At 40.6% G+C, this 280,080-nt stretch overlaps 61 protein-coding genes across 61 annotated transcripts; 38 read left to right on the top strand and 23 right to left on the bottom strand.

Annotated features, from left to right (window-relative positions):
• Window positions 1–5,696: 5,696 nt before the first annotated feature.
• On the bottom strand, window positions 5,697–7,694 carry MELLADRAFT_116896 (uncharacterized protein; the record flags this gene model as incomplete). Its single annotated transcript, XM_007411436.1, has 4 exons — window positions 5,697–5,963; window positions 6,028–6,125; window positions 6,210–7,038; window positions 7,109–7,694. 4 exons carry the CDS (start codon window positions 7,565–7,567, stop codon window positions 5,697–5,699), a joined length of 1,653 nt encoding a protein of 550 aa, XP_007411498.1.
• Window positions 7,695–8,595: 901 nt separating this feature from the next.
• Window positions 8,596–9,358, bottom strand: MELLADRAFT_36977 (uncharacterized protein; the record flags this gene model as incomplete). The annotated part of the gene is made up of 3 exons (XM_007411435.1): window positions 8,596–8,726; window positions 8,825–9,190; window positions 9,259–9,358. The coding sequence occupies 3 exons, from the start codon at window positions 9,356–9,358 to the stop codon at window positions 8,596–8,598; spliced, it is 597 nt and encodes a 198-aa protein (XP_007411497.1).
• A 939-nt stretch (window positions 9,359–10,297) lies between these two features.
• MELLADRAFT_72205 (uncharacterized protein) lies at window positions 10,298–12,302 on the top strand (the record flags this gene model as incomplete). Its single annotated transcript, XM_007411522.1, has 8 exons — window positions 10,298–10,673; window positions 10,746–10,790; window positions 10,891–10,999; window positions 11,059–11,165; window positions 11,245–11,357; window positions 11,431–11,489; window positions 11,564–11,656; window positions 11,729–12,302. 8 exons carry the CDS (start codon window positions 10,557–10,559, stop codon window positions 11,863–11,865), a joined length of 780 nt encoding a protein of 259 aa, XP_007411584.1.
• Window positions 12,303–14,303: 2,001 nt separating this feature from the next.
• On the top strand, window positions 14,304–18,507 carry MELLADRAFT_88235 (uncharacterized protein; the record flags this gene model as incomplete). The annotated part of the gene is made up of 10 exons (XM_007411523.1): window positions 14,304–14,791; window positions 14,873–15,101; window positions 15,168–15,315; window positions 15,367–15,926; window positions 16,005–16,276; window positions 16,522–16,751; window positions 16,814–17,254; window positions 17,373–17,867; window positions 17,935–18,078; window positions 18,143–18,507. 10 exons carry the CDS (start codon window positions 14,304–14,306, stop codon window positions 18,505–18,507), a joined length of 3,372 nt encoding a protein of 1,123 aa, XP_007411585.1.
• Window positions 18,508–22,226: 3,719 nt separating this feature from the next.
• On the top strand, window positions 22,227–23,025 carry MELLADRAFT_72204 (uncharacterized protein; the record flags this gene model as incomplete). Its single annotated transcript, XM_007411524.1, has 1 exon — window positions 22,227–23,025. One exon carries the CDS (start codon window positions 22,355–22,357, stop codon window positions 22,694–22,696), a length of 342 nt encoding a protein of 113 aa, XP_007411586.1.
• A 2,062-nt stretch (window positions 23,026–25,087) lies between these two features.
• MELLADRAFT_107820 (uncharacterized protein) lies at window positions 25,088–26,711 on the bottom strand (the record flags this gene model as incomplete). The annotated part of the gene is made up of 2 exons (XM_007411434.1): window positions 25,088–25,183; window positions 25,257–26,711. The coding sequence occupies 2 exons, from the start codon at window positions 26,709–26,711 to the stop codon at window positions 25,088–25,090; spliced, it is 1,551 nt and encodes a 516-aa protein (XP_007411496.1).
• Window positions 26,712–27,859: 1,148 nt separating this feature from the next.
• Window positions 27,860–31,513, top strand: MELLADRAFT_78169 (uncharacterized protein; the record flags this gene model as incomplete). The annotated part of the gene is made up of 5 exons (XM_007411525.1): window positions 27,860–28,052; window positions 28,147–28,769; window positions 28,804–30,837; window positions 30,908–30,976; window positions 31,065–31,513. 4 exons carry the CDS (start codon window positions 28,278–28,280, stop codon window positions 31,299–31,301), a joined length of 2,832 nt encoding a protein of 943 aa, XP_007411587.1.
• A 1,176-nt stretch (window positions 31,514–32,689) lies between these two features.
• Window positions 32,690–33,604, top strand: MELLADRAFT_107818 (uncharacterized protein; the record flags this gene model as incomplete). Its single annotated transcript, XM_007411526.1, has 3 exons — window positions 32,690–32,872; window positions 32,967–33,362; window positions 33,479–33,604. 3 exons carry the CDS (start codon window positions 32,690–32,692, stop codon window positions 33,602–33,604), a joined length of 705 nt encoding a protein of 234 aa, XP_007411588.1.
• A 748-nt stretch (window positions 33,605–34,352) lies between these two features.
• MELLADRAFT_116892 (carboxylesterase) lies at window positions 34,353–37,185 on the top strand (the record flags this gene model as incomplete). Its single annotated transcript, XM_007411527.1, has 11 exons — window positions 34,353–34,562; window positions 34,643–34,728; window positions 34,792–34,951; window positions 35,050–35,060; window positions 35,157–35,344; window positions 35,408–35,439; window positions 35,514–35,580; window positions 35,659–35,744; window positions 35,831–36,438; window positions 36,519–36,643; window positions 36,742–37,185. The coding sequence occupies 11 exons, from the start codon at window positions 34,416–34,418 to the stop codon at window positions 36,879–36,881; spliced, it is 1,650 nt and encodes a 549-aa protein (XP_007411589.1).
• A 1,441-nt stretch (window positions 37,186–38,626) lies between these two features.
• MELLADRAFT_88230 (uncharacterized protein) lies at window positions 38,627–38,845 on the bottom strand (the record flags this gene model as incomplete). Its single annotated transcript, XM_007411433.1, has 1 exon — window positions 38,627–38,845. The coding sequence occupies one exon, from the start codon at window positions 38,843–38,845 to the stop codon at window positions 38,627–38,629; it is 219 nt and encodes a 72-aa protein (XP_007411495.1).
• Window positions 38,846–54,081: 15,236 nt separating this feature from the next.
• Window positions 54,082–56,912, top strand: MELLADRAFT_123903 (carboxylesterase; the record flags this gene model as incomplete). The annotated part of the gene is made up of 11 exons (XM_007411528.1): window positions 54,082–54,279; window positions 54,366–54,451; window positions 54,515–54,704; window positions 54,801–54,811; window positions 54,905–55,092; window positions 55,156–55,187; window positions 55,256–55,322; window positions 55,410–55,495; window positions 55,602–56,209; window positions 56,294–56,418; window positions 56,517–56,912. The coding sequence occupies 11 exons, from the start codon at window positions 54,133–54,135 to the stop codon at window positions 56,654–56,656; spliced, it is 1,680 nt and encodes a 559-aa protein (XP_007411590.1).
• A 937-nt stretch (window positions 56,913–57,849) lies between these two features.
• On the top strand, window positions 57,850–60,326 carry MELLADRAFT_88228 (carboxylesterase; the record flags this gene model as incomplete). Its single annotated transcript, XM_007411529.1, has 11 exons — window positions 57,850–57,996; window positions 58,083–58,168; window positions 58,244–58,403; window positions 58,506–58,516; window positions 58,581–58,785; window positions 58,867–58,869; window positions 58,944–59,010; window positions 59,095–59,180; window positions 59,288–59,895; window positions 59,986–60,110; window positions 60,187–60,326. The coding sequence occupies 11 exons, from the start codon at window positions 57,850–57,852 to the stop codon at window positions 60,324–60,326; spliced, it is 1,638 nt and encodes a 545-aa protein (XP_007411591.1).
• A 1,114-nt stretch (window positions 60,327–61,440) lies between these two features.
• Window positions 61,441–62,989, top strand: MELLADRAFT_107814 (uncharacterized protein; the record flags this gene model as incomplete). The annotated part of the gene is made up of 6 exons (XM_007411530.1): window positions 61,441–61,461; window positions 61,576–61,643; window positions 61,737–61,789; window positions 62,144–62,267; window positions 62,345–62,466; window positions 62,901–62,989. The coding sequence occupies 6 exons, from the start codon at window positions 61,441–61,443 to the stop codon at window positions 62,987–62,989; spliced, it is 477 nt and encodes a 158-aa protein (XP_007411592.1).
• Window positions 62,990–67,653: 4,664 nt separating this feature from the next.
• On the top strand, window positions 67,654–68,174 carry MELLADRAFT_107813 (uncharacterized protein; the record flags this gene model as incomplete). Its single annotated transcript, XM_007411531.1, has 2 exons — window positions 67,654–67,794; window positions 68,001–68,174. 2 exons carry the CDS (start codon window positions 67,654–67,656, stop codon window positions 68,172–68,174), a joined length of 315 nt encoding a protein of 104 aa, XP_007411593.1.
• A 1,979-nt stretch (window positions 68,175–70,153) lies between these two features.
• MELLADRAFT_27303 (uncharacterized protein) lies at window positions 70,154–71,385 on the top strand (the record flags this gene model as incomplete). Its single annotated transcript, XM_007411532.1, has 2 exons — window positions 70,154–70,198; window positions 70,336–71,385. Coding segments are annotated over 2 exons (1,095 nt in total), but the record flags the coding sequence as incomplete, so codon positions are not given.
• Window positions 71,386–73,749: 2,364 nt separating this feature from the next.
• MELLADRAFT_107811 (uncharacterized protein) lies at window positions 73,750–75,497 on the bottom strand (the record flags this gene model as incomplete). Its single annotated transcript, XM_007411432.1, has 10 exons — window positions 73,750–73,879; window positions 73,995–74,091; window positions 74,216–74,314; window positions 74,405–74,553; window positions 74,646–74,655; window positions 74,743–74,788; window positions 74,863–74,902; window positions 75,016–75,130; window positions 75,207–75,250; window positions 75,331–75,497. The coding sequence occupies 10 exons, from the start codon at window positions 75,495–75,497 to the stop codon at window positions 73,750–73,752; spliced, it is 897 nt and encodes a 298-aa protein (XP_007411494.1).
• A 1,539-nt stretch (window positions 75,498–77,036) lies between these two features.
• On the top strand, window positions 77,037–79,049 carry MELLADRAFT_43958 (uncharacterized protein; the record flags this gene model as incomplete). Its single annotated transcript, XM_007411533.1, has 6 exons — window positions 77,037–77,221; window positions 77,298–77,679; window positions 77,756–77,810; window positions 77,899–78,002; window positions 78,071–78,188; window positions 78,283–79,049. The coding sequence occupies 6 exons, from the start codon at window positions 77,191–77,193 to the stop codon at window positions 78,709–78,711; spliced, it is 1,119 nt and encodes a 372-aa protein (XP_007411595.1).
• A 939-nt stretch (window positions 79,050–79,988) lies between these two features.
• Window positions 79,989–81,932, bottom strand: MELLADRAFT_88224 (uncharacterized protein; the record flags this gene model as incomplete). The annotated part of the gene is made up of 2 exons (XM_007411431.1): window positions 79,989–81,656; window positions 81,732–81,932. 2 exons carry the CDS (start codon window positions 81,930–81,932, stop codon window positions 79,989–79,991), a joined length of 1,869 nt encoding a protein of 622 aa, XP_007411493.1.
• Window positions 81,933–82,853: 921 nt separating this feature from the next.
• Window positions 82,854–84,474, top strand: MELLADRAFT_78164 (uncharacterized protein; the record flags this gene model as incomplete). Its single annotated transcript, XM_007411534.1, has 2 exons — window positions 82,854–83,961; window positions 84,039–84,474. One exon carries the CDS (start codon window positions 82,875–82,877, stop codon window positions 83,940–83,942), a length of 1,068 nt encoding a protein of 355 aa, XP_007411596.1.
• A 570-nt stretch (window positions 84,475–85,044) lies between these two features.
• Window positions 85,045–86,046, bottom strand: MELLADRAFT_107807 (uncharacterized protein; the record flags this gene model as incomplete). The annotated part of the gene is made up of 8 exons (XM_007411430.1): window positions 85,045–85,096; window positions 85,182–85,261; window positions 85,356–85,430; window positions 85,507–85,529; window positions 85,598–85,601; window positions 85,727–85,740; window positions 85,872–85,940; window positions 86,043–86,046. 8 exons carry the CDS (start codon window positions 86,044–86,046, stop codon window positions 85,045–85,047), a joined length of 321 nt encoding a protein of 106 aa, XP_007411492.1.
• Window positions 86,047–88,595: 2,549 nt separating this feature from the next.
• MELLADRAFT_116887 (uncharacterized protein) lies at window positions 88,596–89,896 on the top strand (the record flags this gene model as incomplete). Its single annotated transcript, XM_007411535.1, has 3 exons — window positions 88,596–88,654; window positions 88,724–89,611; window positions 89,724–89,896. The coding sequence occupies 3 exons, from the start codon at window positions 88,596–88,598 to the stop codon at window positions 89,785–89,787; spliced, it is 1,011 nt and encodes a 336-aa protein (XP_007411597.1).
• Window positions 89,897–91,483: 1,587 nt separating this feature from the next.
• MELLADRAFT_107805 (uncharacterized protein) lies at window positions 91,484–92,574 on the bottom strand (the record flags this gene model as incomplete). The annotated part of the gene is made up of 3 exons (XM_007411429.1): window positions 91,484–91,568; window positions 91,878–92,203; window positions 92,281–92,574. 3 exons carry the CDS (start codon window positions 92,572–92,574, stop codon window positions 91,484–91,486), a joined length of 705 nt encoding a protein of 234 aa, XP_007411491.1.
• A 19,197-nt stretch (window positions 92,575–111,771) lies between these two features.
• On the bottom strand, window positions 111,772–113,422 carry MELLADRAFT_107804 (uncharacterized protein; the record flags this gene model as incomplete). The annotated part of the gene is made up of 3 exons (XM_007411428.1): window positions 111,772–112,883; window positions 113,037–113,102; window positions 113,218–113,422. 3 exons carry the CDS (start codon window positions 113,420–113,422, stop codon window positions 111,772–111,774), a joined length of 1,383 nt encoding a protein of 460 aa, XP_007411490.1.
• Window positions 113,423–116,854: 3,432 nt separating this feature from the next.
• On the top strand, window positions 116,855–118,962 carry MELLADRAFT_48897 (uncharacterized protein; the record flags this gene model as incomplete). The annotated part of the gene is made up of 9 exons (XM_007411536.1): window positions 116,855–116,950; window positions 117,023–117,082; window positions 117,176–117,254; window positions 117,326–117,423; window positions 117,495–117,880; window positions 117,961–118,049; window positions 118,124–118,216; window positions 118,333–118,754; window positions 118,849–118,962. 9 exons carry the CDS (start codon window positions 116,891–116,893, stop codon window positions 118,960–118,962), a joined length of 1,401 nt encoding a protein of 466 aa, XP_007411598.1.
• Window positions 118,963–123,229: 4,267 nt separating this feature from the next.
• MELLADRAFT_72198 (uncharacterized protein) lies at window positions 123,230–124,419 on the top strand (the record flags this gene model as incomplete). The annotated part of the gene is made up of 3 exons (XM_007411537.1): window positions 123,230–123,579; window positions 123,660–123,781; window positions 123,890–124,419. The coding sequence occupies 3 exons, from the start codon at window positions 123,270–123,272 to the stop codon at window positions 124,094–124,096; spliced, it is 639 nt and encodes a 212-aa protein (XP_007411599.1).
• Window positions 124,420–125,375: 956 nt separating this feature from the next.
• MELLADRAFT_116884 (uncharacterized protein) lies at window positions 125,376–128,008 on the bottom strand (the record flags this gene model as incomplete). Its single annotated transcript, XM_007411427.1, has 6 exons — window positions 125,376–126,157; window positions 126,262–126,746; window positions 126,833–127,075; window positions 127,145–127,275; window positions 127,336–127,550; window positions 127,633–128,008. 6 exons carry the CDS (start codon window positions 127,901–127,903, stop codon window positions 125,376–125,378), a joined length of 2,127 nt encoding a protein of 708 aa, XP_007411489.1.
• Window positions 128,009–129,930: 1,922 nt separating this feature from the next.
• MELLADRAFT_56469 (uncharacterized protein) lies at window positions 129,931–131,631 on the top strand (the record flags this gene model as incomplete). Its single annotated transcript, XM_007411538.1, has 10 exons — window positions 129,931–130,014; window positions 130,160–130,197; window positions 130,325–130,354; window positions 130,428–130,461; window positions 130,532–130,606; window positions 130,680–130,761; window positions 130,861–130,937; window positions 131,052–131,117; window positions 131,207–131,227; window positions 131,298–131,631. 10 exons carry the CDS (start codon window positions 129,939–129,941, stop codon window positions 131,399–131,401), a joined length of 603 nt encoding a protein of 200 aa, XP_007411600.1.
• Window positions 131,632–133,323: 1,692 nt separating this feature from the next.
• MELLADRAFT_48894 (uncharacterized protein) lies at window positions 133,324–136,383 on the top strand (the record flags this gene model as incomplete). Its single annotated transcript, XM_007411539.1, has 16 exons — window positions 133,324–133,609; window positions 133,735–133,878; window positions 133,969–133,981; window positions 134,065–134,270; window positions 134,352–134,442; window positions 134,524–134,739; window positions 134,806–134,895; window positions 134,988–135,022; window positions 135,087–135,108; window positions 135,188–135,209; window positions 135,288–135,383; window positions 135,451–135,640; window positions 135,718–135,761; window positions 135,851–135,877; window positions 135,997–136,065; window positions 136,145–136,383. 16 exons carry the CDS (start codon window positions 133,518–133,520, stop codon window positions 136,381–136,383), a joined length of 1,596 nt encoding a protein of 531 aa, XP_007411601.1.
• A 596-nt stretch (window positions 136,384–136,979) lies between these two features.
• MELLADRAFT_43949 (ATP-dependent 26S proteasome regulatory subunit) lies at window positions 136,980–138,677 on the top strand (the record flags this gene model as incomplete). Its single annotated transcript, XM_007411540.1, has 5 exons — window positions 136,980–137,329; window positions 137,402–138,123; window positions 138,195–138,288; window positions 138,354–138,439; window positions 138,518–138,677. The coding sequence occupies 5 exons, from the start codon at window positions 137,041–137,043 to the stop codon at window positions 138,551–138,553; spliced, it is 1,227 nt and encodes a 408-aa protein (XP_007411602.1).
• Window positions 138,678–140,236: 1,559 nt separating this feature from the next.
• MELLADRAFT_107799 (uncharacterized protein) lies at window positions 140,237–143,122 on the top strand (the record flags this gene model as incomplete). The annotated part of the gene is made up of 6 exons (XM_007411541.1): window positions 140,237–140,279; window positions 140,384–140,872; window positions 140,913–140,967; window positions 141,170–142,409; window positions 142,498–142,711; window positions 143,016–143,122. The coding sequence occupies 6 exons, from the start codon at window positions 140,237–140,239 to the stop codon at window positions 143,120–143,122; spliced, it is 2,148 nt and encodes a 715-aa protein (XP_007411603.1).
• An 8,703-nt stretch (window positions 143,123–151,825) lies between these two features.
• MELLADRAFT_88213 (uncharacterized protein) lies at window positions 151,826–153,283 on the bottom strand (the record flags this gene model as incomplete). The annotated part of the gene is made up of 3 exons (XM_007411426.1): window positions 151,826–151,861; window positions 151,953–152,800; window positions 152,905–153,283. The coding sequence occupies 3 exons, from the start codon at window positions 153,281–153,283 to the stop codon at window positions 151,826–151,828; spliced, it is 1,263 nt and encodes a 420-aa protein (XP_007411488.1).
• A 1,452-nt stretch (window positions 153,284–154,735) lies between these two features.
• Window positions 154,736–156,523, bottom strand: MELLADRAFT_116882 (uncharacterized protein; the record flags this gene model as incomplete). The annotated part of the gene is made up of 3 exons (XM_007411425.1): window positions 154,736–155,262; window positions 155,344–156,286; window positions 156,363–156,523. The coding sequence occupies 3 exons, from the start codon at window positions 156,502–156,504 to the stop codon at window positions 154,878–154,880; spliced, it is 1,470 nt and encodes a 489-aa protein (XP_007411487.1).
• Window positions 156,524–157,190: 667 nt separating this feature from the next.
• On the bottom strand, window positions 157,191–158,472 carry MELLADRAFT_36936 (uncharacterized protein; the record flags this gene model as incomplete). Its single annotated transcript, XM_007411424.1, has 4 exons — window positions 157,191–157,370; window positions 157,449–157,590; window positions 157,802–158,053; window positions 158,210–158,472. The coding sequence occupies 4 exons, from the start codon at window positions 158,470–158,472 to the stop codon at window positions 157,191–157,193; spliced, it is 837 nt and encodes a 278-aa protein (XP_007411486.1).
• A 431-nt stretch (window positions 158,473–158,903) lies between these two features.
• Window positions 158,904–159,296, top strand: MELLADRAFT_107795 (uncharacterized protein; the record flags this gene model as incomplete). The annotated part of the gene is made up of 2 exons (XM_007411542.1): window positions 158,904–159,173; window positions 159,249–159,296. The coding sequence occupies 2 exons, from the start codon at window positions 158,904–158,906 to the stop codon at window positions 159,294–159,296; spliced, it is 318 nt and encodes a 105-aa protein (XP_007411604.1).
• Window positions 159,297–159,497: 201 nt separating this feature from the next.
• Window positions 159,498–160,453, bottom strand: MELLADRAFT_88209 (uncharacterized protein; the record flags this gene model as incomplete). The annotated part of the gene is made up of 3 exons (XM_007411423.1): window positions 159,498–159,776; window positions 159,851–160,225; window positions 160,427–160,453. 3 exons carry the CDS (start codon window positions 160,451–160,453, stop codon window positions 159,498–159,500), a joined length of 681 nt encoding a protein of 226 aa, XP_007411485.1.
• A 1,715-nt stretch (window positions 160,454–162,168) lies between these two features.
• Window positions 162,169–164,212, top strand: MELLADRAFT_36957 (uncharacterized protein; the record flags this gene model as incomplete). The annotated part of the gene is made up of 5 exons (XM_007411543.1): window positions 162,169–162,228; window positions 162,299–162,785; window positions 162,870–163,306; window positions 163,404–163,966; window positions 164,041–164,212. The coding sequence occupies 5 exons, from the start codon at window positions 162,169–162,171 to the stop codon at window positions 164,210–164,212; spliced, it is 1,719 nt and encodes a 572-aa protein (XP_007411605.1).
• Window positions 164,213–165,864: 1,652 nt separating this feature from the next.
• On the bottom strand, window positions 165,865–170,251 carry MELLADRAFT_72195 (uncharacterized protein; the record flags this gene model as incomplete). The annotated part of the gene is made up of 20 exons (XM_007411422.1): window positions 165,865–166,204; window positions 166,282–166,365; window positions 166,427–166,529; window positions 166,616–166,653; window positions 166,715–166,786; window positions 166,883–167,004; window positions 167,084–167,319; window positions 167,379–167,645; window positions 167,721–167,835; window positions 167,912–167,942; window positions 168,028–168,055; window positions 168,138–168,161; window positions 168,236–168,359; window positions 168,426–168,434; window positions 168,516–168,540; window positions 168,623–168,696; window positions 168,770–168,805; window positions 168,866–168,977; window positions 169,057–169,646; window positions 169,710–170,251. 19 exons carry the CDS (start codon window positions 169,168–169,170, stop codon window positions 166,196–166,198), a joined length of 1,623 nt encoding a protein of 540 aa, XP_007411484.1.
• A 1,482-nt stretch (window positions 170,252–171,733) lies between these two features.
• Window positions 171,734–174,660, bottom strand: MELLADRAFT_48881 (uncharacterized protein; the record flags this gene model as incomplete). The annotated part of the gene is made up of 13 exons (XM_007411421.1): window positions 171,734–172,039; window positions 172,113–172,165; window positions 172,234–172,278; window positions 172,360–172,505; window positions 172,577–172,586; window positions 172,663–172,886; window positions 172,965–173,000; window positions 173,105–173,153; window positions 173,240–173,598; window positions 173,721–173,761; window positions 173,829–173,926; window positions 173,998–174,084; window positions 174,164–174,660. 13 exons carry the CDS (start codon window positions 174,612–174,614, stop codon window positions 171,932–171,934), a joined length of 1,707 nt encoding a protein of 568 aa, XP_007411483.1.
• A 3,343-nt stretch (window positions 174,661–178,003) lies between these two features.
• MELLADRAFT_78155 (uncharacterized protein) lies at window positions 178,004–181,122 on the top strand (the record flags this gene model as incomplete). Its single annotated transcript, XM_007411544.1, has 4 exons — window positions 178,004–179,487; window positions 179,571–179,837; window positions 179,925–180,383; window positions 180,467–181,122. The coding sequence occupies 4 exons, from the start codon at window positions 178,114–178,116 to the stop codon at window positions 180,638–180,640; spliced, it is 2,274 nt and encodes a 757-aa protein (XP_007411606.1).
• Window positions 181,123–187,766: 6,644 nt separating this feature from the next.
• Window positions 187,767–189,638, bottom strand: MELLADRAFT_107789 (uncharacterized protein; the record flags this gene model as incomplete). The annotated part of the gene is made up of 5 exons (XM_007411420.1): window positions 187,767–187,883; window positions 187,973–188,136; window positions 188,236–188,847; window positions 188,907–188,975; window positions 189,050–189,638. 5 exons carry the CDS (start codon window positions 189,636–189,638, stop codon window positions 187,767–187,769), a joined length of 1,551 nt encoding a protein of 516 aa, XP_007411482.1.
• A 3,433-nt stretch (window positions 189,639–193,071) lies between these two features.
• On the bottom strand, window positions 193,072–195,365 carry MELLADRAFT_107788 (uncharacterized protein; the record flags this gene model as incomplete). The annotated part of the gene is made up of 5 exons (XM_007411419.1): window positions 193,072–193,397; window positions 193,478–193,828; window positions 193,896–194,090; window positions 194,138–195,019; window positions 195,101–195,365. 5 exons carry the CDS (start codon window positions 195,363–195,365, stop codon window positions 193,072–193,074), a joined length of 2,019 nt encoding a protein of 672 aa, XP_007411481.1.
• A 1,875-nt stretch (window positions 195,366–197,240) lies between these two features.
• Window positions 197,241–199,205, top strand: MELLADRAFT_78154 (uncharacterized protein; the record flags this gene model as incomplete). The annotated part of the gene is made up of 4 exons (XM_007411545.1): window positions 197,241–197,554; window positions 197,639–197,702; window positions 197,788–197,897; window positions 197,998–199,205. The coding sequence occupies 4 exons, from the start codon at window positions 197,443–197,445 to the stop codon at window positions 199,203–199,205; spliced, it is 1,494 nt and encodes a 497-aa protein (XP_007411607.1).
• Window positions 199,206–200,227: 1,022 nt separating this feature from the next.
• MELLADRAFT_64301 (uncharacterized protein) lies at window positions 200,228–201,547 on the top strand (the record flags this gene model as incomplete). The annotated part of the gene is made up of 3 exons (XM_007411546.1): window positions 200,228–200,321; window positions 200,403–200,617; window positions 200,726–201,547. The coding sequence occupies 3 exons, from the start codon at window positions 200,228–200,230 to the stop codon at window positions 201,545–201,547; spliced, it is 1,131 nt and encodes a 376-aa protein (XP_007411608.1).
• A 543-nt stretch (window positions 201,548–202,090) lies between these two features.
• On the top strand, window positions 202,091–206,868 carry MELLADRAFT_88202 (uncharacterized protein; the record flags this gene model as incomplete). Its single annotated transcript, XM_007411547.1, has 6 exons — window positions 202,091–202,534; window positions 202,600–203,646; window positions 203,723–203,939; window positions 204,028–204,216; window positions 204,295–206,510; window positions 206,647–206,868. 6 exons carry the CDS (start codon window positions 202,091–202,093, stop codon window positions 206,866–206,868), a joined length of 4,335 nt encoding a protein of 1,444 aa, XP_007411609.1.
• A 776-nt stretch (window positions 206,869–207,644) lies between these two features.
• MELLADRAFT_116876 (uncharacterized protein) lies at window positions 207,645–210,443 on the top strand (the record flags this gene model as incomplete). The annotated part of the gene is made up of 3 exons (XM_007411548.1): window positions 207,645–207,813; window positions 207,890–208,920; window positions 209,059–210,443. 3 exons carry the CDS (start codon window positions 207,666–207,668, stop codon window positions 210,130–210,132), a joined length of 2,253 nt encoding a protein of 750 aa, XP_007411610.1.
• Window positions 210,444–211,046: 603 nt separating this feature from the next.
• Window positions 211,047–212,207, bottom strand: MELLADRAFT_36943 (family 43 glycoside hydrolase; the record flags this gene model as incomplete). Its single annotated transcript, XM_007411418.1, has 4 exons — window positions 211,047–211,179; window positions 211,250–211,606; window positions 211,678–211,889; window positions 211,947–212,207. The coding sequence occupies 4 exons, from the start codon at window positions 212,205–212,207 to the stop codon at window positions 211,047–211,049; spliced, it is 963 nt and encodes a 320-aa protein (XP_007411480.1).
• Window positions 212,208–215,851: 3,644 nt separating this feature from the next.
• Window positions 215,852–217,119, top strand: MELLADRAFT_36969 (uncharacterized protein; the record flags this gene model as incomplete). Its single annotated transcript, XM_007411549.1, has 5 exons — window positions 215,852–215,987; window positions 216,089–216,171; window positions 216,252–216,418; window positions 216,496–216,851; window positions 216,923–217,119. Coding segments are annotated over 5 exons (939 nt in total), but the record flags the coding sequence as incomplete, so codon positions are not given.
• Window positions 217,120–224,004: 6,885 nt separating this feature from the next.
• On the bottom strand, window positions 224,005–225,114 carry MELLADRAFT_88198 (uncharacterized protein; the record flags this gene model as incomplete). Its single annotated transcript, XM_007411417.1, has 3 exons — window positions 224,005–224,350; window positions 224,426–224,467; window positions 224,534–225,114. The coding sequence occupies 3 exons, from the start codon at window positions 225,112–225,114 to the stop codon at window positions 224,005–224,007; spliced, it is 969 nt and encodes a 322-aa protein (XP_007411479.1).
• A 1,528-nt stretch (window positions 225,115–226,642) lies between these two features.
• Window positions 226,643–228,235, top strand: MELLADRAFT_107781 (uncharacterized protein; the record flags this gene model as incomplete). The annotated part of the gene is made up of 7 exons (XM_007411550.1): window positions 226,643–226,701; window positions 226,837–226,951; window positions 227,065–227,219; window positions 227,241–227,662; window positions 227,755–227,796; window positions 227,893–227,915; window positions 228,149–228,235. The coding sequence occupies 7 exons, from the start codon at window positions 226,643–226,645 to the stop codon at window positions 228,233–228,235; spliced, it is 903 nt and encodes a 300-aa protein (XP_007411612.1).
• Window positions 228,236–229,395: 1,160 nt separating this feature from the next.
• MELLADRAFT_78152 (uncharacterized protein) lies at window positions 229,396–231,852 on the bottom strand (the record flags this gene model as incomplete). Its single annotated transcript, XM_007411416.1, has 13 exons — window positions 229,396–229,860; window positions 229,937–230,103; window positions 230,168–230,228; window positions 230,314–230,344; window positions 230,432–230,565; window positions 230,639–230,672; window positions 230,769–230,886; window positions 230,949–230,995; window positions 231,078–231,287; window positions 231,353–231,444; window positions 231,504–231,600; window positions 231,674–231,712; window positions 231,803–231,852. 9 exons carry the CDS (start codon window positions 231,270–231,272, stop codon window positions 229,658–229,660), a joined length of 990 nt encoding a protein of 329 aa, XP_007411478.1.
• A 4,348-nt stretch (window positions 231,853–236,200) lies between these two features.
• On the top strand, window positions 236,201–238,522 carry MELLADRAFT_52860 (uncharacterized protein; the record flags this gene model as incomplete). Its single annotated transcript, XM_007411551.1, has 13 exons — window positions 236,201–236,215; window positions 236,291–236,392; window positions 236,524–236,579; window positions 236,663–236,739; window positions 236,831–236,893; window positions 236,958–237,069; window positions 237,136–237,290; window positions 237,362–237,534; window positions 237,610–237,678; window positions 237,768–237,962; window positions 238,041–238,103; window positions 238,201–238,235; window positions 238,294–238,522. The coding sequence occupies 13 exons, from the start codon at window positions 236,201–236,203 to the stop codon at window positions 238,520–238,522; spliced, it is 1,344 nt and encodes a 447-aa protein (XP_007411613.1).
• A 791-nt stretch (window positions 238,523–239,313) lies between these two features.
• MELLADRAFT_78151 (uncharacterized protein) lies at window positions 239,314–241,589 on the top strand (the record flags this gene model as incomplete). Its single annotated transcript, XM_007411552.1, has 4 exons — window positions 239,314–239,435; window positions 239,521–239,785; window positions 239,852–241,044; window positions 241,125–241,589. 4 exons carry the CDS (start codon window positions 239,314–239,316, stop codon window positions 241,255–241,257), a joined length of 1,713 nt encoding a protein of 570 aa, XP_007411614.1.
• Window positions 241,590–242,506: 917 nt separating this feature from the next.
• On the top strand, window positions 242,507–244,927 carry MELLADRAFT_78150 (uncharacterized protein; the record flags this gene model as incomplete). The annotated part of the gene is made up of 5 exons (XM_007411553.1): window positions 242,507–243,315; window positions 243,391–243,500; window positions 243,624–244,330; window positions 244,410–244,535; window positions 244,606–244,927. 5 exons carry the CDS (start codon window positions 242,751–242,753, stop codon window positions 244,736–244,738), a joined length of 1,641 nt encoding a protein of 546 aa, XP_007411615.1.
• Window positions 244,928–245,886: 959 nt separating this feature from the next.
• MELLADRAFT_107777 (uncharacterized protein) lies at window positions 245,887–248,653 on the top strand (the record flags this gene model as incomplete). The annotated part of the gene is made up of 6 exons (XM_007411554.1): window positions 245,887–246,451; window positions 246,511–246,579; window positions 246,662–247,852; window positions 248,095–248,282; window positions 248,409–248,487; window positions 248,604–248,653. The coding sequence occupies 6 exons, from the start codon at window positions 245,887–245,889 to the stop codon at window positions 248,651–248,653; spliced, it is 2,142 nt and encodes a 713-aa protein (XP_007411616.1).
• A 1,848-nt stretch (window positions 248,654–250,501) lies between these two features.
• Window positions 250,502–252,504, top strand: MELLADRAFT_72190 (uncharacterized protein; the record flags this gene model as incomplete). Its single annotated transcript, XM_007411555.1, has 7 exons — window positions 250,502–250,518; window positions 250,601–250,668; window positions 250,756–250,804; window positions 250,875–250,992; window positions 251,055–251,585; window positions 251,652–251,901; window positions 252,006–252,504. Coding segments are annotated over 7 exons (1,095 nt in total).
• Window positions 252,505–253,555: 1,051 nt separating this feature from the next.
• MELLADRAFT_88192 (uncharacterized protein) lies at window positions 253,556–256,560 on the bottom strand (the record flags this gene model as incomplete). The annotated part of the gene is made up of 3 exons (XM_007411415.1): window positions 253,556–254,254; window positions 254,323–255,767; window positions 256,143–256,560. 3 exons carry the CDS (start codon window positions 256,558–256,560, stop codon window positions 253,556–253,558), a joined length of 2,562 nt encoding a protein of 853 aa, XP_007411477.1.
• Window positions 256,561–262,368: 5,808 nt separating this feature from the next.
• Window positions 262,369–264,648, top strand: MELLADRAFT_48878 (uncharacterized protein; the record flags this gene model as incomplete). Its single annotated transcript, XM_007411556.1, has 8 exons — window positions 262,369–262,602; window positions 262,690–262,992; window positions 263,074–263,190; window positions 263,267–263,340; window positions 263,426–263,489; window positions 263,577–263,795; window positions 263,972–264,041; window positions 264,339–264,648. 8 exons carry the CDS (start codon window positions 262,369–262,371, stop codon window positions 264,467–264,469), a joined length of 1,212 nt encoding a protein of 403 aa, XP_007411618.1.
• A 698-nt stretch (window positions 264,649–265,346) lies between these two features.
• On the top strand, window positions 265,347–267,013 carry MELLADRAFT_36888 (uncharacterized protein; the record flags this gene model as incomplete). The annotated part of the gene is made up of 4 exons (XM_007411557.1): window positions 265,347–265,450; window positions 265,578–265,764; window positions 265,847–265,966; window positions 266,045–267,013. Coding segments are annotated over 4 exons (1,380 nt in total), but the record flags the coding sequence as incomplete, so codon positions are not given.
• A 1,949-nt stretch (window positions 267,014–268,962) lies between these two features.
• MELLADRAFT_107772 (uncharacterized protein) lies at window positions 268,963–269,649 on the bottom strand (the record flags this gene model as incomplete). Its single annotated transcript, XM_007411414.1, has 3 exons — window positions 268,963–269,160; window positions 269,239–269,466; window positions 269,560–269,649. 3 exons carry the CDS (start codon window positions 269,647–269,649, stop codon window positions 268,963–268,965), a joined length of 516 nt encoding a protein of 171 aa, XP_007411476.1.
• A 3,495-nt stretch (window positions 269,650–273,144) lies between these two features.
• MELLADRAFT_56459 (uncharacterized protein) lies at window positions 273,145–273,747 on the top strand (the record flags this gene model as incomplete). The annotated part of the gene is made up of 1 exon (XM_007411558.1): window positions 273,145–273,747. One exon carries the CDS (start codon window positions 273,231–273,233, stop codon window positions 273,444–273,446), a length of 216 nt encoding a protein of 71 aa, XP_007411620.1.
• Window positions 273,748–275,849: 2,102 nt separating this feature from the next.
• Window positions 275,850–277,302, top strand: MELLADRAFT_88188 (uncharacterized protein; the record flags this gene model as incomplete). The annotated part of the gene is made up of 8 exons (XM_007411559.1): window positions 275,850–276,193; window positions 276,273–276,308; window positions 276,423–276,558; window positions 276,627–276,661; window positions 276,745–276,828; window positions 276,901–277,022; window positions 277,121–277,134; window positions 277,228–277,302. 8 exons carry the CDS (start codon window positions 275,850–275,852, stop codon window positions 277,300–277,302), a joined length of 846 nt encoding a protein of 281 aa, XP_007411621.1.
• Window positions 277,303–280,080: the final 2,778 nt, after the last annotated feature.

Here is a 280,080-nt window from a genome sequence, read left to right as displayed (position 1 = left end):
CGTCATTTTGAGTCAAAAGAGGCCTTTTGATTAAAAAAAACTTGATCAACACCAACATTCATGCCGAATCCGTAGACAGCTCCACAGTTTACACGCTGGAGAACAATCTCCCCAGCCATTGTTTGTGCATGTATCTTCAGTAGATCACTTGTACTCATGAATTCACATCCTTTGCCAATAAATAATGGATTTGCACGTCCCACATCATGCATGCCACATACACATGGAGACAATGGGATCAATGAACTTTGAATAGAATTGATATCAGCCATCAAAGCATTTTGGTCAGAGCAAAACCTCAGTTGGCAGTCAGGCCCAATCTGAACCTGATGAGGGATTAAAACTTCCTGTTGTAGGTCTTACCAAGTAGATTGCCAATCCTATCAATAGTTAATTGGACACATCATCCATGAAGTTTGTCACAGGGAGACATATGAACATATGCGAAGTCATGAATAAAAAAATTCATAGAAAAATTGAGGATGTGTTTGTTAGAATGAATTTTTAATCAGATAATATATCACATTTAAGATCATCATATCCTATGTACTTTGTGGCATCTTTGACACATTTTTACATCAGTTTTTGTAAGATCATTTCTTTGAAAAACTACAAACAATTCAGATAAGCCTGACTGTGAACTGCTCAAGTTCTGAAACTATTTTGTGCTCAAGATTGGTCAAGCTTGACTGGACTAAATGTCTGTGCTCTCTACAACCCAACCCAAAAAGTCCTACCACATAAAATTCAATTCAAAGAGATTTGTTCAACAAGCTAATGTGAGTCTCATGCAATTTGCATTTTTAGATTTCTCTGATGTGTAGAACTTGTTATGATCTGTTTACCATGTAACCATCACAGACCCATCTGCTTGAGCAGATTCTGAAGATGATTTGAATTCTGTCAGATCTACAGCCGTTTCAAGAATCAACGGTAACTTTTTTTTCTCTTGTGTTGTGTCGAGATTTAATCCAAAACTGGCAAAAACTCGACAAAACTCTTTTTTGACCATGCCCACCGTGAGATAAAAGCATATTGCAGGAGCCAAAACAAGGTTTAGGCCTGTGACACTGAAAAAAACTGAGTTTTGGACCAAAAATTAAACCGTAGTTAAAACTGGGCGACACCCATCACCTCGAAAGTTACCAATGATTGCTGAAACGGCTGTAATTCTGATCAGAAATTGATGAAGTGAGATTGGGCTCTATGTACATGAATTGGAAGGCTATTGAATTATCACTTTTTATCCACCTCATGCATCCCCTTTCTATTTACATCATGCCAAGTCAAACATTGTATCAATATATGTCAACTGCACCAGATTCATACATAACACTGCCTTCTCTATGAATGGAATAGATGACATTAGGGGTATTCAAAACTCGTGTTTTGGGTCCCAGAAGTGTCAAGAACCGACATCCAGAAACTTCTGGGACATCTCCAAGATGTTTCTGGATGTCACATTTAATTTGGAAACTTTGTGCACACCACACACCTGTACTCCTGTATCTTTCATACTTCAAAGTTCACCTTCTTATAGCCACGAATCTTTCACATGGCTCATATGCCTGCATCTCGAACCAATTCAATTTCCAGGACTCCTTCAGACCCTTTGATTGCAGGGCAAGCTCCTCCACTTGGAGGGTACTCTTACACCTTTGTCTCGCCTACTATCAATCCACATATCTTGCCGGCAATCCATCAGCAATTCTCTCCTACGATCCACCAGCAATTCTCTCCTGCTCATCTCTCTCCTGCTTTAAACAATCATTCTATTTGGCCAACGATGTCATACCATCAATCATCGCAAATTCAAGATTCAGTTCCTCAAACATCTCAAACTGATCATACTCCAAAAAAGACCCGAAAAAAAACGGATTCGAAAGCGAAGAACAAGAACAATCAGCCATCTTCCCCTGGCCGTGGTCGAGTCCAGTGGCGCACTGACTTCAACAAGGAGGGCAAGAATTCCCTCTTTCTTTTGATCGAATGGCTCACTATGCCAGAAGGTGATGGGTTCCGTCTTGATTGGTGGAGGGGTGAAGGTGGGACGATTAAGAAGGGCAAAGTGGCTGAGGACATCTCTAAATACCTTGCTGAGAACGGATTTTCAAATATCAGTTCAACAAAGGTCGAGCAACAGGCATGTTTATCTATGTTTTTCGTGTTTTTGCTTACATACAGATTTGGTTAACGTTGGTTTTGTTGGTTTCTTCAGATTCGAGATCTTGAGAAGCATTTCCGTACGGCGCGAGACTACAAGAATGGGACTGGTCAAGGAGCAAAACAGAAACTTATGGATGATGCGTTGGCTGAGAAGGAGGCGAATGGTTACACATCTGATAGTGAGGCATGGAAAGAGCTTGTATCGCTGGTTGAAGAGAAGTTTGAGTGTAAGTTCTCCTCTTTCTAAGCACTAGTAGAAACTCTTCTAACATACGTTTAATGATTCCAGCAATGGTCAAAAAAAAATGTCTTTACTTTGAGGAGATGATCCCTGCTTTCGGACGGAGAAAGGCCAACTCACCAGACGATGTACAGGAGTCTAACCAACCAATAGATCTCGAAGATATATTACCGAGTCAAGGAAAAGCCAATTCAAAGAACCAACTAGATGACAACCTTAGTAATCCCAACGAGGATGATTTTGACCGGATGCTTGAAAGTATTGAGACTCCTCGATTTGAAAATTTAAGTGATCATGAAGACAGCAGCATTAATGAAAGCTCTCAAAAACGTGTGGGAATATCAAAAGATCAACCGGTGCAGAAAACTCGACATTCTCAACCTCGGAAAAGCTCAGTCATTGATTCTCAAAGTCTAGTTGCAAGTAAATCATCACATGTGAATTCAGGCCCGGCTTCTTCTATGTTAGCTAATCACTTACCTTCACGAGAAGAGCGCGAAGCCGAGTGGAGTTTCAAAAAAGATTACATGTTGGCCGAGCAAAATGCAAGAAAGGCAGAAGTGGAATCGTCTAGCAAACTTAACGAGGCAATTACCAAGTCTTTGAACCCGGAAAAAGATGAACACACACGATTACTTCATGATCTCAAAATTAAAAGGGAAACTTTAGAATTTCAGCAAGCCGAAATGGATTTCAAAGAAAAAAACTTAGATGAGACAAAGACTCTCAAGAGACGTAGAGAAACTCTGGAATTAGACAAAATCGAGCGGGAGCTAGAGTCTCAGAAGAAGAAAGCGAAATTAGAAGACATTCAAATGCGAGGACGTCTTTACAAGGAGTATATGGATAACTTTAAAATGAGTTGGGATGAAGCTAAAAAAACTGTTGATGATTAGAAGACAGCAAAATTCAAAAAAGATCTCACTATAGAGAGAAAATATTTCCTTGAGAGACACTCTGAAAGTAATGTAATCCTTGATTTGCTTCTGTCCACTTCTCTCTCTGAATTACTGTCTAAAAATCCACCCACCAACCCTTGTTTGATCAGAAACCCAAGAAAGGGTTATCCTCTACTTTTTTCTGACTCAGCTTACCTCAGGGCTTCCAGTCTCTTACACAATCCACCATTTGTAGTAGTCATCATGGTGAATTCTTTTGAGTATTACTTACAAGAGGTTATCTTGAAGCACTTGGACTTTCAAATCTTCACTCTTTTTAATGCAAATCCTCTGGAGATTATGATGTAGACAATGAATTCTTAGCCATACTTGTCTCTTGACACTATATATCACTATCTTACTTCACAATCTCAAAATATATTTATGAATGCTGTTTCTTTCATCTATCTAAATAACAAAATGTTGCAAGCTACTCGCATCACTCGAGTTTGATCATCTGTTGCTTGGTCCAAGTATTTAGATTTCGTTGTTCAGTTCGTTTCTCTAATATGTACTTTTTGTTTCCACATCTTCTATTGTCCAATTTCACTTTGTTTTTTGTTGACTCACACCTTTTGAAGCAAGCAGTTTTCTTGCTTTTTGAAAAGCAAATGTTGTTTATCACTGCATTTGGCACCACATAGCTTCTTTCCTTCCTCTGATTACTCCTACATATATTTGAATTTTCCTTACTTGTAGTTGAAAAGTAACTCAATTCAATCAATTGTCCGTGTATTTTGCCCAATGAAGTATTGGTTTCTTGGTCTCTTGGTTCATATGGTCAACCAATTAGCCTCCCCCCGCTCAGCCAATCACCACCACATGTTCATTGGCCTTTCATGTTTGTTGATTCAAGTGTCCACCTAATTGTGTTTGAGATTTGTTTGCTTGATTTCTCATTCTCATTGAACCACCAATTGTTGTTGTCTTTTGTCTTTTTGTTTCTTTGTAGATTGGAAGTTGTGCTTTTTTGTAGATTGGAAGTTGTGCATTTATAACACTGGTCACGCGCCATTTTTACCACATATGCTTAGCCAGTAGGCAATAAAATGGCCTATGCTTTGTTGGTTTTTTGTCTCCGCATCCTTCGGACAACCCTCCTCCTATCCCTGTCACTATTTTGCCAATATATTTGCCCATTTTGCTTATTTGTATCAACTCAATTCCCGTTAAACAACAAACCCGTGCATCCCTCGATTTGTAGACTGCAAGAATAAACCTATCTAACTGTCAATTGTTTTTCAGTTTATTAGTAAACGTGTCAGAAACTTTTGTATGTTTTGTCAACTCTGCATCGCGGGAACCTTACACTACTGAGGCACTAAAACATTTGATAGCCAAGGGGGTTGAAGTGGAATCTTCCCTTACAAATCTGGAGGTGGGTTATCAATGCTTTCTGTGTCTTGTTCACTTGATTAAGGGTCACCAGGAATAGATTAACTTCTTCTGCTTATAAGGGTTTTTATAATGGTCAAATAGGGGATTTTATTGTACTCATGAAATTTAACCTGGAATTGATTAACCTCCATATGTATAGGGGAGTGAATATGAGTTGGTGGTGACAATGTGGGAAGCTTTTGATAGCAAAGTGTGGTTAAACATGATATGTTTTAACCCATACAAGTGGGTTTTTGTATTTGATTTTGTAGTAAGAGGTAACTTGGAAACAATCATTTGAAGTTGTAAATTGTTCTCCTGTTGCGCGCATGCGCGCATAGTGTCTAGTCAAAGAAAATGGTCTATACAATTCCACAAACTACTTTACATAATACACTCTTTAAAAAGAATCTATGACTTTAAACTGTTGGTTTATTACATTTAGAGACATAATGTTTAAAATTAGTCAACTGGTTTTCAATCTTTATCAATCAAAATTCAAACTTCAAACCTCTATCCAAATATACAAAACCAAAAAACCAAAAAAAAACCTTGATCGAAAAAATAATAATATATTCTTATAAAATTCAATCTATGAAAAAGAATTGTTCAAGATTTTTCTTTTTCAAAAAAAAGCAAAAACAAAAAACAAAGAAAGAAAGAAAGAAACACATATTTCTAAAACTTACAAATGTGAAATTCATCAAAAAAAAAGAAAAATCATTAAATAGTAAATAATAAATAAATGTAGAGAGATATGTATTTTGAAATATAGTTTGTTGTTTTCAGAAACAGATGAAGAGACAGAAAAAAGTAAAAATTTGATGCAAACATGAAGAAATGATTAAAATGAGTTTGATTATGAAAAGAAAAAATTAAATTTCCATGAAACAAAAAAAAGGAAAACAAAACTAAAAAACAAAAAAACTGATTTAGTTCTCCTGACTCCCTCCTCCTCCTCTCCTGATCCAAGATCACTGATCAGATCGTTTCGTATCTCTAAATGTTGATAATAAACACTTGATGGCCGAAATCCATTTGATTTCATCTTCTTCGGTAGGCGCATTCAAGAGATAAGTTCGATCAGATGTGATAATCTTGAAACATCTTGCTTCAATCTTGGAGACAGTACCACCACCTGTACTTGAATCCGATGTTAAAGATGTGGTTTTATCACACTCGATAGCATCCAATATCCTTCGGACTGAAATTTGTTTCGTTCCTCTGTTGCCCACTTTCATCTAGTGTTCAAACCGATCAATGTTGAGATTACAGAAAAGGGTAAAGAAGGAATTATCAGCTTACCATATGCGTTCGTGAATAAACTAGTTTTTCACTAGTTAATGTGAAATAACGTTTTCTCCACGTTTTTCGTTTGCCTTGTTTCATTAGATATCCTTGGACTGTTTAAGTTCACAATGGCAAGGACAAAATTCAAAAAGGTTGAAACCGTTTGAGAATGACGAGATGTACAAGAAGGGACTCACTGATCGTTTTACTGGCTTCTGGTAAAGTCAATTTACGTTCACCAGCCGGGATACTCAACGGATAGTTGTCGACCATCCCGGAAGGCTGTGGTGACGAATTGAACTGGCTCGCTTCTGGAGTTACAGCTACGTCGTCCTCATCCTCATCATCCGAACTACTCAAAAGATTTTCGACAGCAGATGAAAGGTAAGTCAAATCATGACCTGTAGGATCGTTACTAGAGCTACCAGAACTAAGATCTCGACGTTGATATGGTTTTGCTAATGGATCTGCCATGATGTCCGAGAGTAGAGTAGTGGATCGTATATGCCTTCTACGATTGGCTGTATCTGATGCAGATGAGATACAGTCGGACGCAGTAGACGAAGGATCGGGTGAGTAGACGATTGATGGGGTGGGTCGATTGATATGGCTAGCGTTCAGATTAGATGATCGAGTCAAGGTAGTGTTAGAGACAAGTGTGGCTATGTCTCTTGGTTCCACGTTCAAAGCGTCTGATTTTTTAAGTCCGAATTCATCTAATCGAATCGAATCGAATCCATCCCCAATGACGGTAGCAGAGCGGATGATAGGTGTATTATGATGTGGAGAATTAGATTTGTTGATCAAGATGTCATCACCCGAATGTTGCCTTATAGCTTTCTTTAGTGAGTCCTTCGCTTGATTTACTTTACTTATCCATGTATCACGCTCGGCCTTAGTCTTGGCCCTTACATAATACGTTCGCTCCGATGTGACGATTCCAAAGGTATTATCATGATGTTTGACTTGAACTTCTGCACAGGTATGGATATCAGTCAAAGGAATCATTCTCAACAGGCGATATTCCTTTCAAAGTAAGACATCAATCAGTATCCTTGTCATCTCTCTCACATATTAAGATAGAAAAAGGGATTACCTTATCGTTCTTGTAATAAACTAGAGAAGTCTTCCGTAACACAAACCAACGTCGTTTCCAGGTCTTTCGTCGTTCACCTTTCTTCTCTAGATAACCATCTTGAATGATTTCTTCATTTTCCATATCACCAAACTCTTTGTAATGGGTTGAATGCTGAACTTGTTGAGAAGTTTGATCCAATTCATCGTCTGAATCTAACTCAAGTTGTGTTTGTGCTTCTAATGGGACTTGTGATGGTACTGGTGTGATTGAATTTGATGGTGATTGTGGCTTTGGAATAGATTGATTTGAGACAGTTGGGGTTCGATGATCTTCACTTTCTGACCGGGTCCTAAGTAAGAGTAAATTGGTAGGTGGTGATGATGAAAGTAAAGTTTGTAGTGGTAGATATGGTTGATCTGCATTAGATAGTATCGATTCTGGCTCAGTATCGGTTGAGTATGGAGATGAGATAGTCATGATGATAGATCGTTTCAAATCAATGGTTTGTTCTTCTTGATAGGTTTGATTAAGAATTGGAGATTAGAGATTAGAATTGAAGATAGAGATTGAGGATTAGTCTGATGGTGACTTCTTTAAACAATCCACACTTTCAGAGAGAAATAGAGATCAGGAGTGAGTCACAGTCAACAGGACTGATGTGAGATTAAAAGTTGAGATGGCCAAAGCGGGGCGGGGCTTCGAGGTGGGCTTCAAAAGGCACGCCTCGAATTGATCTGCATCAGGCCAAATGTGTCATAACACCTTGGGATCAGCACGCCACTTTTTCACAGGGTCACAAGGGACAACTGTGATGTATACATATAGTGCTTACGTTGAATCTGAGTTTCGAGTGAAACAAAGAAGGGGTCCAAGGTCACCACGGTATAAGGGTGAGAGAAAGAAGTTGAAATCAGTGTTCGAAGTAATTGAAGGATAGTGAGTCAGGAGACTAGCTGTTGTGGATATAATTCAGTGGTATGACAAAGGGTAATCAAGAGTAATTCTTAAAGGGATTGAGGGTCAAAGGGGCCCAGAGATCTCTGATGGATATCATATAAATAATGGCTGAATGAAGGCGAGACGAGAGGCAAGTTCGTCAACTCTCCCTGTTCCTGACCTTGAATATCCCTGGAAGATAATGATGAAACGTTGTAACCAGGTACACTCCTCCAATGATCTCATAGTTCGCATAGGGCTGTGTTGCACTTCACAGGAAGAATTCACGTGTATCATCAGAGAAGGTCTGATAGAATTGGGACTCCTATATCCTACGGAGCATTTGACTCACATGACCTTGACACACTTTTTGCCAAGCACTCATTCAGCTGTGATGAAGCTTTTGAGGTATCCACGAGGCATTTAGTCATCTCAACATTGATGGAAATCAGATAAGTTCAGAGATTTCAAATAATCTCATCTGACAGAATCAATTATGCTTCTCATTAACCAACAAAAACATGTCTTCTTAATTCTACCTCTCAGTCTCCGCCTTTGTCTTGGAGAACTCAAATGAAGTTGTGAGTTTTTAAGTAATCCATGATGATTTCTAAACTATCTTCTGTTGAAAGTGAATCTGTTTTGATATGAATTTCCGGATTAACAGGTGGCTCATATGGTGAAGAGATTCCAGTAAAGTCTTGAATGTTTAGCATAAGATCAAAACAAAACAAAGTATCAGTTGAAATTGTATGGCTCGGAAAAGAAAAGAAGCAAATGAAAGTGAAAGCAAAGAACCTTTGATTTCACCAGATCTAGCTTTTTTATAAAGTCCTTTTGTATCTCTATTTTCTAAAGCTTCCAGACTAGAATCTAAATAGATTTCTAAAAAATTTAACTCATTGATTTGATGTAACTCTCTAACTAATCTTCTATCATCTATAAAAGGTGAAATAAATGCAACAAGAACAATAATACCACTTTGATTGAACAATTTACTAACTTCTGAAATCCTTCTAATATTTTCTTTTCGATCTTGATTAGTAAAACCCAAATCTGAATTTAATCCTTTTCTGATATTATCTCCATCTAATACAAATGCCCTCTTATTTGATTTCAATAAAATTTCTTCTAGTTTTGTTGATAAGGTTGATTTACCTGATCCTGTGAGAAGTATTTGATCAATTCAGGTTTCCATTCATTATAATTTTTCCAGTGAAGGGTGAATTTACCACTGAGACCGGTAAACCAGATAGTTAAGCCGGTTTGACCAAGGAGTTCTTCTCGTTCAGATTTTGTTACTGAGGATGGATGAAAGGTCAGGTTGTTCATTTTTTTAATATTCCTTAAATCAAGAAATGAGTTCCGTAGGTGTGGAAGAAAAGTTTAGGAGTCAAATTGTGGTGGAGAGCATTGATTGATTTGAATATTGTGACAAAATATGTTTGGCTAGAATGATAAACGTCGATGATGTCATCGTAAGCTGTGATGAGGTGATTGTGATTACAAATGAGTTGATTGAAAATCGTCAAAACCGATTTCAGAAGAGCAAGCATACAACCCAATTGACTCATGACCTTCAAAACACTTCGATCTGTTTTACTCTCAACCTTTGTCACTGGAATTATCAAGATGCTGAGCTGCCATTCACGGTCAAACCAACGTGTTTGCTACATACTGCTCCTGTTCAGCGATATATCTTTAAATGGTGTGAAATGCCTCGGATAGAACTTAGCATTGGTTGTCTTTTGAAGGTTCGTAGACATTTGAAGATTCATCATATAGTGATGGAATAGAACTGATGCCAATTCTTTCAAAATGCGATGATAAAAACTGGACTGGTACGGTTTCTCATATCCGAATCAAATCATCACTGTCATCGAATGTTTTGAATTGACTTGTTCTTCATCTCTAGACTCTATCCGTCGTCAAATGAGCTTTACTTTGGCTAAACTGGATTGGTTCGTGTGATTTGTGAGTCGAAGCAAGAATCGATGTCATCACGGTCAAGTTGTGTTACTCTTACAAAGGTTTGAGCTTTCATTGTGGAATTCCATGAAAACCTCTGTAAAAGAAGTTCCCTCGATTTGACCTCGATTAAATCACTGAAGTTATAGCAAAAAAACAAAACAAATCATAAGCAAGATCACCAACTTATACCACTATCATTAAACTGCGGTTCGGCTTGACGGATTTGGATTTATTAAATAAACTCATTCATAAACATTAACGCATTCACTTTGTGACTCATCATTGACAACGAAGCTTGAATGCCCAAAAAAATCATCATATCCTAGAATTCACTTGATATCATTATCCCATTCATATATAAACCTGTCAATTGATCATCAACACCTTTGTTCAATCCTAACTTTTCCTTTCAAATTCTATCCGAATATCTCTTTTTCATTTTACCTTTGTTCTCAGCAACAAAGAACTTTTTGAAGTTGATCACATCTCACTATCATTTCTTTTTATTCATTTCGTTACTTCTTTCATTTTGAGACAGAAACATCAATTCACAAAAATAATGTTCACGTTTTTCAATCTATTGCAAGTCCTCGGACTGCTTACTTATGTCAATGCTCATTTATCGCTTATTACCATTCATGGTTCAAACAATAAAGTTGGACATGCATTCGGAGTAGTAAGTTTAATGCAATCAGTTACACTTAATTTCTTTTATAACACATTCTTACTAACTGGTTGTTTCTTTCAGCACACAGATGGAAAATATCCAAGAAGACCGGGTGGTTCAGGTGATGTGAGACTCACTTCCCTTTTAATCACACAACACCCCTTTCATTTTGTTCGACTTCTTCATGGTTTACAGTCGCTGATGAAAATATGATTAATTCTTTCAGGCTGGAGGTGATTCTGGTGTTTTTCAAACTGGTACCGATCATCCCAACCCAGCATGTGGTTCTACACCAGAATTGGGTCAGGTTGATGTCACTTCATGGTTAAGTCAAGGTAAGTAAAATTTTCCGGAAATCATCGCCTTGAAATCACGCTGACACGAATTTTTATAGCTGAGGGCTCCGGTCTACCAGCGGCTTATTCTAATGGATCACTTGTGGTCACAGCCTTTCAAGTCAATCGTGATGGTGGTGGACCAATGTCCTGTGAATACAACGAAGTAATTTTTCTTTACATTTCCTATTCACAATTAAAAAACAAATTGACTTGGTGCTATTCGAAATTACTCATTTTCAAAGGATGCTACCACCAAGTCATTCAAACCAATGACCATGACTCTCAACCAAGCTGGAAATTCTGGAATATTACCTCATGTTCGTGTTAACTCGACTGTGGTGATGACCTTTCCCAGGTGAATAAACTTCGAATCAATTGTATCTTCTTGTATACCAAGCTCATCCGTATCTTTCTTACTATCCCAACAGCGGAGCAAAATGCACAGGCGGTTGGACACAGACTGCTTGTATCGTTAGATGTCGTACAGGTCAGTATTAAAAACTCTCTCCTAAATCATTACACCATAGATCACAGAGGTAAGCTCAATTATTTGATTTCCAGGTGTGAATAAGCGATTTGGAGGTTGTTTCGCCGCCAAGCTTGCTTCTAGCAATTCTCTTTCACTCGCTTCTGGATCAGGCAAGGGCAGTACTGGTAAGCTCTTCCTTTAACTACAACCTCATCTGGATCTAACTCTATCATCATATTTTCTTTGCCTTTCTTCAGGTCTCACAAGTCAACAAATCAATCAAATCGCTGCAGCAGTTATTGCTCAAATGAAATCGAGTGGTTATGTGATTTCCAAATCTGCTAAATCTCGAACTCGTCATCGCAATCGATCTATTGATGAAGATGCAGAATAGATTCATCAGCACGATAAGTAGCGCACTCTAACTTATTCAACTGAAAACATTGCAACCATACTGTACTACTCCTATTTAAATTATTTATGATCTTCAACGTCACATTTAGTCAAAAATAGCTAGATCCTTGTTATCTTCATGTTTCGAAGACCCTCATGGTGGTCTCTTTGCCATCTAGTGCATCTTATCATCATCTATTTTCTCTTCTTATATATATCTACTCACTCAATTTCGATTTGATTTTCCTACATCTTTCACTATTCTAAAGATCCAACTGTTAACTCTCCTTCATTTCATTCTTCTACAAATGTAGTTCTTCGTTTTTTGAATTGTCAATTGTCAATTGTTTTCCTTTACTTGACTTTTCTCTACATTAACAGTAGATCATGGACTTCCCAACGAAATCCAAATCATGTTCAAACACTTTTCTCATATTCTTTTTGCCCTCCTGGCAAAGTGTGATGGTACGCTTGTGCTGTGGGACAAGGCATTGAGTGGGAAGATGATCGAATCCTTGTACATATAACTGCTGCGTCTTCATCCTCACTCGAGGCCTCGCGAGAAGTGGGGACCGCAGTTGGGTTCGTGTCTTCATGGTCAATCGCTGTAACGTAAAGTTTTTATGTCAAGCCGTCTTTCTCCGGCTCGGTGTTTCCAGTGCAAGGGAAGCCTTGATGAAAGTATCTATGTACGGTACGAATGACGCCGTTTTTCCGCAACGACAGCAGCAAGAACCGGATTGAAGGATTACCTGAAAATTGGAGTACTCCAAATTTATATCAGCTTGTCATGTTGCGAAAATCTTTTCAGAAAGAGAGCAAATGACGCTCTACAAATCACTGTGGCCTTGATGATATAACTTGTCTTTTGTTCAACAATCATTATACGTCTGCAAATGGTGTTTCTCGTGTAACCTTCTCTTTATCAGATCTCTTATTCAGAGTCACAACATGTCATGATGTATGCGTTGCGCCCACCTTGGTGACCCATTGTTACGTAGCCTGGACTCTGAAGATTTGTCAACTACTTATCTCTGTTTGTTAGACTTCTTGTAAAATGATTAAATTCCTCTTCGAAATGTAAATCTTCTTTGACTCTCCATGAATTTGCACAAGAATAGGATTAGAATGAAAAATCTTGCAGAAGTCATGATAAAATTACCTATAATAATATCGACATTTGTTTTTTGAACCGTTCATTCCTCTTGTTGTGTGATGCATGATCTTGTTATAAACTGTGAGGTTACAAGAGGTTACAAGTCAGCTAACAGGGAATTTGGAAGAGACAAGGAGCCCTTCAAAACCAGTTTGAATCAAATTAGCATGTGTTGGAACTGTTTTGAATATGGGTCGATAGATTTTTGCACTCAACGATTTACACTCATTATTGAGTGTAAATTCCGTCGTGTGCAAAAATTAACATTAGGGGGGGGTAATGTTGAATTTTACACTCAATCTTGTCGAAAATTACAAGTGCAAAAAATGATGTGTAAAAAATCAAGTGTAAAAATGTATGTACACGTGACCTCCCTACAATTTTGCCCTCCTTTTCTTACACACAATAATGAGGGCAAAATAAATCACGTGCAAAAATCTGTAAGGGCCCCAGATTTGCAAATTTACGCCCGGCCGGTCTTACACTCAAAGTTGGACGTAAATACACGCAGTGTATTTTTTCAAAGGACCGACCCCCAAATAGAATTTTACACAGAACCCAGGTGATGAACCCAGTCTTTTCGTTTGGCGGCGATAGGCCGGGTCACCGACATAACCGATCGGATGTGGGCTAAGTTTGAGCAGATACCGTCATCACCACATCCACCATCACCTCACCATCGATATCCTTCACGTCAAAACAAAGAAGCATTCAGCTCTTTGATTGGACTTTACCACATGCATCTGACCGGCCTTACCTCAACGCTGCCCTAACCTTACCTTCCCTTCCTCCATTCCACCGGCGTACACCTCGACGAACCACGACCACACCAACCTCAATGTCCTCAAAAGGACGAAGGCATCTCGACATCCCACTCCCTCACCCTCATCCTTGATGTGATCTGGACCTTTAGCTTACCGTACCTCCTTCTCAGACCGCCATCTCGATTCACATTCGGGTCGACCTAGCCAAGGAAGATGGCCCTTCCATCCCTGCGTTTGATCCTTGGGACCCCCAATGGATCACCCCAACGGACGCCTTCGAGTTTCTCTTTATCTCTTTCTATCCCCTCACCGTCTCAACCGCAAGACTTATATGTTTCATTTTGGATTTGCCAGCAGCTTTACCATACTTATCGTATCTCCCAAATTCATCAATCCTATCACATTCACTGCTTCCATCGATTTCATTTGTTACATTATCTCTACCAGTTATACCTTTTTAATCAAAATCGTACCTCGTTTGCCTTCGATCTCGCCAAACCCTCATTCAGCCATCTCATCATGTCTGACACTCATTCTGACCGCTCTTTGGAAGGCCTTGCTGCGCCTCAACCAATGGCTTCATTCGATGACACCAGTCCGAAGGAGGTCCCGATTTCACCAGGTCTCACTCATCTACCCGAAACGCCTTCACCCGTGTTGAAACTCAAAAGACGCTTGCCCAAAAAGAAAGGCAAGAAGTTTAAGATCCCGGTTCCGGCAACGGGCAAGCTTCAGACCTTCATTGATCACGGTTGCACTATCGATCCTCAAGGCTATCCGATTTATCCCAACGGCGAGACTATACTTGTTCAAGATCCTATTGCACCAGTTATCAACTTCGGGCATGTGGCTTTCACTCATACTCAAAAATCTCACGGTTCGAAAACGGGTCCTTGGAAAACAATATGGTACAAGTGTCTTGGTGTATTACAGTGCGATGACGACTTCTGCAATTACGCCGGGCCGCCACCTACTGCTGAAGGCAAAGCAGCCGAATTCATTGCTGAGTAAGTACTAATGTTTCACCTCCTCCTACTTGCTTTTACCACAACTGACACCGTTGATCCTTACTTTCTTCGCATGTGTAGGCACCCAGTTTGTCCAGCTGTTGAATGCAACGGGAATCACTTTTGGACCGAATGCAATGACACGTCCTGCCGAGTTGATATTGAGAAAGATTCCGGTTGGGCAGTCCTTCGCCACTCCGGTGTCCACAAACACCCTTGGCCGGCTTCGAAGAAGGCCGACCCGATGGCTATGATGGAGTTGACCGAAGAACTTGTGAAGAATCCAAAGGCCGGCCCTTTGGTCCTCAAGGTGGGTAACAGCTGTTATGTACAACAACTCAGGCAACACACTAACATCGCGAATGGGATCTCTCAGGTTGGACAGGCCGGCGCAGGCCAAACAGTCACTTCGCCCGTCATCAACATCCACCCAGCGTTTTCGAACGGTGGACGGCTAGGTTACTTACGTCGTAAGGTCCTTGTCGAGAAGGGCCTCATGCCCGAGAAAGAGAGCAAGGGAGGAGGTGATCGCCTGATCATTGATCTCATGCATTGGGGAAGGTAATGACTCTTAGCTTTTCTGGTTTCGGCTGTGGAATACTCACTCGGTTTTGAAACTCACAGAAACGGCCTCCGATTGATTTCGACTTCTCTTCTGGGCGACGCCGTCCACATTACCTTTCAGACGGAATGGATGGCGGAGCAGTTGGTCCGAAGGGACCAGTTCGGCAAGGTCTACTCGGGTGGCTTGTTGTCAGACGTCACATACCGATTTTTCAAGAACGGCTATCTTCTTACCACGTCTATGTACAGCGAAGTCATGCACCGTTGGATCCCCATCCAGCTTACTTGGATGTGGGGGCTCAACGTCAATCATTATCGAGCCCATTTTACCACGTTGCTCAAACAAATTTACGATGCTGGTCTCTCTTTCCACGAGCGGGACCTCTTGTCTCAGCAAGTGGTCGATTTCTCGGCGGCTCAGAAGAAAGGTTTCATCGCGGCGTACATGGACGTCTTTAACGAAAGGGATCCGGCCAAAGCTTTGGATAAGCTTAAGGGTTGTCACGAGCATTATAGGCAGTCCATCACCCGGGTCAAGAAAAATCGGAACATTGTCGATGTGAGCCAAGTGGTGAGTGGCCTTCACCATACTTATTCGCATGTTCCGGCATGGGTTTATATGTGACTAATCAGGGACGTTTACTTGAAGGGCAATTTCAAACGCTTGGCTTACGATCTCTTAGAGCCAGTTCAACCCGGCGGTAAAAGCTTAGGCGACAAATTCGATCATATCTTTCGCCTCTTTCCTAAATCGAAGGCCTGGCTAGACTGGTGGAATACCGCCGACATTCACTCAATGCTCTTTACTGCCTGTGGTCGCCTTCCTTTGGACGATCCTCCGCTTCCTGATGAGCCTGAGGCTGACGTGCCTGATACCACTAATGGGCAAGAATCAATGCATCGTCAATACTACATTTTATCGTGAGTGGTTTTCTTCCTTAACGTGACTTTACTCCCTTGGTCAGTTGGGATTTAAGTACTAATCCACATTGACTTCGTTGTAGGTCCGGCCAATGCACCATCATGCAAGGCTTCATTCAGCTTCTCTTGTTTGTGAAGTCCCTCAACCGCGACTATGATCAGCTTCGCCGTGGAATCCCGGTGAAGTACGGTTCCAACTGGGACTCGGTAGTTGAAACCTTAGGCTGGTCCAAAGAACACACCAGACGGCGCCCGGACGTTAACGATGGTCGGCCGCCGGATACGACGGAGGCGCTTCTGCCTTCGAAGAAGCTCGGTCGACCGGCTGGTTCGGCGAATGTTAACCGAGATCCACACTCTTCGTATCAAGCTTACTCAGCCAGTAACGAACCTGGTAAGCAGAATCGGTGCTGGGAAACAGCCACTCTGGAAGCCCTGTTCCCCACGTTCTCGCCTTTGTGGATCCAAGGCACCGGTAAGAGCAAAGATATCACCTCGAAACTCATCCGCCATTACTCGTCCCGGGTGTCATCCGAGATGCATCGTGCCTCGCACATCAAATCCGTTTTATCTCGCGGGCTCAAGTCTCTTCAAACGGCCATCCAACAGTTGTCGCCGGACTCTTTTGTCACGGACGCGTTCTGCTCAGCCGATCTCTTCATGGATTATCTCCTAATGTCCAAGAAGCATCCCACCGCAGCCGGTTGACATTTTGCGTACGACCTCCTTCGCGATTATCAATGCAGCGCCAATGGCGCCCATCAAGAAACGGAAACCATGGTCAAAGCCAAGGTTGTCTTGACGACGGATCTCTTCCACGAGGCCAACATCAGATACTCAGATGTCACCGAGCTGCTCTCTGCCTGGCAAACCGATGGCCTCTTCTCAGTCATTCCCAGATGCTGTCCCACTTGTCTGAAAGCCCATCGCAAAGGACTTTCCCGGCAACCTACGGCAACCCAGGCCGACGAGGACGCGGTGAGTGAGAACGAAGTCACTCACCTAGAGTTGGATCCTTCCGGTGGAGTTCCTCGGTTATATGAGCGATGTCGGTTGGACTTCTCAAAAAGGCCAATCAACGTCTACTTCCTCCTAGGTGGTGTTGGAGGCCTTGGCGATGAGGATCGTGCCTCTTTCATGGGCGATATGAACTGGCCTGAAACGATAAGGCTCGACAACGTCGACTATGAAATTGTCTCTCGTGGGTTCTGGGCGTTCAGCCATTACTGGTGTAAATTGGTAAGACACGTCGATGGTGTGCGTGGGGTGTGGTTCTTTGATGACCGCAAGGATGACGGCCGTGCCCAGCTGCTAGGTCAAGACTTGTCCTTGATTGCTGGCCCCCAACCTTACACCAGCTGGGTCATTTACTCGCGCAAGCCCAACATTGACGAACAGAAGCTCATAAATTGTGGAATTGCCAAGATAACCCTCAAGAATCCGGAACCCCTTGGCAATGTGCCATTTGTTCGACCTGGCGACTTGGAAGGTCTTGACGAACAGATTGACAAACTTGCCACTCCATCTGTTCCATCTGTTCCACCTGTGCGAGGTTCGGCAAACATGGCGAAGCAAGCTTTTGCATCCGCGAGTGAGTATCTCCTGATAATTTCTATTGCCATGCCAAAGTTTAACCTTTATTTGATTTGTCCTCGTAGTCAGCAGCCAGCAAGAGGCCCTCGCGGTCGATTCGAAGCCTTGCATCCAAGACGAGGCCGAGAATGTGCAAGACATCGTTTCGCGGGTGTCCTCCCAAAGCGATAAAGCCAGGCGGGCTTTTGGTCAAGGTCAAATGGATGATAGTGAGTGTTGGCAACCATTGTCATCTTTTGCCTACCTGATGTTGAAGTATGCACTCTATCTCAGGCGCTCTCAAACCACCTACAGCCCAGGTGGATGTGGACCATCGAACTGCAGCATCTCAACCTATTGAACCGTCACCTCCGATTATTTCTTTCGGCGCAGAGTGCGATGCTGGGGAAGATACTCTTCCCAATGAAGCTAACCCAACCTCGGAGCGTCTGATCCTCCGCCTGCGTAACAAGCGAACCGCGCCAGAAGGTAGCCCGGCCAAGTCCCCGTCTGCTTCCCCTTCCTCGGTCAAGAAAGTGACGAAGGGCAAGAAGCGTGCCAAAGCGCGGGTTAACGAACCCGTTGGACCTTTAACCAAGGTCCTCGAGGGTCAGCAGGCTGAACAAAAGCCTAAGGCCAAGGGGAAGAAGAAGAAATAGATACTTTTGATTGTTTTTTTAAATGGTTGATACACGTTTCATTGTTTCTTGATTGATTTTACTTTATATATATATATACATACACGTTCCTGGCTATGATCGCGAAGGTAAGCGCAAGAGCCATTTTTTCTCTTTTTTCTCGAGTTGTTTTTGAATTGTTATGGCGGCCTCATTGAAATACATATTGGCCAATTAAGTGGTGGAACTCTGGTGCCAATGTGACACGTGAGATAAGTTTGACTCAAAGTTCCTGAGGTGAAAAGGCCTGAGGTGAGGTGCTTCAACTAAATGGTGTCTGCCTAAGTTTTTTTTTTTGCTAAGTCCAGATCTGTTTGCACTCAAGAGGTACGGTGCAAAATTGTATATGTGGGGGGACATTTTAGGGTTTTGCACCCTCACAAAACACACTGAATCATGAGTGTAAATTATATGGGTGCAAAAGTGGATATTGGTCCCCATATTTCGAATTTTGCACGGAACTTGTCTTGCACTCAAAGTTCTGTGTAAGAAATGGAGTGTAAAAGTGTAAGTGAAGGTCATCACCTTGTAATTTTACACTTGATTTTTTACACATCATTTTTTGCACTTGTAATTTTCGACAAGATTGAGTGTAAAATTCAACATTACCCCCCCTAATGTTAATTTTTGCACACAACGAAATTTACACTCAATAATGAGTGTAAATCGTTGAGTGCAAAAATCTCTTCACCCTTTGAATATGTAGTGTATGAGTCACGTGTGAAGAAGAATCGCGTGGACGCGTTTGTTTTGATCGATAGAAAAATCAACAAACATCCCAATACAGCAATACCACTTCAGTTGAGAACTTGAGAAATTGCAAATTAGAATCACAACCAACCAGATAGAACACTTGCCATCTCCTGATATTCTACAACTCAGCCAACCCAACTCACCCTCAATCTCTTCGTTATACCACCGGCCTTCAACAGACTTCAACAGACTTCATACCATCATCTTCTCATCTCACATTCTGCTAACTCCTATCTCAACTTATCACTCAATCCCCTTTTCTCCGATAAATGGAATCAAGATCGTCTCATTCAAGACTTAGACCACATCCTCAATCTTTATTCGCTTTGATCTCTGCATTCACTGCTGTCTTAGCTCAACTTGATTTATCTCAATATGCATCTCAACCACGGTCGGTGATCTTTTTTTAATTTCATTATATCATGAAATCAATTTTTGACCTTCGCTTCTTCTCTCCTACAGATGGGCTCAGGCATCTCTTCTTCTACCTGACAATTCTCTCTTAGTCTATGGTGGAAAAGTTTCAGGAAATGGTGGCTACACCTACTCAAGCGCACCTGGTCAGTCTTCATACAATGCTCCTCGTTTTCTAAACTTGCTTTCATCACGCGAAGGATATAGGCTGATGATCGACGCGTTATCAAACTTGAACAGACACGAACGATCTACTCTATCTTACGCTCGATTCAGCTTTTTCAGCCAACTCACCCCCTTGGCAATACCTCTCTGGTTCTCAGATACCAAGCAATTCATCAGCTTCACCTCCAACATCATATTCCTCTCTTGCTCCACTTCTAGATCAAACTACAATCCTTTCCTTTGGGGGATCCGCTTCTTCGTCATCCAATCTCACTGGCTCGGATAGCGCTTCGATCATCTCTCTACCTTCGTCTCCCTCCAACCAATCTAATCTTGTCCTCATCACTCCACAAACCTCTGGCTGGGCTCAACAACCCATCCGACGTATTCGCCATTCTACAAACTCCGCAAGTGCTCCCGACTCACTGAGAATATGGACACTCGGAGGTCAACGCGCTGACGGAAGTCAAGCAGTCTTCGACGAGTTATGGCAATACTCGGCTTCTCACTCTTCGCCTCAATCCGGTACTTGGTCAGCATGTCCACCAGCACCACAAGCAATCTTTGATCATTCAGCTGTCACTCTTATAGACTCGACCAACGTTGTTCGACTTTATGTGATAGGTGGCATGGGTGGAGATGGCAAGCTAGTTGATATGAAAAACTTATATCGCTTTACTCCCGACCTCACCTCGTCTTCCTGCTCTGGAGTTTGGGATACCATACAACTAACTGGCACATCTATTCCATCACCTCGCCGAGGTCTTTCAGTTGTTGGACTCTCAGCTACGCAGCTCATGCTTTTTGGTGGCGCTTCTGCCAGTGCTTCTGAGGTGTATTCAGATCTTTGGATACTTGATCTTACTCAACTCAGCTGGTCCCAATTGTCAAACACCGGGGCAACAGGTGCACCATCAGCGCGATGGGGTCACTCTATGGCGCGTGTCGGTCAACGGATTATCGTCACCTTTGGATATGGTCCGGTTGATGGTAGTCTACCTGCGCCTACTGGAGCGTCGATCTTTGACCTCGATACCGGCAAGTGGACTTCAACATATGTTCCGAGTCAAAGTATCGCATCTGCTCAGTCGGCACCTTCGGCTCAAACCACGGCGTCATCCTCCGGGGCTGGTGCGGGAGCCGGAGGAAGTGTGGGTTCTCAGAAAACCGATTCGCCTAGTTGGCAAGTCCCTGGCTCACTCGATCCCGTCAAACCTATCCCGATACCTACTCCCAACAAGACTACTAGACCTTCAATGATGACTGCTATCATCGGTGTCGCTGCAGCCCTTGTTGGTGCGGCAACGCTCCTTGGTGGATCAATATACCTTCATCGTTATCAAAAGCGACAACAACAAGCTCGTAGAATCGAAGCCGAAGAATATCGCAGAAGAGCTCATGGTCCAGATCTACCTTATAACAATGAAGATGATCATGATGGTGACGAAGTAGGATTAGTCTTCAAGAATGAATCTTTACATGCCCCTCACATAGGAGTAGCAGCAGTAGGAGGTAAAACCGGATTGAAAGCTTTAGCAGGCATAGGAGGCTTTTGGGCTCAACGTAAACGAAGAGAAAGGTTTGATATGTTGGCAGATGAAGAGAGTGATATCTGGGATTCGACACCGGCTACATTATATGACCCTCATCATCGTCAATTGAGTGGTGAAGAACAGAATGTAAGGAAGAAGAAGTATTTGGATGGGTTTGCTGATCGGGTTAGACTTCCTAGACCCACACCCATGACAGAAAAACCAACTGCTGCACCATTGATAACGGTGAGTCTTTTCGATATTTACTTGTGTTTTCAGGAAGCTGACCTGTTTGATTTTAACATTTTCAGACTCGAGGTGGATTAAGAATATGGCGGGGGTTGGATGACTGTTCAGCATCATCTCAAATTGGATTTGGGACTTCCACTAGTTTTCTTGGTGCATCTCTTGCACCGTGGAGCGATGATGGAAGAAGTTCGACAATGCCAGACGTGGCTAGATTCGAAGATCCATTTGAAGATCAACACTACCTACAACGACAATACTCCAATGCTTCTTCATCTCAATCGAATTGGCATCCAAACCCATTTAGTGACCCAGAAGGAGGAGCAGGGGAAGAAGAGCCAGAAGAAGAAGAAGAATCACTTAGCGAACACACAGCTCTTACTTTTGCTTCAACATATCCTGATTCTCATGATCCATCACAAACTACTGGTCCTGTCACACCTATTCCCCAACAACCTTTACCTCTACCTGCACCTAAACCACTAGATAGAAGAGCGACATGGTGGGATCGATTTAAAGAAAAACATTCACAAGTTGTAGATCGATCTATTGAACCTATCAGAGATCCAGCACCGCCACCATTAATCCCATCGCCTGAACCGGAGGCGAATGTAGTGGCGGTAGATGAACACGGTAGAACAAATATCAATTCCAATGAAGTTGAAAGTCAGACATCAAAACATCAAAGTAAATCATCGAATCGTACTGCAACCAGTTCAATGATTCAAACCGCTGAAGCTGAAATGACCGTAGTACAAAGAATCACATCAGTAGATAATAGTCCAGTTCTAGAATCTCATGCTTTATTTGGACCTAGAGAATTACTTGGTGATCAACCTTTACCATTACCAATTGTGAATAAAAAACTGACAGCTGGTACACTTGGGGTTAAAGCGATTGTTAAACAATTTGAAAATGGAAAAGAAAACCCTTTGAGTTCTACTAGTTCAAGTTCGGTTTCAGGTCTTGGAATTCAAGTAGGAAATGGAAAAAATCAAAAGGTTTTACATGGTTTAGTTAAGAAACCGATTTTGTTTGTGGCTAATCCTGATCATAGATGATTACAAAAAAATGATATCTTGAATGGTTAATGCAAACCAAAATCAAATGGTGTATGAATTTATGAAGTTATGAAGTTCCCTTGAGATCTATGGAAGAAAAATGATGGATGGTTATTGAATATGTTGAATATGAATTATAATTTCTTTCTTGTTTCTTGTTTGACTCTTTTTGTTGAATCATTATTTATTATCATTTTCTCTCTATCTCTGTTTTTCTCACTATCTTGTATCTCAGACTCATGGTTCCTTTCTATATGGGTTGTTACAAATGTTGGAGAATATACCTTGTTGTTATAAGTAAAGAGTAGGAAAAAATTGATTTTCATTTTTGTTTAATAAGGAGAGAGAAATTAAGATGAAAAATTAGAATCGAGAGTCAGAAAAATCATGAGTATTTTATCCTTTAATGAACTTTTGTTTGAAATATAGCTTTGTTGCCCTGAATAGGCACACTTGAGCTCAATAGGGAGAAGATAAACATTGACATGCAGAGAGAAGGAAGATTAATTTGGGCTGCATTTAGATTCTATAGAATCTGAGGCTACTAAAAGATTCATGTGAGTTTTCCTTGATTTAGGAAATTGAAACTAAAAAGCTAAGATCCATGATCAATGAATCAGGTATTTGTTGAAGAAATGCAAGAGTTAAAAAACAAATGACCACTAACTGATTCTTTGAAGTCCCCCCAACAAGATGAAATTGAATGACTTTTTGAAATTTGATGTTGTGCTATGATAGGAATATATATCATGTAAGCTTTATCTGGTCAACTCAATCACTGGAAGCATAATTGAATGAACCTCAAGCATCCAACTAATGGTCATTTCCCAAGAGATTTGTGACCAATTACATATCTACTTCACTAGAAACCTCTAAATTGTGAAAATGACTTGATCAGATCCTTTGGATGATTTCAATTCTTCTTGACATCCTTTGGTTTTCTGGTATCATAATCATACTCTCTTTCACCAATCTTTAAGAAAAAATCTTGTAGGTTGTTTTGAACCCACATTTCAAACAAATCTCTTACAAATTCCAGAGCTTCAATTTTAGTTTGATATGGCCATTGTATGTTTTTATTTTCAGAGAGTTCATGTATACATAGACTTTATGAATAAATATTGGGAAAATTACATGCAATTTTCCTTTAAAACCACAATTGCAGTGCCGTTTTTGCAAGAACCGGGGTTCTTGATCCCAGGTTGCAGAGCGCTGGCACCACTATATATTGTGGTACCATTGCGGCGCCCAAAAGCACTACGCAACCGCACAGCAACTGCAATATAGTGCGCAGCTCTTGCGATATTGCCTCTTGTCCATTCAGATAAATCATCCAACCAGTATACATGTGAAATTATTGGCCATAGAACCCTTCCACTCACCTAGCACCTAATGGAAACATTATGATAATGAAGCTCAACAGACTCATTCAGGTATGAGTTAACTGTGGTGGATTATTCTTCGTATGCTCATTGTTTTGAAGATGATGTCCCTTCTGTCCTATGAGTTTTCTACTTTGATCTTATGGCTACACATGAAATCCATATAGGAGAACAGGTCAGCACAACAGCCTATTCATTGTGCAACTTCCTGAAACAAAATCACTCAGCACCAGACAAAAGGGGAACAAGAATTTACCATGCATATGACATATAATAGTTGATTTTACTTCAACTGAAGTAAGAGAAAATTCTTCCAGTTCCGTTTGATCAGTATGATGTCTTGTGTCTTAAAGACTGGTTCTTGGCACCCAACATATACTCCCTCAAGCTTCCGAAAGGGATCAACACCAGAATTGCTGCACAATACAACAGCTCCTAACCCGTTCTGGTTGCATTGCAGAGTCTGTGCTGTCACTGTAGCCAGTCCCTGATTGTCACAGCTTACCTGTTTGTCTCTCAGTATAATGGTGGAACCACTATGCATATTCTTGCCATGCAGGTCACCACATGGAAAAGTGCTATGTAAGATGGGATCAGCCAAAGATATTCAAAATAATGCTGAATACATAAATTCAGCAAAAAGACCAGACATAGAAAACAGACAGATTGAGCAGTCCAAGTCACAGGAAAACAATAAAGATGGTAATGAAAACTTGATGAGAGTCAAGAAGGCTAGCTTTATTCTTAGATGTACAGTGCCAGATCTATTATGGGAGTTTAAACCTTTAGTGTTTAGTTCACAGGCTAAAATAAGTTTTTTGATATGCATAGCAGATACCCCAGTGGCTGCACAACTGCACTTCAACTGCTGCTGAAAGTAGAGTGGTTTGAGTTTCAATGAGATAAAGAGTGAAAACATCAAAAAATGGTAACTACATGGTTATCATATATTTGGAGGAGAGCCTTCTTTCAATGAAACTTCATTTTTTTTAGTATTAATGCAAAGATTTTATCTATTCAATGATGTTCCAATTGAGCTTTCATTACTCCTTAGAAGGTCTTTTTTCCAAACAAATGGAAGTTTCCTGGGTTTTGGATACTTGAACTAAGACATAACACAGAAATAAATCATTAGTTCAAGAAAAATGCTGTAGTAGAAATAGAATCAAAAAGCACACCACTTCCTTGAATTCCTCCCACTTATATGGACGGTCTTTCAAACTATATTGCTGTTTTATATTGTTGACATAAGAGGATCTCATTTCTCGCACGTTTAGAATTGAGGGACTAGTTGGATGAACCTTTGATATCCAATCCAGGGTAATTTTCCAAGAAATTGGAGACCACTTCTTATAAGTTGAGGTAACTTCTAGGGTTGTTATAGAATTGCCTTTGATTGTGGAAAATATATCTGCTAGTACCACATGGCTTTGTTTGCTGTCATATATTGGCCTATAGTTTGCCAATCCTAGTGCCAATTTGTCAAGATCTTTCTGTATCCATTGTTTGAAGTGGTTTATTGCAGATTTAAAAGCTTGAGAAATGTTGTGGAATGGGTATTCCCTGCACCTTCCTTCAAACAAACGGTGCAGATGAGATGTTTGATGAATGTAGAGTGGGAAAACACCGTGCTCCAAAGTCCACGTAGATACACTGTCCCAACTTGTAGGATCTAGTCCAAGATATTTCTGTGATAAGTATCTGACTGTAAAGTCAACCTCATGCCAAAAGAGAAACATCTGAGAGAAATCCCTTGGATATTCTTTAATTACTTTTCTCCCCAGATCACTCCCAAAAATTGATTGAAATTCTGTAGCTCTTTCATGATCATTGGGTATATTTAGTAAAGAATCCTTGCGAACCTGTTCCCTCATCTCAAAGAATTTTTCTTTTCTTTTGGTCACTGTAGGTAAATCTTCACCCCCTGACATGTTGTGAGTGTTACTGGTGTCTTCTGGTGAAGAATATCTGGTCCTCTTGGAGAAATCAAGATTTGTATCTATTGCAATTGGATTTTCTTGTTGGCCTTCCACATTGCTCAAAGTTAATCTCATTTTTTTATTTCCACATTCATAGTCTTCAGAGCCTATAGTCTCAGAAAGTGGGCTGTTGTATTGACTTCCATACTCTTGATTCCCAGGGAGTGGATTTTTGTTGAGGTAATTTACTTGTTGCAATGCTTTTGACTTGAGACAGGGTCCTTCTTCAAATGTTGGGCCATTTTTTTCCTGAATATCAAATGTCATCTCTGGTGGATTGTGTAGTTTCCTTCCTGCAATCAGATATGGATCTTTGAGATGACCTACTCCTGAAGCTTCTTCTGAGGTTCTGGAGAGAAATAAAGCTCCACCAGGACTGGCCCAGTTCATGTTTAAGTTCATTCCATTTCCCTGAGCTGAATGATCAATGAATAAATCTTCATCTGGAAGCTCTGCAAGATCTGCATACATTGGGTATTGGTTATCAATCCTCCAGAGGCCATCTTGTCCGTAAGTCTCTGTTGAAATTCCATGATCAATAAAATTCCCTGTGTAGACTCTTCTTGCCAATTCTGGATTTTCATGATCTTCCAAGGCCCATGATAAAGAGAACTGGAATGAAATCCATAGACTAAATATTTGAGTGAGTATCATGGTTTGATATTATATCAATATATCAGTCAGGATTGGGGTTTGTAAGAGTTGAGGGTTTTTATTTGCACAATTACATAAAATTTAAACTCAGAGATCTTCAACTATATTTGTCTGAAACACTTTAAATCAAAGAACTATGATGAACCATGTGTTAAAATCATTTCAAAGAATAAACTTCTAAAGATTCACAAGACTCATGCACATTTACAGAACAAGGGCAATAGTTTCATATCCTACAATTTATGACACTTTTTCTATTTAAAGTGTGTCCATAGATTTCAAAAACTGTAAAAGGCTATCAGAATTATTGATCATTGGTTGGGGTCAAACAAGCTGAACCCCCAATTTGTGCAAAGGATATGACTTCTTCATACCATGAAATTTTGGACCCCCCATTTTTTGGCTGATTTCAATTGCATAGTCTTTAAGGGAGAGTTTACCACCATTCCATCATATGTTGGACATGGAGAAAAATTGAAAAAAGTTCATATTTCAGTTCTTGTCTGGATTTAGCACAGAAAGGCCTGTATTTTTTTGGTTTTCAGTGGTAAGTTTTGAAGTTTAAGCTTCATCAAAGCAGCAAAGAACTTCATCATTCCTTCTCAATGCCCAACATATAATAGAATGATAGTAGGCGTGACATTGCAGGAGGACACAAAACTGGTGTTTGAGGTTTGATCCTCAGTGGGAAAATATGAGTGTTCCAGCCAATTGGTCCATCACACACCTTTCTTGTTTGATTGCTTCAAACTCTCTTTGTCTGACCTTATTTACGGTACTCACGAGGGCAGTTTGACTGCATAGACCAGTTTGCAGCACCTGCAAATTCTGGCTGCAACACTGATATTTACTGACACTTCAATTTGTGCACTTTGGCACCCATGTGGCCTTGGATTGAAATCTTAGCTTAACAAAGCCCTCTCTGCTCGGCTAAGATGAACTCCATCAAATGTCAGGGTGGTTAAGCTCTTGGCTCACCTGACTCTTGGCTACGTATCCTAATTATTATGTATTGTGCCCCCTGCGATACGGTACATAGCGATCGTATTGAGGCAGAAAGTCTAGTTTTGGCTCCGTAAGGTGGTTTTGACCTTTTTTTGATAATTTAGGGTCAACTCTGGTCACCTTCCCTCCAATCCCGATTCCCACCACAACTCTGTTACTCTACGAAGCTCAACGACTGGCACCGATTTGTAGCACCACATTCACTTTATCTTCACCTCTTATTTATCTTTTGTACCTTTGATCTGAATCACCACTCACTCACTTCCCTTCAAGGCTTCAATCAGGATTAATAGGTGGACCGGCTCAAGAGAGAACGCTTCAAGGAGTATTTCAGCTGTGTGTATACTGTGACCTGACTGCGCAGATCTATCTTCATTAACACCCGATCGTACATACACCACCATATCTGACCACCACCGGTGCTTTACAGATCGAATCATCTGATTGTGGTGTCAGTGTGGCTTTTGGGGCGACGCTGCTTGTATGCGTCTTGAATCAACTCCTCAACAAATCAAGAAGAAATCACTTAATACTCTGATTATCTAGTATACCTAAGGCAAAATGCGTCGGATGTTCGGAAACGCGTTCCAATCTAACACTACCAGTCCTACCAACAACTCACATTCTACAACTAACTATCAAACCGATCCCCTTCGTTCAAGTCAAGTTGACTTCAGTCCTTCGAACTCTCGATCTCAATCAATAAATTCTGATCCCTTCGGTTCACTCGATGATGTATTCTCACCTGAACGTTTACCATTCGGCTCTAGCCAAGCTGGATCGTTTTCAAACTCTCCTTCTCATACACGATTCCCAAATACTCACGAGCCAGCCTCAAAAACAATTCGACTCGATCAACGCAATCGTTCAGATTCCGCAACTTCCTTCTCCGACTCGTCCCGAGGTCCCGCACGCTCACCGAGTACTAAACATGTCTTATTGGGACCCGACTTGAAGTCCAAAATGATGCTTGAACTTCTGTCTGGTCAAGCTCTAGTGGAAGCTAGCTCATTTCAAATTTTATCATTCAATCGTGTCCAGCAGCTAAAGAAGGTCTGATATTTTTTCCTCTTTCCCTTCTTGATAGTGCACCCATTCTGACTTTCCTACTCCCTCTCTCTCAAATCAGGATCAAATGAAACTTGAGAACCGACTCACTTCTATTTCAAACAATCTGGTACTTGAGAAAAAGATTCATGATGCTACTCTCACCCTCGCCGAGTCTGATGTCAATCAAAATGACTCAAATCTGGAGCATTCCAACCAACGTCTCGAGCAACTTCGTGATGAGAAAGCTCGCATTCAATCTGAACTCAGTGAAATAAGTACCAAACTTCTACAACATCTCTCAGCTACCCTTTCTTTGAGTCTCAAGAAGCTTGAACAAAATCAGCCTTCAGACTACTCATCTTCCTTCGGTCAAAGTCCCACTCGGTCGGCATCTAATCACCGCCAAGCCGATCAACATCGGTCCCCTAGCCCTTCTCTCACCGATGCTTCCCGCTGCACCATTCTCTCATCCGATAGATTTGACGGCCCACATCTCTTTGCAAACAATCGCCATGGCCTCGATCATCATCAGGCTTCACACCCCAGTCCTCGTAGTGCCTCGAATCTAACCTTGGACACTGGGCAATTACTCCAGTACGAAAAGACGATTGCACAGCAAACTAGCGATCTTGAACAGCTTCGAGCCGAACTTGCCAACTTACGTCAGCAAAGTGTATTAGCCGAAACCAATCGAACAAGCAACCAAGCAAATGATTTGAAGCGCGTTGAACGTGAACTCAAACTAGAGAATGAACGCGTGCGACACCAGACTGATCAGACCCACACCCAGGAACTTGATCGACTTCGCCGAGAGGTCGATTCCCTTGCTGCTGATCTAGAGCGGGAACGTTCTCAACTCAGTGGAGACAAGCAAGCCTTCTCAACCCGGACTAGTGATGCTGAAGCCAGAGCACGAGCAGCTGAAGCTTCCCAGCGCCAACTTGAAGCTGACGTAGACCGTCTTAGATCTGAACTTGAGACCGCTGAAGAAGCAAAGGACTCTGTCCGAATCGAGCTGGCCGCGCTTCAGGCCGCCGTGACCAGACTTGCAGACCAGAAGGCCGATTCTGAGCGTCAATACCAAACACTTGCTGAACAATTGTCAAGCAAAGAGTCCGAGAGGCGTGAAGCCATCGCTCAATTAGACAACTTCCGGTCGATGGTTGAAAAACTGGAGGCTGAAAACATCACTCTCAACAAAAGCGTGGAAGATCTCAAAGCCCAAAGTGACCAACAAGCAGAAGAGAAAGCGAAAGACGACATCGACGAGCCTCTTTCCAACCATTCAGCTGAATGGGAGAAACTTCTTGAGAAATTTAGTGGCGTTAGTACCCAAGTTACATTGACCAACGCATCATTTGCTCAATTCTTGAGGGGAGCGCCGAGTCAAATAAGCATGGAAGGACGTATGGAGTGGATGAATGAGCTAATCGGTCATCTCGAAAATCATTTGAAGATCATCACTACCCAGCACGAGTCCACACTGGAAACTGAGAGGCAATCGCATGAACAAGCTTCTCAAGCTCAGATGGACGAGCGAACGATACTATCAACTCAAGTGGCTGAACTAGAGACTAAGCTTTTCGAACTTCAATCCTCTCATACTCCGGCAGCAACCACAACATCGAGCGAATTGGAGACCGTCACTCAACAACTGGCAGCTGCTGAAAAACGAATAGAAGAAGCGACCACGAGCGCAAATGTAGTTGAGAAAGCACTCCGAGAATTATTCAAGAGTTTACCAGCCAACGCAGAAACAAGAGCACGACTTGAACATGATGCAGATCTAGGAGCCTTCAGACTGGGATATGAAGCACAACCTACTAAAAAATCAGGACTGGGTGGATTGTTTGGATTGGGTAAAAGAGCAGCAACACCAGTTGAAGAAGGGTCGGAATATACTTTTGACAGCTTTTTAGAAAGGATTAAATTATTGAATGAAAGTGATAAGAAATTAGTAGATCGGTTGATCAAATATGAGATTGAAAAAGACTCGTATAAAAACAATGCTACTCGTGCTCAGAAGCTTGCTGAGGAATGTCAAGCAGCTTTGAAGACATATCAGTCACAGGTAATTTACTTTATCATTTGATCAGCCTGTGAAAGAAGAATTGGACTAATGGTTTTGTTGGTTTTTTTAGGTGAAAGAGTTAGAGGAGAGATTAGAGTATGCTGATACTCAATCAGCTACAATGTTGGACAGATTCAATGTACGTTCCTCCAGCTTTTTATATAGAACACGTTGTTCAAGAAGCCTAATGATTAACTTATATATTTGATCACTTATCACCTCCGCAGGACTTGATGGAAAGCGAAGAGAAAGCTCACGCATTAGCCAAACGATCTGAAGCATATACAACTCAAATCGCTAATTTAAATCAACAAATTGAAAATTTAAAGAAAGAATTAGAAGAAAGGGAAGATGAGATTGAAAGTATGAAGAAATCAGAAGTGAAAGCTAGACATCGATTTGAAGATTTAGAAGGTGAAATGAGTAGTTTGAAATTAAAATTAAAACAAGTTGAAAGGCAATAAGTATTATATCATGAGGTGCTAAGGTCACCTTGAAGTTGGATGGTACATATCTTGATTTTGTAATAATTTTTCTTTTCTTTTAGTATGGATAATATAGTTTTGAGGCTTACTGTCTTTGCTTGGCTTGGAGTATTTTTATATGTTGTTGTTGTTGATGATGATGTTGTTGTTGTTTTCTCAATTTGAGGAATGTTTGATATAATTAATTTGACAATACGCAAGAAGCATTAGACCAACATTCATGAGTCATTATAAGCTTTGATACCTGGCAAACTCCAGTCAACTACATTAATCCCTCATCCGACAGCGCCAGGGGCATTGGTAACTGACTCTGCAGGCGGCTTCTGTTGAGCTAGGGCAACCTTGGTTATGTATCAAGAAGCTCGCAAGAGTCTGCCAAACCAATCAATCAAATTCCATCAGCAGATGATCTGTGAAGGCCATCACCGCTGGACGATTTACCCCCTGACCCACCCCTAAGATCACCGATGAAAGCAAAAGAAGATATGAACAAGAGCATACAATGGAGGCGGACAAGGGATGCAACTTATGTTACGCCTGTTTAAAGAAATGGGACCCAGCAATTGGATTGACCAAATGGAGAGCAACTTTAAAAAATAACTTGTAGCGTAAGAACATCGCCCGGTTCGAAGCTCATTCATTTTAGATGTCTTCCCGATCAAAATCACTCGAATGAGGCGCACAGAGATATATATTACATTAGGCTTATGCATAAATTATCTAGTTCCAAAGTGATGCCGCATCGCTGTGCTTTGTGAAAGGAAGAACCGAGGCAAGAACGGTATGGAGAGAAGGGCTTTATGATCTGGATGATAATTGCTCAGAAAAACTTGTCACCTCTAAATTTTCTTTTCCAATGCCTCATGTTGAGACGAGTTAATTTATCTCCCCTACAAGTTTATGGACTTTGAGTTAGAAGTCCATTTGGGGAAATGATTTTACAACTTGTCAAACTGTAAAGACAAAGTGGCTTGCCCCGGATGACTTCCAGCATGTGGTGGACTCCCATTTCAAACCACGCTATTTGAGCGTGGGTTGCAGCATGAAGAGTTAGATACATGGCCATAGATGAAAGGGGTGTTTGGATGCTGTGAGATGCTGTCGTTCGTACAGGAGAGATATCAAAATCTTGTTTGATAGTAACATGCAAGGGGGCAATCCTGCTACAGAGGTATGTCCGAACTTGAAGTCAGTGAAAAGATCCTGAAAAGGTTCCAAAGGTTGCAATGGGAATGAGAATGGTCGCAACTTGCTGAATGGTCTATTTAGGTATCGATCGACATGACATTGTGAAAATTTCAGATTTAGCGAAAATAAAACGATCCAAATCGAAATTGAAACTGAAATTGAAATCAAGACCGATCAAAATGAAAATTAAAATCAAAATGTTAACATCATCTCAATCTAATTTCATCTTATTCTCAATCTCACTTATCATCAATCTATCAACAACAACAACAGCAGCAACCACAACTGACGTTTCTAAAAATTCAACATCTGATTATGCTTGTCGACCTATAGGACCATGTCAACCTTGTCCAAAAGAAGAAGTAAGTTCAATTTCACTCTAAAATCTACAATTCTGAACTCAATCTCAACACTTCACTAACCAAGCTTTTTGAATCTTTTGATCGACTCTTCAAGTTATCAAATCCGATATGTGAAATCTTTCAAAATCGAAGAATGGTACATTGTCTTTATTTAGGAAGTTCGTCTCCTGCTTTAATTGCTTCAATCTTAAATCAACCTGGTACCTATCCGGCTGGATTGATCAATAAAAGAAATTTGAGACATCAAATTGAACCCACCTTTTTTTCTAAATTATTAAAACGATTGATTTCTTCAGATCAAGTGGAAGAACCGATCCTAAATCAAACTACTGATGATCATCAATCATCACAAGGAATTGAAAATCAAGTTGAAATGGATTTAGATCATCAAGCTTCTATTGGTACAGCTTCGGGTGGTGCTGAATTTCCTACTTGGGAAGCTTGTGAAAGAGTAGTATCAAAAGAACGGGCTGATTTTTATGAATTCTTTGTAAGTTTTTCTTTGAAGGTTTTGGAGGTTTAGGATTTTGATCGATTCAAGTCAACGATTTTGATTTCTTTTTGATAAACTCTTCTTATACAACGAAAACGATTTGATGCATATAGCTCTGTAATGTCATCATTACTATCCTTTCATTAGTCACTTACGTTTTACGGACTCGATTACTTATCAATCGACAGTACAGTAAACTAGCAGCAAGAATAGGTCTTAATCCTTCCGTCTCAAATTAAGCTAAAGACGTTCGATCTTCTTTGACTTATCCCTTTTCCTTGAACCGATTCTTTCAAATTAAGATGTGTTAATCGATTCGTATGTTTTCAATTATATTTTCTACGATAGGGACCCAAACAGGGGGGTTTAGCATCTCGTTTTTGTGTTTGTTTTTCTCTGGGTAAAATCATGTAAAGTGGTGTGAATAAGTTTTGATTTAGGATGATATGTTGTTTGAAGGTTTTCAAAGAGATCAGATGGATGTGGGTACCTTCTGTAGGGTTCAGAATGTGCCAATTTGCACTTCATGTGCTCGAGGACGAAAAACACCTTGCATCATATCCATTCACTTCATTGCGCTTACCTTTAGGGGATTTCCGATCACCTGAAATTACTCTTATAGGTGATACCTCTTCCCCAAACTCTTGATCAGGTCATCTCTACCCCTGTTGACCATCCTCAGCTTAAGAAAGAGGAATAAATGAAGCTCAAGAACCAATCAGTTCAATCGGATTACGTGCAGAATCATAGAAATGACCAATCTCGAGCTTAATTTGTAAATGACAGAGGCAAAGGGAGTGGTGCAAATAGCAGTTTCGGATGAAAGTCGCGGAGATAGATGATTGTAAATGGTTAGTTACAAAAATGTAATGGATGACGATCTGGAGAGAGTGTTGATATCCAAACTTGGATGAAAGTTGTAAACTCTCGTTTAAGTTTAGTTGAGGTTTTGTTGGTAATCAAACTTACTCTTGAGTCTTGAACCAAAACTAACCATCACCTCTTGAGACTCTTGACCAATTATCTATCTTCACTTCCAGTTACTCATTCATGTCTTCCAACGATAAGCTTTTGGTTCACACCAGCTTTGGGCCAGTGGTCGGGTTTCAAGATACTCATCCACTCAGTGATCGATCGACAGCTTCAAGTGTAGCAAGTGGTCAAATCGGAGATCAGCTCCCGATCAACAAGTGGCTTGTTCGTTCAGCCTTTCTCCTCAATTCGCATTCGATTGACTTCTCATGAGCATTCTATCACTCTCACATTGAAATTTCAAGGGAATACCTTATGCTCAAGCAGCAAGATGGAAACGTCCTACACCTCCAAAAGCGTGGAAGGAACCTCTTCCGTGCCATGAGTTCGGGTAAGTCATCTTGCCAGGAATCTAAGTCATCTTGAAAATAACCTCACGCGTTTTTGGTTTTAGCCCATACTTTCCACAACAACCAGATCCCGCTATGTTGCTCTATTTGGGAAAGGCAGGACTTCACCCCCGAGCTTGGCGAGAGCAATCAGAAGAGAAAGGTCACAACTTGAATGTCTTCCTACCTGATGGGGTTCAAGCAGGCGATAAAGTTCCCGTACTGGTAGGTCCACCTGGTCCAAATTACTCATTGAAACCATGTCATGAAACTCAATGGTTTATCGAACATATTCACCAATCGTGAATTTGGATTTACTATAGGTTTGGATTCAGTAAGTGATGAACGCAGCCTGGAAAGGCCGGATCACTGTTTATATTCAACGTGTTGATTTGTTAAATATGAAATCAAAACTATATCCGACTTTCAGTGGAGGTGCTCTTTTGTACGGGAGTGCCTGTCTATCGCTCTACGATCCTACCGAATGGATTCGTCGAGAAGCTGCCGAAGGACAAAAGTTTATCGTCGTGACGGGTAATTATCGACTGAACCTGTTCGGGTTTCTGTCTTCTTCAGAATTGGCGGCCCAGGATGAGGATGGATTATCAGGAAATTATGGTGAGTTGTTTAGAATCGGAAACAAAACGCTGGCCTAAGCTAATGCTTTGAATCATTTTCCAGGTGCTTATGACTGTATATCTTATCTTCAGTGGGTAAGTCATTACATGTCGAAATTTTACCTCATCCCACTGTATGAATCGCATATCAACATCACGTTTTCCCCCAGGTCCAAGACAATATTGCAAAGTTTGGTGGCGACCCAGACAATGTGACTGCCTTTGGGGAATCAGCTGGTATGCGTACTCATATGACCTCGCCATTTGGATCAAAACTGATTGACCATCCATATGCATGTTTTCTTTGAAAAACAGGTGGTGCGATGATTTCAAATCTTCTCTTATGCCAGAAGAAACTTTTCAAGAACGCGATCCTTCAATCTGGTACTCCTGGTACAATGGTAAGTTTTATTGAAGTTATACAAACTTCCATTTCATCCCTTTTTACCCATCGCTTACTAACGCTCCTCTTGAATCCAACACAAAGCCTAACAAAGACCCTAAATCGGCTGACGCGTTTTACGAGGAACTATGTGACAAAGCTCTGAAGACCACTTCCAAAGCCGAGCGTCTCGCAGCTCTCCGATCACTCCCAGCCGATGAACTCTTACAATACACTCCTCAAACCCTCGGCACCCTAGGGATTTCAGTTGAACAGTCTAGTAAAGGGATTTGGACTACTGCTTCATCAAACGATGCTTTGAAAGAAGGCAAATGGAGTCCATATGTCAAATCAGTGATGTTAGGCGTGACGAAAGACGAAGGAAGTATGTTTGTGATGCTTTTACAAGCCACTTCAAAAGGCGGATACGACTTCATGTGTGAGAGAATGTATTCCAAAATACCACGAGAGCATCTCGATAAGCTTTATCCCCCGGTTTTCCCGGATAGCAAATCTGGAGGAACTTCAGACTACACTTCTAGTGTGGCATGTCAGCTTATATCCGATCAAGCCTTCAACGCACCTACAGAAAACTGTGCCAACATTTTGAGCTCCACTCCTAATGCTCAAACCGGTGAACGTCTCTCGGTGTATATGTATAAATTAAGCGCTACAGTAGATAAGATTGAGGACGGACGAGGCTTAGGCGCATTGTAAGTGAACTTCATCGGATTATCTGACATTGTGCTAAGCACAACGGGAAATTAACGACATCCTTGTTGTTCATCTTCAGTCATTCGGTCGACATTCCTTTCATTTTCAATATCAAAGGGGCCTGGTCGGAAGATTCTACCAATGCGAAGACTTCGGCTTTGATGGGCAAGTACTGGTACACTTTTGCTAAATCTGGGTGTCCTGGTCAGTTGTTCTCCATATCCTCGGCGCGTTTTCCTACAGTATATGCGAGAATATGAGCGCCTAAATCTAATAGACTGACATTATTGAATTTAAAATAGAATCTACTTGGCCACAATATGATATTGCTGCACCATTCCGAACGGTCTTTGAAGTCGATGGTGGTACTAGCGTTGAAGATATGGCTGGCAAGTCTGAGCTTGAAAAGGCTCGACACGCGTTCTGGAACCAAATATCATGAGTCTCGTTGAAGACCAACGATATGAAAAATTGCATGTTCGCAAAGCTTTGGCTTTTTATCCTGAAAATATCTTTTCTACGACGGACAAAGTTTTTATCATCAACAATGCACCAGATACGCTTACTTCTTGACTAAAGCCGTGACCCAATAAACGTGATTTAAACTCCATTTTAGCCTCTCAGAATATGTATCTCCTCACCCCTCATCTTGACGAGTGTATCTTATCTTGGCTGAATCTCATGTATATCGTATCCGATCTTACTTCGAATGCCAGCCTTGGAACGATTTAGTTTGTTCTGAACCGATATTTTGCTGAGATCATGTTGATTTCAGGAGGCAAAAGAAAGTGTCATTTATTTATCTTTCCCTGAATGGTATAACTGTGACCTTCAGACCAGCTTTCTGCTCCTTGAAACCCTGCACTACCGATGAACTCATTCTACGACTGGTGTATGTTCTGTTCACCATACGTTTTACTAAATGCTGCCTCTCAGTTGGCCTCATCAGGTTATCATTATTTCCTGTGGAGCACATCTGCTGAATTCAAGCATTGATCTTAATTGAAATTACCTCACAGAACAACATATCAGATCGTGTCATGAGTAGCACTCTTGTAGGGGATCACCAACACTGATTGTTCAAGCATGATGTTGAGAGTCAAATTGACCATCTTCAACACTGGGTTTACCTTTCAAAGAACAAAAAGCCTTGAAAGACCCAAGAACTTTCCACCACATTAATGGATGACCAAATGCTAGCTCATAATTGAACCTCTCAAAACTGGGTAGCACCTGGTGATACTAGAAAGTGTTCCAAACTTGCGGAGCCCGAGAATGGATTATGAATATTACAATACAAGAGGGGTTGGCAGGATGCTTCACCAGTGTTTGCACCAGCTTTTTAGCCACAAATGGCCCTTCTACCTCTCACTCAGCACCTGCCTGCCTCCCCATGATCAACGCATTGGTTTTTCTTCTAAGTGATGGCACAGATTAGGCAAAAGAACAAACAGATCCTCATGAAAGGGCTCAAGCTTGCAAGGGCTGTATCAAAGCTATGATGTCATGTGTGGAATTACAGCGCTTCAAGAATCCTTCGGTTTTTTTTAACGCATGAAAACAAAATAAATGTCCAAAACCCTCGCTAAAACCCTCGGTGAAACCGATTTTGTACTAGAATCTGTCAAATTTGAACTGTCCAAATGAGTTTTTTCCGAGTTTTGTCCAAAACTTTAAAAAAAAGACCACCAAATAAACCGAAGGATTCTTGAAGCGCTGTACTGGGAGTTGGATTGATTACATGTGAGAGTGAACCTGTAAGTGAAGGGTCGGTCTTTTTCTAGACTATGGGGGCATGCCTGCACTAGAGTTGTCAAACCAACTAAACTCCCTAATTCTGTGGTTGACAGTTCACCTGAATTCCAGAACAACATACAACACGGAGTCAATCAGGCTTATTACCTGTACCCAAAACCTTTACACTTTGTGTGTGTTTTGATGCATTCCCTTCACCTCCGTAGTCACTGTGGGCTTGAAGACCACAGCGTGAGTTGTGGTTCTTCCAAAGACACAGAAACCAAGTCAACAATGATGAAAATTGCAAAAAACAACAGAGAAGTTCCAGAAGATACATACCACCATCCAAGTTGATCAAGTTCAACCATGCTCAATGTTAAGAAGTTGGTATCTATCATGGATGATGTAATTAGGAACATTCATGCTGTGAGTCAAAGGAGAGATATCTTCTCATCTCTTGTCAGTGAAGGTATTGATCACAACCATTAAACAAACCTTGATGTGACTGTGCTTTCCAGTCTTGGGAGACATGACATGATGATCTGAAGAAAAAGATTCAAGGATTTTAGACTGATAATGGTCTTGTTTTAAATTGATGGATTGACTCATTTGGCATTGCCTACCTTTGATCACAACATGACTGTTCTTATGTAAAGCAGAGCATCTCATTGGGGAGGTCAAAGAGGCACATTTTTGATATTGATCAAAGTCAGATTCAAAGAGAAATGGATGGATGACAAAAAAGAAGAAGAATTGACTGGCACCATATCAATCTTCCAAGGAATAACTGTAGTTTGAATGAATCAAGAGACTTACATGAGTAGATGCTTTGAAAGCTTGATCCCAATGCTTTTCAAAAGACAGGTAGTACAAACTGATTTTTGAAGTAAAGCATCACATGGAGATAATGTTACAATCTGGTGTTTTTACCTTTTACTTGACGTTTACATATATTTCACATCCTCACATGTCATGTGCTCAACATCATTGAGTTCCTTGATCACTTATTTCAATTGTCATATGTATGTATTTTGATTATTGTGTAAGACTTTTAAACCTAATCAAAAACTATGTACCACTTATTGTTTTATTTATAAACAGTAGTTATGGTACTCAAAGTTGTGTATACTTTGCTGTGCATAGTTTTCTTTTCTTTTTTCACAAATTCACACAACCAGGGAAAACTATGTTTTTGGCTTAAAAGTACATATCTTTGAGCTTCAATCAAGAAACATACTTTTTCCAAGTTGTTTGTAGTTGCTAAAAAACACAAAAAAAATATGCACGGCAAAGTATACACAAATTTGTGTACCGTTAGTACTGACAGAGCGCCTCAAGCTCTTCTCCCTTCATCCATAAATTTCTCATACAATCTTGGATTGAAGGTGAGTAACTTGTGGTTGTGGGATTCTGTTTAGATTCAATTGATTGAGTCTGAATCATACTGATCCCTGCTCTGACAGGTTTCACAAGATTGTATTAGATGAAGAAATCCAAAAGCAGACTACGGTAGAATGAAGCAGGGGACACATGAAGGTTGTGATTTGTACACATTTTCAGTGCTTTGAAAAAGAAGTAAGTAAAGTTACTTGGGGATTCATTTCAGTGGGAAATGGATCCGCTTATAAGTGTTTTCAAAAAACACTACAGTCCGTAAAAGTAAATACAATGTATGGAATTTTACAACATGAGGATTCAACTTTGAGAATCCGAGTTTAGAGAAGATATGAGTAAAGGGATTTAGATGTAAATCCCAAATATAGAAACAGATAAATAGATATGATGCAAAAGATATAAAAGGAAAATAATCCATTGAGGAAAATTCTAATGTCTTTTCCATCAAAAGTGTTCAACAAAAAGCATAAAAGTCAAATAAGAGAAAACAGGAGTTCCGGAATTACAAGGTGTACATAACAAAGAGTGGCCTCTAAAAGTCCATTTGAATGTTGCAGGGTAAAGCAAATGCACAACAAAACTAAGATGAGGAGGTGAGATAGTCTCAACAAAGATGCATTGACAAGGTTGCAATGACAAAAGGTGGCATAAAAATCAAACGGATGTGATTGTCCAATGGTTTTTGGTCCGGTGGAAGATTGAGAAGCTGCTTAGGGTTTCATTCCTGGAGCAAGGGGAGGACACCTTATATAGGCGTCACTCTCTACAAAGCACATATATGGTAAATAGCAAGAGAGTACAATCGGGCAATTCTGATGACATAACTCCTTCGGTTATGGAGGGCTGGATCCAATACAACTGGATCCGGCATACAATGTAGGAGGACAAATCCGGAGAGGATTTGTCAAGAAGAACGGTGTTTAACATTTAAAAAGCACACAACAATAAAAAGGAAAAGTAGTCTAAAAGTGTTTAACAAAAGGAGGGGAAGAACAATAGGTGAACGGGGATTTGTGATATCACACGGACCAGAACTCAAACTGCATACAAAAGCTCCAATAACAATAGGTGGCCTAAAAAGCAATGCAACCAGAAATTCAAAGTCAGAACTGATGGGCGGATAAGAGGAGGGACCAAAACTCATGCAAGTGGTCCATCTTTTTAGTATTCAGACTAGTGAAGATGTGGGCATGCCTTAGGTGACCAATCAAGTTTGCTAAAGGTACTTAGTTTCTCTTTTAACACTCAAATTCAATGGCACATTGAGCAAAAGCATGATTTTTACTGTAATAAGATTATAATGTCAAAGTGTGAAAATTATTGAAGTGGACAAGTGGTTGTGGGTGAATCCCAAGGCTAGATGCTTGGGTCAATAAAAATGGCTGATAATGATACAACCCCCTAAGGAGTGGCTAGAAGTCAAAAATTATGAAAAAAGCTGATGCCAAAAGATGAGAAATATGAAACTAATATAGATGAACCAGAATTTTGAGAATAGTGCCAACATCAACCAATGAAAAAATGAACCAATGAAATAACCTTGGGAGCCAACTTCATTACAACCAAATAAAATAACAATAATTGGATAATCAAAGATAGAAAATATTAATGTGACTAGATAATGCTGCAAAGACATAACCACAATGGAAACCACCAAAAATAACACAAATCCTCACTCAAAATAGAATGAACAAGCCTTAATTAGCAGTGAAACAGGTGGTTGGGTTGCAAAGGAGATTCAGGGTGAAATAGAGCAAAAGAATTGAACAGGAATATGGCAAAGATGTATGTATTGATTGGGACTTGAAAATTGTTGGAAGCACATTTGGATAACTGCATGACACATGATTTGCTGATATAAAGATGCAGTGACTGTGGCAGGTACACAAAGGTAAACTGAGAGGATAGGGAAAGTAAATAGTTATACAGAGTGTTCATTGGTTATAGGGTGCAGTAAAGCAAGACAGAAACAAAGACACCAGACAGTAGGTGGGGCACGCAGCAGTTGTTGAGAGAGTTCCCGCAGAGACAGAATACAACAAGATGATTTTGTATAATTAGGTGTTAAGCAAGGCAAATGGTTAATTTAGAAGGTGTTGGATATATATTTACAACTTTTTGATGGGCATGATTATGGGGATTAAATTGCATGGGAGACACCACCTTTTTATATGGATGGAAAGCAGGAGTAAGGGGTGTGGAGAACACGACTTTTGCGGGCAGGCTTCCAAAAGGTGATATCAAAGATTGAAGGTCTCTCAAACAAAGGCAGAAATCCCAATGAAGCAAAGGAAATTGACACCCATAAGCTTGACAAAAGAGCCTGTTAGAAAAAGCACACTCACCATTGAGTAAAGAGACAAAGAGAAATCAAGACTGAAAGCAGGATGTCCACAACACAACAAGGAAAGGTACATTGTTTTTTTTTCAAGAAGCACAGCTGATGACCACCAAAGCCAAAAGGAATCTTGATAATCACAAAAACAAGAATACTAAGCACAGCAATGGAATTGAAAAATAATCATTACCTGCACTCAAAAAGCAAATCTAAAGCACAACTACAAGCCAAACTTCAACGGACAAAACAAACTTGAAAAGTAACAAAAAGTGACAAAAGTAACCTGATGTGGTCCTAACCAGGACAGAAGATGGTTGGACAAACTCATGCAAGTCTGTTGTACATTTTTATATCTTATATGATATATTGGATCCACATCTATGACAATGTCATAGCTGTTGATCACATCCTTTGGCAACTTTCCCATCATGTTTACTTCCATCAATACTTCTTACCCAATCTTTGTTATCAAAGATTTGATCTTCTTTCTCTGAGTTGATTCAAATTCTTTTGTCCCACCCTCCTATCTCCCTGTTTGTGTGGTGTTTTAGTACATTCATGATATTTTATCAGTTAGCAAGTTTAGTTAGTTATTCATTAGCCAATTTAGCAGGTTTTTCATTTGATTTTTTCCAGTTGAATAGGGTTTTTTATTCATCCAGAAGTATTATTTGATTTTTCATTCATTGAGAGTTATATTTCATTTTTATTCAGTTAGAATATTTTCATTGTCATTTTTATAGTCAAGTTTGAGTTGGTTTTAAATGTTGTAGTTATGTGTCTGCTAGCCAGCCTGTAGGGTGTGTTCTCATTATTAAAGTAATATTTTTCTTTTGGCCCCTGCCTTGGGTTTCACACCAAGCCTGTTTTTGCTTTGGTAGAATTAGAGAATCCACAGATGCGTAACACAAACCGTGATGTACAGTCATTTTCAGACAGGTTGGCAAAATATCACTTGAAAAAACGGCCTTGGGGTTCATGCGCACAGTCAAGATAGGCAAAATATGTGAGCCACATCCCGCCAAAACCACCTAGGGCTGTGACCTGACCCTGAGAGTTCAGGGCCGGCCCCGTGGCCAAATTCAGCCCTGAGTGAGCCCGATGACCTCAGAAAACTGCTCAGGGACGGTAAGAGACTGGCGTGAAGGCGTTTTTTTGGCAAAAAAAGGGTCAGCACCCCGGCCGGGTTGGGCGCCTGAGCCGCCTGAAGCGCCTACGGGGCCATATTCAGCTGTCATCAAGCAGGATATGGATGCCCCAGGGCGCGTACCGTCAGCTCTGTGAAAGACGTTGGGCAGAGTTGGCCGGGCCGGGCCGGGTCCGGTTCACAGCCCTAAAACCACCAGCATCTTCTGTCGCAGACCAACAATAGAAGATTTGGTGCTGTTTTCATTTTTGCCTTCCAAACACAATTCCTCTATCTTCTTGACCACAGGTCAACTGCTTTTGGATTTTGAATGACACATTTGGGCGGCTAGATTAGTTCTTGCCCTTCCCGCCGTAGCACCACCTGGAAACATACCAATAGTCAGGTTTACAACTCCAAGACTTTCTTATTCACCATCTCATTCACATCATGAACCAAAAAGATTCACCAGCTCCAAACAGACTGACTGTAACCCCCGGACCGTTAGTGACTTTCTGTTTTTTTTGGTTTTTTGAAAATCTTGGGCAGCTTCACTGAATTAGCTGGGCTACAACAGGAGTTGAGCTCAGAATACCCGCACGCTGGAGAGTTCGCAGACCCCAAGGCCAACTGGGGTGTTCCTGAATGTGAAAATGGGAATGTAGGCGCTCAAATTCGAAATGCAGGCGCAGAAAATTGACCCCTACATTATGTAGGCGTAATAAAATGATGCCTACATTTGACTTTTTAAATGTAGACATAGCCAAATGATGCCCAAATGGTGATTTCAACATGTAGGCATCATTTTTGATGGGTTTGAGCACCTACATCCTCAAGGAACTGTTGTGGAGGCGCCTACATGGTTTTATTGTGGGAATTGGAGGACATTGTGGTAATCAATTTATATAGTCAATCAAGAAAAATCGAAAAATTATATCATTAATAGAAGAATTGAAGTCTCTGGAGCAAAATCAGGGTATTTCTTATTTTATTATTGCAGTGTTCATTGATTATAAATCAATCTTATGTAATCATCATTTATTTACACTAAATTTAATCAACTTAAAACAAGTTGAACATTATCAGAAAGAAGAAAGAAAAAGAAATACATAAAAAACTCAAAAATATAGGTACAAAGGTTGGGAAATGGGTTTTGGGTTATTATTATGGGAGTTATAGGTTCAAGGAGGTTTTTTTCTGAGAGAGGAAGGTCACTCTAGTCATCAACAACTTTGATGATTTGAATTGATAAGGGGGAAGTGAAGTCATTCAAGAAAGGGGGAATTTTGAGAAATGGTACCATGGGATTAATTCCTGTGTAGTGATGTCATTGAGGGATTGATGGCGCCAAGAGTTTTAAAAATCAACTTTATAGTTATTCTTAAGAATGTATTGATTCAGGATGATCTTTTTATACAAGGAAAATCAATATTAGATGAGAAAAGTGGAAAAAAGGTGTGAGTTTTGTCAAAAATGGAGGTTTTCAACTAATGAAATATGTCAAAACTTGTCAGAATTATTCATTTCATAATGCACAACCTTTAAATCATTAGTAAAAGAGGATTAGTGAAAAAGTTATAAGGAAACAAAGAAAATGGTGTGAATTTCAAATTTGGTGCTGACATAACATGTAAAGCAACATTTACATGGCAAAAGCTTATTTTCTCAATCTCTACAACTCAATAATTTATTCATCACACATCAGAAATAGGTCATATTGGTGTGATAAATGATCAATATCACAAGGGCTACAAAATGAGCTATAGTAATTCAAAATTGAACAAACTTACAAAAAATCTGTATTTCCAAAAATGGTTTTCAGCTATGAGTATTAGGAAAAAAGGACCTGTATTCATCATAAGAAGATGTTTTCATCCTTTATTAGCATCAATTGATGAAATTCATAGCTTAAATCATAGAAAACAATATTAATAATGACATCATAAGGTTACATTGGAGGGTTTTTGATGGTTTTTGATGGTTTTGAAGTTGTTAATCATTGTTTTGGTGTTATATATATCATCAACTGAAGGATTTGGGTGTTGTTGTTCCCCTTTTTTCTTTATCATTTACAAAATTATCATTTTGTTTATCATCATAGACTTATTTTAATAGTACCTGATCACTTAAATACACCCTTTATTATAGCTATAAAGAGAAATTTACTTCAGTGTTGTAGTGTTTTGACTTATAAAGTCCATTGGGAATGATATCAAAAAGATATTTCACTATTCTTGAGTTATCAGTCTGGAAAAACACTATAAGTGTTGAGAGCTAACTATAAGTGTTGAGATTCAATTAGAATTGTGCTTTTCATCTTAAAAACCATGTGTTTAGTCTTTTGAGAATTAAATCAGTTACTTTTCTCTTCTGATACTTATCAGTACTTGAGTTCCCTTGTCTGATTGTCTTGTTTTAGGAGGACAGTCTGTAGACATATTCTACTCGTCTTTATTTGGTAGATTATCCCCTCCACACTCTGTATCACCCTTGTTGGGTTATAAGTTCTACAATGTAAACCTCTAATAATACCCTCATTTTGACTCAAACCATGTTCTACGCTCAAAACCCTTTTTATGTCCTCCGGATCACTCATTTCAAGTCAAAACACTGTTTATGTCCTCTTGATCCCTCATTTTGACTCAAAACACTGTTTACGTCCTCCAATACCCTCATTTTGAGTCAAAACACTTGTCCTCCAAATTCCTCATTTTAACTCAAAGATTCTGCTTTAGAAGGTGAAAAGGTCTTATATGTGGTTCTTGATTACCCATCTGACTAGTCTTGAGTTATAGGTGCTATGTAGGCGCTTGATTATTAGCACCTACATATTCCAAACTGCAAGTAGGCACTTATCTGACCAGAAAGATAAGGGCCCGTTCGGCTGGAACCCAAAAACGGTTTTTGATTTTCATGAAAAACACAGGTGTTCGGCAACGGTCTTTGATCAAAACCAAAAACGGTTTTTGATCAAAAAATCTTCAATTTTGAAAAACAGCCCTGAGGCTGTTTTTGAGACCAAAAAGTGTTTTTGCCCTGTTTGCCCCTCCATTTTGATCTTTCGTTAACCTACTTGGTCGACTGTTTGGTCAATGAAAAAGCCGAATTCCGAGTTTTTCAATCCGCCCCTCAAAAAAGGGGCAGATTGAAAGATCGTTTTTGTGTAACAGATTTTTGGAAAACCAGCCAAACGGGCCCTAAATGTAGATGCTCAAAAATAGCGCCTACATGCCCTAAAAGGCATGCAGGCATTTTTGCATGCGCCTACTTACCAGGCACTTATTTTCCAGCACCCACATTGAAAATTCCCACAGGTTTTTGATGTAGGTGTCAGAAAACAATGCCTACATCCAAGTTTGTGGGAATGTAGGCCCTTTCTTGTGGGAAACACCCATGTAGGGGTAATTTGGGCAGCACCTACATGGATTCTTTGCGGGATGCAAATAGCAGCGGCCAAACAATACTACAGTTGTTCAAGGCTGGTCTCAACCACAGCTGCTCTGCAAAAACAAAATTTGATTATACAATGTAACTTTTCTCACCCCTACTGATGAATGGCATGTAATAAGTCATTTTTAGGGGTTTGAGAGGTTCCTTAAGCTGATAATGACTTGCTGAGATGAATGGGTGGGCAGTTTTTTTTCATTTTGTGTGACACTTCACATTTTGGACCTGGGGTACCTAAGAGCCTAAGCCCACTTAGTTCAGTACTTAATCAAGTGCTTATGGGCCTACTGTGCCTTATTTAAGCCCCTGTATAAGTATGTCAGCACTCAACCAGAGTCAACCTGTCAGCTCAAGACTTAACCTGGTAGGTAAATTGGTGAAATCTAAAGATGAATGATACTTACTAAAAAATATTTCTTTGATCTTAGTAAGTAATTTTATCAATTTTAAGCTATAATCGGTTCTTTATAGCTGTCTTTGGTACGGGAGAAGACCATTACCAGTGTATCAGAAAGTGCAATCACTTATTGATCTGCCCAGGTGAATACGGTACTGACGTATAATTGTGGTACACAAATATTGTTCTGGAAATTTCCAGAACGCTTTTTCCAGAACGCCAGAAGTTTTTTTGTTTGGTGTGTTCTGGCGTTCTGGTGTTCTGCAACTTTGAATGCCCCACACTCCAGAATTCCAGAAGCCCGACTACACCATGAACCAAACCACCACCTACTCCGCTGGCACTCCCCTCATCCCCTAGGACACCAAATCTCATCCCTCTCCCATCTCAGCACTTCCATTCTCACTTCTCGATTATGGCTCAAAAAAACCCAACCTCAACTTGAAAGATTCACGTATGTATAATATTACATACTTTCTCAAAGGCAGATGGGGAAGATTGGCCTGCCGAGTTTAAAGTTCAAAGAGATTGAAGAACTCTGAACGCCTGTTTCAATTGACAGGACATTTAAGGCCTCTTTGCACCAAACCCATCGCACAAACGACTGATGTTCATGAATCCGGGCAAGATACTACGCGGCAAGATGCTTTTTTCACTCAATCTATTGCGACTCAAAGTGTTTGAAATGGGCTTGGGAACAATAATCAGTATTAATTGATTCACGGTGAATGACCCATCTCAAGCCAATAAAAATTTCTCGATACCTGGAATGGGTTCCGTATAGAAGTTTGGTGATCTGAAGTTCAAATTGAAGGTTGATTAAAAGGCCTGAAGCGCAGATGGGTGAATTTGTAAAGTGAACAGCGTGATAACTTGATCTTCTTGGGTTGGCTTGAGGTAGTCATTGCTGATCACTTGATCCATGTTTGTTAGGTGATGCATGTGGGGAATGAACGGCTGCAGCAGAAAGTTTATGTGTGTATTTGTGTTTTTTCCAGAACGCCAGAACGCTTCCCGAAGGGTTCTGGAGTTCTGGAAAAAACCTTCTGGAAATTGCCAGAACGATATTTGTGTACCATAAATGAGCCTGGGTGACGCTTTAGCAACGGTTTGATAATACAAGCTTTTTATCAAAAGGAGGATGGTTGGTTAAGGAACTTTAATTGAATAACACGCACATTAAACAATCTTTAACGTCCTAAGAATGAAAAGATGAGGAGGAAAAAAGGATATCTGGAGAAGAAAAGAAACAGTCGTGCCAAAAGATAATCCTAGAATAGATTTATTTTAAAGTGAGAACTGGCTTTTTGAGCAGATATTCAGATAAAGGTAAAAATAGGTGATCTTCTACAGTCAACTCCCTCTAACTTGATATCCCTGTAAGTGCATAATTCTCTATGTGCATAGGATTTTTTGCCGCCAAAAAGGGGTTTGCCAGCCAAAATGAGGTCTATAAGTGCATATTCCTTTAAGTGCATGAGAAAACCACCCGCCAAACTGTATGTAATTAGAGGGAGTTGACTGTAACAGAAAAAGGTTTTTCGTGTAAAAGTGTGTATTTGTGCTAAAAGATGATCCTTTGTCAAGTTATGAGGATAGTGTTCCTTTTATGGGATAATTGTCTGATACAAAATCCTTAGCTGTTTCATCTTTTTTGTCTCTAGGGTTCAAATATCTTTAGGACTAAATGAAGGGCTGGTTTTTCGATCTGGACTGATCATCCGTTGTCTTCAACTTTGCTTGGATTAGTTAGAAAGACCCTTGCCTTGTCACAATCTTGATTAGTTGTGACTAGGGTAGTAATGTCATTGGGGACTTAAGGGTTTGATATTTTGAGTTCAGTGTATTATGTTTTTACACTCTTGAAACTTGAGTGAGAGAGATGTATGTGTTTTAATGATGAAAATATATTTTAAATCTTTTATTTATTTTATACTGACTATGTGATAAAGAAGTGTATTTTTATTAGATGTGTTATGCCATGGAGGTTCTGCTCCGCAGAACCTCTCACGGTTGACACAACCATTGCATTTACTTTGCTGAATCAATATTGATATTTGAGCAAATGATGAGTTTTTGATAATCTTCAAGTCAAGACATGATCAGTAAAAGTGATGGATCCATCTTTGGTTTTAACAAAGGAACAATAAAAGAGATTGACAAAAACAGAGCAATTAAAAAGAAGGCTTGATCAAAGAAAATGGATTGACTGAGAAAAGGGGATGATTGAAAAAATGAATGATCATACAAAAGGGATTGGTTGTAAAGCCAAATCAAGTAGAAAAATAGATTGATTCCAAACAGATTGATTGAAACAGAACCTACAATGATTGATAACCACCCAACAGAGTTCTATTGGATGAAGTTCACAACAAAACTTTGGGAGAGATACACAGATATGACCGGCTTCTTTGATTACTCTTTGAAGAAAGGGCCTCAAAGTTGAACTGAAGGCAATAGAAAACTGGCTATAAAGATTGGGCAGCCTAGGCTGAGTTTTTGAGCAGACAAAGCTGTGGTTGAGACTAGCCTTGAACAACTGTACCATGAATAACTACCACTACCAAAAAAAACATAAATTTTTTAAGACAAGAAACCTCTCCTGACTCTTTTTTTTAAAAAAACCTATGACATACATAATAAAATGTTGTAAAAAAAGAAACACAGACCAACAAAGCGGGGAGGGCAGGGTGGCCTTGAGAAATAGATAACACTTTGAAGAAATAAGATAAGATAGATTTCCAAATGAGAAGATGAATAATGGAATATGGTAAATAAAATTGGTAATCTCTGGTCAACAAGAGATGATGTCAATTGCCAAATTGGTAATATCACAAAATCAAAACCCGGACCAACATCAAATACATTTTTATTACACATCCCGTATCCTATTATTCAGTGACATTCCCATCAGGAAATAATATGTTGCAGCCATATTCATAATTGATGAACATATGACACAAAACCTTTCAAATGATCAACACAAATTGTAAACAGGTACAGCACAAAACATTTGATTTTTTCTTGAGTGTTCATCAATCATGAATATGCCTGTACCTACAACTATAAATGTTTGATTTAAAACTCCCGCAGTTAGAACCTGTTCCTAGCTTTACCCGTCTTATGTGTGCATTGCAACTATTGGTTTGTGCACCATTAATTGAGTTACAGATGTGCAGTGCGGATTTCATCTGACAATCTGCAGATGAGACTCAAGTACCTCATTAGGGCATCTTGAGTAGAGGTTTTCTGGTGATTTTCAAACAGTGTCCAAGTGTAAAACAAACATTTATCTGAGAGCAAAATCAGAAATTGAGCTTTGACTCTCTTGATACCAGAGCAAAGGGATCTGTTAGTTCTGTTTGTTTTCAGCACAGGGCCCTTTCTCACACCTCAACATGAGAGGTTTTGAGGCTGAAATGGCCGTGTCTGCCGTCCGAGTGGGACATAAGTATGGTATTAGACAAGTGTCAGATGCTTGGACCAGCTGTCTTTGATCCCTTATCCTTATTATTTTCAACTGCTCGGCACCCTATCATTTTCAACTTATTTCACCTTATCAAAGCTTTGATTGAAGGAATTAATTAATATGCCTCGAACATCACGTTGACTCAGAGGCCAAAACCCTTTGTTTGATTCAATCACTTGGAGAAGTAAATGAAAAATACAAATAGGGTCCAAGTGTGAAATGAAAAACAAAAAAATTCAACTTGAGACGCCCTATTGCCGTGGTGTTGGGTATATGGGCAATTACGGGATACAAAGTAGCATCCGGGCAAGTGCCCGGCTTTGTGCCCAGATATTTTTTGGCAGTAAATTTGAATTCTGGGCCCGGACTTTTGCCCAGAAAATCAAAATTTACTGCCAAAATAATTCCGGGCACAAAGCCGGGCACGTGCCCGGATTCTACTTTGTATCCCACAAATGAACCATTTATGTGGTTTGATACCGTGGTGTACCCACCTTTGGTGGTGTGTGATCACTGTCAATTTTCAAAACACCATGTGTTGGTGTGCACGCCCGGCGATTCAAGAACTTTCACATGCTGTGTATCCACCGATCGACATATTGTGGAATGTGCTGCGATGTGGTGTGGCTATTCTCACTGGTATGCTCATAGGACAGGTGTACGCGGAGTGGTGCCGCGTAGCGGCACGCACGAAACGAGGTTTTCTTGAATTACTGGAATCGGATAAAAGTGATGAGAAAAAACTACCGAGACCTATCGTCGACTAACAAAGAAAAGACCCCTATGGGGAGGCCAGAGGCTACACTACTACAATTTGTTTGTACGATACTAACAACTCATGGATAAATGTAAAGAATAAAACCCCTTGCCCTTCACTAACAGCCCTCTGAAAAAAGTCTGAAACACGCTAATCTATTAGTAGAAATGATAAGAGAAGAAAGAATTTTGTTTGATGGTTTTTTGATTTTTCATAAGTGGATTTCTGTATTGGAAAAGATATTAATTAATGTGATACGAAAGGAAACTAAACTGATACTTATTAATTTGGATTATTGTGAGATAAATGTATATATATAATTTTTTTTTTTTTTAATTTTTTTTTTTCGGTGAGGGTGGGTGGGTGACGAAAAAAGAAAGTGGGAAACAAGTACTATCTTCCGTCTGGCGTGTATGTGGGGAACTAATGATGAATTGGGTTTGACTGATCTCTGAAGATTTGTGGATCGTGTACCGGGGAACGTTACTATGTACTGAGAGAGGATGTGGAGAACTCCTACCAACTTCATCTGGAGACGTGTATAGCAGATCCACCTACTCCCAATCATCTTTGTTCGATTGTTTGGGGGATCTTCATCTTGCATGTCGTCCTCTTTCCCAATTAGTTCATGTTATACACGTGAAATCCATTCTTGACTATACTACTTCGTTTCCCATATCTGACCCCCATCTTGCTGACTCCACTCAGTTAATCGAACACCAACTACGATGATAGTAGTCACGTGACTAGCACGACTGCGGCACAGACTATCTCACATTGTGCTCAACAAAACCCACGAGGTTCCACACATCTGTGGAACTCACTTTGTTTATTCTCAATACATATGGCATCATGATAAGTAGATCCTTGCTGGCAGTTCCTGAAGTTGCTGAGCAGTGACATCAACAATAATGGCGTGAAGAACCGCTATACTACATAGCAAACCATTGAAGGAATAATTGCTCACCCTGATAGCGTCGACATGTTCGTCAAACACGATGAAACTTAGCGGCGTCACGGTTCCCCCACTGGCACCGTTTCTTAAATGCTTGTCAGCGGGTGAGCCCCCAAGACTGCCCTAATCGTAGCCAATGTTCAGCGTTAGACAGCACATTCGATTCATTGGAGGAGACAGACTGATGTGTTTTTACGCTTATTTACGCGGCCATCATATGTCGCATCCGCTCGGTCGGGTTATCTTGTTTGTATGCCAACAACACGCTCAGATGTCTATTGCGACGTTTAGGTACATCACATCGCTAAGAGCACCCACTATGGTTGCGGTAACGAGGTGATTTATCGTAACTTTACCGCTAAATTGCACACAGGTCCACTATGGGCCTGTTTTACACTTGCGGTCCCTACGACTGCGTCAAATTTTGCATCACGCTTGTTCAAATCTACGAAAGCTTAAAACTTGATTTATCGTAGGATTTGACGCATCCAATCGGTCAACTGCCATCCGATGATTCATCTGCATCCATCCAGCTTTGCACACCGGTCCCTACGACTGCATCAAATTTTGCATCACGCTTGTTCAAATCTACGAAAGCTTAAAACTTGATTTATCGTAGGATTTGACGCATCCAATCGGTCAACTGCCATCCGATGATTCATCTGCATCCATCCAGCTTTGCACACCGGTCCCTACGACTGCATCAAATTTTGCATCACGCTTGTTCAAATCTACGAAAGCTTAAAACTTGATTTATCGTAGGATTTGACGCATCCAATCGGTAAACTGCCATCCGATGATTCATCTGCATCCATCCAGCTTTGCACACCTTCAATCCTCTTTGTCCCCTCAAGATCCCGGCTTGATAAGATTAGCTGTTTACTCTGAACTTGCTGAAAAAGTTTTTTTTTTGAAAAAAAAAGTGATCTCGCGGGATCAATTTCACCGAGATCAAACAAGAGATGAGAAAGCTTGTTGGCTAGTTTCTTGTCAACAACTGAAGACTTCACTTTGGTTCTTTCTAGTCACCAAGGTGGTCATCAGCATAGAAGTGAGCTGGGTGAGGTGCAGTAAGATAGTATAAGTCAGTTCATGATTTTGCCATAGAGTGTAGAGTGTCTTAAGAATGCGTTATCGTTGGTAAATCACTCGTTACATCAATCCGTAGTGGATTTCATGCGTTTACCAACTTAGCTAAAACACGAAGAAGGGCTTTTACAGCCCTTTTTTATATTTTACATCTTGTTCGGGGTCTGTAAATTTTAAGTAAAATTTTAAGGTCGTGAACCACCTTTAGAGGTGGTTCACGGTTTGGCGATCTCGTAATCGGCCTTTAAAATTTTTAAATTCTGTCCCTGAATTTCCAAAAGACAGGGACAATTGAGCCGAAAAAAAGAATTACTTACATTCTTTCTTTTTTTTGTTCCTGGATTCTGACAATTTTTGGTCAAGAAAGGACCTTGTTTTCTCGTATTTTTTTTTTCTCGATGGCTTCCTCTTTCATTAACAAAAATTCTGTACAAAAACACAAGAAAACAAAAAAGAAAACAAAGCCAAAAAAAGAACGGTTGGGACTGTGTTCCTGAATTTACAAAGCTGTAAAACGTAAGTTTACAGCATTCGCCGCTTTGCGATCAAGCTTTTTAAGGATTGAGCAACCTTAAAAAGACTGATCGCGACTCGGCGACCACGTTGCTCGCGGTTCTCTTCTTGAACCGCCCTAATTTTGCGCTCAGGAACGCAAAATTTACGATAAATCACCCTCATGATAGTGGGTACTCTAAGGGATATTATGCGGATGTCTGGAAAGTCTCTTCCTCGGATCGGGGATCATCCCGAGAACGATATTTCAGAAACAGATTCGATATTCCGCTTTTCGCCTCGCTTTTGCCTCCAAGCAGCTCCAAGCTCGACATGATAGCGTCACGATATTCCGTGACGAAAACGTTACATCGAACAGAATGCGCATCGTTGCCTGTTGTCTAACATCAGACATTTAGGATAAAATCACTTGTTCTCGAATCCTCTTGACCAATTGGGTCTACTCTAGCTTCAATTTCAGTTACTCATTCATGTCTTCCAACGATAAACTTTTGGTTAATACCAACTTTGGGCCGGTGGTAGGGTTTCAAGATACTCATCCACTCAGTGATCGATCGACAGCCTCCAGTGTAGCAAGTGGTCAAATCGGAGATCAACTCCCGATCAACAAGTGGCTTGTTCGTTCAGCTTCTTAGATTCGCCTCAATTTGCATTCGATTGAATTCTCATGGCCCTTCTATCACTCTCCCATCGAAATCCCTAGGGAATACCTTATGCGCAAGCTGCAAGATGGACACGTCCCACGCCTCCTAATTCCTGGCAAGAACCTCTTCTGTGCCACGAGTTCGGGTGAGTCATCTTGCTCGAAGTTCGAGTCATCTTGAAAAGAATCTCACGCATTTTTGGGTTTAGCCCACACTTTCCACAACTACGGTTTCCACAAGAACCACTCTCACAACAACCAGTTTCCGTTGAAGTGATTTATTTGGGAAAGCCAGGACTTCACCCCCGAGCTTGGCGAGAGCAATCAGAAGAGAAAGGTCACAACTTGAATGTCTTCCTCCCTGATGAAGTTCAGACAGGCGATAAAGTTCCCGTAATGGTAGGTGGTCCAAATTACTCATTGCTATCATGATATGAAACTCAATGGTTTATCAAACATATTTATTCACCAATCTTGAATCTGGTTTTACTATAGGTTTGGATTTAGTAAGTAATGAACACAGTCGGACAAGCCCAATCAATGTTTATATCCAAAGTGTTGACTTGTCACATCAAATCAAAACTGTATTCAATTTTCAGTGGAGGTGCTCTTTTGAACGGGAGTGCCTGCGTATCGATGTACGACCCCACCGAATGGATTCGCAGAGAAGCTGCCGAAGGACGAAAGTTTATCGTCGTGACGGGTAATTATCGAGTGAACCTGTTCGGTTTTCTGTCTTCTTCAGAATTGGCGGCCCAGGACGAGGATGGATTATCAGGAAATTACGGTGAGTTGTATAGAACCGGAAACAATACACTGTCCTAGGCTAATAGTCTGAATCATTTTGTAGGGGCTTATGACTGTATATCTTATCTTCAGTGGGTGAGATATTGCACGTTTTACCTCATCCCACTGCATGGATCGCATACCAACATCACGTTCGTCACCAGGTCCAAGACAATATTGCGAAATTTGGTGGCGACCCAGACAATGTGACTGCCTTTGGGGAATCAGCAGGTATGCGTAGTCGTATGACCTCGCCATTTGGTGGATTAAAAACTCAACTGATCGGTCATCTATGCATATGTTTTCTTTGAAAAACAGGTGGTGTGGTGGTTTCTAATCTTCTTCTATGCCAGAAGAAACTTTTCAAGAACGCCATCCTTCAATCTGGTACTCCTGGTACAATCGTAAGTTTTATTGAAGTCATACAATCTTCCATTTCATCCCATTTTACCCATTGCTTAGTTTTAGCATTTGCATCACTCTAATGTTCCCCTTGAATCCAACCCAAAGCCTTATGTAGAACCCAAGTTGGCTGACACGTTTTACGAGGAACTATGTGACAAAGCTCTGAAGACCACTCCCCAAGCTGAGCGTCTCGCAGCTCTCCGATCACTCCCAGCTGATGAGCTTCTAAAATACTCTCCTCAAGGCGCTGGCACCGTAGGATTTTCGACTGAACAGTCTAACAAAGGCATTTGGACTTCTGCTTCAGGAAACGACGCTTTGAAAGAAGGCAAATGGAGTCCTTATCTCAAATCAGTGTTGCTGGGTACGACAAAAGACGAGGGAAGTATCTTTGCGATGCTTTTTCAAGGCGTTTCGAAAGACGGATACGACTTAATGTGCGAAAGAATGTATTCAAAAGTACCACGAGCGCATCTCGATAAGCTTTATCCTCCTGTTTTCCCGGATATCAAATCTGGAGAAAGTCCAGACTACGCTTCTAGTGTGGCATGTCAGCTTTTATCCGATCAAATTTTCATCGCACCTACAGAAAACTGTGCCAAAATTTTGAGCTCCACTCCTAATGCTCAAACCGGTGAACGTCTCTCGGTGTATATGTATAAATTAAACGCTACAGTAGACAAGATTGAGGACGGACGAGGCTTAGGTGCATTGTAAGTCAAAGCTACGCCATCTTTGGATTATCTGATGTTGCGCTGAGCACTACAATTAACGACATCTCTGATCTTCATCTTCAGTCATTCGGTCGACGTTCCTTTCATTTTTAATATCAAAGGAGCTTGGTCGGAAGATTCTACCAATGCCAAGACTTCAGCTCTGATGGGCAAGTACTGGTACACCTTTGCTAAATCTGGGTGTCCTGGTCAGTTCTTCTCCATATCTTCGGCGCGTTTTCCTACAGTGTATGCGTGAATATAAGAGCCCAAATTTCATCGACTGACATTGTTGAATTTAAAATAGAATCTACTTGGCCCCAATATGATATTGCTGCACCATTTCGAACGGTCTTTGAAGTCGATGGTGGTACCAGCGTTGAAGATATGGCTGGCAAGTCTGAGCTTGAAAAGGCTCGACACGAGTTCTGGAACCAAATATCATGAGTCTCATTGAAGACCAATCATATGAAAAAATATATGTTCGCAAGGCTATGGCTTGTTAGCCTGAACACATCTTCTCTACGAGTGACAAAGCCGTTAGGATCAACAACGCCCAAGACATGCTTGATTCTTGACTAAAGCCGTGATGAACTCCATTTTAGCCTCTCAAAATATGTATCTCCTCACCCCTAATGTTGAAGTGTGTATCTTATCTTGACTGTATCTCATGTATATCGCATCCGAACTTATTTCGACTGCCAGCCTTGAAATGATTTAGTTCGTTTTGATCCGAATTTTTGATGAAATCACGTTGATTTCAGGTGGCAAGATAAAACGAGGTCATACTGTAGTCAGTAAAGTGGTGATTAGAGGTTTAAAACGTGTTGTATGCCCCTTTTGTGTCGTGTGATTATCCCTTTCTGACAGGTACTGATCAAGAGACCTTCAGACCACCTCTCTGCTCTTTGAAACCCTGCACTACCGATGGGCTCATCTTATGACTGGCGTGTATCCTGGCCACCGTAATTTCAAAGATATTCAGGTGTGGGGTCTTTGTCTGTGAAGAACTCGGATCAGACATCAGTCTCGGATCAGACATCAGTCTTATGTGAGACTGATATATGATGGAAACAATCCACAATCTAGAGAAATGAAGATTGTAAATGAGAGAAAGAGCTAAGATATCCTTTTTATAATAGACATGAGGCGCATGTTTCCTGGTTTTTGTGGTACTCAAACCAACGGTACCACTGTGACTTTAAGTTTGCAGTTCTTCGGTCTACCGGAGATCAGCGCACTGGTTTGGCGTCAGGCGCCGAAGTTTCCTCAAACCCCCATTTCTACAACAGCGATGACACAAATTGGGCGAAAGACCAAACAGCTCTTTGTGAGAGGGTTCATGCATGCAAGTTGAAGGGCCGGATTCGAGTTATGGTGTTGTCTCGGATTGCTTTTGAGAGCTTTGATACAGAACCTTTGGAGTCATCAAATAGTCATCTGATGACGCTCAGAAGTGTGAGTAATTCATCTCACAAGTCATAAATTGCAAAAAGAGTACTTCTAGTCTGTGATTCGATTTGTCAAATATCAGCTTGCTTCTTTACATCCATTTCCCCAATCTTTAGATAATTCACCGATTTGAACAATACCACTTGGGCTTGATAACCTCGTAGAATCTCACATTTAGCTAGTCATCCATGGCTTCAGAAGATGAATTTTTGGTTCATACCAGCTCTGGTCCAGTGGTAGGGTTTCAAGATACTCATCCGCTCAGTGATCGATCGACAGCTTCATGTGTAGCAAATGGTCAATTCGGAGATCAATCCCCGATCAACAAGTGGCTTGTTCGTTCAGCTTCTTATGTTCTCCATAATTCACATTTGATTGACTTCTCCTGGGCCTTCGATCACTCGCACATCGAATATTCAAGGGAATACCTTATGCTCAAGCAGCGAGATGGACACGTCCCACGCCTCCTACTTCCTGGCAAGAACCCCTACTGTGCCATGAGTTCGGGTGAGTCACTGTTTTTATTTGAGTTCCTGTTTCATTGTGAAAAAACTAACCTTCGGACGTTATTTTGGAATTCAGCCCATACTTTCCACAAACGTCAGATCCATTTCTCACAGTCTACTTGGGAAAGCCGGGCTATCATCCCCGAACTTGGCGAGAGCAATCAGAAGAGAAGGGTCATAATCTGAACGTGTTCTTACCTGATGGTGTCCAGCCAGGTGATAACGTTCCCGTGCTGGTAAACCATTCTGGTTCATATCATATCACTCATGATGTCATGAGAGTAGGCTAATAGGCTTATCCACATTATCCACAAAACACGGCTCTGATCCCCTTCTAGGTCTGGATTTAGTACGTAGTGAAAACAAATTTATCAGGCTATCACTGTGCATTGACATGTTACATACCAATTCAGTGGGGGTGCCCTTTTGTATGGAAACTCCAGCGAGTCAATCTACGACCCTACAGAATGGATTCGTCGAGAAGCTGCTGAAGGACGAAAGTTCATCGTAGTAACGGGTAATTATCGAGTGAACATTTTCGGCTTCCTGTCTTCTTCAGAAATGACGGCCCAGGACGAAGACGGATTATCGGGAAACTATGGCGAGTTTGCTTATATGGTGCCCAAAAGGATATAGTGCCCCTAAGCTGATAAACTCGATTCTTTCATAGGTGCTTACGATTGTATAGCTTATCTTCAGTGGGTAAGTCATCTCTCGCTAACACTTTGCGATATGACTTTGTATGTACATCACTCTAACTTCGCGCTTCCCACCAGGTGCAAGACAATATTGCGAAATTTGGCGGCAATCCAGATAATGTGACTGTCTTTGGGGAATCGGCAGGTTTGTACGATACTCACTATTCATATGCATAAAAGACTTGATCAATTGGTGGTTCATGTTATATATATTCTTTTCAAAATCCAGGCGGTGTGATAATCTCAAATCTTCTTCTTTGTCAGAAGAAATTATTCAAGAACGCTATCTTGGAATCCGGCTTCCCTGGTACAATGGTGAGATTTATCTAACACATATTTGCTCTTGTTCTATCTCTTTTGTCATTGTTGCTGAGATTTGACATCCCTGACACTCAAACTTTGTCGTGAAATTTATAACAAAGCTCTATCAAGATTCCAAAGCGGCTGATGAACTCTACGATGATATATGCACCAAAGCTTTGAAGACCGGTTCCCGGGAGGAACGTCTCACAGCTCTCCGATCGGTTCCAGTTGATGAACTTTTAAAATCCGCTCCTCAAAACGTTGGTAGCGCGGGATTTTCAGTTGAGAAGTCTAAGAAAGCCATTTGGACTTCTTCTTCAGTCCATCAGGTTTTGAAAGAGGGCAAATGGAACCCATATGTGAAATCTGTGATGCTAGGAGTCACAGAGGACGAAGGAAGTATATTTGTATTGTTCACGCAAGCCCATCTTCCCGATGGATACGATACCCTGTGTCATCAAATGCTTCCAGGAGTATCTCGAGAGGATCTCGACAAAGTCTACCCACCTTTGTTCCCTAATGGTACTTCAGGCAAAACACCAGACTACACATCGGTTGTGGGATGTCAAGCTTTATCCGATCGACTTTTCAACGCACCTTTGGAGTGTTGTGCTAACATCTGGAGTTCTACTCTGAATTCCCAAAGCCATGAACACCTTTCGATATACATGTATAAATTGAATGCCACAGTACACAAGATTGAAGACGGGCGAGGCTTAGGCGCATTGTAAGTGCGGAAAGCTGAACACCATTCCTTTGACTGACATTGTGCTGTGCGAAATGCAACGCTAAAAACGTTTCTCAAATGCGTTTCCAGTCATTCGGTCGACATTCCTTTTGTTTTTAACATCAAAGACGCGTGGTCGGAAGACTCTTCTAACGCCAAGACGTCAGCACTGATTGGAAAGTACTGGTTTAACTTTGCTAAATCGGGCTGTCCTGGTACGTTAAGCTTTGCCTACTTGACGCGTCCTGCAGATGTAAGCCCAAGAGACTGACGTGATTGGACTTTGAATAGAACCTACTTGGCCACAATATGACTCCGCCGCCCCATTTCGAATGGTTTTTGAGGATGATGGCGGAACTACTGTTGAGGATCTGGCGGGAAAGTCTGAGCTCGAAAAGGGTCGTCAAGAGTTCTGGAGCCAACTCCTTTGATGTCCGTCCACAGGGCAAACTTGAGGAATATTTTTATAGCCATATGAGATAATCCCACCTACGAGAGGGTGTGGCTTTTCAACTTGAATAGGGTTACTTTACTCATAAACGCTTGCAGGCAATTTTTTCTTGAAATGATTCAACGTCCAATAACAATGAAGGGTTGTAAATCCAACTGTCGCCTCTTATTTTCATGTTTGTATCTTGTCTTGATTGTATCTTGTATATATCATATTCCACTCGCTCTCAACTTCAGCTATGAGACGCTCCAGCTTATTGCAAACTTCGATGATGACGTGACATTGTTTTCAAAGGTCCATCATATAACCAATTGCATTGAAGCCATCCGGGAAGATTGGAAGTCTGTTCAATTGGACTGTGTTCCAAGATACATGTTCTCATTTCCGTAGCTGCCCTGAGTTGGGTTATTTCCACAAAGTCGTTCGAGGAGTCCATTGGTTACTAACCCAAAAGTTCCATCTTAGGTCCGGCTCTAGATGTTTTGTAATGTTTTGGCACGAGATTTGATCGTACTGACTGACTTGCGATGAAGACAAATTATATAGGCTTTCCAAGCCGATCATGAATGGGTGTGAGTGTGTGTTGAGTCAGTTAGTACTCAGCCTTTGTTTACAGCGCACTGCCTGTCTCCCGCTTTAGGCTCTTCTGACATGATGATTGATAGAAGCAGAAGCGGTCAACAATCACATTCCATGGTACTTCAAACCCAATCATTCTCTGAAGGGGGTGTTGAAGGGTGTGACTTCCAGACTCGAGGTGAACTTTGAAGTATATTCAGGACTTGGCTTGTGAGTACATATATACGAGATCGGCGCTCTTTTCTCCTAATTCCCTCCGCATATGCCATATATGTATTTATTTATTTCCGACCGAGAGGTGAAACAGTGAAGTCAAATCTGAAGAGTACCTAGCGAAAGAGACTTGAATCCTACAAGGAGTGTCAAAAGATATATAAACGAAGCCTTCATTCAGCATTGAAAGCTTCCTAGTACCCTTCTGTCTCCTCAACCAAAAACACGATCATCACAATTCTTGATCCATCACGATCCTCAGCATTTATATTCGAACCTCTTGATCTCTAGAAAAGCTTTCCATGGATAATCCAGTTACTCAGGTAAAGTCGCGTCCCCTTTTATCTGCTTACCCGGACAACAGTTTGAAGAACTCTATCGGGAGGTCGATCATGAATGGATCTTATTCGAAGCTGATCACATCATGTTTCTGTTAGATTGAAGATGTCGTTCGATCAATCACTGAGCCCTACAGTGCAAGGGTGATTGCCGATAACATTGAAAAGTGAATTTCCAACCCAAACTCAAGACTCTTGAACTGACATTATTATGAATAAGATCTGATCACAAGAACTATCTCTTTATAATCCTATCTCAGATACTTTACTCGTGATGCCCAACTCATTCATCCAACTATAAATCAACCCTATAGTAAAGAGAACGGAAGAGAAGATTTGAAAGGGATTTATAAGATCTTGTAAGGATACATACGATCAATCTTTCATCAAAATCGAATGATTAGATACTGTCACTGATCATCGTGGGTTTTTTTGTGGATATTCTTGTTATGTGTTTGATATTTTTCGAATCAGTCGAACACAGACTATTGATAACAAGATCGTATTTCATGCGGTGATGTTCAATCATGACAAAACTGAATGTGCTATCGGTGAGTTTCCGCCACCGATTTCGAAATCTGATTATAAATGAGATCAAATGATAGGATTTATGCATCAAACTAATCACTTCTTTTCAATTCAAAAACAAAACTTGGATTGTAAATAGACTTGACAGAACATGTTACCGCTCGAAGTCCAATCATTCGATGCTTCTCTAAAGGTGGAACAGTAAGACTAATCGTCAAGATTTCAATGAAGAAATGTGAAGATGGAAAATACAGAATCTATCGGTCAGTGCGAAACATTCCAAGAACCTATAAAGAATTCAAAACTGATGATCTATAATTATAATTTATGAATTATGTAGTCAAGAAGATAATGCACCTACTGATCTTACAAGAGGTGGTTGGCCAATCGCTTCTATTCCTGGACTTTCACTCATCAATGATCTTGTAAAAGGTACAGCTGGTTTTATGATTGCTAAGTTAGGTATGTTTCTTTTAGATAGAGGTTGGTTTGATGTTTGAAAATGAGTTATTCAGAACAAAAAGGCCGGAGGATTTCTATTTAATAAAAGTTATCACATCCAAATTTTTGATCATACTCTTTGTAAAAATTGGTGATTTGGAACCTTTTTGGTTGTTTTTACTTGTTTTCTTTTTCTTGAAAACCTTTTTGGAAAGAAATCAGTTTATGTTTTTCAGTTATATCCTTTAACACACTCTTCATTATTCTTTACTGAACCAAGATGAGGCAGGAGTTTATGGCATGTACCGTTCAATTCTTTGTAATTATTGTAAACACATATTTGGAAATGTGATTTCATTTTCTTTGGAAATGTGATTTCATTTTCAGAACGTTCCTTCTTAGTACTAGTGGCCAGCTTTCCGCTACAAAATACATTGCTCTTTGAACCTGTGCAGTGATCACACACCTAACTTGGTATAAGTCCCTCGGAGTCGGAGCTTGCGGACTAAGTCCCACCCCGCTGTACTCCGCTGTTGGGCTTTAATGTTAAGCTAGAGCGCAACTGTCAAAGTTTTGTTCATTGGAAAATTGACAGACAATCTTGAACCATAGTGAGTGACACTCTTCTACAAAGCAATTAAAATCGTGATATTTGTACAAGATTGATGTGTAGAATCGTTTCTAGAATGCCTCTACATCTCAGCCCATGTATGAGGTATTCTGGAACCAGGATCCTATGGAATTTAAACCATTATTCTTAGAAGGAGTGATGATATATTGTCTCTTATCAGTTTAACACTCAGCTCAGCATCTCATGGGTCGGCTTGGTATGCTTGGAGTTACATTGGTTTATGAACCAGACTTACCTGAGAAATCTCTTTTCATGTCCTAAAGATGTAGGTCTCGTGGCACATTTCGATTAACAACTTTTCCCCTACGTATTCTTGTCTCTGTGGTATATCTTTATGAAGTTGGACTTTAATCAAAACTAGCACGCAAACTGAAGCAATTATAATAATTGCACAAGGAACCTGATGCTCAAGTAAAATGTTAGCTTTACCTGGTCCTTACCATAAAGAAAAGTCTTGATGTTTGAATCTATCATACACATTCCGCTCTGCAAAAAAAAACTCGCTTCACAGCCTTCACAAGTTCCCATGCAGTGCATCATCAATCATGTGCAACAACCGACCCCGGATTTTGGTTGACCCCCGATTCGTTTCAAGGAGTCATTGAAGCTACACTGCGGTTCAAAAGATTCGTAATCTTTATGTGATTTCACCATCCTGTTCCAATGATGTTGTTTTCATATGTTGATGACATGCCCAGTAAAAACATGATGTAAACATATGTGGTTGCGTTGCGAACTTGTTATTCTGATCTTTGTTCAACACTCATCCTACATAATCGTGATGTAATCAGCAGGCATGCTGAAGGTATCAACAATAAAAGTCACACATACTTACGACATATCGCTGATATAATCTTCTTGGTTACATTTATGAAATGCAATACACACATCGTCCAAACATGGATTCTGGAACATGAATCCAACCCAGATCTTGATCGGTTTGATTTTGATTCAATTTTAATTGTCATTTTATTGTATTGGTATTGGTATCTCGATTTTGATTTCTGATTTCCTCTGTTGGCATCATTTGGTTTCCTTTTGGTCACAATACTTTGCTTACTGGGGCAACACAGTGACATGAGACGCTGGATACGTTCCGGATGTACCGTACAAATAAGAAAAACAACAATGTTTGTTCAACAAAAAGACTTTTAATGTAAAGAAGTAATTGTAGGTAGCCATAGAAGAAAATCCCAATGATATATAACAAAAGAAAAGGAAATGATGAGCCAATCCCCATTCAGTCAATATCTATCAGTACGGTACATCTTCTTGCCACTAGTTTTTGCCAGGGAGAAATATATTATTGTTTGGGGGTTGGACTTTGAGAAACTTGAGGATGAACTGAGAGGCCGATTGAGAGCAACAAAATTCAATGCAAAGGATATCCAGTCAATCCTTTGGGTTCCATACAAGGACATCCAATGAGCAGAAAAAATCACCATGGACTAGTGATGACCAGGAGAGATCAAAATGGGTCAGCAACTCTAGAATAACGGCTGGACAGACAGATACAAAGCGAGATGAAGGCATAAAGCAGCTATACTTCACTTACCAAGAATATCATATCACGATCGGTATGCAAGGTCGACAGATGTTCATCGGACCGACAATCTTCGCGGCGGTGAAATTGAGTTACCTGAAGTCACGCAAAAGCAGAAACAATCAGTTCATCTAGTACATGTTGCACAGAAAGATGTGTCGTACTATACCCACCAAGCCTTTCAAGTTGGGAACTGATTGGTCTTTGGTTGTATGGCCTAACTCAGGTCCGTATCAATAAGAAGAGTGAGATATGAGGTCGCGCGAAGGTGGAAGGCGGGGGTCATTGATCAAAACCGAATCAAATCCAAGCAGCCACCGAGACTGATGAACGAAATTGGATAAGAAGGGAAACGAGGGAATGGATATGATAGTAGTATAGAGAAAAGAAAGTAAAACAAAGAAGAGATAATAAAAAAACAAGTCAAAGAGCGGAACAATGTGAAAAGTGATCTGAGACTTGTTGTCAAAAGGGAAATGACTTGATTTGAGTGAAGGTTTTCATGACTTGGTTTTCCAAAAGTCGAACCTCGGGTCTCGTGGGCTTGCTTGCGACAGAGCTTTGGTATCAGAAGCTCATGAACAATCTACATCACTGAGCGGTCCAAGATGAAAATTATATGTGAAGTACCTGGTGAAATCATAATGGGCACATTCAGTTTATGTTGTGGTCAATTTATGTTCTGATGAGGTATCAAGATACCTCGAGAATTTGTGTTTTCAAATTATGACCCAAGTACATCAGCTCTACATATATTTTACAAAAATTCAAAATCCACATCACAATTACAAAACAGATTTGTCACTGGTAGGTAAAGTCCCATGTTTCTCAAATGTGATTACTGGGGGTGTTTTGAACACATATTTGCCCTTAAAGTTTGCACCGTAGTGTATGTATGTAAAACGCTTAAAGCCGAACTGATGATCTGTGAGACTGTGAATTGCGTAGTGATGGTGGCTATGGCGCACGCCGTTATTCTACCAGCGCGATCTCGGACAAATGACCATGGAAGCGAAAGGCATTGCAAATGCTTCGCTTCGCACGATAATCCAACATCGGGTATTGTAGATAGCTCGGGTATCTAGATGAGGCTCTCGGGTAATCCCCTCACGTTGTATACACCCGGTGGAAGGGTGTATACGCGAGTACATACATATCAATACACATGAAAGTACTCGTTATGAGTTGAATTACCGCGCTAATGGAGATTCAAAATTACATGCTTAAAGCGAGAGAGTGAACGGGGTAATCAAGCAAAGTGAAATCTACTGGCGAGGGTAAGTGAGAAAAGAACAGGGTAAAGAGGGAGAAATGAATCGGCGTGTAAAATCTAGAATGGAAGGGATTGAAAAGTGGGAATGTTTAACGTTCAAACCACCGCTGCCCGAATCTGACTGGGTGAGAATTGGAAAGACTGTGATATGATGTCAAATTGAGGTTGATGCAAGCATTTGGAAAAGGGATTGTAGCGAGGAGCACCTCACAGAGGCCCGAGTAGATTATGCGACAGCAGTTCAGTGCCTACGAAAAAGGCAATGATGAAGTTGGATTTAGGACGATTGAAATGGGAATGGAGACCAACATTGACCCGTTAGCGAATCTGTTCGTTCGGCCGTTGTCCTTTGTAAAGGCGGAGAGCTTTGTAATACCCGTTGCTTACAATGCGCATGGCGCGTTCTAGACCCTTTTACTAACTAACATGATGAGTGGAGCTCGAGTTTTTTCTGCTAATCGAAGGAAATGTAGATCGGCTGTAGCCAAAAGAATAAGTGAGATCAACGATCGATAAAAAGTTGGAGTAAATCAAATTAATGGCACCAACGCCTTGTAAGAGTGATTGCTAGAAAAAGGAATAGGTTCTACATCATCATTTGCAGAATTGTATGTACCATCTTGAGAAATGGGAGGGAATACTCGGAAAGGTTTATTGGTGAATGGATGGTAAGGTGAAAAACAGACCTACACCATAAACCATCATTGTTGATGGATCGAGCGTCTATTTGAGGGTATAAGATCTGAGAGTGAGATTTTGAAGGATTTTGAATGTAATGACGAGGTAGTAAGTAAGAATCGACGTGATTGGGGCCTACCATTGGAAGCTTGGTTGGTGATTGAGCTAGGAAGTAGTCAGCATAAGTTCTGATGGAGGCTCAGCTCAAGGGGATAAACGGAATTAAGACTCACTGGCATGGTTTGTTTAGTGACTGGGCCAAGGGGTTTCAAATTGTTGATTGCTTTTGATTGTCAAAACTTGTCAATATGAGTTGGTAAGAGTGTTTGTCAACATGATGAATCAAAATCTGAAGACGTCTTCAAGAGACTGGCTTGGGTACTTGCCTACACATGCTTTGAAGGCTACATTGTCGATCAGATTAAGATGATGAGGGAATAGGGAAAGGCGGGCAAGGAGGTTGACAACGAGGTTTGCGAGTTGAAATACCAGCTCCTTGTCCATCGTCCCGTACCTTAACAAAACCCGAAATTGGTGATACGCTGACGGGGGTTCGGAAGGGAATAATTGTGGATAACCATCACGAGCCGCAAGAGCCGCTTGTTGATGGAGTCAGGATCTGGAGCGTGGAATCGGAAATTTCAAGACAATAAAGTGAGTCAGGATAAGACAAATCTTGGTAAGTAATGTGTTGCGAACGGTAAAGTCTGGGTTCAGGTACGGTATATAAGTATCATATCACGAACAGATAAGTCAGCTGTCGTGGCCTCGCCATTGCTGGATATCCGTGGATCATGGGTGGATGATTCACCAATGTCCATCCTGATGCGCGAGCCTGAGCGAGGTTCTGTTGGCTCCGAGCAAAAATATTACTGTAGAGCCGAAATCACCGGCTGACAAATTGTCTTACGGAGCTTGTCTGCTCACATTAAAATTTGTGCCCGTTGTTGCAAAGCATCGAGGGTGGATCAGCTTTATTATGGCAGGAAGGCAAGCAGCCTCACTATTGCAAGCGGCAACGAAGGCAGGGTAGAAGTTCAATTACGCTGGGCAAGAAGTCTGCTCCATCCCTTTGGTATTTGAATGGCATATTGCTCAGTTTGTGATCAATGGAAGTTGAACGTTGGGAGAGCAATGAATCACCAAGTTGCCAGTGGGACTTTGGATATTTGTTGTCTAACATGTGATCAAGCGAAAAGTTATGGATCTGCACCATTTGCAAACGTCAGTGCATGCAAGGCTTAAAGCTGATGGCAAAGCGAGTAGAGTCACAGTGCAGAGCAGTCTATGAAGGCTGTGTTAAACCAGGTAAACTCAATGTTTCAACAAAATCTGCACAGCAGACCTTTTGTACTCGGGTTTCCTGTGGGTCTGTGAATCTTGTGGAAAGATAAATGTGAAGGGTGTCACACAGATTGGAATTTGTCAAGGTACTTGCGGATCCGAAAATTAATACAACGAAAGTGGAATTGCAAAAGATTGCAAAGTCGAATCTCTCTGTGACAATACAGAGATTTCCCATAGTTGTTGCAGATCGCGCTGGTAGAATAACTTCAGGCGGCTATGGCGTCTTTTCTTTTGATCACGGAGACGATGGATCTTGAAACATCATCAACAGTTTGATTCACCAAAAAAAAATCACAGCTTTTAAGGTATGATATTTTTTTTCCTTTAATACAAGATGTGATGGAAAAATCAAACTTATCTAGCTTATTCATCATGTTGAAGTAACACCAAAGAATTGAGGTAAAAAGTGAAAAAAGTGTGTAAGAATATCGATCTATGATCTTAAATCTGTGGATTTGTCTTTGAATGAGACTAACTAATTGTGATTATGTGGACAAGATTAGGTTGGTTAGGTTTGATGATGATGATGATCAGTTCAAGGTCGCTTAGTCATCCATTCAAGTTCTGTGACAAGTTTATAAAAAATACTACACAGCCATGATTATTTTTATCTGCACAGTGAAAAAAAACGCACACATTTTCATCTTTGTCACAGAGCTACGCCACGGGTAGAGGAATCAATCAGATGATACAGTCGGCTGTTAGAGATGTATATTTTAGGATTGAGAAGGTTTTGTGAGACCGAGTGAGATAGACTGAATCAAAGTAGTAGTGCACAGCTTGGCTACATTGGTTTCTTGCTAGGCTACTGAGAGAAAAGTGAGCAGAAAGAGAAAGCTGGTATGAGATGAATTCTATGCTGGGTTTGAGTGATGAGTGATGAGCTGTGAGGATGAGTTTTAGAATGTGAGGATATGATCACGAGACTTTGGTGTAGTGTAAAATGATGTCATAGAGAGTGAGTGTGAGTGAGAGTGAATTGAAGAAAGGGATGAGTTTTGGATTCTTATCAACAAATCAAACTTAATCCAACATCAAATCTGATTTTAATTTTTTAATTTTTTAATTTTAAAATCATCCATCACTTTTCCAATTTCAATTCAGATTAATCCAATCCAATTCTATCGAGTTACTTTTTGAATCGCTTGATTATCTTTCTTTCTTTTATAATCTGATTCACTTTGAGTCCATCATCATCCATCAAGTTGATATGACACCATCCACTACTGAGATCTTACTTCAATCATCTCTAATCCAATCTAATCCATTACCAATCTTCATTGTTGATCATCATCATCTCATTCGATCCACTTCAACTCAAGCTGATCATCTCTTTGGCTTCAAAATAGGTCATCCTCTTACCTCAATCTCTCATCAAGATCATCATGCTCAAATCATTGATGCCTATCAACGTGCTCAAATTCGCTTTCATCATTCAAAAAATCATCTCTCTCGATTACCAATCTCTCAAACTCTTCAACCTACTACTGTCGAAGTCTCTTTGATTCCAATTCAATCTTCATCTCATCTCAATCATCTTCATCATTCAAATTCAAACTCAACTTCAACTTCAAATCAAAATTCACATTCAAACCCACTCCAATCTCATCAGCATCACCATCCCCATAACCATTCATCTAATCTACTTCAAATCATTCAGATAGATGCATTCGAACCTCGACCGGGTCTGCCTGAACTTTGGTACTCCTGTCAGCTCAGAGCACGTGATCCACCCGCTACTTCAGAACGAGATCAATTCATCACTCGAATGTCACATGCAATCTTTGATTCACCTGTCTCTTGGCCAATGCATGCTGTATCTATCGACCGGACAGTTTCAATTGCCAATCCAGCAGCTTGTTCTCTTTTTCAAGCTCTCAATCCACTTGAAGATCACACCGAGACCGTCGGAGGATTTCAGCTCAAACAATGGTCCCTCTTCGATTCTTCCTTTCAAACTGAAGTACCTCTTATTGATTTCCCAGTAGAAAGAGCCATGCGAGGGGAAACCATTTCGAATGAAGAATATGGATGTATCATGCCTGATCAGTCTCGTCGAATCATCAAGATTGGTGCTAAAACGATCAGGACAGATCCTCTTAAACAATACCCGAATCATTCTAGAGAAGACATCCTAGGAGGTCTGATCTATGTACATGATGTGACGGATGAAATCAATCGTCGAAGAGAAGCTGAACGAGAAAAGGAAAGGCTAAGACAAGAGGCCATTGCTTCGGAAGATGCCAATCAATCGAAATCTACCTTTCTCAGTAATATGTCGGTGAGTCATGCTTCTTCTATCTTTGATTCCCCTCTCTTACTTGACTCACTATTATCAACACCATATCAACCAACGCCGATATTTGGATTCTGATTTTAGATTGTTGTTTATCACGAGAGGATACCTTCCTTCTATAGCATGAGATTCGAACTCCCATAGCCAATGTTTTGGGTATCATTGAACTCTTACTGGAAACCGAATTGGATTCACTTCAAAGAGATTATGCAGAAACTATTAAATCTTCTGCTGATGGTCTCTTAGATGTAGTAGGGGATATTTTGGATTTTAGTAAGATTGAATGCGGGAAACTATCATTTGATCCTTCACCTTTCAATTTGAAAGATCTGTTTCATGAACTCGATCGAATCTTTACTCATACTGCTCGAAGCAAGCGAAGTCGATTCCAATCTAATCTCACCATCGATCCTACCATTGGCACTAACCCTGAGATCATCGGGGACAAGGGTCGAGTGAGACAAGTGCTTAGCAATTTGGTATCCAACAGTTTGAAATTCGCTCCAACCGGTCGAATCACACTGGATCTGAGACTCGAAAGATCTCCGCCGGATCGACTGAAATTATCAGCCACAATTAAAGATGATGGGATCGGATTGACACCCGAATCATTACGGATCCTCACGAGTTGGCAACCATTCTCACAAGCTGAAAGTTCGACATCTAGACTTTATGGTGGAAGTGGCTTAGGTCTCTGTATTGTCAAGACTTTGGTAGATGCAATGGATGGGACAGTTTCACTTGAGAGTGAAGGACTTGGTAAAGGATGTAAAGCTAAAGTTGAAATGATGTTACAGTATACTACAAATACGAATCATACCACCCCTAATCATGTTCATTCACCTGATTCATGTAATCCACCTAATTCTAAAAGCATTCCTGAATCTAATCACAGACGTTCATCACAATCAACCAAACGAAGAACAAGATCGGTTCGAAACAAAGACGCTTCAAACCAATCTAGATTAACCAAATCAAGAGATCAATATTGGATTCTCTTAGCCGAAGATAATCCGATCATGGCCAAGATTACGATTGGATTATTGAAAAAGATTGGATTGAGTAAAGTGGATTTAGTCGAGAATGGAAAAGAAGCGGTTGAAAGAATCAAGAATCGGATTAAGATCTATGATTTGGTGATTTTGGATTTGATTATGCCTGTACTTGATGGATTTGAGGCTACTAAAAAGATTAGAGAACTTGAGTTGAAAGGATCTGATCGAGTATCTTTACCTATTATTGCTTTGAGTGTGAGTCGGTTTTTTTGATTTTGTTTTCTTTTGGATTATAAGAGTTGAAGAATTTAAACTCATCTTGGGGTTTTTTGGTTTGGGTTGGGTTCCAATAGGCTTCGGCTACTAGAGGTGATAGGGAAAGGTGTACTGAGGTTCAGATGGATGATTATTTAACTAAGCCTATCAAATCTGATGTATTGGAAGAAAGAGTTTTACATTTGTTCGTTCATCTTTTTTTTTTGATTTGATTTTGATTTGATTTGAAAAAAAAAAACTCATGATCAAGGTGTTTTGGTTTTTTTTTATGGTTGGCTTGGTTTTTTTTAGTCTTGCATTAGGAGAAAAAAGAAGAGGAATCCATCATTCAAGTTCATCTGATCAACCCATCAAGACTCATCCGATCTCTTCATCGAAACAAAACAAAAAGTGAAACCTTCCAATTCAAATCAAAGCTAAGGGAACGAAACCAAATAGTAAGAAAAATGTCTTGTTGTGTTTATCTTTCGATCCCCCGTTTCTCGATTATTCTTTTTATCATTATTCGTAACTTTATGCTCAATCTACCTACCTACCTACCTATATATTCGTTGTATGATTCTTTAAATCTGTATATGTTTAATTTATCGTTTTTTTTTCATAAAGTTGAATAATATATTTATTTTATATTTTATATATATCAAAGTGTTTTTATCTTATTTTTACATTAATTTGAGATGTCTTAATGAACTTTTTTTTTGGTTTGTGAAACAAAAAGACTTGAGGATGTATGAATTTCGTTTACTTTATACTGTGTTTTTTTCTGTCTCTTTGTCTCTTTGAATCTGTTTTTTGTCTCTTTGATTGGTTTGTTTAACTTTTTCTGGTTTTTTTTTGATATATATGAGTTTACCATTTTTTCTGTTTAACAGACTTTCTTTTTCTCTCTCTCTTTGGCTTTCTCCTCTTTCTCTTTGGCTTTCTCTTTTCCTCTTTGGCTTTCTCTTTTGCTTTCTCTTCCGCTTTTGCTTTTTTTTGCTTTGCAAGTTTAGCTCCGATCTGTTTTTGATTTGTTTTTTGATTTGATTTGTATTTGAAAACCCTTTTGCTTTTCCTTTTTCTTTGGTTCCCTGATTCTTAATATTTTCTTTGACTTGTTTTTTTTTTCCAAAATTTAAAGAATCGAACAATTTTTTTTTTCTTAACTTCTTTTCTTCTTTTTTTGAAAATTGTATACTATTTTTTTTTAGTTTGATTATTATATATATATACTAAAGAGAAAAAGATATTTTTTCTTTCTTTTTTTTTGAAAAGAGTGGTTTGAGAAAGTAAGTTGGTGTGGGTTGATTGGTATTGTCTTGCAGAGGTTTGGGGATGAGAGAAAGAGGTTGATGGGGAAAAGATGTGAAAGTTTGGATGTGAGGTGAAGTGAAGTGAAGAATGGTTGAGCTTCATGTGTGGGATTGCTTGCTTGGAAGCTTTGGTTTTAGTAGGTTTCTTGGTTGAAAGTTTAGTGAGGAGCACTTATGATGATCTGTTTGGAATGATTAACCTCAAGAATTAGTTAAACTCAAGAATTAGTGACAAGACCAAGATTGACGGGCATTGGCTTCAATACATAGCCTTAGTTGTAGGTTCATTCTTTAGAGCTTTGATCACTTGATCACATACTCTGCAAATGGACTCATCGGAATAAAGAATAGGGTATTTCAAGGTGACCTAAAATGGTGTAACTTTGATTATAAGTCTTGTGGATTCCATGAGCTATGGAATTCTAGAATTTCAAGGTTCACTTTTGTTTAGGCATACAACGTGATCCTTAGAAGTAGAGCTTTCTAAGAGTTTTTCAAAAACCTTCAAGAGGTATAAAGTAGGATCTTGTTGTATATATGTACAATCTTTTTGGGACTTGGATTTGTTTTGCTTCATGAGTCATAAGGTTATTGCACTGAGTTGGAATTTCAAAACAATTGGATCAAGTAATACTAGTCATTTTATATGTTGGACTGGAGAAACAAATAATCAAGCTTTTTAGCATGTACTTTGAGATAAGATGATATTTGACTTCAAAGGTTATCAATACTGTGAACCAAAAAATATTTTTTTCTCAATGTTCAACATATTACACTAAAATAAATAAATAAAAAACATGAACTTCCTGTTTTTTTTTTCATAAATAAACATGAAGTTTACAAAATCAAAAGTTTAGTAACCTATCCCAATCTATCTATCATTATTGTTTTTCTTTCTTCAAGTTTTAATTTCAATGTTTTGATATTTAAATGTTTTTTTTGTAGGGGGGATAGGGGAAAAAGATGAATTGAATTATTGTAAATTTTTCATCATTTCATTGATCTTTTCTTTTCCAGTTAATTGATGATTTGATTTAATTTCTTTATTAAATTTTTCCATTTGAGATGGTTTTTGATACTTATATTGACCTGGTGGGCTTACACTTTCATTCAAAAAAAAAAGAAAAAAGAAAAAAGAAAAAAAAAAGATTTAGTTTGTTAGGATCAAAGGATTTTTCTTTTGAAATAAGGGATCTTTGAAAGAATTTGGTTACTTACCCAAAACAATTTTTGACTTTTCCAGCTGGATTTGCAGGTGGTGCTGGAGTTTTATCTCCTTGATGCCAAGTTCCAATCTTACCATTAGGTAATTTATCTAAAATCAAAAGAATTTAGCGTCAGTGAATGAAGAAAAAAAAATTCAATCAAGTCAATAAACTTGTGAATTAATGATCAAAAGAATTAGTTTAAGAGAATATTGAAAAAAGAAATCTTCTTACATTTTCCCATTGGAAGTGAAACATCTTCACCATCACATTGATCAAACCCATTGCCTTCATAATTTCCTGGAATATTCCATTGACAACCCATCACATCATCTGATATGAGAGCAAAAGACAAAAAAAAGTCATATAAATAACCAAGATCAAGAAAATCAGAGTGGCCCAAAAAAAAAGATGAAGCCTTACAGATATGTTCACAGTATTCAGATGCTTTGGGTCCATTGAAACATACTCTTATACAAAACTCTTCATCTGAAATAAATTCGGTCCAGTGATCGAATTGATTGTTTTCACCAAACACTAATCCTCCTAATGGATTACCATGACCATCGGCTCTAAAACAAAAAATCAAAGTATTTGAATATTTTCGAGGTGATGAGTACTTGAGATAAATTCAAGAATTGGTTGGACTCGAAGGTTTTCTTACCCTGCTGGATCTGTTGGTATAATTTCAAGAAATAGAGAGTAAGAAAGATTGGACTTGAGAAGGATTTGAAAGAATTGGAGCATGGTGGATCTCTTACCTAATTCACCACCTTCATCTCCTTTAGGAACGTTCACCTTAGTAAACTGATCAAACGAAAAATTCAAAAATCAGTTTAAACGCCGTAGTGTTTTCTTTAAAAAACAGATAATTGATTTACGTCACCAATAGCAGTGATTTGAATGTAATGAGGAGTTCGACTAAGATGATCAAGATGATGTTTTTCAATGAAAAATTCCTTTTTAGTTCATCAATCAGTCTGACTCTAGTAATTATTGAGAAATAACGATTGCAGGAGTTAATTGTCACTTACACATAATGTAAGTTATGAAACGTATCTTTGGGTACTAAACGTGTACCATGTCCATCTTTTGTACAATATGAAACTGAAATCCTTTCGGCATTTCCAACAGGTTGAACAGTTGGAGCTATGTACACAAAGTCATGAAGGTTATATTAGTAAAGGGACGCGAAGTGAGCCTTTTTTCGTGTAGATGAACGTACGAGCAAAGAAACAAAAATCGGTTGCAGATTTAATGAACACATTCCTGAAGCAAAGATCAAAACAATCATCAACTCGAGAAAAGGTGTACTAAAGGGAGTTAATCAAATTCGAAATTCTACTTACTGACATTTACTAAAAGGTGTAGCCGTTTTACCACATTGATTATAACCATATTGACCAACACCAGGATCACTTTGATACGGTAAATTGTTTTGATTAAAACCAGAGAGAACAGCCGAAGTGGTTGGTAAGACCATAAGCGTTAAGAAGTTATTCAAGAAATTAATCATGTTGATCTGATGATGTTGAGAAAGATGTCAATATATTTTTTCTTAGGAAATCGGTCGTTTTGTAAAGAAGTTAATAATTGAGGTTTGAAAAGAAAGTATGTAGGTCAGTTGAATGGTCGAGCTTGAGTTGATATATATGTGTGTAAAAGAGTGAGACGATTAAGTGAATGTAAAGGTTTCGCTTTCAGAAGAAAGTGAATGCTCGGTTGAAGTTGTAGATATTGAAATCCCCAATAGTTGATGATTGATGATTGAGAAAGCCTAAAGGTTGAACTTGAATGGGGTTCAAAGATGATGGTAATCTAAATAAATCTCCTTTTCTATTCCGTTATTTATCAGGAGAGACAGTCTTCAATTCTTCATACAACGACTCATGACATGAGATGAGACGAATTAGGGGAGATGTATACAACTGCACTAAAATATGTACGCAGGAATGTCAAATTTTATGATGCATTCAATCTCCATCCCTTGCGCGGGACCGGAAACGTGAGTTTTAAGGTGACGTTTCTGACAGGAACGTAAATTCGAATGTAGAATTGGGGGGTTCTTCTCATGAGACTTGTATTGACTGAGCAAGACTGAGCAGGAGTCGGCTGCTGCAAGACTGAGCAGTTGATACATCATTTTTGGAACACCAACTGATAATCTATTTTTTGAAGTGGAAAAGTGTGTGGATGACTTCCAATCATCTAACCCATGGTGCTTTAAAGACTGAGGACACATTTTCTCCTTGTCAAATGATAAACTGAGTTCTTCCAACGAAGATTCACAACTTCGGTTTTCTATATATCTACCAATATCTTTTCTCAACCGAAATATCCCAACTTCATCTTTTGATCAACTTCTTGGTCGCATGTTGTCTCTTTAGCCAGACCTCTTCTCTGAGCTTCTTGCCTTTACACATGACTTCAGAAATGACAAAGCTCCTTTTTTGGCATTCGTTGAGCCAAAACTACATTTTTCAGCATAAAACATCAGCATAGCATGATTCTCAGCATTTTTTAGGCTCCTATTGGGTCTGTTTCGATAAGAAGCATTGTTTATACATATTAGAATGGAATCTGTGCATCACCATACTTATCAAGGAATCTTACTGTACGATAGTCGTGGCTTGGTGATCAAAAAATTGATTCAAAGAGCTCAACATGAAAATACTAAAGCTGCATGAACTCCATGCAGAGGATCATAAGGCTTCCATAGGATGAATCATCCATTGTGGTGAGTTCCAGAATTCCATGCATGAAGGACATGATGGCCATCAGTAGGGAAGACCTCACATCTTGGGTTTGCTTTGTACTACTTCGTGCTTTCCTAAGATAGAAAAACCTTGAATTGTCATTCTCAGGCCCACATAACTGACCGGCTGGAAAAATTCCCAAGGGAAGTCACGAAATCATTGGAGGAAGATTCGAGATCATTTATGTTTTTCTTATGAGCAGGCTTGGTGATAAGTACAAACCAAAGGAGCTCGCCATTGCCATCAAGTTGAATTTAATTTTCAGAGACAAATGCTCAAAAAGAGAAAATCTGGCAATATACAAATCTGAACTACATTATAATTCATCACGTTTGAGAAATCGAATTTTGAAAACTGTTGTGAAAGTTTTCTTCAAGAAACCAAAGAGAAAGTCTCATTAAAGCTTATCAGATTCACTGCATACACACAACCAACAATCGGATATCAAGACAAATGCTCAGAAAGGATTACTATGAGATCTTGGGTAAAGCATTTCATCAACTCATCAAATAGTAAATCAAACACAAGAACTAATAATTGGATCGTGTCCTTTTCAATAGATTTACCACATAACGCTAATCGATCACAAATCAGAGCATCATATCATAAACTAGCAAAACAAACTCATCCAGATAAAAAACCATCATCATCAACAACAACAACAACATCAACATCATTTCATATCTTACAAGAAGCCTATGAAACATTAATAGATGAAGAAAAACGAAAACGATATGATGATTCATTAAACAGGAAACCTTTCGATCAGCATCATCATCATGAGCAATATGATGAATTTAATGAATTCGAAACCCATTTTGAACCGAAAAGGAAATCACAAGATTCGGTCATTCAATTCGATTGTACTTTAGAAGATCTTTATAATGGAAAAAAAGTTTCCATCGAAATCGAACGTCAATTAAGTTGTGAAAAATGTCATGGGTAAATTGATCGTTTTTCTTAATCTCGATGTTTGTGTGTTTTTACCATGATCTGATGTCTGGTTTTTTTTGGTTAGGTTTGGTTATAATCGTGATGCTAGACCGAATATGTGTCAAAGATGTAGTGGTCAGGTAAGAAACACGTGATTTGCTTCCTACAAATCCAATCATCGATTTCACTAAAGGATATTCAGTATGTTTTCCGCAATTCACGGTTTAGGGTTTTACTATTCGAGTGATTCCTTTGAATGGAATCTTTGCAAGTAGTCCGATAGTCTGTACGAGTTGTGAAGGTTTAGGTGCCAAGATCAGATCAGAAGATCAGTTGAGTGATTTTTCGAGATCGGTTTGGGTTTCTAGAGTATACAAGTTGATGAAAGGAATTTGTTTAGATGTTCGAGTTGTAATCGAACTGGATTCAAACCAGATAAAGTGAAAGTGGAATTTCGAATCGCAAAAGGAATGCTACCAGATCATCCGATTCGTTTATCTGATCAAGGAGATGCTCAGGTAAGTAAACTGACAAGACCTTCAAAGTTGATCAAGAGTTTTCTTTGCTTTCTATGAATCGTTTTGACCGATTTTCTATTACCTGATTTTAAAGCCTGGTTGTTTACCTGGTGATCTAGTTCTTAAATTAAACGTCTTACCACATCCAACTTTTCAAATGCCAGATCCGACATCAAGTGATTTATTATTACCGATCAGTATCACTTTATCAGAAGCATTATTAGGATTTGATAGATTAGTCTTTTATCATTTAGATGGACAACCGATCCGATTGAAAATCCCATCACCTAATCAAACAGGTCATATGATTATCAAACCTAATGAAATTAAACAAATCAATGGGTTTGGATTACCGCCTAATGGGAATTTGTTTATTAAGTTTTTGATTGATTGGCCTACTAAAGATTGGATTGAAAAACAAGATTTAGAGTTTTTAGAAGTAGCTTTACCTGAGAAGAAAATCGATCTTGGTTCAAGTTTATCATTGGATTTTGAACAAGTTTCGCTTTCGTTTAAAACTTGAAAAACACAAAAAACTACCGTCTTTTGATTACTTATCTTTTTTTGGGGGTTTAAGATAATCATTTGGTACGTATACTTGGAAATAGAGAAGGAATGTCTTGGAGATGAACATCTTGTTTGATCTGTTTATGTTTCTTTTAGTATTTGAATGATGTTGAATTTGTATAAAAAACATCTCATTCTTTTGGAGAATTGGGGTAGATATCTGTTTTTAGGAGTTGTTGTATCAATGCTTTTTTTGTTAGATTTTGTTCAGTAGACCTTATTGATGACTATATATAATATTATCCCCAGATTAAAAAGTATAATGGAATACAATACTCATCTTACATGATCATGAACTCAGCCAGAGTATTTGACTCAGAGGCCAACATCAAAGGAGTCCTTCATTTTAGGTCTGAGCAAAGTTCACCCAAGGAGCCAATCCAAGGCCATAGCAAAGGCCAAAATTTGCTTTGATGGCATCCTTTGTTTGCACTTTTCCTCAGGAGCATCATCTAAGGACTTCTCAGATGTTTGCCTTCAAGGAAAATATGCTGGAAGTGGAAGGAGAAGATTGGAAAAGTTTAGCAATATGTACCCAGACAATGAATGGTACCCTTGGATTGGCAAACTGATATCCACATAGATTCCTTGGATATATCACTACACAAACTTTATGAAGAAAAATATATGCATCAGGAACGATGATGGCTGCACCTTGATAGCAAGCCAGTGCAGCCTCAGGCCTTGGTGATTGCAGGATATCTCACATCAATGTACAGAGGTTCTGGGTATAAAGATGGTTGGCCCTGCAAAGCTGACATGGAGATGAAGTACTACTGAGGATTAGCCACCCAGAATTTTCTCATGTGAATTAGACAGGATATTGGTCAAACCAATAAAGAGGTTCAAGTTGGGTTGGAAAAACATAAAGATGAATTCATGGATTTGAACACTCAAGGTATCCTTGAATAAAGATATCATTTCAATAAAAGAAAGGTATAGTGTACTGATAAATCAAGAGTTTTGTTGAAAAAAAAGTTGCTGCAGAGATTGTACATTGTAAAGATAAAGAAATGCAAAGTTTGAAGGAAATGTAACTTGAAGGTTTAAGATGGTTCACATTTAATTTTTAGAATGTAAGTAAGATTTGAAGATCATGAGAAGTGTGTGTTTTACAAGACCAAGATCAAGAAAAAGATAAAGATGTATTTATTTATAAACAAGATGGATGTAAATGAAGAATTCATTTTGTCTTTTTCCACCAAAATGATGAGCAGAGAAAAGGTTTTCAATTCAAAACCAACTCAATAATCTTTGATACATCCATGGCTTTGAAGGTGTAGGTTTAGGTTCAACTTCAGGTTCTCCAATAACTTCATGACCTGATTTTGGTTGATCATCATGAATTGAACTAGGATTTGATACTCGATTAACTTTTTGACTTTTAGATTTCTTTAAAACTTTTAATCCTTTTGAACTTTTCCTTAAGAATTGGTTCTTACTATAATTCCTTCTTAGTGAGTTCCTAAGTCTTTTTTGTCTTGCGTCTTTTGAATTGATAGAGGATGGTGATGATGATGAGGATGATGTGGATTGGATTGGTTTACGGATCTTTAAGTAATCCCATTCTCCTTGATCGGCTTCATACACAGGTTCAAAGTTTTCATCTTCATCTTCGTGAGGACTTGAAAGGCATTCTGGGGAATCAATGGTAGGTTCTTCCCTGGGGGAATTACTGTCTGGAATGATTTCAGAAAACTGGGTTTGTGATTTTTTCTTTTCCACAGTTGGACTACTAGATTCAGGATCATTTTCGGTAGGATGAATCAATGCATAAGTATCTTCTAAGCTTAAAGGCTCCGAAGGCACCTCTGGAGAATTGATCACTGGTTGGAAGTGTTCAAATTTAGGAGTAGTCGCATCTGAATCGATCTGATTCTCAGTAGAATGAATAAATGTATCAAAGTTTGGAGAAGTGGTATAGGGATGGAATTCTTTGGATTGGATCATCGATTTGAAATCTTTTGAGCTCATTGAGAAACTTGGTGAAGGTGGTAAGAATTGAATGTTATTGGATCGCATTAACTCATCCCTTTCACTTTCATCTTGATTTAAATCATCATTTCTTGATGATGATGATGATCTATGTTCTAAGAACTGTAAGGCTGGTCCAAGTTCTTCTTCAGATTGAAAGTCTTGTTTAGTTTCTTCACTGAGTGGGGGTTTAATGTTCACAGTCAATTCAGATGAGTGGAAATCTTCATCTTTTGAGTTTTCTTGAACTTTGAACTCTTTGAGATCAGATGGTGACAGCTTTTCCAATTTAGTCGCCTCCTTGTTATGATCAATGTTTTGAATATCTTCATTCTTGAAAACCTTTTCGGTTATTGGTATCTTTTTTGATCGATGTGTTGGTTTCTTCTTTCCAGCTGAAAGATGTTTAAACCAATTCGCCCACATATTCTTGAATAATTTGAACAAATAAAAATCAAGTGTTAAGGCATTCCTAATGGCTTCCCATACTGAAATCTTTCTTTGTTCTAGAGTTTTATTCTCCTTGACTGATCCTACAAGTTTCTCTGGTTCTTTGAATCTTTCATTTAGGTTCATCTCTTCAGGATTCATTTCATCCTCTTTGGGTTGTATATCTTTCTGAGCCTTTTGTTCGGATAATACCACTTTCTCATCCTTGAAGGACTCTTTACCCACTCTTTGAGTTTCTAAAGTTCGAGAGTTTTGGGACAAGCAACTTCTCAAGATCTTGTTCAATCGTTTGATAGGATTACTATGATGTCTGCGCGCCGAATTGAGGTCTTTTTCAATTAAAATCTTGTCTTGTTCCGAGATGAACAAGTTTGAATCTGCGTTTGGATTGATGATTAAAGGTTCATTGAAATCTTCGTTTGTTGTTCTTGTCGTCTTGACTTGGGTCGATAACTTATCATCTCTTCCCATTTCGCGCTAACAAATCATTCATTAGTCTTTATTGAAATCCAAATCAAAGTAATATATGGCAAGTATGATCATTAAACTTACATATCCATTTTCGCCACTTTCTGATTTCATCATAACATCTTGATCAGTTTGATCTCTTGCTAATGTTAAGTGTGATGATGAAAGTGGTTCCAATTCAGTTCTGAAGTTCAATGCGTTCTCATCTACCAATGGTTCACAAATCCTTAGTGAAATCAATCCAATCTCAATCATCACTAATACGAAAACGTTCAAAGTTTTCATAATTATAAATGACTTGAGTTATCTTTTCTTTACTTTTGGTTTTCTAATTAAAAATCCATATATTGTATATATCAAGATTTTTTAAAGAATCGAATGTTGATTTAATTTAAAGTATAATGTTAAGAAAGATTACTTTTAGGATATCCGGAAGAGATATGATATAGAAAAATTTACAAATCTTCTAACTCGCAATAAACTCAGGTCGATGGAAAAGAAGAACATTGATCGCTCTTTAATCGATAAAAGCTTCAACTGCGCTTTGAATACTGCTCTTTACAAGGTTTGATACGTCCGACTTGATAGCTCCACCTTTTTCTGGTGCAAGTCTGGTTTGAAAGGTCTCATGATCAAAGATGTACAGCTATGTTGTATTGCCACTGACTCTGATGATATACTGTGATATCCTACCTGGTGTATCGATGCATTGATCTATTGTATGGATGATTTCCTATATTATTTCTTGTGAGGAAAAAGTAGAATTTACAGAAAAAGGGGAAATTCAGGTAGAGATGTCTTGGCAAATTACCCCACCATCTTTTGATTGTGATCTTGATTTCACATATTGGTGCGCACTGTCTAGCTTAATTGGGCTGAATGTAGAATACAACTTCTTCTATATCTTGTCTTATGAAATGGGCTACGACCAAGCCTTCACAAAATCAACCCTGAAATTGGGCACCGATAATTTAAAGCCTGAAAAAAAAGAAGTAGGATATGAAAAGACAGTTTGGGATGATGAAGAAATGGCAGGAAATGCGCTAATTAATATCTGGACTGTGATAAAGACTGAAATGATAGATGATATGTAGGTAGATTACATGTGAAATCGAGTGATAGATCGGGTCGGGTATTCAAGGGTTTAAATTGAGTTTGAAATTGAATTCACTTTTCATTTCTCATTTCTCATTTCTCATTGACCGTCACCAACAAACCGCTTAAATCATGTCAACTTTCTCATTCAGCGATCGATTCAGACCTTTCATCAATTCATGTTTACCTTGTTTGAGTTCTTCTTCATCAAACTCAACTCATCATCATCAATCATCTTCAATTTACTTTCCTGATTCAGATCATCAACCGCTACTCAATCACAATCATCATCAACAAGAAATCAGTTTACATTCAAATCTTCATCAATTCGATCAAGATCTCGATGATTTCTTTAATCAATCATCAAAACCTTTATCTACTCTACAATCCATCTCATCATGGATCTCATCTCGTCTTTGGTTCAAACATCAAATTCATTCAAATTCAGATTTATATCAATCTCAATCTCATCACAGAAGACCAAGTGAATCGGATGCAAGAGTACTAGGAGATCTTTCATTCTTAGTTTCACCTCAACATCGAAAACCTTCTCGAGATCCTATCGATCAACTTCGACCAGTTTATCCTCAAACCACAATGTCTCTCACTACGCCTACTGACGATCAATTACGTCAAGAAGAAGAAGCTTTAGCAGCTATTGAAGAAGAAGAGTATCGATTGGCTCGTAAGCGTGCCAAGAAGAAAGCTAAAGCACTCGGATTACTTTCTCATTCTAATTCATCTCAATATTCATCTAGTCAAGGATCAAGCCAACTACGTTCTTCTAAACCAGATCGATCAAAAACTCAATCTCGTTTACGTCCTCATTCACCCAACACTCGGTCTAGTCAATCCTCTAGATCTTCTGATTTCTCAGACTGTGATCTCTTTAGTAATCCTACCATCATCAGTACCAATACCGATGCTTCTGTACCCAACACACTTACTCCTGAGATCATCGAATCGATTCGTAATACATTTGGAGCCGATGCAGAAGAGTTGTATGGTCAACAACTAACATTGGTTCAAATCGAACAAATCTATCATCATCTTGAATCGAAACGGAATCTTGAGGTCTTTCAATCTGCTCAACCTCAATCTAATGCTTTGGAAAAGAAATCTCGTTCAAAGAGTCATCGAGGACGACCTACTTCAAGTCTTAATGGAGATTGTAAGGTTAATGGAAGAGATATGAAATGAATGGAAACACGAAATAAGAGTGAGTAAAGAGATTTTTTATGTATTTGAACTTTTTAGATTGGTAAAACTGACTGATGAATCTATTCAACTTTTCAGATCTTTATAGGAAAAGAGTTGATATCATCGATTTACTTGGTTTCAAGATTTCCTTTGCTTTCAAGCCATTTCATTTTTCATTTTCTTTATGTTTTCATTTTCAATCGTTTTCTTCTTGAATAATCTGTGTAATTCTTTGATATGTTTATTTACCTATTTGGATTTTTACTATAACCCTCAAGTTTCGATTTTGTTTTAATTATTAGTGTCAATTTTGTTTTAATTATTATCGTTTCGAGTTTGTTCTAATGATTTGATTACTTTAAGACCCTATGCATTAAATACAATCAAACATGTATAGTTTTTTCATCAATAGCTTATTTTGAAGTAAATCAACTTGATCATTTTTCATAATTGTTAGTTTGATTTTGATCTTATTACTTCTTTTCGAATATGTACAATTAATTTTTCTTTTGGTCAGTGTTGCTGAGACACGAATAGTCTGGGTGTTGGAATTTCTTGAATGTATTTGCCTTGTGTTGGCATCTTAATGGTACAACAACAGGATCGATTTCAGGAAGCTTGAAAGCTTCCCCGCTCGAAACTCGAGCCAATTGATACACAAGAGAGCTCCAAAGGTTAGAAATTGGCACGGTCACGCTTCGAAGCTTTGTAATATTGACTGTCATTTTGGAAGAGACATAGAGGCAAGGGTTTGATTTTCAAATATACTATGTACAATCGAGCTGGACTTCAGAGACCAGAGAGACATCATAACACAAGTCAAGTAGAGTATCACCATTGATCCTTGTTTTTCCGAAGATCATGCGGATATGTCACATGACAAAGAAATTCATCTGATTCTACCACAGACTCAAAGTCACCTTATTATCTCTTGAACACAATTCAAGTGATTCATCTGGTCACAAAGAAACCTCTCTGGACATCTGATGGAACGTGTAGAAGGTTGATAAGATTGGCATAGGCTCGCTCGCTTGGACGATAGAAAATTAATGCACATAGATCAAAGAGTGGGTTCGAAAAGACATAAGATTGATCGTCATTTCTAAAACACAAGTGCTGCACCCTTTGTCTTCTTATCACCACCAAGTTCAAAGCTTTGAGAGGAAGAGAAAAACCAAAGAAAAGAAGTCAGTGATCCGAAAAAAAAGTCTTGAGTCATGAAATTTAAAAATCACTGACTGTTTGCATCGTTTTAAGGCAAGTTGCATTTTGTATTTGCAAACTGTACATTCTAATCTAAGAACGACCTTTTTGGTAGTCTATATTAAATTTTTATCAAAACATATGAAATCAGTTTGAATTCATTAAGAATCTTAACATCACTTGAATCGTTTTTTCGGTCAAATCTCGTACCTTGGCTTTCTTGTGGAAAACAGGCTTAGTCTGTCCTCCGTAACCGGATTGTTTACGATCATAACGACGTTTACCCTAAGAATCAAGTATAAAAGAAAGTTCATCAGTCTGGTGTAGTTTAGATTGTTAGGTTGATTTCATGATGACTTACCTGTGCACTCAAAGATGCCTTACCTTAATTCAAATATACAAAAATTGTCGTTAGCAAGAAGCACAATGATGAATATCACATGATAACCTACCAGTCTATAAAACATTTGAAAAAACGCCAATTCGGTGATTTAGAAGACCATGAAGGTGAAGTCAGTGATTGAAATAACTTCGAATCTAAATTTTATTGGCTTTTTGTTAGAAAGGAGGTAGGCGCGAACCTTGTACTGGGTGACTAAATAAATGAAAAAATAATGATTTAATCAGTCATCTTTTCTTGGTTGTTTGATATTGAATCGGTTCAAGAAATTGAAATTTTCGAGGTAAATAGAAATAAATCATAAACAAAAGTACAATGATGCTAACCCTTATGAGGAGTGTGTTTCTTGCAAGTCTTTCCTTTACAATAGGTACGTCGGGTCTTTGGAATGTTGACTAAAAAGAAAAGATCAAGATGACGAAGGAGCATAAATTAATGTGACATGATTTCTTTGATTGATTGATTGATTGATGGTGGTTTGTTTGATTTTAGCGTACCCATGATGACGAGTCTTGAGGAAGTTCAGTTGGTCCGACCGGTAAGGGCTCGTCGTGTGTCTTGAGGATAACGTTGGGCAAGGGGGCGAGTAGGGAGGCGGATTTGCCAAGGCGCTGAACCGAGTCGTTAACCCTAACACACCATCTATCGACTCAACCGGTTGCTAGGTCTGGAAGTACAGTGATCAGTCCCGCAGTCTCATGGGCTGCGCAGCATTTCGCTGGGGAGTCTGTATACAGGGCGGAAGTCCACTCAGCATCCTTTTTGGGTCACACTGATAACCAAATTTCCAAGCTCAAATCCAAGAAAGAAGCTCCCTCGCAAGGCGAAAGACTCGCATCGATTTAACTTTTGATGAGTCCCTCAATTACCAGGTTGCAATCGTGTCCCGAGAAATCATAAATGTATATACGATACTCAAGAATACTAAATCATTTTCGACTTGAGGATTCACGAAGCTTTCTTTTATACGGTGACCCAGTGACCTTGAGGTTCATGAGTGAAATGGAAACATTTTCTCATCGTATCATATTGGATCCCTTCTCATGATCTGAGTTCTGAGGCGACTACATGAATACTAACTGCTGTGCAGCCTCTCAGGTGGTTACATACTGCCTTTGTTAAACTGGGTTTTTAACTAACTTAACCCAAGTCCGATCGTGCAAAAGCTCACGGTAACCCGAAGCCGAGGCACGAGGGACTTGCACATTAAATAACATCCCTGGTGTGACCAATAGGCCCCAAAAGCCAAATTTGGGTCACATTGGGCTATGATCCATCCCATCCCATTCATTATCACGATGGTCTCATTTCTGAAACTGGCTCGTGTTAGCTCTTGATCTTGTACATAACTTCCATTAGAAAAAAAAAAGAATCGAATTGTGCCATCTCGCAAGAATCCAGATGGGAAACGAGTAACAATTTTGTTCAGAGACATTACAGAGAGTTGATTGAAAGCTCAGATTCAACCGAGGGCATGTCAGAAACTTGCCTCGGTAGCGACCCATGCAGCGATGAAAAGAAACGAGTTCTGAGAAAAGAAACGAATCTCGAGAAAGGAAATCATCTTCAGAAAGAATTTACCGATTTCAACCGTTGATGAAATCCGATCGACTCCTGTTTATATTCTCATATGGATCCATCAAAGTCATCGCCAGCTCGACCTTCGGATGTGTCTGAAAAGCTTTCGTCCGTGACGGGCGATCTACCACCTGTTATCCTTAATAAGGCAATCTCAAGCAAATCAAATCAAGAACTCGCTTCTTATATTGGATTGAAATTCCTGAAGAAGTATAATCAGGACGCTCGAGAATTGCAAAACAAGGCGGTTCTGGCTGCGGCTAGAGAGGAAATCGTATTTTTGATTGCTGGTACTGGATACGGAAAGACACGTATCGCTGAGGTTTTTAGATCGCTATTCAGTGTGAAGTCACTTGGCATTGTACTCATCCTCAACCCACTCGATGCCTTGGGAGACAATCAAGTTTTGGAAAAGAGGAAGGATGGCTTGAAGGCAGTAAATTTAACTGCCTTGAACTTTACTTCGGAGGTGGCACACGATATTGAAAAGGGTGTGTATTCCTTCATCTATCTGGTACGTTGCATTTCTTTGATGCTTCATGATAACCATCACAGTTTTGTACAATATTTTTTAAACTGATTGGTGTTGTATTATGTTGAAAAATCAGAGCCCGGAAATTTTTCTTACGAATCGTACCTGGCTGAGAATCTATAATAGCATCTGGTTTCGGAGACGGCTGATTTTGAAAGTCGTTGATGAAGCCCACATGATCTACGAATGGGGTTTGGTTGAAAGTGGTCAGGCGAAGCATATGAGTGTCGTCAAAAAAGAGCAGGATGGTGGCAAATTTCGACCTTCGTGGGGAAAGCTCTGCTTACAACTTATGGCAACTCGACATGTACCACTCTTGTTAATGTCAGCTACCTGTCCAGCACCACACTTTGATGCCATTATCAATAATCTCAGTATCAAACGCGAAGACATAACAGTTTTGAAAGGCGAGTTGTGTCGGCCGGAAATCCAAATTCTGAGAGTTGGAGTAGCAGCAATGGGATCTCTCGACTTTCTCAACAAACATTTCTCCAAGAGAGTCGACATACCCGACAGCGAGGTTGTCCCAACCCTTGTCTACTCAGGCTCTCGCAACGGCACTATGCATTCTCTCAGAGCAATGAACAGATCTCGAGATACTAAAGGTGACGAGTCCAATCCGGATAGCACCTTTGGTCAACGTTATCATTCTTGTTCGGGAGATCAAACAAAGCTTAATCGTATTCAGGATTATACAGATCGTAAATTTCCGATAATGTCATGTACAAGTGCTCTTGGTCTTGGACAAAATTGGACTCATGCAAGGATTGTTGTTCAGCTCGGCCGAGCTGGTCTTTCTGAAGTTACACAAGTGGTTGGTCGAGTCGGAAGGAACAAGAGGCCTGGGCTTGCTGTGATCTACCTTGAAGAGACTCGAAAAGAAGGTTTAAATTCGATAGATGACTTCAAAGACATGACTTCACAAACAGATGACCAGAGAATGGATGCGTTGAAGGTTTCAAAAGTCTGTGTGAGGATTGCTTTGGTGCTTGCAAACACGTAGGTTGATACTCTAGCTTTTTCATCTTTGGTCAATCCTAAATCTCACTTTGGTTGTTGTGTACATAGAACAGGATTTATTCCAATGTATCCCGATCATGATTCTGTTCGAAATGAAGCTCAGCGTCAAAAAGATCAAGGCTTTCCACCTTGTCACTGCGAAATTTGTGAGCCAGAGGAGTGTGAAATCCTAGTCCGGAACCTCCACTTGTTTACATCATCCAACTTCGAAGAGGGTTTAAAAGACCCACGATCACTTGACCCCGATGCCGACTATAGTCCAGCTGGGATGAAAGCAGCAGAGAAAAGTGGTACTATTGTAAACAAGCGAAAGAAAGTCAATCAATCTAGAGAGACTGAAGACATCGACTTCCTTGACCTGATACACGAGCTAACGCAAGTGTTCTCAGATCACTTTGGATCGATCTACAAGGATCAGGCTCCGTTTCCGCCGTCTGTCCTTTTTGGAGAAATTCATCTTAACAAAATAATTGATCACATTGAATCAATCAATACTGAAGAGGACTTAAGTGAAGTTATCGGTGGTGATGCTTTGTTGGGAAGCATAAAACACCTACTTAAAACAATCTTGGATTGGAAATCCGACTTTTGTGGCGAGCAACACTACAAACGAATCAAAGAGGAGAAACAGATTTCTGACCTCAACAATCAAATTACAATTGAAAGGCTAGAAAAACAAGATGCTGATCGGAAAATGAAGCAACTGGAAAATTCCTCGGATCAAAAAAAGAAAGCCGATGAGAAAGCGCGAAAATCACAGGAGAAGATTGATGAGAGGAGAAGAAAGCATGAACAAGCGGAATCAAAGAGGCATAAGCGCGCCCAAGATGATATTGAAAAAGAAAAAGTCAAATTTCGGAATCAGAGGATGATGCAATGGCTACGAGAAGGTGTTCAAGAAAATGATCTTGATGCAAAAGAGCTGGAGTATCAAAGGTGAGACTTGCCTGTTTATTCTCCTGCCTCCCAATCACGCAGCTCAGGATCAATTTGAAACTCGTATGGATCTGACTCTTCTTCCACATTTGATGTGACTTCGGAATTGTAGATCCCTCGAAAGGGCCAATGAAATCAGTCATTTGTCCCGCTCAGAGAATCTTGAGACAGTTTGACTGTTCCGAGGAGATAGATATCAGGAATCAGACCACTTCTTATTGTTGATCCGGCTTTACAGCTAATTAAGTTGTTATCTCGAGCAAAGCCAACAAAGTTCTGAACTGTATTGAGTGTGAGCAATGTCTTTGATGACTGGTATGTGTCATTTAACCCTGAGCGCCCCTTGAGTGTATGAAGGAGCTTCCGGAGCTGAAAAGCAGATGAGTCAGGATCATCAAATCAGACCATGATATAGCTCACAAATTACTCACATGGGGTACACATATTGAAAATGTATCCCTCAAGCGAGAAATTTCTGTCCCACTCCCCTATGTGAATTCAAAACCACTATATAGATCAACATCCACTTTAATAGTATATCAAAGAGAATAACTCACCGATCTATTGTAGAAATACTTTATCCAATAGTTTTGAACTTCAAGGAAAAAATCCTTGGCCACAAAGTGATTTTGTCGTCCGCTTGGAGCAATTAACATTGAATGTAAAATGACATGAGCCATTGGCTGTGGGAGTGTTTTGGTTAAGAGAACAACCACTCGTGGAAGATAGGTTGAGTAATGAGTGAGACCATTCATTCCTTGAATCATCACACTCCATCTCTTCCACATAAGCATGAGACGGCCGATATCTCCCGCAGACATTGCTCGCTTTGCTTCGACAACAGTCGCAAAGTCTCGTAACCTCAGCAAAAGCTGGCATTTACGCTGGTCTTGATCCTTTTGGGCTGCAGGAAGCGCTGATGTTGAAAAGATGATTTCAAATGTTTTATCAATAACTTTGTCAAATTCAACAGCATTTGTATCAAACCTTTCTTCAAGATCTAGTTCAGTCTTGCCAAGGATTTCACTGTGTATTTTCAAAGGTGTCAGTTTCAAATCGTTTTGTTCTACCAAAAAAAAAAATCTTTACAGAAGTGCATAGGTTATTGTGGCTTCATGAATTTTCTCGATCCATCGAAGCATTGATGTGAAATCTTTCTTTGCTGTTGGAGGTGCTTTTTTTCCTGAAAGGGCAACAACAGTCTGCCATGCGCCAAAATCATTCATGTCGGATGGGTCTCCCCAATGATGGAGAAGAATGGCTTGAGCAATATTCCAAATTGTATGTCCAGCACCTGGAAGAAGTAAGATATTCTCTAAATTCTCATCTGCGATCTTTGTTGCTTCACGCTGATTTCGTAGTCCATCAAAGTTGAGGCAAGTACCAAGATCACCCTCCAAAATGTGAGTTCGGTTTGAAAATTCTTCTTTGGTCAAACCGGATTGGCCAATCACTTCCTGCCACAGCTGACCAACTCCATCAGATCCATTATCAGTTGAATCCATCATTCTGAGCATCAGGATATTTGGAACTTGACATTTAATTTGATCAAGTGGCGCCACGTTCAAGAAATTCGAGTTTGAAACATTCCTTTTATTTTTGACATAGCGGAGAAAGACAGAGGCAATCTGATTCTTGAGAGTTAGAATCCACCGACTTTGTTCATCTTCAGTCGGCATCAAGAGGCCCAAGTCTATTTTTTTTCGTGCAGTCATCTGTAAGATATGTCGAATGTTGTCTTTGCTGAATGCTCCGGTGTCTAGATCCTTGAGTAGTTTGGGGTTTAATTGATGGATGTAACCCCAAGAACCATGATACATCTGAGTCTGCTGATCAATTCTTTCGTGGTGGATACGCTCCTGAATGTCAATGTTATCTAGAACAATCACAGGCGATAAGACCAATTTCTTTGACATCACTACTCGAATCTTTTTTACTGCCTGTTTTCCTAAACTTGCTAGACCGTTCATCGCAGTTGACCGGGAACAGGTTAATCCGATATAGTTCAGGTAACTATTGATTCTCTCGGTGACACCACATGCTAAGAAGGTAAGCGAGTTCTCGACTTGGAGACTATTACATCGGCGATTGCAAGCAAAGGCAAGCATTCCCATCAATGTGGCGTTGATCTGTGTTTGAATCAAACAACAAAAGTATCAGTTTCAACTAAGCTTGTAAAGGTATCTTTCAAAAAAGAGATCGACTGCAACTTACTGCCTGTAGACGATTTCTCAAATTAACTCTCTTGTCCTTTGATCTTACATACATCCTCCCTTCAACGTGCTCAGTCGGATCTTTGTCAGGATCGTCCAATTCATTCTCGAATTCTCCTTCGAAATCAGAAGAGGAATCTTCAGGGTCTGCTTCATCTGTATCGAAGTCTTTAGAAAGCTGATCATGATGACTATATTCTAATTTTGCTTCTATCAACCTCCACATGAAATTCATGCTGTCCTTTAGCATTGCATTGCGTCTGTTCTCTTCGCTTCCGTTAAAGAAAGTGTCTTCGAGTTTTGTTGCATTCACATATGCACTTTTTTTTGTAGCAGTGTTCCGACGAGGAGTTTTTTGTGTATTAACAATCTCGATAGCCTGAGGGATTGTTTATGAGGAATACATTCTGTCAGTTCTTGGAAATCTGAAGTTCAGCAAATAAATGTGAGCCATACCTGTTGTAGAACCCACTCTTGCCAGTCATGTCTAGCTTCCGCGGTATTTTCGTCATCTACTAATTGTTTGATCGAGTCAAGTAGTCCTCGTGTCGATTTCCACCCAGTTGGTGAGATCCATTGTTTTCTTCGTATGATGATCGACCCTTCCTTTGAAGCCATGAAGTTCTGAAAGAACTGCTTGGCTGATAGGCCATGGTCTTCTCTCAATCTTACGCAGAGACCTTCGAGTACAGACGTTTTTTTTGACTCTGTTCGTCCAGTTGTGCGATTAGGCTCTTCTTCGATCACCATTCTCAAGACCACGCAACATCAATTCTTTCAACGACAAAAGTAATAGATTTCGAAATGTTGATTGATAACAAAAAGTATGTTAGGAAGATGAGGACTGATCTACTCGTCTCAAAACAAACAACAAGAGGCAAGTGATCATGTTTGATCGATTTCATTGATTGCATTACTGATATCTCGTCTCTGAAGACCCTTTATATCTTTTTCGCTCTCTGATCTGATGTACACCCGATGATCACATAAGCCACCGATAGCTACCGCTAGCTACCAACGTCGATTTGCGAAGATCAAAAGCAAATTGTTCATCCCTTAGTATAAAATCTCTTCAGGCTTTCTGAGGTTGTACATAACGATCTTAGGGTTTGAAATTTCAAATCTAGAAATATGCAGCTTCAATGAATCAACACGATCATGAGCTCTGTCGAGATTCTGAAGAGGCCATTTCCTTCAGAACTCGATAGAGCTCATCTGATTGATTTTTTGAAGAAATCACATTTGTGGCTCGTGGTGTAAATGCAAAGTGAAAAAACGCCCACCAAAAGGTGGCTATTAGTCACGCCACGATTGACGTTTAATACGCAAGCCCCCTGTGCCAGGGGCGGACGAGTCCGAGAAAAAATCACCTGGCACAGTGGGCTTGTTGTTAAGCTAGGGTTTTTAACAATGATTTCAAAGTCAACATGAGACGAAAACAAGTGAGATGAAACTGACCATCCGTTGGATTTGGTTGGAAAACTTCTTGCTTCATCAATCAACCAAAACACCAAAGACATAAAAAACAAGCTATTTTCATCAACTTTCAATGCTTTCCGCTCTTGACACCTCTGTTCATCTTTTGAATTCACATCACAAAAACCTATATATAAGTTGGTTTGATTGTGAACTAATTTCTTTTTGTCTTACCAGTTGAGCTTGGTATGAAGACTTCCAATTCTTCTTCTGTTGAGTAATCTAGAACAATAATTTCTTCAGATGTCCTTGTAAATATGTTGATGAAAATGCTTTGATCTGATCCTAAAGGTTGTAACACTCTTTCATTAAGTCTGGGTCCCTGGTAAAATTGACCAATATGAAATGAGAGAAATTATGATAGACATGCTAAAGAGGAAGAACTTATACCACCCTAATTAATTCCTTGTCAAATTCAGCTACAGTTGTTATCATCAAGTCCCAACTCACGCTCACACCCGGCACCTTTTTCGTGGCCAGGGCTGTGGCCAGGGCCGTGGCCCAGCCCTGCCCAGCCCTGTGTGGCCTGCCCTTGAAACAACTTTTGATCATAGCCCAACTCATCTTCAGGTGCTACTCCCTGCTTAAGGCACTCTTTGAAGGGGAATTAAGCTGAACTTCATGCACTATGAAGGTCATGAAGGGCTTGTGGTGAGGGCCACGGCCGTGGCCTAAGCCCTGGCCACGGCCATGGGCCCCTCCGGGGCGCCTCGTGGCTTCGAGGCCCCGGGTGTGAGTGTGAGTCCCAACCACAAAATTATCCGAGTCGGCCCCGGAGCCGGCCCCGGTCCGAAATGTTGAGGGGTTGGGACCAGCGATCTGGGGTGCACTTTTTTTTGTATTTTCCCCAATTTTCCCTCGACAAAGCCTAAATTTTCAATTCAAGACCTTCCCCACCGCAACCATATCAATTCCAGCGCTCAAAACCCACCAAGGCGGTGTTAATACACACTCGAAACAATGCCGAAGAAGAGCAACACATCACGTGCTCAAAGTAAGCGTTGGAAAGCACACAGGATCGCCCAACGCACAGCAAACCTTACAGTAATCACTCCGACCACTTCCGGAATTCAATCAGAAAGCCCTTCGCCACTTGAATCGACTCAAAACCTTATCAAAATTGATCTTATATCCGATTCAGAGCAAGGATCTCCCTCCGTTCTCCAATCATCTCAGACTGTTACCCAAAATAAGTCCCAATTAGAGAATGAATCCCAATTAGAATCTTCTTCAAGACTTCAGATGACTTTAGACAATCCACAAGAAGATCGCTCTTCACCAACTCCACCACCTTCCTTTTATGATCATCCACCAGAGCCTTATTGGCTTCCGATCGATATGGAGCATGAAGAAGAAGAGGACGACTTAGATCCTTTAGAAATGCACCTTTGTGCTCGAAGCGAACTTGCGGACTCTTCTGACGAAGAAGAACTCGATCAAGATCTTGTCAAACATATTTTCTACCCTGTTTTTACTCAAAAGTGTCCACCAGAATCTACTCTCGGAAAGCGAAAAACCAAAACAGGAGCGATCTTGAAGGGATACAAGAAGCCTCGATTTCAACCTGGAAGCGCCAAGGGTAAACCTGCCATCGAGTCGAAACAAACTAGATTTAGACGCAAGAAAAAAAGAGAAGCAGCACTTGGAAAGATCAACTTTTGCATGTCCAACTGGCTGAACCGATCAAAATCCAAAGCCCCTACCCCACCATCCTCATCTCAATCTGATACTACTATTGACAACCTCGAAGATGCCGACCCTACTATCGACGACCTTGAAGATGCCGAGCCCCAAATCGAGATCCTTACCGACGATGAACTTACTGTTGATTCAATCACTACACCAAGAACTTTTGACCCCAATCTCGCTGCAGCACAGGACTTATGGATTGATCAATGTGTTGATCAATATCGCAATTTGAAGACTGTCACTATCTCAGAACCTGAAAATTTCAAGAAACGTGCTCAAGAATATTTCAAAGAGTTAGAATCGGCCATTGATTATGTTTCAAGAAACGATCAGGAAAATCCAAAAACCAATCAAATCATCAGTGATCTTCGCGAATACAACAACAGACGACTTGAGCTTACGATGAACGGCTCACCTTCTCCAGCTGTCACCGCTTCATTTCTCACAGCAGCTTCATCTATTCGCCGCAACCACTCGAATTCAAAAATCCCAAAAGCCACAACTGGAGTCAGTCGAGCAAAGACAATCCGTGACCAAGCATTTCACCTCCTCAAGTGCAAGGAGTTGAAAGAAAGCGAACGTGGCCATCATTCATCTCATGCCTCACTTCTCAAGGAAAAGCGAGTTTTTGATGCCCTTAAGTCTTGGGTGGTTGCTAAAAAGCCTGGGGAGGTAAGCCTTCTCTTTATATTCATCATCAACATTTATTCCCCTCTTTCTGATATGTGTCTTCATTTTGTTCAACAGCTCTCACCATCCCTTCTATGTGACCATGCAAATACTGTAGTTTTACCAGCACTCGGTCACGAGAAGAAGATCTCCGAGGTTACCTCTTATCGATGGCTTTGCCAATTAGGATTCCGAGCTCGCGAGTACAGCAAGGGATTATATCATGACGGTCATGAGTGTCCTGATGTTGTTCAGTACCGTCAGCAATATCTTCAACGGGTTGCTGAACTTCGAGAGAGGTCACGAGAGTTTGTTGGTGACAAGCTCGACCAATCCATCCGAGTCGACCCTGATAAATTGAATGGTCAGAAGGAAACAGTCTTTCTTTTCCACGACGAGTCCACGGTACACGCAAATGAACATCCAAGACTTGCCTGGATTACCAATAACACAAACGAGTTACGAAAGAAGTCCCCAGGACGCCTCATTCACGACTCCGACTGGATTGTTGAAGCAAGTAGCACCGGTCGGTTAGTTATCACACCCAAAGATGAACAAGAAGCTGGATCTTGCCCTCGACCAACCTTTAGTGATGCCGCCATGGTCACTTATCCTGGGGCCAATGGCGACAAATGGTGGGACTGCGCTCAACTTGTTGAGCAGGTCAAAACACGAGCCCTTCCAATTTTCAACTATCTCTTCCCCGATGCTCAGGGGGTCTTTGTTTTCGACTGCTCATCTGCGCATGCCTCTTATGGTCCTTCAGCACTTCGGGTCTCAAACATGAACTTTGGGCCTGGTGGGCAGAAAAATCCTTTACGTGATACATTCATACCAACTGACGATCCTCAAATTCCAGCCGAGCTTCAAGGCCAGCCACAATCTATGGTTTACCCTCAAGATCATGCAACTTTGGCTGGAAACGTTAAGGGTGTGCAGTGCGTTCTTACGGAGCGCGGCTTGTGGGATTGGTATGTAAATCAGTCAAAGGAACGAAAGCGAAAGCCGGTCTTTCAGTGTGCAAACTGTCGAATGTCGGCAACAAAACGTGATCAAATTGCCCGTGAGGCTCGATTGAGGCGCAAGGAAGAAGCGCAGGAAGCTTATCGAATTGGAGGAGAAGTGGTGCCTCCTACATTTGAAGATGACGATCCGGCATGCTGTGCTTCCAAGATCCTAAGCCTGCAATCCGACTTTGCAAATGAGAAGCCCTTGCTTCAGACTGTCATCGAAGAAGCTGGTCACGTTTGTCTTTTTCTTCCCAAATTCCATTGCGAGCTTAATCCAATCGAGATATATTGGTCATACATAAAACAAAGTAAGTTTCTCTATTTGACCTTGTCTCTCACTTCATCAACTGACTTTTCTTGTCATCAGAATATCGAAAAAGTAGTCATCTTTGTAAATCTTTCAAGGACTCAAAGGCTCTATTTGAAAAGTGTCGCCAATCTTGTCCAGTCACAACGATTCGAAAGTATTTCCGAAAGATAGATCGCCAAATGGACGTGTATCGGTAAGGACTTGTATCTGATGATTTGTTTGCTCCAATACTTACATCTCATTCTTGTTATAGCCAAGGCTTCACAGGCACTCAAGCTCACAAATTGGCAAATGGAAAGAAATATCGATCCCACCGATGCATTCCTCGAAAGGCTGCAATGGATCTCGCTTTCATTTGTCAACCAAACAAGGAAAGCACATCAAGCGCTTGATCCGATTTGTGTTATTTGAAACAAGTTTTTATTATTTTTTCTTTTTCTCTTGTTTGATTGATGTTGTTATTTACTATACACGCAAGTAAAACAACCCATATGATATCGTGAAGTAATTAAAAAATGTTTGAATGTCTTCGACCCTGACCTTGAGCTCTCAAGATGAGCCAAATCGAGCCCTCCTAGACCCATAAGTACCATCTAAACCCATTATAAGAACCCATAAGCACACTCTAAACCCATAACCTAAACCCATAAGTACACTATAAACCCATAGGTCCGAAATCTATGGGAAAAAAATTAAAATTTTTTTTTAAAAAAAAAACCGCTGGCCACATCGACTCAAAAAGTCATTCACCACATAAGCCACCTTCTATTACCCCATAAATGACTTTTTAGCCCCTACTGACCCCTCGGGGCCAGTGAGATGGCTCGGGTTGGTAAATTTCGACTTTTGCGGGCGCGCGTGTGGTTGGGACTTGATGATAACAACTGTAGAACTCAATGAATGAAAGGATTTAGCTTGAATCGGGGCTCAGGGCCCTAGTTGCATAGTAGTAGAAAGCTATACAGGATAGAATCTAGGGGAATGCAACTGTCTCAAATGTTAATAAAAAGGTCCGCTATGGGGCGGACTAAAAAAGTATTACAAAATACCGTAAAAGGGAGAGGAGTGGTGGGACAAAATTTTTATAAGAATCAGATCAAAGATGAACTGAAGAAATATAAAAATAAGTTGATCTCAAAAGTAAACGAAGAGTACTTTTTCAGAGAATGGTAATAATAACTTTGAGAAAAGGTAGTAAGTGGGAAGAACAAATAGTTCGAGATCATCCACTTGAGGTTTATATAAACTGAAGATGGTCAACAGTTCTTCATGACGAAGGTAATGAGGGATTATTGCAATGGATTGCACGTGACAGAAACGCGTAAGACGCGATGAAGCTTTCACATCTTTTCGTCGGGGCTACGTCACATAGCACTGTAACCAATTCTCGTATCTAGAAGCTTCCTCCTAGTGCCCAGGAAATTTTCTTTTTAAATCATGTAAGCACAATCATGATTAAACCAAACATACATGATGTCTCAGCAAATCCAAGCAAAAGGAACATTACAGGTCAATTTGGACAAAGAGAATGAAAAGGCTGCATCAAAGACCCAAAAGGAGAAAGAAAAGGACATTGATTGACTCAAGGCCTACTATGGTACCCCTGTCCATGGAAAGAACAACCCTAATAACAAGGATGTAAGTCAGCATTCAATCCATTTTATTACATTTCCATCCTTGCTCCATCTCCCTTTTGATATATGATTCCACCAATGCGCCACTCTCCTACCCTTGTTGTTGGTGCCACTGAAACAAGACTGACAACCCGGTCAGGGTCAGTCTCAGCATCTTGATTGGTAAACTTTGGGTTCACCAAGATGGTAACACCACAGCTGGTTGATCTGCCGTTGGCTGCTCCGGGTGGCTCAAAGCTCAAGGGAATGAACCAAGTCTTCAGGTTCCTAAATCAGTCGCCAAAGCTCAAAAGGCTCTCACAAAGACCAGACCCATGAATTCCTTTGTAGTCTCAACCACCAATGTCTCCTTTTCCAATCCTACCCTGAATCAAATGCCCTGTGTTTGGCTAATTTGTCAAGCTCAACCATGGAGTAGAGTCAAAGACCCAATACTCTGAGGAATGATCCAATACCTTTGAAAGGAAGATTGTCTGTTTGATTGTTGTTGGGCTGCTGACAAGGCTAAGCAAATCAATCTTTCTCTTGAGACTAAAGGTATGTCCCAGCTCAGTCTCCCAAAAATTCCTTTACCATTACTGCACAATCAACCTTGCTTTCAGTCTCTGACATCCAAATTGAACTTGGTCCACAATGGATGGACAACCAAGGGCAATCAATGCGCCTTTATTGGAGCATCAGTAACTTTTTGTGGACAACCAATAGAAATACCATGTTTGACACCTCACTCTCAAGGTTATTATGTGGCATCATCACAGAACTTGGCTTGCAGAGCCAATGTTTGATATCTTGGTCAAATGTGGATTATATAAAAAGAGAAGTCTAAGTCAAATCTCCTTATGTCTACTTTCATTCAAAGCAGGATGTGCTGACATGCATGCTATGTCATGTTAAAAGACAATCAAGACTGTAGTGTTGAAATGTAGTTTGGTTAGATGCAAAGTGCTTTAGATATGTTTTTCGTTCTCAGATTACTTTTTGTTTCTCAACAAGTTTGATGTACATCAATCCCAATATTTCTATCTTTCACTTATCTATTCTAGGTTAGCAAAGGTCTGCATACCTGAGCTTGTTGGAGAAGAGTGCTAATATGTTGCAAGTCTTTCACTTGAAATTTGTGTTTCAACATCATACTGATATCATTCGATGTAGAACTTCCTTTAGATCAACTCTCATAAGCTCTCGAGTTTACTTATTGTTTCTCATTTTATCTTTACCTCCCAAACCTTTAGGTTAGCAAAGGTCTGCATACCTGAGCTTGTTGGAGAAGATTGCTAATACGTTGCACTACATTTATAGGTTAGCAAAGGTCTGCATACCTGAGCTTGTTGGAGAAGAGTGCTAATACGTTGCACTACATTTATAGGTCTTACGGTCTTCTTAGCCATTTACATGTCAGACTGCCAATTCCAGTTTGAAAAACAAGACCATGGCATGTGAGATGCACAAGCAGTTTCTCAAACAGGAGACATCAAATCATACAACCGGGACCCAGATTTGATGCACATTTTTTGCTTCTGCCACAAAATTGCATTGATTGTCAATGCAGGTTTGGCAGCGCTTGGTGTTATGGCCCCACCGCCTCTCAAGGTGAAAGAGACTGATTGAGTCCATTTCCTAACTATAGGATCTATTTCCAAATAGGACAAGCCTGAAGATGAACCTATAGTTGTTTGCCCATTTTGACATCACTGAGGAAGAAGACACTACTGATCACAGTTTACAGGATCTTGAGGAGGCCTCAGTCCCACCCAAAGTTGAGCATGCACTGGATGATGAAGGGGAATGGGATTCCACAGATACCAAGGAAGAAGCATGTCCTGAAGTGGATGTTGAGAAAAACAAAGTCCAATCTACTGACCATTGGGAAGAAAACCACATGGATTACATCTTACGTGACGAGAAGTAAATTTATCTTTCATTTCCTACCTTGTCTTGTTTGATTTTTCTTTCTATTTTTTTATAATCATCAATCATAGTTGGACTTTATCACTTGGAAAATAACACATTCAGCTGTGTGGCAGAAGCAGTTTGATTGGGTCAGTGAACAGAAGGGTTTCAAAGGTTTGATCATCACAGGCTATGGTATTTGATGGGATATCCACTTTATACCTTTGTAATTTCAACTAGTGTATTACACGTTCGAGACAATACTAAATTACATATTCTTAGATGAAGATTTCCAACTTAATATTGGCTCTAGGTAGTCCCGACGTGATGTCCAGGACTACCAGTGTTTGGGTTTGTAGAACCTTCAGTTCCTGTAAAACTTTTCTTTAAAGTTTTTCAAGGAAATGGGAGAGTCATCCTTATTAAAATGACTCAAGGTTTGTAGAACACACCATTGAGATTCCGAAACTTAGTATTGATCCAGATGTTAGGATCAATGAAAAGTCTGGTTTGAGGTTTTAATAACCCCTTTCTCAAGACTGAAAGGCCTGAGCCTGTAAAACCAAAAACCCAATCCTTTCAGTCATTGGAGTGTGTTTTGTTACAAATCCGTTGTGTCTTTATCCACTCTTGCTCTTGTCATCAGTGTTTAATGCAATGTGTGATTGCTTAGCTCATTTAGCAAGTTTCTTGTCTCTGATAGTTCTTTCTGTGAGGAGTCAGCAACTGTTGGGCTAACTCTTCACTAAGAAAAGTAAAGAGTAGTCAACGATGAAGCCTTCACTTGTTACACCCAAGTGAAGACTACAGTTAGTTGACCTCTAATGAGAGGATTTGTGGCCAGTGGGATGGCTAAGTAGTCCTTCTAAGGATCCTACTCTGAGCTTGGGTTGATCTTACAACTACCAAGCCTGCAGTACTTTAGACTCTGAAGAATCAGAGGTGCCGCTGGGTACTTTAGACTCTCTAATGAGGTGCCCTTTGTAAATTCCAAGCTTGTTCTGTTAGCTATTGGTCCCACAAGCTCAGAACACTACTTGAGGTTTTACAATGACCTGAACAAAGACAGAAAAGAACTATGACAATCAAAGTACAACAATATCACTGTACTCAATATTCTTGGTGAAGAATCAAGTAAGTTGTGATGATGAGTTGTGTAATGATATGAAGTTCTTCTTCTTCCAGAGTGGGAAGAAGAGGGGTTTATATATTCCAGACCTAGGCGTCAACTTGTGGTTGGCACTTAGGTTTTCTTTTCTTTTGAGTTAGGTTTGGGTTAGGTTTTACTATGAGGTTAAAAGTCTTGTTACTTAAGTGACTCTTGAAACTGAGCCATGAGTTGTAATTCTTATGGTTTTAAACAAGTTTCATATATTTACATATTATTTACATATGTATTACATGTGTTTACATGTGTGTTTGTTAGTCCGTGGTCCTGTACACAGGGCTCAGGGCTGACACTTTCTTTGAGTACGCTTTTATATACAACTTATAAGACTCTGATTTCCATCTCCCAATTTCGCAAATTTCCGGGATGGGGATGCCTAGCGCAAAACGTAGTGAAGCTCCTCCGACTCTGAAGGAGTGGCCCGTCAGACCTTTGTCGCCTCCTGCATTCCATATATTTTGGCATGCCGTGATGATGGTTTGTTTCTGTAGGACATGTCTCAAACCATTCTCTGTAAAGCTAAAGAGGGGGTCGTCGTTCCCAGTTGTTTGAGCTAGTCTTCTTTCCAAAGCTGCTATTGGGCATAGCACGTGATTCAGGCGTATAAGTTGTAAGGTTTGCGTTTCTCCTGCCTTTGCTGTTTTCGCTCCTCTCAGCGATATGAAGCTTCGTTCTATGCCACCTTCTTTAGTGAATTGTACGTCTGAGCTCCGTATGACTTCTGAAGAGTCTTGCTTATCACCTGTCATTTCTCTTAACCTTGCCAAGCTCCAGAAAGTAACTAGAACTGTGTCCATGATCGCTATGTCCCTTGCACCTCCTTTTGATAGCTCTGCGACTAGTTGAAGTAAATGTTTCAAATGCACCGCTTTCTTCTCGACCGCCTTTGGAACCAGTGCATCTAATTTCTTTGATGATATGAGCATTTGCTTAATTATCGCTTCTTCTACTTTTGGGTATTCTTCGAAGTGGTAGATGTGCCACGCCTTCAATCCGTGCAGATATTTTGCTAAGGTTTGTGACTGAATGTCCTCGCACGTCGGGCCGTCTAGCGTTCTTCCTGCCCAAACACAGAAGGCGTAGATTTCATTCTTGGATGCTGGTAGGTCGAAAGTCCTGTTCGACTATTCTTTCATGCACTTCAGGAACTTTCTTACCGCCCCGTTGTAGCTAACTACTGTATTCCATTTCCAACCATTCATTAAATGTCTTTGCCTTTTGTCATTAAAAAGTTCATTTCCGCCCCTGCTGATGAAACTCTTGATTTTTGATAAGTCAAGTTCGTTTGTATTCATCTTTGAAGTATCTTTGTATCTTCCTTTTCGTTAGTGATGTGGAAGCGTGGTATCGCCCTTTGGCAATTGTTCCCGTTTTTGGCAAAAAATACCTCGATTCTTCTCTTGATGTTTTTGGTGAGATGTGTCATATCTTGTATTTTACCACGTACAGCGTAGACTCATTTGCTCACCCCCGCTTCCTCTCTTTGGGTCTACACAAACGGGTTCAATACATTACTCCCGATTTGCCACAGGGAACAAAACTTTTTAGTATGTTTCAGTCGCGGTGGCCAGACCAAAGGCAAGGTATAGCATTCTTCTGATAAGATGGACACTTTACACATAAATCATTCTTTTCGCACCTTGTACGTAGCTTGTAATTATGGTACATCATACACTATGTACACTATAGACATCTGCTTAGGATAAAAAAGGAAGGCCACATCCTCTAAATTCCGTAATCGTGTCCCTTCTGTTTTCCTATGGGCTACAGGACAAGAGGTGTGGAGTGAATCGTGTCAGTGTGTGATCAACCTTTTCATGGGGCACGGTGTCTTACCTTTCCTAAAAAGGTGTTGTCAGCGAGAAGATCTCGTCTCTCTTGACCAGTCCTGGGAACTGGTGCTCCAATGTAGCAAATCCGTCGTCTTCCTTGTAGCTTTGGGTGGAACAGTTTGTTAGATCTGGAGGGATACAGGTCATAACTCTGTCCCTTTCGTCCTTATCATGGTCTTTATCTTCTCCTCTTGAAATGTCGTCAGCTATGTTTCTTTTAGAGATTACTCGTTTAGCTACTAGATCCATCTGATTTGTGATGAGAATTTTCTGGATTTTCTTCCACTCTGTATTTACTTCAGTGTTGCGTGATTTCCTGTTTTTGATTGTGTTTTTGCTCGTGGTGTTGTCCGTCCATACTATGATGGTTTTGCCCTCATAGCTCCTTGTTGATTCAGATGTAACAAGCCAATCCGTATAGCAACCGTTTTGAGCCACGCGATGCTTCTCTTGGTTTCACCTGAATCTTCCCAACCGTCTTTAAGCTTGAGTTGGAACCATTCCTTTCCGAACATCACGCCGACTCCATAACTGGGAGAAGCGTCCCCTACCCACCCCAGGTCCACCAGGTCTGAGAATTCGATAAGTCTTGTCTGCTTGAAAATTGAGAGGATCCATTTCCACTCAAGGAGGTCTCTTCTAGCATCTGATGGGAGGAGTTGGGTTGCAAATCGGTGGACCCAGCTCTTCATCCACCTGTAGAGTGACGTTAAGCAGCATTTCAGTTGTGGAAGCATTAGTGAGACATGGGTTAGCCGGCCAACCAGGATCTCTACCTCATTGAAAGAAAAGTGTCGATCTTCTTCCAAAGCTTCATCTATTTGTGCCTTCCTCTGTTCTAGCTTCTTTTGTGGTAATCGCACCGTTTTGTCTATGCCGTTCCAGATGAAACCGATGAACTTTTGTTCTGGTTGGAATTCGGATATCTTTTCTTCGTTTGTTATGACTCCTAGTTGTAAGCTTCTGTTCACAATTTGTCTCATCAAGAGTGTTGAGTCGATTGCTTTGAAGAAGAGGGCATCGTCTACCCAACAAAAGATTTCTATGAGCTCGAATTCAAACTTCATGATTAGTTTCCATCCATCTGCAGGTCGCCCGAAGGAACCGCAGCCGCCTACTCCTCCAAAACCGATCCTGCTATCATAATAAAAAGTCATCATGTACTTGTGTTGTGGTATTCTGGTTGGAATTTGACGGTATGCTTTCTCCCAGTCGAAGATACCGCATAGAACTGGGTCTGTGGTTTTTCTGAAAAATTGTGATACCGTTGCAAAGTCGTCCCATGTTGTTTTAAAGTCATCTGCTTCGACAAACGAATTTACAGAAGGGATATCTCGGTTGTTCCTGGGGAAGGAAAGGTCGTTTATGGGTCTGATTGATCCGTCAGTGTTGACTACAGCACCCATAGGGTTGGTCCGGAAGAAACCACATCTCTTGTGGACTTCTTCGTGGGTGAATGGACCAAAGATTTGTCCTAGAGCTAGTTCTTTTTCCATGCTTTTCTTGATTTTCTCTTCTGCCAATAGCGATGAGGAATGGTTAGGAGGGGTATACCATTTCGCGTTTTTGAAGAAATGTTGAGGTATACCCTGGTCGAAACCTATGGTAAAACCTTCAATCACGTCTTTGTATTCGTCAAAAAGGTTCGCTGCCTTGAGTGCTCTTTCCCATTCCTCAATGTTCATCTCACAAGTGTTGTGGTAAAAGTGCTCAAGAGGTCAAGTCCATCATGTGTTATAGAAGGTACAGGTGATAGCTGGGGAGAAGTTTGAAGAAGGCGGTATGGAGTTGTTTCATTGGGTGATTAAGAAGAACAAGTTAGATTGATCCCAAAGCGTAAAGCTACATTTCATTCTTGTCCTAATTAGTCTATGCTCATGTGTTCGTGTTGTGTGTGTGTTTTGTATCTTTCCTCTTTGGGATTAGCTCTTAAAAAAATTTGTCGTCGAGATTTCTCTTATAACCCTTGCCACTCTCGAACTTCGGTTTCTTCCCCATCGCGTGGAAACTGAAGTTCTTAGTGAGCACATTTTTCTCTTCCTCTTTTAATTCCTTTTCTCTCGATATTCAAACCTGGATTGTACTCACTCTTTACGATAGAACTTCCTACCACTCTATCGTATCCTGCATTCTGCAGGTAAGGCGTCGATTTTCTCCGCCCTCTCTTTACTACCTTACGAGTTCTTTAAAACTCATACAATACCTGTTCTGTCCAGGTGAATATTTCTTTTCTTATTTCTCTAAGTACTAGTGTGTGTTATATTTTGAAATGGATCGCGTGGAAACTGAAGTTCTTAAACTTCCTACCACTCTATCGTATCCTGCATTCTGCAGGTAAGGCGTCGATTTTCTCCGCCCTCTCTTTACTACCTTACGAGTTCTTTAAAACTCATACAATACCTGTTCTGTCCAGGTAAGGCGTCGATTTTCTCCGCCCTCTCTTTACTACCTTACGAGTTCTTTAAAACTCATACAATACCTGTTCTGTCCAGCATTCTGCAGGTATCATACTTCTTTCCGCGTTGAACCTCTGTCCGCGTGAACTCATTTCATGGTAGCGAGAGTTATTAAGATCCGACACCGAACTCTGTCAACAACTTCCTTCGTCATCATTGCATGTCATCCCCAGATCCTAGCCTAATCGATTCCGAAGACAACGACACGTTCTCCGACTCTGTTTCCGAAGCTGCTTCAGATACTCGCACCGAGAAACCTGATCATCTATCTAGTTCACTTCAAACCGTGACGACTATGGCAGATAAGGATGAATCAAAAGTTTTTGGTACTCCTTTACAGCAGTTTGTTCAAAAACTCAACTCAGCCATAGCCAAATATGATGTCGACACAAAGCTTACCGACGGCAATTTTCCCCAATGGTCTCTTGAAATACGCCAAGTCTTAAAGGTCCTTGACTACGACAAGTACTTGATCAAAACAGACTTCAAGTACCCGGGACTGTCCGATGATCAGCATCTGAAGGTTAAACTTGTAGTTTCAATCTGGATGATGGGGAAGATGGATTCTTTCAACAAAACTCGATGTCAGACTATGCTAAAACTTCGAGCCTGCAAGGATGTTGACGATGACGAAGAGGATGTTGGCGAGGACTCCGACGAGGATGACGATATTGCTTATGAACCCGCTCTGATCTGGTCCCATCTCAAAAATCATCATCAGAAGATTTCTGAAGCTGGTCTGCAAACAATCGAGGATGCTATAAATGAGATGAAGATTCTTCCTGGCGACTCATTCAAGACTCACTGCGACAAGTTCAACAACTTAATAGCGGACTACGTGAAATACAGAGGGAAGATCTCATCCTCACGAGCAGCCCAAAAGTTGATCAAGACTGTGAAATCCAGAATCACAGACAGCGTTTTCGAGAACATATATGCTCATGTCTCACCACTGACTCGCGAAGGAGTTGTCCAGTATCTTATTGACTACGAAGCCCGCAACGGAGGCTTTACCACACCAGCTCTCATAGAGGCTAGCCAAGCAAGTTATTCCACTGCCGCTGCCCACTCCGGGGGTGGAAGCTACCGTGATCGACGCAACCGACCAAAATGCTCTGAGAACAACTGTATCTCGACTACCCACACCGCTGACAAGTGCTTCGCCAAACCTCACAATCGTGCTGCTCGAGACAAGTGGATCGCTCAGATGGAAGCAAAGAGAAACGGAACTCAGTCGTACAAGTCTCAGACACCAGCTCAAAACCCCAACGTATCTGGACTCCGTCAGCTGACACTTCCTACCGCCAACATGTCAATTGCATCCGATAATCCATTTGCTTCCCTTCACGTGTATCTTGATGACACCAATCTTGAGGATATCACAGCATCTGTATCTGTCAATTCTCTGTTCGAGTCATCCCACACTGTGTTCGACGAGGAATCTCCAGCCGCAAATGTAGTCAGTGAAAGTGGCGGTCAATGGGCCCTCTACGACACCGGAGCAAGTCATCATATGTTCAAGTCCAATACCTTGTTTTCAGAAGATTCACTAAGCAAAGTCGATGATTCCTCGAAAAGGCTGAAACTGGCAGGAGGAGAGGTCTCACTTGCAGTTCACTCCACCGGGACAGTTAAACTTAAATCTGGATCGGGCAAAATGTTTGAACTCAATAACAGTCTGTTTGTACCAGATCTCTCTCAAAACCTACTGGCAGGAGGTGCCATGCTTCGGAAAGGGGTTCAAATCATGATTCATCCGAACGATGTCAACTGCTTCTCCCTCGTCCTCAAAGGAGAAGCGCTGTTCAACGGTGTATTCGCCTCGAATAATCTGATGTATGTCGCCCTCGAACCGGTGAGTCTCAATCCCGACTCTACTGCTCTTGCGACATCTACTGAAGATTTGACTCGTCTTCATCATCGACGTCTAGGGCATCTGAACTGCAGGTACCTGAAAACAATGGGTGTTAATGAGAGCGTGGAAGGATTGGCGGAGGAAATAACTCAACTAGACTTCTGTGATACTTGCTCTCTGTCCAAGAACCATAAAATCCCCCACTCTTCCACCAGACCCAGAGCATCTCGCCATCTTGAAAACGTACATGTAGATCTAAGCGGTATCATCAGAACCAAAGGATTGAAAAATGAAATGTATTATGCTCTCTTTTGTGACGATTACTCATCCTATCGCCACATATACTTTATGAAAAGCAAGACGAAAGAAGAAGTCTATGACGTATTCATGTCGTACCTAGCACTTGCAGAGAGACAGACCTGCAAGATGTTGAAGCAATTCACTCTCGACAGAGGAGGTGAATTCCTGAATGATCTCCTAGGTGTTGAATTCAAGAAACGTGGCATTACTCTTCACTTGACAGCCGCCCACTCTCCTGAAGAAAATGGAGTATCAGAGCGAGGTAACAGAACAATAAGCACAAAAGCAAGATCAATTATGCTAGAATCAGGCACACCTCTTCGCTTTTGGGTACAGGCGTGTAACACGGCTGTTTTTCTAACTAACAGAACCATTACAGCTGCTCTTGATAACAATCGAACGCCTTTTGAAGCTTGGCATTTCAGAAAACCCTCAGTTGAACATCTAAGAGTGTTCGGCTGCCTTTCGTTTTCACTTATTCGAAAGGAATTAAGGGGGTCCAAGTTCGGTGCTGTGAGCTCGCGTGGGGTTCTTATGGGGTTCGAGGAGGACAACTTTAACTATCACATTTATGACTTAGCTTCCCAGAAACTTCTCATCACCCATCACGCAACTTTCAACGAGAACTCATTCCCGTTTCGTGAAAGCATCTCGAATATCCCACACAGCTCTCCAGTAGTTTCTAGTGATTCCACAGTCAATGCTCGTTTCTTTGACAATGATAGTGAAGAGGAACAAGACGAAATCACAGACTTACCTCCATCCGTTGCACCAACCACCGTGACGCCTTCATCTCGTGATCAAGCTGAAAACTCAAACCCTATCATAGCTCCTGTCGGTGAGAATGAATCAATTCAAACAACAACGGTCAGACGTTCCGACAGAAAGAAGAACCCGGTCAAGTACACGGCTGTTGCGGTTTGTGACACTCTCATTGATTCTTTTATCACAGCAGCCTGGGAATCAGCCCTTCGATTCGACCTTGGGATCCCCTTCGGCAATATGATAGCCATCTCGGACGATTCCCCTAAATCCTACTCCAAGGCAGTCTCCGGCCCAGAAGGTGATAGCTGGCTAAAAGCATGTCGAAAGGAGATTCAGGCTATGCACGATAAGAAGGTATGGAAATTAGTTGAAAGGCCATCGAACACAAATGTGATTCGTGGACTGTGGCTGTTCAGGAAGAAGCCTACCTCTGATCCAAGCAACCCTGTCAAGTTCAAGGCAAGGTTTGTGGCCATGGGTAACACTCAAGTTGAAGGTGAAGATTACTTCGAGACCTTTGCGCCCACAGGGAAGCCCTCATCCCTCAGAATTCTCCTAGCTCTGGCTGCTATCTTTGGGTGGGAAGTGCACCAGATGGATGCCGTCACAGCCTTCTTAAACTGTGATCTTTTCGAAACCATATATGTGGAACAGCCGGAAGGATTCAGACAGCCTGGTGAAGAGAGTAAAGTGTGTCTTCTCCTCAAATCTCTCTACGGCCTCAAACAAGCTCCTAAATATTGGCAAGACGACGTCGAAGAATTCCTCATCAGTGTCGGCTTTGCTCAGTGTGAGGTGGACCACTGTATTTATATCCGCAGACGGGAGGAAAGCTTCACGGTAGTGTACGTTCACGTTGATGATTTGGCCATTACTGGCAATGATATCTTCACTTTCAAAACCGAAATCTCCACTCGCTGGGAGATGGAAGACCTTGGAATAGCGTCTACTGTAGTTGGTATTGAAATCAAGAGGGAAGCTCAGTTCACGTATTCCATCTGCCAAGCCAAATATGCACACAAGATCCTTGAACGCTTTGAATCGACTGAGGTAAAGCCTGCAAGCACTCCGTTCCCGTCTTCACTTAAGTTATACAAACCAGATTTGGAAGAAATTGAAGACTTCAAGAGCCGAAACCTCCCGTATCGCAGTGTGGTGGGATCCCTTATGTACTTGTCTCAGTGCACTCGCCCCGATTTAGCTCATGCTGTGGGCACCCTCTCACAACATCTCGACTGGCCTGGTTTCCAACATTGGGATGCGGCTCGCCACGTTCTTCAATACCTCAAAGGAACGGTCAACGTCGGTATTGTTTACTCCAGAGACTCCTACGCAACCATCCTGAAGGGTCTCAAGAGCGAATTGTGCCCTCAAGCCTTGTGCGATGCCGACTGGGCTGGCGACAAAGACACCCGCAGATCGACTACAGGTTATGTCTTTATGCTTGCGAACGGTCCCATCTCATGGAAGAGTAGGCTCCAACCTACTGTCGCGCTGTCGTCAACCGAAGCGGAATACCGGGCGATAACAGAAGCCGGACAAGAGCTAGTATGGCTACGTACGATGATGTCCAAACTTGGCTACGAGGATCCTAACCCGACAGTTCTTGAAAGTGACAACAAAGGTGCCATTCATCTCACCAACAAAACCGTTTTTCATGGCAGAACCAAGCACATTGAAATTCACTATCACTGGATTCGAGAAGTAGTCAAATCAGGTAAAATTTCATTGCAGCATTGCCCAACTCACCTCATGATTGCCGATCTACTTACGAAGCCTCTAGGATCAGCTCAATTCATCAAACTTCGAAAACTACTGGGCATCAGAAACATAGCATGATGAACTTGAGGGGGTGTGTTGTGGTAAAAGTGCTCAAGAGGTCAAGTCCATCATGTGTTATAGAAGGTACAGGTGATAGCTGGGGAGAAGTTTGAAGAAGGCGGTATGGAGTTGTTTCATTGGGTGATTAAGAAGAACAAGTTAGATTGATCCCAAAGCGTAAAGCTACATTTCATTCTTGTCCTAATTAGTCTATGCTCATGTGTTCGTGTTGTGTGTGTGTTTTGTATCTTTCCTCTTTGGGATTAGCTCTTAAAAAAATTTGTCGTCGAGATTTCTCTTATAACCCTTGCCACTCTCGAACTTCGGTTTCTTCCCCATCGCGTGGAAACTGAAGTTCTTAGTGAGCACATTTTTCTCTTCCTCTTTTAATTCCTTTTCTCTCGATATTCAAACCTGGATTGTACTCACTCTTTACGATAGAACTTCCTACCACTCTATCGTATCCTGCATTCTGCAGGTAAGGCGTCGATTTTCTCCGCCCTCTCTTTACTACCTTACGAGTTCTTTAAAACTCATACAATACCTGTTCTGTCCAGGTGAATATTTCTTTTCTTATTTCTCTCTTTACTACCTTACGAGTTCTTTAAAACTCATACAATACCTGTTCTGTCCAGCATTCTGCAGGTATCATACTTCTTTCCGCGTTGAACCTCTGTCCGCGTGAACTCATTTCAACAAGTAACTTTAGTAGGCCATTTGTCTTCTCCGAGCCACTTGACTCCGTCATCGTTGCTTGACGAACTTATCTCACTGATCATGGACATGATTGATGAATCGTCAGAGCATGAGTTGGAATCTTCGTAACATGATGTTCTTTGGTAGGTAAACGAGTGTGGATTTCATCAAAAAAGGTTTGTGAGAAGATGGGGTGAATGTTATGTACAGGTGGAGAACAGAAAACACGTACATGAGTATTTTTGTTCTTTTTATCTGCTTACAACCTTTTTGAACAAAGAAAACTTTGTAGTGAAATTTGTACATGGGAGAGATGAGACTGAGTAGAAACGAGACAAAGAGGGCACAGGAAAGATTGCAAAGGAAAGTAGGGAACCTACTCTTTCTTTTCTTTTCCTTTTCCTTTATAATCTTTCTTTCCTGACTCTGGCCTTTTGTAGTTGGCGTTGAAGTTTCGCCCCTTGTAGTTTCCGTACAAACTCGGTCCTTTGGCGTATGGAGTGACTCTCTGAGGTCTTGAAGACGAGCTGGCCTGGGAATTGGCTTGGTACGAAGTTTGGGATGTTGGTAAATCTGTTGTTATGTCTGAATATGGGTTTTTACCGAATTTGGGGCCTCCAGTTCTGTAAGGGTTATCAGAGGTCACTAGATCGTTTTGGGATCTGGCTGAATAGTAGATTTCGTCTAGTAAGCCTGTGGGTTCTAGAGCCGGGTTTGGGACGCTTGCCCCCGGGTTTCTGATTGCGAAAACCGCTTTCCTTACTGTGAGATCATATCGGAAAGCCACTACCCAGCTACGTTGCTGCTTGAAGATTGTCATGACCCTCTTCTTGTGGATTTCCATGGAGTCTGCGAAACCGATGTATTTGCAGACTTCTCTACAGGTGGTGATGAGGTTATCCATGTTTTCGGTCCAGTCGTAGCGAGACTGAGTCCATTCACTTGGGACAGGGTGTCCTCTGTACTTATCGTTGTCTTTGTCGGATTTTTTGTACTCTGTGTGTGTATTGCTCGCCGCTTGCTGCCAAGATTTGTTAAACACTGTGAGGGGTAGGGAACCTTGTAATGCTTGCATGTTCTTGTGGAAATAAATTGGCAGACTGAATGAGCTTGCGTCTGGGGCTTTCGTGAGATCAAAGGATAGACCACCTTCTACGAGTGCAGATGAGGAGTTGGGGCTGTGTGTCTTGTCTGTATGAGAGTCGGTGAGATCTATCGCCGACTTCTCTTGACTTTTGATCAAATTAATTATCGTCTGCAATTCCTCTTTCATCTTTTTGATCTCTTCCAGCCTAGCGTATGCTTCTTTGAGTTTTTTCTTCCTGGTTTCTTCGTCGAAATCGAACGGAGAGTCTTTGGAAGGGGTAGCTTGGTTGGGTCCTTGTGTTTGGTTTTCTTCAACACGCTGGATCTTCTTGATTTTAGGGAGTTTGGGGGGTGCTGCTCCGAAATATTCGCAGAAATTGTGTTCCATTCTAGAAATTGAATCTTCAATGTTATCGCGCTTTTTGGAGTGGCTTTTTTTGTGTCGACGATGGTTGCTCTTCCGAGTTTTTCTCTGGTTGTTCTGGATCATTTTTACATGTTATGCTCAGTTTTAGCCACCAACTTTTTAGATTTTTGAGATGAAGTGTCTCTTACCTTTCCCTTTTTGCTTGTTCCCCTGGTTGGACGTGATTGTCTTTTCAGGTGGGTTGGCTTCTTTTCCTACGTTCAGGAGGGACAAGGTGGGAGGGGTTGGTTTGTGTCAGTGTCGTTGGTTGTTGAGTTAATCTCTCTCGAGATCGCTTTATGACTAGCTGGGTGGAGCTTGTGAGCTCACCTTTGGCACCTGTGCCGCTAGAATTTGCCGACTGACTTGTTTCCTTGTTTTTGTCGGTCTCTGTCCCTTTATTTTTGTCCATTTCCGCATTTCCTGTGGTGTTGGTGGCCGATGAACCGTTCACCGCTGGGTCGTTGTTGCCGTTTCCTGAGGGGGTGAGTGCTGACATTCGCGATGTGATGTTTCCCAAGTTGATATTTGACATTTTGCGGTTTGTCGAAAGGATGGGTCTTGGTTTGCTTGTGTAGGAGTGAGGGATCCGAAGGCGTAGAGACGAAGGGGGACTGACTAAGTGGAGTATGTACGAAAAGGGGAAATTTAAAAATCGAAATAAACGGATAAAAACAGGGATTCTACACAAAGAAAAGATAAGGGGAGAATCAAAAAATTTTTGAGAAGGAAGCCTTTAGCTGGTTTCTTCAAATGGTTGAGCTTTTTTTGAAAAATTTTTCTTTATAGATTGAGCAGCTAAGGTATTTCTTTTTACAATAGTAGAGTTTAGTGATCACTCGAAAAAGTCTTTTTGGCTTATATTGTAAAGGAGGATTTCTAATCGAAATTTTTTTGACTTGAAATGGTAAAAGGATATAAACTGATGGAAACGGATGAAGGGAAGAAACTCTCTTCTTCTCGTTCGTGTCCTCGTCTATAAAGTCCTCTAGAAAAACTTGCACCCATTTTGACAGGGTTGGTTGCTATCTAAACGGGATGGGCCCTGACTGGGCAATTCTCACATTGGTCTAGAAGCGTCTTAACCTAGGTAATATTAATATCTGAATTGGCAGTTTTCCAGACCTGCTACGTCGTGGTATGGTAGAGGATTTGTCAACAAGGTCTTGCCGTCGCATTACCCGTAATCGTGGACAACACCTACCTCCGTTGTGCCTCCTATGGAAAGCTACCATCAAATATCAAAGCCACCACAAATCAAGGTTTGCAAGAGAGGTAAATTACCTTCACACCATGTACATATTTTTTGGCTGAACAATTCAAGCTTACCATAATAATCATTACAGCCAGGTCATTGATCAGTTATGCTGAGATGATTTAAACATAGTTCATGCAAAGAAGAGACTGCCACACAAGAACAAGAAGACATACAGCTATTTTCATGAATTGGAGATTACCACAAGTGATTGGGCAAACAACTCAATATTAAAGCAAACATGGACACACTTTGATAATCTCTGGAACTTCTTCACCAATACCAGATATCTTTGGCAGAAATTGTGAAGAGGAACCTGAAGTTGATGAGGGTGATGAATTACCCCTGAAGAACTATCTATGTGGTTCTGACAAGATGAAGACAGACCACTATGGCATTCAGAATACTGAAGCAAATCTAGTACTCTGGTGGAATTTAAGTATCCTAAACTTTTAAGGACCTCACGTGATACTGATCTTGAATGTAATTTTACTTTCAATAGGCCAATGAAAAATTGTAATGTGTGTTGGCTCTTATGGCTAAGGATTACCTAGCATCAACAGGTTCATTGTGCGTGGCAGCACTTGGTGGCAGAGATGATTGTCTCCTGTGCTTCCAACATGTGCTTGTGTAGATGTGGCAGCCTGATTTTTTGGACTATTGAAAGCCTGGTATTGAGCAGGATTTGGTTAAGGGAGGGTGTAGAGCTTGGTACTGTTTTTGACAAGCTTACAAAGGTACTCAAAGCCATGGGAATACTTATGACTTAATCTTAATATTTTCCTTTTTTTTGACCTCCCTTATTTGTTTCTTTTCCTGGTTTCAACCCTTGTTTGTTATTTTCTTATTCATCAATCTCATTAATACCTTTTATTCATTTTAATAACTTCTTAACTATAATTCATGTCTTTTTTCAATCAAATGATTTTTTTGCTTGGTCACACTTGATTGGGCATGTTGTGCCTGTTAAACAGCAGGGAAGAGCAAAGATTTTGACTGCAGCATTGCTCTTTGGGTGTTGTAAGTGTTGCACTACCAAGCTTAGGAAATATGCATTTTTTGAGGAGCTACACCGTTCTGGATCAGCCTGTTTCAGTGCACAGCGTAGCTTACCCGGTGTTGTTTTGTGTCACATCATTTCAAGTCATTCTGGAAGAAATTTTGTACCAAGTGGTAGTCCATGCTGTGATATATGAATGTGTGGGATATGTGGGCAGGATGCTGGATCTCAAGTACTGGTGATTTTGCCTGCTGGAGAACCATAGCTGTCTTTAGGGTAGACTAAGACTACAGGGAGACAGCCCATATAAACTTTCTAAGCCACAGCTCATGAATTTGTTTTTGGGCTGATATATTCTGATCTCATAGTTGGAAGACTATCAGTGTGTTGTTCCCTGGACACCCATAGATCTTTCACCCAGTACAAACATGTATCCTACCATTGAGCAGTGCTCATCCCTTGTGCCCAATTAGTCTTTTAAATTGATTTTGCCATAAGAGGAAGTTCTGATGCAGTCAATTCATTCTTCATATCACTGTGCTCTCCTAGCACAAAATGTGCAAAGTTACAAGTATATGGGTAGACAATTTTTCTATATTTTTCTATATTTCTTCTTCTTACCAGATTCTTAAGCTTAGATCAGATTGTGTTGGTTCACCTCTTTGTTTGTGCAGATATGTTGGAGGTCCATTCATTGCCACATTCCCTGTCTTTCCGTCAGCTGAGATTAGCTTCAAGTTGTGATGCTTGCTGTCTGGTATTTCTTTCCTGATTTGCATCAACTCATGTTCTACACACAGTTTCCTTCTAGTACAACACTCAAACTGTTTTTCAAAGTGCTAAACACTAACCAAACAATACCACTGAAGAGACTGGTATCCCTTAGAAATACGGCCATCTAGTCAAAGCTAAGTATTTGGTTGACTTTTGGATGCAAAAGGATTCTTTCTCAGTGAGACTTAATGTCTCATTATCATTCCTTAATTTTGTTTCAGAGGAATGTTTTCCATGAAATCATTCACGAAATCATTCATGAAAGAGTACACCTTGAATACGGGACTCATTATGGCCCCGTCTGCAAGCATAGGCACACCAGTGTACCGACTCCCGAGTCGATTGACAACGGCCGGGTCAACGACAGTCAATACAAATCCTTGGCAGTGGTCGCCATCGTTTGTTTAACTTTGGATTACATAATTCCGTCTTGACCTTCAACTTCACATCATTCCACATTCTCATCTCACATGTCTCCAATTAAACTTCCCAGAGCTTTGGGGCCCGGTGTTACCAACGGCTATCAGTTAGCAGGCGCGGATGACGATTTGGATGAGCTCGACTTGCTCCATATGGAAACAGCAGGTCCGGATTCAAGCAAGTTGACCAACAATGCCTCAAAGTCATCACCTATAACGGGAACATACGACACTTCACCCACCCTCTATGAGGTAGCAAAGGAAGAAGCGAGACACATGACAGACGTGCAACTGGACCCTGATCCAGTCGAACACTCTGGACCTCACCTTTCTCGGCATCAACCCCCGAAGCACGTCAAACGGGTATTGCTTGTTGGTTGTGGCGCTCTCCTGGGTCTTGCTTACTTGATCATGTTTACTTCCACCAAAGGCACCCGCTATGGTGAACTGCCTCCCTTGTACTTCTATCGCACAACTCCGGATAGCTGATATATTTTGCATTGCGTCGATCATTGACGATTTGCAGATCACAATGTCAAGCTCAATGTGATTCTCATGATCTCTGACGGCTTTGGACCAGCTTCTGAAACTTTTGCTCGCGGCTTTGTTCAACACGTTTCCAATCTTAGCTTGGCCCAGCGGAACTCACTCTCGAGATGGACCTTCCCTGACGGCGCACCCAACCAGTTTGAGGCCGATACGATGTCGCATCTTCCCCTAGATCCATTACTAGTAGGAAGCTCTAGAGTATATCACTCAAATCGAGCCATGTGGAAGTGGGCAATCCATCTGATACTTTGCTACAAATCTGTTGTGTCCCTCGATCCATATTTGCTTTAGACTCGGAGTAGCAATTCACTGGTCACCGACTCAGCTGCAGGGGCTACTGCTTTTGCCTGTGGCATCAAAACGTACAATGGTGCATTCCATCTGATTGGACCTATGTCATCCTACTTATAACTCTCTAACGATTAACTTCTGTATGAGCAGGTGCTATCTCGGTTGAGCCGGTAACACAAAAACCCTGTGGTACTGTCTTGGAAGCAGCCAAACATCGCGGGTATCTAACCGGCCTGGTCACTACTTCAGTAAGCGACCCAGCATTATGAATGTTTCTATTGGCTTCCCGAGGTTTTAACATATTTCTTCCTCCCTCAAGAGAATTACTCATGCAACCCCAGCTGCCTGGTATTCACATGTAGTATCACGTGATATGGAAAGTCAGATAGCCCCGTTCTTGATTGGGCAAGGTCCGCTAGGATCGACTGTCGACCTGGCATTCGGTGGTGGTCGAGGATTCTTCATGCCCAAGTCATTTGCAGGGTCAAGTCGTTCAGATGAGGAGGACCTATTGGACTTGGCCAAGACAAAACACAATTTCAACCTTCTCAACGACACTCGAGCTTTTGAAGAGCAATGGAGAGGAGGAGATGGTGAAATTCGGACACCTGTACTTGCTCTCTTCAATGACAACCACATGCATTACGAGATCGATCGGGTCTCACTTGACTCCACTGGATTGCGAGAGCCATCATTGAGGAATATGTAAGTAGAGCTGAAGACACATAGTTTCTCACTTTGTGATTTATCTCTCATCCAAAGTCTCGATGCTTTACCCTTACCAGGTCTTTAGCAGCTCTGCAGACACTTTCTAGGCAAGCTCATAGCCAATCGGCCCACGGCTTCTTCATGATGATCGAGGGAGCTCGCATAGGTCAGTCAGAGCTTTTTCTCTCGGCCGTCTCTTGTCTATACACGATGACTTCTGATATATGTTCTGTTGATTAGATATGGCGGCGCATTCAAATGATCCTATCGGGCACTTGTATGATATTTTGGCATATCAAGAAACAGTCCGAACCGTAAAAACATGGGTAGACGGTAAGCCAAACTTTCCTGTCAAGTTCTACTCAGTTTGAAACCAAACACGGTGGCTCATCAATTAAAGTACTTTCACCCACGTGAACTGTGCGTAACATCAGAGGCCAACAAAGCAGGCTGGCCAACACTCATGATATCTGTTTCAGATCATGAAACCGGTGGCCTTGCTCTGGGCCGTCAATTAACATCTGCCTATCCTGAATACGCTTGGTATCCTGAAGTTCTAGTGAATGTCACTCATTCCACTGCGTGGTTGGGTGACCTAATCCGGAATCAAACACATCCAGTCTCGAGACAGTTTCTAGTCGAGACTGTATTGAGAGACAGTCTAGGAATTCAAGATGCATCAGACAAGGAGATCGAAAACATCATTCAAATGTCTCCCGGTGGCAATTATGATTATGCCTTGAGTGACATGGTGTCTCGACGCGCTCAACTTGGCTGGTCTACTCACGGTCATTCAGCTGTTGACGTAAATCTTTATGCTTGGCCACCCGAATTGACGGAACCACTTCGTGGGAATGTGGAGAACACATACGTAAGACAATGTTTTTGCAATTCAATCACTGTCAAAAGTGGGATATATGCTGATCCACGAAGATGGTCGATGTCCTTCGATGTCGGAATAACAGATCGGAAAGTTTATCACGGATGCAATGAAGATTGATCTGGGAGTGGTGACAAGGGATTTGAATAGGTTTGCTTTTCGCGTTAATGGTGCATACTTCATGAAGCTGATAATGTGATCCTATCTGGATCAACTCCACAGGTTGGCAAAATCATGGCACATTACTTCGGACAGTGATACAACCAAAGATCAACTCAAAACCAAACACTACTCCGTGAGCGTTTTTTTCAAGTCTCCGTGGTGTTTTCGCTCAAAAAGACTTGTCACCCTTGCTGACATTTGATTAATTGTTTTCTCTAGCATGAATTTTAGAGCATCAATGAGTTTTCGTCATGTCTTGTAAGTGCAGCATTATCCCGATAAAGCATCTCATCATCGGGGTCCACCTTGTAATATTTATTACCCAAGATAGATTTATCTTTCGGTCAGAAGTTCATCACGAGTTTAGTCTTCCGTTTCCTTTTTTTATGTTGGCGTGCAAATTAAAAAAACTATACTGCTTCATGTAATGAGTCTGCATATTTGTAAACCGTCTTTTTTTGTCCTTTTTTTCCCTCATGTAATAAAAGATGGACCCAAGCTCGTCGTTCTACAGGAAAACAGCGATCTTGGTAGACTCTATCATTAAGAACAACACTATGCTGACAGAATTCAAAAACCGCGATCTTCTTGGTCCCAAATCACTTGTCACAGTCTGCCCGAGTGATACTGCCTGAAAGAGCGAGGCGCCTTGAGTGCAGCTGATCATCGTTTTTCACCCCAGCATGTGAACGTTGCACTGTCGTATCGACTGGTTTGAAAGGAGACTCAGCGTGGGTACAATTACGGAGCCGCGTTTGAATCGCGGTCTTCCAGACAATCAAAATTTGAGTCCACACATTTGTTGATGGCTCGGCCTCACAGAGGTGGGAGTCGCAATGTTCAATTTGCCTAGATGATCAAATATCTTGTGGATGTTGTCGAGAAATTGCTTTGTATTCCTCTCATCTTTTTTACGACAAATTCCATTTCTATCCATTCGGATCGGTGGATATGTCATGATCCTTCAGGTTCAATAAATACCAGAATAATCAAGCTGCATACGAGAGGAAAACAGTCATGACTGCGAACGGAACAGGTATACTTGGAAGGCATCTCAAGCTATTCACAAGCCAGCTCTTATGCCTTCCACCATCTAAGAGCAACTATCAAGCAATGGCTATTTTTTTACAAATCAACAATTGATCCAAACCGGGGCTCTGCAAGTTCAGGATCTCAGTCCCTGATGAATAAATTTGGCCCTTGGACCGGGTGATCACAACGCGGTGAGTCAAGGTTATGTCGAGTGCGGGTTGTTATTACATGTGGTTTTGTTGTATGTAAACAGGAAAGTGTCGTTGAGTAGTTGATCGATCATCGTCTGAGTACCTGCCCCTGTGACACTCTTCATCATCTATTCCGACTTCATTATGCTTGTTCGACAAAAAACTTGCTGTCTATCACGATCGCCAATCGATGTACGATTAATTCCTAGCAATTAAACTCGACTCCCATCTATCTTAGGAAATGTTTCCAGTCACCCCTAGTCGTTCGAAACGAGTGAAGTACACTTATGGTAAAGGCATTGCACGTCCCCGGCCATCGCTAGGCTTTAGCCAATTCGACTTCGCCTCTGAGGACGTCCCTGATACGAATGCTCAAGAACTTCTTCAAGTACCACACCAGTCTAGTTCTGGAACCAAGCAGGAACAAGCATGTCAAGTTCCAAAATTTCAAAACCTACCCGACACGAGATCCCCGCAAGCTGAGGCCATCAAGGACCCTGCTAAAAGAATCTTGCCTTTGCGGTCACGACGCCTACCACCCGATCATCCGGACGAGGACGTTATCGACACGATTTCTGGAAATTCACCTGTCGTGCATAATCCGTCTGGCTCTGATTTCGAGCAACAACAAGTCTGCCAACTTCCAAAAACCAAAAATCAACGTATCACGAGTCCCTTGCATGATGATACCATTCAAGGGCCCGCTAGGAAAATTTTACCTCTGCGATCACGCCGGCTACCACCCGATTATCTGGATGATGACACTGGAAAATCTGCTCGAGAATCATCTCCTGCCCCTGTATCGGGACTTCCAGGAAGTCACGCGGAACCCAGAGAACGTGTTGGGCCTCACCATTCTAAGAAGCAATCAAAGACCGATTCCTTCGGGAGGAATGTTGTGGCAAGAACATCTCTGAAACGCAGCATCAGTCTAGGAGATCACGATCAGGCGCTATCAAATGCATTGCGCACGGGGCACACAGTTTGTTGCACCAACTTTCTCGTTTATGTGCATTTGTCTCGTTATTGGGAGGTTGATTTGTGTTTGTTGTGTGCTGTTTGTTGTGCGGCAGGCTTCCAAGCCTTTGCAGCCTGAATCATCACTGCAATCAATGCGACGAGATGCCCGTCGTACGACCTTTCCTGCTGCAAAATCATCTCATACAAACTCCACTACCTCCAAAACAACAAAGCCAATTTCCCGCACCATCTCTTCTATATCGCTCGAGTTTCCGATGTCCTCGAATTCGAATTCTCCTGAGAGGAAATCCACCAGACTTCTCCGCTCTAGGAAAGCCCCGCGGATTTCGAATGAGAATTCCATCGACGTGCATGCTGATGCGCCCAAGGACCTTTCTGATATCTTTTCTGTCCTCGAAAGTGAAACAACGCGTGTAGTCCATGGCCGTGTTTCTTCCAAAAGGCCACATTTGTCTCGGATGATGATGCGTAGTCAGTCGTCTAGCGGTATATTATCTCCTCCGCGCAGTCCGATACGCTCTTCCGTCTTGGATTCGACTAAAATGACACCCTCAAAACATGTTCCTCCCTCATGGGGTGCAGCTTCTGATATTGACCCATCCCAGCCTTCCACGCAACCTCTTACAGGGAACGCAGCGCGGACCCTTGCTCGGCATGTTTCCTCGGATATCCTTGGTTTACCTAGGCCGGCTGAAACCATAAATTGTGTAAACCTGACTGCTAATTTGGGTCCGAGTGGCTGTGTCCAGAAAACGTATGGTGCTCAACGTACATTCAAAGAAGATGAAGATGAAGTTAGCATGCTTTTACCAATCGAATCCGACGGCCCTCCATCATCTTATGTGCAGCGGCGAACTTCCGCTGCTGAATCCATGCATCTTCTCACAGCATCCCAAATGAAGCCTCGAGAAACATATTCAGATCTACGAAAGAAATGGGGAGTTGATGAAGACGAAGAGGAAGCTGAGAGCCAACCTGATCTACGTACAATCTCACATCAGAGAGCAGCGGGATCTTCCAAACGCTTTGTAGATGAACTCTCTTACCTCTTTGAAGGCTTGTCTGGTGATCAAGAAAGTGATCTCGAATTCAAGCGAGTTGGTGCTCTAGAGCTCATTCGGAAATTTATCGATCCAGGATTCGTCAAGGATCTCAAGACGAATGGAATGATAGAACAGTTTTATGAAGTTCTCCGATCAGCAGGAGCTGGGGATGGTGATGCTATACTCGATCTCACTTTACTTGTGTTCATTGCGGTCTTATGTTGTGAACATCAAAGTTTTCTTGAGCCTATTCTGCGGATCGTGCCCAAGGACTCGACCGATCCACTTTCGACTCAATCGGATTGTCTGAAGGTTCTTTCAAAGATCATTGATAGCGAGGAAGCTGGTGTTAGAGCTAGTGGCGCTCAGATCGGTAAACGAGAATCTAAATCGGTCAGTCTCTTTATAAGATCCGCTTCTAAACGTGGTCTGCAAATTGAACTTGATGTCGATTTCTCAGCTCGCAGATATCACAAAAATTGTCAAAGACACTTCGGTAGCAAAGCGGTTGAATAATTGCGTCAGTCCATTATGTGTTTGCAATTGGCTCACATAAATTCACTCATGCCTGATGTGATCCACATATCCATCCAAATGATCTTTCCTGTAGACCAACTCTGTCGTCTTGGCTCTATTCAGCGTGGCTTCCATCTCAGCATTTCTACCGCGCCCCGGGCTTTTACCACAGCGTGCAATCATACAGTCGGGTGCTTATCATGCCGTCCTAGCACGCTTGTTGGCCGATGCGTGCATCCTAGAAGGTCGCCTGGAAGCCTATGTGAATGGATCTGTAAGCTGACCAGTATTTGTGTCCCATTGTGACGCTGGCAAAGCAGAAAGACTAACCCTATCGCTTTGTGCAGGATTTATTACCACCCCAGGCCCTCATAGCTGTTTACCGCGTCAACCGTTGCATGGATGTCATTGAGGCGTGCACGATTTGCGAAGAGGATGGAATAATGGTCTTGGAGCGCGATCAAAGCTCGTTAGCAGCTTGTTTTACTTCGTTACTGCCACTGTTTCACGTACTGGCTACTCAACGCGAGGAATGTGCAGCCTCACAAGGACTTGATGTCCTGATCGGATGCTTGCGTACTATGGTGAACGTGACTAATCACAACGAAGCCTGGGCTAATCTATTGACGACGCCCATTCTACTTCAAACACTTTGCGGCACTTTGAATCTTTGTCGACAAGGCTACCAGAAGTTTATGAGCAAGGTTGATCCTTCTCCTCAACCACTACATACAGCATCCGAGTCACCAGTTGAAAAAGATAAAAAAACATCTGAAGGGTTCAATCGTGTCGCGCAAGAAATTGTTTTCGATCTGATCTGTGTCACGCTGGGACTACTTGCCAATCTCGTCGAGCAATGTTCGAACGGCAAGCAACTAATAAGGACTGTTTGTGAGTCTCTCAAATACGATATAACTCTGAATCCCATCTGATATTGCATATCTCACATTGATACTTTGAGGATGTCTTAGTCATTCACGATTTCCGACTGGTTCTGACCAGAAAATGCTGTATAAAGTGTCAATGTGGGAACTCAGTCAGTGCGTTTGAAGAGCTGGTGGGACTCTACCTTTATCCACCTTGCAAGGCCCCTGTGAGCACTTTGATTCGATTTCTTGAATATTTCCCAACGCACATACCTTAAGTGTCTTGTTCCATCAGCTTGAAATTGATTTATTATTTTTTCAATTCGATCCTTCAGGCAGAAGCAGACTTTGTACGCACTTCAGTCTGCTTGCTGCTTAATATTTGTATCAACATCGAATCTGAGGACGAAGTGAACACCCTGCGTCAGGCAGTGGAGTCAAATCACAATAGACAAGGCTCGACTCACCAGGTTGCAAAATCAATGAAATCATTGATGATCGATATGAGCAATGCTCAAGAAATACAACCGGAAGATGAATGATTGTAGAGGCTGATAGATGATAACTGGGAGTTCGATTGTCGAAAGATGAAGATGAACATAATCACGTTCCTCACGCTTGAATAGATCGCAAGTTTTTTTCTACTACTGTTCGGGGTCTTTTTCGCTTGTCTTGATCACCAGGGTTGGTTATATGTATTCGATTCTTGAAAGATTGATGGACAATTAATGGACTGTGGATATATACTCTGTGGATGGCGCTTTGGCACAGTATATTTGACTTGTTTTTCGTTTTTCGGTGCACATAGAGTATCTGTATCATATTACCTTTGAATCTTTGGAACAGACGGAGAAACATTTCTAATAACAAAGAAACCAGAGTCTTGTTGGATTAATATGACACCAAGGTTTGTGAAGTGATTGCGCTTGGTTGTAGCTCACCATCGACTACTGTCTGGCCCTTAAGCTGACAAACATGATAGCACCAAGATGCTCCAAGCTAAACTATGAGTTTTTATCTCAACTATAGCCTGTACATGAAGCTTACCACCTGGTTGCGCGCCGGAGGTTAGCTGCATTTCTCAACAAATTTGTATATAAGAATGACTTGTTGCGATTACCTGATATTCCATTGCTGGACTCAAAGCATGTCACCAAGCAAGTGGACTGTAAAGTCGTGTGACTAAGAGCCAACATTTCAGTACATGTGACAAACAAAGGCTACATTTCTAACATTCTTGTGACATATGGAAGATCTGATCTCAAGGAAATGGAAAATCAGTGTGAGATCAGGATCCTAATGATACCTAAACTCCTTCAACATTTGTTCATTGTCATCCAAACTGTCATCAATCATCCACACTTCTGTTCCAGGAGTGGCGTGTTTATAGATATGGAGAGTGGACAAGTGTGGCCTTTCCATCGTGGATGCCTCAAAGCAGAAAGGTGAAATCCTTGACCAGCGCCTTTGATTGTCAACGTTTCAAGCCACCCATTTTGTCATGTAAAGATTGACAAACAAGCTGTTCCAATTGGTAAAGAAAACTTATAATAGCAGAAGATAAGTTACATAAGCACAAAGCAACACAACATAGATATTCTAAAAGAAAGAGTCGATCCCAAGAAATAAAAATATGAGCTAATGTATTAATTGCGGTCAGTCCACGGCCTGGTTTATGGTCGAGCAAAGTTTTGAAATTTAAAAGTCAGGCGGATTCGCAATTCACTTCCATTCACATGATCTTGACGACATCGTTGGTTCCCCCACACCATCCAAAACCGAAGGTACATATTTTCTTAAATATATACACACATACATGATTTAAGATTCGACGCCTTTTGACTTGATGCCATTCAACTTTTTCTTATTCACATTCACATTTTTATCCTTCTTCTTATTTCCATAGATTTTTCCTTCCTCACTAGTCCTGATCAGCTCCTCAATCATCTGTCTTCCTTCTTCCACACGTTTTAACCAAGGCCTCATCCTTTTCTCTTCAACCCATGCCAAAAATTCGGCTTCTTCTTGTTCAGCTCGATATGCAAAATACTCTTCTAATCCCATCGCAGCTTCTTGTTCTGTCAATGGCGGGAAGGGTCTTGAGGGGTTATACAGGTTGGCCAACCAGCCTGGTGGTATGGACGCAGGTTGAGACGAGCTAAAGTATTCTTCCAAAAGTGCTGTGGCTTCAGCTTCATCAACAGCTCCTGGAACTGGAGCTGTGTCGCGCTTGGGTGAAAGGGGTAGAGGCGATCTGATGGTTGTAGGATTTTGCTTGGGGATTTTTGCTGAAGGAGCTGGTGTACGCGTTGGTTTGGGAGCAACAGGCAGGATCCCAGTATACAGTTGCGGAGCCTTAGGATCGTAGCCGTTGGTTGACTGATGCAATTGGATATGCACAGAGGATGATGGGCCGGGACCATGGTGAGACTCGTAATTTGAGTGATCGCCTGCTGCGTGGGAGTTTGAGAGAGGGTTTTTGCTCTGCCGCTCTGGATTAGACGGAATCGATTCTTGTGTTTTGCTAGGGGCAGCTTTGCGAGTCTTCGAAGCCTTTGCTGGGACAGAGACTGGCTTGGACACCAAGTCCTGCACATCGTCAACTGAAATAGTGATTTGAACGCAGTCTGATTAGATTAATGTTCATCTTTTTCGGATTGTTTTGGAGGTGTCTCGGTTAAAGATAAGTCAGAAGCTACAAGCTTACCGGGCTTAGGCTTGGTCTTACGATTTTTTGGTTGAGTGTGCGAAGACTCTGTGTTTTGATCCTCATCAACTTCAGGGAGCACATTCACCAAATTTGTAGCAATTTTCACAACACTGGTTTGGTTCTCGTTGATACCTGATGAGTTGGAAGTCGCCCTGGTGCGTGTTCGTGACGCAGGTGCGCTAGTGTGATTCACGGGACCGCGTGTGTTGGGAGCAGTAGATGGTGGTCTGGAGGTTGATCGAGAAAGCTTATTAGTTTGCGACAAAGATACTGGAGGCTTCAACGAAATTTCTATCGGATCAGGTGATGATAGAATGTGACTAGCGGACACAGATGTTTTATGGGCAGCGCGGGGATGTTTTTGACGAGATGGGGCTGGGATAGGAGGGCTGGATTCACGAGCACCAGCAGGCGATTGATCTCGGGTTGGGCTAGTGACAGTGGAGGAAGCGATTCCTTTTCTAGCAGGGCGTGATGATTTCCTGCATTCCGCTAAATGTCAGACTTGCTGAACTTCGGAATTTCAAGGGAAGATAAAAGCCTTCAATCCATAGGATTACATGCTTACCCAGACGCGCTGGTCACGGAAGTGCCTTTCTTCGAGACACCGCGCGAGCTCCGGAGATCGAGGGGGGCAGCAGTCGATTCAGGAATCGCGTCATCCTGAACACTACTAGCGGGTTTTCTTGTGGCGGGAGTCTTTTTAGCCGTGCTGTTAGAAGCTTTTCTACTTGATTCAGGCTTGGCCTTGGTCTCTGGGGGTGGTATAGCAGTAAAGAAGATACATGGTCCCTTTTTAAGGTGAATAGAGCTAAGAAAACGAAGCAGAACCGCGTCAGGGATCAGTGGGAAAATATATCATTGTCTGATTTTCACTCACACGGGATCATCGCCCGCTTCCCAATCTGACACGGTTCGGCGACAATAGCAACATGACGTGGTATCATCTATCTCAAGTTTACGGCCTTTCTTGAATGAATTCGGCGCAAAATGAAAGCCGGCGCGGGCCAACTGTCGAAAGCAGACAAGTCAGCCTCTTTCGGGGTATTTTCAGTGAAAGCTATGGATTACATCGATTCTCGTAGGTAGGCCTTCAAGACCTTCGTGCCTCCATTGACCAGCCTTTCCGCAAAACGTGGCTAACCGAGCTTCGATCATCGTCTGTCCTCTAGGAAACCATGAGGCAGTCGGACCCCAAGGTTGATGAATAAGATCAGGCCACGCAGGTACTTGTGTGTCACGCTGACGGTCTAGAATTGCGATCCGTGCGAAGGGACAATTTGGAGCTGGGGATGATGGAGATGGTCAATTTGGGTGCTGTCTTGGCGGTCCGGTATGGACAAGTTGTAGGCCGAAGTAAATGCTAACCCCATTCGAGATGGACCAACCATGGATCATCGCTTGCGACCCAATCTTTGGTTGCCTCGCCACACATCCAACAAGTCGTCCTATCTGGCTCCGATTCAACAGGATCGTGAAAGTATCCAGCTGAAGCGAGGATTTCAGGGGTAAGACTGAATGAATCAGGATGAGGCCAGCGTAGGGCTTTCGGGGTGGTTTTCTTGCACTTGAATGACACTGCTCGAGCGGAATGTGAGCAGAGCTCTGGACGATTTGCAGGCCGATCTACGAGGTCCATCTAGATATTGTGAGTTTCGATCGGATGGAAGACGAAGACTGAGGATTGAAGTTTTGAAGTGTTGAAATGTCGCGAAAGGAAGGCAGAGTAAATGTGTAAATCGAGAAATCAGCTGAGGAATTCTGTCGTGGGAAGAGTCTCAATGAACTGTACCGTATTCAATTCCACACCCCGCGCCTGCTCTCATATCCGGTACCGTCCATATATCTCCAGAGACACATGTCACAAGCCCCACCAGGTCCCCATTGGCTCACGATGCTGTTGTATCACTTTCCCCAGAACTTGAGTTCACAATGTAAGCATTTGTTGCATTATGATCCTACATGTACAAAGGTAATCATTTGACGGCGTCTGAGAGATACTGAGATAATTGGAATAAGATTGAGCAGAGAAACCAGGCTTTTAGGAAAGAATCAGTAAATCACAGAGACAAGATGTTTTCACATGTAGGTGGTTTACACTTACGGTACTCAAAGCAACTATGTACGCGTACATAGTTGCCGTACATAGTTTTTTTTTGGCGGGCGAAATACTTCGAATATACTTCTTTTGTTTTTTTCCCCGCCAAAAAAAACTATGTACGGAGACAAGATGTTTTCACATGTAGGTGGTTTACACTGTTTCAAAAAACACAATGATGAAAAATAGTCCTGATGACGAAATATGACAGTCAGCTCCTTTTATAAATGGTACACCTTCATCAGTTCACCCCTCTCGCCAGCCCTACCCTAAGGCTAATACCCTTCATCTGTTTAAAATTGGCTTCCTCTTGTCAACTGCCCCCTTCAATCTCAGGTAATTTAGGCTTGGGATACCTTTTCTTGCTGAATTGTTTCCTGATTCCTCAATCTGCTTCTGCTTTTGAAAAACTATGTATTTGTGTCACACATTTTTCTTGTCAAGTTCAGATTTTGTTAACAAACCCTACCATCTATGTTTCCACCCAGCATATTTGATTTTGAAGAAGCATTTCACTCCGCTTTTGTCTGTACAAGTGTAAATCATGATGAAAAACATGATGTACATATGTAGTTTCTGTCCATTTTTGCTAGAAAGGCGTTCTCAAATTGCCACAACCCGGCCCCGACGTCATCGGCCTGATGGTCTAGTAGTATGATTCACCCTTAGGGCTGGCGGTATTCACTGCTTCGCACTGATTGGGTGAGGTCCCGGGTTCAATTCCCGGTCAAGCCCCTCCTTTTTGTTCATGATCATACAGGTATGATCATGGAATCCTCTTGTCAAAGTTTTTGAGAAGTAGAAGATCAGAAGGTGATGTGATAATATGGCTTGAGATATGCGTACACAATGGCTTGCTCATGGGAGTTGGAGTATAATATCAAAACAGTTTTTGAGAGTGTGTTGTTGTGGAATTGCTTTATTTGTCTTGTCTCCTAATGTATTCTTTGATTCTTGCCGCGCTTCCAAGGCTCTTTGGCTTTGGAACGGTGGTATACTCACCGTATATGATGAGTTTTTCGTGCCCAATGCGAGCCAAAAACTATTTGAAGTTACAAATCATTTGTGTGTGTGTTGTTATTCCACCTTATCAATGAAATGGCTTCTTTTGGAATGAGGAAAGATATGGGCTCTTGCTTCTTTGGTCAAGCTGGTATTGTAGAATTGATATCAACTGCCTTTCCATTTACCTTCACGATTTGATCCTTCGATCTCAGTCTATTGAACAATCAAGAATGTAAGTCTCGGAGGGTCCTCATCAATCTGAACTCTCTATGCCTCTAGAACGTGATATCCTTTCCCCCAACCTTGTACCCTCGGCTTATCCAGAAACTGGACTAGTCTGCCTCTAAAAAATGTCCAGAGAAATTGGGAGGTGTTCTCATGACGTATGAAACTCATTTTTACGCAAATGATCGAGTCATCGACGGTGTTGATCGAAGCTGTGATGAAAATTGTGCCCGATGCAGATTTGCAAATTCTCGGGATTCGTGGACCGTGTCACCGGGCCCTGTTTTGTGATCCTTGATCAGCTTTTGCATCAGGCTGAGCCTTGACTCAATTCTTCCATCGACCCATGATGTGGTCCATTCTTCGAGCGTACAATTCAGCCTTGCTACATCGACCTCTCTCGACTCAGATCTTAACTTCTCGTTTGTCAAACCTTCAATCTAGACGCTCATTGGCTGGTGTCTGAAACATTGACTTGATTTATTTGAACCCTCGATATATCTTGCTCCTACACTCGACGGATGTGATCGGTTATTGGGAATGATGTAAAAACCTTTGTGATCCAAGTCGCTCTGTTTGGAGGTGGAGATATTATCGCTCAGCAAGTGAGTTATATTTGCCCTCATAATGATGAGCTGCGTTTATGTAACTCCATATCATCATGAAACTAAAGACGTCCGCGTTTTGTGTTGATCGTGTTCATTTACTTTTCCCATTGATTTGGGGATGAAGCTATTAGAGAAGAAAAAGGGGAACCATGAAGTAAGACTTTCATCTTTGATGGACATCCGTGGAGACCACTTCTTAACGCACCTTGACACGCTTCCCCGCAAAGTGGGCCCGTACGTTAAGATTGGCATCGTATGGTGGTAAGATGAACCTTTATTGACCCTCAAGCCACGATGGATTGAAACCTTCCTGATACCAGAGACGCTGTAGGTTTTGTGTTTGCTCCTCTTGCGACGAGATGGCTCAAGACGCTGGAGTTTATCAATTTTAAGAATGTCATGGCAAGTTGAGTAACTCCTGATCTAAGTCTTCGAATAAACGTGAAGAAACTCGGCTCAAAAGATACATGTTTACACAGCAAGGGCTCTGAAGATCGGGTTAGATCAATTTGTTGCCGCCCCGACGATGCTCGCTGTGTTTTTTACATCGATGAATTTCTTGTCAGCTCTGCTTGCATCCGAATATTACTTGTTTCAGTCTTACGGAGCCAGCTCTGCTGACTCCCTCCTTTGTAAATTCTCCCTTGAACGCCTCAATAGGGAAGGAAATGATCTCGAGCAGGCCGAGGAACGATTGCGAGAAAAATGGGGCCCAACTCTATATCAAAGTTGGATGAGTAAGTCATGACTCCCTTACGCTACATATTCCATACCTTGAGATATGTGATTTGATGCGTTTCTTATTCGAAAACTGTGCGTTCATTTGGAACCTTTACCTGGTGTCCAACAAGTCTTTGTCCCGTTCCAGACGATCAACTTTACGCTTGCGCCTCCGCATCTCCGGCTCTTGTTACTCAGTAAGTTCCATTGTTGAACTAGAGATCATGTACGCATATATTGGTGGTCGCATATTACAAACTCATTTAATTCTGATGATGTGTTGCAGACGGCGCGTCTTTGTTTTGGAGTGAGTCGGTTTTTGATCTGGCTCTCTGTTTTCGATTTCATCACACTGAAGCAATTCTTGTTCTTCACAGATGGTTATCTTTCCTATACCAACGCGGCTCATGTTCCCGTTTCAGGTAAAATAGTCGAGAATGCCGAGAAGGTGCTTGAGGAAACTAGGCATAAGCTCTCTTGAAGCGTGTCTTCGTGCCGTGGGCATCCACCAGTTTATTCTGACACGACCGGTCAAAGGTTCCCAAAGTCTAGGCATTTCGCCTTTATGACATTTTTGTTATATGTTCATTTGATTCGAATTGTCCATGTTCTTTCGTCTAGGTCGCATCGCGACTTTTCCCCCGCCTTGATTTGGTGTTTATCTGATTACATACATAGAACTCCCAACATTCAATATAGACATGTCATATTTCTACTTTGCAATCTAATCATAGACCTATCATTTCTGTAGCGTTTGATACAACATATCATGGTCACATCCCATAAACTCGCCCTGATCATTACCAATATCTGCAGCTCTATACCCAGCTAGAATGTGTTCATAACATGCTTCACTCCATACAGATCATGCACAATTAAGGATGGACAATAATGCCCTATCTGGCAGTGTTTGGGGAGGGGAACATATTCCAAGTCTTTGTCCTGTGGTCTGAATTGCATTTGAACTTCCCACCAGAATTTGCATGGTCTCAGCATAATAGGGATTGGGCAAAATGTAAAATGTTGATGTCAGGGCGCTGAATTCAACTGAATCATAGTTTAGACTTTGTGGTGATTCTGGTTGCTCGACAATTTCGCCCAACCCATGATTGCCTCGGATGTTAAGCACCCAAGATCTCCTTGGATTGGAAGAGAGACTCTAAAGAAGTGTTGTGAGGTTTCTTGGTGCCATCACAAGCTCTTGTATCTTTGGCTCTCTTTGCCTGGGTGCCATAGTGTTGTTGTGTGCTGTCTTTAAAGGTATGTTGTATTACAATGGCAGTGGAGTGATTGCACAGACTTGAAAGCAGCCTGTGCTTAGGTCATCAATTCAATGGACAATTTGCAATGTCTATTATATCACTTTAGTGATCTTGAAGAAATTTAGACATTTTGTCCGTGTCTAGTGATTATTTGTTGAACAGAAGAGACACCATTGTCCAAAAAATTTCTTTGAATATTACATTGGTAGCTGCATGTTGAAACTCATTTTGATGAGATACATGCAGTGATCACTTGGATGAGCTATCATTGTTCAACTGATCACCCTTTCTGATTGACTACAAGACACAAGTTGAGTTATCCTGACTTAGGTGTGCAAAAACCAAAATAAGTGTTTTGGAAGTCACAGCACTCTATCAACACCTGCGAATATATACTTGAACCAGATAAGGGCTTACACCCAATTTTCCCAGGATAAACTTTTGTTTCGAATCCTTATACAAGCTTATCAGCTACATCAGCTCATGACGGATGTGACAAAGCATACGCTGTCAGTGATAACTGACATTGTTCAAGGTTGTACTGGCTACACCTCATGATACTGAGATGAGCAAAGATCCAAAAGGTTCATCAGCTACAACTGATGAGACTGAGATCACCAAAATACAAATTGTGAGAGAAGAGGAGATTGGATGAATGAGAATATGCAAAGAACAATGATGAAAGTGATACATGGGAATAACTAACCAGTGTTATAGAGCTAAAACTGCATCATCTTAAAAATGCTCAAAACTAGAACTACTCAGCCAAGATTGAAGATGTGTATGGTGAGAATCAGATCATGAAAGTTAAGCAGTTGAGCACAAACGTGGCTCGTGTTTGCTGTGTACTTAAAGTGAAGTGGACAAGGTTGATCCGAGCTTGACTTGATTCGCAAATTGAACTCAATCAATGGAGAGACCAGAACGTGACCTTTAACTTAACTTGGGCTTAAAGGGAGTTAATCCAGATATGGCCCGCATTTGTCTGAGGATAATTGACTCAGTCTCAGCTGATGAAGTGCATTAAGCTTCTGAGTTATAGCTGATACGCAAGATGACTGATCGAAGGCAATTCAAACGATCGGTTACATCCACACCATCTTACGGAAACTCTATCGCGCTCTCATTTGCAAAGAACATTCTTATCTTACATGTACTTCTCACTCAGGTGCTTCCCCTGATAGTCTACGACTGGCTCTCATAGGACCTTTGATTCCACTACCTTGAGTGATTCTGGAGATCGGTCTCACATACTTCGTTGACAAGATCTGCGTGCTTCTCAATTTCATCTGTTATCTGACTTCATCCTGAGGCTTGTCAATTCTTGAATATTCGATGATGAGAAGGACAAAAACTGCTCCCTACTGGGGATTGCAGGCTGAACCTCTGAATTTAGCAATTGCCACTTTAGCTGGCATAGGTTTCCTGTTGGTTGTCGTTTTATTTTTATTTTTTCCATTCGTTCATTGACTTATAATCCTACCTTTTACATCCCCCATGGTATTTTTGGACTCTTACTCCACATTTCGGGATACCTTACTTGGTGCATCAGATTGTTTGGATATGATCAAGGTGTGATGGGTGGTCTTTTGACCCTTCCAACATTTGTGGCAACTTTTCCGGAGATCGACACAACCTCTTCCTTCTTGACATCTGATGAAAAAAAACGAAACTCTAAAGTTCAAGGTGTCTCCGTGTGAGTTAAACAAGTTTCAGCAGACTATATGCGATTCGATAAAATGTCTTTTCATATTTTATAGCCTAATTGTTTCTTTCTTCATTGTAGAGCGATATATGAGATCGGTAAGAAGTGACTTTCGTTTGTAAAATTGAAGAAGATTGAACTTGAAGAGCCGTGTCGGACTAACCGACTCATACCTGGATAGGATGTATGTTTGGAGCCTTGTCCTGTTTATATATCGGAGACTGGCTTGGACGAAGGAGGGTGATTTTTTGGGGTGCATTGATCATGGTTGTTGGTGCCTGCCTTCAAAGTACTGCTTTTAGTCTGGCTCACTTTATCGTTGGTCGGATCGTAACGGGGTGTGGAAATGGGCTCATCACAGCGACTGTCCCCACCTGGCAATCGTGAGTGGATTCGAAAGTTTCCCGACTTGAGTTTTGTAGTAAAATCCTACTTGAATCTTTCAAACTACCCTTTGTTTTCAGTGAATGCTCCAAACCGCATAAGCGAGGAAAATTGGTGATGATTGAAGGCGCTCTCATCACAGGTGGAATTTGCCTGAGTTATTGGATAGATGTCGGTCTATATCTCGCCCATATTCTTGTATAACGGGTAACACGTGAAGCCTAACACTGAGCTTTTTCTTTCTACGCCCAGTTCGGGTTTTACTTTGCCCGGAACACTACGATGGCTTGGAGGTTGCCAATCGCTCTACAGATCATATTTGGACTCATCATAATGTCGACTGTTCTAAACCTCCCAGAATCACCACGTTGGTTGATAAAGAAAGGTAGAATACAAGAAGCAGAAAAGGTCTTTGCAGCTTTAAATGGTACAAGCTCAGATTCTGCTATCGTTCAACGCGAAGTGAAGGTATAGCCAAGGATTTGAAGTGGGCTTGTCAGATCACGCTTAGAGTCTGATTACAATCTTCAACAGGAAATAGAACATTCACTCGCTTTGACTGGACAATCAGGCCTCAAAGACTTGTTCAAGATGGGACCTGCTCGAAATTTTCACCGAGCGATTGTGAGTCAAATACACTGCTATGATGACTTCACTTATGCGATATGGTGGTATGGGTTGTTCAGATGATTGATATATTGTCCATATTTCTTTAGCTCGGATTTGTTATCCAATGCTTCCAACAGATCAGGTAATTCACTCCAACACACCCTCGAACGAAGTTATCATATTGCTAAGGAGTGTTTCCTATGAAGTGGTATCAATTTGATCAGCTTTGTTTGTCATAATTCATCTCGTTTCTAATCAAAACCGGATTGAAATACATAAATTGACGAACATTATCATCGCGTTCTAGTATGCTGCTACAATTTACGAGAGTTAGTCTCGATTTTTTCACTCACATGAGCATCAGAGGCCAGAAAAGTCGATGTTGAGATGGTCTCTTTAAACTACAGATTATCTCGGATTAAGCCCTACACTCTCGCGCATCTTAGCAGCCTGCAATGGCACAGAGTACTTCCTCGCCTCATGGATACCAGTGTATACCGTTGGTAAGTATGCGATCAACAGAGCACATCGAACTGAAAGCAAACATTGACATCTCAATACCGCTTGTAGAGACTTTCGGTCGTCGGAAGTTGATGCTCTTTGGCGCTGTTGGTATGTGCCTCAGTATGACCATCCTGACCGTGACATCTTGGGCAGCAGATCCGATAGTAGGTCGTGATTCGAAATCGGCCGCAATAGTTGCTGCGGTTTTCCTTTTTATCTTTAATACGTTTTTTGCAATCGGTTGGCTAGGGATGACGTAAGTGAAATATCTTTTTATTTGGATCAAATCATCTACTAAGGCTTTCTTCCATGGGATCATCAATGAATCTTTAGTTGGCTGTACCCGGCGGAAATCGCGTGTTTGAGTACCAGGGCTGGTGAGTTCTCAATCTGCTTGAAAGATCTTGAAAAAATGTTGACTAACGGAATGTATAACTTTTTCATTGTGTGGAAATAATTTTTATAGCATCTAATGGAATCAGCACTGCTTCAAGTTAGTACTTCAAACTTCTCAAGCCAAAATGATGCGGACCTTCGAAATTCTAGAGGGTGATCTAAAGTATGAAAAGCTGACAAAATAATATGGATGAATTCCCAAAAATTTGACGGTAGATTGGATATTCAATTTCATCATTGTACTAATCACTCCAATCGCCTTTGAGAGCATTGGATATAAGACTTGTAAGATACATCATCGTTTCCTATCAAATATTGTTCAAATGTAGCTCACTGATTCCATATGGTTTTGTTCTTTCAAAAGATATCATTTTTGCAGTGACAAATTTTTTAATGATTCCAAGTGTTTATTACTTTTTTCCTGAAACTGCCCATAGATCATTAGAAGAGATAGATGACATCTTTAGTAAATCAGGTTGGTTTAGTGTTGTTAAGAATTCATTTCCTTCAATCACTCCACTTAGATTTAAACCTGAAGAATCTAATGAGTTAGTATCAAATGATAAAGAAGATGAAAAGATTTCTTTGGGAAGATTGTCTTGATGTATATAGTAGTACTACATTTTGAAATTTATCTGAAGTTTGTATGATTTTTGAAACCAGTTGGGTGGATTTTGAAGTACCATGTGTGTCCGTGATATAAAGTATTAGGAATGCAGACAGATTGATTGCATATGAGCAATGTCAATGTGACTATGCAGAATAGCTAAGATCAGAGCTAGATTCTTGTCCTCCTTCACCTATTGTTATGAGCTAAACGTACGCAAAAGTAGCTTAATGAGTTTCTTGAAAAAAGATCATATGCGCTACCATAACTCGCGATGCAAACAGTTGATTGCACATTAAGCTGTTGGACTTTTTTCCCTCAGCTCCACCTACCGGTTGGAGCCAAAAATCCTCTTCCTCGTGTTCGTGAGAGTTCCAATTCATTTTCTATCCCTTAATCAATCCCATCATGGCCATCTTGTTCAAGTTCACGTGCGTCACCAAACTTAACACGTTCACGTCATCTCGCGATCACCGACTTGTAAGTTGTATGTAGGGTAGTATGTAATCGGATATGCTTATAGTGAGGAATGACGCATGTGTTGTGTTGTTGAATGATCTCGATTGAAGTTGAAGAAGGACCAAGGAGCATTCCAAGATATTTCATAAAGCACCATTGTTAGTCAACTTCAGCCTTCAAACCCAACACCTTCGATGGCTTCACTCGTCTCTCGACCACCTAATTCAATCATCAATCCATCTTCTCAAGGTGGAATAGGATCATATTATCAAACTAAAACTGAATCACTTCAACTTACAATCAATCGTAAAACTCAAAACCTACGAAGATTAGAAGCTCAACGTAATTCTCTAAATGCAAGAGTTAGACTCTTACGTGAAGAACTTCAACTTTTACAAGAGCCAGGAAGTTATGTTGGAGAAGTGGTAAAAGTGATGGGAAAGAAGAAAGTTTTAGTCAAAGTTCAACCTGAGGGCAAATATGGTATGTGATGAATTGAGATCGGAGCTCAAGTCTTGAAGTTCATATTCACTTACACTAGCCTGTATCTTTTAGTCGTCGATTTTGCACCTTCAATTCAACTTTCTCAACTTACGCCTGCTCTTCGGGTCGCCCTCCGATCTGACTCCTACCAACTTCACTCGATCCTTCCCTCAAAAGTCGATCCACTCGTATCTCTGATGATGGTAGAAAAGGTACCCGACTCAACTTACGAGATGGTGGGTGGACTAGATAAACAGATTAAAGAGATCAAGGAAGTTATCGAACTACCTGTCAAGCATCCCGAACTCTTTGACGCCTTGGGTATCGCTCAACCTAAAGGTGTACTACTCTATGGTCCTCCAGGAACAGGCAAGACCCTATTGGCTCGTGCCGTGGCTCATCATACAGATTGTCGTTTTATTCGAGTCAGTGGTAGTGAATTGGTCCAGAAATACATTGGTGAAGGATCAAGAATGGTTCGTGAGCTATTTGTGATGGCACGTGAACATGCTCCATCGATCATCTTTATGGACGAAATTGATTCGATTGGTAGTTCAAGAGGAGAAAGTGGAAGTGGTGGTGGTGATAGTGAAGTTCAAAGGACGATGTTAGAATTATTAAATCAACTCGATGGATTTGAACCTTCTAAGAATATCAAAGTGATCATGGCCACCAATCGAATCGATATACTTGATTCTGCTTTGCTTAGACCTGGTCGAATTGATCGAAAGATTGAATTCCCTCCACCAGGCCCTGAGGCTAGGATTTCAATCTTGAGGATTCATTCACGAAAGGTCAGGACTATATTGTCATTTAGACCTAAGCTCGAATCTTTCCCCCAGAAGACTGATATTTGTCTTTACAGATGTCACTCACTCGTGGAATCAATCTCCGAGCACTCGCAGAAAAGATGGATAATTGTAGTGGAGCAGAAGTGAAGGGTATTTGTACCGAAGCAGGTAAGTCTCCTCGTTTATAAAACATCTCATATCATTTAGGCTGATGAGAATCTCGCGGTTATTAGGAATGTATGCCCTCCGTGAACGTCGTCAACACGTAACACAAGAAGATCTTGAATTGGCAGTAGCTAAAGTCTTGAAGAGAAACATGGTGCGCATCTCTCTAGTGCTTTTGAAAGCTGTCTTTATGTTGCTGAGAACATTTCTTTGTGGACCTTTTCCTTACCAGGACTCGAGTACATCAACTAGCAAGCTCTTCACATGAGAGAAAGTAGCATAAAGATGTTTAGCTTCTCAGATCCTTGTACTACACTTACGCAATCGGAATCACGTAAATTGTAACTTGAGCTCGAGGGGTCACGTAGTAATTAATTTAGAAAATATGATTGAAAATTGACGATGGAAGAGATATGAAAATATCCCCCATTTTCAGTTTACATCTCCTAATCGCACAAGCACTTCACTTCGCGAATATATGAGTTGACATCAAGATTTTGTGTGAGTTGCTAGTTCACAAAGGAATACTCCCTCTGTTACGCTTGCCCAATGTATAACACAACAAACTAAAATGATCAAGAGTAAGGTTTGACCAACCATACCAAAGAATATATGATGTTCACAAATATTGTACACCTAGAACTTCCCAATAAGCCGGCTGGCGAGTCTTTTTATGGCATAAACGCGAGGGACTTGTCATTTTTCTCGGGCCTCTCAGGTGAATCGATCGACTTTTCAAATCGGCAGGCTCTTCTGCCTCAAGTTCTCACTTTCCTTCATGTTTTTTGCGGAAAACCCCATAAGCCTAGCAGCGCTGTCTACTTTTGTTTTGCTTGCTTTGTTCAAATTCTCTGTGTAATCAATTTTTTGTGATTCTTTTTCTTGTCCTCCAAACTGGATCCTTATAAGATCTATGAAAGATTCGCCTCGGATTTGAAACTCCGAAGTGTTCTCGGATGCTGCTATCCGAGCCCATTCGGTCGGCAGTGAGTGATCCAGGTGGATGTAAGCCCAAGCCAATTCTGATTGATGCAAGAAACACGAATCCCACAAAAGGGTGGGAAATATGTGCGTGTCAAATAAATTCTTGATGATCCTAATTTCTGAATCGATCTGATGATGATGACACTTTTAGAAGTGTAAAATCCGGCTCAGACTGCCATGCATTTGTATGGATGATGGTTTACTTTCAAAAGGCCCTGTCAATAGATCAAAGCAAGTATGCATCACACTAAAAGTGGAGCTTTGTCACCACTCTTTTATCCCAACCATCTCCGTCCGCCTCCGCACCACGAATGTTTTGAGCTGATCAGGTATAATTCAGTGTGAGACCGATGGTTAGATTTATGATTTCCATGTTCCTGAATTTCGTCGCTTTCATGCTCACTCAAGTAATGCGAGAAAGATGATTGCTTTATCAAAGGTTTCTGTTAACTGTCAACTGCGGTTGGTTGAGTAGTCAATTTGACAGAGCCAATCATTAAGTGGAATAATCAACATTTTAGATCACCACCGAGCCATACTTTATCTTTATCTTGCATCTTGCCTTGCAACTCTTGCTTCCTGGTGTGTTTTATGATTATCTTTGTTGACTTTTTTTTCATTTTGCCTGCGACAACTTCAACTTATTCTTGCTCCGCTTTGCTATCTTTCTCACGCCGATTAGGTTTTTATCATCTCGAAGACATCCCATGCAATCATAATCATCAAGCCATCAAGTTATATATAGTTTTTGTAAATATTCAAAGTAACAGTGTCTCATCTCTTACAATAATCTATAAAATCATCGTACTAAGTCATTCTTTTGTCCTTTCTATATTCTTATCTTCTTCGATCAACCCATTTTTTCCCCAGAAAATCTTCAAGTCTTGAATCAAGGAAAGATTATAATACTTCAAATTTCTTTTGATATATCTACAACCTTTTCGTAGTTCTTGATTTGTGAAAGATTATGTCACAAGTTTTGATAATCTTTCATACTTTTTTATCTCTTGGTTTGTGAATTTTCCATCTGACTTTTTCTTATACTTGAGTGATTCACAAGAAGAAGAAGTCACTAATGTTCACAAACGTTTTCCTTTTGAATATTTCTGAAAAGCTTTTGGTGCATTCTTTTCTAAAGCTATTTCAATCATCTTTGAAGAGGTTCAAAGTACCTCACAAAGCAACTTTTCATTTAAAGTATGCACGATCATTATCAGTTTATGGGTCAGTGTGATCGCAGTTCTGGCAACAGCGGTAGTCATCGGTCTCAAGGACGTTTTAATGGCTACAGTAGGATTAGGAGAAATGCTCAAAGGAGGATGCCAATTCTCACTTTTGTTCTACCTCAATGATACTATCATGACCACCAAGAATTCTCAACGGAATCCTTGGATCGCTTGGAGGTCTTTGATTGCGGGCATATCACTCGGTATCAGTTTAACAGTCAGTTTGATTTTGGTGATCTTTATTGGCATCAGAGAAGGGAACACTTGGTCCATGATATCGGCATGGCTCTGTCTTAGCAGTGTGAGGAAAATTCTCAATCTTTTGATTCCAACGATGACGTCTTTTGATTCCAACGATGACGAGTTGGGATACGATGGTAAACAATTCTGATACCAGTTTCTATCGCCTCTTATCAGGTTGTCTCTACTGGCTCTATCGCCATGTTAATATGGTCTCGAATCTGCAGTCACAGTCAGTCATTAGGGGCAAAGAAATCTTCAGACAACCTCCGTCTTGCACTGGGAATCATGAAAGATGAAGGACTCGTGAGTAATGTTCATTTGTTTCCTTCCAAGAATCTCATCACTCGTTTTCTTGCATCTGATTCTGACTTTGGCGAGAACGAATGAAAGCCCGCTGTAGCTCAACTAGTTGTACTTCTCTATTTTTCGAGTACCAATAAGAAACAATATCGTGAAGTCATCTTTTTGAATCTTTTACCATCGATCTTGTACGCCATAGCAGTCATCAACCGTTCCAGCAAATATCATCATCCGATCACTATGCCCAAGTTAAGTATCTTGAACAGACGCAGTATGAGCATCAAAGGACCTAGGCTTCCTTCCCTTGGTAACAATCATTCATCCAAAACAGATGTCGTTGTGAAAAGTCCGACTCAAACTTTGATAATTCAAATGAGATCAGAAACGGGAGTCAATCAGATGCAAGCGATAGCAATCAAACCATCAGAAGATTCCGTAGAAGATCTCAAGAATCCATCGAACCGATCTAGCTCTCTTGACAATCCTCCTCAAGATAGATATCCTAAAGAATTCAAGCATAAAAGTCATTTAAGTGAAATGGATAGTATGTTTGATAATCATAGTTTTTATTCACTTCAAAGTAATTCAGAAGGAGCAGAAGCTACATGTAATCAGATCCCTAAACTTTTAGAAGAAGGTAAACTAGAAGCTCGTCTGGCAGTGATCAAAACGAACCGGTCCACAATTCAAGCAGACGGTGAAGGTTATGTGATAGAAGAATGGCCAGAAATTCATATGGTAAAGAAGATCAAACTCGAACCACGTGCTTTCTTACTTCCTTCTCAGCGACCTAAAAAGCTTACTGAGCTCGAGAACGATAGTCTTGAAGACATCCTATCCACCCCAAAGCCAGTGAATACCAGTACGCCAGTCTTGATGGAACTCTCTGACTTACGAAAGAATTTGGTCGCCCCACCTCCACCTATCTCATCTTCGTCATCGAGGTTCAAATTTTCAAGTCCCGAGTTTCGTAGTGATCGTCAAAATTCTAGAAGACCTTCATCTCCCGGTTTCTTAGCCCAGACAGCAATGGAAGAGATTCGTAAACTATTCCCGCCTAAATTAAATTTAAGTAATAGTTCATCAAGAAAAGATTCGTCAATCAGTCAATTAGGTTTGATAGGAGAAAGTAATAATGAAGAAGATGATTTTTGGGGACGACATAAACGTGCGGCTAAGAGATCTTATTTATCATCTCATTTTTATCAACAACCGATCAAGAAAGGCTTCAGTCATCATTTTGAGATGAAATCAAGATGGAAATCTGATGAGACTCAATCGAGCAAAAATCAACAAAGTACCAAAGGTCAACTTCATCAGAATGATGTCTATCGTGCTTTAGATTCTTATCGATTTGGGAAACCTGTTGAAGTAAGTGTTCGAATTTCTTTTAATTTCTTTCAACTTTTTGCGAGTGTCGAGAACCTTTGTCAAATATTGATAGCTTTTTGATTTTTAGTCACCACCGGCAGTCGAGATATGTGAAACAGAAGAAATAAAAAGTACTGAAAATGATAATGAGATTCCAATGATGATAACCCCAACAAAAGATCACAAAATCAGTCAAGAGGGACTCAAAAGAAGAAGATTAGCATCTGTTTTAGATACTAATCAGCTCATTCATCGTTTGGCTACTAAATCAGTGGATAATCTTCTTTTGGGTTGTGGTTTGGGTAAGTCGAGAGAATTTGATGAAACTGGAATTACAATTAAAGATTGGTTTGAAAGAAGACCTTCTACTCAACTTTGTTAAATCCAAAGAATGGTGTTCTGATCCCTCAAAAAAGTAGTCAAATGATTCTCCTTCTTGTGTACATACTTTGGTTTTAAGATCATTCATTTTGAAGATTTAATTTTATTCCTCATTAGTCTTCTGGAAGATTTTGTTTTATAAAGTGTTTCTTATGATTTGATGGTCTTAATTATTTTATTTATCGTTTGTTTGGCATCTGAGTGATTTCGTCCCTGGCGGTTCAGTGGCATTGTCAAGGTTTACAGCTGGTAGAGTTTGCAAAAGCTTTATATTCAATACACTCTTAACGGCAGATGGATTTCTTGCAAGAATGGTTGCTAGAGGTCGCTAAGTCTAGCTCAAAAGACGGTTGGAACAAGACAACAAGATTTCAACAAGACCGCTCTGATAAGTGGAAGAGAAGATATGTGCATGTATGTAGATGATCACCGTGATCACCAAGGAAAAAAGTACAAGCAGTGAATTGCTTTTCCTGTCTTTCCGGTGAATGTATAAGGTAGCTAAAGGTCTCTCCATCAAGGTATTTATATTGTAACATGAGGAGACACAGTCCATTGTTGAGCCAACTACCAAGTGAGTAAGAAACTACCTATTACCACAAGCATAATATAATAGTAGTAGCCTATAAATGGCTCATAACACCTTTTTGTCTTCTTGTTGGTTCAAAAGGTTGAAAAAGCCATTTTGACAAGGGCTTAACAGGAATGGCCATTTTTGGGTAGAAAAGGGAGCATTCCAAGCTTGAGAAGGAGTAAGAGAGTTGTGTTTGTGGATAGTTGCTAAGTCATGTGGTGGGCGGGGCGCAAATGACCTGCCCCATGGGCGGGCCTTCTTGGCTTGTTTTGGGGTTGGTGTGCCCATGTTAGGTTTAGCTCTATTCCACCCAATTTCCCAGGCAATTATGTATGAACATTGTGTGTTTAGCATCTAAATTTTCCAAATTCCATCTCAAAGTCCTGGCAAAGATGAAGTGGAGCAGGAGGAATGACATAGGATGATACTGAGAGTGTTTATAGACTAGAGACTAATAGTTTAGTTGAGGAATGATGATTGGGACAAAGATGACCTTTTCAATGATTTTTTTTAATGGTGGTTGATGATATGCCCCTTTTTGATCACCAACAGTATCATGAAATATAAAAATGCTATTTTTGATGTTCTTGAGATTTTCTCAAAACAAATTTGTGTCAAGGCTGGGACAAGGGGGTTGGGACAAGGGAAGAGGTTTATCCAATCTGAGCAGGTCTTGTATTGTGATTGTCGGATAAGGAGAAAAGAGCATCTGTACAACATGGAAGGGTACAAGATACTAGCTACAAATCTGTGACATGTGTAATGTGTGTCATCTCTGCAAACCCCAGTTCATAACAGTATCCCCCCTTTATGCCCAAACTCCCTCTTGCAACTTCTGCATTCTTTCCTGGGCAGCATTAAAAAACCCAGGGGGAAAAAGCTTGCCCTCCTACTTTTTCTTCTGTGACCTCTTGTATTTACTTGCTGCCATGAGAAATTTTAAATTAAAATTATCAATTAATGCCTTGCAGTTGCCCAAATTTTCCATTGGCTCCCATGAATTGTGCTCAGGTCCAAATCCTTTCCAACTGATAAAGTATTCTTGTTTCTTGTGCTTCATTCTGCAGTCTAAAATTTCTGATACTTCCCATTCTGTGTTGCCTTCAATAAAGATTGGTGTAGGTTCTGGTTCTTGCTGGCCTTCAATTTTGTCTACTTTGTGTTTTTGCAAAACTGAGATGTGGAAGACTGGATGGACTCCCTTCATTGAAATGGGAAGATTCAATTTGTAAGTTGAATTTGAGATCTTTTTCATAATAGGGAAAGGACCTAGCCATTGGTGTTCCAATTTAGGGCTGGGTCGAGTTGTAGATATATTTTTATTGCTCAACCACACATGGTTGCCAACTTGCCAGTCTGGTGTGCTTCGTACTTTCTTCTTAAATTGTAATTCCATTTCTTCTTGACTTGCTTGTAATTCCATTTCTTCTTGAATTGCTTGTAAACATTCCTTCAACTTGTCTTGAACCGCTTGTAAAATCTTGAGTCTGTTCTCCACTGACAGTACGCACTGTTCTCCTAAAGGTTTGTCTCCAAAGGTTGTGTTATACCCGTAGTTAGCTTTAAATGGCGAGACACCTATTGACACGTGATCCTTGTTATCATAGGAGAACTCAGCGGTTGGGAGTAGCGCTTCCCAATTGTCTTGTCAGTACCCAATAAAGTGGTGTAAGTATTGTTCAATACTTTTGTTGACAATTTCTGACTGTCCATTGGTGCGTGGGTGAAATGAAGTTGAGGGTTTCAAAGTGATACCAAGCCTCTTGCTGAGTTCCTGCGTGATCTGTGAGATAAAAATACTGCCACAATCAGATATTATTCTCTTTGGTGTGCCACAAAGTTTCCAAACCTCCTTCAATAACAAGTCGGCTAATTGCTCTGAATTCATGCTCTCATGGCACGGAATGAAATGAGCCATCTTAGTGAGTCTATTGACCACTGTCAGAATGCTATCCTTTCCGTTCAATATGGGCAGTTTTGTTATCAAGTTGTAGCTGATATCTGTCCACGGGCCTGCAGGTATTGGCAGCGGCTCAAGAGATCCATAGGGTTTCTGGGTAGAACTCTTGACTCTTAGACATGAATGACAACCATCCGCGTACTTGTTAACATATGATTTCATAAGAGGCCATGTAAAACACCGTTTGATTAAGCCTAATGTTTTGGCTTGTCCTGGGTGTCCTGCAAGCAATCCATCATGTTGGCTTCCTGTGATTTTACGTTTTAGTGAGTCGTCCTCTGGGGCTTTGATGCAACCGTGGTGGTAGATGAGTCCGTCTTTGACCTAGTAATCCGTGAGTTTTGACTTGAACTTTGATGATAGTGGGTTTGCTATAATGCTCATGAGATCTTGCAGCCTAGGTGAAATTTTTGTTTTTTTTGTATTTCTTCTATCAATGATAAGTCACTAGCCACTTCTTTGCGTTCTATTTCTGCAATGTGAATCTCATCTTCAATTCCCAAAATATCCACATCAAACCAATGCTTGGCGTCCTCAAGCTGTATGTCTTCATTCTCAAAATAAGTCTCCATGCTTGCAACCTCAACAAAGGTTTCCTCATTGATGTTCTCTGGTCTGAGGAGTTGGCCAAATGTGAGCTTCTCTTCTTGCGTGGGGGCTAAATTGGGCCTTCTGGACAGAGCATCAGATTTTGCATTCATGTGGCCTGGCCAAAACTTGATGGTGAAATCAAAGCATCCTACAGTTTTGGCCCAGTGTGCCTGTTGTCAAGTCAGTTGTTTTGTGGTCATGAAGGACTCTAGGTTTTGATGGTCCATGTACACAAAAACCTTGAGCCTGTTGGGGTTGCCTTCAAGGTAATGTCTCCATTCTTTGAATGAAGCAACAATGGCAAGAAGTTCTTTGTTGAAAATCTCATGATTCCTCTCCGCTTGGACCAAAGATTGTGAAAAAAAGGCCCCCGGGTGTATCTGGTCATTGTTTTCACATTTTTGAGATAAGACTGCTCCTAATGCAAAATCAGAGCAATCACATTCAAGTAGGAATGGCCTATAAGGATCAGCAATTTTCAGGACAGGGGCTGTGCTGAATGATTTCTTCAGGTCGTTGAATGCTTCTCTACACTTTGATTCCCAAATGAAAGGTGTCTTGTTCTTTGTCAGGTCGTGCAGGGAACGTTTTGTAGCAGAAAAGTGACCAATAAACCGTTGGTAGAAATTAGAAAATCTGATGAATTGTTGTAATTCCGTGACATTCCTGGGTTCTGGCCAATCAAACACTGCTTTGACTTTTGTTGGGTCAATTTTGACCTGATTTTGTGATATGATAAGGCCTAAATATTCAACTTCCTTCTTTGAAAACTCACATTTTTTGGGTTCCAGCCAAAGTTGATGTTTGTCGAAAATGTCCAGCACACTGTTGACCGCAGCTTCATGTTTTTTGCCTTTCTTGGTGTAAATCATGGTATCATCTAAGAAAACTGCTACGTCTTTCCCGATATTTCCCACAAGGTTATCCTGCATGAAATATTGGAAATATCTGACCGCTCCCGTTGGGCCAAATGGCATAGTCAACAGTGTGAATTGTCCTGCACGGCATACAAAAGCCAACTTATCTTCATCGCCTTCAGCAACGCGCAGGTTACTGTAAGCATTATGTAGATCTAGCTTAGTGAACTTGTTGGCGTCTGACAGGCTGTCCACTAGGTCCATTGTCAAGGGCAGTGGGTACTTGTTCTTGACCGTTAGCGCATTGAGCTTGCAGTAGTCAAAGCACGGTCGTAGATTACTGTCTTTTTTTCCAGTGAACAGTACTGGTGCAGCCCATGGTGATGTCGTACGGCAAATGGTACCATTGGTAAGTCCTGTGTTTATCAGTTCATCTAGTGCTTTGTTCTCTGCGGGTGACAATGGTATGACATAGCTAGCCTGAGATTGAGCTCCAGGGATCAATTTGACCTTAAAGTTGTAACATCGTCTAGGAGGGAGTCTCTGAGCTTGAGATTTAACAAACAGGTGGAGGTGTCGGTGGTACTGCGAGGGTACGAGGTGTTTGACAGATTTCGGGGCTTCATTCTTCTTCACTTCGGCAGCCAGTCTTGCGGATGTTGACCAAGAAGTCTTCGCCGCGTGGATCTCTACATCTGGGCAAATTGGGAGAGAATCCTGCTGGCCAGCTTGCTCAAGTTTAGGTATTGGAAGGGAAGAAGTATCACACTCACATTGCGGGGGTGCTAGCGCATCGTCCCTGATACACACCGCCTTATCAAGATCCCTAGCGTCCCTCACGGGCTCCATATGTCCAGGTGAGAGGTGTTCTGGGATCAACAAAACTGCTGTGGCAGTTGCAAGGTGAGTCATAGGTTCAATTGACATAGGATCCGCTTGTGTTTTTGTCTGGTCAAGGTCCTGGTGGTTCAATTTTTTTAGGAGAGAAAGAGGCTTGACAGCTGAAACGGGGTGAATTTTTTGAAGGGTAAAATCATACGCACATTGTGGGGGTGCTAATGCATCATCTCTGATAGTACCTAGCCGATAAACATCTCGACAATCTTGGAATGAACATTTTTTTTTGGAATGGAGTTTTCACTTCTCTGTTTCAGATCAAAAATGTGTGTTCAAGTTAACTTCATATGAATTCATCCATCCCAAAATTTGGAATTCTTGCAGTCACCTTGATAGTTTAAGCAAAGATGTTCAACATACCTCTAAGCACTTATTTTGCACATTGGCTCTCCTGATGCATTTTTGACATGCTCACAAACTGCCCAAACATCCAGGATCATCGTGAGCAGAAAAAAGTTCAATGAAAGCACCAATCTTATATAATGAAGCGTTGTTGAAATCTTCGGCGGTTCACAGGTTACAGTGTCATATCAAGGATCAAATGACTTTTGAGCAGATCTTGGCACATACACCACAGGGCGACTTTGAACTGGGACCATGTGAAATATAAGTTGGGTATGACCACACCGAGTGGTTGTGTAGACCAGGTGAAAGCAGTGTGAGTGTGGCTACATGGCCCTCACCCAATGCTTGTCACCTGCTCTACACGTTGAGGAAAAGACCACATTGGCATGGCATAGTTTACCAGCCAATCAGTGGGTGAGCTGGTTGGTCCGAGTGCGACCTGCCAGCGAGTTGCTCAGCATGTGATTTAGCTTGCGTGCCGGTGATACAAGCTGATTTGCCTGGTGAGCACCTCGCTGGCATGTGAGCTAACCAGCCAGGTGCTCAGCAGGCGATTGAATTTAGATCAGGTGCTCAGCACGTGATTCAGGCCGCATTGTAGTGAGTAAAAGCTCTCACTGAGCTGACCTCTATTTTTGTGTTTCATTATCAGGCCCAACTTCACACTTAATAATTCTCATAATCAATTACATTTCTTTTCTTTTGCAAATATCAAAAGAAAATTCAAAAAAAACCAATACACCACTTTTCTTATATACAAATTGTTTTGATAGAACTGTTTATTCACATCTCCCTCACTCCAAGACTTCATCTCTAGACCATGAAGACTATACTCACATAACAATGCATAAATGATTAAAAGAAATTCACAAATCAATATCAGTACAAATCAAATCAAAGAAGATAGAGAGAAGTTGATTATCTAAGACATCATTACATATTTTGGATCTAAGTGTCTCAATCAAATTAAATTATTACATAACAACCTTCAAAAAAAATGAGTTGATTGAAACTGTCTGATTGTTAAGTATACAAGACCTATAATCCTTCATGATCGGGTGAAGATCCTAAAATATCGATCAATAGTTCAAACAAACAACGTAACAAGTGCATCAGCATCAAACTCAGAAGATGACATAAAACAACAAGACAATGACTTACTAGACATGAAATCAAGATAAGCAAGCTAGGGATGATCAGAGGTAAATAAGAGAAGTGTTGTGGTGAAGATAATTGCCATTGAAAATCGAGGTGACTAAACCAATACCCATTATAAAGAATCTTACTTGATTCATTGGTAAGAAAGCCATCTCTTAACAATCCAACTTTTCCATCTAATGTTGAAGCTTTCAAGTCCATATGAGCCTTACGCGTAAGATCGTCCCGCTGGCGCTTCATAACATCCTTGTGATTTCACTCCAATAAATTGGTTCTTGACTATATTGATTCGATCAAAGTGGGAGTTGTGAGTTTGGTTTCCAGACTTCAGTGAGAAGTTCGGGATCGTGTGTATGTAACAGGTTTGTTCACAGATGTGACATATCAGAAACCGTGTACGGTCAAGAATCAGCTCGATCTTGTTTCAAATCCAAGAAATCTAAACATCGTTTTCAACAACGCGACTGAGAAAAAGAACAAGCCAAGCGCACAGCAACAGCCGCCACCGTCATAGCTGCTGGTAAGTCCACTGAACGTTCTGGAAGTACAGCTACCAGTACATTTAGATCAAGATAACCCGCTCCTTACAAATTGATGAAACTCTCTCTGGCCTTGGTATTTGACTCGCTTCACCTAATCGATTTACCAGTATGCTGAGCTTTATCAATTGTCTAGTGGGTTGCATGTCTGTGGTAAGTTTCCAACTTTCTATCCTTTTCACTTGTCATTTTCACCCAAATTCAATACTAATGTGCGTTCTTTTGTTCATGTTTTTCTTTCATCAATTTATCGATCGCTTTGTTCTCATCTTCAAACACTCCACGTAAGTGTAAGTTTCCCCCCCTAAATTTCCTTTTCACCGTTGATTGTCATGCTTATTTGTATTGATAGTAAGCTCATATTCTGTTTTGTGCTACAGCGATGTTCAGGTAATGACGTCGTGACTATTCCAACAGTAAGTCCACTGAACGTTCTGGAAGTACAGCTACCAGTACATTTAGATCAAGATAACCCGCTCCTTACAAATTGATGAAACTCTCTCTGGCCTTGGTATTTGACTCGCTTCACCTAATCGATTTACCAGTATGCTGAGCTTTATCAATTGTCTAGTGGGTTGCATGTCTGTGGTAAGTTTCCAACTTTCTATCCTTTTCACTTGTCATTTTCACCCAAATTCAATACTAATGTGCGTTCTTTTGTTCATGTTTTTCATCAATTTATCGATCGCTTTGTTCTCATCTTCAAACACTCCACGTAAGTGTAAGTTTCCCCCCCTAAATTTCCTTTTCACCGTTGATTGTCATGCTTATTTGTATTGATAGTAAGCTCATATTCTGTTTTGTGCTTCCTAATGATCTAGTTTAATATGAACATTCAATACTAAAGGGGGTTTTTGTTCATGTTTTTGTATCAATTTATCAATCATGTGGTTCTCATCTCCAAACACTTCATGTAATCGTAAGTTTATCCCGTTTTAAATTCTGTTTCGCCTTTGATATGAGTGCTTGTTTGTATTGATGATAAGCTAATGTTCAATTTTGTGCTACTTAATGATTGGTGCTATTGCTTACCCCCCATCAAGGTAACCACTTTCAGACAACTCACACCTTCAAGACCGATTAAATACTACTCTCTACTGCACGTGAATCATGTTCTTTCTGCAAAGGATAAACACGGTAAATGATTTTTGCAGGCCGGTACAATGATGATGAAGGTGTAGGTAGCATAGATAGCCTTAGCATACCTTGACATCTGCCTCCCTTCAAAACCATCATCATTGTGCCAGCCAAAATTATCAATAATCATCTTGTCAGCATACTGTATGTATTTAGATACTATAGACAAATCACCCAGGACCTCCATTAGTCTTTTTTCAATTTTCGCAATGTTTCCATTTATTTTTTCTATTACAAGCATACTGTATGCACGTAATCATGAACAGTTGATTTCTTTTGTGAGTAACCCTGTACAAATGGCCTGGTTATTGAGCCATGATGAGGCTGAAAGAGTACTGTGGTCACAAGCCATTCAGGCTGACATTTTTTGGTGTTGTGAGCCATCTCACCTGGCTATGAGGTATGATCGCTCACCCCATGAACGGGTGAGCCATCACACTTTAGCTACTCACACTGGTTGTCACATGTAACTCAGAATGGGTATTACACTGTGGACAGCTTGTGATTTGGTGGCAGAGACCTTTTTCAAGTGAATCTCACGTGCCAGGTGCCCCGTGGTGTATAAATCCAAGTTGATCTATCGAGATGACAAACTGATTCGAATATAACCTCATCATTTGGAATTCACACATTTCCGGATTTGAAAATCTAGCATGAACTGAAATCTGATAGCTCAAGATAGCTCAAATAAAGAGACTCAAAAATCATGCTCGCAATGATCTTATCTGCCCGAGAAACTCATAATTGTCAAGTATTTTGCAAAGATCACAGATGAGGAAGTTCAATCTTGATTTTGATAAGTCAACCAATGCTGAACATGAATTCGCTCATCCCTAAATCTGGCATCAAGCGTCATAGCTCACACAAAGATGCTCAAAAAGTATTGTCGTAATCACGTGTTATATTCAAGAAACCCTAATTTTTGAAGTGTCATACACAGCTCTTGAAAAAGTGGATCCATAAGTCAAACTCATGATCTAATTCATGGGTCCATTGAGTTTATAATCCAATTCCTGAGAGTGGAGCAAAGAAATAAATCAGTATTCGTTCAGGAAAAAGTTACTCTCAAAATTCTTCATATGTGATATAAAAAAATATACGGACCATAATTTCATCACAGGTCATTTCATCCATGACATGACATTGAACCCCACGAGATTTAAAATCTTCAACCAATGCTGGATTGATCTCTTTTCCTTCTCGTTTGAGATATCGATCCCTAGTAAAAACGATGTGTTTAAAATTTGGTACTTCCTTCAAAGCATCCTTACCAGCATCTTTTAAAGCCTTTTCCCAATAATCTTCACTAAAGTGTAAGTCTGTCACAAGTGTTCTAACATGTTTTAACATTGGAACTTCTAACCAATAAATCGATCCCACAAAGCAGTCAGCACCATCTTCAGTTCTCAGCACTCTTAATTTCGGAAAATCCAACTTGGTAACATCAGTATAAAGCTGTTCACAAAAACAGACGGTGAATAGACCTTCTAATGTATCTTTGATAGGTTCAAAGACTTCACCTAATCCTTCAGGATCTTCAGTAGAAGAAAAAAGTTCAATAATTTTCAGAGAATCTTTTGAAGTTTTCATAATATGAGAAAGTCCTTTTGTTTCGGATTCATACGTAAATGAAAATAATCGTAAATTCGATAAAGCTGGAGGTTCTAACTCTAAATTATCCAAGGAATCATAATGAAATGTTAAATTTTCTAGTTTGGGTATTGATGATAATAATTTTGATATTGAACTTAAATCATAAGTTCCAGATTTTGAATGTTTGTAATTGAATGAGATTCTTAATGATCTCAAATCTTTCATAGTCTTGATAGCTTCAATGAAATCTGATGAAACTCCCATTGAACGGACAAAGGTGATATCCAAAGTCTTTAGGTCGCTACCAAATAAACTGATTAATCTTGACACTTGTCCCATCGAAACTGGAATTGATTCTTCTGTAGGCCAAAAAACAAAAACAAGGAATCTAGTCAACCCTTCAACATACTCACACAAAAGGTCAAGTGTGAACCCGAGCCACCGTCTTTTTTTGTCAACTTACCAGCATCTTCCTCTTTTTCTCCCCCCTCATCTTTGTCGTCATCTTTGGTTGATTCTTCTGAATACCAAAGTTTTTTGATGCACAGTCCTCCAACGGGAAGAGAACCACGAGCTCCCAATAAAGTATCATTCCAATCATCTAAAAATACTTTTGCATCTCTTGAATCATCTATATGAATCTTGTTGAAATAAAATGGTACAACAGCTTTAGACCATGTCTTCGAAACCAATCGTAATCCGAGTAATTCCTTGTAAAACAAAGGCGTCAAATCAGGGTCGACGAGTGAGCTATTGCAACCATAATTTCGGTCAAATTGTTTTACAAAGTATTGCAAAATTTGATTGATGATATTCAATGGTAATCTTTTCAAGTCGTCCATCGTATCTTCTGTTTCGTTTTTCTTCCCGTATGTTTAAAAACCAATGGATTCGGTTTCTTCTTGCGAATTTGTAGAAGTTTTTGATATGGATACTTCTTCGCAGATTGTTGTCCAGGTCTTTTGTATTGTCTTTTGACCTATCATAGTATCAGTTACCACTTCATACTAGGTTTACTGCGTACAAGGTTTTTACAGCTTTTCTGCCAGGTCGATGCTGAGTCCTGACAGACCCTGACGGTATGAGTAACATAGACTTAAACCCATCCTCCCGCCCCTCACGAGTCGTCGAGCATGGGGGAGGAGCTTGGTGAGTTGAAGACATGTAGACTGGATGACAAGAACACCCATCAAATAAGACCCTGTGTCCAATGGGTCTCTTCCATAAATTGCTCGGCGCTGTCCTGAGTTTTCACAAAGTTGATCAAAATGCTTTTGTAAATTAGCTGTCTCGTGTTGAAAAGGGTGCGAATCCAAATGGTTAGATTTTGGATTGGGCTCCGCTTTCAGACCTTGCTCCTCACCCATGTCAAAATGGTTCATGGTAGAGGTGTGGGTAACAAAACACCAACATTGCATAATGGCCTGATTCAAGGTCAAAAAGGTTGTATTGATTGATGTTCATTCTTGGTTCTCAACTTCAAAGCTAATCTGATTCTAACAATTGTTGGGTAACAATCACTTCGAGGATGATATGCACTGAATAAGGGAAAGGACGTGGAAAGCAGTGAACACTGCGAGCATTCAAATATAACTTCCCTTCACAGTTTGAGAGAGGAGCCAATGGAATCTATCATGGGTTGTACGGAAATGCTCCGGTTAGCTTGCGGTGCAAACAATTCCTACGCATGCATGATGGAGTTCTCAGTCCAACCTATCTTTCTGAGAAGTAAAGTGATAGTTTACACTTTGGAACACTTTGTGCAAGTGTGATGAAGATATTCATAACAAAGTAGGATCGACAAATGTCCACACAATTCCGATATTTGACCTTTGGAGACATCCATATTGTGAATTAAGCTGTGGGGAGATACGTCAGATTAGCAATCAAGTTAAAGATTGTTTTTTTGGCAGTGACGAGTCAGTGGCCACGCTTTACTCGTCTCTTGTTCAGTACAGGCAAATCGAGGAATACCTTACATCATTGGTTCTTGCATCTGATCATCCAGGGTCCAAATGCATGCAATATGGACTCTTATCCATTGGATAGATAGGGCATTCTAGATTGTTTCGGCTACAATCTTGGGAAAGGATCTACAAAACCTTCAAACAACGCTTCACAAAAAAATCGGGTACGGTGACCATAACTGAAGATGATAAAGTGCAAGAATCCCACGTTCAACGAGATAGGCTAATGACTTAATTTGCTTCCTCCTTCTCTCCTCGTTGACTGGTATGAGTATTTATCATATCACCTTGGTAAGTGGGTTTGATATATGAAGAAGAGTGAATATTGTACACTCGAACGAAAACTCAAACCATCTTTACATCTTTGAAACGCTTGGAGTGAGAAAGAACAGTAAGAAAATAATGAATCTACATGAAGGAAAGATCGCAAATGAAATTCGAATTGCATTCCTAATCCTAATTCACATCATCACCATTCATCCCAATCGTTCTCTTCTTTCTCATTTGAAGCACTCCAAGGATCTTCAAGTTCTTCTTCGACCCAAACTTCATCAATAGGCGTCTCACTCCAACCAGGAGGTGTATTATCAACTATATCTGCACTGTCGTCGTGCCTGATTTGTTTCTCGTCATGAGCGCTAGATTCTGAATCAAGCTCGGGTGCGCGACCTTGGCCAGCTTGAGATAACATTCCGTCCATCACACCAACGCCTACACCAGTGGTGAGTGGATCTGGCCCTGTAGCTGTTGTTCCACTTGTAGCTCCTCCTGATTGAAGTTCATCGGAACTACCACCAAAGAACATGGGAGGCATCAATCCTCCTCCGCGTGATCGGGTGAAATAGTCAAAGTCACTGAATAGATGAAGAAAAATCAACACCAAATCAATATGTGGGAGATATGGTACGCCAGTTAAACAAATAGAGACCTCGTACATTGAAACTGCTGTGGCCAACATAACAGCCCGTTGATCTAATGTCAAACCTGTTGAATGAACCTCCCGACTAGGCACTTGTGCAAGGTGAGATTCAGCTACAGGTGCAGCTTGGGCAGTTATTGAATCCTTAGGGGTTTTAGCAATTTGATCTAATTGTTTCAATTCCTCTTCAACTGCTTCAAATCGTATCACATATTGACCTGTATCGGTGAAAATCTCACGTCCAAATCCAGCAAAGTTTCGACTCACACTTCCCATCAATTTCCCATCAGCATCCTGAGCGAAAAATTCCCATGAAAGTAACCCAGCATCAATCTTTGCAAATTGTTCAAATGCTGTCTCTTCCCCTATCTTATCAGAACTTGTTGTAAAGAGACCATATTTACGTCGCCAGATATGAAACTCTTGTTGAGCTTCACCAATTACCTTTTGTCGATGAGGACACTCGATCGAGATACGAGAATTGATGAAACTAAATGGACGTCTAATCCTCAGTAGCTCCGTTCCATCGACCGCCAAAATGCTAGCTTGAAAGGCACGATGTGTTCCCGCTATTTGACGTAAGAGAGTTCCAGTGAATCCAGAGTTCTCTTCAGCTAGAAACCCGACCGTTTCGCCCGCGGGATTCAAGATTCGATATCGATTTGCTTGCTCGAAACCAACGAACAGATTAAGCATTTCAAGCTGTCGTACAACTACTAGCGCAGGCTGTGCTAGTAGGCTCGCGGCTGGATGTGAGGATTGAATGAAGCCGGAGGGATTGGATGGTACGTCAACCCAGTCGGAACGAGATACCGAGCCAGTGGATGGAAGTGCATCGTAATCTGTCCAAGGAAATGAGGGATTAGGTGCGTTGATATCAGGTGCTTTGAGGGCTGTTGGTGTCGTTGGAAAAGGCTGCGTCGGATGGTTACGCTTCGGAGAGCGACTGGAGCGAAGACCTATCGCCATCGATTGGCAAAATGTCAATATGATTAGGCGTCATCGAAGGAAAATGATAATTGAACTCTTCATTACCAACGGGCCGAACTGGCAGTGGTGAGTAACAACGGCATGGCGGTGACAGGAAGGCTCGTAGATTGATTGGTGTTTTCGACCCAGAGGGATTAGTACGAAGAGTATTCCAAATGAGAGGAAGCGATCGCTGAGAACAGTTCATGTTGAGGTGGTCATGCGTCGATCGAGGCGAGCTGACGAAGTTCAACTCTATAAATCAATCCGGGTAGCTCAAATCGGATCGGGTTCAAGACAGCTGTCGTCCGGTCTATGTGTAGGTCCAGTGACCCGGAGGCAGCTGGCAAATCGCCGGATTCTCATTCACCCATTCTCTTTCTTTTAAAAAGTACTTTTACTGGCCAAACTCATTGAGGAAAAAGCGTGTTCTAAAATATGTAGTACCTGCGATGAACAGGTTCTCTAAAATGTTGAAAGGCATCAGTGCTGGCTTGTGAATAGCTTTAAGATGTTATCAAAGTTCCTCTGTTCACAGCTTAAATACAAATGTAACTTGATTATTTTGATGTCATTGAAACTGAATGATATATAAACCCTGCGACCCAGTGTAATAGTCAACAGGAGACATCATCATTACATGACTGCAAGCTGCGAGGAGCAAAGGAAAGCAATAAAAATACATAGGTTTCCGGCAGGCGTTGGACGAACAACCTCCCTCGACTCTCTGATGACCAGTGTATATACTGCACAATACAGCCAAATTTTAGGTGAATGCTGATGGCGGAAAGGGCAGATATTGATTTGAGCACACTTTTTCCATTCGAAAAAACTATCCTGACATGCTATATATTGAGAAAATTTTCAAACAAAAAAACCAAGCTAGTTTGATGATCATGATGAGTTGAGACCTGAAAAATATGCTTCGAGAAGATGTTTACTGAGGTTAAAGCCCAGTAAGCTAACGACATAGAGTGTTAAGAATAAGACAATAGGGAACAGTAGCAATTCAGACCTAATCAGAAAAGGAAGTGCATTATAGCCGAGGTAGGTGATGTAGACGTATTGCGTAGCCTGCGGTACGATGGAGTCAGCAAATGCAACAAAAACCAGATACATCGTTCTGAAATGGACAAGAAACTGTATGCTCACCGCCACCAAGTACAATGAATTTCCCACCCATAGACACACCCAATTATTCCTCGTCACTACGGGTGCCAAAATAAGTTGAGCGAGATATAAATTGAGGAAAAGGGGGAAGAAGGAATTGGTGTGGACATCAAATGAATACTGCCTGTTAAAGTCAGCAAACAAATGAAAATCAGCTAGAGTGTCGTGTAATCAAGGAAATGCCCAGTTTGCAAGCTTGCAAGCTTACCATTCTACGTGTTGATCTGTGGCATGTGTATGTGAGGAATGTGTAAGAAACTTATTGGATGCTGCCCTGCGAATTCAAGCATATAGAAAAAGTATGAGTTGTTCATAGTAGCTTGAGAATTGAGCACAACTCAAATGTAAGTCTGGCCAGAATTACTGACCACAAAAGGGTGCTAATGATCAATCCACTGGCGATGAAGTCCCTGAAAACCATCTTGAGTGCCAGACCAGCCCATGCGATAGGACTGAAAGAGTGGAGATATAGACTTGTCCAAAGTACAGCCGCCGAAGAGAGAAAGCCGATCATCATGATCAAGATTGCTGGGTCATCTCGTGCCCAAGTGTTTTTGGTTTGTTTGTGATAATATACATTCCGATACCTATGAGACAAAGCAGTAGCATTGAGGTTTCAAATATGATTTCAATTAACCTTATCTCATTTCTATCACAATAGATCTTTTTCTTCTTTCTTCATTTCCTGATCAGACCCACGATTAAGCTGAAGACGATTGTAACAGACGTGGAATTGAACGCACACTCTCCGAGGAGCCACACAAAGATAAGTCATCTGCCACGCTGCCAATTCGAAATCCATGGTTGGCCATCGACTAGGCCTCACTAGCTTTCCAAGCATCTTCCTCATCTTTTCAAAACCTCCTTTCGATCGACCTGAGCTAAGCGCAGCTGATGACGTAGCATGTCCGTGATGAGCGTAGGAACCACCCGCAGCCGGCGAATTAGATCGAGGAAGAGGTATAGCTGGATTTGAATGTGATACTGAGGTTGGTAAGAGGCCCATCTGGTTTGTTGTGAGTAAAGGTAGGTCGATGAAGATTTGAATTGGGGTGCATGAACGACTAAATACGAACGACTTGCAACTTCAAGTTGCAATCCATGAAGAAGCTCCGAGTCCCTCCCGGGTATCTCATCCGGTCGACGCACCGACCCTCTGTCTCAGGGTATCCGTGTGTCAAGCAGGCCCCGTGCGTTTCTGAGATCTTCGATATCAAGCTGCCTTTGGAGAGATGGACTTGTATGCGTTGGACTTGAAGCAAGCTTGAACCTCTCAGTCACATACGGCTTGTCTATCAAGACGATAGCGCCCTCCTCCATACATTCAAATTCCCAATGTCGACTCAGGAAAACGCTCCCCGGTTCAAGAAGGTACAGACGACGCGCTCTCAAAGTGGACGTGATGATGGAGCGCGTACTTGATCATCAGATTGACCTATGTATCATTCTCCCTCATTATCATCATGGAGCCAGGCCACAATTCACGAGATTTTCAAACAGACTTGGACAGCTGATCGATTGTCCTCCTTGGAAGCTACTTCTGAACCCCCTCCAAAAATCAACGATGCTGCTCTTCATCTGAGTGTTGAATACCTCAGACTCTTCACAATCGAATTAATTCATCGAGCAAACGAAGCGGCAGGAGGATCAGAAGACAAGGGAAACTCTAAAGACAAAGATGAAACGGATTCAGAGTACTTGATCGAGGTGAGTTTGCAACTGGGACATGCTTTTGACACTCCGTCAGTTTCACTCATTCATCTCTTCGTCATGAATGGATAGGTGAGACATCTACAGAAAGTTGCGCCGGGCGTATTGCTGGACTTCTAAAAAACTGGTAGCGGTTTGTGTGGCCAATTGGCGGTCAAGATGTTGTAAAAATAGCTCTTCTCAATAAAACAGCCAGCTTTACCAGCGCGGTCACTCGTATCTCGTATTGAGTGGTTCAAGACATCTCAAATGGTTATGGTCAGGTGAGAGAAACATATACAATTTTGGAAGGGTATGCATGGTGGATTATTTGCAAAGTCGTCAATCCGGCACCTCATCTAATTCTTGATCTGGTGCTGGTCCGCCTTCGCGAGCCTCAGCAACTAAGGCGTCATCGTCATCAACATCACCGAGGTTAGGTTCCATGTACTCATCCTGGTCAAATCCATTCATCATATGATCACCATGTTCGTGATGTGAATCCCCGTTCACTTGAGTTCCATTTGTGACTTGTCGGTTGGTTGAGAGATGAGCACGCACAATCGAGAGGATTTCATCGACTTCTGCTTCTGAAAATCTGAAATCGCATTCTTCAACAATCTAGCTCGAAATTTCAGAGTGATGCCATCATCAGTATTGTATTCAGTTTGTATGAACAAGCATAAGCAGGCTACCAAGTAAAATTCAACGGCTATCGACGGCCCAACATCACATATCTGAAGGCGCTCGGCCTTGGTCAAACCGTTTGGTCTTCCACCGATCTGAGAAAACGGCTTGAGAGCATTGAGTAGATCTGCGATTAATTTTTCGGATTGTCTTGACTGAGGAACATAAGAAGACTCGAAATGTTGAACGAAGGGATAAATCAGCTCTTGAACATTTTCAGGGCTGTGGTGAAGTCGATCCGCGTGACTGAAGGTCTGAGCTGAGTTCACATCCTCGACATCAGCTTCGAAATCAGCACGCGCTTGTTCCTGGGAAGCTTGCAAGGCTCGAATCAATTCCAAAGTTTCGAAAGCTGAAAGATGAGCGAGGCGAGGGTTGATGACCTAGTGGTGCTTAAGGTCAAGGAAGCCATTGGATCAGTGGGTCGACATCGATTGAGGGACGGCGATAACTTCGTTCAGGAATGCTTTACCTCCATTGGTCTTGAAAAGAAGTTGGAGCGAACCTCTTCAACTCTACCCCGTTGCGCGGGAAGGCTAAATTTTAAAAAATCACATGATTCGTTACATATCCAAAGTACATACGTTTCGGTGCCCCTCAGCGTGATGCATGCAGCGCACACGGCGCGTCCGCATCGCGAGCTTCTTTCATGTACAACCCTTGGCTTTAAAATCAAAAAAATGATCGAAAGCATTGTGGAATCTGGATTGCGTTGTTCAGGTATTCCCCAAAGGCCAATACATTTTGGGTAGAGTCTGGTGCTATGCAATCGTGAAAGTTGGCCATAGGTTCTTGTTCAAGTGGTTCCCACTGAACGCCAAGGGGGCCGCCTACACATACAAGCGCACGCCGAATAAACGGGCATGCCATGTCCCTAGTCCGCTCGGTACCAATGCCAGTGCCACACTTCACAGCATCGAGCCACTGATCAACGCGTCTCCAGACAAAGGTCGACATTTGTGATGGCGAACGACGAGGGTGAGTACCAATTCCATGAAATAGATTCGCCAGAACTAGTAGATTGACTCGGAATTCTTCCACGTGGTGTGTTCCCCAAATCAAAGAGACAGTGCTAGAATTCGACGATGACTTCCTGAACCCTGGGCCAGTGAGAGCTTTCAGCCGTACACCGTCACACATTTCGCAATCTAATTTTTTTCAGGCAAGCCAAGCACGCGAGGTGGCTCAAGACGGTGATATCGATGGTGACGCTGCTGAAGCAATGAGGGCGACCGGTGATGACTTTGAGCTGGAGGAAGATTTCGGCTTCTACCAAGATGATTCGCGTGTATCACCAGACTTCGAGAGACCATCAGACAATGCTTCTTCTCGGACTGCATACCTGCGATCAATAGCTACCCAACAGGTCTTGCCAGCTCATGTTATCCAACCAAACGATCAAGGCGCAGACGACGCGATCGAAGGAGATCCCCTACATACCAAGAAACAAAAACTTGCCTCCGAAGATGAAGATGAACTAGAATTAGAACTTGAAGACGAGTTTGATTATTTGCAAGCAACGGATGCTGTATCAAATCACGAAATTACCACATCGACAAAATCCAATTCAGCTGCTGTCGCGCCTGATGAGGATCAGCTTAATGACTTGGAGATGGAGGATGAGTTCAAAGAAATATTACATTCGAATCCACCCGAGCACCCTCAAGTGGCTGTTCCTTTAGAAGCACATACCGCAACGAATCAAATCTTCTCAAGCGGCGCAAATTCTGTTTCCGACCCAGCGACGCGTGATTCTGGCCCCTCCGATCCAGACTTGGGTGTGTCTCAGATCCCAAGCGGCCCCATCCTTCAAGAGGAGTCTTCAGCCACGAGCGAACAGCCCAATATCTCAATGTTATCAGCTGAACACACTGTGGCGTCAAGCTCAGGCACGACACTGAATCCTGATATATCAACCCGGTGGGCATCCCTTGCACCTGTCACAGCTGTCACATTCGATGGTCGTCAGGTTTGTATAGCAAGACGCAGAAAGCCTGCACGTATACTGGTAAATTTGTTTTAACATCATGATTTTTGTCTTGCATGGTTCAGCCACTCATTTAGCCCCCTTTACACTTTGGAGTAGCAATCAAATGCTGAAAGTGACAAAATGCGAGCGCTTCAGAAGCAAAGTTTGGAATTACTGGACGAACCTGTCCACCGGATGTTGGATAAAATTCGGATGGAAAAGCGAAACAGGCCAATCACAGAGTCAGTTGATACCTTCCACCTTCCCTGATGGCTCCACAAGAGTGATTTTTGTTGAATATTGGTGGTCTCTTTCAGGCCTACAGCTCATCGTGGTGGAGCCCGGTCTGCGCATCAAATGACGCTGTGGACGGATAGGTATAGACCGACAAAGTTTATCGATTTGATAGGAGATGAGGTAGGTTTGTATTCTTATCTTACTTCAGTTCCACAATAGCTGAGATCTTTGTACTTTGTCGTCTATGAAGCGAGTGTTCCGTAGCGCAATGTCTTGGCTCAAAGAATGGGATCAATGCGTTTTCAAACATGAACGCAGCGCAGCTTCTAGACGAAAGGTTGCCAAGAAGCGTTCAGCTCAGGCCGCTTTTGCTGCTTCTGCCAAAGGTCCAGCGACCAATTTTACTCCCGATCCTTTGGGTCGACCGCAAGAGAAAGTCTTGTTGTTGTGCGGAGCACCAGGATTGGGTAAGACTACGATGGCACATGTCCTTGCGCAACAGGCTGGTTACGATATTGTCGAGATCAATGCAAGTGATGATAGGACGACCAAGGTAGTTACCGAACGAATCAAAAGCGCTTTAGAAACTCGGACTCTGGATTCTGGTGCGCGCCAAGGAGGAGGAATGACTTTCAAAGATAACCGTCCGACATGCGTGATTATTGACGAGATTGACGGTGCGGCCGGGGGTAGCGATGGTGGCTTTGTTAAGGCGCTTGTGAAACTGATCACTGATGGTAGCACTGTGAAGACATTCAAGGGTACGTCTTACTTTCAAAATACTGATCATTGATCGAGAAAGACCCACAAACTGAATGGAGGACTTTTGTATCCATTAGCGAGAGGCAAAAAGGCTGAAATTAAACCTCTCGTACGACCCATCATCTGCATCTGCAATGATTTATATGCCCAAACTCTGAGACCACTGCGCTCCATCGCCCGCATCATCCGATTCGCAACACCCACTCCGATGACCATCATCAAAAGACTACAGACAATATGCGACATGGAAAAATTGAAGGCTGATCTTCGAAATCTCACATTCCTAGTGAAAATCGCTTCTGGCGATTTGAGAAGTTGTCTGAACACTTTACAAGCAGTACAGAGCCAGTCTAGTGTTGCTAGTGAATCAGCTATCAGAAGCGCTGCGATAGTGGGGATGAAGGATGTTGGTACTTCTGTTCGAAGCATCTTATCCAAGCTGTTCAAGTTGCCAAAGAAGGCCAAGGAAGGAGAATCAGGTTTGGATTCATCCTCTGTATACTGATCTCGCATCTTGATCAAGAGAAGCCAGGAGTTTTCCAACTTATATTTGATCGTTCTTTCTGTTGATTTGCAACTGGTCAGGTCATCAGCTCTCGGAATTGGTGCAGGACATAGAAACATGCGGAGAACACAATAGGATCATACAAGGATGTTTCGAATATTATCTGTCAGCCAAAAGGCCTACAGATTTGTGGGCGACTTATGAATCAGTTCATGAGTGGCTCAACTTCTCCGATCGACTTGAGCTTAAAATCAAATCCGAACAAAGCTACAGCATGACGTTCTATTTTCCATTCGTAATTGCAGCTTGGCGCGAATTGATGGGCAAGATTTCGAATACAGCTCCCGAATATCCGAGAATCGACTACGAGATGTCTCTGAAGACGGCTGCACATCAAGAATTCTTAGCGTCCTTCAGACAAGCGATGCCGCCATTGATGAGAGTATCTTTCATGACAGAAGTCGTGATCAGCGAACTGATACCACATTTGATGCGGATCATCTCACCCGACTTGAGACCGGTCAATTCGCAACTGATTAGGCGCGAAGAGCGCGATGTGATGATGCGAGTAGTCAATATTATGCTCGACTTGGGTCTGAAGTTGATACACGACAAAGGGGAAGATGGACAGTTGTCATTTGTCTTAGACCCGTACGCATTATACTTTACTCCGTGGATCTCTTAGATGGCGCCGCCAGTGATACCGATGATTATATTATTTCCAGTCCCATTGACCTCTTTACTCAATACGAGGGAAAACGTCCTCAAGATATTCCGGCTCCCCGATATGGAGTCCGTCAGATGATTGCTAGAGAGGTAAGATTGTGTGTTTTTTGTGTGATTCACGTGCGTAATCAGTACCAGAAATCAATCTGTTTGATGCCTCCCATCTACTAGATGGATCTAGTCTTGATCAAACGTAACCAAGGCAACATCGCAACTGCCGACAAAGCAACGAGCGACATATACGGAGCTTATAAAAAGTTCAGTCATTCATATCTTCTTCGTCCAGATTAAAGTTGAACTAATTGTTTTGTTTACTTCCACAGGAAAGCTATCGCTCCAGCTGAGAAGGCAGAAGAGGTAAGGGCACATGTGCCACACTGGTTTTCAGGAATATTACAAAAAATTGACACTGTGTTTGGTCTTTGATTACAGAAAGTTGCAGTAGACTTTTTCGGCCGTTTGCTAGCCGATTCAACAAGCGCAGTCCTGGACAGTAAGCACTTGATCTCACATCTGTTCGAGCGTCTGATTTGTATCGCATCAGTGCTGACCTCTTGTGTGACATCTTCTTAGGTCAAGGTGATCCGATCCGTAAAAAAGCGACAGTCCTTTATAGATACCATGAAGTGAGTTATTCTACACATTCGATCCAAGTCCCAATCAATCACGAGCGTTTGTGACAAGCATTGTTAAATTTGCTTTGTACACCAGGGATTCTCGAATGCTGTCAAGCGACCTCTCAAGTTCAGAGAGTTCTTGATGAGATGAAGTCTATTGCAGTCTACGAGCATCACCCTTCTCGCCGCTTTCCCGATGCTATGGTAGGTTTGAAGGTAGCCTGGACACCACTGGCCCTTGCGCCCGGGGCTGGAGACAAGTAGCTTGGTATGTCAGGCTTTTGCAGTCATTCTGGACGTCCGGCAAGGATGGACTTCGCCAGTAGATGATGGAGGAAAGCCTCTAGAAGACGCAGCCAAACGGTTCAGGTAATATGGGGCTAGTGACTCTACAACTTTTACCTGATAAGCTATCATGATACACTTGAAGTCAGTCAAGCGTTACTTTGTTGTCATTAACTATTTGCCCTGGCGCGATGCATGTACTTGGAACTCTGTCTGAGGGAGACAACATCTTCAATTCAATCAATAATTTTGATACATTCAAAGAAGTTGACTCACATCGGTGTTCTTATCGAAAAATAAAGGCGTTTTGCCAGTAAGGACCATTGGAACTGAAAAGTAAGGGGTCTTTGGCTGTCCTAACTTTCCAAACAGACATAAACTGTATTGGAGGTAGTTGCCATACGAGGACAGTGTCACCTTTAATGTATATGTCTAAATCCTTGTGAGAGACCTCAATTGATTAAAAAGATCTCCAAGGATTTTGAAGTCAAAATTGATCTTAAGCTAGGTTCAAAACCCTCCAACGCGCGGTAAACAAGAGTTGTGATCTGATTTGGGCGGTATGATGAAGTGAATACAACAGCGAGCTGTACTGGACGATGTAAGTTGGTAAGTTGCGGATTGTGGTGAGTTAGTGAGTTGTCAGATTACAGTGATGGGATGAGTGTTGATGGAATTTGTGAGGAGCATACATTGGGCTCATCACAGTCATCATTAGTTCTTGGCAAGCCTATATACAGGAATCAAAATTCGAGTTGATGGTCACTGATACGAAGTTGGAATCAAGTATATTCGTAATCACGAAAAATGAAAGGTATCTTCTTAAAGCAACCTACAAAATCATTCATTCATCCAAGCAACCAACTGTAGGGTGATGGATGATTCACTTGATGAAAACATTTCTCACAAACAGATTTGTTTCCAAAGAATCTCAAAAGATTCTTATTCCAAAAAAACATCAATAACATCGCTTTACAATGCAAAAAAAACCATACACGACGTACTCTATCTAAAATATAAACATAAGAGGTGGAAAGGGGGATGGGACAAGTAGGTCATAACAAAAAAAAGTTGAGTACATCGTGCTGCATACACACACATTTGAAATCCTCATTGAGAACTATATGATAAAAACTATGATAGAAGCGAAAAAAACATGATATCAAAAATAAATTGAGGGTCCTTTTTGTTTCTTCCTTTTGCAAAAGAAAAAGTAACAAGAAATCGATAAAAGAAAACCAACGTCGTTTTTTTACGCCCACTATATCACAAGACAAAATCAAAACCATTGTCAGTCAATTCAATCTAGTAAGAAGGATATCAATCAAAATTACTCACAGCTTTAAATCTCTCCCAAGCTGTTCCGGTCACTGCTTCTTCCTCTGCATCACGTGACTCATCACGTGCATCTGTCACAAAGTCCTGGAAATCGCATACCGAATCAGCGAAATGCATCAGGCAAGGACTGATCAAAAAAACCTACCATCTCATGGACTCCAAAAGGAGAAGCACGAATCTTTGCAAACTTCTGATAGTAGTATCGGCTTCCGCCGTATAAGATAAAAGCAAGTGCGATCGGAAGATATCTATATTTTTTATACCACAAAAATGATCAAAGGAGTTGTCAATCTACCAGATAAAACGAGATCACATCTGCGTAAACAAGACTAACCCAGTGATGAAATCCGCTGTGCTCCAATGGTCGTGAAGCTAAAGAGTCGCGTAAGTTTGCTGGTGAGACTAAGCTCGAACAAGAGGAAAGGATGCTTACAAAGACAGTGTAAGAGTTGAAGAGCAAGATCAAACAACACATCACCAAAGCATATATAGCACCAGCCGTCCTCTTCACACAAAATCAAGTCAAGATATCAGTTTGCGTTTGCGGTGACGTTTTGAGAGACGATTTGTAGCACCCAGATAACCAAGAGAATATACTGACAAATGTGGATTTGTATGGAAACAGGTCTCGATCAATACCCTGGGCTTTAACTCCGGCATCGAATCTTAAATAGGTAATCAAGATTCCGACCCATGTCAACAAACCGGTGACACTAGTCATGGCTGGTGTTTAGCAACAATTGATTTAGTTTAGCATCTTGTTTGATGATCAGGAGACAGGCCAGGAGAAAAGTGAGCTAACTTGACAACCACCCAAACACTTCTCCAGCGCTACCCACTCCAACCGACATGAATGAAAGGAATCCGACGACAAATGAGACCAATAGCGAGACCCATGGTAATCCCCACGAAGTAGTTTTAGCAAACACCCTAGGAGCGTTTCCAGCAAGAGCGAGACCGTAAAGTGCACGTGAAGAGGAGTACATGTCACTCGAGGCGGCCGACCAGGCAGAAGAAAGCAATGCGGCATTGATAACCCTACGAAATTCGTCCGATCAGAAACTCTTCTCCCATATACTCGTCATCTAAAAACTCACGATGGTAAAGCTTTGATGCCGGAATTTTGGATCGCAATCACAAAGGGTGAAGAGGCGGCATCATGTGAATCGAGGTTGAGACGTGGATCGTTAGAAGCGACCAAGAGTCCGATGACAAAGGTACCAAGGATGTAGAACATGCAGATTCGGACAGCAACTCCCCTAATGGCTGATGGAAGCGATTTCTTAGGGTTCTTCGCCTCACCCGCTGTGATAGCAGTGATCTCAGTACCAATGTATGAGAATGCAGCCTGGATAAGAACAGCCCTGGTGATTCACAGGAGAAAGAGTATGCATCAGGTCAAGCGAGCTACAACATCAGACGAGAAAAGATATGCTCACCAGAAACCAAGGAAACGACCCAAAGAGCCTTCAATCTGGAGGTATTGTACAAATGGACCCGGGTTCCTCCAATAACGGAATCCAATGGCGTCGTGGTCGGGCCCACCTCCAGCGTCTATTGCAGCGGCGTTTTGTCAGTCCGACGTTGAGGTAGCGAGACATGTGATGTATTAAAAAAGCGCGCAGCTCACCCAAGACGATTCCCAGAATGATCAAGCCCACCTACGATGATGTGAAATGAAGTGAAATCAGGTTAGTTTGATAAGTCGAGTACCTTGAGCTGAGAGGATTGCACGTTGATGCTTACAATTGTGACCACTTTGATGGATGCAAACCTGTGACATGACAAGTAGAATTAGTCGAAATTCCTATCGATTTGTCAAGGTCAGGTGTGTTAGAACCAGGCACTGAACTTACCAGAATTCAAATTCGGCATAAAACCTTTTCAATGATCGACAATTAACGGTTTTTGATTAGTGAGATGTATATGTAACAACCCCATAAGAGAGACTGACTTGGCTCCACCCATGTTGATAGCTGTGACAATCAATAAGAAGATCGTGATCCACACCGCATTGTTAACTTCCTTGGTCCAATAATTTACTAGTACAGCGGATGCTGTGATCTCTGTAGGTAGCACTGTTTTACGGAGGATTGCAGGGATAAGCAGTCAGGTAGATATGATAACATGAGGACACAACATACCAATCGCCCCTGTTCATAGAGAAACCAAAAGAGGGAGTGAGTTAAGGGATCGTCTACACATAGCAAAAACGATGAGAGGGGTTGACGAACAGTTGTACCAATAATTCCATCCCATCTGGCATAGAAGCGACGTGGTCAGATTTATTGACTCCATCTCAGATAAAATTACCAACACGACAGACTAATCAAAAACTTACAGAAAACGAAAGACTAGGATCAACAAACCTCCTAGCTAATGTGACATGACCTCCAGGGATAGGAAGATGAGCAACTGATGATCATATGAAAAGCAAACATTAGGAAATTCAAAGCACTCCGATGTTATCCTCACAAAAACACTCAACTCATTTCTCCTATTGATGCCATTACATTCCATACAACTGAAGAAAGAAATCGTCAGTTTGACGTCATTAAAAGGGATTTCGTAAGATAGACTCAACTAGTACCCATGACGGTATATCCGAGTAACAACCCGAGTGGACCACCACGCGCCAATGCATTCGCAGTACCAAGAAACAATCCAGTCCCAATAACACCGCCGATAGAGATCATCTAAACGATTTGGTCGTCCATCAATAGGAAACAAAAATCATAGATTGGAAAAAAGAAACAAAGCAAAAAGATCACTAACCTGAATATGACGTGATTTCATGGCCCGATTGAGTTCCTGATGAGGAGGAGCAACCTCCTCGATTTGATACGTCTCTGGTCCATCGAGCTTGCTCTGGGTTTGTTTCTCGTCCATGTTGATTTGAAGAAGAGTTTACAGTTGGAGAGGAAAACGATTTACTGATGGAGTACTTTTAAATCTCAAAAATTCAAGACGAAAAGCGTTCAAAAATTCTTATTTGTCTAGAGAGTAAAGGAAAAGAAAGGTTAATAAATATTTATCAACAAGTTTAGTAAAAGTTAACGATGACCGGATTGATAAGAAAAGGCTGAGATGGGATTTTTTAGAATGGCGGGTGTTGATCAAAAAAAGTGAGCCGATGAGAGTTAACTGCCAAGATTTAATGAAAAGATATTGTATGCTACAAGTGCCTGATCTGAAAAAACAAGATGTACGCGTGTGATAGTGAAAACTGCGGTCTGGTTTTAAACTCGAGAAACAAATTCAAAAAAAAAGAGTACACAGTAAATGCTGAAGATTGAGATTTGGACTATGCACGACGCAAAGAGCTTTGTAGATCAATAATGCTGAGTACCAAGATCAACTGGGTGCTAAGAAGATCAGGGTAAAATCACAAGAACAAACGGACATCCAAGGAAAACTATGTAGCTCACCTCTGGTTTTTAAAATAACTTTAGGAGTTCTTCAAGCTCTCTCGCGTTCGTGTTGACCTTGGTTACCTTTTTCGATCTTTGTTATGATGAGTGGGCTTGTGAGGCTCAGGAGTCGTGGTCTGTGGATGAGAAGATGTGGACTATGTGATCAAATAAGGCTTGAAGGTGAGAAAGATGATGAGTGTTAATTAAGATATAATAAGGAGAATAAAGATAAGCTTGGTCTCAAACTGTCTGAGAATTGAGATCACCAAGGCTTAAGAGCTGGAAACTAAAGAAGATCTTTCAAAGAGTACGCTAAGTTGTGAATTATAGGATGAAACTGAGCTTGACAAGTGGTGACTAAGAGTGAAGTATTCTTGATTAGAGGGTCAGAGATTAAGAAAGTGATCTAAGACTGAGAGTAAGGGTAAAGAGATGATGAGATGGGTCTTGTCTAATTCTTTTAGACTGAGAGCAGAATAACAATCTGAGAAGATCTATGCAGGTTCTGTGCTGATTGGAATGATTGATGGGAAGAATGATAACGAAGGAGAATAAAGAGTCTCAAGAAAGAATGCTCTTCAGGTGAGAAAGTTACCCAAGTGAGTCTCCAATGATGTTTGATGATGACGTGGTCAAGAGACGCTATCATCTCATCATCTGATTCTGATTTCATCATATCGGTACGCATTTATCAATTCAATCAACTGTGTGAGCGCGGTTTAAAGTATTCATCCTAATCCGGTATAACACCAAATCGCCAAGTGAGGCCTGAAGCCACCCACCACCATCCCTTTAGCCATCACCACCACCGCCACTGTGAATAGTACCACAAATCCCAACCAACCGAACCGCGAGCACTGCCTTTCCAAACTTTCCAAACTTTCCCGTTTGCTGTACTTGATTTGGAATGACTTTAGTCATCAACTCTTCATCAAACTGTTTTCTTATCAACGCATACAATCATGATCAACTTGTATCTTGATGCTTCTCGGCATCAAGAATCCTTCTCACAGCTGTACAAGATAAGCCATCCAATCAATCATCGATCTTTGATGATTTAGAGTTTTTGAATTTCAACTTCGATGTCAATTTCCGATTTCGATCACAACTTGCTGTGATCTCGAAATGAACTTCTAATCAGTTTGAATGAAGATGAATATCTTACATAGACTTTCCCTGTGACTTCCAATTCCCGTTGATATGAGTTCGTAAATCCTTCATACAAATATTTTCATTCGACTCTTTCAAACAAAAATCACCAGAGAGCTTCATCTTATCGTATCAGTTTATCATTCATACACCTCCTCAATCTGCTTTGTGCATTCATTTCTGAAGTCTACTCGGTTCTTCAAATCCCGAAAACCCCGATTGATAGAGGCTGAAATCATGAATGAGCGCGTTCTCGAATGGTACCCACCAAAAGCTTATCTATCATGTACAAAATTCAAGTATACCTGCTGAGCTGTTCACAGCCAGTCCCACACAGCTTGACACGTATTCCTATTTACAAAATCGCTGGAGTTGGACGTGAAAAACTCGAACAAGATTTTTAAGTTTTGCGGTTGGCCGTTTTATGTACCCGCGGTATAGTGTTGCGGGGTGTGGATACAAGATTCAAAGCAAATACGAGGAAGATTTCCTTTCAAGGAAGCGAAACGCGGTCGCGCCAGGCCCCGCCCGAGGGGCAACTTTGAGTACCATAATTGTAAAAACAAAAAGTACGTATGTACATTGATCGATAGTCAAACTTAATTTATCGATGATGATTGAAAACAAACTGATTGTAGCTATTGTAGCCTCAACCCCTGGAAGGAGTGATTTAACTCTATATTATCCCAGAAACCTTTGAAAAGTTTCAGGTCAAGATTCGGTCAACTGAGTGCTTCTTCATATTCGATGCGTCACTCAAAAGCTTATGATGATGATATCAAAGGGCACCTCCAAAGAACCGTTTTCTACCGCGACCAAGCTCGCCTCTCATAACACCTGATGATAACTGTGCTAGATGTATCTTTGCTCTATTGAGGCTTCTTGCAATTCATTCTGACAAGAAAAGTTCATTGCTATAAAAGGTTGCTGATTAAGAAATCAATCTATTTCCATGTATATTTCTAAATCCTGAAGAAGTAAACTCATTACAGACCTACCATCACCATACACATTCCCAAGAAAAAAATGGTTGATTTATACTGCGTAATTCAATGCAGTTCTAAAAGATCAGCAAAGACAGTTATTGATCAAGGGTGTGCATGTCTTCCTCCATCTGCCACTCCCGCAATGGCCGCTTTGGATGTCGGTCCAATATGTGGGGCCAAGTTTTTGCCCATATTTCCAAGGTGTCCTTTCTGTGATCCATTGTTGATTTTCAGTGATGATTGTTTGAAATAAAGAAACAGCGATCAATAGTGAGTGACGTACAGTTGTAAGGTGCTCATGGGCTTTGCGTAAGACGCGTTCGATACCATCTAGACCTGGAAGTTTTCAAGTATATTGGTCAGCTAGTTTGACGAGTAGTGAAGTCTAAGAGGTGGGTACAAACCTTTTTCAAGTTGAGGCAAAGGAGGGCCGAAAGAAAGTCTGACGACTATTGGAAAATTCGCAACACAGATCAATTAGTGAGATGATTGAGTAGACTGATTGGATCGAAATATGAAGAATGACATACAATGATGACAAGGCGAGCTAAAGAGATTTCTTCGATGAGCCGGATTAAGATCAAAGAAGATTCCAGGTACGACGATGACTTTTTGTTTGAGTAATTCTTCGAAGAAGACCAATCCACTGTTCAATGGTGGAGGAAGGTCTGATAAACTGTTACATGAGATAAAATGAGTTCAGAATCTCGGCTCGAAGGCTTGGTTATAGAATATTCGATCACTAACTCTAACCAGACTGATTCGAGATGCAACAATGTGTCAATCATATCTTCAAGCATTCGCTGAGGAGAGGTAGACAGAGGAAAACTAACTGTAAAAGGTCCATTTTGGTGGAACCTTAACCTTCAAGCCCATTTCTTCTAAACGGGCCAAAACTCGCTCCTTTTTCATCCTAAAATGCTTTTGCAATGCAACTTTGTCTTGTTCAACACGCTTCAAATCCAACATCGGTATAGCGGCCATCTGCATGATGTGACTCGCTCCTCCATCCAAGAAACTTCCACTTTGAGATAATGCAGATATCAAACATTTGGGACTACAGGGGACCAATGTTAGTATGATTGCTAGCAAATGGTTACTAGAGAATTCAGTAGCACTACAGAAAACTACGAACCCAACTACCCAACAGACCCGCCATCCTGGACATCGCCTTTCGATTCGATTCGAGGATTTTTTGTGACAATCGGGAGATAGATGGATGAGTATAGGGCGAGGAGTCAAAATTCAGGGCTGCTCTCAAAAGAACAACCTTACCAGTTCTTGGTCAAGCCATCGATGATGACCAGTGCATCTTTGTTGACGTCTATGGAAATGAAAGTGCGAGTAAGAGTCAACCTTCCCCTGAGATTTCACTACTAAAGCTGAATAATCAAGGTCATATTCACTCACTTTCGACATACTTAGCTCCGGACAAACTCTCTCCAAGAGTCCCATCAAGATTATACCAACTGTAGAATTCATCCAAAACAACTGTTTGCCCATTCCGACCAACTTCAACTAATTCCTTCAACTCATCGCCTTCAATCGCTTGCCCAGTAGGATTACGCGGGTTAGATGCAAAGATCACAGACAAGCCCATTTGGTTGATGTTTTCTCTGAGAGTATCTATATGAAGTTTGTAATTGTCCTCTGCTGAGAGTGCTGATGGGATGGGAACCAGGCGACGGAAGACGGAAAGCATTTGATCGTACGCCGTATATTCTGGTAGTTGATAACCGACATATACCTCTCCGACGACACTGGCTACTCTGGATCACAGGTACAAAGAGCAATTTTCACATTGCATCGCACGGTCAGCAGAAAGTCATACAAACTCCATGGAGTGTATGGATCAATTAGAATTTGAGTAGATATGTGAGGCGTAACTTACCTCGTCAAGCCAGCTCGACCTCCAGGGACGATACAAACGTTCTAAGTGGAGATGAGCAGCAGTCAGCCTTACAAGCTCTCAGAAAATTCTTTGAAAGTTATGACCCACCTCGAAAGTGTATTGCGATTCTTTGCCCATCCGATAAGTTTGGTTATAATAGTTAGCCACTGCAGCTCTGAGTGCCTTGACTCCAGTGGTCGGCGCATCTGATATAGTATGAAATTAGTCAATCAGACATTGACAGGACCTGAATCAATGTATAGTAAGAGACACTTACATTCGTGGACGTCAATTCCCATACTAGCAATATCAAAGGTCTCTGGCTTATGACTCGCACCAGGGATATCACCAACTTCGGGTGCACCTACGAAACACAACGCGAAGATGGATATCATGAAGGATGAACTACTGATGAACGCGTCAAAACACATCATCTGACTCACCTTGACCAAAGTTTGCCCAATCAGGATCTTCGTACGAGAATCCGTTGGCCATAGCGCGATCCATGACGAAAATGACGCCCGTGGAACCAGGAGAGGAGATTCCAGGCAGCCCTTCTTCATCACTTTCTTGACTTTCAACTTCAGATACAGGTTCCTCTTTCTTAGCTGTTGGGTTGTCATTCGAAACGACTTGTTCAGATTGCGGCTCGATCGGCTTCGAAGTCGTATTGGATGCTTTGGTCTTTTGCGACTTCTTCTTTTGAGAGCCAGATGACAATTTTGAATGACCTAATACTGATCGAAAGACTTGATGGGCTTCACATTCGTCTTCGTGACCTTTAGAACCAACGTTCAATTTCTTCTGTTCATGGTTAGGCGTTAAGAGGCCTTTGGCTTTAGCTCCAAGCTCCGTCCAATTTGTTGGGAATTGTTTCGGAATGTTGAGATGCATGTTGGATGTAGTATTGGAATAGATTCGTGAAAAAGCTTTGAAAGTGTGATCAGAAAATTTGAGTGACTTTAAAAGTTAAAGCCCCTTGCTGCGCCCGTGCCTAAAATGCCGTCACCGGTCAAAGCGGTTGTGGCAAAATGGATGATGTGGCTTGCACACACGATCTGTGAGTTTCCTCGCTAAAGCTCGCGGCTCACGCAAAGGGACTTAGTGTAAGTTGAGAGTTCTCCCAGGTTCTCCCTGATCATTCCGAGTCTCCAGAGATCACGAAGTCTAAAATGTGTATTACCACATGCATCGCTGCCTTGTGGTGCCGAAGGCGGTGCAGCAGGCTGCAGCAGCACAGTTCGAGTGCAAGAATCAAGAATAAGGCCCCGGTTCCCGAAGTTTTGAATGCACCGGAGTGGTGCTCAAATAGTTTCTCTACAACGGACCGGCCCCGGACTCAAAATTCCCTCCTTTGACCATCAAGCTGTGTCAAAAATTTGTTGACCTTATCAGATAGATAGCTTTTTTCTTCAACATATGAGCTTGCGTGACTGACACTGACAGAATGCTGATATGGCACAAATTCAAGCATGATACTGCAACAGAAATAGGTGTCAAGGCTGATTCAAAGCTATCTCAGATAAAATTTTCATTTGAATCTTCAAAAAAAGTGAGTGTTCAGTTGTTCAAATCATTCACAAATCCCTGTCAGAATCATTTTCAGATGGCCAAGATTAGTGCAGATTTGAGCCCAGCTGTCATTGTGCTAGACTGACCAGTTGGCGGATGTGATACTTTGATTTTGATACTTCTAAGTTCTGGCTTTCAAAAATCTATCCATGCCAGCCTGACATACCAATAAAAACGCAATTCAAATGTCTGCACCTATTGACTTGATTATTAGGTGTGTGCATGTGGCTTACCAGGTTTAACAAGTTTACCAAGTGCTCTGTCAAGTCTTTCAAAATCTTTGTGTGAATAGAACCAATGATTTCTTGGCTCTGGATGGATGTTTGAAAATTAGCTTAACTAAGCCCCTCGCGCGGCCGCGTCCGCGCCCTCGAAAGAGGGGCTTATGACTAAAACGGGTTTTTTGGCTGTGTGACTCCATGTTTTAAGTACCCTTATGTTGTTTTTCTCGTCTCTGCTCTTCCAATTTTCAACAATTTTTCAGACCTTTGAGTATGTTGTTCTTTGTCAAATTGTACATATTGTGATATACTTTTCATGAGCAACAGACATCCCTGCATGGCTTGAGAGCTGTGCTGAGGATGCCAAAAACAGGCCTTACGCCGTGTAGTAAATGCCCAAACACCACCTAATCCAGCTGGATTTGCCTCGAATAGATTGGAAAGCCGCATAATTACCAATCTTACATCACGATTTCAAAGCACTTCTGCTTCATCTAAACCAAAGTAAATGGTACTGTGTTATGTACAACTTGATGAGGAATAACATACTGGAAGGTCTGAAAAATTTAAGAAAATGGGAAGAGCAGAGACGAGAAAAACAACATAAGGGTACTTAAAACATGGAGTCACACAGCCAAAAAACCCGTTTTAGTCATAAGCCCCTCTTTCGAGGGCGCGGACGCGGCCGCGCGAGGGGCTTAGTTAAGCTAAGTTTGAAAATGTGTTACTTGGAATGAATAGCTCACAATCAAGAGAAATCCATTACAACTAAACATAAAGTATTGGTATCCTCAAAGGAAGGTGGTAGCAGAACCCAATCCTTCATGTGTCTCTTCATTTTTTTTAAAATCTTCTGACAAAGTTGAGCGCTCTGCACATGAAATCATCTGTGTTAGATATCAGGTCTCATTGAGTCAGTTGATACAACCCAAAGGAATTCTGCTGGATCCAATGCCATCAATGATCAATCACAATCACATGCTACTGTTTGATCTCTTAGCCAATCAGTGGTCCATTTTGCAGTATTTGCTACACCTGAATTTTGGAAGCTCTAATATGCTAATAATTTTGAACAGGAATTATGTTGATCATTGTGTTCATTGTGAGTTAAATGAGAATTGAAATATCAGCATTATCCAATTTGGTAATGATTTCTCAGTGAATCCCAAAGATGTACACAAAGATATAAGCAGGTGCTATTATGATTCTTGACAAATTTCCAAGTGTGATACTTTCTCTGTTCCAATTTCAACTTTATCATAAGACCAGGAAAAAACACCACTATCTTCAAGAACATAAAAAAGAATGTAATTAAGATACTATTAATTTTCAATAGATAATGAGATATCAGCTCTTTTTCAATGTTTGGATCTACACTCAGTGGTTTCAAGTCAAAAAACAGAACAATCCTTGTGTCCACATTGTCAGCAAGATGTGCACATGAATACCCATACAAAAAACCCTTTCAGAAATCCCTACTTGGATAGAATATGCTCTTTATTTTTTTAGTTCCAGATCACACGTCTTAGATAACAGATAGATCATCAATGAAGACTTCACTATTTGTATATTGAATAAAAATATGGAGGTGAATTTTTCTCATCAAAAAGTGTGTAACCTCAAAAGAAAAGAAAAAAAAGTCCATGAAGGGCGAATGGCATTCTTGCTCAAAAGTGATGTTTATATAATTTTTAGCTCTTCGGTACCGTCACGTCTCCCGTCACTTTTTACCCTCGGCGGGGCGTATGAATCTTGTAAGGTATGATCAAACGAAGTTACAAAGTGTCTGTTGGCTCCAAAGTCTATGATGTTGAACTTTGAGGAGATGAAAGTTGAAAAGAAGTCAAAAGAAGAAGTTGATCAAGATGAGATACATGACTGACCTCGCTGCTTATCGTATCGGAGCGTGCGACAAGCAGCAAGGCACTTGTTTCTTATTTCTCAAATTGGGTGTTTTGCTTGCATATAGCTTTTCTAAGCTTCAACACTTTTCATAGCAATTTTTCAACACAATGGAAAACTCCAATAAGTAAGCAATGTCACACAATATCTCCCGCCGTCAAATTGAATGGTGGATTATTGAATGTGAAATGGATTTTGAGAAGAGGGCGATCACGAAGGACATTGGGGAACTGGATGATTTGCCAGTTGACATGCTCTCCAGAGCATATTGGGACTTTGAGCTGAGGCCTATGTGCATTTCAACAAGATGACTTTGTTCAAGATATGATCATCTTGATTGGATACACAGATTGTTCCTCTTGAAGCAGAGAACGCTCATGAATTCTTGAAGTTCAAGAATGGATTTCGGAGTAAGTGAATGATGAACAGTTGTGAAGGTGAAGTGGGATTGAATGAGATTGTTTCGATGGTTATTTAGGGGATACAAATTGTAGTTGTGATTCGGTCGGATTTGATTCAATTTAATTTAGTTGAGTTGTGAAGAGTTGAATTTTGAAATTGACCGTGACCGGTTATAAAACTTGTTGACCAGCTTCGATTGATGGTTGCTTCTTTCTCTTTACATCTTTGATTTTGATGAAGAGTTCTTTACAAAATAAATAAATCAATTTTAGATTTAACTTTGAAATTTGATTAAAATGATATCAAGTTCTAGTTCTATTTTACCAGATAGTAAACCAATTCAACCAACAACAACAACAACAACAACAACAACACCATCTACTTCACATTTAAGATCACATTCACCACCTTCACTCATCATCACTGCTTCGACTCCTCAAATGGGTTCACCTACTTTACCTTCTCATCAATCTCAACCTTCAATTCATCAATCTCAAGCTCAATCTCAAGCTACGATCCCAAACATCTTGAACAATGAAAAACCTTCATCCAGATTACCACCTATCCTTAGGGCTCGAGCTGCTTCTCAGAGTCTCAGTCTTTCTAGACCTCCCTCTTTAATTCAACTTACCGAGGCAATGCGACTTAATCCGAATCGTTGGCAACAACTCAAACTAGATACTAATTCGATCAAATCCACTTCTTCTATCTCATCGGCTCCTCCTTTACCAGCTGATCAATCTCCTGATTCAGCTACTAGTATGGTGACGCCTACTACTTCAATCAGTTCTAGTCGTCCTAGACTTCAACTCTCGAGTCTTCAACGTTCGGCTCATCCTACTTCTCAAAACTCTAGTTTACCATTCTCAAATTATTCTATTAATCCTCAACAAACTCAACAAACCTCTGAATCTCAACCGACGCCTGATTCATCAAGTAATCTATCAGTTCAACCTTTATCACCTACTCTTCAAAGACGTGCATCGGCATCTGATATTACCATTGGTCTCAATCGAGCTCGATTACCATCTTTGGCAGCTATTCAGGAGCGGATGGCTCGTACAAAGACTGTTGAAATCAATACTTCAGCTTCTCCTCAGCCCCCTCCTTCTAACCCTAGTCCGATCGTCCCTCCGATCATCAAAGAAGAAGAAGTCAAGATCATTGAACCCACCCAAGAAGTCAAGAGTACCGAACCTATCAAAGAACAGCCGAAACCTACCCAGATCTTATCATCTATCCCACCTTCTCTACGTGCTGATATCTTACAATCAAATGCACTCGATCAACCTCTAGGCCCAAGCTTAGGTACACCTAATCCAGCACCCAGCGAAGCTGCCTCAGTGACAGTACCTAAACCTGTTCATCCTCTTCAACATAGTTGGACTTTATTCTTTGATTCGAAAGCTACATTAGCCTCTGCTAAAAAAGCACCCAACACTCCTAATACATCAAACACAGATGATTCGAATCATCCTACACCTACTTTAGGTGCAGGTGGTCAAGCTTATCATGATGCATTACAAACGATTGGTACATTTCAATCGGTTGAAGATTTCTGTAGGTTTTTTAATTGGACGATCAGACCTAGTCAAATGGAAATGCATTCGAGTGTTCAATTATTTAAAACTGGTATTAGACCGATGTGGGAAGATCCTGCGAATGCGAATGTGAGTTTTGAAAATTCTTTCATCACATTCAATTCTTAATGGCTACTGATGATTAATTATTTGTATGTGTTTGTGAATTTCAGGGTGGAAAATGGACATTGACAATGAAACAACCTAATCCACCACTCTTGGATCGAATTTGGACTTTTTTGGTATTAGGACTAGTGGGAGAAGAAGTAGATGTATTAGATGATGTGTGTGGTGCGATCGTAGCTACTAGACCAAGAGGAAACCGAGTTCAAATTTGGATGAGAGAGAAATCTAATATAGAAAGGGTGAATGGACTTGGGAAACGATTGATGAAAGTTTTGGAGATTAATGAAGAAAGTGGGGTTTCACTTGAATTCTCAGTCAGTATTTTTTTCTGCATATCCAAAAAATAAGAAATATGATCTTTTTTGTTTGTGGCTGATTTCATATATATATATACGTTACAGCCTCATAGTGGACATAATCATAGTGCATCCAAGTTTATCAGTATTCAAGGAAATGCTTCTCCTCAACAAAGACCTACACTAGGATCACCTCAATTATCGAATTATACACATTCACCAAGATCTACTAGTGGGGGAGGAGGAGTGAGTGGGATGTTATTTCAAAGATCACCATCATCAGGTAGTATGACCACCTCCAATGAGATGAGAAGGACCAACAGTCTAGAACAACAATCGAGTCCAAGAGTTCCAAGTCGACCACCATTGATGATGCATCATTCTCATCTGGCCGGTCCTACTCAACCTAATGGAATGGTTAGACCGGTCTTGAATCAATTGAACTCGGCTGATGTACCTATTCAAAATGGGATTTGGAGACCTTCTGGACCTCCACCTCCTTCATTGGCAGTCACACCACCTGGTTTACCTGGCAATCAAATGACTGGGGCTTTAGCTAATAAGGTATGTTTGAGAAGTTGAAACAAAAAATTATATCAAGTTATGAAGTTTTGGTATACATTTTCTAATCATGTTGTTTTTTTTAGATCGGAGGAGTTGGAAAATCAATGATGATGATGATGATGAATAATTCAAATAATGGAAATCCAACTTCACCCAAACCTAATACTAACACGAACACTAATACGAATACTAATACTAACACCAATATCAATACTGCTAGACCTCAAAGTGTGATGGCTACAATGAATACACCTTGAATGAGGTTTGAAAATTTTTGAAAGCGTTCTTTGCAATTGGGGGTTCATATTGGATGGTTGCATAGTTTAGATCAAGATTTAGTTTTGTGTTGATTTTTTGTTTCATAAATGAAATTTTGTATGACCCATTTTTTTCATCTCTGTTTCTTTTTTTCTTTAAAAAGACTCTAGTTATTTTTTTATAAAGAAAGATAAACAAGAGAAAGAAAATTACAAGGATTCTGATTTGAGAAAACTTGAGATCCCTCTGTGTGTGTTGGTTTTGTATTATTTATTTTATCTTATCTTATAAAGAATTACATATTATGATTTTTTTTTCTCTGTTTTGATGCATAGTTTTTTTTCACTTGTTTTTTTTCATTTAATGTATATATTTTTATGATTATTTTTTTTGGTTTTTTCTTTTCTCTTTTTTTTTGAAAAAATGAATAAATGGGTTTGGTTGTATTATCTTTTTTTATCATGAAACCTTTTTTTTTCTTTTTTTTGGTGTTGAGAGTTGGGGGGTGAGTTTGGTGATTTGAGATCATATGGTAAAGACAAAGTTCATCAAGAAAAGAAAATGTATCTTTTGGATGCTTATTTTGATTTTTTTTTTGATTAATTGGCATGGTTTTAGAACTTGAGGTTTGTGGAAATTTCAATCAGGATCTTCAACTCAATCTCTCTGGGCGTGTTCACTTAAGCAATTTCTGACCAGAAATCACATTCTGTAAATTTTTTAATGCAAAAATGAAACATGCACCACCAAATAGACACTTTAAATTGTGAAAAATGTGATTTATCATCAGAAATTGCTTAAGGGCGCGTTCACTTAGAGCGCGTTCACTTAGCGCGGTTTTGTAGAAATTGATTTTTAAGGCACCACTTTCGTACATGTACGAAAGTCTTTTTGTAATAAAACGACTTAATTTCACTTTTCGAAATTTTGAGATCAAAAAGCTTGTGAAAAGCGTTTGATCTTGCCAAAACTCAGGCACAGCATGATCAAAAAGGGCTTGATCTGGGTCTCTCAAGTGAAGCACCTTCATCAACCCAAATTCAATGAATCTCTTTCAGTTATTATGAGTTAATTCATTCCAATCATATGATAAATAATTCCAACACCGATATTCTGACCAAGCTATATACACTGAACAATCCCAATAACATAAAATAAAACAAAAACGAAAGTTTGAGTAAGATACAAAAAAAGGAAAAGCAGAAAGGTCACATTGTACACATCAGATTCAGATATAAATCTTGATTGATCTTGATTGATACCATGTCATTTTTGATAGTGATAGTCAATTCAATAAGAGGTTTGAATGAGATTCATGTATTGTTAAGAGATTGGTGAAACAATAGGTCGATCAATCAAAAGAAGCAGAAAACCAAATCAAGTATCTTCCATCAAAGCTATTCTGAAGAATGAAAGAAACTTTAGAGTTGTGATCCAACTTTTCCATCCTCCGGACTTGATCATTGATAAAAAATCTTGAGATAAAGGATGGAAGACTGATCGTATAAATAGATTGAAATGATTGACAAAGTTGAAGATATCTATGATCAATTTGTGATGTAGACATGGTTGATTGGTAGCTTCTTCACCACTACTGTTGTGTTGATTACTGGTGGACATGTTTGAGGTGATCGAAGACATGCGAAGTGTACGAGAAGCTATTGATGAGGTGAGTGAGCGAGTGATCAAATGGGAAATGATGGAGTCTATCGGTTGTGGTTTTGTGTAGTTCAGGATGGTCTTGATGGAGTTTGATGGGTTTTGTATGGTGGAGTGAGGGGCCGAGGACTTGTCCAAAATCATTGAGAGGACAGAAAGAGAATAGAAATCAAAAAAAAATCGCTATTATCAAATTGTAGAAATCGACTTAAAAATCGATTTTTTTAAGCATCCTACGATTTCTAGAATGCTTGTAATTAAGACAACGAACGCATTCTGTAGAACGCGATTTCTGAACTCCACAAAAAGCGATTTCTGCTCAGAAATCGCTTAAGTGAACGTGCTCTTAAGGAATTTCTGAACAGAAATCACATTCTGTAAAATTTTTAATGCAAAAATGAAACATACACCACCAAATAGACACTTTGAATTTTGCAGAATGTGATTTCTCACCAGAAATTGCTTAAGTGAACGCGCCCTTTGAGTCAGAAAAGGATACTTTAATGGTGATGATTGTATGAAATATTTGATTTGAAGGTATTGAAAGGTGTTTAAGTTCTTTGAATCAAAAATATTCACTCTCATGCCTATAGAGAAGTCTAAGAAGTCTACCAAGATGGTAAACTACAACACATTAAACAAGTTGAAAGGAGATTTCCATACAGCTCGTCACTTACTAAGAAAGCTGCCTTGGATCAAAGAAATTGGGGGTGTACTTGGTTGACAAGATAGTCTTGGGCATGATTTCTGAGGTGTTGCCAAGGCTTTTTTTGGGACCAAGGGAAGGGTTTAGATGATTTCTTTGGTAATTGTCACAGTGGGTTGATGTGAGATCTTTATGCCTTTTTAGATGCAGCAATCAAAACAAACTGATCTCTGTCTAACATAGAGAAACATTGATATGTTGCTATCTCCATAAACCAATGGATAGGTCTCCTAAGGTCTCTTGACATTGGTTACTATCTATGTCCTATGAGACAGATGTAGTGGTAATCTAGTAGTTTTTATTGCTTTTAGAGTATTACAATTGATATAGTTCTGAAATGAAAGTTATAAGAATGAGGTTGAAAAAATAAGATGATAGAGATGATAGAGATGATTAAGACCAAGATAGATGGATAGAGAAGCAAGAAATAAATCTCCAGATATAATAATGATCAAACAAGAGTAGATGAAATGTAGAAATAAAGGAATGAAATATTCCTCAACTGGACTCATTCAATACCGCAACCGCTCCGCTCGAAAAAGCGTGTGCGGAGCGATTTTGGGGTGCGCACATCGCTCCGCTATATTGAGCGGAGCCTGCGCACCGCACCCCAGAGTCAAAAATCCCTGAGCGCAGCAAACCGCTACGCTCAGGGCCCCGGGTCGGGTTGCTCCGCTCATGAGCGCAGCAAAACCCTGCACCCAGGGGTACAGGGTTGGTGGTTGTACTCCTTCGAGAGTCTTCCCATCTCATCCATATCGATACCACCCAACGCCTCCCCTTGCTTCAAGTTCCATGGACGAGCCCCTTCTGACGGTCAAATACATCACCTGTACAATCTTTCCGCGATGGCCAGCTTGTGGTTTGTACATCAGAAGGATTCGGGACTGCTTTTATAGGTAAGCCTTTTTTTCTCTTTGATCTCTTCTCAGAAGTATCAAAGTATTATAAATAAGATATCAATACTAATTTTTACCATCTAAACGAAACTATGGCTCCTTCAACATCCCAAAGCTCCAGTCGAAGTACCCTCCAGGTACCAGGTCAGTCGTCTGGTCGCAGCCTTCGACCACCCAGCCCAGTTCGCACCCAGACTGGATTCGTTCCAACTCCCAGCGACTCGCGGAAATCTCTCAGTGTCACACCCATAGGCTCATCGGCATCTGAAGACGGGTCACCTGGCCCTCTTTCACATCGTCCTGCATCACCTCGACCACCGCGTTCAACCAAACAGAAGGCGGCTCCAAAGGCTAAGGCCAAGCCCTCCTCCCAAGGAAAAGTAAGTCGAACACACATCCTTTTCATATCTTCATACATAGGCTGACAATTGATTGAATCTAAATTTCTAGACTTGTTCATCCAGCAGTAAACGTGCCCGTTCGCCATCGGGGAGTCCAGCACGAACCCCCTCCAAATCATCAAAGAAATCCCGGACCAATGTAAGTTTTCCAACTCTATATCTTATATCCTCATCTCGGCTTTTTCCTCGCTCTTGCCAACATTTTCTCTACTGTTCTTCACCTCACTTAGGTCTATGAGGTGCCCGACGATGACATGGACTTATCTCAAGGGTCGGACATCGAGTTTGTTGGATCAACCGGTGAAGTTGGCTATAACCAGGGTCGATCTCTTGCTGTGAAGGATCTTCTCACCTACTTTTATCCCCCTAAGGTGCGTATCTCATTTTCTTACTCTTCTTTTTTTGTATGTTTTACAGAGATACTAACACCACCTTGTCTTCCAGGGTTTGAAATACCAGTGTCGATGGTGCTACAACACGTATTCAAAAGGGCAAACTTCGTATTACGGTCTATGGGGTCATCGCAATGGAAAAGAAAATCGGCCAGTATGCACCAAGCGTCACAAAGCAATAGCCGCTGGAGTAGTTCTTCCCCCTACCTATGAGGAACAGCTCGAGTCTGAAAGCAAACTCAAGAAGACGACCTTGACTGCTTACGTCACCGGACCCAAATTTTCTCCCGACCTTTTAAACATGATCCTGGTGATCTGGCTCGTTCGACATGCTCTACCATGGGCTCGATTTGAAGATCCATCGCTGCGTGCAGCGTTTTATACCGTCAACCGTGGTGCAATCGTTCGTTCAAGAACATGGGCTGCTCAACAATCAGTCATATTGTTTTCTGGCCTGCACAGCCAGGCAATCAACACAGTCAAAGTATGTATTCACTTCAACTTTTCTTTCTCTTCATTTCCTTTGTCTTGCATCTCACATTTTATTTCAAGTTTTGTTATACTGATATTCATATGACGATCTTTGTAGGAAAACAAAGGTAAGTTTTCTTTGATACATGATGTTTGGACCACGAAAGGCAACCGGTATGCCTTTATCGGAGCAAGTGCAAACTACATCGACGATGATTGGAACTACCGATCAACGCATCTCACTCTGAAGATGGTTGCCTGGCGACATTTTGGCGCTCTCCTTGCAAGACCCATTGGTAAATTTTTGATTCGTCATGGACTTCACAAAAAGATAAGTATCATTTGTTTTGTTTCGCACTTTGTTTCTCTCTGTCCCTTTTTTCGAAGCTAATCAAGATCTTTCGATTATTACATGGTATCTCAGACCACCGACAGTGGTGGTAACAATCGACCTATGACTGCCGAGATCGAATCTATGTTTGCATCAGCTGCAGACCCGGTTACCTGGGATGGATCAGCCAATCATGTCAGGTGCTATGCCCATAAACTCAACCTGGTGGTCGGGCATGGGCTTAAATCACTGGGTCAAAAGGTCAGTAGTGCAAAGCCGACCATTCCACAAGGTGTCGCCCTTCCAGTACCAACTTTCGAGGTCAACGACGGCGACGATGCGGTTGTAATGGATGACTCTGTCTCAGAAGACGAAGACGAGGTTTATTTTCCCGACAAGCCCGACGGAGTTGACGACGAGGATACCAATGAAGAACAGGGGGATAAATCTGAGAAGGAGAAGGAAAAGGAGGACGTGGTGGCACTTGCTCTTTCAAAGGTCAGTACATCTCTTTTGTTAATTTGATTTAATGGCCAACAGCTGATGACATTATCCTTCCTTCTACCGACTGTAGGTGGATACAGTAAGTGGACAAATTGCCAGTAGCGCAGCCAGGAGAAACGATTTTAAGGTCCGTGCAGCTTGAATGAGTTACAAGGGACGCATGTTGAAACGCCCTTGTAAGACTCGGTGGAACAGCCACTACGAAAGCCGCAAGGTAGCTTGCGAGGCCCAGGAGGTTGGTGTTTTTACCATTGGATTTGTTGGCATCCCTGACTGACTGACTGCTTCTTCTCAGGTGATTAACTCAATGCTTTCAGCCGATCGGAAGGCTGCTTTTTTCAAGGGGGTGACTATATCACCTGTAGAATGGCACGCTGTTGAGCTTGTCAACAAGGTTTTAAAGGTAACTCATCTCTCATTTCCTTTGTATTTGTTGACTTCGAACTCATCAACAATTCGCTCCAGGTTTTTGTCGAAGCAACATCTCGAGTCGAAGGCAATGGACTCACTGGTTGCATTGTATTGGCCGAATACAAACGTGTGATCACAGAACTCAAAGCTCATCAAGCAGAGGCTTCCGAATTCCCAAGCATTGGCAAGGCGATTGACGAGATGATTACGTGGCTCGTCAAGTACCAGGAGGAGGCTCTTGAATCAGAGGCTCTTCTTCTTGCCACCATCCTCAACCCTTGTTATTGTGGCAAGTTCTTCGAGATTCACTACCCTGATTACAACAAGTCTGCACAAACCGCAATTCAAATTGCTTTCGACAGTCTCGTGCTAGAAAATCAGTTGCAAGATCCATCCCCACAACCTGAAGAGAACAATGATCCTCCTGAAGAGCCCAATGCTTTTGATGTCTTTGCCAACTCCAACGTTGCTACGGAGAAATCGGCCGCTTCGGAGCTTGAGGATTACTTGCAAGGGAAATACAAAATCGACCAGGATCAATCACCTCTTAGTTGGTGGAAGGTATGTTTTTTTTCTTATCTACATATTATGTGAATTGGAAAATTCATTAATAACTTTCATTCACAGGAACACGAGCACCATTTCCCAATCCTTGCACAATTAGCTCGTGATTACCTGTCAGTCTCTGCGACCTCATGTGCGTGTGAGCGAACGTTCTCCGCAGCGGCCGACATCTGCACTCCTTTACGTGGAGCCATGCATCCGAAGACAATGGAGCGACTTGTTGGCTGTCAAGCCTGGTTGAAGGAAGGTATTGTCCCAGATGGGGACTTTGAAGAAGCTGCGAAGGCCCTTCAATATTATATTGATAGTGTTTCAAAAAAGAAGACTGTTTCAAAAAAGAAGTCTTAAGCTTAAGTTGTCCAATTTGTTTTCCTATTTTTCTTTTCATTTTTCATATTATTGTCTTATCTGTTTCATTTTTTATGAAAATGGATTGATTTTGGTGCCATGAGCGCCGCTTTTGTGCAATGTGCGCCGCTCATGAGCGATTTTGTGCGTAGCTCAGCCCATGAGCGTGTGCGTAGTGGTTTTACCACTACGCACGCGGCGGTGAGATTTTTTTTCAAAATGAGCGATCTTGTGCGGCGCGACATTGATCGCAGTACTGCGCTGCGCTCCGCAAACAGGTCGAAAACCTGTGCGGAGCGTAGCGATTGCGGTGTTGACTCATTCCTTTGATGATCATCTGCAAAACCATTAAAACATTTGGACCTGTTATTGTTTCAAAACACAAAACATTTTTGATTGAAATGAATCTGCGATGTGTCTTGTTTACAGCTTGGTGATGTTAGTCATCTAAATATCTCCAGACCATGAAAGAATCATAAGGTAAAGGTAGTTGTATCTTATTGCGGCAAAGAGGACAACAAATGTCTTTGCCAGATAAGTGTTCTATTACCATTGGCTTCAATAGAAATCAAAACAAAATCACATGGGAAAGATAATCATTAGGGATTGATGTAGAATTGGAAATGTTGTTAATCTTGGACTTACCATGAAACAACTGGCATGATATTGATGGTGTCCTTGACAATTCAATTTAACTACACCATCTCCCAGAAAAAATGTTTCCCTACATATTGCACAGACATCATCTTCTTGTAGATTGTTGATCACAGGAGAAAATCTTTTTTTGAATATGAATCTTTGTTCATTCTCTGAATGTAATCCCAGAGGTTTTATATCAGATTGCAAGTCTTCAATGTTGGGTGTTTGGAAGGTTTTTAAAGGAATTCTCACTTATGACATCTACTCACCTTTCCATATTAATTGAGTGTCCAGATATTGTGATGCGCCATCAGTATATGAAGAGATTCTGTATAAAGATTGTAGAATGAAAGTTTTTTTCAAATGATAATCATAAATCTCCCTCATATTATTTACATTCTCTTGAACTTTGAAGGCATGAATAACTTTCTCAAAGTTTTTCAAACTGACTTTTGATAAATTGGTGAATGATGAGAAATGATGTCCAATAAGAGGGTATGAATCAAGGTTTCCATTAAGTAAGAATCTTTCCATATAGATCTGGAACTCTTCCTTGGAATATTGATCTTGGAAATGCTTATGTCTCAATAGAACAGGTTGTAAGATTTCTTGGATCTCTGGGTGATAGGTTTTTAAATGTTTTATTATCCAACAAGTAGCTGATACTTCTCTTTTGGGTGTGTCAATGTTTGTTGCATGTTCCAAACAGCTCCTGAGAAACTCCAATGAATTCCTTTCTTTCATTGGTTTGTCTTCTTGAAGAAGCTTGTCATGTAGCTCAAGAAATACTTTGGTGTAGCCAGATAGACTTGAGTTCTCTTGATTGATCCAACCTTGTAATTTGGCAAGCAGTTTTACCCTGGCAATTGCCTCTGCTATGGCTGTTTGGAATCAATTTTAGTGAGAAATAAGGAGTATAATCTGAGAAAAACTTTCTCACTTCTGTTCTCATCTTCAGATAGATGATCCCCTTTCCAAACCTTCTTGGCCATTTGTACCAAATCAAGTCCTATTTGTAAATGATCAATTCCAAATCGCAATTGTCAAGATTTACTGAATTATGAAGATGAATAATTGACTTACTCTGAGTGTAAAGAAGCTCTAATACTCCCCAACAAATAGGTCCCTCTTTTATATCTTCCCTAAGTGTTGGTAGCTCTCCAATAGGAAGCTGATCTCTTAATATGTTCAACAAACCTAGTAACCACAAGTGTTCTTTCATACTTGATCCTGGTTGTTGTAATAACCTTAGTGCTAATTGAAGTGCCTTGTCATATGTACCATCTTTCAAAAGAGTCATTAAATTCACATTTGATTGCAAGAAGGGTGGATGGATTGAATTACTGGTAAGTCCTACCATCATCTGAATCATGATTTGGATTCCAATATGATCCAGTTCATGGAGAACCTGTGGATTGAGATTTTGATAACTTTCAAGCTTGCTAAGATCTGGTGGAAAGAAAAACTTCCTGAAAAGAACTTTGGGATTTGACCAAGATGATCTCTTGTCTGTGTAAATCTCATGATTTGATCTACTTAATCCATTTGAACTTTCTTGGTTTTCTTTTGAGTTCAGTAAGGTGAAAAAAATTAAACCTTCATGGCTTTGTTCTTGAGAGTTTTCTATTATTGGTGGTAGTGTTTTCATATATTCTGGTCTATATTGAAACATACTTTCTACTTCAAAGAAGAGAAAAATAAAGAACACAAGACAATACATTCTATATTACTCTTTTGAATCTTGGAATCTTACTATTAGCTAGTATTATGAGATCAGAAAATGATGAGCTTGAATTATGGATTGATTGATTCACAGGATTTGCTCTTATAGATTCATGATACAGAACCTGTTTGCTTCTGATACCTGATTGATGTTTCAGATTCACTTATAAGGTATCTGTATTCATTTCTAGATTTCTTGCATGTCTCAAAGATGATGGTCTCTTCATTTCAATGGAAGATCTCATGTTTTATCTGATCAAAGTTTATAACACCATTAATATGTTCTGAAGACTATATCACATTGAATCAAAAAAGCAATCTATAACATACCATAGTGATAGTAGCACATCCAAAGTCACTATACTCAAACTTTGTATCACTAGTAAAACAATCCCTCAGTCTTGTTTTTTTACATTTATCCTGACCTGAATATCTTTCTACCTACCATATCTTGATGTCAGAGGAATGATTGGTAGGTATGTTGGAATCATAAATACACTGTCAAAGTTACCAACCTATCTGCCTCCCTTGAGAGAGTAGCTCATTGAGCAAACAATTGACATCTGGTCAAAAACAAATGCATGTTGTGTCCCATGTGTTTGATGTTTGTATTTCAAAATTTATAACATGTACATTGTGAGAATGTTTTGCTTAACAAAACATACCCTACCAAAGCTAAAGATTTTCAAGGGTACACATAGTTTTTATTTTCTTGCATCACCCTTGGTCCAAATCCTGGAAAATTTGAACACAGCAAGTAAAATTGGTCATCAGGTAAGTGAGTTCATTTACTTCAAAGGAATATAGAATGAGTTTCAATGGATAAGCTTTGCATTATAAAGTCTCCAAGACCCTTTGAAAGAAAAAAAATGTGACTTACTACACTAAGATTGTAATGGATTCTATGGACTCTTGAACATTTAAATTCATGTATAGCTTCTGCTGCCAAGAAAGGCTTCAAAAATCTCACACATTGAGGATCTCTGTTCAGTCTTATAATGATTGGACAAAAACCTGATTGTAAAATGCATCTTGATTCTTGCCCTGCATCAAATCCCAGAGGATCAATGTCAGCAATACCACAATTGCATCACATCATAATCAAATTTGATCACAATGGCATTGTGCAGCGCAGGGTGTGATCAAGCACAACAGATGCTCCACTACTTTTTCATCTCTTGAAGTTGCAGAGCTCTCAGAGTGCAATAAATTGCTCTATTGTGTGCAACATTGTGATTTATTGTGGCGCAAGGGCCACCGCCTATCAAAAAGTTGTAGAAACCATTTAATCTGGAATGCACAGAGAAAATAAAAAACAGAATATCAAACTTATATTGAAATGAAATTGATGATTTTTGAAAAAACCCATTCAATGACACTGTGTTTGTATTTTTTTAGGAAATCAAGCACACACAAAACACTTTTTGTAGAGGCAAGACAGAATCTTCAAACAGGTCTTCAGTATCAAAACCAAATTTGCCTTCAATGTGCTTTTACAGCAAGATTTTAGAACATAGGAAGGCTGATCTTTGTTTAGATGTGAATCTTGCATAAAAATTGTGCCCCAGTAACAGATCACCACTGCCTTTGTGAAAAAGACCTCTATCCGCTGACTAGCCAAAGAGCACACCTTTGAATACAAACAGTGGCATGTGTCACATGTGTTTCACTTTCACTTTTGTTGTAAATGATTGTGCACTCTTCCATGATTATGGAAGATATTTCAACAGAGCTACACAGATCACAAGTGGATTGATTCACATGCTGATAATGTAACCCATCATCCCATTCTTCTTTCAACATTGAGTTCTTCAGTTTCTATTGTGTGCTTCCTATGTTTGATGTCTGATGAAATTCAATTAAATTACAGTTTTGATCTATTAGATTGTGACTTACACAAAAAACAAGATGAGTAAAGCAAAGGAATCATCTAATTCTGTGGACAAGGACACTCAAAGTAAAGCTACCAACTGTTCATGCAGATCACTCGTTACTATTGTACCAGTTCTCTTATTGCTCTACCTGGCTTCACTTTTGCTTCTCATTAGAATGACACAGCAAAAAACAGAAAACTATCAGTGGATTTTAATGATGTGTTTCAAACTTTCTTCATTCAAGACACAAATATGATGGATGTGTCTTGAGCACTAAGGATCTCTGCCTTGCTCATTGATGTTCACAGAGAGAAGAGTTTTGGAAAACTCCTGCAACCCTTAAAATTCTTTATTCTTGCTCATTGTACCTCTGTGGCATGATGTTGACTGAACACAACATTGTGTTAAATTTGAACTCTCTGACTGGGCTGTCCTTTCTATGTAACAGAGTATTGGAAATTCAAATACTTCCCTGGAGAGATACTTCAAAGGATGAGTGTTATTTCTTGGGTCATTATCACAAATTTAAGCCAAATATTATTTCAACATGTTGGCTCTTGGATGCATGAGAAATGAATCTCAAAAATATTTGTAATACTCTTTCTACACTCTCTGTGTGTTCTTTCATCCTGAAAGAAGTTCCTGTTGTGATTACTGTCATTGCTGGAACACCACAGCTATTGCACAGAGCTGTTGAAATGGGACACCTTCTTCCTGGATGTACCTTGGAAGTCTTCAATGCCTTGAAATTGAAGAAAAGCCATGTTGAACCTTCCTTGCAAGATCTACCAGCCATTCCAAAAAAAATTCAAGCTATTTCTCTCTCTCAAAGGTGTGTTCAGGTTTGAACAATATTCTATCCATTAGAACAGGAGCAAACAACATTCAATTTTTTCACAACTCTCCATGTGTGCACAACAGTGTGCTCCGCGGACACATATACAGTGTGAGACATGGCCTTGTTTAAAGCCTCTTACACTGATGAGCTTTGATAGCAAGGATTTTCAAAACCTAAATTGAATACAATACAAAAACCTGTGAACCACACTAGCCACAGACTGGTAGAGGGGCAGACCAGCTACCAGTGCTATATCTTGAATGCCAGTGATGCACATCATCAGGGACTTGTGGTGTACTTCTAACAGTTTCTTCTTTGAGTCTCATCACTTATTGTTTCCTTGTAATCACATATAAGATTCTCAGACTATAGTAATTCATTGCAGGAAGTTGAACCATTGCAACTGCTATAAGGATACTTGAACAGTACCTTTTGCAAAAGGTTTGTTATGTTGTGGTTCAACTTGACTCCCAATACAAACCAGATAAGACATACAAGGAGCTTTCTCAGCTCCCTTATTTAGAGGAATCCAATGCAGTTGTTGGACAAAGTTGATTATTATAGTTGCAAGTTTCTCAAGAAACTTCCATTCTCAAAAAAATCCAATATGAGGTGACCAGCTATAGAACTCAACAAATGAATCTTGTTTGAGAATTGTCTTTGATGGATCTCTAGAAATTTGTATATATCATATCAGAGCCAAAATTAGTTTTAGGTCCATTTGAAATCTGGAAGTAAAGAGCATTTTCAAGATAAAGTGACACATTACCTTTACTGATCTCCACTGAATGATTCATGCTAAGTTTTGGGTTCATTCCCTCATAAATTTGATCCATAATCATCTGTTGTTGTTTTTGTAAATTTTTCATTTCTGTACCCACATTCCATAAAGCCAGAGCTTGATCAGGTCTAAATCCCCATGATGTGATCTGAGATGTGAAGTGTTGAGGTTTTTCAATGGCTTCTATCAATAATCTTGCCCTTTTCTCGTGTTGATCTATTGACCAAATTGAACAAAGGAGTCACAAATGAGCATCAATGCATGGACGATATGAGTTCGATGAATGTTTTATTTACCCCAACTCATTTTTTTTTGGTCTTGAGCACTCATCAAAGGAGTCAGAATCTTCCATACATCTTTTCCGCTATGACTATCGTCTCTTTCCAAGTAAATATTGTTGAATGTTTTTCGGATTTTATCACTAGCCCTCCAAGTTTCTTCTGTCAATGCTGCCATATCGCGCATACAGTTGGCAATGTAAATTAGAGGAAAATGTCCAATATCAACCATTGGAGTATGAATTTGACGCCATGCTTTAGTAAATCTTTCTATTGCACGAGTAATATTTTTAGGAGATTTGTTCGATTGGAAGAGAATATATCCTCCCCACATAATTGCTTCACATAACTTTTGTCTAGAAGTTGGAACTTGATATTATTCAAGTCATGGTCAGTTTAACTTTCAGAGAAGTCATTATACGTGACCTTTACTTACTTTTATAGCTTGATCGAACTTGTCTGACCCAACGAAGTCTGTCATATGCATCCCAAATGTCATATATACTGTCATCAAATTTAGTTCTCAAAGGTTTAAATTTCTTTGGATGACTATCATAACATGGAAATAAATATAGATGACTCAAGGAATACCAACGCCAATCTAGATCACCCATATATTTTCTCAGCTTGTCTTTTACATACCACATTTTCATATTCAGGGGAGTTTATAAAACTTACTATAATTAAGGCTGAGAAGTCTATGACCTTGAAAATTATCATTCGAATCATCTTCAATCCAATTACAAAACGAACGTATATACTGAAAAATCTTCTGATGGTGCCTAGATTGATTCGCATAAATCGAAATGAATTGATCTTCAATAGGTAACAACCTCTGCCTTTGCTCAACTGAACTTTTCATGGAATGATGAGTAGATTTGATGGGTTGATCAAGTCTCTTACTGAACGCAATGTCCTCTGGGATAATTGACATAGATGAGCGATAATTTGATTCGTCTGAATGAAAGTCCAACAAACCCAGATCATGTAAGGGGATACGCTTTAGAAAGAGGTTTGAATTCGGTTTGAAATATTTGTTCCTTGCGCCTTTGTAATCCTCATTCAAATTGTTTGATTTTTTGTTAGTTGAACCTGTGATGATCTGTTCTTGATCGTGCAAGACGGCTGATTGACCATTGCATTTATCTATATCAGTTTGAGAAACTTCTCTCTCATCATGGTCGATCAGATTCTTCCTTTTTAATCCTCGATTGATTGAAGATGTGTCTCCAAAAGTTATACCTGGGAGTGAACAGGGTGGTTTATCCACACTCAGATCCAAAAGGAATTCACCTGTATGTCTTCCCTCATAAGCATTTTGATCACTCTCAATAATAACTGCAAGCAAAGGTTTCTCTTCCGAAGTTCCAAACAATGGTTGTATTGATGTCTTCCTGGCGTTATAAATTTGCATGTTTGTTGAAACATCATCCAAATTATGACTTGATTTTGGATCCTTTGGCGATTGAAGTGAATCTCGGGGGTGATTGAGACTACTCAACAAATCTTCCGACCATACTCTTGCATTTGACTTACTCAATCTGACTGGGGTTGGGATATCTGGTCTTGTGAGAGTTGGATTGACAGTGTAAGGATGCTGGAGGTTTGACTTTACCTGTGAACTGTAGAGTGAGTGCTGACCTTGATTTGTTGACATTGATTCTTGATCTCTGAATTGATGATTATGTGGTGAGTCTTTGTTGGAATTGAGTTGACTTTTGTCTACTCTTGTAACTTTTCTATAAGGTCTAAAAGATGATTGACTGGTCTTTGAAGCATTGATATCACTCAGGTCCTCATCCATTGGAATTTTGTTGAGGTCAAAGCTTGTGTCCATTTGAAGTCCCTTCATCCCCATAACCAATAATGGAAGACTGAGATAATATAATTGGATAAAGCCAATCATTGATTTTAATTCATTTGTGGTCGCTCAAAAGTAGGGTGAAGTTTTTCTACAAGAACACCTTTCTGGGGTACAATATCCTGCTATATCAATAGAATGAGTGAGATCTAAAACACCAAGATCTAACAAATTGATATGGCTATACAACTCTGATCTAAAACACCAAGATCTAACAAATTGATATGGCTATACAACTCTGATAAATTTCAGATATCACATGTATGGAAACCTGAAATTCTATGGTTGTCACATGACAATTTGTTGATTAATCTATTTCAAACATCCAGATCTGGTTTATGAAGTGATATGGAATTGATAATGTTGAAACTTTGATGGCAGTTGAATAGTTTCAGAATCATTGAGTTATGAATCAGATCCCTATGTCTTGATAGGTCTCAATGGGTGATGATCCAAAAATTCAGTATATATACATATGCCTCACCAATCTGTTGAAAGGACCCACCCACAAATTTTCAACTTTCATCACCTCCAGATTGACTTGAGTACAATGAGCACTGGATAGAAGATTGGCCTGATCAGCAAGTCTTGAGGAGGACCTACTTCAATTCCCCAATGAGCATTGGAATGACTTCAGACTGACATTACAAATACCCATGGGTCTGTTGTAGCATGACTTACAAGCAATAAGTCTTATTGTACTTCTGTCCAACATCTTTGTATTGATCCTCACTTGATTTATCCTACTTACAAATCCATTGTTCAATTTATGATTGACTGCATATCTCAGAGCATCATTTTATATTATGGCAGGTCCAGATTGTTGACTTATAAGCCAGATACAAAGCCAATTTCATGTTGCACACATGCACTGCCACCACTGGCGGGAGTCAAGCTCCAAGTTTCTAAAGTTTCTAGACTTGTCACCACAGAACAGCTTTCCAAAAGTCAACAGAATTACAAAAAATTTACACCAACAGGACACTTTTATGACCATCCTTTTGTTGTAAGTGGTCAACACCTGTAGCATACAACACACACCAAAGAACAACACTGACATATTCATTTTTTGGAATATATGGGTTTGATGGTGGATGAATGTGAAGCCTTGGACTTTCACATCAGCACTTTCCTCAACTCTGGGCAAATGAACTAGGCAAGAGTGCAAAATCTGTCAATGGTGATTATGCCACCAAGGGATTTTTATTTATTCAGTTGTACCATACAACATTATGGCCATAAAATTTAGGGAATGTAAAATTCTCCACTTGACCTCTAACTTGGCAAAGTCTTCATGCAGGTTCAACTTGTTGAATGTCAGGTGTCAGCATTGAGCAAGTTTTTTGAGTTAGACACACATCATGTGTGATGTAGACATACATGCGTAAACAAATAAATGAAGGAACATCATACACATGTTGCTTTGTAGCTTTGTAGCGGCCACAAATGGAGGCAAAGCTGCTGTCTGAACAGCATACTACACCTTCTTGCCTGCTGTGGCACCACTGGAGCAAAATACTGACATGCTTTTGGGGATTTTTGGGCGCGTTTTATTTTTGCGTGCTCATCCTGTCATCCTGAGAAACGGGTTCACCAGTGCACCAACGGTGGTATGTACCGACAGACCTTGGCTGAGTAAATTCGATGGGATGTTGAAAGGATGTTGAGAAAGATGTTACACGTGTGTTTCTTCCCACGTGCGCGGATGCGTGTATGCGTACAGACAACGCGTAAATACTTGACGCGATCGACGACGCTGGTTGGTCGAAAGTTTCAAGGTAAATGCGTGGTGGACCGTGGACCGTGTTCGCGTGCATGGCCCTACGTAATTTGCTTTGAGTACCCTAGGTTACACACCACATATGATATTCCCTCCACCACTACTCTGCCTCTTTCCCTTTCAGATCAGTCTCATCTCACGCTTCATCGATGCAGGGGAACTTCACATCCCAAGAGTAAGCAGTCAAGACCAACAAGGGGACAGAAGAGGTCTAGATCATACATATATATATGACCGATTGGAATCTATATTTCCTTCATAAGAAAAAAACCCTATAGCAAATCGTTCTGTTTTACCACCACCATTTGACCATATTTTTTGCTACTTTACACGTTTTTAAAGATGTCACCAATGAAACCTCCTCACCGTCATCGCCTACTCAAGACTGATGAAGGCCAAGAACCACCCAAGCAGTCATCCTCTCGTTCCGTGTTTGTGAGATGCCCTAGACCCCGTAGGTTCCATTGATATCTTTCTTCAATTACAACGATTCTGATTTTCTCTTTGTCTTTGCGAAAAACAAACAACTTCAAATTAGCCTGCGTTGCTTCATATCTCCCTTTCAATGCGGCTCACCATTCACGCTCATGCAAACACTTTCGGTCAGTAGTTTCTTACATACTTTTTTCTTTCTCTGAAACCATTGGCTGACCCTTACTGATTGTTCATCCTTTAACGTACAAACAGCTGCCTCAACACCCACTGCGGTTTCACCGGTACTGAGGCTCAAGCTCAATATCACCTTTCAGAATGCCTTTACTCGCTCCCTTTCTCTTCGGATCAAGCTGCTACGACCGGTTTGTCTTCTTTTCGTCGCATCATTATTTCCTACTCCATACAATACATATATGATCATTCTGAATCTGATCTTACATTCTTCTATCCCTTACAAATCAGATCCACTCTCTTCAGATATGGAATCTGAGGTACAAGATATCCTGACTTCGCCACACAAAAATAGCTATCCAACCGACCCATCTAGCGACCTGTCAAGCTCTCCTCGTGATTCCAAGCAACATCTTAAACTGGCACCACTACTCTTCTCTCGCCCTTCTTCTGCCAGCTCACAACATCCTCAAATTCCACCACTATCAAGCTGCTTACCACAAAAGCGCAGATATCTCTCTACTCTCGCTCCAACCCGTACATTAGCCGTTAACCCAGTTATCAACCCGTACGATCCGGCTGCTAAAAGAATCTTCTCTCGCCCTCCGACCGTTGCACCATCATCAGTTCCAGCACCCTCCACATCACATTCTTCTTCATCCATGCCTCGCTCACCTGATCCCAAATCTTCTACCATCTGCCTTGCTCGGTATCGACCACAAGCACCCCAAGAGTCAGCTTCCGCAACTCAAGCAGCAGAAATACTCAAGCTCCAGGCTGCTCTAGAACAAAGTCAATCGGACGTCACACGTCTTAGAGAACAACTCACGAATGTAAAAGACGAACTCGGCAATCTTGCCGAAGCAGCTTATTGTGACTTCCCGCATGATTTACTCGTGGGTGAAGTGATCAAGACATATGAAACAACTTGTACTCCAATTCTTACTGTGCTCGAAGAGACTGCAGGAGCCGAGGCTATCCAATCAAATAACAATGAGGAGGAGGAAGTCCAAAACGAAGCGGAATTCGCGGCAGAGGAAAAAGGCGCGCTAGAGGATGATCCGGACGAAGAAGAGGAGGAAGAAGAAGAAGAAGAAATGTATTCTACCAGCGAAGAGGAGGAAAGTGATGCCGATGAAGAAGAATACTGTTCAAGTGATGATGAGCCAATTCAACCCATCAGTTCTTCAAATGTTAAACCGAGCTCGAGCAAGCAAAGTGCAGACTCATCACTAACAGCTGGCGAATTGAGCGCACTAGTGAGACGTAGAATATCAGGCTCGAGACCTAGGACTAGAGATGATGACATGTTTGGAAAGGATGATATAGAAAATAGCTGTCGAAGACCTACTGCGTTTGTTAAACGGTTGGCTGAAACGACTTGGGATCCATCTGATGATATTGAAGAAGCTGGTGTACCTGGTGTATGCAATTTAATGAATTTATTCAATGAGGCTAAAAGGAAGAAGAGACAAAGGGAGGATGCAGAATCGTCATAAGATCATCAAGAACATTTTTTTCTGAGTTGAATTAGATCATAGTTATTCTCTATCAATTGCTTTTCATTATTCAATTTTCTTTTCGTTTTCATCTTTTCAAACCATGATTAACATCTTTATTTATCATGACATTCTGTGTCTGTCTAAGTTTGTGAATACGTTTGAGGACATTAATCTAATAATAAACGACTTGTTTACTCTTGTTTGTCAAATCTGCTGAAAAAAATGTGCCTGCGTGAGTCAAGAAGAGTTGAGGAATTAGTTGGCTCATAAGGGAATACAATCTCATTTAGTTGCTTCCGAGTATTGTCCTATACATCTCAAGATGTGAATTAGTGCGTTGCCAATTGACTTGAGTGCCGCGTTGAGCCTGAAGTTTTGAGACCGGTAAAGTATCAATTTCCATCCACAATCACTCCCTAGTCTTAGAACGCATCTCTTCATGGAGGCGAAAGAAAACGACCACAGAACGGCTGCCCTTTGCCCTGCTGAACGATGAACGATAGATTTATGTAGGTCATAGAGCATCGTCCAGCAATGAGAACTTTCATCATTCCAAGGTTACAAATTGACAAGAGTGATGGCCAAAGCAGATGAGGTCAACGAGACTCAACATGAATGATTTGATTCATAAAGAGGTTTCTGTTCCTTAACAAGCAAAAAAACTCGTTGTCCCAAGGGACACAGAGAGCTACCTCAAACGTCTGATCATGTGGAAAGGTCGCGACAGTGTTCCTGATCAGGTCCCACCAGTGAATTCAATTCCAAACGCTGTTTGCGATGTTTGCTGACACCAAGCTCAGATTCAGGTACGGTCAACGATTTGATTTCATCGAAGTAAAGTGTCAAAATGATAAATTGCAATATATATGTACCCACTATCTAGAAAAAGCTGCCGACAATTCACCTTCATCGAAACACGCAGCTCTATTCCAGCGACGTCTGATCTTATACCATAAATACCATCTCGCATTGAAGAAAGAGAATTTAATCTAATTTGAGAAATCTATCAATTTACTACCATGTCGAACACTTTTACCTCTGATGCTGCCGACTTTTCTGCACCAAGAGATTCGACTCACTCTGAGCTTGATCAAGTTGAACAAAGTCAATCAAGTACGTCTTCATCTTTTTCATTCCACCTTCTGGGTCTCCTCAGATCACATACCAACGATTTTTTCCTTATACCACATTCAGGAATCACAGACCAACTCATCAAAGGTTTCTCTGATTCCGGTATTAAAAAAAGGCTCGAATGCCCCACAACTCTTGAATACATCATCCCATATCCTCCTAGTTCAGACAAGGAGATCCTCAAGCTGGCTGCCGGACTGGATAACTGTTTGGAAACTCGAGAAGGAGCACGGCTTGTAATGAGCCACGCCACACATACTCCTGAAGCAGTTGAGCAGGTAAGACATGAAAGCATCTGTTATTTCGTTGCTGTTCCCCCTTTTATCTCCCGCGAAATCAAACGCTCACGCCTTTGTGGTTTCTTTGGTGCTTTTTTTCAACTTCAGTGGAGTCGATACATCCAAGCAAAATTTTGGCAAAGCGGGCGTCCTCTTCCACGGCCGATTGCAGCACCGCACTCGGAGAGTTCTCAAGGTTCATCGCTTATGGGATCCTCAGCTCATATACCCGCTTTGGATGGTTCCCTTTCCCTTGGCTCTTCGCCCGACGGCAGCGCCCCTCAATTCGAATTGGCTTGTCGAATGCCCGCTGCTCAGATTCTCAACGAAAGCTGTTCACTCCTCAATCTTTCTCACCAAATTCACCTGGAGACGGCAAAATGCTCAAATTCCTACCTTGAACAAGTTGAACTCTGGAAGCTTGCACGCGATCTTGGAACTCAATCTTGGCTCACTTTTAACGAGTCCAGCACAGTTTCACCTCAATCGAGCTCAGACCAGTCTTCGACACCAGTGACTTCTATTCAGACTCACTCGGTAGGACGCAGTTTTGAAGATGAAAGGACCAATCATGATCCAGAACAACAAGAGCCAAAGAATCTGAGCAAGCCTATCTTTCTCAACGAGCTAAGCCCAATGGAGACGAAACTAGACTTGGCCGAGGAATCCCCTACGACCGTTTCTGATACACCCCCCTCAATCATGAACAAGGCCGGTCAAATGATGGAGTATGAGGATGTTTTTAGCTTTCCAACGGAGGATTCCCGCCGTAGTGAGAGTCCTGCCGTCCAGCTTGAAAAAAAGTATTGGCTGAGGACTGTTCCCACAAGAAGCGAGCTTTCCGGTCAGAAAAAGCAAGCCAGAAGTCGTGAAGAAGATAAAACGAGCATTGATGGATCCCCAGTGTTCAAGCGGATCAAGAGGGTTTGATACGTTGGTCTCCTTTGCTTTTAGATTTTGTTTTTGAGTCAGTCTATGATGTATTTTGTATCAACATGCCTACATAAGACCCTTTGTACCAATATATATATATCATATATCAGTGCGTTCTTGAGCATTAATATGCAGATTTGTATCCAGTCTTTATCACATAGGGATCAGTTAGTTTGGTACTTTATGAAAGGTAAGATGCCACAGAGATACTGAAAGGCACAAGTCCAGCAAAAGCAATAGAATCAACTGAAAGTTTGCATTTCTAAATACCATGTCCCTCATGTTTGCTGACTGCAGACTGCACCGTGCTTTTTTAGCCGGGTGCCTGTCAAGTACGGTGACCCTTGTCTGTGACATGTGTACAGACGCGTGATAAATTGTGTATTTTACATATCAATGTGGTGTTCTGTAAACTTTAAAGTGTATGTAAATTTTAATTTGGATATCCTCAAAGTCACCAACTCAACATTCACAGTTGAACTTGAAGCTACTCATCCTCATCAATCTCATTCATCCAATCGATTGATCACTTCAGATTAGATGGCTACTGCTTCAACATCAAAGCAAACTCCAAGGTCAAGATCAAACTCAAGGCATCGTCAATCAAATTCAAAACCTAATCGATCAAACTCAAAGCCTTCCTCGCAGCTCAGCAAAGGAACCTCAAGTGGTGTGTCATCCCAGGTGGTCGGAAAACGACGCTCTGGATCTCTACGTCACACCATAGATCTCTCCTACTCGCTTCCAGCATCGCCAGAAGAGGAAGTCGTGATTCCCTCATCAGAATCTCAGATTGACTGGGATGCTATCGAGATTCTTGAAGAAACCAGGAAGAAATACTTAATAAAATGGGCAGGTGTCAATCCCGACACGAACGAACCATGGGACCCATCCTGGGAACCCAAGGAGAATGCGGGTGAAGCACTTGTTAAAGCATGGATGGATTCCAAGGCCGCACGAAAGACTCGATCATCAATTGGAAAAGTATATCTGGTTATCTTTGCATTCTGTTTACACACTCCATCTGACATGTCTCTCATCGTTTGTAGCGTCGAACTTCAGGAGTCCTCACCAGGTCAACTAGCCCAAAACGAAGGCGAATCATCTTTGAAGATTATCCTATTTCACAGAAGCGTCATTCACGTCAGCATAAACGTATCCGAAATGAGACATCCGATTCGGAAGACGAAGAAGTCCTACCAACGCAAGATAAAGGATCAAACATCAACAATAACAAAGTTACACCTGTCCCCGACGCTAGTCTTCCGATTTTTTTACTTCAGTCACCACATTCAAAGGGAAAAAACTCACGAGTGAATCCTCTTCATTTGCGAACACCCTCGGGATCAGATTCTGTGGACGCAAACGAACACACAGTACCCACTCCTCGGTCTCCCACAAACATTGAACATGTTCCTTCGCCTTCTCCACCTGCCAATGTTCCCTTGTCCAATCCTTCCCCTCGGTCACTTACTCTATCCAAATCTAACACTCGGATTTCGGAACGATCTCCAAGAAGCCCAGGACAGGCCATCCTGGCAAAACCCACTGTGCATGTCTCGGATACCTTGCATAAGACACTTTCGAAGAAGCCTTCCGGCATCAACATCTTTGGAACTCGATCTAATGGTTCTAGCGGTCAACCCCCTCTACCTCCGCCCAGCCATGATTCATCAACTCCTAAACGACCTCCTTCTCGAGGACTTCCCAGTTCGCGAGCAGCTTCACCATTTGTCGACATCAACTCCGGCTCTAATGGCGCAAAAAAGCGTGATCTCGAGGTAGGCGGTTTTCATAAGCGTTCCCAGCGAAACTTTCATGATACATGTAGACTGACAGATTCTCCCATACCAACATCGTTGTTCTCAAAGTGCCGAAAGAAGCCGTTCTACTCTCATATTCTACGTGATGCAGTTGAACCCTCGGAATTCCAATTAGGATCGACATCCTCGTTGTTTCGAGCTGAAGAATCATTGGAAGAATCTGTGGTCCTGGCACCTGATAAGTCAAATAGCCGCACAATGCCTGAGGAGGTCGAAAAGCCCACTCAAGAGCCCCCTATATCACATTCTCCATCCCGATTTCTTGATGCATCGGTCAGTCCATTTAGATCAAACGGTTTCATCGAATATTTGCTTATGTAACTGTTCATCTGATCCTACTTTCCCCTAGCCTCGGAGGAAGACCACTCCACAACCATCATCGGACACTTCAGCTGAGCTATCATCTCAACCTACAGATGAGGTGGCCCAAATGATTGCCACCTTCAACGACTATACACAAACTTCTAGTCGGATAAGTTTGCAACGCTTCATAAGCGCCTGTGATATAGATCCAGTAGATCGAAATATGTTGATAACATATCTGGACAACCCCAAGGCGTTTCTTAGTTAGTTTTTTACTGACCTGTGTAGGCTAGTTTTCTTCCTGGCCTGATAGTCGCTGATTCAAATGCTACTTTTCACGCTCATCTCTAGGTCATCCCCAAAATGGTATCCAAGAAGCACAGCGTGCTTACGGTGGAAAAGAGTACATTGGCTTTGAGTTGCAACAAGAGACAAATGGGTCGATTTGTCTTTGGATCGAGCTGGACGAACCTGACAACCCAAAGACCACAGTGAGGTGGGAAAGTGGGCGGTCACTCGAAAAACTGAGCGTCAGCTTGGGTACGTGAAAATTTTACACCTGTCTACCGCTCGAAGATGATCACTGAGTTTATTTGCGTTATCTTCCTTATCCAAAAGTATCTTACCATAATCCAGTCGCCGAAGGTGCATTCTTGGCAAGTCCTCGCCCTGACCGAAAAAGGACTCCTGTTCCTTTGGGATGCCAGCCGCTCCACCGCACACCAGAGTCTCGACATACCCCCAAAGACAATCTTTCTCCCGCAAAAAATGCGCCCACCGCTTCGGGACAACTAGAAGCAACTACATCAGTATCTGCCAACGATATGGGCCGTCCAGATGCCTCACCAATCACGTGCGAAGAAGACATCCAGCAAGAACTTGTTCTTGAACCTGGGCCATCAGACGATTCACACAGACTGAGCATTGATAGCGATTTCTTGTTTACGACCGAGCGGTGCACCCCAGCACTGAATGATGATCTACCCAAAGCAATACCTGAGATATTAATCGCTTCACCAGCTGAGCCAGTCCAACCTGGTATCATGACACAAAATGTTTCGCCCGCAAAAAATGCGCTCATCGCTTCGGAACAATTAGAAGCAACTACATCAGTATCTGCCAAAGATATGGGCAGTCCAGATGCCTCATCAATCGTGTCCGAAAAGGATACCCAGCAAGAACATGTTCATGGACCTGGGCCATCGGACGATCCACACAGACTGAGCATCGATAGCGATTTCTTGTATACGACCGAGCGATGCAACTTAGCACCGATTGATGATACACCTAAAGTAATACCTGAAATCTTCATTGCTTCACCAGCTGAGCCCATACACCCTGATATCACGACACGTCAGTCGCAGCTTTCTGGCCAACACGGTGCCTCTACCTCAAATCCAAGGCACTCATCGCCGTCGCAACAACCTGACCCGAATACAAATAGTCACATCCCCACCAACCACACTCTCGGCCAAAGATCGGATATCGCGATTGTTGTGTCCCATGTTCATGATGTACCAAGTCAGGAAGGCCACAATGCGTCGTCGCATGCGCATTCACTCGTTCAGAATTTACGAGGAGAATCAGTACCGTCCTCGATAGTGCCCTCGATAGTTAATTCAACGCACGAGTCTAGTCGTGGTGATGGTGCTGCAGATCAACAGGTCGGAGCAGGAGACGATGAAGGGTCACAGGCGACTACCGTAGAAGAGTCTCACCCACGCGAACATTCATCAACTGTCTCCGCATCTGAGACAGATTCTCCGGAAAAGCTAAAAAAGGACATCTACGAACTCACCACATCTGTCAAGTTTTTACGCTCTCTGCTGGGCGGCGCTCTGGACCTTCACGCTCGGGCTCAAGGAGTCGAAGATATCTCGTATTCCAACAGCCTGACACAACAAAAAGTAGAAGAGCTTGAAGAAAAACTGTCGAAACAAGAAAAGCACACAAAATCATGGCAAGAAAAATATAAGGCTAAGGATATAGAAATCACAGGTGTACGTGTCCAATTACTAGACTTTATGAGTCAGAATGATGCTCTATCGAAAGAAAACCGGGCCTTGCGAGCTCGCTTGAAAGACTCAAATCACCCCGCTCGACATGTTTATGAAGCATTCTCAACTAAGATGAAAGCTGACGTAGCACGACTGGAGTCAGAAAATCATCTATCTAAACAAACTATCAAACGACTTCAGGCTAGGCTTTGTGAACAATCGAATGATGAAGATCAAGATGGCTTAGAATTTCGCGTAGCAAATCTCGAGTCTAAGAACGAAACCTTGAAAGAAGAATTATCTCTTTTAGCACAGGCTGAAGCTAAGGCGCAAACTCTAGTATCAGAGGCCAGAGCCGCTGAAGCCATCCATAGACAACGCGCTGAAAGATTAGAAGCTGCTTTACAAACTAATGCCGACATACTTGTTGATACAGAGAACTCTCAAGATGAAGATTCTGACGTGGATGATGATGATCTTATGGCGCAAGCCCGCGCAAAGATTCCACTTTCAGACGATGAGAATACTACCAGAAGTACACAGGATGAAGATATGCCAGTCAGAGATAATCGATCAAATACGGATACCTCCGATATACCAGAATCTAATGCTGAGGAAGCGATTATCGATCACGAGGCAAGTCAAAGAAGATCTGCACATCCCGAGTCTGTCAAGAAGGCTACCAGAAGCAGCGTGATCAATCTTTTAAACGCTCGTTCTTCATATTTGGAGCCATCGACCGAAGGGGAGGAAGATATTAAACCAAGAATCACGGATACCCTGGAGATGTTGAACGATGAGCGGCCTTCAACCCAACCCGAGAGAATTAATCTCACTGTTAGTACTTTTAATTCTTTAATTCTTCATCTACCGTACTGACTTGATGGGTTATTGGTCAAATGAAAGCAGTCAAACAGTCGACGTTCATCTGTGTCCGGTCTTGCACGTTCATCAAGTCGTGGTAATGATTCAGATGGTTCATGTCATAGACCCAGAGAACCTCAACGGCAAAACGGTCTTAATTCTACTACCCAACGCACGCTTTCGCGAGTGTCTTATCCTGCAGCTCGCCATTTTAGTCCTATGGAAGAAGACCTTGATAGTCGATTCATATATTATCCTAGACGTTCACTACCTGCTCATCGTCGAACGAACGGCCAGTAATCCAGCGAATGACGATGAAGATGATCGCTAGTTCTTTTTGACCTCCTAGTGTGTTGTGCTCATAATCTCTTACATCAATGGTCTGATACTCAATGATCGACCTATCAGGAATGAGACAAGGATTGAAAAGATAATGAAGGATGTCATCTCGGATTGCAGATATTTTTGTACACACATTGTACATTCATCATAGGCTAAGTTTCGAGTGATTGAAAGGGAAAAAGGGGGTAGATGTAGGATTAGTCGTATATGATCGTCAATATGGGATGTACAAATGCATGAAAAAAGTATAAGTCTGATGTCTTCAATTGGCTATTGAAATTTAGTATATGTGAATAATGGGAGTTAAATCAAGATGTGCAATCAGAAATTAACTGTATGAATAGTTTAAGATGTCGATGAATAAGAAATTTGAATAAGATACAATATACATTTTATTATAAATTACAATACATCAAGTAGTTTATAGTTAGGTTGGATTTGGGTTTGTGAAGTTTGACTTGTTTTAGTTGTTCATTTGTCTTGTGTTGTTTTTGAAAAATTTTGGTGTATTTGCTTGTTAGTATTGCAATATGATGATTAATACATTACGGATTGTTTTTGTTTTGAGGGACCAGATGAGTATGTAGATATATGTTGATTGTCCAGTTTGAGTATATATTGAGACAAGCTATGTTCAAGGGTGGCTATGATGATATGCTTATACTAAATAATTTTAACCTGATAAGTGACTTGGAATGCTATAAAATGTTCTGTGGTCAGTTTCCTCAAAGAACTTGAGACACCTTCAGCTTTTTCCAATCTCACCTGTTCAGCAATTATGAGGTGATGAGACCATGTCTTGGTCTTCCCAAAGAAATCATTTTCTCGAGTTTCGGTCCGATACAATATCCTCTTTCGCGGCTACTGGAATCAATCGTACTTTCAAGTCGTTCCTTCTCGTCTTCTCGTTTGATCAAGGAAGGTGTACAAGAAGGTGAGTTTTTCATCATTGATATGCCATCATATCGGCTGAGTTAATGAACTAATCTAAGTTTTCAATTCCAATGTAGCCTTCAAACCTGGCTTTTCTGAATCTTTGAAGCTCGATATCCTCAAGGAAAAGGTTTCAAAAAGACCTGCTGAGAAAACTCATCGACCTATTCCAATTCTTGGACGTCGTACTTCAAACGCTGGTTATGTGGCTAAGACTTTATCTGAAGATCCAAAGAAAATATCCAAATCCGAACTTAAACGTTGGCTTAAAACTCAATCCTTTGATCAATCACAATTAGAAATCTATGTTACCGCTTGCAAACAAACCAGTCTGAAAAGTGCACTTCTGATACTTGAATCAATACCTACGTCTAATGAAGGATCTGATCGAAACATACCCTCTAGTATTTTGGCAGAGATTGCTAGTAAGAGAATCCAAGATCGACAACAATTGGACGATCTTTTGATTCTCTTGGGTCATCGTATTGCAATCGAGGAAGATGTCATGATAGTTTCACATTTGTTAAACGGTGCAGTGCAAGCTAGTTTATCGGTTGGACATCTTGTTGCTTCAACTGAACTTGTGGAATACTCTACACGCTATGCTTCCGAAATAGCTAGAGTCGAAGTCGAAAAAACCAATACACAAAGCGCTAATGATGATGATTCAAAACATGGAGTAGCGCAGGATCCGTCGCTTGCGATAAGACCTTTGCTTGCTTGTATTGCAGCTCTGATGAACCGACCAGTATCTCAGAGTCACGGACCCACATGCAAACTTATCACTATACTGATCAAGCATACAATCGATCTCTGCGGTAGTCTAGAATCGGTGTTCGGTCGACTTTCTAAACCGAACATTCATTTACTAAGTCGAGCGATCATTAGTTCTATGCTTTCTCCGGATGGACACCCTTTCAAGTTACCGGAGATTAACCTTTTATTGAGACAAAAGCTTCCACCTTCGACGCTTCGATTAGGCATGACTTGTATGATTCAGGCTGGACGTAGAGATCAGGCCGATCGATTCGAACGACGTCTGCTCGATCACGGCAATCAACCTGAAGATTTACCCTTCAAGTACCAACTGAATCACGCTTTGAAATTTGTTCGTCGATGTAAAGAAAGAGCTTACTCGAGTTCTGAAAAACTCCATGAGAGAATCTTCCCTGATTTACCGTCAATTGCAGGTAGTTCTGGACATCCTATCAAAATTTTTACGCTTTACATGTCGGTCCTCTATCAGCATCATCTTCCCAAATTAGCCTTACGAGTATGGGAACACGTCACTCATATTGGGATGCGACCAGATGCTGCTGCTCTTCAAGTGGTTATGACCGTACTGATTGATTTAGATCGATCTCATGAAGCTGTCTATCTATTTCGACAACATTCAAGACCTGGCAATGATCATCAACCACCCATTGTTGGTAGTTCTTCAGGTAACATTCAGGTTTTAGCTACCTATGCGAGGGCATTAGACCTAGCAGGTCATCATTCCGACGTTTATCATCTATGGAAGACTCTAAAATCTGATTGGAATCTGGAACCGGATGAACGAATCTTTGGAGCTTTGATCTCATCAGCTCGTAAACTCGCTCTCGCTTCGGTTTCCGAGCCATCTAACAATATGTTACAAGTATCATCTGATCATCTAAGTGATAGGCCACAAAGGGAAACGAGTGATGATTGGGATGGTAGACCGGCTGCTGAAGTAGCCATCAGATTATTTTGGTCAATCTTATATCAAAATTGGCCTAATATTGCTCAAACTGTTTCGGCTCCATTAAGGACAGCTTCAATTTGGAATGGAGTAGGAGTTCATGAGTTATTTCTAAGTCGTGTCAGAGGTCTTAGTCCACCTAGTCATTCAGCTCAATCACGTAACCAAACAACAAAATCTATAGAAAAATTATCAACAGCAGAAACAGTGATTCCTTCATTACAATATTCACTAGATTGGCCCATGTTGATACCTACACGTTATAGTTTTAGAGATCAAATTGAATTACTTGGGATCTGTAATCAATCACATTATATACCATTACTTTTAGGATGGATGAAAGCCTTGAAAATCAAACCAGATCAAGATTTAATTCTTAGAGGATATTATTGGATTTATCAAATCTCATCACCAATTCAAAATAGATTAAATTCATTAGATTTGTTTATTGAAGATTGGATTCAAGAATTTGATGGATTGAAAGTCGTTGTTCCTACGGATCGAATGATGGAATTACATTATCTTGATAGGTTTAAATGGAAAGCTGGATTCTTTAATGGTAGGACTAAAGTAGGTGATTGGATTAAAGATAAATGATGAACTTTTTGAGTCTTACGACGCAGTTATTGAAGAGTTTAAACTCTACAGATATAGATGGATAGATATTTGTATTTGAGTGATTGTAGGATCTCATTGACTTTGGACTTTTAAGCTATTGAAGTTTATCTCTTCATAGAAGCTTGCAAATTGATTGTCTTTTTCTGCGTGATGGGTGTTTGTAATTGTGAATCTTCTTCCCTTTTTTCAAGTGCTTCTTGTTGCAGGAGATTTACACCAGAACATAGACATACCACAATTAAAGTGAAATTGGTAGGACCTTGAGTGATTCTGAAATTTTCCAGTTGATCAAAACAGACCAAAGGATGATCTGGTGCAGTGAAACCGAGCCATCATGAGCCATGAATGTGCTGGTGGTTCACCAATTCTATATATGCACTAATCTATCGCTTGGAGCATGTTTGCCCTTTGAACCCGAGAAAGCCTCCTTCGCGTCTCCTCATCATGTCAATTTTACCTTCAACACCTTTCAGATAAACGATGCCCACTCATAACTCTACAATGCTCTCGATGATTTCTGATAAAGCACCACCTCAACCTTCTTTCGATTTTTGACTTTATCTGAGCGCACTGCTCTTAATCTCAGCCGCATTAAATCTCAACTGCATCGTCTTTCAAGATTCTCCTCATGTCACTAAACTTGGGTTTATAATCACATTTCTGGACTCTAAGATTATTGTGATTGAAACTGTAGATAGCTCCTGTGAAAGTCTACCAAAGATTGTCCAGCTCATAATAAGATATAAATGTCTATTGAATGAAACAATGAAGGAATGTTGTGAGCAGCTGTACAGTCTTACGCATTCAGAATGAGAGAACATAGTTGGTGCCTGCCATCGCAAAAAAATGAAATCATGAAAATCCATCAAAGCGTCCCAGACTACCATTTTAAATCATACCGCGGGCCATCCATCTGGAAAAGTCAAATAATTGTAACCAAAAACATTATCGGAGTCCCCAATGCCATTTTGAGGGTTTGTGTAGTGATAGTAGAGAAGGGGACCATTGGCAGTGTCAATTACACCTCTACCAAAGAACACCAATATCAATCAGTTTGTATTCGAGTGGAAAGGTGAGGGTAGGAGAAGTCACTCACTGTCCACCAGGACCATAAACATTATCGTGACTAGCCAATAGCGTTGTTCCTCCGCCTTTCAAACAATCAACGCCAGCTTTATCTAAAAACCCTGATGTAGGCGATTTACTACGGCACATCACGATCTTATACTCTTCACCAGCAGCCGGCTTCTTATCCTGATAACCGCAACATATACCGGCGGAATACAGAAGGTAATACCATCCATCGTGCTGGAACATTGAGGCTCCTTCCCCGGTATGAGCCCCGCTAGGGACGTATGCCACTTCGGTTGGAACGCTAGACCTGATTCTCTTGATCGGAGGTGACTTCATGGCTACTTGGTATATGCCATGGTTCCATGATCCAAAGACGAGGCTAAGATTCAAACAATGCATCGGTTCAGTGAACACAATGACATCGCGAGGAGGTATGAATGGACCATTTACTAAGAGTTATTTCCAGATATTAGGAGGCTGGGATCAATCGCGTTGTAGGGGGACCTGGCTGTAGATCTTATACCTATTGCTCCATGATCTGTCCATGAGCCTACCTCCATTGTTGGGCTTGTGGCGACACCGATCGCTGAAGTTTTCCTACCCCACTTGGAAACTGCGTAGTACATGTAGTATGTTGTGCCAACAAGAGTTACATCCGGTGCCTATGGCCTTTTTAAATGTCAGCGAAGGATCGAAATGAGGAATGAGAGTGCGCTGACCCATAGGTAATTGCTTCCTTGCATCTTCATCGTTGATCCACCCTCCAAGGCATCACCAACGTAGTTCCATGGCCCCTGAAGCGCGGATGCTTTCCATATCCCAATTCCATTCCCGGTATTGAAGCGAAACCAAGTGCCATTAGGATGTTGAACCAAGGAAGGATCGTGGGCAAAACAACTGCCTTCACACGGGCCAGGCTGGGAGTAAGCCTTAATGTGATTGAACAGTAGGAAAACCACGATTGAAAGATACAAAATCATCTTGAGCAGATACTGTGAATCTAGCTACGAAGAAAATGAGACTGAAAAAGAACACCAGAGGACACTGCCAGAGTCTTTACTGGCCCTTTACATTACTCAAACACATACATGATTCGAAAGACAGTTCAGATATTTGAATACGTGATCTGAAGTCTGAACGTGAAATGAACTTCTAAAGATAAAGGCTGATAAAGGTCAGCAATTGAGAAACACTTACACATCAGCTCACAAAGGCGCTCATACATCCGTGGATTTTGGGTTTCCCTGCCCTTGTGTCTATTCAAGGATGCGCCAACGGACGGACACGCCGAGCTCCACAGCCTAACCCTGTCTGACCATCGCCGTTGAGGCGGAGAAACGATTCATACAGACTGTTGTACATACGGGTCATACGACAGCTTTACCTCAGTTTATCTCACATTTTTTCACATTTCGCCTTTCAGCCCATTCAATGTACTACGCCCATGTGACAGATAAATCGTAATAAGTATATGTAGATAGTTGTTCGTCTTTACATCTTGGCCATTTCTAACCTCAAAGTCTTCAGCCCGATTTTGCGTATCGCAACCTTTTGAGAAAGAAAACTTGAAATTTATACTTGATTGGTTAAAAACTTGAGCTTTGAGCTCGCTTTCTTTGTCTGTTTTCATAAGGTTGCAAGAACCAAAATCGGAATGGTTGTAGTGGTTTACTTTTTCAATTTTTGGGAAAGTAGACATAAGTTGATAATGCAGCTTTAGAAGAATAATTATGTGGTTTGAAATTTGAGCCTGAAGATTTCTCCTCGCCATATGGGGTTCAACTGTTTTCTTTAAAATCTCTTCTCTTCTTTTCATTCTTCTTCCATGAAATTTTGTCCGCAGTGTGTTGAGCCTTTTGATTCAAGATGGGGGCGCGGCCCTTGAAAAGAAAGGTGCGCCTAGGCGTGTTTTTTGAGAAATGGGCGCGCTTGGGCGCCACTGGCGCGAAGGCGCGTCTTCTCATAGTGCAAAAAAATAAAAAATGAAAAATGAAATAATAAAAAATAAAAAAAGTGGAAAAATTACCGCAGCCACTTGAGGGGAGAATTATTTTGGTTTGTGGAACTGTTTGATGAGCCTTTGAAAAAAAAATCAGACAAAGAAAGCCTCAATTTCTCACCATGTGGCATACAGCTTTTTTAGGTGTGCCAAACTGATTTTTGGGATTGGTAGGCGCGCCTCATGCCTAGGCGCATGGCGCGCGCCCTGGTGTTTTTTTTTATTTTGCGCCCCATCCTGAATCATGTGGCCTCGCTACAGGCACAAGTGTGTCAGTAATTTATTCAACATTCCTTGCAACTTGAATGGGCAAGCACTGCAAGCTGGCTTCAATGTCAGTATACATTGTGTTTGTTATTTGTGAAGATCTTCAAAAGATAGTCACAGCTGCTGTACTCACCCATAGCACACGCCGCCAATCTTTGCTCCAGATTTGTTAAATCTGGGGTTGAGATTAGGCCTTGGCCCCAGCCCTGCAATTCCGGTGTCAGTCCTCGAGTGTTTTCTAACATAGAAAGACACCAAAAGGAACTTCACAAAATAAGAACATTTCATTTCACTAAATAATAATAATACTTGCAAAATCAAGAGAAGAATTCTCTACAACCACGTTTTAAGAATCTAATTTCAAAGATTCAATGTAAAAGGAAAAAACATATATACAAAAAATAAAATAAAACATAAACATCTTAAGGACCTAGTTTCGAAGGTCTACATGAAAATAATAACGACAAACACGAATAGAAAAACGTAATAGAAAATTACATTTGACATAATAAGCCAAGATATTTGCAACCAAGCTAATAATCTATAAAGAAAGGAACTAAGGAAGGACTTAGAAAAGAAAGTCTAATACTCAAGGAACCAAGTATACTAACAAAATAAGATACGAATTCACTAAGAGGAAAACTAAGACGTAATCGGACGGAATAGTCCTAAGGAATAGTATCACTAAAAGTTTGTTAAGCGTGTGATAAAATCTTTATCAAATAAGTATGAACAAGACAAGTCAAGATTTATGTAAAGATAATCAGAATGATTAAAGAAGTCAGATTCTCAGTCTGTCAAAAATCACGTAAGCTTGGTAACACGGGTGGAAATAAGAGTTATAAGCTGAATATTGAAGAAGCTAAACAAATATTCGAAATGCTATAAGAAGCCCCTATCCAACCATCACGAAATAGGGGCCATCGAATTTTTTACTTCTTCAAAATTATAGAAACAAGTTAGTTTCCCTTTCCAAAGCCCGGCTTATAAACCATTAGACTCTACTCTTATTTAGACTAGAATTTAACTCTTTATATGTTCCGCTTTTCAAAGTAGTTCTCTATCCAGCTTCTAAAAATCTTGAAATCGTAAAATAAAATGTAATTCAATAATTCCTTCCAGATTAGTGAATATTTCTGATTCTTATTGATCTTTAATTCTTCCCTAATTCTCCGTAGTTAGTAATTAGCTACCTAGCTGGATTAAGTTAACAACTTCGATCGATCATCATCCTGTTTATCAAAACTCAGAATACCTTCTTACCTGATCTAGAGTAAGTCCGTTCTTATTTGGTCACTACCTACAGTTCTTGCAACGTAAAGTTGGACGAGATCCCTGTATATCTTTGGATAACAGGCTACTCTAAGCCTCGAGCTTCAGAGAAATACCCGGGTCTAAGGATTGACCATCCTCTACTGTCTCTTCAGTAGGCCTGTGGGTACCTTAAAATTAAGAAATATATTAGTTCCAAATAATACATTGGTATACTAATATTACCGTTATCATCTTTGGTAGGAAGAAAGTATCATCAAGTATTCCACGTACCCAGAGGAAGACTTAGTCAGGAAACTACAGAGTAAGTGCTAGACTTTACCTGTGACCTTTTAGGTAGCCACCCTGACATCCGGGGACTCCCCAACTCCCGCCCCTGCAAGGTTGGGAGATGGGATGAGTGTTGGGAACAAACAATTGGCCGGGAGCTTGCAGGGGTGGGCTTTGGGGAAGCTGGAGGTGCCAAAAAGGGCTAAACGCAAGGCCTGCACAGTTAAACCTGCGCTGCGCCCCGGGAATTGCGGGGAATCCCCAACTCCGGCACTTGCAAGGTTGGGATCCGGGACCAGTTTTTGCAAAAGTTTTCCATCAGGGAATTTTGGGGGCGGGCTTTGGGAGAGCCAAGAAGGGCCGGGGAGGGGCCGGGGCAAAGGCCTAGTTGAGATAGGGGTGATGTATGGCTTTCACACGGTTGGGGTTGGATGGGTATGGGTTTAGGGAGTTGACTTTCAAATCCCAAACTGCCAATTGTCACTTTTGTGCCCCAAAGCCCAAAGAATCAATTCAAATTGAACAACCTACTCTTGTTTCAATCAAAATCAATTGCAAGGTATTCTTCTTTCTTCTTCTCAATCAATTTGTCTTACTAATTTGGTTTCCTGTTGTTTTTTTAGAATTGTCAAATCAAGTGTTCTCAATCATACACCCATAGCCTTCTGGGTATGTCAATCATCTTGACATATCTCCACTCAAGATGTCTTCATCCTAAGTATTCAACAAGTTGAGCTTTGTGATGTATCTTGCCAATGGCAATATCATGCCTACATCAAAGGCTTATTCTGATTTGCAATTTCTTAGCACAATTGCTTAATCTTGCCTCTTATATTGAAATCCAAAGGGGGCACCAGTCTTTCTTCAGCAGCTGTAGTGGATGGATCAAGACAAGCATGTGCAGATGTGATTTCTGGTAAAGCTCATAGATTAATTGTCTTGGTTGGTCCTTGTTAAATTCATGGTACACATCCCTCATCTTGCTACATTACTCTTTTGTGCTGCTTTAATGATTCCTTTGTTTTTTCTATAAGTTTCTCAATCTTGATTCAGATACTGAAGAAGATATTGATTATGCAAAATCATGTTTATCCAAAGTGGAACGGCTCCCCAACGTGGTCATCATCATGTGTTCTGTAAGTTCTTTAAATCATACTTGACCAAAGAAAAAATATATGAAAGAAAACTAGATCATGTGCATGATCAATCCAAATAGTACTTTGAAAAACCCAGAACCACTGCGGGATGGAAAGGATTCATTCATGATCCAGATTTAGATGGATCTTCTAACATCAATGAAGGCATCAGAAAAGCAGGAGAATTATCAAAGACTGTAACAGATATGGGAATGCCAGTTGGAGTTGAATTATTCAATACAATCAGGTAAGTCCCTGCCACCTCAAACGACACTCCTAAAAATGCTCATCATTCTGACCTTTGCAATGTTCTCCTTTCAATAGCCCACAATTTGCATCAGTTTTAGTTTCATGGGGAGCTGTTGGATCTGAATCACAATTGCATCAAGAATTGGCCTCAGGTGCCTGCCATCCAATTTGTTTCAAAAGCAGAACTCAAGGAGACATGCAAGTAGCCATCAATTCCATCAGGGCTGCTGCTCGTCCTCATTCTTTCTTAGGGGTTGATGATCTAGGTTTTGCTTCCATCTTTCACACTAGTGGGAATCCTGATGTGAATGTGATCTCAAGAGGTGAAAAGGTACCTAATTATGAAGCTGAATCAGTTAAAGAAGCTAGAGATCAACTTTCAAAGGCTAGGCCTAATTTACATCCTGCTATTGCTCTGATGGAAATTGTGGGTGTCTGATTTGTTCCTTGTTCTTTTTCACACTTATTGAGTTGTTTATTGAATGGTGAATGGCACAAAAAGATCATTGTCATCAAACCAAAGTTGTGAATAAAATATGTGAACAATTGATCAATGGTGATCAATCAATTGTAGGAGTTATGATCAAATCTCATATCAATGAAGGACATCAAAATGGTCCAATCCAAGGTCATTTGGCCCCCAAACCTGGTGTTTCAATCATGTTCCTTCTGCATTTTATACCACTTCTTCTTTTATGATGGCTACTGAAATTTTACTTTGGATTATAATGATGCCTGCATCAACTTTAAAACGACTATTGGTTTGTGCACTCAATTGCAATTGGCTGTTGTCGGTCAAAAAAAGCAGAAATCTGTCCCCATGGAACACCCTGTCAATACGGAAGCTTATTGAGCAAGGAAATAACCGTGTAATAGTTGATATATAACTGTAACAGGTTAATTACATATGATTTACATATGTAGGACAGCAGTTGACAATAGTAATCAAGAGAGAAATAGCAGAATAAAGACCAGATCTGTGGATACTAACACTAAAAGGGCTTATAAGGGACTTGTAAGGGCTTTTGGAGGTTGTTATGGACGGATTGATTGGTTTATAAAGCTTGGTAAACTTGATTGGTTATTGTAAAGGATGAGGAACAAAAGAAATAAGACAAAGGCAAGGGTATATATACCCAGCAGAACAAGCAGAAAGCGCACAGAAACATAAGAAAATACAAATAAGGAGGCTAATGTGAACATCTCCTGTTTACAACTGATCAATGATCCGTAGATGATCACATATGATCATTACAACAAGATCTGCGCGTGTAATGATCTACTTTTTAGTATTACTGATCTTTAATTCCCATGATCCCTGATTCACCCTTGTAATTCATTCTATTACAACCCTTCCTTTTAGCACGAGAGCCCTAGACCTTCCTTCTTGGCGGCCATCACATGCCAAGAAGATCAGTTTTAGATGAACAGCTACTAAGTTGGGTTCCCAATCCAACTTAGTTGCTTGAACTAGGACTACACATGGTTATTAGAAAGATTATCATAAAACAAATCACTTTAGGATCATCTTCCAAACTGATCCGTGAGTATTTTGTTTATTGAATATTGACCATCTTTTGAATACACAAAAATAGAGAAAAATAGAAACTGAATTGAAGTTTAAGAGAAAGTGATAAGTGAAAAAAGAATAGTAGAAATAAAGTACTATGTGTATTACTTGTGTAATTGATGATTACGCGTTTGTAACTTCATGTAATCATTTGTTACAAGTTCTTTCAGCTTATTACTACATGTAATTGTTGAATTACATGTAGTTATATGTATGTAATAAGGTTTGATTGTGAGGAAGGAGATATACGGCTATGTCCGTGTATGCCCTTCCTGGCACACCCTGCCAAGCAGCCAAGGATGCCAGGAAATGGCCGGGCTGAGGTTAAAATTGAAAGACTCACACAAAGCATCTACTATCCTGGACAATCAAATCAGTCCATTGATACAGACCTCCCCAATCCAATGTTATTGACCTCTTCTCAGGAACTCAATAGGTCACCCTCTTTGCGCTCATCAGACCCTCCATTGGACCCTCCTGTTTGGTCTTGCAAGCAACTAGCTCTTGTGCCTCCTGGAAGACTTTGTCTTGCTAGAAGCCATACCCTCCTGAGCAATCCTGATGATTGTCTTGACTTAGGTTCCCAAAAAGACAGACCCATCATTTCCTATCAAATGTCAGAAGCCAATAGGTTGTCAATCAATGAAATCCACAGGCTTGCAGGCCTTCCTTCAAAGACCAAGCTGGCAGAACCCTCTCACTGGATCTACAACAATTTCCTGATGCCTTTCCTATTACTTATCAACCTAATACAAAAAAGGCCAATTATGGGAGTTGATAAGGCCAATTATTCTTAGTCTCATTAATGCTGAGACAGTTGATCATCTCATGTTCGGCAAATGTGGAGTGGTCAGGGTTGTAAAATGGATCCTTGAAGTGATCAAGCATGCAAATTGGGATGAGATTTGTGAAGAGGGAATAACCTCAACTTTTAAGATCTTACACAATCACCTCAAGAGCAAATTGTTGCCATCAGAAGATCTTTTCTCAATTGAGAATTATTCAAATCAAGATCAGGCTCTTTTGTCCACACCACCAGCCTTTGATGTGTATTATAATTCCAACCAAAGGTGAGGGTTTATAATTGAATAGGTCTTATAGATGTAAAGTGTTGTGTAGCTCAAGTGAAACAGCTAATCCTGAGATGTCACTTGAACAAGAGGAACCGTGAAGGTCAAAGTGTCACAGAAGGAAAACTCCGAAGAGTAAGAATGTATGAATGGATCTAATAATGATATTGATTTCTATGACAAGAGAAGAGAAATGAATCCAAGCAGGAACCTGATACATTATATACAAGATGCTTCATGCTGAGGATAACAGTGTAGAGGCTAAGTTCTTACAACTGAGCACAGAAAGAAAAGACTCAGAGAATGAGCATCATGGCTGAGTGCCAAAAACACAGACAATAAGTGATGAGTATCTTGTGATACACTTTATGTATCAACAGGTCTACCATCTCTCACTAATCATTTTGTGATCTCTTCTCCCAATTAAGCCATATCATTTCATTTCCACTCATTCTCAAAGGGACCCTCAATCACAACCAGTTTCTATAGGCACTTTCTGATTACAAAAAGTAGACATATATGAAGGTGTTTCTGTCAGCCCTGAGCCCTATGTACAGGACCATGGACTAAAAAACACACTTGTAAGTATATGTAAGGACCCCACTATTTAGAGCCCTTGGAACAGTATCCGAAGCCCTCTTTTGGGTCGGACCCGAGGCTACAAACAAATCAGGCGCCCCATTTCCAAGAAGGGGCTCCACAAGGGGCTCCATTTATTTATTTAATCTCATCATTTCTCTATCCTCATCATGTGCCCACCCATGATCTTAATTAATAAACATTGAATTGCTGAGATAGTCACCATTGAGCAAGCCTTGCTCTCTCAATCACCTTCTGGTTGACTCAAGCTTGTTGAATAAGTTTCTAACCCATTTTTCATACATCTGATTGCAATTGAGATCAAAGTTCAAGTTGAGAATGAGATCACTTTGAACAGAGCACTTCGAGATCACTGACCTCTTGGTCAGCTATTGCATGAGCTTGTAAGTCATTAACCGCCAATCCTTGTAAATGAATAGCATTGGCTTTGTTCTTACAAAGACAATGTTGTTTGTGAACTTTGACAACTCTAGAGGTAACCAAGACATGACAATACGTACAACACGTATATTTAGGAGCCCGATGTGGTTGTTTTTGATCTTCATGATGAAAAGGAGAAGGGAAATTGATTGAAGGTTCATGACTAGGAAGATGAGAACAACTACTACTCTCGATCGAACTGTCAGTAATGTTAGAAGGATGGTTGAGTAAACTTTTGGAAGTGTTAGCTAAGATTAAATGGTGATCACTTGTAGTAGTAGTAGTAGAAGAAGTATTTCCGGGTGAATAATTCAATTGATCAAATTGATTGAGTGAAAAGGTAATGGATGGTGGTGGTGGAAACTTGATGGGATTAGAAGGAGAACATTGAAAATCTTGAATCGAGTTTGTAAGTGTGAGGGAGAGATGAGAACTTCTGTATGTAAGCGTATTGCTGGGCACTTGAAGGGCCAATATTGTCCGTCATGCAAGGGTCGGTCCAGGCGCCAAACAATTTGGGAGCCCTTGCATTTGTTTTTGGCATATTTTTTGCCCAATCAATGATGAAGGGGCTCCAAATACGTTAATTGATGGTCCAAAAGGGGCTCATTTGTGATTTTGTGCCCTATTAGGGAGCCCTTGAGGTCCAAACATGTGTTATATAGGCTGAAAAAAGTGGGGTATCAACGGGTCACGCGGGTTTTAGTGAAAACCCGGGGGGGCTCCGGATATCAGCCAAGGGGGCTCTAAATAGTGGGATCCATATGTAATACATATGTAAATATATGTAACTTGTCTAGTGCCATTAAGATTACAACTCATGGCTCAGTATCAAGGGTCACTTAAGCAATAAGACTTACCTATGATCTAAATAGTAAAGTTAAACCCTAACCCAGGACAATCAAACCTAAGTGCCAACAACAAGTTGACACCTAGGACTTGGGATATATAACCCCTCCTCTTCCCACTTTGGAAGAGAAAACCAACTTCATATCATTCCACAACACAACTTCACAACTTACTTATTTCTTCACAAAGAATATTGAGTAAAGTGATACTGTTGTATTTTGATTATCTTCCTATTGTTCAGGTCCTTGTAGAACCTCAAGTGGTGTTCTTAGCTAGTGGGAGAAGTAGCTACAAGAACAAGCTTGGAATTTACATCTGGTTTCCTCTATCAAAGAGTATAAAGTACCCCTGCGGCACCTCTGATACTTCAGATTATGAAGTACTGCAGGCTCCATAGTTGTAACAACCAGAGCTCAGAACCAAGAGAAACAGATCAGCCATCCCACTGGCACTAAATCCTCCTATTAGAGGTCAAGTAACTGTAGTCTTCACTTGGGTTTACCGAGTGAAGACTTTACTGTAGTCCGTACTTCATCTCTTAGTGAAGAGTCACTGACCCTAATTTTGAATTTCACTGAACTTGCTTTTGCCCTAGATAGATATATGTTCACCCCAGGTGAAGAAGCAATTTGGTGTAAACCCACCATCTTCAACTTTGATAGGATCACACAAGGTATTGAGGCCCCCAAATCAGTCATTTCGAGATACAAATGTTGTCTCTGGAAAACTCTCCACAAATTCTATCAGCCAAGTGGAATGGGTTTGGGCTTGGGTTGCTGTGGCAACTTGGATATTATGCTTATACTGCCATTTGGCAAGTCTATTAGTGTGATGGTACATGTAAAATGGAAAGAGATAATGTGTGATGATACTGAAGGAAAAGAAATAAGCAAAAAACTGGTGATGACCTGAGCAGAAACATGAGCGCCTGTGAGGTCTGCGGGTGGCACATTTTTATAGGTTTACAATGTTTTTAAGCCTTTTTGGCTTTTTTCAAAGAGATGAGAAAACAACAAGGAGGTTATTGGATTTTCAGACACATTTTAGTGCTAGACAGGTACTGAACAAATAATTTTTTCAAACCCAAATGCTAGTTTGAACTTGTAAGGGTGGGTGAGAGGCAATCAAAAATATGTGATGTTTTTGACAATAGATAGCAGAAAAGAGTCTTGGATAAAGGAAAGTTGCAGAAACACAAAATAACTATTTGGATGATAAATGATTTCAATGGGAGGAAAGGTTTTTGATGGGAACAAGTGTGTGTCTTATAGGAATCTTTTTTCCTCAACCTTTGACGTCCATCATTTCCCTTGTGTGAGAGATGAAGGTCACATATGAGAGGAGTGGTTGTCTAGGTTGGGACCTGAGTGCTTGCACTGCCCAAAGCCTTTCCTACCCCATTCCCATGTGTCAATACTTGTACCGACTCTCAGGAACTTTATGCAAGCACAGAATGTCTTATGTCCTAGCAGCACTCATGCTCATTGGCCCCAGTATTGATAAGCCAATCACTATCCCTGATCTTACCCCCTTGCCAGCCATTTTCCTCAGCTCTTGTAATGCTTTCTCATGCCGGGAGCATTACAAATCACTCTCATCCCTGTGTTGCAAAGGACTAGAAGCAAAAAAGAATTCTAAGGGTTCTCAATCTTGAGAATCTTTACAGACTCATCACCATGATCTACCAATTGGTGGAATTGTTTGCGACTATATGGGCTACAATAGATGATGAAAACACATTGGCCCAACAGGACCTCATTGAGCTCAAATCTCAATTGAACCTGGTCATCTCCCTGCACGGGCTGGGTTTCTCTGCACAGGGGTTGAAGGTTTGATGATTGTTCCTGTTGATAAGAACATGTTCTCCCCATGCCAAGAAATCAACTTCATACTGGTAACAAGTCACCTAGCAAGACCTGAAGACCAGTTCTTGGAACCAGTTTGGAAAAGAACTCATAGTATTATGCTAGAATCTTTGAAGGCAGTCACTCAATCCAGCCAAGCCTGGGTGCCACCACCAGAACTCAACCAATACCAGCTATCAAAGGCACTGTTTCTTGGTTATGTAGGATTTTGGCTTTCACAAAATTCAAACATCACCGCCATCCCAATACCCAAGCAGTACAAATATAAAATTAGAAAGGAGAAACTTGATTGTTGAGATATCCCATCTTGGTATATTTTCCTTTGTTTAATTTAGCTTTACATATTTTGTATATCTTTCAGTTATTTTGGTTTTGTTGTCAGATTTTCTATTGCCCTTGCATGGTGTTGAACCACTATGATGAAGTGATGTACATTGATCAAACTAAAATGCCTGATTGACATCATCCTGAAAAACAATCAAACCTCAAAAAAGTATTGAACACTTTCCTTTGCATTTGAGGGTCTTCAACTAGTGGAGTTGATTTATCTACCATGTGATTCTTGCAATCAAAACATCTATTCAATTAATTATTCTGATAGTTTTGAATAAAATGACTGGCATAGTGATAGATCTATCAATTTTTACAAACAACATGCATGTGTGCTTCGAGGATTTGTCTTGAAAGTCTTCAATACAAAAAGCACATGACAGATTCTCATCTTAGAGGACAAGATTGGAGTCTGGCTGCTCAATTGTCCTTGAAAAAAAAGGTGCTTACCTCTTGTTTGTTTGAGCTTTGTTGAGCATGTTGCATCTTGCATTGCACATGGCTCTCACCTTGTTGGTAAATTGTTCTGGAATTTTAACAACAGATAGAATGTTTTTGTGGATTATTGGATTTGTCATGATTTGGTGCGCGCAAGCAAAAACACCTAGACCGTGACAGGTCTGTGGATGACCTTGTGGCACGTGTTGCCCAAATGCAAATTAGGTCACAAGTCCACGGGGCAGCTCTGATATTCATCAATTCTTAAAACACTTTGATCAACTTAAGAAGCACATAAACAAGCCAACAAAAGACATCTCAAAATAATTCAAAAGGATTTGAAGATACATATCAAATGTATCTCTAGACAAAAGGAGACCAAGTGTTTATTGAAAATTATCCGGAACAAAAAGATGAGACTTATGCTGAGGCACTTGCAACTTTATCCAACTAGGGCTTCTCCATCAGGTTTTGTGGTTTCCACACTTGGGGAAGCCTTCTCGCCATCAGGTTTGGCTTCTCCATCAGGTTTGGCTTCTCCATCAGTTTTTGCTTCTCCATCAGTTTTTGCTTCTCCATCAGTTTTTGCTTCTCCATCAGGTTTATCGTTGTTTGGAGCTTTACCGTCCCCTGATGGTTTGTTGTCACCTTGGGGCGCGCCTTCGGAAGGTTTTGATTTGTCTAGACTGGCTGCAATGGCCGCAAATGCCTCAGCTGCGAGGCCATCACTCATCGCGAAGAGCGTGCGATAGCTTGCATCCAAAGAATCGTAATTCTTCTTCATGACACTATTTCATACACCGACGAAATTGATAAAGGCTTCGATCAGAATTCATTATCATGATTAAGAAATAATCACTCACGTCACATCACTGGGCTTCGCCTTGATTTCCTCCAGAGATTTCCTATGAGGTGGAGAGGAAAACGTTATTGAATGCAGCAAGCCTCTCATGGATATAAGATTGACTCACTGCATAGTTTGAGTAGCGTCTGTCGAATTTTTCAAAGCCGAAGCGATCTCGCCATCCTTCTTTTCAACGTCTTTGAGCATATCGGTTCGCAGTTGTTCTCCTTTTGGTAGCATCTTTATTACTGTGTCAACACCGCTGATAATGTCTGACTCCTTTGCTCCAAGGCTGGTGATACTTTCTAATGTGGCACCCATGTCAACCATCAAGTCATAAAGATCACGAGCTGCTTTACCAGCTGGGGAATTGTCTATGAGTTCGTCCCTTTTCAAATCTTCTGGACTGTCACCATCTTCAGAATCGTACTCCGGTTCGGCAGGCTTAGAAGCAGGAGGCTCGGAAGTGGAGGTTCCAACAACAGTCGCCTCAGAGCCTGCGTGTTTAGTTCCAACCAGAGCGGGATCACCCGTGACTGCAGTGGCGGGTGCTTCCTCGCGTCTATCTAGCCCTAGAGTTTCTGTTGCGGAATGCTCGAGATGGTCCATCCTTCGCTTAAGCATACCATGTTGAGCAGCTCCCTCGACATGAGAGCAAAGGCCAAAGACGGCCACCAAGGCCAATGCAGAGCGACAGACTGATTTCATTTTCGAGTAGAATACCAAGGTTTGATGAAGAAAAGCTTTTTGGGATTAAGAATATCGACTTTCAATGTCTAGCTTGAACCCAAGATAATAGTGGAGGTGAGAGTGCTGGATAAACTAGGGGGATTGGCTTTGAAGGGGTTTCCACGCAACTACTGCTTGTCCAACGTACATTTATAGAGCAGATGAGGGCAAGGATGACACGTGGGAGGCAATTGATCGCCCATCACTCGTCGAGCCGGTCGTCTCTGGAGGTAATGATTGACAAGTGAACCTCGAGAATCGTTTCTCGATTTGAAGGGATTTCATGAACCTGATCCCATGGTTTCGAAACAGATCTGTTCAAAATTGACAAAGCTGTGCGCTTGGATAGTGTCCAATTGACTGATCATTGAAAATTTCCTCAGCGTGACGACGTGCTTGTAGTCTCTTGATGATATCACGGTGGTGATACGCTAACGGGCAGGATGGAGATGAATGCACCTAGAAATGGCCGCTTGGTTTATACGTCACAATTCACTTGGTCCTCTAGACTGTCTGATGCTGTTGTTATCGACTGATAGTTGAGAAACAAGATCCTCCATATACATCGCGCATGACTTCGGTCAACATGCCACCGATCATTAAGCAATTACTTTTGCGTACATCAAATGAAGATCAATCGCCTGATCTCTGTCGTGGAGGGTGAATTTCTGATGTGCCTACAAAATTCCCATCATAACATGAGTCGGGACAAAAGTCAGATATGAATTTGATAACTGAATTCTGGAAAATGAGGAGTCAAGCCGATTTCGAACGACCGAGGAACGAGAAACAGGCAACGCAGTGAACTTGTGAAGCACAGGACAAGGTGGATGTGGATGACGTTCACTCTTCACTGAAGTGATACTTACTCCATCCGATCTTTTGGGAAAGAGATATTCATACATGTTCTCGTATTATGAATCTCAATTATTAATTCAAAGGTACATGCCCAATTCTGTTTGAAAGATGGATGATCCAACTCAACTAAGACCCATGCAGAGGTTTAACATAGCGAGCAATGCCTTAAAATCGTTAGATGAATGCCGAGCAGAAGTTCAACACGGTCAAGAATAAGAAAGATATCTGCTGGAACATGACAGCTTGATGATATGGTGCTTGTATGAAAATCAAAAAATTGGACCTTCAAGTGATTTTTCGAGTGCATTATGAATCAGATTTTATGACTCTGTAGCCTGGCTCAGTAGAGCAACGTGTTTGTGTACAAGATATGTCACGAAATGTTTGGGAAGAGAAGGCGAGAAGAAAGGACAAAATTGAATACAAATGAGGTTACTGCATGGATTATTGATGATGCGGATACTTCTCACCACTACTTCAAGTGCTCTCACTATAGTACTTTTCATCCGTGCAAAGCCTGTTTGTGATATGTGATATCATAAATGGGCTAGGCTAGAACTACCATCAAACTTCACTTGTGTTCCCATCAAAAAATCAGATCTGACCCAATGATGGTAAACAAGTTATACGCATGGCAAGGTAACTAGTAATGAAATCAAGACGTCATATATTTGTGGACCAGTACTCTATGGATATGTTTGAAGAAATGTACAGGCAAGTGTGGAGGTGATTCTTTAGTTCAACACACTACATACTTAATCTCATCTGAACTTTACCTTATCTTTAAGTAATAAAACCTCAATGTTATAAGATTTGACACAATGAATCATGGGCAATATGTAGTCAAAAGTATACCATTAGATTTGAAACATTCAAGAATTTGAAAGTAGGGCTCAAAAAGGAAGGTTGCCATAGAATACACCCTGTTCTGGATACTAAATCTAATAAAGGGGATCTTGTAAGAAATCTTTGAAGAAGATTGACTCATCATCTGCAACCACCTCCAAAATACATCTCAAAAACATATCACATAAAATGAATTGTTTTTGGTTTGTTGTGTTCTGCTTTCAGGCAGGATGCATCTTTCAATACATACCAGATTACATGAAAGCAACTCCTCCACTGATTGAAGAATCTAAAGGCAAAAGCCATGAAGTGTTGAGATACTTTTCACTACTTAATCCAACACATAAAACAAATCTCCCAGGGAATATCATTGAATCAAGGTATGATATCTATTCAAACAGAATATCAATCTGGTCAAATGCCAAAGTGTTTGCCAGAAAGGCTTTCTTTCAACCAGATCTCAAAGACTTTGGAAAATATATCATTCTGAAATCCAAAGTCATCTCTGAATCAAGGAATAGTGAAATAATTAATTTGATTCAAATGATGGGGGAAATTTCTGTCCATACAATCTATATCCCATTCCTCATGGAGAATTTTTTTCCAGATATCATGTTGAAAGGTGGAATATATGACCGGACAATTAAATTGACACTGAGATTGTTACAAAGCCCAAGTGTGGGTATGAAAGAACACTTGTGGTTATTAGGTTTATTGAAGATATTGAAAGAGCAACTTCCAGCAGGGCATTTAGCTCCACTGAGGGAAGACATCAGAGAAGGACCCATCTGCCAGGGAATGTTAGAGTTTTTTTATACTCAGAGTGAGAGTTCCTTTACCAAATATGTTCCTCTTTGATAAATTTATTCTGGAGATCTTTGACATCAACATTTGAATCATCCTCTTTAACCACAGGACTTAATTTGGTACACATGGTTGAAAAGGTCTGGGAAGGTGGTCAGCTCTCTCCATATGAGAACAGAAGTGAGGAGCATCTCAAATTTTCACATGTTATTTGTTCCAAATGATTGACAAAAATTTGAGTGTTTACAGGTATATCAGAGGCAACTGACAGGGTAAGACTGATATGTAAGGTCAGGTCTTGGATTGATCTGGAACAAAATGCATCACACTTCACCACAACATTCCTAGAGCTTTATGACAATCTACTGCTGGAAAGTTGCCCAATTACAACAAGAAAGTCATTGTATCTTGTATGCAAATGTTTGAAGCATGGAACAAATATCCTCACACCAGAAAGAGAAGTATTGGCTACCTGTTGGATGATAAAACATCTTGAAACCTACAGCACCAAGGTCCAAGATGTCCTACAGCCTGTGCTACTAAGAGAAAAGGGGTTTCAAGATCACTATTTCAAACAATCATTCCATATTGATATTGAAGCATTTCTCTGTAATGGAAACCTTGACTTGTATCCTTACATTGGACATCATTTCTCAGCATTCACCAACTTGTCAAAAGTTGCTTTGAGAAACTTTGAGGAAGTACTGCATGCTTTGAAAGTCCAAGAGAATGAAAATGCTATACACAACATCCATGATTACATCGAAAAAAAGAAATATATCCTGCAGTCATTATTCAAAGTATCCTCACACATAAAAAATGCATCTGTATATCTCAATAATGAATTGGAATGGAGAGGTGAGTGTATTTAATTGGCAAAATTTTGCTTTGAAATCATTCCGGGTTGCAGCCTTGTATCCTTACAAATAAACTTTGTCATTTGATTCAGACAAGGAGCAAGGATACAAATTTAAATCAGACCTTCCCCCCAAAACAAAAGAACTACATGAAGACCATGGCTGTGTGATTTGTTTGGAAGGTTTCTTTACAGGAGAAGGTATAATCCAACTGAAATGCAAAGGGAAACATAGATTCCATTACAGTTGTGTCATGGTATGCATATGGCCTTCTTGAAGAGATATTGATACTCAATACTAACCAAGATAATTTCTGATTATATTCATTTCTTTAGAAAATGGTACACACTCAGACACTTGGGGGCACGGTCCAATGTCCTATGTGTCGACATGAGATAAATCTACCTTTAACTTATGATTGTTACACTTTTTGGCAATACCCAGGGACCTTTCCTCAACTGGGAACAAGCAACTCTGACATGTAAAGAAATGTGTTTGGTGATTTCCTTGTTTGTGAACCAAAAATAGCTTTCCTTTCAGCTCATCTGATAGGCCTTGTCACTGTCCATGCTGGTAGATTTCTCAGCAATGATACCATGGTATATTCCTTGTTGGTAGTCTGTCAAAAATGGTATCAAGGTGAGAACTGTGTAGAATAAAATTAATCACCTACCCTTTGAATAAGTCTTCCTTCAAGCACAGCCTCTTTCCCTCAACTGTGATTCCACTATTTTTCTAGTACCAAGATGTTCCCAGACTTGATGGGATTATTTGGGCTGCTTATTCTTGTTTCTTGCTGCTTTTATCATATGTACATTTCCTCCTTTCACAAATCAATCGAAGCCATTCCAAGAATGTTCAATCACAAATTGACCACGTACTTGCCCTTGTAGCTAGCTTAAACAACTTTGACTGCTTTCTTTGATCTTTTCATCTCCGCTCCTGATTTCCATCTGGGCCACGGCTTAGCTGCATATGATCTTGTAGATTTGTTAAAAACTCTTCTCAAAGGACAAAAAGTTTCCAATTGAGAGAAGTTTTACAAATGATATATTTGCCAAAATCATATGGACATAAATAGTAAAAAGTACATGAAAAGCTCATGTCATGGTCCCATCATTTCTCTTCACTTTAGCCGCTTGTGGCTAGATGCCCTTTCATTTCAATATCTTACTGTATGCAGGACTGTCCAGGATATTGTTTTCACTCTTTGAATCATCAATCAAATCTAGTACCCTTAACTGATACTTTTTCTTCAAGACTTCCAGAGATCCGGTGATCCAGTCATCTTCCATGATCTCGGCCGCCGAGCAGCGTTTTTTCGGATCAGACTCAAAGATTTTTTTCAACAATGATTTAGCTAAAATGAGTTTCGAAGTCAATATTTTGTTTCATGGACTGAGAAGAAAGAGATAATCAAGGTAAATTTGGTTTACCCTCACGATGTGCCAGATTTGTGAAAGCTCTCCTTCTGCAATCTTTTCCCAGAACGGTCTTCACAAAGCCTACTTCATCGGAATTGAGATGTATTCGCAACTTATCCCCCACAGTCTGACGACCAGAACCAGAGCTTGTGGCACCAGTGTCAAAAGGGTGACATCCACTACAGAGTCAGTCCTAGTCAGCTTTGTATTCTGATGGTCTAAAGACAAGATGCGGAACATTACCATAACATCATGTAAAGACAGATTCCCAGAGACCATACATCTGCCTTCTTGCCATCATATCCTGCAAATGGAGAATTTGGGCGTATGGAGAGCAGCGATAAATGCATAACTTGAACTGCAAAAAACGTGTTTTGCAACCTACATACCCTCTGTTCGTGTATAAACTGTAAGAACTTCCTATGAGCGAAAGATGAAGGTCAGAATGATTGCTGATTCAACGGAAGATATATCATGCGGCGAGGTGCCGAAGATGATCCCACTTACCGGAGCTGCGTATGACATCGTACCTTGCATACTACAAAATGCCTTATCTGCCAGCCGCGCTGCTCCGAAGTCAGCAAGCAAGACTCTCGGCTCTGGCCCAACGCTTGCGAGGAGAATATTCTCGGGCTTAAGATCTGAATGGCAAACAGGTAAGTTTACTTCAGCATCATCAATCACCCGTTCAATCATGTTCGCGGGAGACCCTACCACGGTGAGATATATGTGCTACGTCATGCATGTACTATATGACAAGTCCGAAGAGAAATCAGCAACCAAAACCAGTGATATTGGGTGAAATTTGCCTCTGTAGACACCAAATGCTACTCAGGCTACGTACTATAACTGCCTTCAGGAGCTGGTAAAGTATAAATTGTGCCTCTGGAACTGCAAGTCTCTTATGGCGTACGACGTAACCGAATAGATCTCCGCCGGTAACAAGCTCCAGGAAAAGGTATCTGAGGTCAAACTTACATTCAGTGTCTAGGCATACTTCCACTCGAGCCTCGTTTAAACTTACATCTTCTCTGGATCCTCCTTAAGATCAAGGATACGATTGATATTGGGCTGCCAAACGATTCCGAAGAATAAGCGTAGTGATAGATGAGATGAATGATAGTTTTTGATGTGAAGAAGGATACCAGCATACATGGTTGAGGCTTGCGTTCAACTGAACCTCCTGGTTGAGTACCTGGCGAAACTTTGCTGTTTGGGTTGGGCCACCCCTCGTCGGCATCCGACGACGAATGATCTTACAAGCAATTTGCCGATTAGATTTCGATGTGTCGAGCGCCAGATGGACAACGCTGAAGAAACCAGATCCCAGTACACGTTCGGTGACCATGTACGGTCCAATTTTCTTTGAGGAGAGAAAATGTACAACTATGTCAGCGAGAACAACTGATAATTTGTGGAGATACTCACAAAGGACCCGAAGGGCTTCTTATAATCTTCTCCTGGTAGTGTGTGAACGCCTTGCCATTGTCCTGGCGGAGATGAGTGAAAATATGTAAACTCTAGAAACAAGAGCTGTTCAGCTTTTGCAAGTCTAGGCATTCGAGAAAAGATCACCAACTTTCACCCGAGAGCTCTATGGTATCTTTATTGTTAAGGATCACAGCGCGCTTGTGAACAACCTGACTATTATAGCGAATACCATTTGTGGATGTATCCTATGAGCAAAGATAGTTGAGTAAAAATCAAACAATCGTGGTCCACGCGCATACAAGGCAAAAATGACTTTACCTCAAGGCAAACCAACCGCTCGCCAGTGTCGCACTCAATCTGATTTTCAAAGAGCTGATATTAGGTCTACCGTTTAACCCTCACCCACATAGTTTGAAAGGAATAAAAGGATTGAAGAACGCGACGAACCGCATACAGCTTGCAATGCCAAGATGAGATTGTGGGTTTATTAATGGTCAGGTCTGCATTGGAATTTCTTCCAACTCGAAAAGGTCCTTCATCAACCTTGATGATAATAACTACATACGTATAAGCCCTTGAGATCAGCAATGAGAAAAACAATTCCTGATAAGCCTGAATGACTCACTTATGATGTTGCCCGTGTCACCCGAAGAAACTATCCTACCGGCTTCCCCAGGTACTGGTGGTACTGATGGAGGGTTCGAAGCCTTGTGAGATGTTTGATCAGTTGGCTTTGGAATGGGAAGACTCATTTCGACCAAACTAGATGACAAGCTTCCGTAATTAGCCAAGAGAGAAGAGGTCTGCCTGTTGTGATCATCATCACTTGGACCACCTGACACCATGTTTATGGGTCGTTTTCGATTATTGGACGCGGAGAAGCGAGTAAGAGGAATATGGTCTGAACTCTCAGATGTGATGAGCAATGGCTTTTTCTTCTTACGAATAAGATGCGAAGGATCGCTTCTCTTTTGAGAGTGCGTAGAAAGAGAATTGGAAGCAAGAGAAGACTGAATGGCCACGGAAGGAGCCATACTCATACAAAAAACTGTTGATGATAGAGATTGAAACCGTGACGGATGCAAGGTCAAGTAAATATATCGCCAGATGTGAAGTATGAAGAATTGTTTTAATTCGCACTCGGTCAACAAGAAAACTGACGACTCTTTCTCATATGCATGTTACGAGAGTCTAGTCGATAGGATGTATCATGCTTGAAATCCAATTACCAAGGAGCGATCATACCCAAATAGGATTCAAGTTGATCGGAATCTGTGAAATTCAAACTGATGATGTCTTTCAAGAACTCTTTGACCGGCCATCTCGTCTTCGTTCACTCTAGAGTCTATATGCGTGCTCAAAACCATTCCTTGTGACATCCTTTGTCAGTTTGACAGTATATACCTACACTGAAAAAAGGCTTATCAATATGTACCTCAAATCTCATCGCGGATCTGCAGAAGTAACTTTGAATTAAGGTCTTGAGGGATCTCTATTGCATAATCGACTCTGTGATCTCATCGTTATTTTCTTTTCAAGGCTATGAATCTTAGGTGCTTTCATTGCTCCCACTTTTTTGTTTACTTCTAGATAATTATCTCCATCACAACCTATTTCCACTCCTATCAGAGCATCGCCACCAGCGACCCTGGACTGTCAATTCACGTAACGTGTATTTGACATGTCCAGGTCAGAATTCAGATTTCACGATCCACCAGTGAAATAAACTCCCACCGTAGGGCAGCTGTCCGAGTTTTTTCGACATCAGCACCAGGTCTCTCGGTCTTGACCCTCAGGTTCTTCGGGGGCGTCTCAAAAGCTTGTGTTACACGATTTGAGCAACCGTGTAACTAATTTTGCCCCATTCGATACATTGTTTTCTATTAAAATAACTTTATCATTGTTGTGGCAGTGGTAATACGATAAATACCTTCCACAATGATATGTCAATTATTCATCTTGAAGCCAAATGTGAGCATTGACTGGGAGGAAAAAAAGTAGAGGCATTGAGAGGGTAAGTTTGAGTTTGTTGTCCAAAGGTTATAAAGCCACACAAACATTATTCACTGCATCCGCTTGCTCACATCTTATTTCCACCTCTCGCCTAGAAAAGGTCAAGAACATCATTAAGTTTGCACGCATCTATTCCCTCGCTCCATCTCGTTCGGAATGAATCATATGTATAATGATGATAGGCCACCATCAGGTCAACGTACGTGCTGCTATGTTTAACATGGCGTGCGTAAGAACGCGGAGGAAGGGTTACGGTCTGGTCCAGGGTGTCCGGTGGCCGTTGCCCTTCCTGAAGGGAAAATACAACGTGTCACACGTCGGAAATACTGCCCTGTATGACTGGTTGCGGTTCAGGATTGGTGGGGATGCTCTCACAACTCTTTGTTTTTACACATTTGGATTCTTCTAACTTTCTTCGCGATTACATATTTTCTTTTCCATATTTCAAATCATTACATGATCCAACTTGTTGATTGACAGGTGTCGATCCTCGACGGACGAAACATTCATTCCACGATGCCAATCATTGAACCATGGGCTTGTTGGATTGCTGGGTGTGTTGTATCCATAGGCGGAGGAGTTGGACCCAGTATGTCTATGGCCGCGTTCACTTAAGCACATTTTTGCAAAAAATCGCTTTTTTGAATGTTGAGAATTCACATTCTGTGGAATGCGTTTGATTTCTTATTTACAAGCATTCTGTAAATCACAGAATGCTTAAAAAAAGGCTTTTTTCATCGCTTTCCAAGAATTCGATAATATCACATTTTTCCCTCTAGAAATCAAATTCTGTGATTTATTTTCTCAACCTTTCCTGCCAATTGATATGTATATACACTTTTCCTGAAATACAAGGTACCTTCCACCGTACAGAACCCTCTCAAAATCCTTCTCAAAACCCATCCTCCATCACCATCCTCGATCGATCCCATTCTCAATTCAGCTTGTATATCGATCATTCGATTTTTGTTTCTCATTCTCACCCCAAGTCACCTTATACAGCATGCCAAATCCAATAAATGAGGAAGAGTCGATTGGAGACTGTGTTGTATTTGACGTGACTTTCTAAACGACTTCTGTTTTCAGATGAACAACAAGCAGGAGTACATATCGATTTGAGAAAGTGCACGCAATTGACAAGTTTGATGATGATTCTTGTTTTGTAAGAGAATATAGGGTCTTTGCCATCACTCAGAGGTTGAGAAACGTGATCTAAGATGATAGTAGGTGTAGCAGGACAATGTTGAGTCCAGTATTGAATGCTTTAATGTCGATTGAAGGATCTTGAAGTTGATGATAAGCGTTGAGATGATTTAGTAAAGAACGGAAAGAGATCAACATGATCTACACATGAAAACTTCGCTTAATTTCTCTTTAATCAAACACTTCATGACCTCTTTTGTCAAGAAACTTGAAATTTCATTTTTTTACAAAATTCGCTTTTCTACATGTAGAAAAGCGGTCAAGTAGAAAGCGATTTCTCCAAAGCCGGCTTAAGTGAACGCGCCCTATATGTCAACGTGGGGCATTAGTCAGTCAAGCCTAACATGAGCAACTTCAAGATTCAATTAAAAACCAATGACATACTCACGGGTGTACTGTCGTTTTTGAAAAGCTTGTCCAAGTTTGCCCGCAAGACTGGAGCAGCTTGGCGGGAAAACTCGGACAAGCTTTTCGAGAACAACAGTAGTACATATCTGATGCTATAGCATCTTGAGGTGACTCTTCACCATGGACATGATCTGGTCCTGTGGGGAAAAAAACTCGGCAGAGCTGACAAAATTGATAACAAAGATGTCATGAGCAATTCAAAAGTATGCAGTTGATAGAAAAGAAATGTGGGTGTACCTCGGTATTGGTCTAGAGTGATTGTTTGCCATTTTTGGATGATGGCTTGAGTCAGGTTACTTATTTGGGACTCTTTTAGTGATGTTGAGATGGGAATTTGAGTTGAGGTTGAAGAGGGAGCTTTGACAGGGTGCTACATAGGTACCACCACCATGGCGCAATGATTTTGTCAAGCTTTACCAACTGAACCATCATACTCATTATTCCACGCCCAGCTTTATTTGCAATTCATATCGAGTTACTTCTACCCCGGCGAAGTTTTTTTTTCTCCGGCTAAAAAAAAAAGCAAGCTGGGGGGTGACATTAATTGCTGGAATAGCTGTACCATTCCCGTATGTCAAAACCAGTTCCAACTTCCAGTCTTGTTGTCACAATACGCAACGAGTTCAACATATGGACAATTATTTTAGTCATCGATTGGCCAAAAGGCGATGGGAGATCGCTTTTCAGATTGTTCAGCCAGGTCCGCAAATTTGCGGACCTGAGCATGGGAGTGTGTCATTTCCCAAGACCTTGCCCTTGGCGCTGGAGGACAATTTTCTGAAGAACACCTGTACACGTTACGTTTGAAACATGGTTTGCTGAAAATTGAACCTCACACGCATGGTGAGCTGGGTCGGTGAGCTGTCACCGATTCAGACCCCGAGGGTTGTTTTTTGACCAAGTACTGCAAACTTAACATACAGCTTACGTGTATGTCCGAATGGTTACGTTTGCAAACCACCGTTGGAGATGCTCTTAGCATGCTTCCGCCTTTCCGCCTGCGATTCCATGACATGATTTAGATTCACGCTTCCGCCTGCAATTTCCGGCCACAGACCCCGGCCAAATTTACCAACGCGGAACTCCCGCTGCTTCAGGGAATGAAAAGGCCAGGAGTCAGCCATGTGTTGAGTCTGACTGGAGTATCCCAATCCCTCTTTCCAGATAGTCTTTTAACTTCCACTGGCGCCTTCATCTGACTTTCACTTCTCAATCGTTACAATGATTAAAGCAACTGTAAGACATATGTTCAAGCTTGACCTACTTTTCAAAGGTGCTCAGCACTCGTGCGTTGTCTTCTGATCCACACAGGCTCATTCCGGCACAGGAATCTCGGCCTTCATAGCGGCACTTCCACCCAACACCAATGTCTACGATGCCCTGATCCCCTTCCTCTACAAGAAAGCTTCGGCGGTAAGATTTTCCTTCAAGCATTGGTGTGCTGCCTGAACCTTCCTGACGATTTCAATATACTTCCTTTCTTGCGGCAAACGTATCTCTGAACTTTATCAAACCACACAAAAAATTGACACAAAATCAAACAGTGTAATCCAAGGTGGATGTCTTTTGTGTTGATGGTATTTCTCTTAGCACATATCACGTACGTTTCTATTCCTTTCGATCGCAAGTACACTCAAGATATGTGTTTCTCAAAACATTGCCTTATATACCTCACGCATCAAGCTTGTTGTTGGTGTCGCTATGTATTGTGAAGACACATATACAGAGGGGAAGCTACTGGTTCATAAAAAAGGCCAGAAGTGAGACATTTTAATGACCATCTTAGTTTGGATATCATATCTTCACAAAAACCATGGCCATTCACTGATGCTGTAATTGTTTTTGCTTTAGGTGGTCTTCTCAAGCCTGATCGAGTGCTGCTGGACTCGATTGGATGTGCTGTATACGCCGGGCGTCAGTAGCATGACCTAGTTGCTACATAAAAAGAAGACGCTATTAATCATCATTATGCAAACAGTCACCATTGTGGACATGTCTTGCCAATTATATATAGATTTCAATGAAATTCCAATCCGTGGCAAACTTCTTCTCGAATGGTACCGGTTTCCGATAAGTGGATTTACATTTTGGTTCGCTTGACTTTGATGACTCGAAATTAAGTTTTACTTATCTTACTGACATTGACCAAACTACAGGTGTGCCGTGTGGGGGATCATTTCCAACCGCGTTCGCGCGATATGGGATCCTACGCATAGGACAGATCACACGGCTACTCATTGTGGTATGCCCAAGTGGGTAACAAACACACTGAATGGAAGCTTTATCTTCTTTGGCGTTTCAGTCCTTACAGGTGGGTCTCTTTCGATATCATCCACGATCTCAGAGTCGAATACTGAAAGCTCGGATGATCACAATACATAGGTTTACCAGCCCTATATATTCCAGCTTATCGCGCCCATAATCAAATTCTGGATATTATTGATAAAGTAGCAGATGGACTGAGAATGGCGGCTTCTTCGTCGGAAGCTATGAATTTCTCATGGGATACACTGAACCCAATCCTAGACCCTTTAGCAAAACTTCCACTTCTTTATGTGAGTCTTGAGGTCACATCGTTGGCTCCGATATTCTGAATCGAGCTGTATTCATCTTGGTCTCTGTCAAACTAGCATCAACTGGCAAAAAAATTCAAGCGAACCCACTACGCCCTTGGAACTCTCGATTTCACACTGATAATTGTTTGTTTGTAGTCTTCTTGAGCTGACTATAGTATAACAAGGATAAAAGTGACAAAGTATTGGATTCTGACCAAAGCAATCGTTTACAGACGTATGTCATCTTTGTCTTCTTGGCTTATAAACATTCTCAAGCTTTTCAGCGAAGCGCAAGGTCCCTAGAGATGGCCATCGATCCTGCGCGCCTTATGAGAAAAACCTACCAACAAGAGATGAAATCTATCGTCATCGAAGCAGCTTTTCTCTTGGTATGGTTAAGCTCTTATGTCCCAGTGTTTATCTGGGTGGTGAGTGCATATACCTCAAAACCTAATGCTCAAATAAGACTTGCGATCTGAGAATAGTCTTCCAATTTGAAAATGTAGTTTCTTACAACCTCTGATGCTGAGCTTTTGCTTTCATCGACATCGGTGATTGTTCCTGAATTGGTAAGTACTCCTTCCTGACAAACAAGGTGATCGAGGCAGAAAACCAATACTGATATCTGCCTGACCCTTTCTAATTTAAATTTCCTTTAAATTTAAGACGCTTGGATTGGTAGCTTCTTTGGCTGCTAACATGTGAGACGACTTTTCTCTGATTTACTACTTAGTCTTTGCGGGCTAACATTTTACTCAGTGCAATGGGTTGCAGACTGGCCTCAAGTAATCGGATGCTAGCGTGTCAGGTTCTACCTACAAAGTCAACTTCGATATCAGACGATGACGGGATCAAGCTCAGTGACAGAATGGACCAAGTGTATACCAAATCCAACGCTTCTCGTACCAGCTATCTTACTCGAGTAATTAATGAAAAAACTCATAGTTCAGCTGAGAAAACTTCTCTCGCTCCAAGTGAGGCTACTTAATCAAGTGCCCTATTTCCATGTCAAGAATTGGGCGAGATAGATGAGAATCTTTTAACACCTTCGCTCACGATGTCAGTTTACGTGTACTTTAGCCAGCCGGCTACCTTTGTTCAATCGTTTGATATTTTTATGACCAATGATAGGAGATACCCTTCCTTACATTCTATGTTTTTCAAGTGCTTTGTCTTTCATTTCATCGCGCAACCTTTCCATTTCGATATCTTCTTTTCACAGATGTTTACAGACAATCACTTGCATTACTACAAACTCTGCTATTCTGGAGACTAGCTATTTTGGCAGCGGGCGCCGCATTGTTATTCAGTCAGATGTCACTACTGAAGTCAAACAGTCAGAACAAAAGATCCCATTGGATGGCATTTTGGATGAGATGCTCTGTATGAGCGAACATTGGCTTTTACTTATTGAGATAAGTTGAGACACGAGATAATAATGAGTGAATTTTTCCAACAACAAGACTGCGATGCGGGAAAATTTTCGCGCTTTAACTGTGCGTAAAAAAACTTTCTAGCGTTTTTGTAACCACCCGTAATCGAGTTTACGGGTGATCATGGATGAATTTTCATGGAGGTCGCCAAACTCAGCTGAAAAGCTGGTGAAGCTGTGCTCAAGGAGTCTGGCCTCGGTCTCGGTAAATACAGACCCGGACCGCAATCAGTTTTGCGAATAAACCTTTGCACCGCCACTCTTGAGCGATCATTTGGTCATCAGTTCCAGTCTCCAGACCAAAAACCAATACATAGCTAAATCTTGACTTCTTTACATTAATCATCATGGCTTCATTCCTCAGTGACGCGAAAGCAAGACTTCAACATAATAATATGCTCTCTCTAGCCCCGAGAGATATAAAGAACCTTGCAGAAATCATTTCAACCGAAAAGAGTCTAATCAATTCGTAAGAAAAACATCATTGAATCATAAAACTGAAAGAAAATCATAAATTGACAAAAAAAGTTTTTTTTCAAAATTTGATTCAACAGATCCTCTAAACTTTCGATAGATTATCGAAAATCAGCTGATGCACTAAAAGAGTGGGGTTTAGGTGAAGGCGATGACTTAGCAGACGTCTTATCAAAATTAGCCATCTTATTTGGACATCTTTCTGATGCTCAATCACGTTTTTCTGATCATGATGGAACTTATCGAATTCATTTTAAAAGTATAAGGATGAGAGAAGAAAACTTAACAGCTTTAAAGAAAAATAAAGATACAGTTCAAGGTAAGATTATGACCTTGGAAAAGAAAGTGAGTCAATTGATTTTTCACTTTCGTTTTAGAAACATTATTGATTCATTTTTTCCTTTCGGTCAGATTACTAAAATGAGTACGGAGAATAAAGATTTACCTGGTCTTACTACCAAATTACAAGAGTTCAGAAGCGAGTATGTCAGTTTAGAGCATTCAGTCTCAAGTGAAGAAGCTAGACTATCTGATTTCAAACGAGACACCGTACGAGAGGGCATGGGATTACGATTAGGAGCCATGCTCGAATTGGCTGAAAAGATGACCATCATCTGCGAATTGGGGAAGATGATAGTAGCAGAAGTGCCCTTTGATCGTACACCAATCGGAGGCGTTAGAGCACCTTATCAATCGACCATGAAGACTTCTTCAATCTTGGAAGAAGCACAGCGGTGTTTAACGGAAGTGATCTTTAATCCTTCACCAGCTGGTGTACTCAATGAGGTCGACCCTAATGAACCTCCTCATGCAATCAGTCCAGACTACACTCAAACAAATCAATTATTTAGCCCACCTCCATCTCATCTTCATCCTCACCCCCCCAGTCAAGCTCCACCCCCTAGCTCAGGGAATCCAGGTCTAGACCAAAAATATTCAAATGAAAATAACCACAATAATCACTTACCAGCCTACGCTCGTGATTCACAAGCTCCAGACAGTGCTTATGCCGGAATTGATCCGATTCCTTCCAATTCATCACCACACAAGAATGAAAGCCGCCGGGCGTACTCTCCACCGCCTAGACTCGAATTGAATCCGATGATACGCGATCCACAAGACTCCTCATCGTCTCCTCACCTTGATCCTGATCCGATCGCAGCAGCTGCCGCTCGTCTTCGACAAGATTATGATGAGTCTGCATTCTATGTACGTGGTGCAGATGGACAACCAGTGTCAACCGGGCCAGGAAACACTCCCAAGGAACAACCTTGGCCTCATGAACAAGATCATGCGGGCTCGAACGAATCTGGGTCTCATACTGCACCAACTCAAGCTACACATGGTCATGATCCATCACATTTACCTGTTCATCGCGCCTCAAACTTGTCTACGAATGGAAGTGGATACTCACAAGACAATCGGACGACTAATGCTGGTGCCTTCCGTCGTGTACCACCACCTAGTAATTCAATTCCTGTAAGTGGTCCTAAAGACTCGCAATCAATGAATGAGCCCTCTTATGAGACCGAAGAAGGTGGATCAAAATCTGGTCTCGTACAACCTTTAAATGTACAGAAAAGGACAAGTAAAAATGAGGTTGGGTGAGTGATTTCTTCCCTTTTCGATGCTTGTGTCTCTGGAAGCTTACTAACTGTTGAATTGTGTATGTATGTTTTTATAGAAGTGTTGATCGGTCTCCTACTTACAGTAGTACAATCAGTGGATCTGGGTATCCCAGTGCCTCACCTTCTGGTCCTCCAGGAAGTGGTACTGCAGGATTTGGACAAAACCGATATGTGACAAACTTGGAATGAGCCTATAATTTTTCTCATCTCTGTTTCCCTTCATCTTCGAATCTGTCTTTTATCTTTATCTTTTCGGGTTTTTCTCAATTTTTGGCATTTGATAAATTTTCACCGATTTGAATTTCGACGAAGATTATAAGCATGCGTGAATATGATTTGAATGATGAATAATGATTTAAATAAATACATATCATAACGGACAGTGTTTTCTTCATTGATTGGATGAGTCTTTTGTTAATACGTCGTCAAAATTAAACATGTATTCTTCATTTCTTTGTAGAGGTATTTGGTGTCTATATTAACAGTTTGATAAGATAGGTGAATTTTTGATTTATTCATTCAAAAGAGTTTGATTTTTGGTGCGTGGCTGATGGGCCTGTTTGTGAGACTTGGATATGTGATAAAGGGTGTTTTGGTGAAATGCCTTTTTTCTTATCCCGCCATTTTTTCTTCTTTTTCCATCTTTTTGAGGGATAGCTTTTCAGAGAGCGGTTTCATGAGTGCTGCAGCCTGCGTTCCATGCGCCCCTCTTGTGGCGCACTTCGGGCTAAATCCATAATTATAAAGTGCGCACAGAATCTGAAAAACTGCCGCTGTCCATAAATTGAATGATCAAGCAAATCATTAAAGTGCTTTCATGCGGGGACTTGAGTTATTAAAGCCCTCTCCGCGCGGCCTCTGTCTCAGCACTTCAACCATGTCATCGAGTGCATTTGGCTCTACGTTCAACTGGAGGGAAGGGACGGCGGAAGATGGCTTGCCCAGTGACAAGTGTCCCTATGGGGGAGGTTAGGCTTAGGGCGAGTTATACTTCTAGATCCGAGCCGGGCTGAAGGCATCAGAAGAGAAACCCTTGTTCTTAATTTTTAAACTTATCGTAGTCCCACGCAGCATATAATAGGGTCCGGCTGGGATACTTCTGCCTGGGTAGGAAGCCAAACTTTCCGGTAAGAAATCACTTGACTGTGATGAGCTGTCACAGGCTGTGATGTCCGTCCGGACCCACTCGTATGAACAAACAAAAATTGAAAGATGAATTATGGCAAAGAAGAGAAAAGGATACTTAAGATGAGGAATTGAGAAATGTTAATTACAAGATGGATCTTCCATACACCATTTGATGAACTTCGGAATCTTTTCTAATTTGACGATTCAGGTCAATTTTAATCGAAGTGCATTAATCTTTATTGCTCAGCTGGTCCATAAAATGTGGTAACTGGGCGCCAAATGAATGACAAGTTCTAAACTGTTTCAAACTAATTGATAGCTCATAAATTGATAGGATCCAAATAATCTACAATCTCCAAGATTTCTACTGTAATCAATCAATCAATCAATCAATCAAATCGACGGAAAACAAATTCATCTCGTGACCATCCTCAAACCAGCTGACCACTTTCCATCTTTTACCTTGGTTACCATCTCTTTCCTTTCTCTTTATCTCTCAATAGAATCTCAATCTTTTTGCACAGTTTGATAATAGAAAATATCATTCACAAGAAATGGCTTTGAACTTTTGTAGAATCGATCGTTGCTTATTATCAATTTATCAATCAATCTCTTGTTGTTCATCAGATTCAAAAATCAGATTACCAGATGATGATGATGATGATGATAATCAAAATCAAGGCACAGAAGTCATCTCACATTCTAAATTACCATCTCATTCAAGTTTTATAAATTTTTTAGTATCTCATCCAGAATACCAATCTAAATATCTAGACAATCTAAGATCAAAAGAATTCAAACGATTAGATTCACCCAATAATCGATCGATTTATTTAGATTATACCGGTGGTGGTTTATACCCCGATTCGGTTGTGAAATTTTATGCTGATCAACTTTCGAAAAATGTTTATGGAAATCCTCATTCGACTAATCCTTCAAGTCAATTAAGTACTCGATGTACTCATCAAGCTAAGATGGCCGTATTGGATTTCGTGGATGCTGATCCTGAAGTTTATGATTTGATTTGGACTTCTAATGCTACTGGTTCTATGAGAATCTTGGCTGAAGGGTTCGATTTTAAACCGAATCAGAAGTTAATATTGGGAGCTGATTGTCATAGTAAGTTTGATGGAAATATTGACACAATTTTCATTTACCCGTCAAATTGTAAACTCATTCATGAATCTTTTGCAGATAGTGCAAATGGGATGAGGGAATTTGCAAGGAGAGGTGGAGCAACGGTTGAATATATTGATTTGCCAAAAGATTGTAGAGGTTTGAGACCAAACTTGGAACAATTGAAGGTGTGATTTTTGATCAATGTTTCATATTTCTCTATCTCATGAATCCCGCAATTTCGAGCTTCTCCAAGTTTCCAGTCATGGTCTTGATTTTCAACTTACCATTTTCTTTTACTACTTTAACAGGTTCAATTCAATTCAGCCATTCCAAACCCAGGTTTATTTGTTACAACTGCTCAAAGCAATATCACCGGACTCAAAGCCCCAATCCACGATTTAATCCCACTCGCATCTTCATCCGGTTACACAACATTCCTGGATGCAGCCGCTCTTTTACCCACGACTAAACTCTCGCTACGTTCCTTGAATGGTTCACTTGACGCATTAGGTTTGAGTCTTTATAAAATCATTGGTTTACCTACTGGTGTAGGTGCATTGATCATCAAGAAGACATTATTGAAATCGTTATACAAACCATGGTTCTGTGGTGGAACCGTTCAACTTGTTCAAGCTCCTGGTGAAGCATTAACCATGGAACAAGGATCCGCAAGATTTGAAGATGGAACGACAGATTATTTATCGATGATTGGAATTCCAAAAGCGCTTTCGATCATAGACAAAGCTTTGAGTGATCAACAACTTGGGAAAAGGTTATCTGCTTTGACGTATTGGACTGTACATCAGATGGATCAATTAAGACATGAGAAAAACTCTAGTCGGTTTATTTTGGTTAGAAGTCCTAGTGTTTCTTTAAGTAAGAAAGAAATGTATGAACTGCATGGAGCTTTGATTGCTTTTGAAGTCATGGATTCTATGGGTGATTTTGTGAGTTGTGAAGTGATTGAATATGCTGCTTCGCTGAAAGGTATCAGTTTAAGAGCTGGTTGTATGTGGTAAGTGTTTTCTTGTTTTCGAAGCCAAGTTTGATTTGGAATTATGTTGATTGGTGTGTTTGTTTTGGGTTTTGATTAGTAATCCTGGTGGAGCGGCTAGTATTATGGGAATGCAAGATATGATGTCAGAGTTAAAGAGTGGTGAAACCAAGAAAGACATTCAAACTAAGTGGGGAGTCAGAGCAGCCGGAGTTACAAGAGTTTCGTGAGTTATAAATCAGGTTTACTCTTCTCCTTTATCTATGTACTGATATGTTTTTTATGATAAATGATAGGTTTGGATTAGCTTCAAATTTTGAAGATGCTTGGTTCTTAATTGAGTTTTTGAAAAGTTTGAGATCTGAGGAAGTCTTAAGGAAAGCTATTGAAGGGTTTTATAATAAGCCTAGAGACGTTTCTGCTTGCTGATCTATGCCGACATATGTTTCTTCAAGCTTTGTATTTTTTTTGATTGTCCCTATCATGTTGACGTTGTGTGTTTAACTGTGATCTTGTTGATATTTGATTTTTGAATTGTGTTTTTTCCTTTTGCTTTGGTTACTTGTTTTTTGATCGGAATTTCATGAATGAGTATTATCTCGAACTTTATAATGTGTCTTTCATTTTGAAGTTGCTTTTCTCTGGCCATGGACCGAGATTTTTTTCATTTGGATTTTCTCAAGGTTTGATACTAAGTTCATAGGATCCTTCATGCCTATCTCTTCAGTGAAATTTCATTGGTGGCGGGAAGAATACATGATCTAGGGAAAACTGGAGGCTCTCCTACTATCGACACGCACACTAATTGAAGGAAACTGAGTGCGAACATCCTCACGTTGGCCATGAAGCCAATCTGTCGAGCCAAATTAAGAACATAATTGATGAGAAGAGAAAACAGGCTCAAAAAGCTCACCCCGATGTATATAGTACATGTGCTCGCTGTGTTGTGCGTTGTGCGCGCAGTTGTAATAACAGCCTGTGCCCGCAGATAATATTCAAGTAGAACATTCACGTCAATAAAAATGAACCTTTTCTACCTTGTACAACAAAGTCCTAACAGTGGATTCTTCAAACATCTTAGCTGGAAGTCATGAAAATATGGGAAAGTGCATTTGTTTCACCTCCCATATGAGAACGGAGGAAGCCGGGTGAATAAGCTTAGCTTGGTGCTCTCTGTGTGGTGCTCAGAGTTGTAATGACAGTCTGCGCCCGTAGGCAAAAGATATATCAAAAATGTAATTCCTAAATCTGCAGTGCAAAGTACAAGACGTGCGAGTTTCAGGTAGCAGGATCTGCAAGACGGTCAGTTTCACGTAGCGGGATCTGAAAGTGTGCTCACAGGGGGAGAGTCTCATAAATTGAAGGCATTGCTGCGAGACAATTCATGTTTGAACTTGAACCCCCACCCTGAAGACTCAACTAGACATCTCAAAACTCCGTCTGCAAGCTTAACTAAGTCCCTCGTGCAGAGGTTTGACAGAGCAAACTTGTTTAACACTGATTTCTACCAGGGCTTTTATGCATCACTCGTCTGAGACTTGGGTCAACTAAACCTTTCTTGATAATCCAATATCAGTATGAAGATGATGATTTTGTTATGGGGGTGGTGCTTGATAATTCCATGCAGTTTTTGCGTGCACCTTCCGTCGGCCAGGCTGGTAGACAAAGGACTCAGCATACAAGAGCAACTCAATACATTGGAGACATTTGCGCCATTGAATGAAGAGATCGAATACATCAAACATAAGGCTTATTCAAGCACTTTGATGTCAAAATTTCCTCACAGAATCACCAAAAGTCTTGTTGCTTACAAAAGATTACGAAACCTTCAAAAACTTCATCCCAGCAATCGTGAAGTTTTGATAAGCTGTAGCGAAGTTCCTCATGACTTGATGGATATGGTTACAGGAGTCAAGCCCTGGTCTCCAATATTCCACAATGATATTCACCTTCAAAACAGTATAATCACTGCATTGCAACGTTTACAAAGGAAAGACTTGGAAATATACAAAAGACTATGGATTCTGAGTGTACTCGACATACTTCAATCTTTATTGCCAAGAGGGGAGCTCAACCCAATCAGAGGAGATCCGAAAACAGGTAGTGTCTGCCGAGGAGGATTGGAGCTTTTTCTGTTGAAAGGTATGTTACATTCAAAGATTGTTCGACATAGGAAAAGCCAGTATTCATTTCATCTTCAGGACTTGACTACACACCTAGGGTCAAGAGTTTCTTAAACAGGAGGATAGAATTTTTTCCGGTAGATGGAGGTAAGTATCCTATCATGTCTCTGCTGGCGTCTCGCGAATCCCTTTGGAATGCGAGGAGCTGATACAACCACAACGATTTCAGCTGTGGCTGAAGCTCTGAAGCGAGTCGAATTGATTGCGGACATCAGAGGTTACCTTCGATACCCAGAAAGATCCACACCTACACTTAAAAATCTACACGACCAACTACTTCTCAATAGGTCTTTAGCCGAAGGAAACATTTTGGAGTCATTGATATCCCAATTACTGCAATTTAAGATTGTTGAAAACACAACACGTCAAGAAATGAGATTTATATATCAGATCATGGAACATCTGGAGCTCTTTTATCCAGACGCCAAGCAGTTTGCTGTCACAGAAGCTCTAGAGCGACTCGAGCTGATCATGAAAACTAAATACTACCGTCATGACTACCTAAGCCACCAAGAGACATACCCGGAAATGATAAAGGTATACAACACATTTATTCAAGTGGAATCTGTGGACAACGCAAAAATTGTGAAGGATTCTGCATTGCAAGTTTTGCAACACATCAGTCTTAAAGCCAAGGCGGAAGGAGATGTTGAATGGCTGTATCAAATATTGCAATATGTGGAGAGAGTATACCCAAATTCTCCAGATGTTGCTATCACAGAGAGTCTCGAGAGAGTTGAGTACATTATGAAGATTAGAGAGTACCTCAAAGATGCTGAAGAACACCGTCAAACACTTCAAGTCATGAGGTTTTACAACCACTTACTTCCAACAAGCTCCTTGGTCGACACGGAAATTGTCAATTCATTAGCATTGGAATGCATGCAGTACATGGTCCTCTTTAGTAATTCAGAACATGATTTGGAAGCTTTCAAATTTGTCAATTCAATATTAAGTTATCTGGAAAAGTTCCATGAATCTGCCAAACAACTTGTCAAATCTTGGTCATCAACCAATGAACTATTCAGAACAATCCAATTGGGGATCCAATGTCAAGTTGAATTAAAACCCCATCTTCTAACATACGCCAAGCAAAAAGATAAGGACCCATACATTATGCTCCTTCTCTCGCCTTTCAAAGGTCGGCATTTGGTAGATTCAGCTTATGTGAAACAATGTCTACATAAATTGAATATCAAAGACTCTGCACTTGCAGCTAGTGAAGAAGGAATATCTGGTCTAGATGTTTCAAAAGAGAAGTATTACAAAAATCAAGACTTTTTCATCAAAATGATGTACAAAGCAAGCCCTTATATTGAAGGCCTTGAAGAATACCTGAAAAGGCATGTGTGGAAGAATGGTAAGCATCTCTTCCCTTTTCAACACCAGAATCTGGTTCACCCATGCTAGAGATGATTCTATCTCGATACTGTGGAAGCCTTGTGCAGTAGAGCATGCATGTGCCTAGATATGCCTGCTTGAAATTTGTCCATCCACAATCAGTGTGGAACGGACATGAACTGGGAAAGGCCACTTAAACACAGGATTTTTTTTTGCAACATGACTGGATGACTGATGATTTTTTTCCTAATACATTTGTAGAAGCAAGTGGTCATTATAGGTTTGTATTGAGAGCTGCAGACAAAGATGAAACTTTTGGGGAAAACATAATCCGGGATGAAAATTATGCAGAATGTGCTATTTGCAAAAGTGAATTTGTGATGGGGGAAAACATTGTGAAATTGAAATGTGGCAATGTTCCCCACATGTTTCATAAAGATTGTTTAAATGTAGGTAGATTGATCCTCTTCTATAATCAATATCAGTATCACAGCAATCACAACATTTTACTGACTGAACTTTTATTCTTTATGGGTTCCCATTTTTCTGGGTGGGGATTTGATATACCAAAACAGGATTGGATTGCAAGATCCAAAGGTAGGATCTTTAAATGTCCTACATGTATGAAACCAACTAAATCAGCACTTACTCAAGGTCAGCAAATGTTGTGGGGGTCACCAGAAGCTAATTACAAACCTTCATAAGGCTAAGTTGACTGCTCAATTGTCATGCTATTGTTCCCTTTCAGTCTATTTTTACAAAATTTTCAGACCTTTTAGATAAGCTGCGAGCACATCACAAACACATGTGTGAGAGCTAGGTAGATGAAGCATCCATAGATCTGTGATTCTGATCAGTCTCATCTCCTTTTGTTTTTTTGTTTTCTTTTGTTTTCTTCTAATATGAGTTGTGTTCCCATTTTCTGGGGGTTCCTTTTCTCTGAAAGTGAGGCATAGCTTTTTGGAATAACATAGAAATTTATAATTTAGTGGGGTCGCTAGATAACTGCAATCACAAGGCTTTGTAAAAGCTGTCATCTGTGTATATCAACATTGTGGTGTACCACATATCCATTGGTTTCCCTTGGAAAGGCCCCAGATATGTCCCCAACTGAATGAAAAATGGCTGTGTCTGTAATGGCTCTGTCCCAGTTTGTGGAACATTAGATTCACACTTACCCCTTGCTGTAGACAGTAAACTACATTCTATAGCTTAACACCTGGTCTCCATCCCATATACTGGCCTCAACAGAATGGGACAGTCACTAAAATAATCAGGTGGTCTTCATTTGAATCTTTATTGGATAACCCCTAAGCCGTAAGCATTGTGTGATATAAGCTGAATCCATCACAAGCCTGCCTAAAAAATGCAAGAGAAGGTTCATGATGTAAGTATCCTTGTCCTCTTTCTGGGAGTATATTTGAAGATCAGGCTTTAATGCAGCTTGGCACTTCAATTCTTGATAAATCAGTCTGAATGATCCATTGTTCATTGACCAAGACACAACAAGCTGTCTGACAGATTCATGGAACATCTTCAGAAATTCTGATTTCTGACAAAAATGTTTGCCACCTTCATCTACAGCATTGTTGAGGACCGGGTTTTGCAGAGATCAAATTGTCAATGGATCAACAATCTCAGGTTCATATGTAGAGCTTGTTTGGAGTAATTTTCTTTGTTTCATGAATATTACCCTATGTTCATGGTCAAGTCCTGAATATGAAATGAGTACTTGCATTTCCTATCTAGAATGAATATGTGTCCCAACACATCCATAACAAGACCACTAGCCATGGAACAAAACCCTGTATCAGATTTGAGGTTTTATAAAGGGTGTGTTGATTGTGGTAAACCCATCAAAATATGATGTTTTATATCCAACAGAGTGTCATTACCGCTTTTACAAAACATTGCTTGACATTTTGATGCCCATCTCAGTGGACATTCTGACCTTGGAACTTATTTTGTAGATACATGTTCTCAAGGATTCATCTGCTTGAAATGTTTGTGTGTTCTCTCCTCAACTCCTCACTCAACAGCATAAAAAATGGACAGAATTCCTAGCTTTATCAAGCTGCCTTGGAATTATATTCAAGCTGCCCTGCTCATCATCAAGCATGAATGCCTGATTCTTATGAAATCACTGATAAGGTAAAGAGAAGATCAATCCATGTTATAGAAGTCAAAAAAATGGTCTGATCCATACACATTTCTACACATGCTTCTAATTTATCCTTGATCTTTCTCAATGTTGTAAATTTTCACTTGTGGCTGATGATTATTTTCAACCCATGATGTGTTTCTTCTACTTCTTGTTCACTTGAGTAATGACTTTTGATCTATTTTTTGTTGAAACACTCATACAATATCCATATCAAGTTGATTGATTTCTTCTTCTAAGAAATGCGATTCCTAATGGTGGGATCAAGCCATATGTATCAAATTGAAGATCACTATCCTTCACTATCCAACATCTTGAGACTCAGTGAGATCACAGAGACCAATCAGAATAGATGGTGTTTATGTAGTATGCTTATAACGAGAGAAGCATCTGTAAATGCACATAGCGAGGGTTCATCGGTCAACGCATACAACTGAAGTTCACTTGAGATCGCATTGGTTCACCGTTCCATCACTGAACGCTATAAACCAGTCAGTCCTCATCATTCATACTTTCATTCAAGAGTAAGTCACGAATCCGATATCACTCTTTCAAAAAAGCATCCAAGCCTTATACTGATCGATCCTCACCCGGCCCCCTTCTCAGTGCCAGCCAAGAAACCCACGAGCAAGAAACGTACGAAGGCTGAAAAGAAGAAATTACGAAAAGCACAAGTAAGAACCTACCTTGAAACCCTTCTCGTCGTACTAGAACTACTTTGATAATACTTGGAGCTTATACTTGGTTTGAACTCTTTTCAGCAAGCAGTCTTCTGTTGGTATTGTGAGAGAGAGTTTGAGGATGCCAAAGGTATGATCCTCCACTAAGCGACTTCGCATGTTTTGGATATTACTGACTCATAACTCGATTCAAAATACAGTCCTTCTCCAACACCAAAAAGCCAAACATTTCAGATGCCCAAATTGTCCCAGACGTCTCAATACCGCCGGTGGACTTGCTGTCCATATCGATCAAGTACATAAATTACCCACAGATAGGTATCAGCATTTCCATATGTCTCCTGCATTGTCAGCCGGAATTGATCGCTCATTTTCTTCAGGATCGAAAATGCTTTACCTGGTCGCGATACATTCGATGTCGAGATTTATGGTATGGAAGGTGTACCAGCCAACGACTTGGCTGATTGGAAACGTCGCAAGGCCGAAGCTATGGGAGTCGATCCCGAAACTCATAAACGAAAACGTCCAAAGATTTTCCTCGGTGTTTTGACTTCTGAAGATCTCAAGGCTCAACTACAACAGCATCGCGCTTTAATGAACGGGATATCGAATACAGCACCTGTTCGACCTCCCGTTCTCCCATACGGTGTTCCACCACCTGCTCTTGGGGGACCACCTTCGGCATCAGTTCCACCTCCTGGACTCTTCACATCTGGTTCCGCCCCTATGCCTCCACCAGGATTTCCAATGATGCCTCCTCCTGGCTCTCTTCCGTTCCCACCTCCAGGAATGGGAATGCCGCCAATGCCACACGGCCTTCTTCCCCCTGGCTTGCCTTTCCCCCCTCCACCAGGGATGCTACCGGCAGGTATGCCACCACCACCTGGCATGATGCCGCTTCCAGGAATACCGTAAGCAATCATTGGTATCCACTTTGCTAAGTCTTGGCTGATCTGATCTTTTGCTACCCTACTTAGCATGAACCCTGGCACACCCGGCCTGATGGGTAACCCACCTCCATTTGCACCACCAGGAGGTCCACCACCACCCGGCGTGTTAAGCACGCCCCTTGCTCCTCCCCCTGGACCCCCAGCTGCCACGCCTAGCCAAGCTGCACCAGCCCCTGTTGTACCACCTACTCCAGTCCAACCTTATAAAGTTGAAAGCAGTCAAGTCACACCCAAAGCTGGACAACTATTGATGTATGGAGATACGGATGTCTCAATAGTAAGTTGTCTGCTCGTCTTTATGTCTTCTTTAAGCTTGTAACCCGAGTTTTGTCTGATTTCATCGATGGCATTACATTTGTTCTCCTCTTTGATAATTTTTAGGAAGAGAAACGTGCTCGCCAACCACGTTATCAGGCTCCGATTGCTGTTCCAGATATGAGATTAGGTCTTTCGCGTTGAATACGGGTACATGTTGTAGTTTACGGAATCGTCTTGAAAAAAAAAGTATTTCCAGTCCAATGATGATCTCACAAATATATAGGACATATCCGTCGATCGATATTTGCATCATTAAGCTCGACTGATTGACTCCCTAGAGACAGTGAAACCCTGTACTTTGAATTGAACAAGAGCTTTATGTGGTGCAGCATGTCAGAAGAGACAAGCTTTATGGTCTTCATCGATCGAACATGTATCACAACTTGGCGTAACTATCTTAAATAATATCGCCCCAAGAAGGATAAAAAATTCCAATATTCTAACGGGAGAGATTTATAATTGGATATTTTGTTGATGCATCCCAGAAATGGTGTTGTAAGTATGATACCTGTGCATATCAAGCTCGTGTATTATTCTTAGCGTCAAAGGCGCAGTTGACCATAGACTTTGTTACTTGGAAACGATCATTACAATCGACCATTAAGCGCTCCAGATTGCCATGATCTTTCAAGTCAGAACTATCGCATGTCTTGGCTCGATTGGCGCGCTCTGCATGGTTCTTGATCAGATCTGCGTTATAATTTATCTTGGCGCTCATTATTCCTTCAGATCTGGTCTACTGAAATTCAACGTATTGATTCGATTTTAGTTCACGTATAGTCTAACTAATTCGATATGATGTTTATCAACTTTAGAATTTGGATGCTTGAACAGATGATAGACTCATCACACACTTCGTTTGTCCACAACATCGATTTTGATCAAAGGAAGAAATTTCAAGTTTACATATACAGAGAAAAAAGGAATTATCAAAAAGAATGAACAAGAAAATTGAACCAAAAAAGAACGTAAAAAGAAAAAAAGACATTCAAGTAATGCAAAAGAAAACAAGAAGATAAGGTTTTTTTCGATCGATCATTCAAGGACTTTCACTGAAATCTCCTTCCTTTTTGTTTGTTTTGTGGTGTATCACATACATTTAATAAAGAAAGGATTAATCAAAAAAAACAATAAAGTAGAATAATGAAAGATTGTAGAAAACAAAGTATAAACAACTTTTGTTAAACAGAGAAGTAAATAAAAAGAAGAAAGAGAGAAAGAGGCTTGGTAAAATTGTTCGAAAAAAATGTCAAAATGCTTATGGAGAGTTAAGAAAAATGATTGGTAAAAGTTTGATGATGATTGGATAAGAAGAGAAAAAGAAGAGATGAAGGAGAAGGAGTTCAAAGGATTAGTCTCCCAGATCTAAAGACACAACGACAATCACGCAAATACGTATGTACTACTAACACTGAGACTATTCAAAAAAAGAGTATTTACAAGGAACAAAATCAAGTGGTAAAGGTCTCAACTTTAGAACAGTGAAAGTAAAAAATCTACATATTCAAAAACGGCGCTTCTCATCATAAGTGCTAAACAAACGAACTAAAACACCTTCGAGGACAAAAAAGGATTACCAATTAGAGAGATGAACAGAAAGATATAGAAGCTAATCAATGCCTCAAATCAACAGGGTGGAAGAGACTAGCGGCAGCGATCCGTTGGATATCGATCTTAGCCTTCGGGGTGACGGGCCGACGTTGATCTGCTGTTTTAGGGCGATAGTTAAATCGATTTCCCATCGTATTAGGCGTTTCCCGAGTGGGTTGAGGAGCAAGACCGAACACAGGCGTGATGATAGGTCGAGTAGGTAGAGGTGGTGCAAACGGATCAGCGGTGACCGGGCGGCGGAGATGTTCACTGGTCTTGGGTCGACGAAGACTGCGTCGAGGATCACCAGTAGCTTGAGCAGTGTTTGGTCTCAGTCGACTGGAAGAGGCGGGCGAGATGGTTTTGAAGAAATGTGCTTGTGCTCGCGAGAGCTCGTCATCATTCTGCGTGCCTGCGCTAGTCTTGTTTGATTTAGGTGTCTGAGGAGATGGGACGAGCTCGCAGTTTGAAGAATTAGAGCTTGGTGGATAACGTGGCGAGGTACCAATGAGACGTGTAGACGAGTCTGACCGATCTCGACGTTGGTGGCCCATGAGTGACTTGCCGCGAGGTCGTGGCTTAGGCCTACCATCGGCATCCAAAGCCAGTGCTAAAGTCTTTGAACCCATGTTCTTCATGATGGCATTCATTAGAGTTGGCTTGCGAGCATGGCTGGGATCAAGGATCTCAGGCGAACAGGCAAAAGTGATAGGAATGAAAGCCTAAGCAGGGAGGGAGATTAGGTAAGTGGATGAATGGAACTCGGCGCGAAGCTATTGAAAGGACTTACTCTTTCACCAGCCATGGGCTTTCCCATCAAACTCTTACGATCTTCAACCTCGTAGACTAGTCTCCAGATCCACTTTCCTCCTTTACCCTCAGTATCCTCAACCACGTACTTTCCTGGTGTTTTCATATCAAGGCTTGCCTGACGACTAAGAAAGTCTCGACGGCCAGCTGCATTCCGTGAACTCTTACCCTCGAGGAGAGCATAAGCTTCTTCGTAATCAGGTGCTACAACCTTACGAAGAGCAGGAAGTTGTTGGAAGGTGGTGTAATGAAACGGATAACCAACGCGTTGGGTGGTAAAGTACAACAGGTCATCCTCGGGGTTATAACGATCGAATGTGAAGATGGGGGCGATTTCACGGAAACCTTCTTGATCAAACCAAATTTGAAGTGTTCGAAAAAGTTCGCCAACTGGTAGATCTGAACTGTCGTGGTCTTGAGAAGTAGGAAATGCATACTGAGACACATTAGAGTCCGTTCTAGGTTGTTGAAAACTAACAGCTGTAGACGGGTTTGAATAGAATGAAGGAGAGACAGTTGAAGGGTGTAAGACTTGTTGGCACATAGTGCTGGATGACGAAGGAGAAATGCACTCTAAAGATGGACGTTGAACGAGGGTGATGATGTTGTGATTAGTCAAGGCCGTGCGAGCGCTTTCTATATCAAGCTCGCGCGAATTCTCCTGCGGAAACGGGACAACGCGCAAGGGGGCGTGTGGTGGTGATCCGCGACGTTGGTCTAAGCCCGTTGGGACGCTAATCTTGAGATGAGGGATAGGTGTCGATTTCTGGTATGATTGTGCTAGATGAAAATCAGTGGGGCCGTTGAACTCCGTATGCGTATGGACAAGTGCATCTGGAGGACAAGGTGGGTCAATCAATTGAACGGACACGCCACTTTTTTCTCCTTGAGCTGGCCAACGATATTCGTTACCAAAGAGCTTTCGCTGTTTCGGTTTGAATTTGGTTCGCGGGGTGTCAGCAGAATCTGAGGACTTCTTAGGGGAAGCTTGTGTCGGAGTACGATCAGTAGGTGGCGTCGAGATCAAAGTCGGGATGATTGTTTTGAGCGGGGAGGGAGGCAAGATAGGTTGCTGGTCTATGTGACAGATGTCGATTGGGGCAAGTAGTGTGTTGAGGGTCTCGATTGGAGTTTCTTCTGTGCAGTCTGAACTTCCGTAGTACGCGCTGATGCTGAATGCACTTGATTCACTGTTTTCGCGTTCGTGTCCAATTGGGTTGCTATGACCACCAGGCTGCGAGGCTGCGAAGGTTCCGTCAGAGGGTGTTGGAGGCTCAGTATAAAAGCTAGAAGCAGTGGATCCTGTGGTCAATCCAGAGTAGGTTGACAACCGTCGCAAGGAGCCTTCAGAGTCGGTGGTAGATGTGGAAGATGTAGACAAATTTCGAGACACGCGAGCACACTCGCTGTTCGCTTCAACGACTACTGAAGAAAGCCCAAAACAAAATAGGGTACGAATCAAAATAAGTTAAGTACTCGTTCAACACGGCGGTGCAGTCACTGATTATGTAAACTGATCAAAGCTTTCTTCAAATGGTTGTGATAGGATCCCAGGTCCGCCAAATGAAATTGACGGGGAAAGAATCATGCAGGATAATATCGTGCGTTTGATTGATTGCATTTGCAATGCTACATGTACAATGCCCAGCCTGGTAAATGGTAAAGTCTGAGGACATGGAATACACATATGTATAACCGATAAAAAAGAAATGGCAAAAAGGAAGGCGATGAAGGTGAAGAGTAAAATGAAATGAAAGGATAGAAAGGATCTTCGGAGAGAAGAAAGTGGCGTGTACTGACAATGTGATGAGCTGGAATCGGTAAGAATTTGGTTTGACTTGGGCGTAGGATCCAAGTGGTCAAAACCTAATCCGACAGCTTCAGATCCAGAACTCGACCGCTTGTTGACGAAAAAGATCGGGATCGATACTACTGATAATGTTCGAGTTAGCCCACGAATGGTGGTGTCGGCCTCATCGACGGATTCATTATGAAGCGATTGATCGTCAGATGCACTGTTCCGACTGATTGAGCGTTGATGGTATTGAGGAGGAGATCCTCCAAAGATACTGCAGGAGGTTGAAAAGACTGAACGAGGCAGTGATTGTGTTGATTGTGGAGTTGAATGAACACTGGTGGGCATATCTTGAGCCTCAGGTGGGGTTGTCATCTGATGCATGCTAAAGCATTCTGGGGGCGATGACATCAACAGATCCATTGTGGATAAAGTGTAAAAGATAGGAATCCTGGGAAGGATATGACAGAGTGAATGATTAAGTTGACCACACTGACAAAAGGTTAACTGATAGTAATGACTGGAAGCAAGAATGAGAATGATGATAGAATGTCCAAACTGATGAAAAATGCTGAGGCGCACTGAGGGTTGAATTGATGAAATGACTGAGATGAGTTTACTTTGGAAAGAAATGAGACGAAGAACAAGAAGGAAAAAGGTAAGACAGAAGGAACTGAAGGCGATGAGGCCTTTAATTCAAGTTGTAGTCCACCTGATACATACTCACAACCGCCCTGGAATGCAATAATGATAGGAAGAAAGCAATCCGAAAAAAAAACTTCGATAGTCATATCAAGCTTTCCTGCGGGTGCCTCCGAATAGAAAACTTGCCATCTTCATCAGATCATCAATCAACAGGACCTTGAAACTTCGTCCTCCAACAATTAAATTGTGTTGTCAAACCTATCAAAACTATCAATTTTGTGATTATTTTTATATCGTCCATTGCTTCGCATCGGTACGGAAGGTAAATCAGAAACCGCTATCTGGGCCAAAACAAAGAGTATGAGTTGATGATCATTAGTCTTAGCGGCCAACCCGAATAGTAGATGACTGTCATTCCTTGCTCCGGTATTCGATGAAGATATGGCAGTATGGAAAGGTCAAAAAAACATCAGATCACTCAAATGGCTTGGTCCGGATTGCCATACAAACCGGTTCTGAATGTAAGCTCCCTATCCACTAAAAATCAGGGCAATCTAGTCGTAAATGGACTGTCCAGCTCAGGGCCATTCTCCATTCTCCGTCTCGCAATGTAGGGAAATTATACCCCAGCATTGCAACACTCGTCTTACTCGAAGCGAATAGGTTTGCGTCGTCGGCGTCAATTCCTCGAAAGCTTTGGCCATGTATCAGAGACCGCGTAAAAACAATTGGGATGTCATGGTTCTGCCTGGAATGATGAGAAGACAGGCATTCCCAAGAGCTCTTTTGATCTCAGAGTCAGATGACACAAAGACTTCTCGCACTCATTTGAGTTGATAAAATCACACACACTGCTCATCTCACCGGTGCTTAAATAGAAATGGCCAAGCCCCGCGTGGGTTGCGACTGATGATGATAATTTTGTCTTCGAGAAGTATGGAATTGGATTCTATAACTTCAACATTCTCCACAGCTTGTTCAGAATCCAATGTCACATTAACAGATTCACAAGTGATGTAAGAGCATTAACAGGATACCAATTGCGATGCTCGATCAGCTAAGCCTCAGGCAGCAATCTTTGTTTATGTTTGGAAAGGTACACATGTATATACTCATGTTTGAAGGATCTTCAAACTAATTTGAGAAGAGCTTCATCAAAAATAGTAGCATTAGAAGAGTGAGCAGATTGGGTGCAACAAGAGATGGAACTGATTCACCAATCTGCGAAGAAAAGATTTGAATGAAAATAATATTATGATTACCATAAATGAACTGAACTTTGAATAAAAGATGAGATAAGACATATGGATTTTATCATCTTTGAGCACCTAGAGGTGTGTTTACCAGATGAGCTTTCTAAAGATACTTTGTAAAGTGAGAAACATGTTTGACAGCTTTTGTAGCTGGTTGTTTCTTTACATGATTTTTTTCCATACATTTTTTGGATCAAGTTTTTTTTAAATAAAATCAATGTTTTTGTAAGGATTATTGCCTCACATGTGAGATTGAACGTCTTTGGTGATGGATCCATATCAAGTTGTTTGAAAATGGGGAAGGAATTTATATTTTTGAAAAGTATTTGATGAGGATGGATATTGAAATGATATGACTTTTCACAGCTTTAGAGAAACATTGTTTGTGACATATCTGGTGGCATCATTATAAATTGGTACAATCAAGATTGACTAGTTCTGGGCTGATATCTACTGTGTAGTTGCTGTTGACAACTAAGTATTTGGCACATTCAGTAGATTTGAGGTCATATCAGATGATGAATCTGTGAATAGAATCTGGTATATGGTGGCATGAGAGATATGTTTAATCATACTAGAGACAAAGAATGCCATCATGGGTGCAGCCATTCTGGTTGGATTCATAAAGCACAAGCCCAGGGTGGTTTCAGTGTGAGATCATTCAGGTTGAATAGGCCCATCCTGCAGTGGACAAAGAAAAATGATTGTTTGGTTACTTGCCCACAGAAAAATGTGCCATTATCACAGAAACCAGACACAGGCCTACCATGATCCAAAGATGTAGGGGTTTGGATTAGCAATTCCAGCCCTCAGGGCAGTTACAAACTCACTATACTCCAGAGTGGTGATATCAGCTACTGCATCCAGCACTTTGAACCATTTTGAGTTCAAAAAATGAGCAGTTGTTGTCTGGGACTGAGGTCAATATCTCCAATGGTACTACTGGATCCTATGTAAGCAGTGTAGGCTTGTTGGAAATTTTCCATATGATTGATAAGAGAGTTTGATCCTTGTATATAGAAGTCCAAACAAAACACATCTTAACAGCATCTGGTGGGCAGGAGTTTGTGGAGAATGGTGTTTTGGATTTTTGATCAACTGAACAGCTATCAGGGTCTTTATATTCTGATTCCAGATGACCAGGCTGGCTATACTGTGTCTGTAAGTGATTCTTTGATTCTGATGATTATTCCAAAGATAGGTCTTGAGTAATTCTAGCAGCTATTTGGTGATGTCTACTACCATAAGTCAATGAAGGCATATCAATGAGTGAGGAAGCCATTTGAGGAACAAATAATCCTAAGATGAGAGTTCCACTTGTGAAGGGATTCTGACTGGGCTGCTTTGAAGTAATCATGGGGTGATTCTTGTGCTGATGATGGTGATAAGACAGGTGGATGTCCAAGTGAAGGATTCAAATCTCAAAATCATTCACTATAATAAGTCAAGATAATTGTAAACTGTGCAATTAACTATCAGCATGACTCCTTCTGAGCTCCTTGGGTATGCCAACCTGAGCTTCAACCTGAGAGAAGTAACATAAACGAAAAAAGAGGGAGTGTATAACTTTAAGGAAGAAATCTGGCAGAGGTAAAGTAGAGAATCAGTACCTAGCAGGCACAGAGATAATAAAGAGTTTAGCTTGTAAGTAAAAAGCTCAACATGACCTGATGGAAAGATTGATAGTCTTGGAAGTGAACACCAATGTAGGTAAATCAAATAATCAATGTTGGTACAGAAAAGTCTTGAAAAATGCACTCTTTTTCTTGATAGGTGAGGAGAAAGAAAGCAAGCCTTGCAACAGATATACAAGATTGAAATAGTAAACAAAAAATGACACACAGCCAAAAAACATCATAGAATGGAAAAACAACTTTTAATAAGATCATGGGTTCACAACTTGTTTCCCTTGATCCCCATACTGAGGTCATGCTACAGGCAGGACTCAATCAATTGATATTTTCTTTTTGGTAAGAATCAGTGACCACTGTAAAGTTGCAACATATCCACATTCAAGATTGAGATAGAGTCTAGACACAGTAGTATACTGGAGAGTGATCACCAAAAATATTAATTTTTTGCCAGAATGATTTGAGGCAAAAGAGTTTGGTCAGTCTTGAGGGAAAATCAAAAACCAGACAATTGAAAGACAATTGGAAGTGAAGACTGTCCAACATCACTTTATGGGTGGCTAAACATGTGTCTGCCAAAACATAGGCTGCATGTGGGCAGCGAGACCATAAGGCTACAGACAACTCCTGGACCTAAGATTGCTCAACCTCATTTCCAAGATCCCTTTGTGCTATGTAAAAGGTATTCAACTTACACAGGAACATTTCCTTTTGTTTATTCATACAAAGAAACCATGACTTCCTTTCATAAACTTTGACCTCCACATTGATCATCTTACAATGTTTAAGAAAGGGCTGATGAATGACCAGATGCTTGGCTTCAAAGGAAACCTTTCTATTCTCCTGTTCATCAATTTGATTGACACTTTTAAGATTTACATATGCCCCTTGACCAAGAATCTGAAGTGTATTTTCAATATCTAAAACTTGATCACATTATTTGAAGTAGGACTGGTGATCTGCAATTTGATACATAGGGATAAGATCTTTAGCTGTGCTACATATTAAGATTGCTAGTGTGAAAGGATTGGTATCTGATGACTGTGAGTGATGAGTCTTAGAACAATGGGCAATGTTAGAGTGACTCTGATTTGAGTGGTGATGGTTGTTAGAGAAGCTCATGGGCCAATCCTAAAAAGGGAGAGTGTTAAACCCTTTTGCTGAGTTGAATTGAAATTTTCATTTTCATCAGATCAACAGACTTTCTTGATTTTCTTTTTTCAATCTTCAACCATTCGATTTCTACTCAACCCTTAAACAATTCAAACCAAACTTTTTATATTTGTGTATATCTTGTCCTTCATTCTTTTACAGCTTAGTGTTTATCAACCCAACTTTAATCTTTCAAACCGAACCGTTTATTAAAAAGAAATCAAGTTCAAGACTATCAAAGGCTTCTTTATCAACAAATCAATCATCAAGATCATCATACTTTATTCATTGGAATGTCAAACTTTCAACTTCATCCAGATATCCTTCAAGGTTCAAACGAAGTTTTGCCTCCTAAAGCCATCTTTGACGCGCTTCAAGAATTTTTCGTGGGTCAAGTTTCACGAACTGATCTGATTAATGCTTGGAAAGTTTCATATACTCAAGCACTTCGGGACGGAAATCAAGAACCAAAGGATGGAGAAATAGTGAGTTCTTTTCCGTGATTTGCTTGATGGTTTCGTTTTACAATCCTAACACCTTACTGATTTCTGAACCAATTCTTTATAGATTCAAGAGTCTATAAACTATTTATTAGATACGGCTGGAAAACAAGATGATCATTTGAAAAATAACTCAGAACCAATTTTAACAAAACCTCATGAAGAAAAAGCGGTCCGGTTTGATGAATTACCATTTCATCCTTCTGAAACACCTAAGAAACTTGATCATCAACCCAAACCTATGCAAACGAATTTTTCTAAAGAGCCAGTTGCGACCGACCAGATCGATCGAAAAGGCAAGAAACGAGTGCTACATATAGATTGTAGTGACGATGATAATGATAATGATGAGGTTCCTTGTGTGCTTTCGGTTGCGTCTACCTCTAAGATTAAGAAACATAGACGATCCCTCGATAAAGACAATCAAGCGGGTGGATCTGGTCAGTTGTCTTCCCTTTCACTCTAAAGCTCTGTAAAGTATGAAATCTGATGGGATCTCTGTCTTTTCGGCATTCTGATGACAAAGACGGTTTACCAATCGCTAGTACTTCTACTTCCAACACTCCACTCAAACCCAAGGTTCTAACCCAGACCGAAATCATTACCAAGATTCATGAAATTATACCTGATGTGGAACCTAAATTTGCTATTCAACTTTACCATTCTCAACCTGCGAATGTAGAAAGCACCGAACAACGTATACTTCATGTAGTTAATCATATACTTGAACAACCTAGTTATCCAAAAGATACATCCGAGACACTTAATCAAACTCAATCTTCTTCTGATGTTGAGAAAGAAGAAGAAGCCAAAGAAAAAGAAACCAAAGATGAGATGACAAAATTATATGAATCAGGTCTTGAAAGATGGACCAAATCAGTTCGAGAGAATCCAACTTATCTAACTCAAGCCGTCGCTATCAAGATCTTATCTCAATACTTTCCATTCATCCCCGTTAGTTTTCTTAAACAAACTCTTTCAGAAAAATCACATCTGGCACCTACATGGATTTATTTAGAAACCGAACTTGGTAAACCGGAAGAAGAACGAATGATCCCTTTAAACAAATCAAAACGAACCTTACCACGTCATGATATTTGGCGTGATCCGGCTCAAGCTGGTGTTGAATTTCAAGCTGAATTTGATTGGCTTATGGCTCGTGCTGCTCATCTTTCTCAAACTAGAGCTGAAGAAGAGAGAGAAAAGGCTTTAGAAGCATCGGAAGAATCGAGAGGTCTTTTACTTGAATGTCAGTGTTGTTATGACAACTTTAGATTCGTTAGGGTCAGTCCTCTTGATGTGTTTCTATCGAATCTTTTTTAACAGTTTTGATTAACCTTGATATCTTTTTGGATATGATGGATTACCTAGATGATTCAATGTCCAGAAGGACATTTATTTTGTAACGATTGTGTCAAAAGAAATGCGGATGTTCAAATCGGTAGTAATAAAGCTGATATCAGATGTATGGATACATCAGATTGTCCATCGATCTTTTCCAAAGCTGAACTTTCGAAAGTCTTAAACCTACAAATGTTAAAAAGGCTAGAACAAATCGAATTAGAAGCAAGTCTTGATCAAGCTAATATCGAAGGATTAGAGAAATGTCCGTTTTGTGTATGGGCTGTGATTATTGAGAATCCATCTGAACGGGTCTTTCGATGTGGAAATCAGGTTGGTGTGAAACGTTCTTTGATATCTTCAATTTATTTGGAGTTGGCCGTTGGGTTTGATTGACCTTGTGGTTTTGAACAGAAATGCTTGAAAGAAACATGTAGACAGTGTAAAAAAGCAAGTCATATTCCTAAAACCTGTGAAGAAGTGAGGATAGAAGATGCGAAGATCAATTCGATTCATGTGCTAGCAGAAGCGGTAAGTGATCACATCATCTGGAAACTTCACATGTGCTTAATTTATTGACTTTTTTTGATTTGGGGTTTTGGTTCAGATGACAGACGCATTGATTAGGAAATGTCCAAAGTGTCGTCAATGCTTTGTAAAGGAAAGTGGATGTAATAAGATGTTGGTTAAATCTGATTCAAATTTTTATAGAAGCACTTCTTTGACTGATATGTGTTCATGTTTGATTGATTAATCTTCAAAACAGGCGATGTATGCATTGTCAAACACTATCGTGCTACGTATGTCAACAGATTGTGACTGGATACGACGTAAGTGATAATCTCTCGACACATTGGCTCAGTTCAATCAGATTTCTAAAAGATTTGAATTGCCTGAATTGGTTTATGGCGAAATAGCACTTCATGAACGCTGGACCTAATCTACAAGGAATGACACCTGATCCCAAAGCGAAATGTCCATTATGGGATGATACACAAACTCGACATGATAAAGAGATCGAAGATGCATTGAGAGTGGCCAACCAAAAGTTAAACCAATCTACTTCTACTAATCCAGAAGGAGTGTTGAGTAAAGCGGAGTTAGAAGCACTTCGTCGTGATCCTGTACCACGTGCTGTAGGTGATAATCTTTTTTCAATCAAGTTTTTCTTCATTCATCAGTTCTTCTTTTACCTGTACTTCATCTAAGATATGATGAATCTAAGAGCTGATGTATATTTTCCTTTACCTGATGATCTTGTTAATCCATTCGTCTAATTCCATCTAATCTATTTGAACATTGTCAATGACAGCCAACAGGACATCATCATGGGATGCCTCCGGATGTTTTACATCAAGCAGCATGGGCAGGTGCAAGAGCAGGTTAGGATTTTCTTTTTGACTCCTTTCTTTTTTCTCTTTTTTTGGGGAGATTTGATGAAGACTTGGATTCAAGATTTATAAAAGAAAATCTGTTTTTTTTGTAATAGAATTGGTTATTTTTTTCTTGACTTGAAACTTGGTTGAAATTTACTGACTTTTGAATATGATTTTTTTTGCCTACCAAATCTTATTCTTACTTTTGTTTTTTTTGGATCATCAAATCATTGATTTGGCTAATGGAAAATTTTATAACGTGATGGGGCTTTTGTTTGTTACACTGATTTTGATTTTTCATAGATCCCATGATTGCTTATGAGATGAGAGTAGAAAGGGAAAGACTTAGGACAGAAAGAGCAAGAGATGAAGCATTAAGAATGCATATTGAATTAATGACTCGTCGTAGGAATCAAAGAAAAAGAGATATTTAGTTTTGAGGGGGTGGGAGAGGGGAGTGGATTTTTGATCTGTTTTTTTGGGTTTTGTTTTGTTGGTTGGGTTCGGGTTGTGGTGTTAGAGATGATGTTTTGTTATTTTTTAATTGATATTTATTTAGATTTGCATATATGAGTATTATATGATTTGTGGAAATCAAAAGGTTTGATTGACCATAATGAGGTGGTTGAAGTTGAGATGTGAAAGTGATGAAGATCAGTATTGAGAATGAATGAATGAATGGTTGATTAATGACTTTCATGGTTAGTCAGCTTGTTGTGAATTTTCAAGTTTAAACTGAGAAGCCACGACCAAATACAACTCAATACAGTTTTCTAATTTACTTTGGTTACTTTCCTTCAGTTGATTGCTTGTTGACCCAATTGTATGCAGTTTTGAATTTCTCATTTCGATTTCCTGTTGACCAACTCATCAACTCATCAACTCACCAAACCACTCAGCATGGATCATCAAACTGCAAATTATGATAATTCAATCAAACTGACATTCTTAACTCTTAATTGTTGGTAAGCTAATCGAAAAAAACTCAATCTACTTCAAAGAGACAATCACTGATTCAGATTGATACTTTATAGGGGATTAAAATATGTTTCATCACATCGATTAGAAAGAATTCATGCGATTGGAGATTTCTTAGCACATTCTTCTACCAATCATTCTAGAAACCCATCTATCAATTCACTTGAAGCTTTTTCTGATTTACAACCTACTAATAATTTGAAATCTGTTTCAACTATTAATAATAATACAAATCATCATCCAATCGAATCTAATCATCAACATCATCATCATCATCATCATCGATCTAATTCTAATTCAACTAAGATTCTCATTGATGATAAAACTGGTTTATATGATGTAGTGGCTTTACAAGAGTTATGGGTTTATCATGATTTTTGTGTTATTAGAGATCGAGCTAAAGAAGGTGGATTGATTTATAGTAAATGGTTTCATAGGTAAACAAATCACTCCTTTAATTCTAAAGCTTGATTCTTCTTTTTGTTTTGTAAACACGAATCATCTTTTTTTGTGAAAAAAAACTTAATCTTCTTTTATATTCGATAATCTTCTTGAAATCTTTAGTGCTGCTTTAGGTGCTGGTCTGGCGATCCTTTCTAGATATCCGATTATCGAAAGTCATTTTTATGCATACGCTTTGAATGGTCATGCATTACATTTTATTGAAGGGGATTTCTTTGTGGGTAAAGCGGTTGGTAGTTGTTTGTTAGATGTACCTTTGGTAGGTCAAGTCGAAGTCTTTTCAACACATGTAAGTTTTTGTTTTGGTTCAAACGTTTCAACTCTTTTCAAAACACTTATCTTGATTTTTTGGGGGGTTTTCTTATTCTTAGCTTTATGCTCCTCATGATGTACCTGCACCTGAATGGAAACGTGCTCATCGAACTGCTCAAGCATGGGAACTTGGAAAACTGGCCAAGGCTTCTGCTGAACGCGGTAGGACAGTATTTGTTGTAAGCACTCATCGATCCCCTTAACTCATCCTACTTCATCTGAGCCCTGATGATCTTACTTTTTCTTTTCGGTCTTAGTGCGGTGACTTGAACTCGGTACCGTCTTCATTACCTATCACTATCTTACAAGCTCATGGTCAACTACGAGACTCTTGGCAATCCTCACATCCTACTAATCTTTCATGTATCACTAACAACGAAGCAAGTTATCGAAATGCGATTAAAGAAGAAGGTATCACATGTGATTCGTTGATCAATACCTTTACGGCTTCTAAAAACGCAGCGAATAGAGGAGCCAAAGGGTTTGGGAAACGATTAGATTATATTTTATTTAGACCGGCAGCTAAACGGATCACTCAACGAGACAAACATGGTAGATGTCAAACTGAGTTTATAGATGATCAAGTCATCAATTGTGATGATTGCCATGTGACTTTAACCGATCCGATTCCAGTGTTTGGTTACTCTTATTCAGATCATTTCGCTTTACAAGCTACGTTTACGATTTATCCTAATTCGATGGAATCGATACTTGAAAATCAATTAAATCATGATTCATCATCGACTTCGACTTCTACTAAACTTAATTTGAATCATACATCACCTCCACCTACTTTAACAACCGAACATTTAAATAATTCGTTATCTGCTTTAATGACCAAGTATAGATCATCCGAAAGATCATCAAGTTTTCAATTATGTTTGTTTGGGATTTGTTTGGTCTTGGTACCTGGAATTTCAATTGCTGCAAGTTTTCAACCTTTAAGTTTTTTGAATTGGATCTTCACTTTATTGAGTGTTTTGATTGGAGGTTTTGGGATGACAATGTTGTATACGGGTTTCTTGGGTGGCAATTGGGAAAGAAGTTCGATTAAGGAAGTGTGTGAGGAAATGCAATTCGAGTTGGAAAGGTTAAGGAAGACTGATCAGAGGAAAGATTTGTTTGATCAGAGGAAAGATTTGTTTGATGAGAGGAATTGTGGTGTTGGGAATGGGAATTCGAATGGGAATTCGATTGGGAATGGGAATGGGATTCTTAATAAGTAAAGCCGATTTGACTTTTCTATTGTTTTTGATTTTTAAAAAAACATTCGTGTAGCATTTCTTACTTTAACTTTTTTTTTCTTTCCTTTTTCATTTTTCATTCTTCATCTTTCATCTTCATTTTTCATCTTCGTTTTCGTTTTCGTTTTTTTTTGGTCATTAAGAAAAATTAAAGTCTTATGATTCATGTTGATGATTTGATTTTAAAGCATTACGAAAAGAAAAAACACTAAATGAAGAAAACGTTTTAAAGGATTAGTAGTACATAATTTTTATCATACAAAGTTGAAGAGAAAGATGATTATATATATATATATGTTTTTTTTCTTTTTTTTTGATATTGATTGGGCCCCTTATTTGAATGGGTTTTTCTTTTTTTTATTTTCTTTTTTTGTTTGGCTTGCTTTTCTTCTTCTTCTTCTTTTTCTTATCTCTTGTTGTTTTGATTTAAACTATTTTTTTTGCTCTGAACTAAAATAAAATAAAACAATTAAAAATTAAAAAATCAAAGATTATCAACTTTTTTTCTCATTTTTTTTATTTTCATCTTCACCAAATTCAGAAAGTTTAAAGACTAGTTGAATGTGTAAGAAAATTGTCAAAAAACTCAAAGGTTGTAAAGATGAAAAGTTCAAATGGGTAAAATCATCAATCCTTTCTTGTGTGAATCTTTCTTCAAGTGTGTAGTGGGTGAAATCAAATGGTTGTAATTCATACCAAGGTATCATACATTTGTAAACGATTACTAGAGCTTGAGTCTTGACACTTGAAGTTGTGGGGTTGAGCAGCCGATCAAAGTTTTGGTCTGGAATACTTTCATCGTAGGAAAAAGATGATAAATTTATACCAAGACATGATTTTTTTACAAGTTTCTGGATATCTCTCATCTAAGACATGATTTTTTTTACAAGTTTCTGGATATCTCTCATCTATTCATCAGAGAAATCCTTGTATACATATTTATTTGGAAAGAAATCATAATGTTTCAGGGTTATTCTTGAAATTGATTTCCATTTATAAAAACATGACGTTTATTTATGTTGTGGATTTGGAACAGGTTATGAAAGTTTAGGAGAAGTACTTTATAATATGCAGAGGACAAGAGGTCTTTGGACTGTCAACTGAGATTGAGTTGATTGGGAAGTGAAGGATTGAAAAAAGATTGTGATGACTTTAATGTGAAGTTTGCACAAAGGGGTCTGGATTCTGGAATATGACTCAGCGGGGCCAAATGGATAACCGTTCGAGTATTCACAGCGTTTGTGAGAACCAATGGCATTTTTTCGATATACATCAACGACTTGGTTCCACGCACTATACACATACTTTATTGTTTTTCCTTTATTAGAGGTTATAATGTGATCACATTTTTGGTTGTAAGACCTCGGTGCAGTTATACCAAGCGATATCTTAATGGCTGATAAATTCCTGAACTAAGCAAAGGCAGCTCTCGAGGAGCTGGCTGTATCTTGCACTGAAGACAAAGAACCATTAATTTTGAGGAGTATACAAAGTTGGATAATAATGAAGAGGTCAGGGATCTTGCAAGCCCATTCCAACTTTCAAAGGCTCTTCCACTACACAGAAAGTAGCATAGTTGAGCCTTGAATGATAGATTCCCACCTTCATTGCTTGGAAAGATTGATATAGGATATAAAAGCGTCAAATTTCTTCAAAAAGTCAATAAGTGAAGTGAAAAAATGAGAAACAAAATGAAATAGGTGGTGAGGGTAGAGTAGAAATGTTTGAGACTGTTCAGTTTAGAGTCTTTGATGAGGTAATCTCTTTATAACACTAGGCTTGATTTCCTTTGGGGTGGAGGGGGCTCACAATCACAAAATCACAACTTTCAAATGATAGGTTAGAGATCAAAAACGAAAACAAAACAAACAAAAACTTTGAAGGTGTCAAAAACTCGAATAAAAAGGGCCTTCACATCAATTAGCTTTCAACTAAGGACAATTTGGTCCGTTTCCACACCTCAATTGGCTACTTGCGGTGATTTCAAAGTTAGGCTGGGTACCTATAGCAAATGCATTGGAAGAGAGACATTGACCGGATCCAGATGCAGTAGCTCCTTGCCAATTCGGTGGTAACAACCTCTGATTAGAGGTTACATATCCCTTGAGTGTGTTCCCCTCACAGATGGCCTAGAAATTCAGATCATTGATATGATGGTCAAGGTCTAAAGCTGAGATGAGTGATTGACATTGTAATCAAAACCTTACTGTGTTTGGATTTGTTGCGGAGTTACTGGGGTTAGGACAATATGTTCTGTCCGCACACGTCAAAGGTCCAGTTGAGGTGATTGCAAAGTTGGGCTGAGTACCTAAAGCAAATGCTTTTGAAGAGAGACATTGGCCAGATCCAGACGCAGTAACTCCTTGCCACATCGGTGGTAACAACCTCTGATTAGGGGTTACATATCCCTTGAGTAAGGCACCTTGACAGATTGCCTGAAATCGAGATGATCATATGAATTAAGTGGAGTCATTCTGGTCAACAGACGAAGCTAAGATAGGAGATTTTGATTGGACTCAGAAACTTACTCGACCCTGAGATTGGACTTGAGTCACAAGGAGTACAACAATACCGACGGCTGCCCACACAAGATTCTTCACTTGTAAGGAGAATGTCATGATGTTGGATGTCGAGGAGTGCTCTGAAGATGATGGAATCGATGAACTGTGATGCGGAACAGAGATAGAAAGCAGGCGAAACGTAATATAAAATCAAGGAAATGGAGAAAATAAAGAAAGCCTCAATATGGATTTCAAACTCAATGGACTTGAAAGCAGTACACAACGACAAGAAGATCAGATGTGGATTTTTTTACCTGAATCAATGATCAAAGATAATGTAAAGCAATGATAATAAGGATTTGATAATTTGTCAAATTTGATTGAAGGAGGAAACAGACCACTAATCAGGCTGAGAGGATAAACCAGAGACGAATAAACTAATGAAGAGAAGAAACACTAGATGCAAATGAAGCCTACTCTTTTAAAGACCTAGAAACTCTGTCACTGCAGTGCCAGTGATCGTGGCTGTGAAAACTTCGTCCTGCTCAACGCCTCCGATCCCACTCTCCAAGTAATCAGTAGTAGAAAATGATACTAAACTTGACGAGGTCTGGAATATCTTACCACCAATAATTCCTTTCTACTCCCACGAAACCGAATTTCGAATCATCAAAAACCTTCATCAACAATCGATGAAACCTATTATCAATTGTTTCTTAACGTAGCTCTTGTCAATGCTCCTCGGAGGCGAGGAATTCACCGCTTGGATTGATTAAACCTTGTGACGGTGGCGATGTTAGAGGGAGAAGAAGTGAATCTCCGTGTGATCAATGTAGAGCAAATCATTGTGAAAGTACCTTGACGGATCTTTATGTTTCATTCATAGCATTGGCATTCTTGCTCGCTCGGAGCTCAGCATAGCTCTCGAATCTCAGGATGAGTGAGGATATCTCCGTCCGGAGGGGGCCGGGGGGGGTGGCGGCTTGCGACTCCGAAGAGACCACACAGAGCTCGCCCTTGAATTTAAATGTCCAATTTTTCCATGTGGTCTTTGGAGCTTGAAGTAGGCAGAGGGTATTGTTATAAAGGGAATGGGGGTGACACATCGTCAAAGGTAAGCCCCACGACAAAGATGGCCAGATTGGCGATGTAACGACGTGCTTCTACTGAAAGTGACCAGTCTAAACAGCTGTTCAACTTGTTTTCATTTTTTCCATTGTTTGTCAAAATCGATTTATTTATCTTGAAGCAGTTCCGCAAAATATCAATAGGGGCTCTCAAACCTGACCCGGTTTGAAAAAACCCAGTTGACCCAGTTGAGTTTTTGGCTGGGAGCTGTCAATAAATGTCAAATTTATATACAAAGTTACTGCCAAAAAGTCAACTGGGTCAGGACCCTGGAAAGCTCCTGGAGAACAAACCGTCCTGAGGGGGTTTTCGGATACCGGTGTTTTGTGAAGTCATGTCACATGGTACCAGAGATGTGACAGGTGCAAAAGATGCGCCTCAACGAGGGCTATCAGATGGTACACATGTCTGACCCTGAACATGACTGGTGGCTTGGGAAATGTGTGATTTGTAACTTTTGCCCCCCCAGACCGACGAAAATCCATACCGGCTCGGGTCGGGTACTTACATACGGATATCTCGGTGATTACACGTGGTACAGAACTGAAAGTATATGTAATCGAGAGCCCTGATCAAGGCGCTTCTCCTACCACCGAGAAATCCATGTTAACCCACCTCTCCTCGGGGCAAATAGTGAAAGTGTGAGGGCCGGGGCCGGAATGGATCGAGGACGGTTTGTTCTCCAGGAGCTTTCCGGGGTCCTACTGGGTCAACTGGGTTTTTGAAAACCGGGTCAGGTTTGAGAGCCCCTAATATCCAGGAAATTCAAAATTTCAAAATTTCAAAATTTCAAAAATTCATCACTGAAAATCTTTCACCCATCTTATTATCCTAATTATCAAGAGATACATATCACACAATGATTATATATATACCATTCAGATATCAATGAAAAGCTTATGTATTAGAGTTGAAGTGATGTGGAAGTCTTTGAAGAAATATTTGTAAGTAGATCTCATGAGAGTCTTATCTGAGTTAATCTTCAAACAAAACACAATAATTCTTGTAGTCGAATTCACAAAATTTACTGAGATTAACTGGTGATGTTATCATGTTTTAATCTTATGTCCATTATTTTCTACTCGCAGGTTTTTTTTGGTTATCTTACCATAGAAAAATTGAGTTGAAGGGAAATGCGCTATTTTGTAACATTTTCTGGAGTTGGTTTATTGATTTTCTTCACACAAAGAAAGACTTGGCGAGTGTGTTTTGCTTTGAGGATATTGTGTGTCATTCCAGATCCGCATTTTGTGGGATCAAGAACCGCTACACCTAGCTACTCTGACTCCTGACTGGTTAAGGTACCGTTAAGTACACGTATGGGTTTTATCTCTTAAGTTTTGAGATTATGGTTAAATACTAAGTCCAAGTTTTAATTTTGGTCATCTCATTCGATTTTGAACATCTTCATCTTCATTTTCTACTTCTCAATATCTTCATTCACCAAGCTCCACAAGACCACTGACCTATGAACCATGCTCGAAATTCAATCTCTATACATCAAATCTTATGAAATAGTAACTGAAAATAAAAAAACATTTGTCAGAGTAAGTCAAACTGTCATTCAATTCCAAAGTCAACGCCATCACTTACATCATTTCCTATCTTAGTACCCAATCGAGATCACCACGAGGTTGAAGGCTTATATAGTCAAACGTCGATATTCTGAATTCGAACAATTACGACTAGAATTATCAGCCGAACTTGAAAAGGCTCCACAACTTGATCGAGGAAGTTCTTCAACACTTCTTTTACCACCTTTACCACCTAAAACTAGAGGTGTCTTTGGTTATCTCACTGGATCTGGTTCTATTCCTGATCCAAGTAAACTTTTGGAACGTCAACAATCACTTGAACGTTGGTTAAAGTCGATTATCATTAACAAAGATTTTAGGACCGTTATTGCTCAGAGTCCTTCCTTGAGTCGATTTTTGGATTATGAGCGACCTCAAACGTCTTCGACTTCAACTGGTACTATTCAATCAGAAGAATCGAACCGTTTCACCCCTCAGACTTGGCTTATTGAGCATAACGATCTCAAGGCTGGGATCAGAGAAATTTATTCCTTACTTGAGGAGAGAAATCAACTCATTCAACGAAGACTTTCGAACCCAGGTGGATCATCTGCAAGTTCAGAGTTACGAGAATCAAATCGATTAAGTGTGGAGGCAAAACGTCAATTAGTCTCTGTTACTGCTCGGGTAGGGGATTTGCTTAAAAGTCTTCAACAGTTTTCAGCACCGAATAACGGGACCAAGATGAATGGGAAAAAGGTTTTGGCAAGTGTGAGCCAAGGAGAACTTGAAAGAAGATCCAAGTTGGTGACTAGCTTACAAGATGATTGTGAGAAGCTTTCTAAACTCACTGTCTTTGCTAGAACCCAAGCGGGTGTGGCATCACGTGGCCGAGTTGAAGTACCAATCGAAAACTCTGAGCAACGTAACGAATTATTAGGAGTAAATGGAACAGGAAGAGGACCACCTACAACAAGAGTATTAGGAGGAGGAGGAGGTCGAACAGGAGTAGCAGAAGAAACAGCTGTGACACGTGGATTAGATAATCGAGCTTTAATGGATTATCAAGTACATACAAAGATTGTAGAAGAACAAGATACGAAATTGAAATCCTTAACTGAAATCTTACAAAGACAAAAGATGATTGGTATGTTGATTAATAATGAGTTGATGGAACAAAATGAAATCTTGGATGAATTTGGAAATGAAATTGATTCTACTACTAAGAAATTGAATGAAGCTAAAAAGAAAATGAACAGATTAGGTGCATGATCAAATTGGTCTTTTATTCATCATGATGGAGTTTTTCTTTTATTGATTTTTATTGATTTTGGATATGCTTAATGATTGTAACTTTTTTTTATCTTTGATACTCTTTCTTTTTAATACTAATCGTAACTGCATATTGACCTGTTTCTTTTTTCAAGTTTTTGATTTAATTTTCACTTTTTACTTTTTATCATTTTGGAATATATCAATGTATCTATTCAAACTCTTTGATTATCTCTTATACATTAGATCTCTTTTTCAATTTGTTTTTTTTGGTAATGTACATTTTCATTTATTGAGTATTAATAGCATGAATCAAAATTGGACTAAAGTTTAGAGTTTGTATTAATGTGAATGATTGAAATGAAATTTGAATGATTTACAAGTTAAGGATTGGGTTGTAGTAGATATCTTATATAGATTTAATGCAAACTGCATATGAAAATAGTTGATAAGAAGAGAAAAATTCATGCAAGACTCCTGGCATGTGTTGTGAATGGCTGCCTGCAGGTATAATATACTTTGAGCTTCAGGACAGAGCTGGGTTGAGTTTAGTGTTGGGATCTTCAGTCTCAGAAGTCAGACACCCAGTTAGCTTAACAAAGCGCTCTTTGCACAGCCGCACCCATGCAGAAGGCCTTGCCACTAATTGTGAAAGTCTAGCAGGAGCACAAGATACCAAAGTTCTAAGTCAGTTAATCTCTCATGAGTCAGCAAGAGAACAGACCCAACTCTAGTGAAGGCTCTATAAGAGTTACAGATCCTTGATCAGCAATCCAGTAAGAGCGCCCACTATGTTGAGGGTGTTTTATTGTAAGTTTTGTGGTCCTGTCTGATTGCAAAATTTGATCACAGGGGTTATTGTTAAGTTGTTAACCGCATGAGATCCACTATGAAATGATGTAATGGTGTTTTAGAAAGTTCTAAGTAGGCAGCTATTATTGACATGCTAAGATTTTGAGGCTAGAGGGAAGATGTTGAGTGAAGAGTTGGATGTTGACTGATTTGATGAGCAAAAGGTCTACAATAAATCAAGTTTTAAGCTTGTGTAAATTTGAACAAGCTTGATACATTCATAGGGACCACAAGTCAAAAACAGAGTGGGTGTTCTAAAGATTCAAATAACAACCTGATAAGTATTATAGCGGCTGTACCAGTATGTCTTGGATCTGCATTAATTGTGGATCAAAAACCTCTAAGCAGGAATGAATAGTCTTCAATAGATGGATATCATAGGGAGCCTAAGACTTTTATCATGAGCTACCAAGGTTTTGTTGTGGGTTTTGCCATTGCAAGTGGACCAGGTTCAGGTGGAAAGCTGTACACTTTTAATGGTGCCAAGGTGCATATCCCACACAGACACGCAGGTACTTGTAATTGATTTTTGCAGCCACATATTCACAGGGATCTGTCTTGGTGAGACCAAAGGTGACCCAAGAGACAAGCCTATATTCTGAGAATTACTGATGTTGAAGGGTTTGTAGTCACTGATAAGCTCAATGTTTATCAACAAATTATCTTATGTGGTACTGTGCCAAATAACCTCTTGATAACTAGACCATTTCTGTTTTTTTGCTTTCTAAAAACTGTTTTGCCACTTCGTTTATCTGTTGTGGTTATAGAAAAAGGGATTAAAGCAGATATCATCTGTGCCAATTTTTTGAACAAGATGCTTCTGATTGATTCTTGTCACTCTTGGAGAGCGAAACTTTGAAGCTGCACTGTGCACACCCTTCCTTTCGCGCACATTGAGCCAAGGAATCAGCACATCTGCACGTGCAGACTGTGAAAAACAGCCGCGGTCCACTGTCTTCAAGGGGGTTCAAATTCCTGACAAGAATTTTTTCGTATTTGATGATTTATAGTTAGCTTTCAAACTAGCATTGGCGGGCTCGAGTGAGCTTAGCAATGGCATGTTGTGTGATTTTGGGTCTTCTAGCGATGTACACAAAAAAAGACTCAACCCAAACTTCCATTCCTCAGGTGGGACATTTTTGTGTTTCTTTGAAAAGAGTTTGGCTCTTTACGTGCGGTATTTTCCTGCAGTAAGCTCCTCTATTGTAAGACACCAAGATCCAGGTGTTGCGTTTGTAGATGGTGAGTGAGATTTAGGGGTTGGTGAAATATGATGATGATTGATTTGATTTGATCTGGTGAGGTGTGAAATGTGGAGAATTTGAAGTTACACATGAGTTTCACTGAGTTGAGATGTGGTGATCGAGTGTGGTACCCCTTCGATCCGATCGATTTTGAACTCCTCTGAACATTCTCGATCAAAAGATATCATTCAACTTCAACCATCAACCATCAACCATCAACTTATATCAACATTCTTTTCGATTCGAAGTTACCAATTCAAACCTTCAAACCACCATACCACAAAACAAAATCAATACCATTTCAAAAATGAATCACTTTTCAATTCACAATCAAAACATAGAAACCTTAATAAACAACCTATCAAAAACCCTACAACTAGACAACCTACCATACCATTTACCGATCATATTAAGTTCAACTTTAACATGTTTTGTTTTACAATCCATCTCACATCAAATCCTTTCACCTAAATGTTTTCCAAAACATTATCCTAATTTATCTTCCTTTACTAAATTCAATTGGGATACTCATTTTGTGGCTTGGGTTCATTCTTTTTTTGCTACTTTTATTGGTTGTTGGTTTTTATTGAATTATGATCGGTTTCAAGAATTACATGATGATAAGTTATTTGGGTATAATCCTTTTGCTGTGTAAGTTCATCATTTTTTTTTTGCTTCAATTTCGATTAAGTGATTTTTTTGGGTTTAAACATTGATTTGATGATCGTAGGAATCTTTTATCAATTTCAACCGGTTATTTTTTATGGTAAATCGAATCATGCATAAAACAATCATTTTTCAATCAATTGATGCGTTTGTGAACTTTTTGTTCAAATTTTGCAAACTATCGCGAATTCGAAACATTCATAATCGATCATAGGGATATAGCCGTTAGTACATTAATGGTCATCAAAGGGAATGGGATCGGTTTCTTTTTACATGCTGCAAGTTGTTTTATAGCTTTTCTTTATACAATCAAACCTTTTGGTGGTTATTATGGATTCGTGTTTCTCTTGGTAAGTGGTGATTTTTGTTTCTAACTTTAAGGAAGACAACTGACACTTCTTGATCTTTTTGAAATCAGTGGGAGTCATCTACTATCTTTTTAAATCCGCATTGGTATTTACAGCTCTGATCTCAAAAGACTATATATCATGATCTCTTTCTGATCTTAGTTGAATCGTTTGGTGTTCTATGTCAAGGTTTTTCGATAAGATAGGTATGACAGGATCTAAAGCCCAAATGTATAATGGAATTGCACTCTTGATAACATTTTTCCTATCAAGGTATATTGAAACCTCTTTTTCTAAAAGAAAATATGATGACTGAAATGTTTTGTTTTGTTTTGTTTTACATAGACTAGTTTTGGGTAATTATGTTTCTTATGAAATCTTTGTTAGTACTTCTCAACCTGGTGTTAGTGAAAGAGTTGGAAGGAAAACTTTAAATACGATTTTATCTTTAGATGTCTTATTGTCAGGTGTGTAATCTTGTGATATTTAAACTTGCTTTTCTTGAAGTTTTCTTTTGATGAGGATGATGTAAAAGCTGATCTTTTTATTTATCTTTCTGTTCTAGTTTTGAATGTTTACGTAAGTGTTTTGGTCTGAATTGTCATGAGGTGTATTTAGATAAAATAAATAACTAATGATTGATAAAATGGTGTCTTTTCATTTATATAAAAGTGGTTCTATCAAATGATTTCAAGTATAAAAAAGAGAATGAAATCAAAACCAAATCAAAAAAGGAAAAATCAATGAAAAAAAAACAACAACAAATTCATCAAAATGATTCTTTTTTTTGCTTTATTTATTATTTGATATATAATTTAAATTCTGTAAAGTTTTTTCCTCTTAGGATCACTCTCTTTTTTTGGTTTCTTGCATGATGTTTTTCAACTTCAAGATTATGTGATTGAAGAGTTTCTGATTATTTTCTTTCTACAGTTTTTTTTTCAAATAACTTTCTTTCTCTATGTTTCCTTAATTTTGTCAAAGAAAATCAAAACACTGGCAGTTTTTTTACAATGCATTGCAATTTATTTAGATTTTTTTCAGAATTATAGTATGTTGACAAAATCAATATCTTGTTGAATGGCAGCTGTTCAGGCATCAAGCTATCAAGGCCTGGGATAGAGAAATTGGTTATGTTTCTAGGTTGATATTTTTGTTAGATGCAAATGAAGTCAGGCAGCACATAGACTGTGGTTGATTAACTGCAAGGTATGTTATGTCACTCAAGTCTGAGTATGGACCATGTACTACTCAGACTCTCTGATCAGTGCACACACAGAATCTGAGTGGCAAATTGTCACATTGTTGATGCGTGACTTTGAATCACATTAATTGCCCCCTAGTCATGGGTTCTCATTTGTTGTTCAAGTTGTTTTCCTCCTCATATGGAGCTGCCTTACATAGGCCTTAGCAGACATTACTATCATATATGATCTGTAATACAGCCCCTTCAATCCATATGCTCAAAACTTACCTCAGTTCAAAGTTCAAACTGGTTCTGCATATGTAAGATGTTCTTATTGGTCTGTGTGTACCCTATGGAATATGAGTGTACCTTACTCAAGTTTTAATTGCCATACATATTTGATGTTGAAACATATTGGGAAAACAAGAGAGGGTGCATAGGCAAAGTCACAGATCTTGGAAACTGTAGTTTGGCAAACAAACTGCAGTTTATCTTGTGGTAAGTCGTTTTAACATCAAAACGGTTGAATGTGATGTTGAGAGCCCACCTAGAACCTGCATATGTGGAGCACCTGGCTCAAAATCTGGAGACTCTTGATGTCTCACCCCCAATGGTGTGAGGTCCGCTAGAGCAATTTTTGGCTATTTGATGCCCCACATCATCAAGAGCCTACACAATTTGGGGACCACTTTGGATGCTCTCATGTGCAAGCCTCTGTTTACCTTTGGCATCTTATTGTCTCATTCAAGAAAGATATTCCAAAGGTAAGGTATTATTTGTTTTCTTCTATCAACACTTTCAACTAAATAGCTATAAACATTTTGTTTCTCTGTTGTAATCTGTGCCAGTTTTTTTGTTAATCTTTGTCCAGGTCTGTTGAGTTTAGCACTGGAATATGTCTTGTCTTTTTACTTCAGCTGCACCCTGTCAACACAAAAGCTGAATAATGTGTTTTCACCTTTGTCAAGGTTTGTATGTGTGGTTGTATTTGCATCATTGAAGAAAAATATTTTAAAGTTTTTGTCTTACTCTTTGTTCAGGTCTGTTGAGTTTAGCACTTGCAACTGTCTTGTATTCTTACTTTAGCTGTGTCTTGTCAACACAAAAGCTGAATGATGTGTTTTCAACTTTGTCAAGGTTGTTCTGTTTGACTGGTGCTGTTGTCAAGATCTTACAGTTTACCAATAAGAGCATTTTGCTTATGCAGGACCAGTTTAAACTCTAAACTGAGGTAATTTAGGGCAGGTTTTGAGCATATAGAGGGTTTTTAGTACAGAGTTATGATAATAATATTAGGGCAGTTCAAGTTTGGGTTTTAAGGCACATTTTTACGTTTTAAGACATGCTCAATGTCCTTAAACCAAAACACATAATTTAAGACCACCGAGCCACCTCTCAAGGTGGCTCGGTGATTTATAAATTATAAGTTGACTTATAATTTATAAGTCTTTTGGCTCATAGACAAAAAAATCGGGTGAGAGCAGGTGAGAAACAGTTCAAAGACGTTCACCTGCCCTCTCCCTCTCCCATACCCTTTTCCACCGTCTCTTTCTCTCCCATACCCTGTCTCAACCGTCTCTTTCTCTGCCATACCCTGTCTCACTCTCCCATACCCTCTCCCGATCACCCCTTCCTTTCCAATTTCACTTTTCGATCACCTCATCCTCATTCACTTTTCGATCACCTCATCCTCACCTCATCCTCACCTCATCCTCCTTTGCTTATCGCGTTGTCCTCAAATCCAATCCTCATTTCACTCTACAAATCTCTATCAGCTTCAATTCATCATCCTCTTTGTACACAACTCTTTCAATTCAAACTCTTCAATCAGCTCATCTACACAACCAATCCCCAATCTCAATCAATCACCTTCTATCTCTATCGACTTCAATCTGAATCAGGATCTGACTTAATCAAATCAATCAAATTAATCAATTCAATTCAATTCAAATCGAATCGAATCAACTCAAATCATTTCAATTCAAATCAATTCAAATTGAATCAATCACCTTCTATCTCTATCGACTTCAATCTGAATCAGGATCTGACTTAATCAAATCAATCAAAATAATCAATTCAAATCAAATTGAATCGAATCAACTCAAATCATTTCAATTCAAATCAATTCAAATTGAATCATTTTAAATCATCTCAAATCATTTCAATTGAATCCAAACAAATCCTTTCAAATCTCAATTAATCAATTGAATCGAAACAACATTCTAAAGCACAATGGCCACATCGGAGCAACCTGCTAGTTCAGTAAGTCCTCTGTCTTCCCAAATCTCTGATACGCAGGAGCTGACATCAGAAATCTTGTCAGGTTGCCCGTACACCTC

The sequence above is a fragment of the Melampsora larici-populina genome (genome assembly GCF_000204055.1).
Source record: "Melampsora larici-populina 98AG31 unplaced genomic scaffold MELLAscaffold_25, whole genome shotgun sequence".
NCBI lineage: Eukaryota > Fungi > Basidiomycota > Pucciniomycetes > Pucciniales > Melampsoraceae > Melampsora > Melampsora laricis-populina.
This window is presented reverse-complemented; position numbering and strand designations above follow the sequence as displayed.